A 273,664-nucleotide genomic window follows, 5' to 3' on the forward strand; every position below is an offset into this window, starting at 1 on the left:
ATATTAAAGTGACTGTCACTTCTCAGAATTTAATAAACATATAAGCTTTATGAAACTTAATGCTGACTGTGTTACAATTGCATTGAAATTCCAATGCAATCCAAAGATACCATAAGACAAAGTAGGAAATACATTTTCTTAGGGGCAAGCCTGAAGGTGACAAAAGGTGGTTCTCCACCGTCAACATTTCTACAATCCCAGCTGCTATCACGTGATAGCTGTGGGATTCAGGCATTGTCTAACTCACAGCAGAGACCCCGGGATCCTCCATAGACCTCAAAGTTGTAGTCAAGTGCTAGAGTAGCAATGACGCAGCTTCTGGCAGATGTACTGCCAAGAGCGTAGATCTACAGGAAGAAGATGGCGGCAGCTTCAGGTAAGTTAACTGACCTTCCACTATACCCAGTGATCAACGGAGGCGCATCAGTGCTATTGTAGCACTTGATGCACCTTCTATCCCACAGACTAGTCACTGGCTTTCCAGGACCATTGTGAGCCCTAAATGCCACCCTGAAGGGCTTTCTGGATTTTCTGCATTGTTGTTGTGCAGTCCCAGCCATCAGTTGCTAAGCACTTCCTATGAACATGCAATTCAAAATTAGCCTAGATTATGGCTCTGGATTTACCTCTACCTTCCACTAGAACAGCCACACAATTCTAATGTACATAGCCAAAACCTAATTGGCCCAATTCATGGAGTTCAGCTTATACTCTTAGCCAATGAACATGGCTACTGCAAGAAAAATCTAAAAGAAAGGGATGCATGCCTGCAGGCGTTGTCATGTGTTAATGCAATGTTTTCTCTATGGAAGGGCCTGACGCACCACAAAGCTGAAGCCTCACTACCCCCTCTTTGGACCAGCAGGGGAGATTGCTGATTCATTCTTCCCCTGAGATCATTGTGGCACCTCTCAGATCATCACGAAGAGCTCAACGTCACTCAGTATCCCTTAGCGTGGGCCCAACACGATGGAGATGGCGGAGGCCTTGTCGGAATCCCCGGAGGAAAGCACTAAGCAGGCTGCATCATGGCTGGCTGCCCTTGTAACAGGCAATGCTCAGAGTGATGAAATGCAGATAGAAAAGCATCTGCAAACGCAAGAACCCTGGCTGACATCTCTACCTCTAAGCCTGCACCGCATAAATATGTGGGACTGTGAGATACCCACAATGGGCATAGGCTGATCACAAACATGAACCTCTTGCTCCTTATAACAGCACAGTTTGCTACTGTTATCTCAGCAGGCTTAATCAGTTTACTGGGCTAATTCAGTCTAGGCCCTACACTTGAGGTTTCTCCTATTCTTGCTGTCTCGCATTAGCAAGCTATATAACTTTTTTAAATTGGACGACTTTACCTAATCCCTAGGGATCTCTGGAGTGGTATATACTGCTGACAGTTTATCCATCCGACATCTGGCTTAGCCTACATTTTTTAGCTTAGACATGGGAACCTAGCTTGCTGTATTATTTTTGTTTCATATCACCATGTCAGGACAATAAACTACAGTTTTAATAATTCAGTATAAGCTTAGACTTTATCTTTTTTCACTTCACCTTATTTTACTTTAAAATAGTGCAATGTATTTACATGCCATGCCTATGTACCAATATGTATGATACTGAGTGCAGGGCCGTTTATAATATGAATAGGACCCTGGGCAAAGCATTTTCTTGGGCCCCCTAGGCCCTGCCCTTCTCTCCCCCCCCCCCCACCCCAATTACGCCCAACCCCCAATCACACTGACAGACCTTCTGACACACATACACTGACACACAAATATATACTTGTATACATTCAGACATACTGACACACACACATATATACATACAAACACACACAGACACATACACTGACAGATATACTGAAACACACACAGACACATACACTGACAGATATACTGAAACACACACAGACACATACACTGACAGATATACTGAAACACACACAGACACATACACTGACAGATATACTGAAACACACACAGACACATACACTGACAGATATACTGAAACACACAGACACATACACTGACAGATGTATTGACACACACAGACATACTGACACACAGGCATACTAACATACACACCGACAGGCATGCTGACACACACACACTGACACACACACAGACATACTGACACACACACACAGACATACTGACACACACACACAGACATACTGACACACACAGACACATTTAGCCACCCTCCAGGTTCTTACCTTTTCCTGGAGGGTGGTTTCCCTGGGGTCCAGTGGCAGGCTGAGGCAGATGGGAGTTCTCCTCTGGAACTCCCCTCCTCCTGCCTTTCTCCTCCCGCGCAGCTATTATCTCCGGCGGGAGGAAGTGACGTGCGGCACTCACTTCCTCCCAGCCGGTACAGGAAGGGGCCCTGCTCACACATGCTTACCGGGTGGCCCTTAGTGCATGGGCCACCCGAGGGGGCCTTCTTAGTTGGCGGGCCGGTGCGGCTCTGTGCAGCCGCACCGCCGGGTACATGGGGGCTGCGCAAATCGCGGGGCCCACAGGGTAGCTGCTCTGGGGCCCCCCAGGAGCAACTGGGCCCGGGGCAGCTGCCCCGTTTGCCCCGCGCTAAAGACGGCCCTGACTGAGTGCCGTCGAGGCTGTCATGACATCAGAAGCTTGTCTGTAATTACCCGCACTGTAAAAATAAAGAATAGTAAAATAAAATTAAAAAAAACATGCAAAAAAGCTATAGAAACACTAGATGCATTTTGCATCTACACTTTCTCAGAAAGTTATTAATTTTATAATACTAAACTATAATATATCCTGACAATGAATAAGACCATATACAGAATGGCACAGAACTGTTGAGCAATAAAATTATTTGACATAGAAATGTAAAAAAGCAGGGCGGGGCCGGGCCGCCATGCCAGCAGGCTGCATATCACAAGGGCTCCCCGAGGAATCGAAGGAACTCAGGGTATATACCCACCTTACCCGGCTTATACTGATCCGGGGGTCCATGGCAAGAAGCCCAGGAGTGTCCCGGTGTAGCTGGGGCGCCCGAAGAAGGGTGGCCCTAGGTCCTGGTGAGAGACTCTGGGGCTCGCAAATTGAGGCCTACCCGGGAGGGGAGTGGGGCGGACGGCCGCTGCCTCGCTCTCCACCCCGACAGCAACTATCATTTGCCTGGCGCCCTCCTGGTCCCATAACCCCCCCCCCCGTGGGCCGGGGGGGTCATCCCGGCCCCCACCGGGCGGGCTACCGCTTCTGCATCTCACCTGGGCGGCCCGAAGCCGTAGGAGACAGGCTACCACGCGGCCTCATCAAAATGGCCGCCGACCGCACTGCAACTTCGCATAATCGGTGATCCCTATGAGACACACACAATCTGAGATGTAATTACAGGAGGTTCTTAAGGGCTCTTGAGCCCCCACAAATCGACACTGGCACATGCATGCTGACAGGCACCAACCACCACAACCAGCACTTCTTCCACGTACTTGATTCAAAGCGGCAATACCCGAAGTGCACCCCGAGCCACATCTGACCGAGCAAGCCCCATCCACGATCAGAGCTGGAAGAAGAAACGGAAAGCAACCACAACCACTGACCGCACGGTGCTACAGCCCCCGACTGCACACCAAGGCTTACAAGACACGGCACGCAAACATGCCCATCACCTGGGAAGCTCTGGCGGGACTATAGGATCTCGTAGGGTAATCTCCAAGAACTCTCCACACACCTAGGCATGGACTATGACCACGCTTTACGTTCAGATGGAGATGGTGGTGACCCCAGCCGTTCACGATATGAAGCATAATGTACAGTATCCGTTGACTAACATACACAACCTCTGAATATAACCTTGTATATAGTTATTTATTTTTTTTACTTAAGTTTAATGCGGAATGAGGGAGATAGCGGAGTGTGTGATACTCTGCCCGGTGGCACCCTGCTTTAATGCTAAGTTGGAAACCGAAATAGAACTGCATACTCTTTAGCCTGCACTGTGTAATCTATCATAACGTTAACTAATGTCTTACCTACCGCATGTTAGGCTGTTTCTGAAACGTATGTCCCTCACTTCAGTATAGTCATGCATAATCGTGTCAACGACACTAAAGCGGTGACACTTAACACAGAATCAACCTTAAGCTACTGTTACTTATCAACAAATAATTTACAATGGCAGACGTAGTTACCCAGCTTGTATTTTGCTTGTATTATTAAAAAAATAAAAATAATTGTGCGTTTTCTCTGATGCTGCTCAGCAGTTAGTGAATAAGTGCTTGTAACCATTGTTTTTGAATGCTGTTGTGGCATTACTGCTATACGAATGTTAAACCATGCACAGCAAAAATAAAGAATTAAAAAAAAAAGAAATGTAAAAAAGCATTAATAATGAAAGTTAAATATCTATAATAGTGGCGAAATGTGAAAGGTTATTTCTTTTTTTTTTTTGGTCAATCTTTATTTTATTGAGGCAGGTTATTGTTTTACAACATTGAAATAGGAGTCATAATAGAAAGACATATGAGCATAACAGGCAGGTTCATATTTGGACTGGTGGAGAGGATATTTAACTGTGTGAGGTCGGCCTCATTTTATATAAATTAAAAAGTAAAAGACTACTTTAAACTAATACATTATATGAAAAATGTAAACAATACAACCATATCTAGTCTGATTATGAATCACCTTGACTGACCACAGTGTGAAAACTCTCATTTTATTTAGCAAGAAAGGAGGAAGTTAAGTAAAACATACAGATGGGGAAATAAGCAGTGGCATAGTTAAATTTAACATATTGAGATGTAGAGGAAAATATCAATCTAACATGACCTAGTTTCCATATATCTCACATAACTGGTGCCCCATATATAAAACCTATAGAAATAAAAATACAACGGTGCATGCAGTCACACATAGAGACTCCAGTCACACATAGACACTCCACATGGAGATGTACCTGCATCCATACTTGTCATTGCCTATATGATGGAATTCGGAAGGACATGGTATAAATCAGGGGTGCCCAAAACGTAGATCCCAAGATGTTGTAGAACTACAACTCCCATGATGCTTTGCGTGCTTTTAGAATGCCTGTAGAAGGACAAAGCACCATGGAAGCTGTAGTTTTAAAATATCTGGGAATCTACGAATTGGGCACCCCTGGTATGGATCATGCAGTATGATATAGTATAATGTGGAATGTGACCATTGGCGTGCGCAGCCTATTGTATAAGGGTGTGCACCCTGAAGCACAAACACACACGCCGTGTGTATATATATATATATATATATATACACACACACACATACACACACACGTACACACACATATACTGCTGTGTGTGTGTGTGTGTGTGTGTGTGTAGGCGCTGTGTGTGTGTGTGAAGGCGCTGTGTGTGTAAGGGTGATGTGTGTGTGAGGGCGATGTGTGTGAGGGCAATGTGTGTAAGGGTGCTGTGTATGTAAGGACGCTGTGTGTGTAAGGGTGCTGTATGTGAGTCTAAGGGTGCTGTGTGTGTGTGAAGGTGTTGTGTGTGTGTGTGAGGGCGCTGTGTGTGTGTGTAAGGGTGCTGTATGTGTGTGTAAGGGTGCTGTGTGTGTGTGTAAGGGTGCTGTTAGTGTGTATATGTGAGGGTGAAGTGTGTGAGGGTGCTGTTAGTGTGTATGTGTATGGGTGCTGTGTGTGTGAGGGTGCTGTGTGTGTAGATGCTGTGTGTGGGGGGGGGTGCTGTTTGTGTGCTATATGTGGGTGCTGTGTGTGTGCTGTATGTTTGGGGGATGGGTGTATTGTGTGGGCGCCGTTTAGTAAATATCCCTCCTCCCTTCTTACTTTATGTAGGGAGGGGGGATCCTTTCTGCTGCTTCCTTCCCTGGTGGTCCAGTGGAGAGTGAACTCTAGCCTGCTGGCAAGAGCTCCCCGGGTTCTCTCCTGCCTCCCTCACTGCCTGTGGGCCGGTGAGGGGAGGCTTAGAGCAGAGCCGGCGCTCGGATAGCGCCGGCTCTGCATGGACCGACAGGGGATCCTGAGATCTCCCCTGCTGGTCTCACTCCAAAACGCGTGCCACGGGGATTAGGGTGTGCTCAGGCACACCCGGCACACCCTGTGTGCACGCCTATGAATGTGACATATTGTGATATAATGTGGATTGGCTTGTTCTGTTTGATCAAGGGAATAAATACAGCATATGAGATCATGGGCTGAACTGTACAAATATAGGATCATAAGATGAAATATGGTAAGTATGTGGAATCATAAGAGGAGTACACAGTCTGAGCGCAAGACTTATTTTTGTGTAGCAGTGTGTTATATGTATCACTTCACAGGTCAGTATACAGTATAGGCTTAGTGAACCTTGTACTCTGTTTTTCCAAAAATCTGATGCTGTCTAACAATATTTACAACTTTTTTATACAGATAATATTCTATTTTATAGTTCTTACTGTAAAAAAACTTTCCTCTTCCATTGGTAAAATCTCCTTTCTAAAATGGTGACCTCCTAAGAGCAGCACTATTAATGGACAAGTTACAAACAGTTTAAAATAAGAATACCTGTAGTAGCACCTACCGTGTTTCCCCGAAAATAAGACCGGGTCTTATATTAATTTTAGTCACAACAAACACACTAGGGCTTATTTTCAGGGTAGGGCTTATTTTCGGGGTAGGGTGTATTTTCGGGGAAACACGGTAGAAGGATTTCTGCCCTAGAAGGTCTACCCATGTGTTCTATATTCTAAATATTGCTAAAGGTCTTATTCACATACAACAAGCACACAAACAATAACCCTTCATCCAAATAGGATGCAAACACATACACACTACATGTAATTGCATTCAAACTGCTACTTACATTATGCAAATCTAATAAACACTCTATGTAGGGCCTTGTTCATACACTCAGTTATACATCACATACATTTAAATCACCCTTTAGATGTGAACTCCACAAATAGCCGCTCTATTTTCACAAAAGCAGTATCCAGCACCCAAAACTACCTCCAAATTTATACTCAATTTCTTTCAGGATTAAATTTTGTTTATAAGAACAAAGTTCCAGAAAGGCCAACCCACAGAGCAAATAGGGAGGGGGGAGCATGACTGCTGCCCTGGGGAGTTGGCATAGCAACCAAAAGGATACATTTGGTTTACAGTTGAAAGCAGGGAATTCTGGGAAAATTATCAGACTACTGGTGAACAATGCTGAGGGAGCCTGGCAGTGTCTTTCCCCACCCACCCTCCCCAACTTTGCTTGGGTCGCTTCAGGGTTAGGACATGTGACTTCAGTTTTTTGCCCAAAAAGCCAACCTGACCAAATTCAGTCAAATTGCAATTCTGTCAAAAACAAATCTTCAAGTCTAGTAGCTGCTGTTCAAAGCAGATAATCAAAATTGCAAAACACATAATTCTCCCCACTGCCATGTGTGTCCCATATAGTTTTACAGTAAAAACAAGCAAACAGTTTCAGCCATTTTTGGAAAATATTTTTTCGTACCGCGCTCTCCTTTGATAGACCATGGTCAAGTTATAATCATTACACTTTTTGGACACGGTGGTTGGTAATACTTTATATTTGTTATTTTCTCACTTCACTTAGTGGTTCTGTGTCAAAGTCAGTACGATTTTATTTTCATCTATTAGCATATCTTTTTTTCTTAACTGAAATACTTTTTTTTTTTTTAACCATTTTTGATGTATTTTAAAACTCTTTAAAATTCTGACCTGTGAAAACATGTGCATGATTTCTTGGAAATCTCCTGCACGTTGATGCAGCTGGTGATTTAAGTAGACCTTCTTGGTCACATGCAACCAGTTTTCAACTGAGTAATTTGTGTTTCTCGTTTCTCCTGCTAGTTTCAATTCAGCTCAGCTTCCGCCTGCTCTTTACTGTCCAGGTAGGGTTTTGCTTTTGATTCACTTATAATTGTAGACAACTTCTGTGAAATAGGAGAATTTAACTTTAATTAGTTTTTTTCATTATAAGCTTGTTGGAGCAGGGCCTTCTTCGAATATCCCCTTTCTATAACTGTAAAGCATTGCACCATATGTTGAAGCTATATAAATGCCGAATAATAAAAAAATAATGGAAAAATATAATTGAGATCTTCAATTGTTGTGCAATCAAAAGTATCATCCGGGTAGTCTAATTCCTGCTGCTGTACAGCTTTTGCCTAGCAGTAATTTATTAATTTCCAATGTGCCGCTATAGCTCATTAAAGCCATTAGTGCTAATTCCTGCATGACCGTACCATTTTCAAGCAATGCAATAAGACATAAAAACATCGTTTTCCATGCTTCTTTGCATGACTGCTGACCAACCAATTGCTCATCTACAATTGCCATCTCTTGTCCCACCATCCCGCTTCCCTGTCCCACTTCCCCGAAAAACCGAGACAGACTACTTTTCCATTTTGGATAGGGCAGATCCCACAGCTTTATTAATAAGATTGACTTGTCAGTAACCAGCATAACCAAAACAACCTGTCAGCTCTCAGTGAGAACCAACAGACAGAGCAGTCTGCATTTTGCCATCGTGCAGATCCCAACTCCCCAAGCAAAGGCAGGCAGATCTTTATTTTTACTGACTGCTAGCTGGCCACTGTTATGACGGCCCTAATTTTTGTTTTTATTGGAGCCATCAACGTGCCTCAACTACAGTCTGCGACTGATCAAGACCAGATTTTAATCCTAAATTAAAGATATTCAAAGTGATCAATTGTACAAACTTGCCCAATATCATTATTGCTAAGCATGAACTAACATAGTAATGGGACCTGAGACAGGGACCTGATACAGAAACCCAAAAAAGGCCTAAACGATCGTCCGGGGTTGCTGTATCTCTAGTGTAGAAAGAACTTGCCAGCATTTTGGTTCTGGACTGCCCTTATGGGTGGGATCAGTCTGAGTTCTCTTTGTAATGGCACAGGTGAACAAAAACATTTTTGAGCCCTGAGCGGGGATTAACCGAATATATATATATTTATATTGTGAGTATCGCTAAGCTTCTCATATTCTCTGTTTTTATTGCTTTTGTTGTATGGGCCTATGAACTTACAATTTTCATACTATATGAACAGCACATACATGTACTACAGTTAAATAACAATTGAGCTTCCTTTAACAAGAGGCATTTTTAGATATGTCTTAATCATCATTTGAGTAAAGGTTTTCAAACAGCTAAAGTTAATATCTGTTTTTTGGGGGGTTATGTCTGTTTGCAAACAGAAGAAAAGTAATCACAACACACACAATCTAACCAGTCTTGAGACAATGGTGTTCTATGGTCTAATGCCAACATTTCTGTCACTTCTGTCACTTTGCTGTCTGTACCCCATTACATAGGCACTCCAGATGTTGTGGACTAAATTCCCCATAATGCTCTTACACCTATAATGCTGGCAAAGCATCATAGGAGGACGAAGGTTGCCTGTGCCTGACATAGAGCATACTATAATATACTGTGCTTGGTTTCCAGAGGTTTTTGATAACAGAACCAGTTGCACCTAGGCACGAAGACAGTTTAGAGTTTTGTGGATATTTCAGCCTGTATAACTGTGTTTCAGAATAAAGGATTAAAGATTCCATACTAATGTGCTGAATGTAAGTATGTCTTGTTGTAATCTGATGTAATTCTCTTTCATCTTGTAAACTTTGCTCTAAAGAAAACATTCTTGTTTAGTTGTTATCCAGTTTTTTTTACCTGCAATTTTAAACTGTTTACACCAAATTCACATTCCCAAATATAGGATGTGGTACATCAGATTTTGCTAGCTGCAGGGCTAGAATTTCTACTATGCAGAGGAGGCACTTGTCTACAGATACCTGTCCACTAGGGGGCACCTGTTTTCATCACTTATAATGTGCATTATTGGAGCACTTTATACAGGCACCTGATATGTAAATGTTGCCCTGGCCAGCGGGTCAGCAACATAGGTCTCATCTCAATTAAGTAGGTCTGGGTGCTGTGGTCCCGTGTATCCCTGTAGTGTAAAATATTGCAGTTCTTTACAAATAGTGATGTCGCGAACATAACATTTGGGTTCGCGAACGGCGAACGCGAACTTCCGCAAATGTTCGCGAACGGGCGAACTGGACGAATCGCCATAGACTTCAATAGGCAGGCATATTTAAAACCCACAGGGACTCTTTCTGGCCACAAAAGTGATGGAAAAGTTGTTTCAAGGGGACTAACACCTGGACTGTGGCATGCCGGAGGGGGATCCATGGCAAAACTCCCATGGAAAATTACATAGTTGATGCAGAGTCTGGTTTTCATCCATAAAGGGCATAAATCATCTAACATTCCTAAATTGTTTGGAATAACGTGCTTTAAAGCACGTAATATAAGGGGGGGGACCTACTAAATAACAATAAGGGGGGGGACCTACTGTCCTCCCCCCCTGGCCCCCACCCCTGAGCGGAGGGGGGGACCTACTGTCCCCCCTGGCCCCCACCCCTGAGCGGTGGGTGGGGGCCCTAAATAAAGAGGGGGGACCTACTGTCCTCCCCCTGGCCCCCACCCCTGAGCAGTAGGTGGGGGCCCTAGATGATAATGGTTGGGGGACCTACCGTCCTCCCACCTGGCCCCCACCCCTGAGCAGTGGGTGGGGGCCCTAGATAATAATGGTGGGGAAGGACCTACCATCCTCCCCCCGGCCCCCACCCCTGAGCGGTGGGGGGGACCTACTGTCCCCCCTGGCCCCCACCCCTGAGCGGTGGGTGGGGGCCCTAAATAAAGAGGGGGGACCTACTGTCCTCCCCCTGGCCCCCACCCCTGAGCAGTAGGTGGGGGCCCTAGATGATAATGGTTGGGGGACCTACCGTCCTCCCACCTGGCCCCCACCCCTGAGTGGTGGGTGGGGGCCCTAAAAAACAATAAGGGGGGACCTACTGTCCCCCCCACCCCTGAGCGGCGGGTGGGGGTTCTAAATAAAGAGAGGGGGGCCCTACTGTCCTCCCCCTGCCCCCACCCCTGAGCAGTGGGTGGGGGCCCTAGATAATAATGGTGGGGGGACCTACCGGCCTCCCCCCCGGCCCCCACCCCTGAGCGGTGGGTGGGGGCCCTAAAAAAACAATAAGGGGGGGACCTACTGTCCCCGCCGGCCCCCACCCCTGAGCGGCAGGTGGGGGCCCTAAATAAAGAGGGGGGAACCTACTGTCCTCCCCCCGGCCCCCACCCCTGACCAGTGGGTGGGGGCCCTAGATAATAATGGTGGGGGGGACCTTCCGGCCTCCCCCCCGGCCCCCACCCCTGAGCGGTGGGTGGGGGCCCTAAAACAACAATAAGCGGGGGACCTACTGTCCCCCCCGGCCCCCACCCCTGAGCAGCGGGTGGGGGCCCTAAATAAAGAGAGGGGGGGATGTACACTTGTGTATTCCTTTTTAATGTCTCATTTTTATTTTATTTTTTTGTTTTTATGTTGATAACAACGGTCATATCATATGACCCTGAAGCATCAAACTGGGATACAGAAAGAAAAAACAGGGGAAAATGGGAAACATGCTTAACATTTAATACCGCCCATATACAATAGTAATATCAACTTCTTACTATATTTTTATACCATTGTCCTTTCTCCTTTCTCCATACTTCTAAATGCAATGCACTCCCCCCCCCCAAAAAAAAAATATATATAAAATACAACAAAAGATAAGGTAAGGTCTATTTGACATTATTTAGCAATGGTGCATATTGATCTCTTATTACCAGCCACTGATGCCATCTTCGCTTATATAAATCTTCTCTTCCCTTTATTCGGCTTGCCATTTTCTCATATATGCTAAAGGAATCAAATCTACACAAAACATCTGCTATTGTTGGTGCTTGTCTATTCTTCCATTTGTAAGCTATTGAAATCTTTGTTGCTGTTAAACAATGGATAATCATAAATTTTTCTTCCCGAAGCTGTGTGGGAAATATATGAAGTAAAAAACACTCTGGTCTGTATGGAATATTAACCTTCAATGCTACCCTAAGAAATTTATCGATCTCCTCCCATAATTTACTAATACTAGGGCACAGCCAAAAAATATGTAATAAAGACCCCTCGTGTTTTAAACATCTCCAACATAAATTGGAGAGTAAAAAATGGGTCGCAAGAGAATACTGAGAACGGGCAGCAGCTGAAATAGCCTGCCCTTCGGTCGGTCACCGCTCAGTTCTCAAGCTGTTTTTTGCTCATCTTGTGCCATTACAGAGAGAACTTCTCTGAAACATATCAGACTGGTCCCACCCATACGGGCAGTCCAGATCCGAAATGCCAGCCAGTTCCCTCTGCACGAGAGACACAGCAACCCCAGACGATCGTTTCAGCCTTGTAAGGCATCATCAGTGAGGCATAGCTGATATCTCCCTAGGCACCGTGAGCAAGGGGTCCACGTCTGGATTATCCCTTAAACTTGTGGAGAGTAAAAAATGGGTCGCAAGAGAATACTGAGAACGGGCAGCAGCTGAAATAGCCTGCCCTTCGGTCGGTCACCGCTCAGTTCTCAAGCTGTTTTTTGCTCATCTTGTGCCATTACAGAGAGAACTTCTCTGAAACATATCAGACTGGTCCCACCCATACGGGCAGTCCAGATCCAAAATGCCAGCCAGTTCCCTCTGCACGAGAGACACAGCAACCCCAGACGATCGTTTCAGCCTTGTAAGGCATCATCAGTGAGGCATAGCTGATATCTCCCTAGGCACCGTGAGCAAGGGGTCCACGTCTGGATTATCCCTTAAACTTGTGGAGAGTAAAAAATGGGTCGCAAGAGAATACTGAGAACGGGCAGCAGCTGAAATAGCCTGCCCTTCGGTCGGTCACCGCTCAGTTCTCAAGCTGTTTTTTGCTCATCTTGTGCCATTACAGAGAGAACTTCTCTGAAACATATCAGACTGGTCCCACCCATACGGGCAGTCCAGATCCGAAATGCCAGCCAGTTCCCTCTGCACGAGAGACACAGCAACCCCAGACGATCGTTTCAGCCTTGTAAGGCATCATCAGTGAGGCATAGCTGATATCTCCCTAGGCACCGTGAGCAAGGGGTCCACGTCTGGATTATCCCTTAAACTTGTGGAGAGTAAAAAATGGGTCGCAAGAGAATACTGAGAACGGGCAGCAGCTGAAATAGCCTGCCCTTCGGTCGGTCACCGCTCAGTTCTCAAGCTGTTTTTTGCTCATCTTGTGCCATTACAGAGAGAACTTCTCTGAAACATATCAGACTGGTCCCACCCATACGGGCAGTCCAGATCCGAAATGCCAGCCAGTTCCCTCTGCACGAGAGACACAGCAACCCCAGACGATCGTTTCAGCCTTGTAAGGCATCATCAGTGAGGCATAGCTGATATCTCCCTAGGCACCGTGAGCAAGGGGTCCACGTCTGGATTATCCCTTAAACTTGTGGAGAGTAAAAAAATGGGTCGCAAGAGAATACTGAGAACGGGCAGCAGCTGAAATAGCCTGCCCTTCGGTCGGTCACCGCTCAGTTCTCAAGCTGTTTTTTGCTCATCTTGTGCCATTACAGAGAGAACTTCTCTGAAACATATCAGACTGGTCCCACCCATACGGGCAGTCCAGATCCGAAATGCCAGCCAGTTCCCTCTGCACGAGAGACACAGCAACCCCAGACGATCGTTTCAGCCTTGTAAGGCATCATCAGTGAGGCATAGCTGATATCTCCCTAGGCACCGTGAGCAAGGGGTCCACGTCTGGATTATCCCTTAAACTTGTGGAGAGTAAAAAATGGGTCGCAAGAGAATACTGAGAACGGGCAGCAGCTGAAATAGCCTGCCCTTCGGTCGGTCACCGCTCAGTTCTCAAGCTGTTTTTTGCTCATCTTGTGCCATTACAGAGAGAACTTCTCTGAAACATATCAGACTGGTCCCACCCATACGGGCAGTCCAGATCCGAAATGCCAGCCAGTTCCCTCTGCACGAGAGACACAGCAACCCCAGACGATCGTTTCAGCCTTGTGAGGCACCATCAGTGAGGCATAGCTGATATCTCCCTAGGCACCGTGAGCAAGGGGTCCACGTTGGATTATCCCTTAAACTTGTGGAGAGTAAAAAATGGGTCGCAAGAGAATACTGAGAACGGGCAGCAGCTGAAATAGCCTGCCCTTCGGTCGGTCACCGCTCAGTTCTCAAGCTGTTTTTTGCTCATCTTGTGCCATTACAGAGAGAACTTCTCTGAAACATATCAGACTGGTCCCACCCATACAGGCAGTCCAGATCCGAAATGCCAGCCAGTTCCCTCTGCACGAGAGACACAGCAACCCCAGACGATCGTTTCAGCCTTGTAAGGCATCATCAGTGAGGCATAGCTGATATCTCCCTAGGCACCGTGAGCAAGGGGTCCACGTCTGGATTATCCCTTAAACTTGTGGAGAGTAAAAAATGGGTCGCAAGAGAATACTGAGAACGGGCATCAGCTGAAATAGCCTGCCCTTCGGTCGGTCACCGCTCAGTTCTCAAGCTGTTTTTTGCTCATCTTGTGCCATTACAGAGAGAACTTCTCTGAAACATATCAGACTGGTCCCACCCATACGGGCAGTCCAGATCCGAAATGCCAGCCAGTTCCCTCTGCACGAGAGACACAGCAACCCCAGACGATCGTTTCAGCCTTGTAAAGCATCATCAGTGAGGCATAGCTGATATCTCCCTAGGCACCGTGAGCAAGGGGTCCACGTCTGGATTATCCCTTAAACTTGTGGAGAGTAAAAAATGGGTCGCAAGAGAATACTGAGAACGGGCAGCAGCTGAAATAGCCTGCCCTTCGGTCGGTCACCGCTCAGTTCTCAAGCTGTTTTTTGCTCATCTTGTGCCATTACAGAGAGAACTTCTCTGAAACATATCAGACTGGTCCCACCCATACGGGCAGTCCAGATCCGAAATGCCAGCCAGTTCCCTCTGCACGAGAGACACAGCAACCCCAGACGATCGTTTCAGCCTTGTAAGGCATCATCAGTGAGGCAGTTAAAACCAGCTTGAGTTCTGAGCGGGGACCCACCGAAGGGCAGGCTATTTCAGCTGCTGTCCGTTCTCAGAATACTCTTGCGACCCGGTTTTTTTTTTCTCTCCATAAGTTTAAAGGGTAATCCAGACGTGGACCCCTTGCTCACAGTGCCTAGAGAGATATCAGCTATGCCTCACTGATGATGCCTAACAAGGCTGAAACGATTGTCTGGGGTTGCTGTATCTCTCGTGCAGAGAGAACTTGCTGGCATTTCGGATCTGGACTGCCCGTATGGGTGGGACCAGTCTGATATGCTTCAGATATGTTCTCTCTGTAATGGCACAAGATGAGTTAAAACCAGCTTGAGTTCTGAGCGGGGACCCACCGAAGGGCAGGCTATTTCAGCTGCTGTCCGTTGAAATGGAAATGATTTAATACCTGAATCGTTATATAGTAACCGTATATGACATACCCCTAACTTTGTCCAATCTTCTAGCTGCAAGTCTGAGGTAAAAACAGAGAGAGTCTGCAAGGGTGCTGCAAATAATAAATCTTGTCCTAAAGAAAGTTTAGAAATAGACTCTCTCCATATACGCAAAATAATTTTTGTGGATGGGAGCATGTCTACTGCCTTATTATGTACTTTAATCCCTGACCATAAAATGGAAGTTAGTGGGCCTTGTGTAAACTGAGAGCTTTCTAATGGTAGCCATAACGGAAAAGAGGCCCTTTCTAGAGATGAGGCCTTGGGCAAGTATGGTAGCCTTATAATACATTCTAACGTTTGGGACCCCTAAACCCCCTTTAGCAAATGGAAGCCAAAGTTGATCTTGTGCAATTCTTGGCGGTTTCCTTTTCCATATATGTGCATTGATCAATAACTGAAACTTCCGGAGTATAGTATTTGGGATAGTAATTGGCAGTGTGCGGAAAAGATAAAGAATATGTGGCAAAATCATCATTTTTATTGTTTGTATACGGCCCAGCCAAGATATTTCTTTATTCTCCCATGTTTTAAGTTGATAGTCCAGTTTATGTATAAGTGGAAGGTGGTTTTCTTTTATTTTTATTATCAACTTATGTGTTGTAGGGAGTTTAATGCCTAAGTAGGAAATAGATGTTTTCCGCCAATCAAACATATATGTCGCTTTCAATCGTTTTGTGACATCTATTGGAAGTCCTAAAACCAATGCCTGTGATTTTTTAGAGTTATTTTTGTAGTATATTTGTCCAAATCTTTCCAACGTGGTGAGTAGCTGTGGGATTGATGATTCTGGATCTGATAAGAATAAAAGGACATCATCCGCAAATAAAGCAATTTTTTGTTCCATTGTTGGCGTAATTACACCTTTGATAGCTTCCTGAGATTTGATGTATCTTATTAAGGGCTCCATACAAAGAATAAAAATCAATGGTGAAAGTGGGCAGCCTTGCCTGGAACCGTTTGTTATTTGGAATGATCTGGACAGAAAGCCAGAGTTATATATTTTGGCCGAAGGTTTAGAGTAAAGGGCCATTAAATTACTCAAAAAGGCTATTGGAAACCCCATACTCCTCAGTACCTCTTGCATATAAGTCCAATTTAGTCGATCAAATGCTTTCTCAGCATCAAGGGCTAATAATATGCCCCTTTGATTGTTAGTTTGTCCCCAGGTGATTAAGTTTAGAAAATGGCGAGTATTGTCTCCTGGTTGTCTTGATGGGACAAACCCCGATTGCTCTGGTGAAATCAAATCAAATAACATAGGTTTAATTCGCATGGCTTAAATCTTTGCATATATTTTAATGTCCATGTTTAGTAAGGACATAGGTCTTAAATTAGCACTCTCGTTAGGGACTTTACCTGGTTTGGGCAAAGTGATTATGTGCGCCAGAAGCATTTCTTCTGGTAAAGACCCAAAGATCTTGATTAAATAAGATCTTGATTAAATAAGTTTGTAAGATGTGGTGTAAGTTGAGATTCAAAGGTTAAATAAAAATTGTTTGGAAACCCATCTGGGCCCGGGGCTTTATTTTTAGGTAATGTGTATATCACCTTTCTTACTTCATCTTCAGATATTTGTTCACAAAGAGCCATACTTTGTTGGTCGGACAGTCTAGACATATTAACCTCATTAAGAAAGGTAGATATTTCCTCTTTTGAGGGCTGATGCAATTTTATGTCCAATTTTAAATTGTATAGTTTATAGTAAAATGAAGCCAACTCATCTACTACCTTTTGTGGATTATACAGTTTTGTACCATTTGAATCTAGCAGAAATCGTATTTTAGTCTGTAAATATTGTGACTTTAATTTGCTCGCTAATAGCTTGCCAGCCTTATTACCCTGTAAATAATGGATTTGTTTAAGTTTTCTCATTTGACTCTCCATTATATTTATAGACTGCTCTTGCAATGCTTGTTTAACACCTGTTATTTGCTCTGTTAGAGTTTTTGTGGGGTTTGATTTATTTGCTTTCTCTAGTTCACTGAGTTTATTTAGAAGGTTCCCTTTAGCTTCCACTGCCCTATTCTTCCTTATCGAACCTGCTTGTATACATAGTCCTCTAAGAACTGCCTTAAGTGTCACCCACTTTGTTATAATACTTGAGGGGTCGTGAATATGGTCATTGTAGAAGTACCTAATTGTTGCACAAATTTTAGAAACTAACTTTGTTTCATTTAAAAGTGATTCATTGAGTCGCCATACAGTTCTACCCCTGGCTGCAAATTGTGCTTTAAAAGTGATGACAAGTGGCGCATGATCTGACCAAGATCTGATTCCTATTTTTGACTCAGTGACGTTCAGTAATGATATTTTATCCACTAAGCACATATCTATTCTCGAGTAAGTGCTATGAACGTTTGAGTAAAAGGTATAGTCTTTCTCACCTGGGTATAGACAGCGCCATGTGTCAAACAAATTATGTGAATTAATAAGTTTAGAAAATTTAGAACTCAGGAGGGTGGTCTGATGTAGTGGGTTCTTGCCGTTACTTCTCTTTATATCCATATTTGGGTCTATTGTACAATTGAAGTCTCCACAAATTATAGTTTGACCTTTACACACGGCCTTAATTTTAGAAAATGCTCTACTCAAAAAGGAGATTTGTGAATTATTTGGGGCATATATCGAGGCTACTGTTATTTGTACTCCATTTAAATTTCCAACCACTATCAGTAGTCTACCTTGCCTATCTTTATATATTAACTCCTGATTAAATGACCAATCCTCGTGAAACATTATAGCAACCCCTTTTGTTTTATGGGGTGAAAACGCATGATATATTTGTGGGTACCTTTTAGGCTTAAACGTAGGGGGATTTCTTATACAAAAATGTGTTTCTTGGAAACATATTATTGATGCTTTAGAATTATTTATCTCCTGTATTGCTACCCGTCTCTTAAATGGGCTATTTAACCCGTTAACATTCATAGACATACATTTAAAGTAATAAACCATACTCCAAACCGAATTTCTTTTTTGCTTTACCTCTAGTAGTCAGAAATATCTCTATGGAAATAGTTTCTTCTGTAGTTATTTTGACAAGAAGGTTTTAACATACCTCTATCTCTTGTTTTTTTTTTTTTTACTTTTTTACTCACCCAGTTACATACTTTTAAACTCACTATAGACCTTACACAAAAACAGAAAAATAAAAAGGAAAAATTAAAGAACAAAAACTTAGAAAATTTAAATTGAAAAAAAAAAAAGAAGCAAATAAAGAATAGAAAACTAGAGAATATTTACATAAATTCCCAAAAATGAGAATAATTTGTGGGTCGCAAGGGAAACCATCCCTTTAACCCCTTAAGGACCAAACTTCTGGAATAAAAGGGAATCATGACATGTCAGGCACGTCATGTGTCCTTAAGGGGTTAAGCGTCCCTTAAGGGGGGTCGTGTGGAACGATCCCGTTCTTGAGCCTTAATCTATTCTGTCAATGCTGCTTATCGCAGTAACAATAACATCTATATCTACTGTATATAATGTTCTTATCACCTGTTTTATAAAAAAGTCACCTCAGTAACATTTTAACCAAAGCACAGCTAAGCACAATCAATGTTTTGCTTATATAAATTTGTCCAAAAAAAATTAAAAAAAAATACAGTTTTAATTTCGCTGTACATCCTAGTAGCCCTGTCTACCCCGACATTCAAATAACAGCGATTAACTAATTACATCTGTACTTGATTCTATACATTTACATTCTAAACAATTCAACTTAACTTGCCCGGAAACTTTTCAACTCCTTAATTGCAGGAGGAAAAAGATTGAAAGAAGAAAAAAAAAAAAAAAAAAAAAAAAAGACAACAATAAACACAAAAAAAATAATACCAGTCTGCTAAGCTCACATGCAGTTATCAATTAGCTCCAGCATTTCCATCTAGCAGAATTGCTCAGGATACTCAAGCTACAATCTTCAGACCCTTCACTTAGCAAAAAAAAACAAAAAAAAAAACACCAAAGAGTTCAAAATCTCATATTAAGTGTTTGTAATGCTTGGGTGACCAAAAATAACAGCGTATATAAGAAACAGCAGAAATAGCAGTGTCAATATCTAGGCTAAAGCCATCTACCCTTGAAGAGGTTGATGAGATGTCTGAGATGTCTGACGAGGGGTCTTCTCAACCACCAGCCAGTCCTGTCGAATTTTTTGCAAAGATGACTAGGGCACGGATTTATGTATAGCTACTGCCCCTCTAATTTCTTCAGCGTTCTGATTTAACACTATGCCCCACTCCTTTAAGGTAGCCAGGCCTTCCTCCACATCCTTAATAATGGTCATTTTGCAGTTATTCCAAACCAGCAGCTTAGGCGGAAAACCCCATCTGTACTCCATTTTATGGTCACAAAGTTGTTTGGTGATTATATGAGAACTCTCTCCGCCTGGCCAAAGTTGAAGCTGATAAATCTGCAAAAAGCAATATCCCATTGTATGGTGAGGGTAACGTTGAGACCTCTCTTGCTGCTTTCATAAGTGCCTCTTTTGATTTGTATTGATGAAATCGCACAATTATATCCCTTGGGATATCTGCTGTGAGGCGGTTCGGTCTCGGCAGCCTATGTGCCCTGTCCAGTTCCCACATGCTGTCATTTAATGCGGGTACAAGCGCCAAACACATGTTCAAAATATAGGACTGAATTTGATCTCCTTTAACAGACTCCACTACCCCACGGAACCTTATGTTATTTCGACGGGATCGGTCTTCCACTTCTGCTAATTTATGCCACAATTTGGCGTTCTCTTCCTCCAACTTATTCAGTTTATCTATCACCTTATTATGTTCAACACGTATCTCTTCTGTCCCCCTCTCTAGGCTGTCAGTACGATCACCTATTTCTGCCAATTCTCGATGTAGCGTTGATGTAATTGTGGAAAAATCTTCTCGAATAGTAACCCTCAACTCCTGTAACATTTGCTTCAAGTACTCTTTAGTCACTTGCCCGTCATCCAAACTATTTTGTGCCTGGCAAGGTTTGATTACCCCCTCCATCTGGCCCTCCTGCTGACCCTCTGGATCCGGAGATTGCGTTCTGGGCGTGGAGTCCTCCAAAGTATCATCTTGGGATTGTTTTTGGCGTTCCTTTTTGCTATACCTAGTTGTATCAGTTAGTTTAGTTTGTTTAGTTGGAGACATAATCAGTTTTGATAGAGTTTCTGCAAATTCTCCCAAAGTGTCCCAAACACTGCACCAATGTAACAATGTAACACTGTAACAATGTAGCAAAGTAGCACTATAGCACTGTAGCAATGCAGCAGTGTAGCAATATAGCACTGTAACTGTAACTGCAATGTAGCAATGTAGCAAGCAATGTAGCAAGCAAGCATACAAGCCTACAAGCGATGTAGCAGTATGGTGAGTGCTGTCTATATTACCTAACTCCTAGGACTCCAACCTTTGGACTCACAGTTCTCCGGTCTCCGGTCACAATTCTCCGGTCTCACAGGTCACTGGTCTCGCAACAGCTCTCATCCGCTTATCTCTTATCTCTGCTACACTCCTGTTAATCTCCTGGCAAGCTTGTGGCAGGTTTTGTCAGCATACGGTAAAGCTCCTTTAACGGAAAAAGACGGCGGTATAACCGGCAATATAGCCGGCAATATAACTGTGAGATTTTTGTGAGATTTTAGTAAGTAAAAGGTTACCCGGCCAGAGGACAGTTTGGACGACTTAGAGGGATTTAGGAAGCTTAGGAGGCTTAGGGGGCTTTCGAGGGCTTTAGCTCTAGCTGAAAATTTATTTCAGCAATGTTTCCTCGCTTCAATGGCTCTACAAACGGAGCACTCACTCCATGCGTCCGTCTACGCCGGAAGTCAGGCACGCCCCCGTACACATGTGTATTCCTAATGTTTTTAGTTTTTTCTTTTGAGCTTCCTTTAAGTTTTCTTTTCAGCCTCTTTCTTTTCTCCCACCTGGTATGTCTTTTAAAAGTTTGTTGTTTTGAATGATTAATGCACTCAGCAATGTGTACTGAAAGTGAAAGTGAAAGTAGCTTTTCTGTTTTTATTTTTTGGTATTCTGGTTAGTGAAATATAGGTTTCCCTGGACTGACTAAGGAAGGGAAAGACATGACTGCTGCCCAGGAAGGGGGGATGGATTAAGGGGGATACATATGTAGCAAGAAGGGACTGGTATATAAGGGAATCTGGGGGTGGGCCCTTGCCACTCAGCAGGAAGGAAGATATCTAACAGGAGCTTTCTTCAATCTCCTTCCATCTCCGTACACCTCCTGAGAGTGCTCCCCCCAAAAAAACACTTTTACTGACCTTAAAATTAATTACTCACCGTTTCATGTGACGCAGCTATGGTGGTGGTGTCCAGGGATGCACTGGTGGATATGCTGCAGGCATAACTGGCGGCGAATGGCTCCGGGTCGTTGGGTGAAGTGATTGCCGGCCTGCAGGGGAGTAGCGACGGTGCAGCGGTGGCGGGGCCTGAGCAGATGCAGGATGGCGGTAGGAGGCCTAGGCGATCCAGACCTCCTACGCGCCTTCCCCCCAGCCTAGTGTGGCGAAGCAGCGGCAGACGGAGAGTGACCGGGACGGACGGAGCAGGCGCAGCGGCTGGAGGTGTCTCCTTACCTACCCGGGCTGCAGGAGGGCGGCTGCGGCAGGAAATGGAGGCTGGTCGTTCTCGGGGTGGAAATTGATTCCACCAACATGATTTTTCAGTTGCCGGATGACAAGGTCGCTGTGCTGTTTTGTTGGGTTGACCTAGTCAAAGGGGCGAACAAAGTGCAGTTGCGGCAGATGCAGGTGCTGCTGGGTCACCTGGCATTCGCATGTCGGGTTTTGCCAATGGGTCGGGCGTTTTGTCGCCAGCTCTCTTTGGCGACGGTGAGGATTCGGGAGCCATATCATTTTATACAGGTTACGATAAAGCTTAAGGCAGACTTACAAGTGTGGAGTTCCTTCCTGGAGAGGTACAACGGCCGGTTGTGTTGGCTGCGAGCGGCGGTTGGTAACTCGGTGTTGGAACTCTTCATGGATGCATCCGGCTCCCTTGGCTTCGGGGCATACTTCCGGGGCCGGTGGTGTGCGGAGGCCTGGCCGGAGAGCTGGCAGGGTAAGGATCTCATGCGCAACCTGACCTTCCTGGAGCTCTTCCCGATTGTAGTTGCAATGGAGTTATGGGGTCACGATTTGCGGGACCGAACGGTTGATTTTCACACGGACAACATGAGTGTTGTCCATGTGATAAATCGTGCAACGTCGGCTTCGCCGCCGGTGATGGCGTTGCTGAGGCGATTGGTCCTGTTGAGTTTGCAGCATAATGTTTGGGTTAGGGCGTGTCATGTGCCGGGAGTGTTGAATATTGTGGCTGATGCGCTTTCTCGGTTCCAGTGGCAGCGTTTCCGAGAGGCGGCACCAGAGGCGGAACAGGTGGGGCAGCCTTGCCCGCAGTCTTTATGGGAGCTCGGTTCCGAAGATTGATGGGGTTGGTGACAGAGTCGTTGTCGGCATCCTCGTGGAAGTCCTACCGGGTGTTGTGGTCTAAGTGGCTCGGGTTGGTGCCGGGGGAAGGTAGCCTGGCGTTGGACTCGGGGCACTTTGAGGTAACCTTACTATTTTTGGAGCAATTGTTGGAGGAAGGGCGGTCATGTGCTGCAGCGGAGAAGGCCCTGTCGGCCCTGTCTTTCTTGTTTAGGTTTCTGGGTGGGAGGGATATTACCATGGAATTTAGCAGTCAGAGAGCCCTGCGTGGGTGGCGACGGAGGAGGGTCCCGAATCAGAGGAGGCCTATTTCGGTGCAGCTTCTGTGGGAGCTCCTGGCGGCGCTGCAGCGGGTGTGTAGCTCAGAGTATGAGGCGTTGTTGTTCGGGGTCGCTTTTTCTTTGTGCTTTTTTGGGGCGTTGCAGGTCGGAGAGGTGGTGGCTGCCAGTCGTCGGAGCTGGACATTCGGATCTGTAAGTCCAAGACGGATCAAAGAGGTGAAGGAGCGTGGGTACGTATTGATGCAGCGGGGAGGGGGGATTATTGCCTGGTGCACCAGTTTCGGAGATTCTTGAAGGTCTGCCCTGCAGGCGGGGGTTCTCTGCTGGTGCATCAGGACGGGTCTCCTATGACGCAATATCAATTTAGCAAGATCTTGCGTGAATCCCTGGTGGCGAGCGGGAGGAGCCCGCAAGGGTACTCGGCCCATTCCTTCTGGATTGGGGCAGCCACACAGGCTAGTGGGATGGGATTTTCACCGGCAGCGGTGCGAGAATTGGGGCGGTGGAGTTCGGGGAGGTTCTAGTTGTATGTACGGCCGCACCTATTACAGGGTTTATTCTCGGGGTGAGTAACAGTTTTATTCCCGTTCAGTTTTCTGTTTGTTCATTCTAGGTTCCCGCCCATGTTACGTATGGATACTAGGGCATTCTTACATCTATTGGGCAGCGAGGCGGGCGGAGGAGCGCCCTTATGGCCGCAACCTGGGGTTTTCATATGACCAAGTACGGGTCCGATGGAGGGGCATTCGGGGGTTGTCATGGAGCCAGGTGTACCCAGAGTGCCGTTTCCTGAGCAGGTTTGTTCCCAGTTCAGTTATATTGGTCATTCATGCAGGGGGGAATGACCTGGGACGGGTCCGGACAGTGGATCTCATGCACGACATGAAGGACGATATCGCCCGTTGCATGGCACTGTTTCGGGATGTAACTTTGGTGTGGTCTGAGGTGGTCCCTAGGCCCTGCTGGCAGCTGTTGCCTTATACAAAAGGGCTTGAGCGCAGCAGGCGCAAGCTGAATGTGGCGGTGTTGAGGTTTGTTCGTCAGCTTGGGGGCATTGTAGTCCGGCATGTGGAGTTAGAAGGGGACAACAGCACGCTGATGCGGTCTGATGGGGTACATTTAAGCTTGCTTGGTTTGGATATTTTCAACGTGGGAATGCAAGGTGGGATTGAGAAGGCGCTTTTTTGTTTGCGCACTCTAAAGTGTCATCCTTTTTTTTCTATGCTCACTTACATTAGTCCTCATCTTTTTTGCATGATCCTCTAAGTTGACAACCGTTCCCTCTATTCTCTCTTACATTGGCCATATTCTTTGTCCGCGTACTGTGATGTGCCACCTTTTCTCTTTTCTCACTTATAGTAGCCATCTTGTAACATTCTCCATTATAGTGCTAACCTTTCCCTGTTATTTCACTAAAAATCTCTCGACTATAAGGTTATTATTTGCCATTTCAGTAAATCCTGTTCATTACTTTTCACCATCAAGGTAGTAGAAGTATTTACACCACCAAGTTTTCTTTTACTGGACTTAGTCCGTCAACTATACTCAGGTAAGTCTTTTTTGCATTTGTTAAAAATATATATATATTTTTTTAAATGTAGAAAATGTGTATTAATAACATTTTGTATTTATATCCTCAGGGCTTTGGTGGATTTGCAGCGGAATTCATCACCTAAATAGAAATGCAGGATTGAGCAATTGACAAGATAAATGTAAAAAAAAAAAAAAGAGAAACTCCCCCCTACCTTTAGTAAATGACAGCAGTCTTTAGTCATATATATGCATCTTGGGTCAGACAGTGTTTGAGTTTGACAGTTATTTGATCTAATGATGTGCAGGGAAGACCATCGAGATTTATATAGAGGCTTTCAAACACTGTCTGACCCAAGGTACATATATATGACTGAAGGATCCTGTCATATACTAAAGGTATGAGTTTTTCTCTTTTTTTACATATGTTTAATGTAACAAAGAATCTATTACCCTTGACAACTTAAAGAAAGAATAAGTATATTAAAGTGTTGAGCTCACAGTTGTCCTTTAAGTATACCAATTTAAAAAAAAAATAATAATTGTGAGTTATACATTTTACTTTTCTGCTTGCTGCATGTGAGTTGTGTAGTGTGGTATACGATTGTTTGTTTATTGTATTGTAAATGTGTGTCTTCCTGTTATTTCTGTTTTTTGGATGTTTGTAATGATTGTGTTTTGTATGATGGCTACATCTAGTGGACTCTGGTGATATAAGAGGGTTTATATATGCATTGTATACATTATTATTGTTGTTTGATTGAGATTTTAATTATGATATTTATTCATTTTTTGTATATATTACAGGTCAAGATGCCAAAGTGTTTAGTGTTCAGTTTTCCAAGCTACAATGGGAAAAGGGAGGAAGTGGGAATCACCCTTCATTACTCTCCCGCTGAATCCACATCTTCACTTATGGATAAAGCAAAATGGGTTTTCAAGTTTTCAAGACATTGTGAAGATTGACTTAATTTGTGATAGGACGCATAGTGCCAAATATAGAATTTGCTCTAGGCATTTTGAGGACAGCTGTTTTGAAATTCAAAAAGTGTAAAGCGTATTTTAAAGAGGAATACTTTGCCTTGCAAAAGGAATATATCTATATATGGTAAGTTGTACTTAAGTTGTAAATTAAGGAAGGTTAAGAATACATTATTTTCAAAAATATCTGATTTCTTCAGAATACCTTGTTGTTTTCATTTGCTCAAATCTATGTCCATCATATTTTTTTTTCGATGGGGGACATTGAAAATTTAGATTCTAATAAATCCAATTTATTTTTCAGTAAATTTAAGGTGGTAAGCAGATCAGCAGTCACTTTGTTTGTGCTGTCTTCTTGTTTATTTTGATAGGGTGGATGTGACCAAAATATGACGTACAAATTTAATTGGGAACACGCTTTCTGTTCAATCGCAAACCACGCATTATTTTGAATATTTATTTTAATCATAACATTATGTTTGTGACTAAGCAGGCTTCATGTAGCAACATCTGGAAATGATATACCGCCTTTATTATATTTGTTTTGAAGGATCTTTTGAGATATTCTGGGGTGTTTATTTGCCCAGATAAAGTTTGAGAAAAACTTTTGAAATTGGAAAAACACATCATTATATAATTTCAAAGGTAATAACCTTGAAAGGTAGTAACCATCACTGGGAATGGAAGACGGACACTATATGTGGGTCCCCATATTCCTTTTGTATTTTGGTCACCCTGTGCCCATTATAGGTGCAGGGTATGTTGAATGTATTGCTTGTTTGTGCCTCTCCCCCTCCCCATTTTTTCTTTCCTATTGTTTCAGCAGCAGGGTGTTGTCCCAGGGACACTGCCAGACCAGTTTAAACTAGCTGCTTTGTCCCTCAATCTCCCATCAGCCCTTGCTATTGTCTGACCCCACCCTTCCTTATACTATAGTACTGTGTGCACCACTGTATGTAACTGAGGCTATTGGGGACTTAAAATTATGTGTGCTATGTCTAGTAAAGAGTTGCTGTTTTACCTTGACCAGGGTTCCTGATAGCTACAAGGAAGCAGACTTGGTGGAGGTACTTGGTCAGAGTACTGGAGCTCCGTTACAGTAATGATCGGAATAGATATAACAATTTAGGTATGGGGTATGCATTAATTATATTCAGGCGACCTAACCAGGAAATTTCATTTTTATTCCACAAATTCAGTTGTTTTTGGAATAGAATATATAGATTATCATTATTAGACTGAATTAAGTTCGACATTTATGATGATATTTTGATATTTAATATGATCACGATTCCAATCAAAGTCATGGTTAATTTTAAGGGAATGCAACTCATGCTCTGTTAAAGGGACACTGTAGGCACCCAGACCACTTTAGCTCATTGAAGTGGTCTGGGTGCAAACTCCCATCACCATTAACCCTGAGCATGTAATTATGGCAGTTTTCATAAACTACAATAATTACCTGCTAGGGTTAAATAACAAGAAAAAGGAAACTCAAAAGGCTGGAAAGTGGGGGGGGGGGGGGAGGAAAAGACACTCCCGTATCCCACTGCCGAGCCTCCAGAGTATAGAGGTCACCTGGACTGGTTAAAAGGGGGTAACCCTGGAAATTGTAGAAAAAAAAGAAGAAAAACCCCAAAAAGGGATGTCTTATATAAAGACCGCACAGAGGGTAAATACCCAGTCCAATCTCAACAGTAGTGTAGTTGCCAAAAAATAAAAAAGCCTTTATTGAAATCTATTAAAAACCTGGGTTATCAGTGATGGACTGGTGCGTACACACAACCCATGGGGCCCCGGTGCGAAAACTGATCTGGGCCCCCCGCCCCGCGCGAGCGCTTACTCTGCGCAGGCTGGGGCCGCAACACATGGCGCGGGCACCTGGTCGCAGGGCTGCGACCCGTGCGACCGCGGTATGTATGCCAGTGCATGCATAAACACATACACTTAAAGGACCACTACAGACACCCAGATCACATCAGCTCAATGAAGTGGTCTGGGTGCCAGGTCTCTCTAGTTTTAACCCTGCAGCTGAAAACATAGCAGTTTCAGAGAAACTGCTATGTTTCACTGAGGGTTAATCCAGCCTCTAGTGGCTGTCTCATTGACAGCCGCTAGAGGATTTTCTGCGATTCTCACTGTGAAAATCACAGTGAGAAGACGCTGAACGTCCATAGGAAAGCATTGAGTAATGCTTTCCTATGGGCGGTTTGAATGCGCGCGTGGCTCTTGCCACGCATGTGCATTCGGAGCTGAGAGGCGGATGGGGACGGAGAGATCCCCAGCGTTAAGGGAGTCCGGCACTGGAGAAAGGTAAGTGCTTAAGACACACACACACACACACACTCTCATGAACAGACGCACACATTTACTGACAGACACACACTCAGTGACAGATGCACACAAACATACTCTCTAACAGACACACACACTAACACACACTCTAACACTAACACACACTAACACACACTAACACACTCACTAACTAACACTAACACACTCACTAACACACACACACACACACTCACTAACACACACACTCACTAACACACACTCACTAACACTAACACACACACTCACTAACACACACTCACTAACACACACACTCACTAACACACTCACTAACACACTCACTAACACACACACACTCACTAACACTAACACACACACTCACTAACACACACACACACTAACACACTCACTAACACTAACACACTCACTAACACACACACACACACACACACACACTCACTAACACACACACACACTCACTAACACACACACACACTCACACACACACACACACTCACTCACTAACACTAACACACTCACTAACACACACACTCACTAACACACTCACTAACACACACACACTAACACTAACACACTCAAACGTTTTTGTTTTTATTTAATCCCCCCAGCCTCCTTACCTGTGGGAGAGCTGGGGGGATTCCCTGGGGTCCAGTGGTTTTGCTGGCCCAGCTGTCACCCGGCCGGCGCGCGAGGGAGCACTGTCCCCTGGGTGCTCCCTCGCGCGCCGCGTACTGATGCCGGAGCCGGAAGATGACGTCATCTTCCGGCTCCAGTTTCAGTGCGGTGCGCGAGGGAGCTGAAGAGGGAGCACCCAGGGGACAGTGCTCCCTCGCGCGCCGGCGAGCAGGCCGGGTGACAGCAGGGCCAGCCTCGGGGGGCCCGGAGGTGGCCGGCTCCTGGGCCCCCCAGCAGAAGAGGCTGGCCCTGTGGGTACATACCTGGGTCGCAGGGCGGCCGGGCCCCCTGGTGGGCCGGGCCCGGTCGCAGCCGCGACCCCTGCGACCCTGGTATGTACGCCACTGGTGATGGACAGAATAATACAGGGAAAAATATGTATGGTAGGAACAGGGCTAGTCAAGAGCCTAATAGCCAAAAGGAACCCTCACAAAAAACGGAGAGGGGATAGAAGGCAATATATACCCCCATACATAACTCAGGTAACAAAGCAGTAGGAGAGAACAGGGAAAGGGAGAAACACACACTCCCAACCAAACAGTAGTGCTATGCTAATACCCTATCTCCTATAAAACACCTTCGTGGGTGTTCTAATCTAAATGCTGTCATAACATCTGAAGCCCCAGGTTACACACACATGCTAGAAAAACATAAATGAAAAAGGGGACGTTAAGCTATGGATACTGCCCTTTAGACATAGTAAGTATCCATTTATATCTGTTCCGGGCGGGGCACTCAAAGGGTTAATTCCCTTCCACCTGATTATGTTCAGCTTTCTGTTCTGGCCACCTCTGACATAGAAATGTGGGCTGACACTATGGTGTGTTACACCACACCCCCACAGCCCCATTCGCAGGAGGACCAGAGCAGCTTAGACACAATCACAGGTGATTACAATAAAGCTTATGAGCTTAAGGTATAAATTTACCACCCGGACAGTTTCTGCTCACTGCTGATACCCCTGAGGACGGCGTGTGGTCACGCCGAAATGTACGTCGGGTTCTTCTGTGTTTTTAATACTCTTTGAGCACTTTGCTCTGAGCACCTTTTTCATTTATGTTTTTCTAGCATGTGTGTGTAACCTGGGGCTTCAGATGTTATGACAGCATTTAGATTAGAACACCCACGAAGGTGTTTTATAGGAGATGGGGTATTAGCATAGCACTACTGTTTGGTTGGGAGTGTGTGTTTCTCCCTTTCCCTGTTCTCTCCTACTGCTTTGTTACCTGAGTTATGTATGGGGGTACATATTGCCTTCTATCCCCTCTCCGTTTTTTGTGAGGGTTCCTTTTGGCTATTAGGCTCTTGACTAGCCCTGTTCCTACCATACATATTTCTCCCTGTATTATTCTGTCCATCACTGATAACCCAGGTTTTTAATAGATTTCAATAAAGGCTTTTTTATTTTTATTTTTTTATTTTTTTTGGCAACTACACTACTGTTGAGATTGGACTGGGTATTTACCCTCTGGGCGGTCTTTATATAAGACATCCCTTTTTGGTTTTTTTCTACATGCTAGGGTTAACTCCTCTTCTAGTGGCTGTCTCTCTAATCTTGGGCACTTGTGTTACCACGACCACTACAATAAGCTGGGCAGATTCTTGGAGACACCGGGGAGTTGCTAGCCTCTCCGGTTGCCGAGACCGCAACCTGCACTGTTTAGTCTGCGGCCTTGTGTGGGACAAGCCGGGAGGCAGGACCTTACATGCCGATTCGTAGTGGAGTCCCGCTCTCCCCCCCCCTTGGACCAGTTATCCTGATCCAGGCTCTAACTTCCTGAGTCACCTGCTGGTGCTGCCTCTTAAGTCCTACCTCTGAACGTGCTTGCATGCGCCAAGATGAGGAATCCACTTGCAGACACAGCACAAGGGAGCTCTACAAGACACAATGGAATGCACCCTGCAACAGATGGACAACACTTTTGCAAACTTCTTGTCAGAACTGGAGAGCAGACAGAGATGTTTCAGACTTACCTTGGCCCTGGCGGGCAGCTGCCCGGTCTCCCTCCATTCCGGTCCCCAGCGGGTGCGACGTTCTTAGGAACGCTGGCCTCTGTGGTTCAGGCTTTTATAAGAAATGTTCCTTCGCCCACATCAAAGATGGCGCCAGCGTGCGTGCGACGTCACATCATAGACACACACGTTTTGGGGTGAGAAGTCAGAGACAGCCAATTACATCTTAAGGAGGGTTATTTAAACCCAAATTACCTTTTTATAAGTGCCCTGTCGTGGTTTCCACTTTCTGGTTATCCTAGAGTGTGTTCCTGATCATGTTTTTTCTTGTATTTGACTTTGGCTTAGTTTTGACTTTCCTGATTTCTGGTATCCTTGACTTTTGTCTTTCTCCATCGTTGTGTCTCTTTCTGTGTCCCTGACCTCAGCAAGTATTTTGACTATTCTCAGGTACGTTAAGTCCGGTTAAACGTTATCCTTAGTCCTAGGTGTGATGCTATTCTGCATGCTGGATCAACAGTAATCCTGACAGACTGGAGGAGTGCAAGTCAGGGGTTGCGCAGATCTCCTTCTGCACAACCCTACCTGTCCATCCTGATTCTACTCATTTAAACCCACTTAGGCCAAAGGCCATCAAGGGCATGACCCCAAGGCACCACCCGCTCAGACGAATGGCCATCCACCGCTGGCGGCATAGAACCACTGAGGCTTACTGCGTCTCCCACCGTGGGAAGGGCTGGGACTGTCGGAATCACCTGGTCCGTGGTTTGAAGGTGGTGGCCTTCACAATGGCCTCTAGCTGGAAGTTTGCTACACCTCCCTCCCACTATGCTTCTTCCTTCGTTGGCCCCCAAGCTTGGGAATTGACTGAAAGCTGAACAGCTACTTTCTTCGCCTATACAGCTTGAAAGAATAGTCAATCTGTTCTCAAAGGACGCTTTCCTGCCCGACAGCCTATTTAACCTTGATGTGTTATTGGTTACTGAATTTCCTTCGTCTTTTGCCTTTTCTTTTATGTTCTTATATATTTATTACTCTCATCCAGGCCCGGACTGGCCATCGGGCACACCGGGCAAATGCCCTGTGGGCCGTGATGGCCGTGGGGCCGAGGCCGGCAGAGGAGATCACAGGATCTCCCCTGCCATCCCGTGCAGGGCCAGCGCTACCCGAGCGCCAGCCCCGCTGTGTGCTTCCATGGGCCGGTGGGGAGATCAAAGATCTCCCTCACCGGCCCAGAGACACTGTGTTAAAGGCGGCCGCCCGGGGCTGAGGAGTGAGGGAAGCAGGAGAGAGGACCGGCGGAGCTCTATCCAGCAGCTCCGCCGGGTCCTCTCGCGAGGTCTGAGCGTTACCGCAGCAACGCTCAGATCTCGTGAGAGTGAACTCTAGCCTGCAGGTTAGAGTTCACTCTCACCACTGGACCACCAGGAAAGGAAGCATGGCTGCTTCAATGGCACCACGGCCCCCCCTCCCCCCCGTCCCAGGCTAAAGGTAAGAAGGGAAGGGAGGGGTAGGGGGGGGGATTCAACTTTGTCACGAGGAAGTGTGAAGTAGAAAAATTGAAACGTGCATCTGTTTTCTGATAAATGGGGAAATTAACAAAATTGTCAGTTTCACTACACACTATTTTTCTCTGTATCTTAGATGTTATTGTATGCCATCTTTTTCTGAAAAATCTTTAATAAATAAAGATTGTCAAAAGTGGTTTTGGTGTATAAATATCATTTTCTCTGACCATATAAAACACTGCCACTTCTGAGAAATGGCAATGCTTACATTGCAAAAGTAACGCAAAAGTAACTGTCAGACAGCCTCCCCTTAACCTTGCTTTGGATCACAAATGGTCCAGTTGGATCCCATTGATTAAAACAGTGCATACTATTGATCTAAATGGACTCCCATTTATAGGCAGAAAGTGGTCCCCTGGCACAGAACCCTGGTTCTTTATAAAACCATTCCCAAACAGTCTGACACAAGCTGAGGTGCCAGAACTCACTCTGAATATTGCTATTATGAGTGTTCCATTTCCACTTTGGCGGTATTCATTTTGTCCTAGTTAAGGCTGCATTCATTGTTTGGGTGAGGGTCTCGTAGAGTGTCACTTTAATAATAATGATAATATAAATACTTTTTTTCTTTCAAAACCTTTATTGGAAAATTAAAACAAAATAAGACTATTATAGTTACCAAAACTGTCCATTTTTCTTTATATTTGATAAATGTAAAGATATGCATTATGGGACTCTAAACCATTTGCAAATTAAACAGTACCTTTTCCAATACAATTAGTGCTGTACAGGAGGATGCATTTTTTGTCTTAGTCTTTTTATTTTGTGTGTGTTTAAAGTAACAATTTTTTTTAATTATTAACAAAAAATATTTACATTTAAATAAAAAAATCACACTAACAGCCCCCTCACACACACATCACCCCCTCACACACACATCACCCCCTCACACACACATCACCCCCCAAAAACACACATCACCCCCAGACACACACATCACCCCCAGGCACACACAGCACCCTCAGAGACACACAGCACCCTCAGAGACACACATCACCCTCAGAGACGCACAGCCCCCAGACACACACAGTACCCTCAGACACACACAGCACCCTCGCTCACATATATATATGAGGGAAGGCTGCTCCCCGGACTTTAAAACATCAAACTTTTATTTAGAAATAGTTAAAAACGACCTGAGTGAGTAACTAATTGACTATTTGAGTATATATTCGTCACTGTCACACTGTACTGTATTGTTTTGCTGTTCTATTTGACCCTGAGGAAGGTCCCGAGTGGGGACCGAAACGTTGGTCGTTTTTAACTATTTCTAAATAAAAGTTTGATGTTTTAAAGTCCGGAGAGCAGCCTTCCCTCATATTTTTCTACATTATTTGGAGCTCTGGTGGTGCGCCCGGCATTGGACTGTCTTTAAGCGTGAGTGCAGGGGATATCTTTATTTTCTATATATATATATATATATATATATATATATATATAATATATATAAAATAACCCTCAGTGAGTTAACAGACAGAGAAAATTAGAAACCTAGAATGTGACGGCAGATAAAAACACCCTCACACACAGCCCCCCTCTTACATACACACACACTGCGCCCCTCACACATACAATACGTCCAAATATATATATACATATATATATATATATATACACACACACACTACAGCACCCCTCACACTACACACATTACGCTCCAGATACACGCTAGATCCCTTACCCTATATGCACTCTTAATCCTCTATACACACACACACACAATCTCCTATACACACTCTGGGTCCTTTACACACTCGATCTCCTACACACACACTGCACCACCTACACACACACTACATTCCTTGTCAGCAAACACATACAACATTCTCTAAACACACCCTCTCTACAACCCCTACACACACACTACAGCCCGTATGCACACACTCGCTACATCCCCTATAACACTATGCCCCCTATACACACACTCTCTACAGCCCCTAGCCACACATATTACACCACAAACACAAATGAAATTGACCTATTTACACAATACCACACCACACTCTACACACATGCAATCCCACAAGCAGGCTCCAAACACATGCACCATACACTTTCCTGGCCCTTTTGTCCTCTGGTATCCCACTTGTGGAGACCCCAGAGACAATTTAAAAGCAAACACAGCGCAAGCATGTTATTAACCCCTTAACACCGCAGCCAAATGTACAAGTTGTGAACGAAACAAAACGTAAACAAAACCTGGCATTTGCGCTATATGTCTGTCCAACCGTAATTCACCTCTTTCATATTAAATGCACCCCCCCTTATTATATATCATTTTATTCAGGGGAAACAGGGCTTTCATTTAATATCAAATATTTGGCTATGAAACATAATTTAATATGAAAAAAATGGGAGAAAATAAGATTTTTTTTGATTTTTTTCGTTCTTCATGACATTTTAACTGTCAATGTCATAATACTGTTTGCTTTTACTGCAATAAAATACACATATTTGTATTCAGCAAAGTCTCACGTGTAAAACAGTACCCCCTATGTACAGGTTTTATGGTGTTTTGGGAAGTTACAGGGTCAAATATAGCGTGTTACATTTGAAATTGAAATTCGCCAGATTGGTTACGTTGCCTTTGAGACTGTATAGTAGCCCAGGAAATAAATTTACACCCATAATGGCATACCATTTGCAATAGTAGACGACCCAAGGTATTGCAAATAAGCGATGTCCAGTCTTTTTTAGTAGCCATTTGGTCACAAACACTGGCCAAAGTTAGCGTTTGTATTTGTTTGTGTGTGAAAAATGCAAAAAACGCCAATTTTGGCCAGTGTTTGTGACTAAGTGGCTACTAAAAAAGACTGGACATACCCCATTTGCAATACCTTTGGTTGTCTACTATTGCAAATGGTATGCCATCATAGGGGTAATTTTCATTCTTGGGCTACCATAGGGTCATAAAGGCAACGTAAGCAATCTGGCGAATTTTAATGTGAAAAAAATTAAACACAAGCCTTATATTTGACGCTGTAATTTTTGAAAACACCATAAAACCTGTACATGAGGGGTACTGTTGTACTCAGGAGACTTCGCTGAACACAAATATTTGTGTTTCAAAACAGTAAAAAGTATTGCAGCAATAATATCGTCCCTGTAAGTGCTGTTTGTGCGTGAAAAATGCAAAAAACGTCACTTTTACTGGCGATATCATGGTTGTAATACATTTTACTGTTTTGAAACACTAATATTTGTGTTCAGCGAAGTCTCCCGAGTAAAACAGTACCCCCCATGTACAGGTTTTATGGTGTCTTGGAAAGTTATAGGGTTAAATATAGTGCTAGCAAATTAAATTCCCTATACTTTCGGCATGGGTGGTCAGGCAGGTCCCGCTAATTGTAATTAATTAGGATACCTAATTATGTAAAATTATTACATAAATATATGTGTAGAATTAATATATGTATATATATACATATGTGTATATATACGTATATATATATATATATATATATTTTTTAATATTTTTATTTATATATAGGTATATATATAGTGATATATACGTATATATTTATGTATATAGATATATATATTATTTCGTTATAAGTGTATTTTGATATAAATATATATATATTAATATCAGAATACAGTTAGAACGAAATAAAACACATCTATATATTTTTTAATATTTTATTTTTAATTATTTTTTTTATTTAATTTTTTTACGTATTTACATATTAATTTTTTTTATATTATTTATAAATATATATATAACAATAATTATATATATATTTAATCAGTATAAGTCTACGTGTAATTTGATATTAATATATATATATAATTATATATATATTAATATTAAAATACACCTAGACGGTGTATGTGTGTGTATGTATATGTGTATATATATACTTAGATCATATATATATAATATATATATATGATCTAAGTATATAATTTTTTTTTTTTTACACTGTTTTAAACATTTTTTATTTGATTTTCAGCCAGCAGGGGGACCAACTGTCATTACAGTTGGTCCCCCTGCTGGCAATGCAGCAGGCAGCTATACCGGCCATGTGATTGTGAGGTCCTCGCAAGGACCTCACTCTCACATGGCCGGGAGGGCTCCTGGAGGGCGGACGTGCCGCGGGGGGCTCCCTGGGAGTCCCCCGAACCGCGATCGCCGGCGAGGGACCGCCAGCGACCGGGTAAGTTACTAAAAAACGGAGGGCGTACTATTACGTCCGGCGGCGTTTAGAGCCGCTTTTAAAAGGACGTAATAGTACGCCCTCCGGACTTAAGGGGTTAAATTTGCTTGCGCTGCACAGAACAAATTCAGGGCCTTTTTCTAATGCTAGAGCTCTTCAGCGGGGCTCTGCGCATTTAACTAATATGCTCACTTTGAGAGGGGGCGTGCTTGTCATTAGTGATGACAAAACACACCCTCTCTGGCCCCGCCCCCTTATTAGGGAGCCGCTCTGATTGAAAAATGACCGGGCCTAATTTTTTTCCCAGTTCGGCCCTGCTCTCATCACGTGTGCTATGCAGTTATTAAAGTGACCCAAATACGTAAGATTGTGTGCCATGTTGTGTAGCACTATCAATCAACAGTCACAAGTCTATTTGCTTATTTTATTTTACAAAGCTTGTTATACAGCATTTACTATATGTAAGGTAAATTGACGCAGTATAACCTATTACCCACCCTGTCTAGTACAACTCTTTTGACAGATTGCATTAATTGTGCAGATTTGTCTAACATGTTTCTTACTCTACATATATACTTCTAAAATATGCAGTCTCCTCACAATGCTGACCAACGTTTTTTCTTGTACTTGCACATGCTGTTGGGGCATTGCAAGCTAATTTATGTTATTTTCATGTACGACAAAAATATATATTTTTTTTATTTCAATGAGTTACTTTTAATTAAGTTTAGAAGTTTAGTTTTAGAGTTTTTGGAGATTTTCTATGGATTGGCTGAATCAATTTTACAATTTAAATAAGGTGTTTTGCAGAACAAATAGTATTGTTAAAAGTAGATAATGGAATTAAAGGGACACAGGCACTCTAACTGCTTAAACTTATTGAAGTGACTATACTGTCTGGAGTCTCCTGAAGATGTCCTTTAATTCAGTGCTAAAACATTTTTTATGTTTTAATGCTAAGAAAGGGTCATTAGCAGGCCATCCCCTCTGTGTTTGGGCTAATGAGGAAGCATTAATCTGAGCAGCAATGGGCTACTGTAATTGGCTTAATATGTCAGCTGATTGCTTTCAACCTATCACAGCTTCCATTGACAAATACTCCAGATAAACCATCAGTAGTGAATCTGTGATCTTCCAATTCAATACAATATCAGCTAGATTTTTGCAGGTCCCACACAATCGTAAGGCCCACACTTGTGGTGTATTTTTGATATGTGCTGCCCTAGGCAGTACGAAACTCGGGCACTCCCTCCCCCTGTTGGTGCCTGGGCTGGGAGGGCTGGCTTCTCATGCTGGGCTTGGAGGGCTGGCTTCTCATGCTGGGCTGGGAGGGCTTGCTGCTGGTGGCTGGGCTGGGAAGGTTGGCAGCTCCTGCTGGGCTGGGAGGGCTTGCTGCTGGTGGTTGGGCTTGCTGGGCGGCAGGGCTTGCAGGCAGGGCCGTCTTTAATACTGATTGGACCCTGGGCAAACATTCGCTTGGGCCCCCTGGACCCTTTTGTCCCCTCCCTGGCATGCAATCAAGCCCCCCATCCCAACGCAGAGGCAGACGTAAAGTAGGGAGGGCTCTGGTGCATTAATTATTTTGGGCAATAGGGGGCATAAGTTAGATCCCCATCTGTGGTGCAACTCCAACAATGCTTTGACAGCTGGGGGCTCTACCATTTTCCCATGCATGCAGGGTTGTATTTAGCACTGAGCAGTATTTGTGTGTTTGAGTGTAAGCATGTTTTTGTATAGAGTATGTTTGTGTGAATGTTGGGGTGTGTTTGTATGTGGAGATGGCATTTGAATGCAAGCTGCATTTATGTGTAGTGTTGGTTTATGAATGCACTGGTGTGTTTATATATAATTTTGTTGTTTAAAAAAAAAGAGGTGTGTTTATATGTAGTGTTGAAGTTTGAATGCAGGTGTGTATTTGCGTGTAGTGTTGGCATTTGAATGCTGAGATGTATGCACGTTTACACATGCACTGCCACAAACACACACACACTGTGATACACATACACATACACACACAAACACACACACTTGCAGATATACACAATCATACAGATGCAGCTATACAGACACATTTACACACACTGACACACACATACAGACACATAGCCTGACACACATGCAGATACACTGACAATATACAGATACACCGACACACACAATGACAACATACAGACACACAGATACATAACCTGACAAATGCAGATACAAACACTGACACACATGCTGATACACACATTGGCTACATACAGACACATGCACAGGTATACACACTGGCACACACCTAGATACACACACTGACAACATACAGATACACACACACTGACACACACACACAGACATACATACTGACACACACACAGATATACTGACAAACAGACATACAAACTGACACACACACACACACACAGACAGTCTTCAGTTTCATACCTTTGCAAGAGGCTTCCTTCCCTAGGGTCCAGTGTGCTGGCTGGGGTGGTTGGAAGTTGGGGGTCTGGCTCTCCTTGCTCCTCCTCATCCTCACTGGATCCTGGCTCAGCCTCCCGCACGGCCCGATGTCTTTGAGGTGGGAGGAAGTGATTCGCTGACGTCACTTCCTCCCATGCAGCCATTAAGCAAGGGGCCCGGTCGTACTGTTAAATGGCCACAGCGCCGACCGGACCCCTGCTTGAACATGCTCACCGGGTGACCCTAAGTGTATGGGCCACCTGGTGTGCTCCCTTAGTGTGCGGGCCCCGGTGCAGCCACAATATCAGCACCGCGGGCCCATTAGGGAAATAATTTTTTTTCATGCGGGTGGCGGGGCTACGAGGCAGCTGCTTTGGGCCCCCAGAAGTAACTGGGTCCTGGGCAGCTGCCCCGTGTGCCCTGCGTTAAAGACGCGTGCAGGCAGGCAGGCACAGTTGTGGCAGCAAGGGAGCTGTATTCCTCCTGTTCAGCTCCCTTGCGTACCACTCAGTGATGCCGGAGTGACGTCTATGAAAGAGCCTAACAAGGCATATGCCAGAGCGCTTAGGGGGCGGCTTTTTTTGCAGCCCCCCTAAATGTGCCGACCAAGGCAAATGCCTTGTTATCCTCATGGAAAAATACGCCACTGGGCCACAGACAGCTGCACTGGCCTAGGGGGCTGCAAGATAAGAGTGACCGGCGTTCTGACAGGAAGCTGCTTGCTGAGAGCACAGATACAGATGATCCTCTACCACAGTCAGTGCGGCCACACTACATGTAGGTAAGCAGGGGGAATAGTCACACAAAAGAGACCGGGGGAGAGGCACACAAAAAGGCATGGGGAAATGGAAAATAGACACATAAGAGGGGCTGAGATGGAAAAAGAAGGCATATTAAGGGGCTCGGGGAGAAGGAACACACTGAATGGAACATTCTTGTCATGCAATTATATCTGAAATCCACTAGATGTCGCTTATCAGTAAAATAAACAGAAAGCAATTCTTGTACAGTATATTATAATTTACATTGAGCTAAAGCTTTATTGTGACTTTGGAACTAGACCAGGGGCGTCATACACATTTGTTCTGAAGGGTCAAATTGTCCACTGAAATAGGTATGGACGGCGAGAGAGAGAGAGAGAGAGAGAGAGAGACACGAACAAACAAAAAAACAGGCACAACTTTACATAATGTCATAAATTAAATTGTTTTCTTTCCTACAACAATAAAAAATAAAGGAGCATTTGTGTGTAGTTTTGGAGTTTGAATGCAGTTGTGTATTTGTATGTACTATTGTATTTGTATGTACTCTTTGAATGCAGTGATGCAGGCCTGGACTGGCCATCGGGCAAATGCCCGGTGGGCCGCGATGGCCATGGGCCGAGGCCGCAAAGGAGATCATTGGATCTCCCCTGCCGGCCCATGCAGGGCAGCACTAGCCCTAAGAGGGACCACTGCCACTGGTCGGAGGAAAGATTTGTGAATCAGTGCCGGGCAGCCTACCTGTCTCTACCTCCCAAGCTCAGATATTATCAGAGTGTTGCCATGGAAACCCGCGGCAAGGCTCGGTAATACCTGCGCTCGTGAGATGCATGTTCTGTACCCTGCTATGTTTGTAAATGGGTTCATCCAGCCTCTAGTGGCACCAGCATCCATAGAAAAGCATTGATAATGCTTTCCTATGGACTGGCTAAATGCGGGCGCGACTCCTGCCGCGCATGCGCATTCAGCTGATGACGTCGTTGAGGAGGAGGAGAGTTCCCCGCCCGGCGGTGGAGAAAGAGGTAAGTTTAAACCCTTCCTCTCCATCCAGCCTAGCGAGAGGGGGACCCTGAGGGTGGGGGCACCCTCAGGGCACTATAGTGCTAGGAAAACGAGTATGTTTTCCTGGCACTATAGTGGTCCTTTAAGGACAGAGCTTATAACAATGATTGACAGGGAGATAAGATAGATGTGCCTATTTGTATGGTATAGAGTTGTGGATCTTTGCATTAAGATAAGTTTAATTAAGATAATTACAGTGCCTGTTGGTTGCAAGGATCTAGCAACAGCTATATGCACTACCTGAATAGCAACGCTAGCTAATTTGCATATTTATGTAGATTTGCATATTGTAAATTCTGCAGGAAGGAGAGATATTTTGTGTTGGTTATTGTCTTCCCCCCTTTATAAATACGTTATTATAATTTCCTGTATGTTTTCAGACATGTTTTGGTTATTTACATTTTATTGAGCTTGTCACAGCAAGGTTGATGTAATGAACATATGGGATAGTCCCAAGTAAAAGGAAATATTGGATGTTAGTTACCTTTGCAACTTGTGTCCTAATGATAAAAATAGCTAAACCCACATTTGCTCTCCCAATGATTAGATTCTAGTGATGTCGCGAACATAAAATTTTCGAACGGCGAACGCGAACTTCCGCAAATGTTCGCGAACGGGCGAACCCGTTGAACCGCCATAGACTTCAATAGGCAGGCGAATTTTAAAAGCCACAAAAAAGCCCTAAAGGCCCCCACCCCTGAGCGGTGGGTGGGGGCCCTAAATAAAGAGACGTGGGGGTCCTACTGTCCTCCCCCCGGCCCCCACCCCTGAGCAGTGGGTGGGGGCCCTAGATAATAATGGGGGGGGGACCTACCGTCCTCCCCCCCGGCCCCCACCCCTGAGCTGTGGGTGGGGGCCCTAAAAAAACAATAAGGGGGGGACCTACTGTCCCCCGGCCCCCACCCCTGAGCGGTGGGTGGGGGCCCTAAATAAAGAGGGGGGGTCCTACTGTCCTCCCCCCGTCCCCCACCCCTGAGAAGTGGGTGGGGGCCCTAGATAATAATGGTGGGGGGAACCTACCCACCCCCCGGCCCCCACCCCTGAGCGGTGGGTGGGGGACCTAAAAAAACAATAAGGGGGGGACCTACTGTCCCCCCCGGCCCCCACCCCTGAGTGGTGGGTGGGGGCCCTAGATAATAATGGTGGGGGGACCTACCATCCTCCCTCCCCGGCCCCACCCCTGAGCGGTGGGTGGGGGCCCTAAATAAAGAGAGGGGGGACCTACTGTCCCCCCGGCCCCCACCCCTGAGTGGTGGGTGGGGGCCCTAGATAATAATGGTGGGGGGACCTACCATCCTCCCTCCCCGGCCCCACCCTGAGCGGTGGGTGGGGGCCCTAAATAAAGAGAGGGGGGACCTACTGTCCTCCCCCCGGCCCCCACCCCTGAGCAGTGGGTGGGGGCCCTAGATAATAATGGTGGGTGGGACCTACCATCCTCCCTCCCCGGCCCCACCCCTGAGCGGTGGGTGGGGGCCCTAAAAAAACAATAAGGGGCGGACCTACTGTCCCCCCACCCCTCACCCTAAAAATAGTGAGGGGGGAATAAAATAACTAACCTGTAAAAAAAATTAAACTTACCATTTGACGTCTTCTTTTTTCTAAAATCTTCATTTTTCAGCCCCCAAACTGGCCAAATTAAAAGCCATCAAACCCGATGAACTTAAACTTAAAATAAAAAACCAGAGCGCAAAAAACCTGACGAAAAAGAAAAAACCCGAGCGCAAAAAAATAATCCATCTTCACCCATGGAGGGCTCCGCGCAGACTGAGCTACGCAGGGTGGGGGAAGGCTTATAAAGCCTTTCCCCGCCCTGCAATTAGGCTAAGAACACTCTGATTGGTGGGTTTAAGTTCTTTGGAATTTTCCCACGCTCTGTAAAATGACACAGAGCACTGTGATTGGATGGCTTGAAAACCATCCAATCACAGTGCTCTGTGTCATTTTACACAGTGTGGGAAAGTTCTTTGGAATTTTCCCACGCTGTGTAAAATGACATAGATCACTCTGACTGGTGGGCTTGAAATCCATCCAATCACAGTGCTCTGTGTAATTTTACACAGCGTGGGAAAGTTCTGTGGAATTTTCCCACGCTGTGTAAAATGACAAAGAGCACTCTGATTGGCTTAAACCAGCCATTGTATACCAATTGTATAACAATGTTTGGTATTTAGTGAATATTCCCCTATATATTCCCATGTATAACAATGTTTGGCATTTAGTGAATATTCCCCTATATAACAATGTTTGGAATTTAGTGAATATTCCCCTGTATAACAATGTTTGGAATTTAGTGAATATTCCCCTGTATAACAATGTTTGGTATTTAGTGAATATTCCCCTATATAACAATGTTTGGCATTTAGTGAATATTCCCCTGTATAACAATGTTTGGTATTTAGTGAATATTCCCCTATATAACAATGTTTGGTATTTAGTGAATATTCCCCTGTATAACAATGTTTGGCATTTAGTGAATATTCCCCTATATAACAATGTTTGGCATTTAGTGAATATTCCCCTGTATAACAATGTTTGGTATTTAGTGAATATTCCCCTGTATAACAATGTTTGGCATTTAGTGAATATTTCCCTATATAACAATGTTTGGCATTTAGTGAATATTCCCCTGTATAACAATGTTTGGTACTTAGTGAATATTCCCCTGTACTTAATCCACCAGAGTGTTATGAGTCAAATTACACAGCGTGGGAACATTCCACAGAACTTCCCACGCTGTGTAAAATGACACAGAGCATTCTGATTGGTGGATTTCAAACCAACCAGAGTGCTGTGACAGGTAAATGTAGAGACTTACCTGTCAGTCTCTTCATTTACCTGTCAGAGCATTCTGATTGGATGGCTTAAACCCACCAATCAGAGTGCTCTGAGCCTAATTGCAGGGCGGGGCAAGGCTTTATAAGCCTTCCCCCGCCCTGCAGAGCTCAGTCTGCGCGGAGCCCTCGCCGGGTGAAGATGGATTATTATTTTTTGCGCTCGTTTTTATTTATTTTTTTTTTATTGCGTCGGTTATTATGGATATTTATTTGGCCTTTTTTGGGACTGAAAAAAGAAGATTTTAGAAGAAAGAAAACATCGAATGGAAAGTTATTTTTTTTTTTTACAGGTTCTTAGTTAAATGTCCCCCCCTCATTATTTTTAGGGTGAGGGGGGTAGGTAGGGGGATCATTTTTTTTTGGGGGGGGGGAGGGGGTGACTAGGGGTTTGGGTACCCCTAGTCACCTGGGGACACACATTTTTTTAGGGCACCCACCCGCCACTCAGGGGTGGGGGCCGGGGGGGAGGACAATAGTTCCCCCACTCCTATTGGTATTTAGGGCCCCCACCCGCCGCTCAGGGTTTGGGGCCGGGGGGGACAATAGTTTCCCCCCCCTCCTATTGGTATTTAGGGCCCCCACCCGCCGCTCAGGGGTGGGGGCCAGAGGGGGTCAATAGTTCCCCCCCCTCCTATTGGTATTTAGGGCCCCCACCCACCGCTCAGGGGTGGGGGCCGGGGGGGAAGGCAATAGGTCCCCCCTATTGGTATTTAGGGCCCCCACCCGCTGCTCAGGGGTGGGGGCCGGGGGAGGACAATAGGTACCCCCCCCAATTTGTATTTAGGGCCCCCACCCACCGCTCAGGGGTGGGGGCCAGGGGGGAGGACATTAGGTCCCCCCCAATTTGTGTTTAGGGCCCCCACCCACTGCTCAGGGGTGGGGGCCAGGGGGGAGGACAATAGGTCCTCCCCACTTTTTTTACTTTAGGGCCCCCACCCGCTCAGGGAGGGGGGACCCTTTTTTTTTTTTTTAAATAGTAATAGGGGGCAGACCGAACATCGCATATGTCCACCGTTCGTGGCGAACGCGAACACGCGATGTTCGCCAGGAACTATTCGCCAGCCAACCGTTCGGGACATCACTATTAGATTCCCCAGATCCCTAGTCACCTGTCCAATATATAAATACCCTTCTTACCCCCCTCAACCTAATCATAGTGAGGGGGTAGCAATAAAAGTAATAAAATACGCGGAACCTATTGTTCCCCCTAGGCCCCCATCCATTAGCGGCAGGTGGTGTTTTTTAGTGATAAGTGGGGGATCTATAGTCCCCCATCGATTTGCGACAGGCGGGGGCCCTAAGTTATGAGAGGGCACTAATTGTCCCCCCCAACCCCCATCCATTGATGATGGGTGGGGGCTAATAGTAAAAATAACTAGTCCCTCAAGTGACTAGGGGTCCACAAGCCACTAGTCACATAACCCCAGTGACTATAGGTCCCCAAGGCCCTATTCACCCCCAAGTGAATAGGGGTCTCCAAACCCATATTCAGCCTCCCCCAATAAATAAATACTCTAACTACGCCCCTTACCCTAATAATAGTGTGTGGGGTTGGGGGGAGGGGCGGCAACAATAAACTAAATACATGTAGAAAAAAAAATACATACCATTAGGTCTTCTTTTTCAAACCCCCTGCAGGCAGTGCTTTGGACTGCCAATGCAGTCATGTGATTGCAATGTAATCACAATTATATTGCCTAGAAGGGCCGGATTTGCGGAAGGGGGACTACCTGGGTTGTCAGGCAGTCTCCCCCAATCGGATCACCAGGGTAGGTAAGTAGGGCTGCAGGGGCTGTAAACCGTTAGGGCGTACTATACCTTCGTAATGGCTTTTAAGCCCATTTAGGGCAGGAAGGCATTAACCGTTATGGGGTTAATCTGTATTTTGTATATACACTGCTCAAAATAAAGGGAACACTTAAACAACACAATGTAACTCCAAGTCAATCACACTTCTGTGAAATCAAACTGTCCACTTAGGAAGCAACACTGAGTGACAATCAATTTCACATGCTGTTGTGCAAATGGGATAGACGACAGGTGGAAATTATAGGCAATTAGCAAGACACCCCCAATAAAGGAGTGGTTCTGCAGGTGGTGACCACAGACCACTTCTCAGTTCCTATGCTTCCTGGCTGATGTTTTGGTCACTTTTGAATGCTGGCGGTGCTTTCACTCTAGTGGTAGCATGAGACGGAATCTACAACGTACACAAGAGGCTCGGGTAGTGCAGCTCATCCAGGATGGCACATCAATGCGAGCTGTGGCAAGAAGGTTTGCTGTGTCTGTCAGCGTAGTGTCCAGAGCATGGAGGCGCTACCAGGAGACAGGCCAGTACATCAGGAGACGTGGAGGAGGCCGTAGGAGGGCAAAAACCCAGCAGCAGGACCGCTACCTCCGCCTTTGTGCAAGGAGGAACAAGAGGAACACTGCCAGAGCCCTGCAAAATGACTTCCAGCAGGCCACAAATGTGCATGTGTCTGCTCAAACGGTCAGAAACAGACTCCATGAGGGTGGTATGAGGGCCCGACGTCCACAGGTAGGGGTTGTGCTTACAGCCCAACACCGTGCAGGACGTTTGGAATTTGCCAGAGAATACCAAGATTGGCAAATTCACCACTGGCGCCCTGTGCTCTTCAAAGATGAAAGCAGGTTCACACTGAGCACATGTGACAGACGTGACAGAGTCTGGAGATGCCGTGGAGAACGTTCTGCTGCCTGCAACATCCTCCAGCATGACCGGTTTGGCAGTTGGTCAGTAATGGTGCGGGGTGGCATTTCTTTGGGAGGTCGCACAGCCCTCCATGTGCTTGCCAGAGGTAACCTGACTGCAATTAAGTACCGAGATGAGATCCTCAGACCCCTTGTGAGACCATATGCTGGTGCGGTTGGCCTTGGGTTCCTCCTAATGCAAGACAATGCTAGACCTCATGTGACTGGAGTGTGTCAGCAGTTCCTGCAAGACGAAGGCATTGATGCTATGGACTGTCCTGCCCTTTCCCCAGACCTGAATCCAATTGAGCACATCTGGGACATCATGTCTCGCTCCATCCACCAACGTCACGTTGCACCACAGACTGTCGAGGAGTTGGCAGGTGCTTTAGTCCAGGTCTGGGAGGAGATCCCTCAGGAGACCATCCGCCACCTCATCAGGAGCATGCACAGGCGTTGTAGGGAGGTCATACAGGCACGTGGATGCCACACACACTACTGAGCCTCATTTTGACTTGTTTTAAGGACATTACATCAAAGTTGGATCAGCCTGTAGTGTGTTTTTCCACTTTAATTTTGAGTGTGACTCCAAATCCAGACCTCAATGGGTTGAAAATTTTGATTTCCATTTTTAAATTTTTGTGTGATTTTGTTGTCAGCACATTCAACTATGTAAAGAACAGAGTATTTCAGAAGAATATTTCTTTCAGGTCTAGGATGTGTTATGTCTGTGTTCCCTTTATTTTTTTTTGAGCAGTGTATTTTGGTCTTTAAGGCAGCACCACTACTGTTCCAGGTGTGACCACCAATTCCCTTTTTTTTATTACTTTAACCCTTGTTTAAAAAGAACTGTTAGTAGATAAATGAATCCATTCTTTCATTTAGCAATCATTTAGGACTGGATATATATTGGAAACCAAGCAAAACAAACATAACCATATTTTTTAAGGATGTTTGCCATGGTAAAATTAAACATTGGGACATAGCAGTTTTCTTGAATTTACAAACAGAGGGAATTAAAAAAAAAAATTAAAAAAATTTTGATAAGAATATAATAACTTTTTAAAAAATGTTTGTTTTGGTTTTTAATCTGTGTTAACAGTTATATGTACAGGAAGTGGCCAAACATTTACTTCATGGGGAATTCTACAATCATGAAACATAAATGTAATTTAAATGAGTTTGTAAACCAGGTGAACTTGATAGGGGAACTAGATGCAGCTTTCATGGGACAGTACACTGATCAACGTATCTGTCCTTGGCTATAGATAGTCTAGCACCCAAGAAGATTCTGAGTGCTTGTTTTTGGCTAAATCACAATTCGTCAACATTTTGGGTGAAAAGCAAAAGCTGACTTGGCACAAAAGTGAATTGTGATGCAAATAAAACGGACAATGGATGTGCCATTTTGTTTGTTTTGTTCAGTGGGGCCTGGTACAGGTACCCACCTGTTCCACCATCTTTAGCCATCAGGGGCTTCAATTCAAAGAACAGGGATGGACCGATATCTGTTTGTTGTTCAAAACTCTGCGTCTTTTATATTCCTTAAATCATTACATCATTTATTACTGTACTGCATGTACCATGTAACGGATCCCCTATACTCCGACTGAGTATATCCGCTGTAGTTCTCCCAAATCCCAAGTGAAGCAGTGATTAAAGCTCTGAGCTACCCAAACATCAGCCTAGACTAGATGAAGGGTACATCAGGAATGTTTTATTCTGGCCAGATGACCTGCTTTTATACACATCGGGGACACAGTCAAACATGCCCAGAACACTCCCACAACACGCCCATGGATTTCTTAGTCAGCATGACTGTGCATAAAAACATAAAATATTAAAAATACATAAAAACACATATAGGACATAGAGGAACCCCCACAAATATTACATTGTTAGATAGCCATGATCTGAGCGCACAAGTTCTCCAAATAGTGCTCAGATCCATGTTGTGTAGGAGAAATGCCATGGTGTTAAAATTCTGACCAGCCGCACACATGGTCCTAAGCCAAAAACAGTTCCAGGGCATTTGGTGCTTTTGCCGGTCAACTTTCAGGAGCTCCTGTGACCACAATGCAGGGTGCTTCACCTGGCTCTTAAGTAGCATTTGTTCCCCTTAGTCTCAGACACCTTCCTTCCAAAGAGGGCTCTCCTGGCGAATTTAAAAGTGGTTAAAAACTGTGAACCAAGTTGTCCAGAAACCGCACGGTCACCTCATGCCGAAAACAGTTCCATAACATTTGCGAATAAGTCCCGCTGAGGTGACCGGGAACCCACAAAGTCCTCACGCCGAAATTAGTTCCATAGCGGTCGCAGATAAGTACCGTTGGGACTATTCCTGGGTTTGGTTCCACCAGAGAGCCAGCTTTGGGTTCCATTTGCATGAAGGGAAAGTGCTGAACCAGGGGCACCCAGGGCAAGCTACGGTTGGGTAGATTTAACTTCCAAACAGGATCCTTGTATATGGTCTTTGTATATGGCCCATAGTTTTTATGGTTCCTTTGGCTGCCTCACTAAGGCTTAACAAAGACTGTGTGGGGGAGATTTGCTGTAGAATATCGCAGATTCTATTCACACTTTAGAGATGGTGTCTGGATTGAGCATATGTGACAGATGGTATCCATAAGTCACATGACATTCTCTGTCTGAGAATTCTGGAATGTGGTTTTGAGGAGTCATACGAATATTATTATTTGATTGATTAAACCAACACAAAGACATGCTTCCTCAAATGCATCCTTTATTTAATTGGACAAAGACTCTATCTCTCTCCTCCTAAGTTGAGCAATTAACATCTGCTCTGCTACCAACACTATTGTCATGCTCCTGAGCAGGTCAGAGAGGAAACAATTGCAAGGGTTATTGGTTAAAACTTTGTCGTATTAGACATTACAAATTTACTGAAAATAAAGAATAAAGGGCAGTCTGCCACAAACAGGATACGTTGTGAGAAAAAACAGGGTTTAGGTGATATGCCACAAACAAGATATTTAGAAAGTAAATGAATAAAGTATTTTGTATACAAGCAAGCTTGAAGTTATACCAAGTAGTTAAGGATTTCCAGGATACTTTGCAATGCAGCTAGTTATAGGTAAATACCTTTTAGGATAAGACAATACAAGATCATGCAGAGTTGCAGAGGTTGAAACAGGTAGGTATATTCCAAAATAATAAAATGCAGGTTGTTTACGAGATCATGCAGTGATGCAGCAATTGAAGCAGTTAAGATTCTTCAATGAAGGAGGATTCCTTCCTACTTCCGTTGGCTCCCCTGAGCGAACGGAAGTGGCAGCCACGCTCTACTTGAGCGTGTCTGCCTTCCCCTCCTTTACAAACCTCAGGCCAGCTCCTCTGTTGCAGATGAGCACGCGTGCACACGAGTCGCCGTGTGTGCACTGTAGCGGAGTAGTAGTATAATCCACGATATCTCCGCTGGTCAAAGAAATCAGCATACAATATATAGGTAGCGTAAATGCAATCCCTTTTTCACAAGAACTGGACGACACACAGTTTGGGAGTCAACTGAGCTTTTATTGCAGCACAGACGGTTATATACAAATCCCCATGCAAGGGGTTTCCTTAATGGCATTCCAGGGGTTTTCCCCTGGTGGACTCTGTGGAAAACTTAACGTACAATAATATCTCCCATCATGCTTTTCTGTACTGGAGAGATAATTGCGTAAGAGTACACCTTTAATTACATTATCGCTCCGTACAGAAAAGTATACACTATAACATAAAAATACATAACTTGAGAACTATGCATCTGAACTTCCCTAAAGACCCTTCATCGAATGGCTGGGATCTGAGCGCACAATCTGGCGAAATACTGCTCAGATCCGTTTGTTAGAATAGAAAAGCCATTCGAAGTAAGTTATGGACTGGTCAGCCACGAGACACGAGACCCAAAATAGTTCCAGGCAGTTGGCTGATTTTACCGGTCTCCTTTCGGGAGTTCCTGTGAATGAACAATCGAACAGATACATGAATATACTTGCTAATGTGGTATGAGAAGTTTGTGGGGTTCATTTCACCGAATGCTGCTCTCTTTTGACGAATGGATCTATCCATAGAACGGCATGGAAGTCCAGTGGTGTTTGCGAGGTCGAGTAGCCGATTTTGGTTCCATGCACTCGACGACCAAACACCGCTGGCGTTCGTGAGCAAACGTGTTCGGTTTTACGAATGGCGGCCACCCATTAAATCATTAGAGTTCTGCGGTTTCCCCAATGTTGCCAGTTGTTAATTGGAGACACACAACTCTCTTGTGTGGTCTCCCATTCGGTATTTTATTTGTTTTACAAACAATGTATCCCAATCTTGTTCATGAAACTGGCATACGAATGTCCATAGTCTTTACATGAAAAATTAGACGAATGGACTTTTTGATGATTAAGTGGCTAGTTTTGCCACATGCACGCATGTGCACGAGAATGCACGCACGTGCACGTGATCACCAAGTCAGAGGCTTCTCAATGAAAAGCCTCTGGTTATTTTCCTGTGAAGACTGAAAGTCTCTTCCAGAAAAAAAGAGGAGTGCTTACAAAGGCGGCAGTTCATAAGAACTGCAGCCTTTGCCAACTCCTTTAAGAGATACCCCCAATGAATACATGCATGAAAATTCATGCATGTATGCATTGGGGGTATATCTACTAAACAGTGATTTATTTAATTTATTTTCTACAAGGTGGCAGTGGAGTGCTCCTTTAAGGTAGATATTAGCTCCTTCCACTGTGTTTTTGTGTGAATTACCATCTGCTGTTGAATATCTATCATCCTGTAACATCCTTTGTTATGCTATTATATACTAGTAATTGTATGCAGAATAAATCTAAAGAAAAGGTCAATCTTATAATTATATAATGTATATATTAGCATCACGGTGAGCCACCAAAATAAAAGAAACAAGAGAAATATCTATTGTGAAAAGTGTTTTTTTTTTTACATTTTTCAATGCATTCTGTTCTAAAAAGTTGTACAAAAATGTAAAAGGGGAAAAGTTTCTGTTGGGATGTATATGCTAGTTCCAATGGTTTCCACAGTGATTGCCCCATTTTCAGTACATAAGACTACTTTTGAGAACAGAACACTTTTATAAAACTCCCCCATGTATGAAAACTTTGCCAAGTCTTTTTCTTTCTTAAATATAAATAACTGTGACAAATGCAGCATTGTTACTTGTATTAATTTCATACTAGGGGTCAGTGGATTAGGGGAAGGTGCTCTCATAGTACACATGTATTCCACCAAGTCATCTGAGGCATGGCAAGTGCTCTTTAAGTTCTTGTCGTATACATTAATAATTGAAAAACTCCAGAATAGATTTGAGCAATGTTTTGCAAGCAAGGTGCGTGGGCGAAGTTTTGGGTGTCTTTTTACAACATGCAAGGACTTTTGAAACTCTCAAGGGGAAATAGTCTTTTATGTCAATTTGCGCATTTTCATCATGCTGGTTAGTGCAAAAGTTAATGTATTTATATACAAACCTGTGTGCCAGTTTGTAAGGTAGTATGATTACGTTAGGAAATAGTCCCTGAAGGAGCTTTATTTTTCTCAGGAAATTCTAAGTGACAATATACTACAACTTGCTTATTAAATGTTCTCTCCTGATTCAGTTTTTAAAATGTTTAACAGATTAAACATAAACATTAATATATATATATATATATATATATATATATATATATATATATATATATATATATATATATATTCACCTTTTAAGTTCCTGTGTTGGTGCATATCCCTGGGAGCATGTTAACCAGGGATGAAGTGGGCAGGAGACAAGGTGACAATCAGAGGAATGAATTTGGGCAGGTGTGCGTGTAAATATGTGTTGTGGATTTGAGTGAGCATATGTATCAACTATGAAGGTGTTCCTGACTGTATCTGTATATGTGTGTATCTGTATACGTGTATAAGTAAATATGTGACTGTGTTTGCGTATCTGTGAGTGTGAATATCTGCTTCACTGTGTGAATCTGTGGATGTGTACATGGATGTGTCAGTATCTGTGTATATCTGTATCTGTAGGAATGAGTATCTGTGTATCTGACAGTGTAACTGTAGGCTTGTATCTGTCTTTGTATCTGTGTATCTCTAAGTGTGTATCTAACTACTACTTTATATGTGTGTGCCTGTCAGTGTGTAAGAGTGTGTATTTGGCAGTGTGTATCTGTTTTGGGAGAGTGTGTGTGTTTGTGTTTATGTATGCAGTAGTTTGTGTGGCAGTTGGTATCTGTGAGTGTCTTACAGTTTGTATGTATGCATGTATATTTGTTGAGAGTGTACATCTCTGTCTGGACTCTGACTACTGGCTAGAGTCATAAGTTAGTAAAGTTGTGTCCAAATTATGCATGTCCAGATGCCCCCCCCCCCCCCCCCCCCCGTCCTCCCCAAAAACAAAAATAGAGCCTAGAGGGATCTAACATGTATTCCAAATTATTTCGAGAGAGGGACCCCCAGAAATCAACATCAGCCCAAGGAGTATCATTAATTAAAATTGACACTTACATTGCCCTACACCACAAATACATTTACTTAATCTGCCTAAACATTATTTCCCAAGTGTTTAACACTGCCCTTGTTATGGGAAGTTTTTTTCCAGATTTTAGGGCACAAATTATGAGGTAACCGTAAAAGTTCTTTAAATATGGAAGTCAGATTAAACTTAAAGGACTGTGCTGCATTCATTGAAAAATATTACCTTTGAGTAATATTTCATCCTAGTAGGTTGATATTAAGTAATATTGTAATATTGAGTAATATTTCATCCTAGTAGGTTGATATTAAGTAATATTGTAATATTGAGTAATATTTCACCCTAGTAGGTTTGCCTGAGCAGGTATACTTTATTATAGCTGAATTAAGTTTCCTAAAAAAGGAAAGTGGGATAGATAGTGGGATGGCCCCTAAAAGGTATAATATTTTTGGGAGAATGTCATCGTTAATGAATGTATCTCACCCAGCCAAGATATCTCCAGCCCCCTCCATCTGTCCTTTTCCTCCTGTAGTTCTGGCCAGACTTTTCAAAAGTTGCACGCATGCATGTTCGACAGGTTCATTGGGTTTATAATAGGAAACATCCCCAATTTGTTTTTATATGTGCATCAAGGAATAAAGATAAGCAACCGGGTTCCTTAAAGACAAAGGTACATTGTAACGGATCGAGATAGTGATTTAGCAAGGGAGTATGACAAGCATAGCAATCCCTTGTATCAGATTCCACCAATAAGAGACGTCACTCCAAATTGAGGGTGAAGTAGAACTGAAGCTTTTAATCAAACACTCTGCTTTTATGCCCATTCTACAACCATAGTACCGCCCACAGGGTTTTGAAGTACAACCAATGAATACGTACAATACACTCAGACACTCCCACACAAAATCCTCCCCTCTGCCTGTGATATAATTACTGAACACAATGGGTTAATGTAATTATCACAGGCAGAGAAATACAGTTTATACACATACACTGTAACTTTAAAAATATACATTAAATCTTCATAAACATATTATTATTCAGTACACTTTAATTATAAACATAGTCAAAATTCAGCCAATTCCATCCAGGGGTTAAAAAGTTAGCTGGAAGTCCTTTTATGACCGACCGCAAGCACATTTTCATGCCCAAAACAGTTCCAGAGAATCAGGCTGTGTGGCCGGTCTATTACCCATGTTAGAGTCAGTTCAAACAGACGAACGACAACCATTCGAACTGTCGAATGAACTGTCGAATGCATTCGTTCCAGGGAAGGTAAAACTTCAGCAGTGTTCGTGCCGTTCTGTAGCCGATTTTAGTTCCATGAGTTTGACGGAACACACCGCTGACTTCATTCGAATTAATCAAAATGGCCGCCGCCATGTGTTCGGTTTTCTAATGGGGGCCACTTCGACTACTTCGGCGGCATCCGAAGTGCCATGCCAAAACTGCAGGTCCTTTCCCAAAGTACTTAAAGGGCCAGAAACAGCACAATAAAAATCAATTATGCCCAAATATTGTTCTTAAAGGGCCATACACAGTACAATACAAGTCCATAAGCCCCAAATCAGTTCCTTAAAGGGCAATACATCCCAGGAGCCATAGTCACTTGGCAAGAGGCGGGCAAACAGGCTTCTCCAATGCCCAGTGGCGAGGTTTGTTTAGCCATATACATCATCTACAAAGAGCCCATTCTTATGAGTAATACCACCAATTTCAACACCCTCTATCATCGGGTTATTCCTAATTAGTTTGGCCAGGGGTTCGCCAGAATAAAATAATAAATATGTCAGGGGATAACCCTGCCTTGTGCCATTAGCAAGTGGAAAACTTTCTGAGATGAAACTCATGGCTGACACCCTAGCTGTGGGATGATGATACAGAGGAAATATTGCATTTACTAATGGAGTCCTAAAACCAAATTTGAATAAAACCTCTTTCAAGTATCACCAGTGTATTCTATTGAACGCCTTGTCTACGTCCAATGAAAGAACCAAAAAAGGCTCACAATCTGTTCTAATTTGGTGAATAATATTGGTAAACCTTCTAGGGCTTGTCTGTCTAACACAAATCCAACCTGACTTTTTTTTACACATTTAGGGATTATTTTGGCCAACCTAGTAGCCAAAACTTTGCCATACAATTCAGTATCAATGTTGTGCAAAGACATAGGCCAACAATTAGCACATTTATTTGGATCCTTACTCAGCTTGGGAAGAGTCACATTCTGGGTGCACAGTACTTCACAGGGCATCCCACCTTTATTCCAATTCAAATGATATAGCCGAGTTAATTATGGGGCCAAAATAGTTGAAATAGTCCTATAGTAGTGCATGGTAAAACCATCCGGTCCTGGTGCCTTACCAGTAGGAGTATTTTTGTATTTTTTTTTTTTATAATTCTTTATTTAACATTGACATAAAGAATTGACATGTATAGGTATTTGACATTATGGTTAATTACAGTGTTAATATGAATTGGTGATCAAGTTTTACAACACAGTAGGAGTATTTTTAATTGCCTCCAACACTTAATGATAGGTTATAGCTGTCAGGGTTTCTTTGCTGTTTTAAACAGCAACCCTTTTCTGTTTCAGTGATTGAGTTTCAGCTGCAATCACTATGAGCTCCTTCTGCTCGTTGCCACGGTTACTCACCTGTGAGTAGTAATCAACCCTGCTGCTAATCAGTTCTGCCTATTTAAGCAGCTAAGCCCAGAACCGCCTTGCCCTTGCGTGGTTTCCTGTTCCCCAGAAGTCTCCTTGTTCCTGTGTTTCCTGTTTGCTCCTGGTTCCTGACTCCGGCCTTGTTCCTGACTCCGCTGCTCTCCGTGCTCCTGATCCTGGCTTGTCTGACTACCCGCTCTGGTGACTGACCCCTGCTTGATTCCTGGACTTTGCTTTTGTTATTTATTTGTTATTTATTAATAAAGGTGTGTTTGCATCTACTTCTGTCTCTGTCTGGTTCCTGGTCCCTGACAATAGCTAAATCTAGGTCTCCAATTTATTTTGAAAAAATTTCAGTAGCTGCATTTTATTTAAAAAAAAATATCTAATTGTGTCCAAATTAGGTTGACTGATGTTTGGGTCCGAATTAAGACTGTAAAGGGATTTATAGTACTCTGCGAATAAATTGCTAATTTTGGTTGGATGTACTATTTTTTCCCCAGCTATCATTTACAAGGTGTTCAATCCTAGATTGAGCCACCTTGTGTCTCAATTTGGAGGCAAGCATTGATGAGGCTTTATTTCCTTTAGAGTAAAAAATGTCTTAAACGTTTCAACATCAAACTTGTACGAGCCAGTGTGTTTTTATGTGAGAGTTCCAAACTATTTCAAGAGCTAGGTCTGGATCCAAATTCTCTTGAAAATAACTAGTGTGGATAGTTTCAGCTAGTAATTTATTTAAGTTCCAAAACCAAGTTGTCAATTAATCTCCACGGTCTGTTTGGAGTCAGTGAGAGGGACCCAGAAACATGTAACATTACCAGGCATGGTCGGACCAACTGATGTATAATATTTAAGATCTTAATACAGTATGCAGAGTTGCCTCATCAACCAAAAACCTATCGATACTTGAGTAAATGTTATACTGTACTGAATGATAAGTATAGTCCCTTTCACCCTTATGATTCACTCGCCATGCATTATACATACCCATAGAAAAAAAGATATTGAGAAGATCTCTGTGCCAAACTGTGTCACGTCTTTCAGAAGAAGAAACAGTCTCTCTCATTATACCCAATTAGTGATGGGTTTGTATCACCGCACAAAATCAGTCTCCCGTTGCATTCACCCAAAACTTTCTTAACACTGTTCTTTAAAAATGTATATTAGACCACATTTGAAAAGTAAATGATAGTCACTGTGTAAGTTATGTTGTTAATCTTGCCTGTCCAAATAAGGAATCTGTCCTTAGAGTCATTAATTACTTTCACAGTCTGGCAAGAAAATTCCTACTAAACCAGATTGACACCTCTCTCGATTTGGTTTTATAGGTGGAATGAAAGCCACAGTGATTCTCTCATTGGAACTAGTAATTTAGAGACCCACAGGGTCTGTACAGTCTCCCACATGCCCCAATGGCATTTTGATCAGTGCTGGGCTTTGTCAGTTATCCAGGATCAATCTCATTGCATTGGGCATACTATATTCAGTGAAAAGATAGGAAACTGCCGTACTAAAAATAGCCAATAGACCAGTATATGTGCCAGTATTCCATAGTTAATCTAGTAATGTTAAATGCTGACTACCCAGTCTTAATTCTACTCAGAAGGGATAGATGCTGGGCCCAACTTGTCTACCTAACCAGGTATAACTGAACTAAAATCATAGAACGTTAACCTATGCTTGCAATTGTTGCTGAGGCAAACTTAATAATATGCTCTCTATGCTATAGCTAAAGTTGGAAAAGGCTGTCCCTAACTGGTGTGGCACTGAAAACCTGCTGTGTTTCTTCCTATACACGATTAGTTAACTGCTGTATGACGCTCCCTAGATGTATACACTTAGTCCAACCTTTACATGTATTCTTTAATCTAGCTACTGCTGTACTGTAAACCGTGTTTATACGATATGTCTATGATAGCATTGCAACAGCAGAATTGAAAACTAAACGTTAGTCAATCTCATTGTACTCTAGTTCATGCAGACTTGTATGTCCCAGCATTCATTATACTGCAATAGTGTACAGCTTAGCAACCTTAACTCTTTCACATGCTACACTACATGGCAGTAAATATTCATCAATGTTAAGCCTGTTATATTGTTTGTATTCAAAAAATGTGCAAGCACTCCTGCCACTGCTCAATCTATATGAATAAATATGTACGCTGTTGTGGCGTTTAAGATGTCATGTACCTACCTGCACAACAAAAATAAAGAATTTAAAAAAAAACATTTTTAAATCTTTCTTCTACAGGAAAGCATATCAATTAAACTATCCGCAGCTTTCCTTCCCCACATCCCGATTCCTCTCTTGCAGCTGTGATCAGAACAAAACTCTAAGCTCTCAGTGAATATTATCCTAGCAACCTACTTTTCTACCCTATCCTTACCTTTTGTGTCACTATACCCCACTCCCTCTAGCATGTAAGCGCATCGAGCAGGGTCCCCAATTTCTCTGTTCCTGTGTGTTCAACTCGTCTAGTAACAAATACGTGTCTGTTACTCCACCCATTGTACAGCGTTGCAGAATTTGTTATAAATTATACATAATAATAATAATAATATTAATTTATTTTGAATTACTTTCACACATTAATATTGCCAAAACTGTGAAAAATAGGGGGCGCTTTTTATTTATTTATTTTTTTGTAATTTTTGTTATATACAGTTGTAATTAAAATTATTCAACCCCTATCCGGTTTATTGTCAAAATGCACAGACTTTCAGATGTTTACAATGAACAAATCAAACAGAAGCATTTGAAATAGCTCAACACAACGAACGCTTCAAGTGGTTTCCCCAAGTTCAACTGAAAATGCAACTTATAATGACTATAATGACAATCTCAAAATTATTCAACATCTTCATGGCAATCATATTTATTATTATTTTACTAATATTCTAGGGTTTGCATGCTGCAACTTCCTTCTTCAAATCCCACTAGAGATTTTCTGGTGTAGAATGTTTCAGGATTCTTCTGCAACCGAGTCTTGGTGGAATTTGAGGTATTCTTGGGATCATTGCCTTGTTGGAAAGTCCAATGATGCCCAAGCTTCAGCTTCCCCACAGACTGCATGATGTTTTCTCCTAGGATTTCAATGAATATATCTTGCCGTCCACATGCTGCAGGTTTCCAGTGCCAGAGGATATGAAGAAACTCCAGAGCAGCACCATGCTTAACTGTAGGCAGAGTGTTTTTTTCAGTGTAAGATTCATTATTCTGTCTCCAGACATGCCACTGGTCCACTGGGCCGAAAAGTTCAGTTTTGTTTCATAGCTCCACAGAACAAATTCCATAACTTCTGTTGCCAAGTCTTGCAGCTAGTCTGCTGCCAAGACTTGCTGAAAGCCTTTTGCAGTCACTCAACTGCAAAATCTGGTTGCAGCCAATGATAGCTTCATTTTACTGGCCTGTACATGTAGTGTAACCACTGTAGTGTAACCATTTGAACTAGCAAAGTATGCTTCCAATGGTGTCTCTAGGAACATTAAGTGCCTTCACTATCTTTTTCTATTCTGTTCCTTGTTTGTGAACAACGATGATCTCATCTATTAACTTTTTGGATCATTCTTTAGACTTAGCCATATTTCTAGCATGCAGTCAAATGTGACACTCAACAAACCCCTATCAAGTTCAGGTATTTCAAACGCTCCAGCTCAAGCACACCTGGTGCAACTAATGAAGCCCTTGATTTGCATAATTTGTACTGTTAAAAGGGATTCTTTTAAGAAGGTTGAAGCATTTTGAGACTGGAGACGTCATAATAAGTTGCATTTTCAGTTGAATTTGGGGAAACCACTTGCAGCATTCATCGTGTTTAGCTATTTCAATTGCTTTTATTTGATTTGTCCATTGCAAACATCTGAATGTCTGTAAATGTTGAAAATAAACCTGATTCTCTCAGTCCTTGGATGTTTGCCTTTCTCCCATCAAATATATACAATTATTTAAGGGCTATGTGTAATGTAAATTTTATATGCATTGTTACGGCTCCCCCAGTAGGAGAGGGGTTACTGCCGTATAGGACGTTCCCTTACCGAATGCAGAGGTAGCTTCTGAGCGTTCCAAACTGCCGAACTGCATACAAAATAGCACTCCAAACTCTCGAACTGGAACCACACGAATAGCTGCTAGCAGACGAATAGGAAAAGCACCCGAGCGGCTTACACTCCTAGCAATCAGTCTCTGTCAGCATACAGTAAATCCCCCCAAGAACGAGAAAAGGCTCCGTGTTGAGGGTTAAGCAGTGGTCTGGTTTAACGTGGGCTACCTGTCCGGTATTTATGCAGGTCTTCCACCTGGTGAACAATCCCCTAGGGGACCAGATGGAAGACTGGGACACAAATGGTAAAATGACCAATCACAGGCATACAGGGTTAAAACACTCCCACAGTACATTACAATCCCTCCCCTCTATCCTGGAGATAATTGGGAAGTAATCCAAATATCTCCAAGGACAGAGGCAAAACTCCATTAAGCACGTTGGTAAAAAGACACAAAAATACACAATGTTGCAAATAATGATTAAAACATATACATTCTACCTATTCCCAGATAGCTTAGATCTGAGCACACATTATTACCGAATGGCGCTCAGATCACATACATACAGTTCAATTGCCATGGAGCCAAAGTCTTTCCCATAGTCTTTCATTATACGAATAGGCTCCATGGCATGGCTATCTGGGTTGATGCTGTCCATACGGTTAAACTACTGAATGAACAGGCATTCGGTTAAATGAATGAATGCAGAAGCAACGAGGCTGACGACTCAGCGGTGTTCGCGCAAATAAGTGTCCGTTTCCAGTTCCATAGTTTGGGCGCTGAACACCACTGCCCGTTCGGGACTTTAAAATGGCCGCCGCCACGTGTTCGGCAAACGAGCAAAGGCCACCCAGCATTCGTCAATTAAGCTGCGGTTAACTGCAGCTTCTGGGAGGTAAATTGCCAACACACTCCCAATACAGGTGGTCCAGGCATTCGGTTGTTTGTTCGGTAGATTGAATCTACCGAACGCCGGGCAGAAAGGCACGAACAAGCCTTTTCTGCAGGGGAAAAGAAGGCTGTTTAACACAGGGCCATAGTCCAAAGGCAACAGGTGAGCAACCAGGGGGGGAAAGGCAGCAGGAAAACATGAAGACACTGAGACACTTGGGGACGCAGACACTAGGGGACGCTGTGAGACATAGGGACATTGGGAGACACATTGGGACATGGAGACACTAGGGACACAGTGTCTCCATGTCTCCCAACCAATGTCCCTAGTGTCTCATTGTCAAAATGGCTCCCAGTGTCCCCTAGTCTCCCTGAGTCTGTGTCCCCATGTCTCTGTGTCCCTAGTGTCTCATTGTCCCCATGTCTCCCAGTGTGCCCAAATACCTGTCTCCCAGTGTCCACATGTCTCCCACATGTCTCCCAGCCAGTGTCCCTAGTGTCTCAGTTTCCCCATGTCTCTCGGTGTCCCTATATCTCCCAGCCAGTGTCCCTAGTGTCTCAGTGTCCCTATGTCTCCCAGTGTCACAACATTTTTCAGTGTCCCCATGCCTCCCAATGTCCCTAGTGTCTGTGTCCCCATGTCTCTGTGTCCCTAGTGTCTCAGTGTCCCCATGTCTCCCAGTGTCCCCAAATATCTGTCTACCAGTGTCCATATGTCTCCCAGCCAGTGTCCCTAGTGTCTCACTGTCCCCATGTCTCCCAGCCAGCTAAGCAGTACTATGAGAATTTTAGTTTTATAATGAATAATGCTGCTATTATGAAACACACCAGTTACTCCTGTCTTACTATTAGCTCTCAGTACACTGTGCGCAAGGTTAAAGCAGTAGGATACTTTTAGATTAATTGTTATAATTGCAGCTGACAATATGTTTATTCTTACAAGCTATATATAATAAATATACTTAGTTTTTGCTACATGACTGTATATCAGTGGCAGCTACCCCTTCAAGGCTTCTCCTGACCAGCTTTTATGTTATACTTTTGAATGTTGTTTGATATGTTTAATCTGCAGTGGTAACATGGAGCCAAGAAATAACATGGTTACCAGAAGTAACAATCATTACAGATTGAGACAGATTAAAATCAGAAACAGCTCAGTCCTTAGAGTCACAGCCCCAGTCCTGCAAGTGTGGAGCTTCACAACTTTTCAGGACTCAGGTCTCAGTTACAGCGTGACTGAGCACTTTACAGATGGTCGGTTTTGGGCAGCTGAGCCTACACTATGTAATATGCAGTAGGAGTTATTAAAACTATTAGTGACTTCTAATCAGACATCAGGCAGACACCAAGGCTATTAGGGGAGAAAAAAAGATAATGTCGTCAAATGTACACTTGGTAGAGGCCAGAAGCTGCTGCTGTGCAAACTCACCCACATTTTTTTTATTTTTAATGATTAATTTTTCCTTCAAGTTAAAGGAACTTATATGGGTACCAATTTCGCGCCAAGTTGTTGGGAATCTCTGAACATTTGGACCAACAACCCTTTTGGCATGGACTTGGTACTATGGCGTAGATACATAGACGATATTTTAATTATTTGGAAAGGTTCCAAAGAGGACCTTTAAGAATTTTTCTCCTTTATAAATAACAAGGACCAATTTTAAATTTTTACCCCTCAGATCAGTGATAGGAGTATTAATTTCTTAGACCTCACTATTTTTATCGAAGATTGTACTATTAAAACCAAGACCTATTTTAAGCCAACTGATTGCAATGCATTTATTGATTCAAAAAGTGGACATCACCCAAATTGGTTATGAAGTGTGCCAAAAAGCCAATTCACGAGAATTAAGAGATATTGCACAGACGAGAATTCATTTTTAGAACAAAGCAACTTTTTAAAAGAGAAATTCATAGAGAAATGATATTCCTTATCATTTCTAGATAATGAAATTGATACAATCAAGATGAAAAATAAAAAGAATTTCTGATAACAAAGAATGATTATACTAATCAAAAGAATGAATTTGGCTTCTCTTTTATAACCCAATACAATGCCCAAGCTTTTATAATACAAAAAAATATTACAAAGCATTGGTCACTTTTGTTAGAGGATGACTTTTTACAAGATAAAATACCCTCAGCTCCAAAAATGATTTTTAAGAAAAGTAGACATTTTTAAAATATATTAGCTCCGAGCACTTTTAGGCGTGATGTTAGGGAAAAAAATGTATTTTAAAAGGGTTTTATAAATGTGGCAAAAAAAAACTTCAAGTTTTAGAAGCAAACAAACGGGTAAATGCTTTGAAATAAATGATTATATTAATTGCAAAACAGATTTCGTTATATACCTATTGACATGTGGATGTGGTATACAATACGTGGGGAGGACAACTAGAAACAAGACCCCTTAAAACAAGATTTCTAGAACATTGTAACAATATCAGAAAGAAAATCACAACACACTCTGTACCTTTCCACTGTAATGCATATCCTGTTTTTAAATTAGAAAAAATGTAATGCACCGGCTTGGAACGGGTCACTTTAGGTGAAAGAGGAGGGGACCCTATTATGAGATTGAGACAGAGGAAAGGGTATTGGATATTCACGCTGAAAACTTGAAGCCGGGGGCGGGGCCAAGCAGCCAAGCTGAATGGCCGCACATTCTCTGAGCTCCTACCAAGGAATCCACAAATATACCACTCAAGACCCTAAAATCGAGCTATCCACAACTGGGGAACCCCCCACGAGACAGTGGACACACAATGGGTCGCAAATCTAAAAAGATGAAGCGCGATAAGCCTCGGATGGGCTTTGATATTGGAGACATGTTGCGGCAGGCAAGTGGAACGACAAGGCCAAAGATGGCCGACTACCCAGTAACGTACTCTGACCTCTCAGACGATATTTCCCTGATGAGGAAAACGAGAATTCCCCTACGAACCCAAGGGTAGTACAAAAGCACAACGAACAAGACAGTGCACCAGTAACGGCGGCAGTGCTGAAGGCACTCCTGGAGGACCTCCAGAAGAGCATCCAAACTGACCTCTCATTGCGCCGCACTGACTTGCAAGGCCTTACGGGCAGACTAGCGGTAGTAGAGGCCGCGTCCGATAGCCAAGCCCAACAAATTGCCACACTTCAAGAGGCGGTCAAGGGGCTCCAGCGACACAGCGAGCAGACTGAACGCCGCTTCTCCGCCTTGGAAGACTTGAGACGGAAAAAAAATATAAAAATTAGGGGCATCTTGGACGAAGGGCCGACAGCGGAATTACCACACTTCCTAAGGTGCCTATTGGGCACTATCCTCACCCCACGGCAAGGCAAACTAGTGGGGAAAGATGGATTCTTCCGGGTGCCAAAATCCCATGAGGACCGGAAAAGGTACCAAGGGACCTGGTCCTCCAGCTGATGAGCGGGAAAGACAAAGCAGCGGTGATGGCAGTGGTCAGAAAATACGCGCCATACAAATTTGAAGATATGTCTCTTACCTTCTTCCCGGACCTGTCAGGGAGCACGCTGGCTTGGAGAAGATCGCTCCGACCTTTTACATCACTCCTCCAGCAGAAACAGATTCCATACCAGTGGCGGCAATTCCGCACCTTAATGTTCCAGCATGGGGGAATCAAGTTCCAGTTAAGGGATCTCGAGGAGGCAAAGACCACACTGCCCACCCTTAACTTGCCCCCTGATGCCCTGACACCAGCCGGGGCAGGAGAGGCAGCCCGCACTCCACACCAGTGGAACCCGGAAACAGTGATCCCCTTCTCCCCCCGACGGCTAAACAAGGGAGGACACACAGCAGCCACCACTTGAGGACACTATGGAGATGGACAGTTATCTGATACCAAGTCCTCAGACACTGCCTAGGGCAGCAATTAACATTACTGACTTCTCAGTTCATCTTTTTACCCATTTTGGTTCCGCGTTTACAAATTCCAGCATAGCTAAAGCACACACACATGAGAGCTCACATACAAATAGCTCACCCAAGCTCGATAGCCTACCTTGAGCCGCACGCATCTCCCCCCACATGCCTCTGGTAACCGGTGTACACAAAATATTAACTTAACTTGAGTAGCAATGGAGGCACACATCAGTGAACCACTAACCCACTCCGGAACAAACACTAGCCGAGATGGATGCTATAATGCGAATGACAACACTTCTGCAACCTAGTTAGACCCAGGTCATAGCACAAGTCCGAAGACGGACAGCCAACTCTGAACCATCACTCATCACACATAGCCTGCTACACATAATACTCCACCACAGCGACAACACCTAAAAATTAATAATGTGCTATTCATATGCATTATATGCTACTGTTGTTCCTTGAATGTTCTTAAAACGTTTGGTATAGCTATTGTGGCATACCGAATGTATCTGTTAATATGTACACAACATAAATTAAAAAAAATATTATAAATAAATTATGATCGCATTGAAATACATATTTACATTACCCTAGTGAATAAATAAATTCATTTTGCATGAAAACTTGAAGCCCGTGGATTTTGATATGGTTTGCTTTTTATAATTCCTTTAAAAACATTTTTTTTGGTTACAATATTACATTTTATTATATAGTTTTTGGTAACATCACCTTGTCCCATACATCCATCTGTCTCTTTCCTAGGGGGTATCTACTCCTCTCCTTATAATATGTGTTCTATATTATATAGAGGTCTTTTTTATATGTTCACTTAATTTCATATGTACACGTAATTTTTTAATATTTGCTCGGATTTGTATAATTCTTTATTTTTTATGTAATGTATGTTTTGATTCAGTACCAAGGATTGGTCGTTTTTATTCTCTATTTATTATTTTATTAAGATTATTTCTTGTGGTCTATAAGAACAGTAACTTGTTTTCTATTATCTCCCCTCTCTTCTTATCTTTATTTCCACTCCCCTTTCCCCGTTTTTTCTTTGTATATATTGCTATATCCATTTGGGACTTTTGTTTACAATGAACACTGGCACTTCCGGAACACACCTTGGAACGCAAGGTGCGACCGTGGCGCAACCAGAAGTTGTCATGAACTGGAAAAAAAGCAGATCAAGGCTGAGACAAGATAACTTTAATCAACGAACCAGAAAGTAATTATTAATTTCATCTGGAGGAGAACCCGCGAAAAGGCAGGCTCGGGACCCATAAAAGGAACCCAGAGAGAGACCAACAGTACTCACTACCAGATGCCTCTGAGGAAATCTGTTTGAAGGATGAAACGCGTAGGGCTGGGAGAAGGACGTAGTGAATAGTATTATATTTTATTTTATTACATTGTAATTTTCTTATTGTTTTATTTCACTGTATGTATATGGATTGAAAAGTTGCTAGATGGTTGCCTACTACAGAGGATGTCATTGCATCGTATCCTGAGTCTGGGCATATACCTTACTACATGCAAATTTGAAGAATCCATTTTGTAAGTGTAATCTGAAAATAAAAGTTTTTGAATTTTTAAAGGAATACACTATGTTTGCTCTTCTCCCTCTATTTTCCATATGGTCTATGGATTGAGAAACACACAAGAGAAGGTTCATATCCTGTAAAGAAACCTTTACGTGCCTGCTACAAGTTACTACCTGTGAGTAACTCTATGTTACCTACAGCTCACCACATATGTTTTACGCCACTCCAGCTTTACTTTTTATTTTAGATTCTATTTGTATATTTCTGCTGTCCAAACGGCAACTCAGTGGGAGCCCTATGAAATTCCTTGTTAAAGGAGACTAGGCATGTTTAAAACCTGCTGAAACAGGGCAGATTTCAAACCTGTCCATTTTGTATTCTTTGACATGCTTAGTTGCTCTCAAGAAAGCATCTCCAGACAGCCACCAATGAGGGGGGAAGGGGCCCTGTAGAACTGAAACCTATTACAGAATGAAAGACACAGATTTGTATGTTTGTCTTTAATTTTAAATGTTAACACACACATGGCTGGAGTACATTAATCTAATTGTTTGCAGATTTTTGGCCCTCGTCCCACACCCAGAAAAAGTCTCTATGTGTTTCTAAATAATTGCAGATCATTAAACCCCACATAAGAACTGCCCTAAGTGCCATTATGGACGAGCCTCCACTCGCAGGGGGGTGGGGGGGCAGACAAGCTGGTGGGATCAGCATGTATTCTCACTGCACAGCTCCCTCGCCATACTCTACTGATGCTGGAGCCAGGTAGTACCATCACCCCAGCAACAACATCAGTACAGAGCTGCAGGGTGCTGTGAGATGAGAGCAGTTTTTTGACCCCAGCATCAAACCACTAGACACCAGGGATAAAAGCCTAAATAGAAATCAAATGTATGCATGAGTGTATCTGACTGTGAGCATATGTTTGTGTTAGTTTGTACATAAATATGTAAAATGTATTAAAGGACCACTATAGGCACCCAGACCACTTCAGCTTAATGAAGTGGTCTGGGTGCCTGGTCCAGTTAGGTTTAACCCTTTTTTCTATAAACATAGCAGTTTCAGAGAGAAACTGCTATGTTTATAAATGGGTTAATCCAGCCTCTAGTGGCTGTCTCATTGATAGCCGCTAGAGGCGCTTCCGCGCTTCTCACTGTGATTTTAACAGTAAGAAGACGCCAGCGTCCATAGGAAAGCATTGTGAATACTTTCCTATGAGACTGGCTGAATGCGCACGCGGCTCGTGCCGCGCATGTGCATTCAGACGAGGAGGAGGAGAGAAGGCAGAGAGGAGGATGAGAGTCCCCCGCCCGGCACCCTCAGGGCACTATAGTGCCAGTAAAACGAGTATGTTTTCCTGGCACTATAGTGGTCCTTTAATGTGAATGTATGTTTGTATGTCAATATGTGTGTGTGCTTATGAATGTGAGCATGTATGAATCTGTACGCATGTGTGTATGTGAATTTGAGTATGTCTAAATGAATATGAGTGTGTGCATATATATGTGTGCATATGAATGTGAGTGATTGAGTATATATGCATGTGCGTGTATAGGACTTTGAGTATGTGTATATAAATGAGAGCATGTGTGCGTTTTAATGTTTACGTGTGTATATGATTGTAAGTGTGTGTGTGTATTTGTGTGTACATACATGTAAGTGCATGTGTTTGTAATTTACCTAACAAAAAAGTGTTAGGGGTATTGCAGAGAGACGGCAACAAACAATTCTGCAGTTGGGCGAGTGTCAATTTCAATTTCTGCACAGTACCAGATAAGCTAGGTAGCCTCTGTAAATACTAAACACAAAATTTTGTCCAATGGCAATTTTCATATTTGCTTATCATCTTGACTAAATCTTTACCACTCAGCTAGATGCATCTGATGTCAATTATAAAATTGATGATTTTTGCATCTGAAACATACATAAAGTATAGGATTCAGACAACTACAAAGCACTAAATTTAAGGAAATGTGGGTGCCGAATGCAAGCAAAGGATAATTATCAGTAAAACAATTTAAAAATAAAAATGCATTTGACCCCCATAGTGCTAGAGGGAGATTTAACACCTCCAATATGACCCGACCCGCCATACCTGCCCACCTTATGAAAAGAGTTTCCTTTTAGAGCCCTCCAGGACACTCGTCTCAATCCCACCTGTACAAAATTCCGCAAATTGCACAGATGGTCCAGAATTCCGTGTTAGTATACACTCCTGGGACAAAAGTGTCAGTCTATGGATATACATCTTTATTGGCGACCAAAAAGGACAGTTTGATATTTTATTGTACTTGACACATTTCATTAAAACAATTTTAAACAGAAACACTGGAATACACATGGTGTAAAACACCCATCACTCTCAAACAAGCAATCTGAGGTCAGAGAAAAATCCTCACTTTCTTTCTACTAGGACATCCATAGAACATACATGCGTCCCCAAAGGCCCCAGATTTTACTTGTGGCCTGTGGCAAGACAACAACATTTTAAAAACCTTACTACATAAGGTTAAAAAGGATAAAGATAAAGTGGGTCTATACCAGCCTATAATGTTACAGTTCTATTTACAGCATTGAAACAGCCTGTTTTCCCATAGAGTAAGCCGAGGCTGATCTGTATCAACAAAGAATGCATTGTTTACGAGACAAGGGAAGAGGTAACAAGATATTGTCACAGAGAAGCATGTACAGTGTGCATCTCTCAGCAGACAGTTTTTAGTGTGGGATCTGTATCTCACGGCTAACGTACAAAGCACACTTTCATAACTGCAGCTAAAAGAAGAACATTTTATACTTTCTCACTACTCAACCAAGCTGAAGTTTCTACCATACCAAAACTACTCGTTAAAACCTTCTACATTTGAAAATGGAAGGCAGTAGGACCCTGATAGCTTTTTTTTTTTTTTTTAACTTGACCACAAGTAGCTGTCAGTAACAACTTCCGCTTAAGACTTTTACATTTTTTTTTTCTATCGTGAGATGCTAGGAAACCACACGGTACGCCTGTGCTTGGTGGTCTTGTTAACCATTATGTCTACATAATATGGCCATTTTCATTGCTGGCCTCTTAAGATGGATCAGAGAGAGGTACTACTCCGTTATATTCAAGGATTTCAGAAAAAAAAAGAGAAGCCAGATGATTTTGCTAGTGATTTCATGGTAAGACAATATTTATAATTCTAAATAATATGTTCTTGTTACAAAGTGCTGACAAATACTTCATATTTTATTGTGACACTTTATTATGACACATATTCCTATTATTTTTTTAATATTAAAACTTAATACAATAATGCTGCTAAACATATAATGATCAACTTATTAATTGTAACAATATAATTTTTTTTACAAAAAACAACAAAAACAGAAGTTAGCAGCTTCTCTTTTTTTAAAGCTGATTAAGGTGTTGCAGTCATTGGTTTCAAATTTAGAATTTAGTAATCTTGGGTAAACTGAAGACCATCCACAACAATAGTAGTTATGGAGAATAGACCGGAAAATTGTGAAATTTTAGGCCAGAATAGACAAATTTTACTTTTTTTTTTTTTTTTTACCTTGCTATATTTTAACAAATAATTCGCAATTCACTTGCTTGTTTTTCAATAGTTCCTGAATTTAGTGAATATGTTCCAAAAAATAGCCTTTCTGTAGAAGTGGTATTAGAACAGCGAAGACATTAAACAATATGCAGTGTAGATATAACCTTATCAGAAAATGAAAAGATTATATATTTTTGCTTGACTTTGTAAGATACTAAAAGTACACAGTTAAGTAAAAATTGCTTAAATGTTACAAAGTATTTCAAACCACCTATTTGCATTGATTTCCTTGTTTGCTTCATTGTAGCATATTTGCAAAACCAGTTGTAATTTTAAAAAGGTTCGTTTATCTAACATGCTTTAAGGCGCATTCAAAAGGCAGACATAATAGTGCATGAGAAACTGTGCATGCTCAAGACTATTTAACCCCTTAAGGACCAAACTTCTGGAATAAAAGGGAATCATGACATGTCACACATGTCATGTGTCCTTAAGGGGTTAAAGGAACACAATCACTTATCAGAAAATAACCTTAACATTTTCTAAAAAATCTTCCAGAAGCATTGTTACTTCCTATGTAATTGTAGCAAAAACTTATGTTCTGTCTCATTTTAGTGTTTAGTGCACTTTTGTGGCTCAGTGGTACTGTTATTTAGATTGCGCTGTAGGCTTGATTAAAACTGATGTGTGTCTTTTCTTTGGGAAGATGCTCTCCCCATCTTATGGGAGAGATTTGATACCACAGATGTTTGCGAATTACATTTCTCATGATGTGCTACCAATCTGCACACTGACTGAGTCTAAAGGATTCATTCACAATCATCTCAGTTGCCTTCTTTGCAGGCAAAGTAGCCCCTCTTCACAACAGAGCAGAACTCTGCTTTGGACAGAGTAATCAAGTGAGTAGACCAGGGGTAGGCTAACTTTGGCATTCCAGGTGTTGGACATCTCCCATAATGCTCTAACAGCTATAATGCTTGCAAACATGGAGTGTCAAACGTTGCCTACACCTGCAGTAAGATGTGGTGAAATAAAGAAAAAAAACAACTTTATTTCAAATTTGGACAGAAATAACAACAATGAAAAATAAGAATTCAGAAGCGTTGGCCTTTTTTCTTTTTAAATGAAATGTAAAAAGGAAGAAAGTATGACAATATAACTATTTAGTGAATGCGCCCCAAGTATCAAGTGATAATACAGATGATGCAGTATGTGTGCAAGGATGATCATTCCGTCCCTTAGCATCAGCATCCCTGGCCAAGAAAAATTTAAAATATATACATAATCAATAATGGCGTACTATTTTTATATACCTGCTGCATCGAGTACTTGCTGTGCACCAGTTTAATTCTATTCCCTTTGTTGTTTGGGTGAAGAATGATACAAGTGAATTGAAAAAGTAGAACTAAATTGTGGGAATGTGGTCAATTCTTATATCATTTTCTTTCACAACTTTGTGGCTGAGACACATTTTTATTAAGGCTGGATGATGCTTTAGAAATAAATGGAATAAATTGATCTGTGTATTATATAATTCATGTGTTCTACTTCATAGGCTATTTTTAAAAGTTATATATATATAGGTTTAACTTAAAAATGTGTCAATTCTAATACTTGGGTAATTCTAGCACGGGGAGGGGGAGGGGGTGACATTACAGAACATTTGTGTGAATTTATCAGTTGGGATTGGGGAGTTAGGATCTGATTATATCCTAGAAAGGCAGATTTATTGAGACTAGCGATCTAAAATTTTGTTTGGGAAAAGGAGAGCTTGGAGCAAATGCTTGTCCAAGGTACCGTTTGCATCATTGTTCAGTAAATAAAAATGTTTATTTAATCTTTATTTGTTTATAAGAAGCTCAAAAAAGTAAACATTCCTGTTTATCCTCAAAATGCGAGGAAAGTCTACAGCATCCTAAAAATGGCCTTTTCCTCCATGCAATTACATTTTAATTTCTTTAAAACCCCCGTATGTCTTCTTTTGAGAAAATGTATTCACCAACTGTAACAATGGTATATTGTTGCACAGTATTGCTTAATGTGTACTTGGCAATCAATTAAAGTCCATTATCAAGCACTTGTTCTCTACTTGAAAAAGAAACAAGTATATTGTGGTTGGGAGTATTTTAATTGCAACTAAACATTCAGTTTGATCTGCATAAAAATATTATCGCTTTAGCAAGTGACTATTTTAGTGATTTCATATACTCTTTTATACGGCTAATTTAGTTGTTTTGTTTTGACATGTCCTAGGATGTATGTATTACTGTTTCAAAAAGGACTAAAGTATTGTGTCTCGGTTTCTAAACTGTTCTCCAAATTCCAGGCATTTGAAGTTCCTGTATTATGTGGGAAGGTGTCTGGTACTTTCCTATACTGTCCATTAGAATTTTAGCAAGGGTGTCAGTTGACACAATAAAAGCTCAGCCTTTTATAACGCATAGCTTTAGATTTTTTTTGCACAAAACAAGGAATTGTAAGAAATTGTAATTGAAATGCTATTTTTTTTCCCAGAACCCCAATAATTTATTTGTTAACCATGCAAACAAATTATTAAACTATAGTGATCATAGAATAATTGACTAGTAAATGGCCAAAGCCAATTTACGACTCCTGTTCTTAGGATGCTGCAACATCATATTTGGTTTTATTCTAGAAGCAACAGGGTTAAACAGAAAGTACATTTTTTCCCATGACTTCCATAATGTTCTGTACAGACATTCACTCCCTAACGCCAATGTCAGATGACATTAATCAGGGTGAAATCCCAAACATGACGGAAACATTATACTCGGAAAATAACTTGGCAACTGTATTGCTTTTTTATTTTATTTTTATATATTATTTATTTATTTTCCCCCCTAAAATTTTAGCTTTTGGACTGTATGCACCCAATATTCCAATTTGTTTTTTTAAAACTAGGCTACTTACATCTAAAGAATCATGTAATAAAAATACCCTTAAGTACATGTCCTATATTAAAAAGCACTTGCATAAATTCACACTTATACTTATTATGTCTACAAGCTAAATTCCATGTTTTTCCATTGAATAATCCTTTATCATGAAGATCGATCTGTTGACCTTATATAAGTAATTTGCTTAGCTTTACAAGAATTAAAATGTCTCTTATTTGCACCCGTTATTTGTGGACGCCACATGGACCAAGTGTCAGTCAGTACCACAGAATGGTGTGCTTTTGATCTATGGGGAAAATCCCTTTAAAATACTGAATTTCAGTAAATATTGCTCATTTAGTTATAAAATATTTTACCAGGAAGGATACATTGAGATTTCTCTTGTTTTCAAGTATGTCCTGGGTCCACAAAACATTGCATTGTTACATTAGGGTACAATATTACAGAAATACAATATACAAACTATAAATATATATATATGTACACATCCACACAAATTTAATACATAACAGGTAATAAATATATTCAACCATGTCAGGTGCATTCTGTGCTCAGGTATATTTCCATAAAGTCTTAAAAGATTTTAGATTGAATGAAGATTTGACTGTGTCCCTGAGGTTATTCCATAATTGTGGTGCTCTGTTAGAAAAGGAGGATCGAGCCACTTTATTTTTGTATTGCGGTATGCTAAATATCGCGCTGGTACTGGATCGGAGGTTATTATATATAAAACACCAATCTACTTCATTTCTTTTTACTAGGAGACAATAGAACACACAAGTAAATGAGAAATACATTTAGGTAAATAGCAATAAAATATGGCAATGATTCTGGTCCAAGGCATCTAAAAGCTAATGCAGCCATGGTAAGGGTCGAAACTCTTTGTTATTAATGTACAGCTCGTAATATGATATTATATTGTTCCAGGAGTTTTTAACAGTTGAATAGGACTCTTCTGGCACTGTACATTTGGAAACAATAGTTTGGCATGGCCAGAATAATGTCCAGGAATTGTGAGCGTGTTAGCTGTTATGGTTACTGATCACAGTTAAATGTAAAGTTTGAATTATCCCTAAAGAATGGGTAGTGAGGTTAGGTTTTATGATTTTGGGGGAGTGTAGGGGGTGAATTGGTGGTTAGGGATTAGGATGACAATAAAGCTCAATTAGCAAAATCATTCTATCATTCTCCAAAGTGATTGTGCCCAATTAAGCCATTTTCTATAGATTTTTTCCAGGTAAGTTTTGGAGATAAATATAGTTCTAAATCTCTAAAAGTGCTGCATGATCTTTGATTGTAGTAGAGTGACTACTTTCTGAACAATATACACATACCCACATACGTAAATGTCCTTTAGATACTTGGAAACCCCCTGGTTCTTTACATCGAGTTAGACATCCCAAAACTGGTCAGGAGACTTGTGGTCTATGTGTCAGACTCACTTATCTCACCAATTGTACCAGTCAATCTATACATGCATTAATTTTTGAGATTATATGAGATTGTATTTGAACTAGACTGTTTGTCTTTTCGAGAAATCCCAATGTATACATCAAAAAGCATAAGAAAAATGAAAGGGATGTTCATAAATGATAGCTTCGGCCGTGTGTCTGCCATATTGCAAGGGTTCCGCTCATTACATCTACTGCATGGGTGTACATGGGTTAAGAAGAAAAAAAAACATAGGCCAGAATCTGAGGCTCTTGGTTGGTGAGAGCTTTTCCTATTTTGGAAGGACACTGCCCGTAGGGTATTAGCAGATTCAAAAGGAACTTTAAAAAATATATATATATATATATATATATATATATTTTGTATAATGCATTTCAAAAGAATGAGTAAGTTAATGCCCTGTAGCAGGGCTCGGCAACCTTTGGCACTCCAAATGTTTTGGACTACATCTCCCATCATGCTCTTACAGACATAATGCTGACAAAGCATCAGGGGAAATGTAATCTACAACATCTGGAGTGCCGAAGGTTGCCTATCCGCTATCCCTGCCCTAGAATGTCCTGAGGTCTGTGAATGCTGCAGTCGGTATAAAATATACATGCTGAAGCATAAATGGCTCAGATAGTTTTTTAGTTTTTTAGTACCTGCGCATACATCGAGACAGATCCACTAGTCGACTTCCATCCAGTACCCCAAAAAAAACATTTTTATAACATAGGAAGATATCTGTGCAGCTCGCATCAGTTATCATAATGATTTACAGTGGTTTCATAAATTATTTAGTTCTCCTTTCATCCTATCTGCTCTCATTCACCTCACACACAGATTATTTGTTACTGGGCATAAATGTTCACTTTGACAGGATAAATGTAACCTCCTTTGATATTCCAGGCAATTTTGTCCTTCAACCCTAACATTTCTTTGACTAAGAATATCCACCAGAAGTAGAAAATGTATCAGAAGATACATTCCTCATGTGAGCGTAATGTTGTTTTTGTTTAGATGATAAATACATTTTCAGCATTCCATGTAGAAGCGATTTCCTAAAAGCAAAAATATGTATTGTTTGAGTGACACAATCTGTTAGCAAATGGGTATCAAGTAACTACTTGCAACTTGTCAATCAGCAGTTACTAAGCTATTGTAATGGATGAACATATAATGTTGCCACTTTATAGATCACTGGTAAGACCACAACTTCAATATGCTGTGCAATTTTGAGCACCTGTCCTAAAAAAAGGATATTATAGAACTAGAAAAAGTGCAGAGGAGGACTATAAAATTTACAAAAGGAATGGAACATTTCAGTTAAAAGGTCAACAAATTTAAATCTGTTTTGCTTAAAAAGACTGCATCTCAGAGGGCATCCGATAGTATTATACAAATATATTTGGGGCCAGTATAAACCATTATCTGGACTATACATAGGGTACAAGGTCACGCATTTAGACTGGAAGAAAGGAGATTTAGTCTAAGGCAAAGGAACTGGTTTTTTTCATAGTAAAAACTACAAGGATGTGGAATTCTCTTCCTGAAGTGGTACTTTTATTTGATTCTGTACAGATGTTTAAACAGCAACTGGATGAATACTTGCAAAAACATAGTGTAACGGACCGTTTTGCTCACAAGAGATTAAAAACCGTTTAGGCGATATTCCCCTTTCCAGATGCACAGGCAGCTACTGTAAGCACCAATCTCCCGAACAGCAAACTCTACAAATCCTGGAAACAGCCGAACAGGAAAACCATAAGAAAGGCTTACACTCCTGGCAGTCAGCATACAATCCAATTCCCCCAATAACGAGACGACAGTTCGTTTTGAGGGTTAAGCAGAATCTGACTGTCCTGGCACATACAGTCTCTTTTATTCCCAATCCACAACCACAGTACAGCCCACAGGGTATTACAGAACAACCAATCAATCCGTACAATACACACAGACACTCCCACACAAAATCCTCCCCTCTGCCTGTGATATGATTACTGAACACAATGGGTAATCGCATTATCACAGGCAGAGGAATACAGTTTTTACACAATATTTATAACTTCTAAAATATACATGTCACAAACATAAAACATACATTTTCATAAGCAGCATACTCCAAATATAAACATATGTCAAAATCATCCAAATTGGTCCATTGGTTCAAAAGATAGATCAAAGTCCTTTGTGACCCAATGAAGCATGGCTTTTCTGCCCAAAACCAGTTCCACGGAGTCTTCTATCCTGGAGATAATTGAGAAGTAATCCAATTATCTCCAAGGACAGAGGCAAAACTCCATTAGCCACATGGCAGACAAAGGACAATAAAATACATAAAAATACATACTGTTACATTTATCACATAGAACATACACATTCTACCTATCCCCAGATAGCTTAGATCTGAGCGCACATTATTACCGGATGGCGCTCAGATCAAATACATACAGTTCAATCGCCATGGAGCCAAAGTCTTTCATACAGTCTTTCAGTATATGGCTGGGCTCCATGGCATTGCTATCTGGGGTAGCATGGCTTTAACAGTCCGCAGAAAGGCACAAACCAGCCTTTCTGCAGGGAAAAAGAACACGGCCATAGGCTAAAGGCAAGAGGCGAGCAAGCAGCACCCTCCAAGGACACGTGGCGAGGTCGGTTTCGCCACAAATAGTATGCAGGGATAAAAATGTTAATGTGTGGAGTAAAAAGCTTTTTTTTCTAGTTTGTTGCAAACTTGGAAAGAGCTACTAACTGGGTATTTCTTCTTAAGGGTGTGAGAAATGCTGAACTTGATCGACAAATCACTTTTTTTACCCTATGTAATTATGTAACTGAAAACATTATTTTCAAATCTATACGTTGTTGGCAATTCACAGAAACTTCATTAATTTATTTTTTATATGTGAACATAACTCTTGGATGGAAACTAGAGAATGGTTATGTGTTTTTATAAAATGCAATAATATCACTTATTTAATCATGTTAATTGGTATGGAAAAATCTAAAAGAAAATATACACTTGTCTATATTTAAATACATTTCTACTTATTATTGAAAACAACACACATGGACTTTTACGCATGCTAAAACTTATATAACATTTCTAGTTAAGATATGAAGGGATGAATCAGTGACTTGAATTCCCCACTGAATTTAAATGAATTATTAAATATCCTTATGTGTAACATTCACATATCATATACATGGCCAGTGCAAACTGCTATCTGGTAAACTGTTGATTAGCAGGAATATACAACAGACAGAGGTCACCAATTGAGACTGGAAGAAAGGAGTTTTTACTTGCAACTGGAGAACAGGTTCTTTACAGTAAGAACAATAAAAATGTAGAATTCTCTGCCCAAAAATGTGTTGTTGTTTTCTAAAATCAGATTATGTAGATGACAGATTGTGTGATTTATTTATTTATTTTTTTTAAAGGCCTTGGTGTTTTGCTTAGATTTCTGTAATGTTATGTCCTTCTTGTTGCACATTGGGCATTGCTACAAATTGTTTTTTTGTTTTTGTTTTTGTTTTTGCCTTGTTTTGGATTGAAAGCATGAAATGTTGCGTTTAAAGGTAGAACTCGATGAACTTGGCTCTTTTTGTCCAGCCTAAATTACTATATGTCTATGAGATAAATGAAAGTACTCCAGGCACATTGACCACTGAAACATGGACAGCAGGGCTTAGCTCAGGAAAACTACCCACAAACACAGCAAATTGAGCAACAGGTATCATCAGTCTTGCCTCCAATGTCATGCATTATGTGCTGCTGACTTATTCCACTAATTATGGTCATGCTACATAATGCCAAATATAACTTATGGAGATCTGTGGTGTAGGGATGCCAGGACTAGTGTCCCCCAGATCTCTCATGGGAATAAAGGGTTAGTTGGGTTTTTTAATAATCTGATTTATATATATATATATATATATATATATATATATATATATATTTTTTTTATTTTTATTTTTTTATTCCTCCTACTGTTCCCAATTCCGGTTTAAAAAGGGTTTGGAAGCCGTATCAGTAATGTATGTAATGAACACTATGTTCCCTATTTCACTAATTATCTCTTTGTTCATCTATTTTCCTGCACAATGCACCATATTTTGACCCACTGAACCTCCCCTACCTACAAACAAAATTACCGTAGCTTACATTTTTAAATAGATAAAGTTTATATATAATGATGAACTTTTATGACTACCCTAAAACGCATTTCATACCACTTTGCAGGACACCCTCCCCCCAAATTCGTACACTAACTTCCTGCAATTATCGTGAGACTAGTCAATGCTACCAGTGTGCTTATGATTAAATTAAAGGGACACTTTAAGCACCAGAACCATAACATCTTATTGTAGTGGTTCTGGTGCAAAGAGACTGTCCCTGCAGTCTAGCAATTGTTCACACTGCCTTTTCTAACAAAAGACAGCGTTTACATTGATTACTAAGGACAACTCTAATGACTGTCACTCTAGACAATGTATCAGGCACTTCTTGTTAAGATGTTTGACATCATCACTCTCTGCAATAAATACACTACAACCGTGGCACAATGGAATGATAATGTCATTGTAACCAGACTGAGGCCAATTACCCAACTGCCTAAGGCCTTGCACATGATGGCCTCGCACAGTGCTAGGGACTGGCTGAGCTTTTTGGCCCTTGGTCATGGACCATGAGCCTAGAGACTCTTTGTGACCTGCCAATGGTATTTACAATCCAACTGGAGAGTTTAAAGAACTTCCTGTCTGGTATTCAGTTAAGCTCTTAAAGTCCCCTCCCCCCCCCCCCCCCTCTGAAACTCTCCTCAACCCACTCTCAGGGTTTATTCCAGACGCTGTCTGCAAGGGGAAAGGACATGATGTGCAACATATCACTGACCCTGTGTCCCACACAGTGTGATTGTAAACCAGCAAACTAGTTTTGGCCATTCGTGTTTCCCACAGGTTAGCATACGAGCAAGAGCAAGTTGACTATGCATGTGTGAGATTTTTCTATTTGTCTACATAACTATGAGCCTGTTTGTTTTGTTGCCTGTATGGCTGTGTCTGCCTCTGTTCCTGAATGTCTATATGACTGTGTTCCTGTTTCTATCCGTGTGTGATGGCATGATTGCGCCTGTATGACTGTATGCCTGTATTATTTTCTGACTGTCTGACTCTGCATGCATGTCTGTATGGCTGTGAGTCTGTTTGAATGTGTGCTTGTGACTGTATGTCTTTGTGCCGGATGTCAATGGCTATATAGTTGTGTGAACAGTTCAAAAACCAGTTCGCCATTAGGTGCTGTTAATTCTGACTAATTGCTTTCAATGGCCGTCACAAAAAAATAAATTAATAAGTAGTCAACTTTTGGTGCATTGCCACTACACCCCTTCAGGTAGCATGATCGGTAAAATAACATTCCAAGCTTATCCAAGCTTTTCATTCCTTTTGAAGAGACTGGTAGCAGGTATTTCTAAAAAAAAAATCAACTTCTTTATTCAGTATTACAAAAATTAGACATGAAAAGATAGACAGGAAAAAGTAGGCAAAAAAGTGCACACAACTATACATGGGGGGAGAGAACACCACATACCAAAAGAAGCTGGATGTGTTTTGTGTTAATTCTTTTTTTTCTTTATGGCTGTGTGAATAGTGAACACTAAGGAGTGATCACATAAGGATCCACTTCTAGTTCATGTTCACTGGGACCCACTATGATCTCTTGGAAAGGTGTCATGCAGACACAATCAAAAGGGTGCAAATACTTTCTGGACAAAAAAAAAGATCATTTTTATTGACACACAAAAAAAGTGCAAAAGAGCAGCAATTGCATTGTATGCAGTAACACAAAGACTAGGCGCAGGGATAGGCAACCTTCGGCACTCCAGATTTTGTGGACTACATCCCCCATAATGCTTTTAAACCCATAATGCTGGCAAAGCGTCATGGGAGGTGTAGTCCAAAACATCTGCAGTGCCAAAGGTTGCCTATGCCTGGACTAGGGCAATAAAGCATGGACATAAATGCAAAAACTCTCCTTTGTCGCACTTAACCCTACCCCCCAAGCCAGACACTGAAGGGTATTTATCAAAGTGTTCTGAAAAGTGGTGGTTAGATTCTGTTGTTATTTTGATAGTATTTAGTAAATGTGATCTAAAAAGTGAAGGTTTTCTTCATGGTAAATTCCGCCATATTTTGTATAAATTTCCATTGCTGAAAACACACAATTCATTTTAACATAAATATCCAAAAATGATGGATTAGGTGCAAAAAAAGCAGCAGATGAAAAAAATCTTACAGGTGGACAGTAAAGAAAGGGTGGACAGTATTGGTGGACAGTAAAGAAAGGGATAAGAAATACTTGTCTACGTGTCTTTCATAAAATCATGACTTTTTGTCACAAAATAGCAAAATCATGTAATTATAGCACATAGGTTTATATGGCTGAGAGATTGTGACTGATGTGGGTTATGGGAAACGGCCAGCTGAGGTGGTGAAGGAATTATGAGTTCTTATATTGAAGGAAACAATCCATTGATTTTTTTTTTCCCCAATAATTTAATGGATATAAACCAAACAAAACATGCAGTCTTTTTTTTTTTTATGCATGTTTTCTTTGGGAGTATATGAAAAAAACAGCTTGTGAAAAAGATCACAGTCTTAATCTGTGCCGGGGGAAAATCCAATCAGAAATTTGCCATTGAGAAGCATGTTTGATAGAACCACGAGCACACAGTTTATAAACTGTAATGCATTCACATTTATTGAAACGAGGAGAAGGCAGGCGTGTAGTGACTTGTTTCTGCCAAAATTATAACAATGCCTATATTTACTGAAATCTGCACTTTTATAAAATGCCACAAATGTGACAGACTCCAGACATATCAAGCACTTTAGCAAGCTTAACTATTGTATGTGTCTGGAGTGTTCCTTTAAGCTTTGAACTAATGCCAAAAAAGTCTAGAGCCGTCTCTGATTGTAATGTTATCCATGTCATTTTTACAAGGCGTGGCTTAGGTGTGTAAAAACAGTATTTATTGAATACGGATGTATGAGGATTTGGTTGCCAAATGAGATTGTGGTAACATTTGTGGGTACGACTTTTCTACATATACTTCCTCATTGAAGCAACAACTTCTTTATAAGATTCTCAAACATTCCTTTAGCAGCTATAAGGTTAGGATTATTGCAATCACTGATATATTTAGGATTTTGACCAAATCTCGCACCCCCTCATATACTCTTTATCTTCCATGCAGTTACACACCTTACTTACAGATATATACCTAATCTTTATTTGTATGTAATGCCTCTGCGCTAAATTAAAGAGTCCCTTGTAAAGCTGTGGTTGAGCACCTCCCAACTACATCATCACCCAAGGCTAATGTGGTCAAGTTAATAAAATAAAATGGTAGTAATCACTAAGATTGAATAGGCAACCGCACCCCATTATGTGTTGGAATTAGTGGTTAATGCAATGAGCAGGGAACGGAATGCATGAATGCCATTATCCCATCCCCTGGCTTTATGGGATGGGGGTATTAGCCATAACTACAGAAGAATTATTTTACAACCACTTGAACCAATATTAAATAGTCCCCTTTAATAAATAGTATGTAATAGGCTGCTAAAATATGCAGATAACAAAGTATTTAACCACGAAAGGTACACACAGATTACTTTGGTTTGTGGTTCGTCCTGGGGATGTTAATTTTGCCCAACATTCAGCAGATGTTACTATTACCCAATTAAATGGTACTTATTTTATCTACCTCGGAAGGACAAAGGACTGAGCCAACCCTGCTAGGATTTGAACTTGCAACCCACAAGGGTTGAAAGGATTCTTCTGGGCATTAGCCCACTGAGCTATTTGCTCTTTTTAAGTCAACATTAGTAAGTGAGATTAGGTGGCATAAGCAATCTGAGGATTAATTGGGTCGATTATAGAGTGATAGAACCTGGGAGAGGTAAGGGGGTACAATTGACACCTGGAACACTAGCATGCATGGTTTATGTGCCACACTGCCTCAATATTCTACTGCAAAGGAATGTGTAAAATGAGTAGGGGCATAATTCCCAACATTGGGTGGGCCCCAGGAATGTTGCCATTTGTGCAATTTGCCCGTGACAGGGCATGTCAGAGTGGTGCTCTCTGCACGGTTCTAGTGCTCTAGTCGCTCATTTGTTGTCTATAGCGCTACGACAATGACAAGCTTAAACGAAAAAGGTCAACAAATGTATAGTAAGATAGCTTGAGCATAAGCTCACACATTTAACCACTGAAAAGTAAAAATACTGACAGTGGGTATATTCTAAAAAAAACATTTTTTTTCACTTCACTCGCGCCCTTCACTTTTTAAGTTGGTATTTTATTCACCCTTGGTAAATAGCAAAAAAATATATTGGCCAATTGGCCATATTTACAGCATCTGACTTGAACTGATTGTTAACTGACTTCCATTTAAATGTCAGATGACAAGCAAATATTTACTGGATCTAAGAGACAAATATTTCTGGTTGAAATGTTCAGTTGACGTCACTTTCAATAAACTGTGTTTATTTACTATGAAATAAATGCTGTGTTATGACAAATCACATGTGCGTGACACATTTTGGAATACCATTACTATTTTGTTCCTCAATGTATAACCCAGTGCTCTTTATTAATTTTTTTAAATGCAACCATTGTCTAAACTAAGCACTAAACATTGAATTCTGAACTTGTGTATTACATGCATTTTAGTTCATTCCCCAGGTAAGATACAGTAATCTGATTGGTTTTCTTTTTGTAAGGCTTGTGTTAGCTATACTGCTTGATATATTAAAGTTGTTTTCCTGACACTATAGCTCCATATACTACCCTCCCTCGTTAAAAACCCCTTCTGTCATTTGCCTGATTCCAGTGCCATTGTCCCTCGGCACTGGTCCTCCGCCAACGTCAGCCATGGGCAGGGCCGCCATCAGGGGGTGACAACCATAACAGTCCCATCCGACTGCCAGTCCCATCAGCCCCAGCCAGTCACCCTCCTGCAAAGACAAGGTAAGAAACAGGAGGGTGGCTGGAAAATGAGCTGTGTGTGTGTGTGTCTGTATGTATGTATGTATGTATGTATGTATGTCTGTCTGTGTGCATGTCATTATGTGTGTATGAATGTCAGTGTATGTATGTCTGTATGTCATTATGAATGTGTGTATGTATGGATGTCAGTGTCCGTATGAATGTATGTATGCCAGTATGTTTGTATGTCTGTATGGAAGTGTGTCTATCTGTATGCATGTCATTATGTGTGTATGAATGCCAGTGTATGTATGTCTGCATGTCATTATGAATGTGTGTATGTCTGTCTGTCTGTATGAATGTATGTATGCCAGTATGAATGTCTGTCTGTATGTCATTATGAATGTGTCTGTGTCTGTATGTCCTTATGCATGTATGTCTGTATGTATGTTAGTATGTGTCTGTCACTATGTATGCCTGTGTGTCTGTATATGTGTGTATGTCTCAGTATGTGTGTGTCAGTATGTATGCCTATATGCGTATCAGTATGTGTGTCTGTTAGTATGTATCAGTGTGTGTGTGTGTGTGTGTGTGTATATCTGTGTCCTTTTGTATCAGTGAATGTGTTTGTGTCTGTGTGTGTATTCCTGTGGGCGGGATTTGGAGGCGATCTCTGTGGGCGGTTTTGGAGGCGGGCCCCCAGGGGCCCAGACCCTGAGCTCAGTTAGGGACCCCAAAATTTCTGGTGGCGGCCCTGGCCATAGGGGATCCTAGAACGCATGCGCGACAATCGCTGGATGTTCTCATAAATAGAGTGAGGACATCCAGCAGCAGTTAGGTGACCAAACCATCAGGAAGTGCCTCTAGTGACTGACAGCCACAAGAGGTGGAGTTAACACTGGCAGGTAATTATTGTAGTTTATCAAAAACTGCAATAATTACCATTTCAGTGTTAAGGGACCTCGGAAACTGCATCCAGACCATTTCAATGAGCTGGAGTTGTCTAGGTGCCTATAGTGTCCCTTTAATTAAAACAATATGTATTACTAAAGAGGAAGGCTTTAAATCTGGGAATCATTGATAGCTGAGCATGGCACCTAATCAATGCCATCCAATTTGTCTGAAATTGTCATTACTAAAGTGAAATTTGAGATTCTGCATAAACAATCTGGCACGTGAGGGGTTAGGGTGCGGTTTTACCCAGAATCTGCTGTAGGTAGCCTCCTAGAGCCATAACCACTACAAAAGGCTTATATAGTAATGGCGCTTAGACTGCCCCTTTAAACATATTGTTTCAACATACTGAAACCTTTGATTTCATTTTACCATGGGGATCAATGTAACCGGTAATCATGTGACATAGTAGGTGGAAATTATGGTTAGCACTTCCTCTCTGTACACTTAAAAGACCACTAGTTGGTCAAAGCATTGCTGCACTTTAACTGTTTAAGTGCTGAATAAAAACATGCTAATTTAAACTGAAGAGGCCTAGATTCTATCCATAATGAAACTAGCAGATCTTGAAATGGAAATTAAAACTAAACTTGCTACAATTTTTTAAAACTACACTCTTGAATGCTTTATTTTATTATTATTATTTTTATTACTATTGCCATTTATAAAGCACCAACAAATTCCATAGTGCTGTACAATAGGTTGACTAACCAACATATATTTGCAACAGGATGAGCTGGACACTCAGAACAGAGGGTGTTAAGGGTGATTTAAACCGATATGTCTAAGAAGAATTAAATATAAAACACTTTTAAAGTGATTAATTTCTGCTCAATGTGAGTCAGCAATGTCTGCATAAGTAAATCCGTATTGGAGTGTGTATGACATATGAGTGAACAGCACAATACAGTTTGTGGTGCGAACATCAACAGAGAGAAGGAAGTGAGGAAAGTTCCCCGTAAAAAACTGAGCTCTTCTTCTCACGACCGCTACCCCCAATATACAATGTCAATGGAAAATAACAAAAAACTTTAATAAAACACAAAAATAATATCACACTAACACACTTAGTATATCACCCAAAAAAAAATGTGGGTTAAAACAATGAAACCATACGACTGCAACAATATATTTGCAGGACAGTGCAGCAGAAAGCCTTATGGGGTACATACAGCAACAGCCTTCACATAAATGCAGTTTGTTACTAGTACAATAAAACAAAGTTGCAATAGTGAGAAGACAAAGTAGCTGGCCAGAACCTCCCATAAAGCTGCAGCCTATTTTTAACTGTTTCATGCCACAAGGCAAGAAAAGAGAACAATGAATTCTCCAATTCCAAGCTTATCTTGGTTTCCCTACACCTTCCGATAATCCTGAGGTATATATGCTTATACGTTAATGATAAGAAAAATTCAGGGTCTATCTAAAGCAATCAGAGGATAATAAATCGAAAGGATAGTAAGATAAAAAATAGTAGAGGAAAATAAAGTATGAAAAGATGGCTAAGTCTAAACAGAGCTAAACAGAAGGCTACATCGCCATAAATGCTCCTAATACAGAGTCATAGTAGTCATTCTATTTTCTCACTAAGACTGCAAGGTTCTCCTGGAAGCTGTCAAGGCAGTCGGGAAAAGTTATATCCAGATACAGGATCGTTCCAAAGAGCAGTAGATCAAGCTGCTCAGTCAATCAAGCTGCCCAACGCGCGTTTCGGCGGTCTCACCGCCTTTCTCAAGGGCCAATCGTGTATACTGAGCCTCCCCTTGTTTCCCTTAAATACCCAAAGTTCCTACCTGTTCCGGAGGGGGCGGAGGTCCCTAAGTGGCCGCTAGCCGAGTGTACTTAATTGTGGCTTGCGGTGTGCGCATGTCCGTACTTGGGTATTGGCGCATGCGCGAGAACTTTAATATATTTCTTTGTGGATAATCGTCCAGGCATGCGCCCGGACTTTGTCTCTCGACTTTCGATTATTCCAATGTGCAGATGCACCCAACCATGTCCGAGTGTCAGCGCATGCGCAAAGATTTCATTATGCGCATGCGCACGGACATAGTCGTCGAGTAGCATGTCCGAGTGTCAGCGCATGTGCAAAAAACTTCATTATGCGCGTGCGCACGGACATAGTCGTCGAGTAGATCGATCCCTTGAAGGGGACAGATCTGCTTCAAGTAAAAAAGCGGGTCAACCCTGTACGAGGGGTTGCTTTTGAGAGTAATACAGGGGCTTTACTTCTAGTACCGTCTATTAGAAGTACACAGATAAGGGAGGGGGGGCTTTTTCAGTTACTGATCCCTAATGAATTACGTGTCAAGAGACATGAATTAAAATTAAAAAAGTTCAAACAAAAGTTATACATTAAATTGATATGTACAGTATCAGAGTGGTATATATGCTGAAGGTAAGGCATGGTTCAAAGGGGGACCTGCATAGTTGGACCCCATCCAAAAAGGTAATGAGACACAAAACTTATCAAATGAATGGGGCAAAGGAAAAGCCCTCATTAAGGCCACCAGGTTGGAGTGTTTTTAACCTATATATCCATTTGGATTCTCTCTGCCTCAGGATTCTGTCAAAATCCCCCCGTCTCTGATTCCTCTTAACCAGTTCAAGGCCACAAAATCTGAGGTTATTAGCGTCACCATGGTGGTGTTCCTTTAGATGTCTAGATACAGGCGTTTCTAGACGGTTCCTTGGGGACCTTACATGTTCCAAGATTCTTTCTTTGAAGGCTCTGAAGGTCTTGCCCACATACCTCTGTCCGCAGGAGCATGATAGAAGGTACACTAGTCCCTTAGTATTACAATTAAAGAAATCTTTAATCTTTATAGGGTCACCCCCTGTAGTGTCAATTATAGTTTTTGAGCCTTTGGAAATATATCTGCAGGCGACACACCTACCACAGCCGTAAGAGCCGCAGGGTGGGGTGCCCAGCCAGGTTGCTCTTGGTTGTACAGGGGTAGAAAAATGGCTTGGTACCAGCATATCGCGGATGTTGCGTCCCCGTCTGGCCGTGATGTCAATATGAGGGCCAAGGACGTGTTTAAGATGGGCATCATTTCGCAGTAGAGGCCAAAATCTATCCAGAGACTTCCTGACTTCGGACCAGCCTGCGTCGTATGTTGCGATCATACGTATTTTGCCGGTTTCCGTCGTTGTATCTTTGTCGGGTTGGTCACAAAGAAGTGTACTTCTCTGGGTCCCTAGTGCCCTTTTGTATGCCCTCTTCAGGCAGCGGTTCGGGTAGCCCTTTGCTTTAAAATGGGCTCTGAGTTGTTGTGCTTTAAGTTTGAAGTCCAAAGTATCGCTGCAATTCCTGCGGAGACGGAGGTATTGACCAGTGGGAATGCCTTCTTTAAGTGGTCTAGGGTGATGACTACTCCAATGGAGAAGCGAGTTTGTAGCCGTTGGTTTTTTATACAGTGTGGATTGAAATGTGCCTCCCTCGTCCAGGGTGATGGTCACATCTAGAAAATTAATGGAGCGACCCCCAAATTCGGATGTAAATCGCAGGTTCTCTTCATTCTGGTTAAGAAGAGCAACCAGATCTGAGAATTCCTGGGGGGTACCTTGCCAGACGATTAGAACATCGTCAATATAACGACCCCACCATAGAATCTTGGGTAAAAATTCTGCCAACTTCCCAGATGTATTTATCCAATGTTCCCACCACCCCAGGTGGAGGTTCGCGTATGATGGAGCACACGCTGTGCCCATGGCGCTACCCCTCACCTGGTGGTAGAACTTGGAATTGAACAAAAAATAGTTGTGTGACAGAATAAAACCCAGTAAACGTAGAACAAAGGTTGTATGGGAGTCATCTTCACGTGGTCTCTGATTGAGATAGAATCCAACATGTTCAATCCCCCTCTCATGAGGGATGGAGGAATAAAGGGATTCTACATCCAGGCTACAAAGATTCGCTATTGGTGGAAATCTGAGCCCTGACAGTCTATTTAGAGCTTGTTTAGTATCCCTAATGTATGAGGGGAGGGCCTCCACAAAGGGTCTTAGAATCTTGTCTACGTACAAGCTTCCATTCTGTGTGAGATTATCCACACCTGAGACGATTGGATGTCCAGGGGGTTGCTCTTTGTTTTTATGAACCTTAGGCAGGCAGTAGAAGGTTGCTATCTTGGGGTGACGATTGAGGATAAAGTCATATTCGTCCCCCGACAGCAACCCTCTACTGCGGCCGTCATCCAGAATTTCTTTATATTTCTGGAGATAATCATTCGTGGGGTCAGATTTGATGCTTTTATATGTCACAGAGTCATCCAACACACATTCAACCATTTCTACGTATTTGTTAACATCCATAATCACGACATTACCCCCCTTGTCCGCTGGTTTGACAATGATATTACTATCGTCTTGCAGTGACTTCAAGGCCCGCTGTTCATTTTTGTGGAGGTTGTCATTTGATCGAATGGAAAGGGATCTAAAATTGATTTTTTCAATTTCGTTCCTTGCTGCTTCAAGAAAAAGTTGTATATTTCTGAAGCCAGCAAAGCTCGGTGTGTATCTACTCTGGGGTTTTAGGTTGGTGTATTTATGGGTGATAGTTGGATCATTCTCGTCAAGGAGAGAGAGGAGGGTAGTCAGGCACTGATAGTCTTTGGTCGTGAATCCAAGATCTCTAGCCTTTTTCTCATTCTGAATTGAATGGAATTTATGTAATGCCAGTTTACGAATAAAAAGGTGGAGATCTTTGATCCAACTAAATCTGTCAAATGGTGGGGTCGGTACAAATGATAATCCCCTTCCTAGAACCCTAAGTTGGTCTTGGTTCAATATACGGGACGACAGATTTATGACCTGTGACTCAGTTACTGTTTTTTGAGTGGCATCTAATATCTTCTCCTTCTCCCCCCTCCCCTTGGGTACCTGGTTTGGTACCTTGTACGTTGACTTGGGAATTCTTCCTGGTTGCCCATGGCTAAAAAATTAACCCCTTTCTTGAGGATCCCCCTTGGGTTGGGAGTCATTGTGGAGGTGGATGGTTGTGGTTGGGACTCAACTGGAGTAATTTGACTACCTGAGTCAGTATCTGAAGAGTCGTAGTCTGATGTCAAAGCATTATCTGAGGTGCGTCTGATTCTTCGATTGAATGATTTGTAGATGTTCCCAGTTTCATAGTCATTTAAATCTCTCAGAAATTTGTCATGTTTCCTGAATTTTACTATATCCTGGTATTTATCCAGGTTTTGTTTTAGCCTGGATTCCATGAATGCAAAATTAGGATCACTTTGAAACTGTTTAATCGTGCTGATCTCCTCATCGAGACTAGCATTCACTGTCTTAAGCTTGTCTTGCTCAAATTTGCAAATAATATTCATAAAAGTTTTAGAGCAGGTTCCAGCTGCACACTCCCACTCCTTCATTAGCTCAGTATTTTCAGAGTGAGATGAGGGAATATTTCTCACTCTAAGGCCCCTCGGTATCATGTCTCTCTTTATGTAATTTTCGAGAGAGGAGACCTCCCAACAAGTCCGAATCTGACTTTTATATAGATTTTGGAGTTTGTTGAAAGATTTATTGATATCCGGGGTCATAGCATTAGGGTCTAGTTTTGTATTCGAAAAGACATTGTCTGCATCCTTACACCAGATGCTACTGTCCAATTTGTTGGATAAAAAACCTGCCATAATTACCTCTTCAAATAAATGTAACCACTCAAGTAACCCAGGTATTGAAACCAGAAAAATTATAAGCAAGAGAGTTATCAGTCAGGGAGTAAACTCTGACCAAATAACTAAGGAAGGGTTACAGGGGTAGTATAGGGCTTAACCCTCTATATGTAGAAAATCAACAGAGAAAAGGAAGTGAGGAAAGTTCCCCGTAAAAAACGGAGCTCTTCTTCTCACGACCGCTACCCCCAATATACAATGTCAATGGAAAATAACAAAAAACTTTAATAAAACACAAAAATAATATCACACTAACACACTTAGTATATCACCCAAAAAAAAATGTGGGTTAAAACAATGAAACCATACGACTGCAACAATATATTTGCAGGACAGTGCAGCAGAAAGCCTTATGGGGTACATACAGCAACAGCCTTCACATAAATGCAGTTTGTTACTAGTACAATAAAACAAAGTTGCAATAGTGAGAAGACAAAGTAGCTGGCCAGAACCTCCCATAAAGCTGCAGCCTATTTTTAACTGTTTCATGCCACAAGGCAAGAAAAGAGAACAATGAATTCTCCAATTCCAAGCTTATCTTGGTTTCCCTACACCTTCCGATAATCCTGAGGTATATATGCTTATACGTTAATGATAAGAAAAATTCAGGGTCTATCTAAAGCAATCAGAGGATAATAAATCGAAAGGATAGTAAGATAAAAAATAGTAGAGGAAAATAAAGTATGAAAAGATGGCTAAGTCTAAACAGAGCTAAACAGAAGGCTACATCGCCATAAATGCTCCTAATACAGAGTCATAGTAGTCATTCTATTTTCTCACTAAGACTGCAAGGTTCTCCTGGAAGCTGTCAAGGCAGTCGGGAAAAGTTATATCCAGATACAGGATCGTTCCAAAGAGCAGTAGATCAAGCTGCTCAGTCAATCAAGCTGCCCAACGCGCGTTTCGGCGGTCTCACCGCCTTTCTCAAGGGCCAATCGTGTATACTGAGCCTCCCCTTGTTTCCCTTAAATACCCAAAGTTCCTACCTGTTCCGGAGGGGGCGGAGGTCCCTAAGTGGCCGCTAGCCGAGTGTACTTAATTGTGGCTTGCGGTGTGCGCATGTCCGTACTTGGGTATTGGCGCATGCGCGAGAACTTTAATATATTTCTTTGTGGATAATCGTCCAGGCATGCGCCCGGACTTTGTCTCTCGACTTTCGATTATTCCAATGTGCAGATGCACCCAACCATGTCCGAGTGTCAGCGCATGCGCAAAGATTTCATTATGCGCATGCGCACGGACATAGTCGTCGAGTAGCATGTCCGAGTGTCAGCGCATGTGCAAAAAACTTCATTATGCGCGTGCGCACGGACATAGTCGTCGAGTAGATCGATCCCTTGAAGGGGACAGATCTGCTTCAAGTAAAAAAGCGGTGCGAACATGTATACACAAAGTATTTATTATAAGGCCCCCTTTGCATTGTATAAGCCTGGTGTGCCACCGGACCCCAATGGAATCTAGTCTTTTCCCTTTCTGGCCACAGGTAAGAAGCAGGATGGGGGGAATAAACATCCACTGCACAAGCACAGACACTGCATCCACTCCACACATTGCATCAATTACACAAATACAGACACTGCATCCACTACAAAAACCACACACTGCAGCCGCTACGCAAACACACACACTGCATCCACTACACACACTGCATCAACAACACAGACACTGCATCCACTAAATACACACACAATGCATTCACTTCACAAACTGCATACAATACACAAGCACATATATTAAATTCATTACACACACTGCATCTACTAGACACACTGCATCCTCAACAAACACACTCTGCATCCACTATACACATACACACCGTGGATTCCCTATGCACACACATACACACAGACACACACTGCATCTACTATGACCATGCACTGCATAGACTTTATTTATCCTTGTGAGCAGACTCAGAGGTGAGCCCTGTAGGCGGATTTGGGGGTGAGCTGTGGGGGCCCAGGACTTGAGCTGTGTAAGGGACAAAACAATTTCTGATGGCGGCCCTGAATTCAACCATAATTGCTAAAGTTTGGTAAGTCTTTGGTAGCAAAATGCTGCTAAGGAAAAACACCGTATTTACAGACAGGAAAGTGTTACTAAAACCAGAATTGAAGCTACCAAATAAGGAACAGAAATGTCATGAAGACAGATTACAAATCACGTAATTCTGCAAAATTACTAACACAAAGGAAGCTCAAATATGTATTTTCATTTTCTTAAAAGGTTACTCAAAACCTTTTTCTAAAATCCTGCTTTTTAGTTTATTAAGTCCTACTGAGCCTTATTGGCTGTGTCTCCCCCTTATAAACCTTAAACTAAAATCCAGGACTGGGCAAAGCTCCCAGCACTGCCTTTCATGCCCCATCTGGTGTTACCGTTTGATGATCTCAGAGCCAGGTAGGGGAGGGAAAAGGTAGACAGGGAAGGGAAAATAAAAAGAACAGTCAATGCAGGCATGCATGAGTTACTGCGCTATGGGTTACAAAGTAGAATCGACTTCACCTGTTGCCAGCGCACTGTGTTTTTGCTGCACATGCGCACTAACTTTCCAATGCTTTCCTATGGGAAAACATTGAATTAGCTGCGATCAACAAGATGCATGATCTTGATCAACTGCGGATAGACCAGCATGGCACGGGATATAAATAAGTAAAAAGCTATTTTAACCATTACTGGTGGGGTCCTAAATAGTTTGAAGTACCTTATTGCGTTAGGAATACATATATGTACCCCCAACACTGTAGTTTTCCTTTAAAATATTATGCAAAAAAGTCAAAGTAAAATAACATAACTTTCTAAAGTTCTTTAAACTGCTACAATTGCACAGAATGTGCTGTAGATAACAGGCTCTCCTTGAGCAGGAACAGTCTCTGCCAATCAAGGCCCTCGTATTCTGGACATTGAGTTTTCTTATTATGCCATAATCATCTGTCCAGCAAGAATTTATGGGAGATGTAGTTCAATCCGAGCAGAGTTTCCTCTTATCACTTATCCACTTAGGATTAGTGGAACTGCTTTATAACCCTGATGGTAGTTGAATATCTCTCATAAGCAGACAGAGGCTGCTATACATTTTATAGTTTTGTAAGCAGACTGTGTGCAGCACTTTAGTTATCACAGCTTTGGCTCTCTATAGGGGAAGAGAAAGATCCATTCTAATTCTGTGTGGTGTGCACAAACCACATGCACTGGGTGGACATATCTGTTACGAAGAACTTTCTCCTTCTGATGTATTTGCAGACATATATTTTGCAGTTACAGTTGTAATCAAAATTAGTAAACCCACATTGAAAATCAGGTTTATTCTCAAAATGTACAGACTCTCAACTGTTAGTAATGAACAAATCAAACAAAACCAATTGAAATAGCTCAAGATATCGAAAACGTATGACTTATGACTTCTCCAGTCTCAAAATTATTCTACCCCCTCACAGCACAAATATTCAAAACAGTCAGCTTCGGGCTGCAGAATTTTCACTTACAGGAGTCCTGCCGGGCAGGTGCGCCGCTGATTGGCTGAGAGATCCCAATCAGTGACTCCCCATTAACTGGCTTGCAAAAGGTACGTTTCCTTTCAAGACAGTTTAGTGAATGGGATTCTTTCCTGGCTGTGACTGACAAAGTTTCCAAAAAAAATAGTTTCAGATCTTACTTATTAACAGTTTTTTCCGGGGTTATTCACTAAAAACCGGACTTTGTAAAAATTATCGCATTCCAACTAAATCCCGACCGCATTGGCAATTCACAGGTCTACTAAATTGAGGTCAGGATTCAGTCTGACCGATTCTGTAAAATTTGCTTGGAAACATTCAGAAAATCAGTAATACCTGCATCCCAACCAATTTAAAGCACAGGGATCTGAGATTTATCAGCAATCATATGGCAGGGAAAGATAATCCAATGCATTGATAATCTAATGTATTATAGGATGCATGTTCGCAAATTATTATTCACTTGCTTTTTGCAAGTAAATGATAATTTTAATTACTATTTGCCTGCAGGCAAGCCAGCTAGCCAGTCGTCACATTAAAAAAGTAAAATCAAAATTATGTGGTAGCCAATAAGACCCCCATATTACTATAATAGAGATATTTTACCTCCCCTATATCCCACATGCCCTACACCAGGTGAGGGCATGTATACTAAACATAAAAAATAGTGACTGGGCAGTCATTGAAATAAGAGAGGAATAGTCACCCTGTGGGCATCGTGTATGGGCTACCTTAAATATTTATGGAGAGGACCTAGTTACACCTGGTCCCCTACGTTTGGGTGACAGTTGTGGGCCCTAGTATTAATAATAAAGAGATGGGACTAGTGTCCCCCTCTAGCCCCCAACCATGGGCAAAGGATAGGGACTCTAATATTAATAAAAAAGGGGAGGGACCTGTGATGGAGCTCCTGTACTCCGGCCAAGTACCTCCGCCCAATCTGCTTCCTAGACGCTCGCAGGGACTATGGAATGCTTCCGCCCCAGGCGCTGCAGCTCTACTTCCAGGCAGGCATCATCCTCTGCCTATTTTTGATTGAACAAAAAATTCTTTATTTCGAAATAAACAGTTTACAGTTTAAAACATATCTGCGTCGAAGCGCAGTGTCAGACATTCTTACATACTTTATATCTTGCTAGCAGTCAGTTTTGGGCACTTTGGGCTGAGACCTTTATTAGTGCCCAAGTACCAACTGCCAACCATACATACATTAAATGCACCCATACCTTCCCACCAAAACAACAATAATAAATAAAAGGGTGAGGGGAGGTGAGGGGGCTTTCCGACTCTTTATCCAATAGGGGTTTTGTTGGTTGGGGTCAAGTCTCTGGAAGAAGAAAGGAGCGGAGGGGGGGGGGGGGCTGGGGGGTCTAGGACTTCACCGAGGTTATCTATGGTGTCATAGTCTCTGAGCAGGCTGTGGACCAGCCTGCGGCAGTCTCGGATAGTGACTTGTTCCCTCCTCAACACCAAGCGATTCCTGGCGAACCATAAGGCATCCTTCACGCAGCACAGTAGGCGCCATGCGTCCTCAATTGCCCCCACTGTGTGCGTTCCGGGAAATAGTCCATACAGGATAGAGTGATATGACAGATGCTGTCTCTCAACTGAGTCTCTGAGTTCTCTGAGTTCATCCTCTGCCTATACCACACTTGTAACCAGTTCCAAGGTGAACTAACATACTATTCTTTCTAGTTGGGACTAGCCCATATGCTCATCGCATTTAGATTGATGTGACAACTCAATAAAAATACAAACTGTCAAATCATAGCAGAAAACATACAGCAACGTATTATAACCCAATTACATATTGATAAAGGGGTGGAGAAGACAATCATTTACAGAAAATATCTCTCTTGCCTGCAGAATTACCAATATGCAAACATACCCCAATATGCAAATTAGCAAGCCTTGCTATTCAGGTAGTGTATATCACTGTTGCTAGATCCTTGCAACAAACAGGTGGCGCTGTACAGGCTCCACAGCCAAATCCACCTTGTTGATCGCAAGCATTAGCAAGACAGGAGAGCACACTAACATTTAACCCTAAACAATCACTTTACACACACACCCTCCACCCACAATGGACACAGAGTGACTTAAACATGGGAGTCATTCAGATACCTAATTGAATTGTCTATCTTACATTTTTGGTGAACAGGACCTATTGCCCTTTCCCCTGGCGCCTGGCCATGGGTGAAAGTTGGGGACCTTAATGTTTTTGAAAATTGGGGTTAGACATGCCATTGTCCAAACCCCCAAATAATAGCATTACCACCACCCAGTGGCTAGAGGTCCCTAACACTTTAGCCCACCTAAAATAAATTAAAGTCCCTTCCTACTCCCTTCACTCTAATAAGTAAAGGGGGGCTGTAAAAAATTAATTATACTTACCATCAAAAGCCTTTTTTTCTTCTAATTCCTTTGCTGTTCAGTTCCAAAAATGCCAATAAAAATTCATATTAACCACTAATTAACCCCTTAAGGACCAAACTTCTGGAATAAAAGGGAATCATGACATGTCACACATGTCATGTGTCCTTAAGGGGATAAAAAATAATAATAATAATAATAATAAGTGCCAGAAAATAATCAAAATAGCACTGCAATAAAAAAAACAACAGTCCCTAAAAGGTAGAGAATTGAGTAATAAAATTGCAGGGGCATGATCTTTACACCAACGCTGTGTCATTAATCAAAAACTGTTTTGGTGCTTGCAGATAAAAAGAAAAGATCATAGATGGTTTTATAGACAATGGTATATATAATTAGACACACTGGTACAAAAGGAGTAGAAAAGCCAGCCTGCTGATGAAAAGTTGTTATGGTGCTTACACTGACTCTTTAAGCACATTTTAAAATACTCAGGACTATTCACTAAACTCTACTAAATTCCATTGATTTAGAAATATTCCGAAGCTCAACTATAGCTTGACTCCCCCTTCTACCTAATAAATGTAGATTATGAAAAAAATGGAACGGAGTGCAATGAAGTTTGAAAAATGACATCCTGAAGAACATTGCCTTCAAGCCAGCAGAAACATTTTGCAAATGTTTGTGTTGAACAATTGATTAATAATAAATCATTCATAGTAATGTCATACTGTGCCATCTCCGACTGAATGATTTACCAACTGAGAACCATTTTTATGCTTAATGTCTTGTTTTTCAGCTTTGAAGTTCATGTTATATTGTCCAAACGTATGTGTGGATTAATCTCTGCTGTACAGCTTGTTTTTTTAAGGTTTACACACTGCTTTTGTTAGAGTTACCAATGAATATTAACTTAAAGGATCACTATAGCGGCAGGAAAACAAACTCGTTTTCCTGACACTATATAACCCTTAGGTTCTCCCCACGAGCCGCACCCTTAGGTTCTCCCCACGAGCCGCACGCGCATTAAAAACTCCCATAGGAAAGCAATGCTTTCTTATGGACGTTGTGCACGCTGAATGCGATTTTCGCATTCAGCGTAGCAGAAGCGCCTCTAACGGCTGTCAGGAAGGCAGCCACTAGAGGCTGGATTAACCCTGCAATGTAAACATAGCAGTTTCTCTGAAACTGCTATGTTTACATCTGAAAGGTTAAAACCTGGGGGACTTGGCACCCAGACCACTTCATTGAGCTGAAGTGGTCTGGGTGACTATGGTGGTCCTTTAATTTTATCGATAATTTACGTTTTTATTCCTGTGAATGGTTGTGTAGGCAGGGACCCAGTGCACTGCTTGCCTAGGGGCCTATAATGCAGGTGTCTCTGACCACTTTTCCATGTTTTTTTGGGGGGGGTTATTTGTCATGCAAAAGACATGGACATTTACGCTACAGATTTTTCACGATAACAGCACAGATATTATAATCAAGAACACAAACATAGCGTGCATTTTTATATGTGAATAAATTACTTTAAAAATCTTAAACGTCAAGTTTTATCTGTGATACTACTGCACAGAATATAGAAGCACACAAAATGCAAGTTAGATTTTTTGGGAGTTGGTTTATTTTTAGATCAGTTCTACGTCAGGCTGTTAAAAAGGAAACAATTATATTCCCATGAGCTACCCATACTTTGTAGCCCTGTATGAAACCAAATTAATATAAAAATAACATTAGTGACCTAATTTTGGATTAGGGAGCTAAAAGGGGAAACCTGGCGCAACTCTTGCAAATGTCTTAGTCACTCTTTTCAGTATACATTCATGGAATCCCTTGGTTGTTACTACCTCCACAGCAATAATAAATGGGCTAAAATATAGCAGTTAATAAGAGTTCATTTATTCAAATAACTTGAATGAAAGCCTTAGCTATGACTAATCAGTATCTTTGTCAATACATTCTCCTTCTCATCCATCCAGCTCCATCTCCCTCTAACCCTTCCAGCCCAATTTCCCTATTGTCCCAGCTCTACCTCCATCTCCCTCTCCCCCTCCCAGCTCCATTCCCTCCACCCTTTCAGCTCTTTTTCCTTCTCACCCTCAGCTCCATCTCCCTTTTACTCCAGCCCCATCTTCCTCTGACCTCAGCTCCATCTCCCTCTCAAGTCCCAACTCTATCCCGCTCTCCCTGTACCAGCTTTGTTTGCCGATCACCCGACCTCTCTCTCTCTATCATTTTCCCAGGTCCATCTCACCACCGGCTCAACTGCCTTTATCTTGTCATCTGTACTGTCAGAGAGTGGGTAACAAAAAAAATATATAAAAATATTTATATTTTCCTCCCCCTACTTCGGCTCGTTTTTTGATTTTTCTAAACCGTTTTCCTGAATATTTTAGCATCGAAGATATTAGGACGAGCCGAACCATCACAGTGATGACTGTCGGACTACCCAAACTAAATTGTATTTCCGGACAAGTTGATTAGGCCAAACCAAATTGTTTCCATTGTTCACCAGTCTAATAATCATATTCATAAAATTAGATGGTAAAAAATATTTTTGCTGCTCGTTTTGTTGTCCTTAAAGCAACTTTATTTAATACCCATAAATGCTTTCATTCTATTGTCACTAAATAATGACTTGACCACAAACACAGTCAAACCAATTCTCTTCTTAAACGCCCTTCTTTTTTTTTTTTGTAAATTTTTTATTATGACGAACAGGTGAGTACAGAAACAAACAGTCATACACCACAACAGTGTATATATGGCAGGTCAGTTCGAAAATTAACATCAGAAGTAAGCATTTTTATCTTCTGATCATCTGATATGCAACAAGCGTCATATGGTTGTTCATTAGCCAATAAAGCGTAGGCAACTCTAGCAAAGTGACAAGCGAACAAATATAGTTAGATGCATCGTTAAAAGCTAATGCCATTCCAGTAACATCAAAAACCTCTCAATGAAAGCTAAATAATGGGATAACTTAGGGCCCCTATTCCGTGGCACCTTCAGGTGGCCCGGTTTTAAGTCTAATAGCCGGGAGAGAAGGTGGTGTTCATATTTGTAGTCATAACGAGTTGCGACATACATGGTTGAGGGCCCCTGCGTAATCCTGAGTGGGAGCAGTGTCGAGGACATGTGAGTATTTATTGATGAGCTAAGTGCATTGTGTAGCAATTGAGGGTGTGATTGTCTAGCACATACAGTGCACCACTAGGGGTGTAACCCTCAAGTCCTCGTCCTAGTCTAGGGTCCCCTGGGGGAGAACCTCCAGTGGCTACTCATGTTACAGGAGTGGTTTAGGTGAGTCTGTCCACTTCGTAAGTCCGTCAGTCAGACGCCTGATGGGGTGCCTTGGAGTGTCGCAGGGCGTATGTTATGTTCCCTTCCCCTCGTCGGTCTATTGAGTCATACTGTGGAGTCGTTGTTCAGTTCGTTCAGCGTCCTAGTCGTCCCTGTAGTCAGTTTTTTGTTTTTTATTTAATGTTTTGGGGGGTGATGGCACTGGAGCGCCTCTCTGGTATCTACTACAAAGTTCTCCTATAGTTCACGCATCCTCACAGTCAGGTACCCCCGGTCCGGCCCCCCTGGGGCAGTCCGAGCCGCCACCACTGAGTCCCAGAAATGGGTCGCGTGGGGATGAGTAAGAGACCTCGTATATTGTTGGAAGGAGAAGAAGAGGGGGGGGGAGGGGGGGAGGGGTTGGGTTTAGATATGGCACCAGACATCAGCGCACGCTCGGTCTCTCCAAGACCGTATGAAACGGTGTGTTTCATGGTCTCCCTGCTCCTGGTCGTGAGAGGTATACATACCACGGGGTCCAGGCCTCTACATGTTTGGTACTCCTTCCTAGCAATTCTGCATATCGCGCCTCAGCCGTGTGGATGTCTTCTACTCTCTGAAGCCAGTCCGTCACAGTCGGTGGTTGTGTTTGCTTCCATTTAGCGGGAATGGATGCTTTAGCCGCATTTAGTAGGTGTCGAACTATCGACCTCTTGTATTGGGCAATTGAGCCCTCGGTGTGATGGAGTAGGGCCATTTCTATGGTGAGGTCAGGTAAGTCTCCCAGTATGGTCTGCATCTCTCGTTGTATATCCTCCCAAAACGGCTTAATCCGTGCGCAGTCCCACCAAATGTGTCTTATTGTGCCTGTGTGGGATTCGCATCTCCAACATGCGTCTGAGGATCCCGGGAATATTCTATGTAGCAAGGAGGGGGTCTTGTACCAGTGGGAAGGCAGCTTGAAGTTGACCTCCTGGTAATTGGTGCTGATGGAGCTCTTGTGCTGCAGAATCAATATCTGTTCCCATTGTGTGTCAGTGAACGTCCTATCCGTCAGCTCTTCCCATCTTCTTTTGAACGCCGTGTTCCTGGAGCGTTCTCCCGTTATTAGCCGTTGATATATGACTGAGACTCTGCCATCGGCATCCGAGTCAGTCGTGCAGAAATGTTCAAACCACGTTAGTTCCCTATGTATTGCTACCCTGTTGGGAAGGTTATAGTAAAAATGTCGTAGTTGCGCATAATGAAATCTATGCATGAGTGTTGGATGTGGTATTCCACTCCAGTCTCGAAGGTTCTGTATACCCGCGTTACTGAGGACTTCGGATATCGGGACAAAGTCTTCATTTCCTACAACTGGCCAGGAAGAACGGGGAAGTCCTCCTCCTATATCAGAATTGAAGGTGATCGGTATCAGGGGGCTCGGCTGCGGGGAGATGTGTTGGTTACGTCTCAGGTGGGACCATGTCTTCAATGTTTGAGCGACGGGTGATTCAGCACCTAGCATTGACGTTGCGTCCACCGAAGTATGCCACGTGAGTCTGTGGAGGGCTTTGTTCCTACCCTCTCTATTCAGCGCCACCCACAGTTTGGTGTCAGGTGCCACATGCCAATCCCTAATCCGCTGTAGTACCGTGGCATGATAGTATTTGCGGATATCTGGCAAAGCCAGGCCTCCCCAATTTTTGGGTAGGCATAACTTGTCAAAGCTGAGCCGAGCCCTTTCTCCCTTCCAGACGTATTGTATCACCGCTGACTTAAGAGATGCAAAAAATCCCGTCGGGATGTGCCAGGGGATGGTGTGAAAGTAGTAAAGGAGCCGCGGGAGGACGTTCATCTTTATTACCGATATACGTCCCTGCCAGGAGATGTGGTCGTAGTTCCAGCTTTTGAGATCGTTTAGGATTGTGCGCAAAAGGGGGATGTAATTCGTGGCATAAATTTCTTTCGGGTTCCTGGGTATCCAGATTCCCAGGTATCGCATCTGGTCCCGACACCAATGAAAGGGGTATTCACGTTGAATTTGCTCTCCTACGTCCATCGGGGTCGAGACATCTAATATTTCGCATTTAGTTAGATTGAGTTTCAGTCCCGATAACCGGCCATACGTATCGAATTCTCGCATCAATGCCGGCAGGGAATTAGTCGGGTCGCTCACGAAGAAGAGCATGTCGTCTGCGTATGCAGCTACCTTATGTTCCTGAGTCCCATGCCGAAACCCCCTGATCTCCGGGGTATGTCTCACCCTATCCAAGAACGGTTCCAGCGAGATGGCAAACAAGAGTGGTGATAATGGGCAACCCTGACGCGTGCCGTTGTGGATGGTGAAGGCGTCCGTCAGAGCGCCATTCACCCGTACTTTAGCGCAGGGGTCCGTATATAGCGCCTCTATCCAAGCCATCATCCCTCTTCCTAGTCCCACTTTTCGTAGCGTCGCCATCATGAAGCTCCAGTTTACCCGGTCAAAAGCCTTTTCGGCATCTGTGGAGAGCATTAGTAGGCCTGATTTTTCTCTAAGGGCTAATGCCTGAACAGAGAACGCCCGGAGCGTGCAATCTCTGGCTTCCCGTCCCGGAACGAAACCCGTTTGGTCCGGGTGTATCAAGCGTGGTACATACCGTTGTAATCTGGTAGCAATGATCTTAGTGAAGAGTTTCACATCCGTGTTAAGAAGCGAGATCGGCCGGTAGCTGCTGCAGTTTTCGGGGTTTTTGCCAGGTTTAGGAATTACCGTGATGGTGGCTGCCAACGTCTCCTGGCGTAGTGTGTCCCCCTGTTGGAGTCGATTGAGGGCTGTCATTAGATGCGGCGCGAGAATGTCCCTAAATGATTTGTAATATCCCGCCGAGAGTCTGTCCGGTCCCGGAGCTTTCCCTCTTTTTGCTGTCTTAATCGCTGCCTGTACCTCTTCCGTGGTGATCGGGGCCTCCAGCAGTTCTGCTTCTTCTGGTGTTAGAGCGTCGGGTTGGAAACCTTGTAGGTAACGCCATGTTGCGTCTTGTAGGTTCGCTCCGTGGGCGTCGGGGAGTGTCGGTGTGGAATTGTATAGTTGTCTGTAGTAGTCACAGAATTCAGTGGCAATTGCTTCAGGGAATTGAGTAAGTGAGCCATCAGTCTTCCGGAGTTCGTGAACCTGTGCCCTCGCTTGTTGGGGCCGGATCATGCGAGCCAGGAGTCTCCCTCCCTTATTCGCATGGATGTAGAAGAAGGCCTTGGATCGTTGTGTCACCCTATGGTGTTTGCTGGCAACCAGGTCTGCCAGTTGTCGGCGGGCATCCAAAAGTGGGCGATAGTGTTCTTCAAGTTGTGATCGTTTGTGTTGTGTTTCCAAGCGGGAGATTTGGTCGGTGAGCTCCAACATACGTCGCTGCGATTCCCTCTTCTTACGGGAAGCAATTCTAATGAGGTGACCTCGAAGTACACTCTTATGTGCCTCCCATAGCGTCACTTTTGATACCTCTTCCGTGTCGTTTTCCCTGAAGTAATTAGTGAGGTGTTCGGTCAGGTCAGCCAGCACACCCGGATCCGAGAGGAGCGACTCATTTAGTCTCCACTCCGTCCTGGCAGGCCTGAACAGCGGGGAGTCGAGCTTCACGGCCACTGCACTGTGGTCCGACCACGGTGTAGGTGCGATTGTTGCCGACTGTAGGTGTTGGAGGCCTTCTTGTTGGATCAGAACATAATCAATGCGAGAGTATCTCCTATGTATGGCGGAGTAGTGCGTGAAATCACGGGTTGTTGGATGAATGGTCCGCCACGCGTCCACCAATCTCGAGTCTCGCATGGTCTTCTTGATGGCCCTAATCGCGGATTGTGGGATACAACTGTGTCCTGTCGAGGAGTCCAGCAACGGATCCAGTGGTGCGTTAAAGTCCCCCCCTATGATGAGGGTGCCTTCCGTGAATGCTGCCAGTTGGCGGAATGTTTTGCATAAGAACATCGCCTGTTTTGCGTTTGGCGCATAGATAGAGGCAAAGGTGTATGTCTTCCCCGTAATCATGCCTTTGATGAAGAGAAACCTACCGTTGGGGTCTGTCTGTCGGTCCAGCAGAGTGAAGGCCAGATTAGCGGCCAACAGTATCGCAACTCCTACCTTGCGGGCTTCGGGATGAGTGCTGTGATAGTTAATTGGGTAAACTCTGTCTTTCAGTCTATGGGTGTCCGAGGATTTGAGATGTGTTTCTTGTAGCATTGCTACCGAGATCCGTTTGCGATGGAGTTCTCGTAGGAGGTGTGCGCGCTTCTCAGGTGAGTTAAGGCCTCGGCAGTTTTGCGTAAGGACATGTAGAGGCGCTGCTATGTACGCCATTGGGATAGTGCGGGCGAGGTCGCTGGTGACTCCGCGGTCGTGTTTAGGTGTTCTGGGTCCAGTGGCCTTCGCGCGCGCTGCCTGTCGGTGTGAGGGGGGGGGGGGGGAGATGGGAGGGTGGAAGAGAAAAAAGAAAAAGGATATACGTGCAGTTAAAGAAGAGGAAAGGTAGAACCTTTGTAAGTTACAAGTCCCACGAGTTGGGGGCGGCTCGGCCCACACCCAGAGTAGCCCGTCCCAGGAGGCCCCTGTTGTAAGTGCTCAGTGATACGATATCAATAAGAATTAAAGTTATCCCCTCCACTCGAGGGTGTCCTGTGTAGCTGGGTGGATAACAAGACCGTACCGTTCCCTATCAGGCTAGGGCAGCCACGGTCCTGGGGCCCCCAGTAATGTGGTCTACACAGGTGTATGTCGGGGTGGCGGTGTGGCCGAAGAAGTCCAGTGTCACTGTCCAGTCAGTAACGGATGTACAGTGTCCAGTGATGTAGTAGTGTGTGTACTCTCAAAGGAGTGTCCGTGTCCCACATGTTCCTAAGTTGAATTTAATGGCCAATACTTGTGAAAAAATCGAGTATTACGGTCACGAAGTATGGGGGTGTGGGTCTACAACTGTAGGGATAGGCGGTACGTGTGGCTGCTGGTCCTACCCTGTGTCGGGGCGGGTAGCCCATTGCTGTCGTAAGGTAGTTCGAATTTTGGGCCGTGTCTGGCCGGGCCGGCCGCATAGGGAGTTCGGTCTTAGTCCCCCTGTCTCCCATATCGGGCTCCGTCCCCGTTCCTATGTTCCGGGGACAGGAAGCGGGGCTGGCCATCCATGGGGGGGGGGGGCAAGAGTCAGGCGGTATTGAAGTGCGTGTGTTTGTCTGCCAAGAGTGAACATCGCAAGTGAGTCTTATCATACATTGCAGGGTATAAACAATGCTACCTAATAAACATATGACATCACATCTTAACATTATTCAGAAATCAGCCGCCCCCCCTCCCAGCCCGACCCCCCCACGCCCCCCTGACCCCAGAAATCTGGTACTATGTGTACATTCGTAGGTGTGGTCCCAGGTAAGCTCACTTCGTGGCCCCCATCCCTTTCGTAGCCCTATGTCCCCATGGCGTCTCCGCCCTTTTCCCACCCATAAAGCTATCACACCCAATATGGCCCGGCAAAAACAATATCAACGAAATAAGAGCAATATTCACATAAAAATCCCCCATTCGTTCCCCACCTCCCTCAATCTATCCCCCTTCTGGTGCCATAGCCGGTGGTAAGTTACAGCTACGACCGGACCAGCTCACATCACAGCTTCAGTAAAACCATAATACATCAAATGCTTGAGTGTCTCGTGAATAACCAACAGTCTCATGAAGCAATCTAGTTCGTGTTCCGCGTGCACAAGTGGGGCATGTCTTGCAAGAGTCCCATCCCGCGGGCAAGCTAGAAGGTGCGTCCTATCCCCCTTAGGCCCCCCTCCCAAGCAACTTAGAGCAGCCTCCCGTCTCCCGGGGCATGTTGAGAATGTGTGGCAACACCCTGCCTTAAGGAAGTCTCCATATTTGTGCACGTGTGTATAGCAGTTCAATAGTCCCGTATAGCGACATAGGTTGTGTCTTACGTGCACATGCGGGATATGCCCTGCAAATACCCCATCCCATGGGTAGGCCAAACGGTGAGTCCCCCCCCCAACAGGCCCCCCTCCCTAAACAACTTGGGGTAGCTTTCCTCACCCAAGGGCGTGTTAGAAGAGTGTTGTAGCACCCGGTCATGGATAAGTCCCCTTACATGTGTATGCGTAAACAGTACTTATCTGGCATCTGATGTACACGGGATAGCGATGTCATCTGTGGTTGTCAGCGGGCCGTGGTACGTTAGTGTGTCTTGGTCGGTCTTCCTTGCTTGGTGGATACAAGTGGGGGGTAGAACTTTATTCCTCCGGGTCCGTGGGCATCAGTTGCCTGCGGGCCTGTGGGCGCCTAGGTGTGACGTCTCTTCGTCTCCGTTGCAAGTTCGGGGTGTGAAGTCCCTGCCTCTGGTCCAGTGGCCCCAGGATCCAGTCGGTGACCTCTGTAGGTGGGAGGTTGAGGCGCTGAAGGAACCTGGGCACCTCCTCCGGCCAGCGTAGCGGTAACCAGTCGTCATGATGTCTGGCTAATAACATAAAGGGGAAACCCCATTTGTATGGGATCCCTCTATCCCTGAGTAGTGCTGTGATGGGTCTCAGTGCCCTACGGGCCTCAAGCGTGAGGGGAGATAGGTCTTGAAAGAGGGCAACTTCTGCGCCATTGAAACGCCAGGTGGGCCTTGCGCGGGCTTTGTTCATAATTTTCTCCTTCAGCTTATAGGAGTGGAGGCAACATATAATGTCTCTCGGTGTGTTATCAGACGTGCGTGCTCTGTTAGCCCTATGCGCCCTGTCAAACGTTATGGAGTCTGGCGCTTCTGGGCCCAGTATGTCGCGGAACAGCGACTGTAATGTTGCTTCTACGGCTTCCGCCCCTTCAGGTTCCGGTAGGCCACGGACCCTAATGTTCGATCTGCGGCCCCTGTTATCAAGATCTTCGGTTTGGCGTCTCAGGTGTAGGAGGATATTGCCCTGTCTATGTATGGCCAGATTTGAGGCTTCAACCCTCTCCCCAACAGCTTGCACTGAGGCCTCAGCTGCCTGTATCCTGGAGGCCTGTGTGGAGATTTCGGCCTTAATAGAGTTTACCTCAGTGCGGATCGCTGAGTGTAGATTCTCGGATAGGGTCTGCATGTCTGATTTAGTTACCATTGCTGCTGCCAGGGCTTTAATTGCCTTTATGTCCGCACTGATGTCCGCCAGCGTGGGTGCAGCCGTCTCCGGTACTGGTGAGGAGGCCGGGGAGTCGGCCATGCTTGCGCCAGCTGCCTCGTGGTATTCGGCGGGTGCCGGAGCCAGGTAGCCATCCATGGGGCCCGTGTGTGCGGCAGTTGCTGGGTGCCTGGGTGTTTGGGATCCGTCTGGGCGTTTAGTGCGCCCCATTTTCGTGCCGTGCTGATGAGTAAGTCCGCTTTATTAGCTGAGTGGGTCGGAGCTCGTCCTTTACGCGGCCATCTTCGTTCACGGCCAAACCACGCCCCCCACCATTTTTGTTTTAATGCAGGCTCTGTCAGTCACAGCCAGGGGAGTTATGGATAGACCCCCGGGCTGCCCGCACACCATGGGACTCAGCGAGGACATCGAGCGCTTCGAGAGCTCCGGCAAAGGCAGGGGCCTGCGGGCACGGCGCTCCTTCCAGCTGGGGGAGCTGCTCTTCTCCTGCCCGGCCTACACCTACGTGCTGACCGTGAACGAGCGCGGCAACCACTGCGACTACTGCTTCACCAGGTAACCTGCCCGGCCGCGCACTGCGCCCGCCCTCTAAACGCCCTTCTTTAACTTTTTCCATTTCCTGCACAGTAGAAAAGTGTGAGGTGTAGATGAGATTGTTTGTGCTATACAAAGCTTTGTTCAAGGTTAAAACAGTTGTTAAATGATGCACTAAGGACATTTTCTCCTGACTTCCCTTTAATTTCTCACACACTGTACTGCATTGTTCTAATAGCAGAATAAAACTAATACTGCATAGTTTGCTGCAGTAATAAATGCAATAGTATATCCTCTATCTCATCAATAAAATCCTAACTTCAGTAACTATCATAAACCAAGTATCTCCTACTGTTTAGGTTATATTAGAGGAACTTCCTTAAGGTAGTCTGGTCTATCGTTGCTACTGAAATGGATTTTAGGCAAGTGATGGTAGAATAGTAATTGGAAAGGGACAGGAACACAGGCGAGCCAGGAGGGATTTCACAATACAATTCCGAGGTAACAGTTACATTTGGATTTTGTGGAGTGAAATTTAATCACGGTTAATATGGCCCTCATTACAATTGATCTTCCCCAGATGTGGGACATTGGGTGGACAAAATAGGGTAAGACTACAATCGGTGTTGAATACCTTTACAATAGCATCATCCAGGTTATATAAGGCTGGTATGATTTGGATGAATAATAATTTGTTAAATGTTCTAGCAAAATAGAAATGCTCCCAAAATGCCCAAAAAATAATTTATTTTGTTTTCTCACTAAACTGTGAATTAGCAGAGAATTTATAATATTAGGTTAAAATCACTTCACTGGAAACATAAGTCAGTAAGATATTTTTCCAATTCCGTGATTTTTATGCCCATTTAAAAAATGATATGATCAGTTTCCAACAATCCCTGGTTCAGTGAATTACCCTGTGTTTGACACTTCATAGAATGTTATACATCATCAATGTAGTTGATTTGGAGAAGTTTTCAAACTCCGCTATATCTCCCCAAGTTAAAAGGGTAATCCAGACACGGACCCCTTGCTCAAGGTGCCAAGAGGGACATTAGTTTTACCTCACTGACGAGGCCTAACAAGGCCAAAACGATCATCTGTGGTTACTTAATCTCTCGTGCAGAGAGACCAAACCTGCATTTTGGGTAATATAATGGTAGCATGTTTATTCTTCTTTTTTTTTTTTTTAACTAATATGCAAATCAGTAGAAAAAAAATGCCATCATATTAAAATTACAACAACAAACAGAAAAAGAAAGATAAAAAAACAAAGAGTTTATGCATTTTTATGTAATAATGTGCACTAAATATGTTTATGTGTATACAGCGATGTATTCACCGCGAGGCTAACAAGGCATTTGCCTTGGGTGGCATTTTCCTGGGGGTGGCAAGAAAGCCGCTGCCAAATGCCCCGGTGGACGTCTTGTTAGCCTTGTGTCCTGGCCCCCCCCCTGTGGGTGGCAGCTTATTTTGCAGTGGTTAGGCGAGGCAGTGCTGTAGTCTAAGCTCTTACAGCTCAGCTCCCTCACGCGCCGCTTATTGATGCCGGGAGCCGGAATATGACATCACTCCGGCTCCTGGCATAACTAAACGGTGCATGAGGGAGCTGAGCAGGAAGATCAGAGCTCCCTCGCCACCTACTCTGCCAGTTCGCCCCCTGCCTACACCCACACCTGGCCAGCAGCCCCACTGGACCCCAGGTAAGGAATCCACTCCAGCTCTCCCACGGAGGCTGGGTGGAGTTAAATTAACATTTTTAAATAAATATATAATAATTTGTTAGTGTTGAGGAAAATGTGTATAAGTGTGTGTCTGTCAGTTAATGTGTGTGTGTGTGTGTATATGTCTGACAGTGTGTGTGTCAGTTAATGCGTGTCTGTGAGTGAGTGAGTGAGTGAGTGAGTAAGTGTGTCTGTCAGTCAGTGTGTATCTGTTTCTGTGTTGCGCGTTAGTGTGTCAGTCAGTTAATGAGTGTTTGTATTTCAGTGAGTGTGTGTGTCTGTGACTGTGTGTGTGTCTGTCAATGAGTGTGTGTGACTGTCAGTGTGTGTTTGTCAGTGAGTGTGTGTGTATGTCTGTCTGTGTGTGACTGTGTAATAGTGTGTATCTGTCAGAGTGTGTCAAATCAGTGAGTGTATGTCATTGTATGTCAGTGTATGTGAGTGTGTGTCTGTCAGTGAAAGTGTGTGTTGGCTCAACAGTGTGTATGTTAGTGCATGCATCAGTGATGGAGTGTCTGTCAGTCAAAGTGCGTGCGGCCTTGACAGGAAGGGGTAGGGAAAATGTAAATGGGGGGAGGGGGGAGGGGGGGGTTGTTGCCCGAGTTTGTTCATGCCTAGGGCAGCACAAATTCAAAATGCTATGGCATTGTTACAGGGGGGAAATTGCCTCCTGTGTAGCCCCTGCATAGAGTTCCCGTGCTTACGACAAACCGTCCTTGGCAGAATAGGTAACTGCCTATCCACAAGTGCCTACTCTGCCTAAATATAACCGTTTCCAGTGTCTGGGGGGTGAACAGGTTCCCTTGCCACCTGTTCACCCCCCAGACACTGGAAACGGTTATATTTGGGCAGAGTGGCAAGGGAGGCAGGGATCTATTTACTTACTGTGCTCTCCCTGCACAGCTCCCTTGCACACCCTGCAGTGTGCTGACAGAGCCACGATATGGCATGATCCTGCTGGCAACCACTGGCCACCAGGAATAGTATCTATTCCAGTGCTTCTAGAGAAAGGTAGGGAGGATGGGCAGACATTTAGATACATTTTAAAAATCATGTGTATGTATGAAAGTGTTGTGATTGTGTGTATGTCTATGATTATGTATTTGTGTCTGTGATGTTGTGCTTTTTGTGATTGTGTGTGTCTGTGATTGTGTGTATGTAGGTCTGTGATTGTATGTGTGTATGTCTGTGATTGTGTATATGCCTGTGGTTATGTGGCTGTGCATGTCTATGGATGTGTATATCTGTTATTGTGTGTGTCTGTGATTATGTGTGTGTGCCTGTCTCTTGTTATGTGTGTATGTACATCTGTGATTATATGTGTGTGTGTGTGTGTGAGAGAAAATGTGTATGTATTTAGAAGATAGCTCCTTAATTTGGCACCTATAAATATGGCAATCCCACAAGCATAGCAAATAAGTTATGTTTACCCTTCAAATGTTTCGTAGATAACTCTCTGAATTTGTATTCTTGGATTTCTACATTTAAGGATGCGAAATTAGGGAGCTGTTTATCAGACAGCTCCCTTATTTGGTGTTCTTAAATAAGGCAAACCCACACAAAGATAGCAAATAGTGCTGCAATCTACTAAACAGTTAAAATATCAAAATTAAGAGTTGTCATTGGCCAGCCCAGAACAGGAATTCTGGGTGGCTAATGTAAATTCTGTGTATATTGGAGCCTGGCGCTAGCACACACAGCATGCTCTGGCCAGGCAGCCAAGAGCAGCACATTACCTCCCCCCAGTGGAAATGATTAGTGTCCCCCACTGACAGTTTTGACTGTGGTGTCTTACGTGCCCTCTTATTTATTGCTCCTAGAGTCAGCTCTGTTTCTTTTCACTCATATATGGACATTTCATAGTTACATAGTTACTTAGCTGAAAAGAGAATTGGTCCATCAAGTTCAGCCTTCCTCGCATATGTTTTTGCTGTTGATCCAAAAGAAGGCAAAAAACCCAGTCTGTAGTGCTTCCAACTTTGCAACAAACTAGGAAAAAAAATCCTTCTTTACCCCAAAATTGCAGTCAGATATTTCCTTGGATCAAGCAGCTATTACCCCACTAATTAGAAATGATATCCCATGTTCATGTGTTTCTTTAATAAGCTGAAAACACCAGACTCATATATTTGCACATACATGGTTTGCTATATATCACATATGCTTCTACTAAAATTATCTGTCATATTCTGGTTTCTGGAGGTATGCTGCAAACAAAGCATTTATGATTGAATGCATTTTATATGTTTATGTTTTTATAAACTGTATTTAATATATATAAAACACGAAAAGGGTGACAAATCAGTTCCAGGGTGTTAACTTTCAATAGAAGATAATGATAATGGTCTGTTTTTGTGTTTTCCTATGAGAGCAAAAAACTAAACTACCACGCTGCCATCGTGTATTTTTATTCTTCTGAGAATTCTCTGGTTGAATGATAATCAAATCTGGTGGCTTTATTAGTGGAAAGTGAAATGAGTAGTGTGCTAATTTTAGCAGGTACACAACAATTTAAGCATTTCTGTTCATAGAGATCCTCTCCCTCACTCAAGTACGTAAACCACCATAGAGGGTAACTTGGCTCAGCATAACAGCATATAAGTCTCCGTCCTTAGAGTAGAGGTTGATACAAGCAGTTGAACATATTAAGAAGAACCATTCAATCTGCCCCAACAGAATGGACAGATTAAACTACTTGTTGTTAATAAATGAGATGTGGTGTGCACTTAGTCTGGTAACAGGACATCTTAGTGTGACAACCTTAGATAAAACATGGTACCCCTTGATCAGCCAAGATATAAACAAGTAGTATTTATTTTAGAGTTTACTACATTCCCAATATTACATCTTCGTATTCTCTGAGGTGAGAAAGTCTTGGTGGTTTTAGCTATCATTTTAGTATGTTTTCTCCAATCTATAATGTAATTCTCGTATTGTGATGAAAGCAGTTTTGAGGGTACCGTACATGACTATGTATATTATGGCTATTTAAAGCAAAAAAGAGGAAGATGCAGCTTCCGTTTAACCACTTTCAGAACTACTACCCAAAGTAGGATTAGTGAGCTGGTTGCCTCCTACTTTGCATCTAAACAATATGCCCGTAGTTCAGAAAGTTAAAAACAGTTTCATATCAAGCAGGCTTGCTGCTTGTTTGCAGTTATAGGGTTATTTTTTTAAACATGTCTATTATCCATACTTTGACATCATGTTGTACATGATTTGTTCCACAAACAGGTCTGAAAAAAACAAAACAGTAATAGTAATTTATTTTTCAGAAAATGTTCACGTGTTTTCCATGCCTGTTTATGGTACATGGTCGCATTCATATGTCAGGGAAGCTCATGTGATATAGATTTCAGATATTTTGCCCTACTCAAAAATTCCTCAAAGGATTACTCCAACCAACAGAGTGTTTTAAAACAAAAAAAATAAATAAAAGCAAAATTTTACCTGCAATCACATGCAAGTTCTGCTTGGAGCCTGATCCTCCTCCTGGAGGCTGCATGGACAGGTGGCTCTGTCGTCGTGGGTCATCTAACACCAGCAAGCTATGCATGCATCTGAAAAGGTGCATGCTATGTACAGATATTACATTAGTCAGCCTAGAACATGGCCTGGTCTTCTAATGATGCTGACAGAGGTTAAAATGTGCTTTATTTAAGGATGTGAAGCATTTCTTAGTGAAACACTGCACGTATAGACGACAGGCACCATGGCCACTTCAAATCACTGATGTGTTCAAGGTGCTTCCCTGTATCCCATTGTGGCATCCATAAATGTTTGGCTGATAGCCTTTTGCCAAGAGAATATTAGCCATTTTCAGTATGGACTTTACCTGACCTCTGTGACCCTGACCCAAACACTGTGGCTACCCCACAGGACATGTTTAAATTGTTGGAACATTCTGCTCTGTGTGGCTAGACTTGAGTTAAAATAAATTCATCGTTTATTGCAAGCATTTATCCTCCTGATCTTGTTTCACTGTGTGTGTATTACCCTCAACCTAATTTATTTTTGGAGAGGACATTTAGACCACCCAAACTGATTTCAAGCCTCTCCTTTAGGTCTCACAAAAAGTTATTTCCTTTGTCATTGTCTGCCTCATTATGTAAGTATTTTGAGACAAGTTATTCAGTATGTGTTATAACTACTCTAAGCTTTGTGAGCATTTTCTTGGTCCTGCTTGGAAATCAGTGGTTTTGCGCTGGTACTGAAGAGGGCTGAACAGCATAATTGGACAAAAATTGGATTTCAAACAAGGTACTATCCGTCTTGGACCTGATTCACCTGGAGTGGTTACACCAAACTTGACGGAATTCAACCTTTTTTCCCCAGATAATCGCAGAATGTAACAACCCACCAAAGAGCTTCTCCTGGGAATCCCCTATTTAGTGACCGAAAGATAAGCCAGTATCTCTTGGCTGAAGGAGGAATGGATCGGCACCCTATGTTCTATCTGCTCTGTTGGCCAACTCTTAAGCATACTGGAGGGCAATATTTTTGCCATTTTGATTGTGTTTGGAACTGCTATTTTGGTGATCCCGAGATACCTGGAGAGGGATGCTATTTTTCTGGTCCGGTTACCCTCGTGCATTTCCATGCATGCAAATCAATAGGTTTCCTGTCACAGTTTTTTTTTTTTTTTTTAAAGTGGCTCTGTCACTTTGCAGATTTTTGTTTTAATGTTTTTTCTTCTACTGCTCCTTGTTCTTATTGTATTTTTTATTTCAAGAGGGATTATTTTTTCTTATGGTGAGCCTGATCAATGGGTGGATTTTAATCCAATTGCTAAACTAATTTATCCCAAATCCATCAGTCAAAAGAACCCCACAGAAGGGTAAACTGGACAGAGTTGAGAAATATGCAGTTCCCACTGTATTGAGATTCAGTGCAAATAAGAAAGCAAATTCAGTAGAAATAAAATCAGGTGTCAACAATGGGGAATATACTTATTAAGATACAAAAAGCATAAGAACAGGAAAACTGAAAGCAAAAGCTTGTGTCAGTTTCCCCGGTTTGAGGCCTAAGACAGCCAACTTCTCAGGAAGCAGTTCTGAAACTTAGGTGGAGTACATGACATATTTTGAAACAATTTTTAGGGAACAATGTTTCATTGTTACTTCCTCAGGGTAACTGCAGTTCAGATGTCACCTTATAGCATCATTAGGGTTGTTTCTGGTGTGCTTCTTGCACCCCTGCATTGTACTGTACAATGGATATTCACCTGCTTCAGGTGTCCAGTCTGGAAGAAAAATCGTAAAGGGTACATATAGTTTTTTGGAAATGGTTTATGAATTTGTGTATTTTCTTTTATTCTTGCACTTAAGTTTTTAGCTGATCATTATCCATAACGAACTCTAACACAGATAGCCAGGAAAACAGAAACGTTACTTTTACCATAATTTGCTTTTTATGGCTACATTAACACACATACCGTAGTAGTACTGAGTTTCAATAACTTAACTATTGTGGCTAGAACTTTGTCTGTACCAAGGAAGAGCAATTATTTCTGTCTGTTATAGAGAGAAACTACATATATGTTAATTTTATTGTGGATCTTAATCAGGAAAGAAAATACAGTTAGTGTGGGAAACATTTCTGGTTCTGTATTTTTTTTTTACTATTATTATTATTTTTACTTTCTTTCTTGAATTTTTTCTCATGGTTCTATCAAAATATTTAAAAATTAAATATGAAATAAATGTTTAAAAATTCCCCAAATTACATTTTCTGGCACATGAATAGAAATTGTTTTATGAGACATGACTAACCCACAAAAAGTCTTTCACATGTGACATGTCTTGGTCAGCACCTGCTAAAAAAAAATATGAGAAAATTACTTTTCTCATCTAGGTTTGGAACCATACATTTTGACAGCAGAAAAAAAAGCCACTTGGCCCCACATGGTTTACTAAAACACATATAAAAAAACATTGTCTTTATTCTTGATTTTGTTTCCTACTCGTCATCGCATATGTCTGTCTCATGCTAACGTAAACGGACACTCCGAACACCATAACCACTACATTTACTAACAGTTGTTTTTTTGTTTTTTTTATCTGGGGTGCGCTAGCCACCGCTCCACTCCTCACCTCACCTTTTATAGTATGGAGAGCCAAAAGCTGCTGCTAGCAGCTCCTGTTAGCTCTCCTGAGCTGAGGCCTGTCGTGCACTGCCATCTTTTTTGCTGACAGAATTAATTAGTTGTTCTCAGCCAAAGAGCTAAGACCTGCACTGACGAGCTTCCCGCCAGCACCACAACACTCCACAGGTAAGAAGTCAAACTGCTAGCAAATAGCAGGCTGTAGTGGTTATGGTGCTTGGAGTGTTAAACTGCGGTTACATGTTAGTCTCCACCAGCTCTGGCAAAAGGCTATCCTATAAACAATGCTTATTTCCTTAAAAACATACATATTTCTATCAATAATATATTTAGGTCTCATGACATAAATACAGGCTGCCAGATGTTTTCTCACACCATGTGTTTGATGTGTAATTGACTGCTGAGTAAAATTACAAATTAGGTCTTCGTATATACAAAAAGGAAACCCCTCCCCATCAGCACCATTAGTCATATCTTGAGGAGCTCCTACTGACAATAGTAAATGTTGTAAGATGTGTGGGATGAAATGCAACAAAGAGGATTCCACAGCTGTAGGACATATCTTTGCAATGATTACTGATGTCATGCTAGAATGTGTCATAATTGTAATGACCTCTCTCATCGAACCATGGTTGTTTTGCATTATTTCTGATTAGATGCGAAAATTCTATGTGTGCTGTGAAATTTGTCCCATTGATATTGTGGCAGGAAATTATATGATAAACTCAGAGTCTTTCATATGTTAATAAGAGTTTGCAAAATCTGAGCAAGAAATAGATCACCGAGCTGCCATTTTGGGTCACATCCCACTGTTTTTTACTGCAGCAGTAGGCAAGTTAGGCTGAACAGCTGTCGGTCAGATCATTATTATTATTAATATTATTATTATTATTATTATTACTGACATTTATAAAGCGCCAATAAATTCCGCAGCGCTGTACAATTGGGAAAAAGACAAGCACAATAAGAACAGAGCGATACAACAGGTAGAGGACCATGCCGTGAGCTTACAATCTAAAGGTTAAAATGGGGAGATGAGGCAAGAGGTAGCAGAGGGATTTGTATGTGATGGCAGAGAGGGTTAATAGTATAACTGCAGCAGCTGATAGCATGTGAGAGTATTAAGGAGGTGATTGGCTGTGGCAGGGGTGTATTTGCCGCGAGGCAAACAAGGCATTTGCCTTGGGCGGCATTTTCCAGGGGGCGGCAAAAAAAGCCGCCCCCAAACGCCCAGGGCAAATGCCTTGTTAGCCTTGCGGCTAACAGACACCCTGGGCTGGTGGCTGGTTGGCGGGCGGCTGGCGAGGGAGCACTTCCTCTGAGCTGTCTGCTCAGCTCCCTCGCGCGCCGCAGAGTGAGGCTGGGAGCCGGAATATGACGTCATATTCCGGCTCCGCCTCCCAGCCTCACTCTGCGGCGCGCGAGGGAGCTGAGCAGACAGCTCAGAGGAAGTGCTCCCTCGCCAGCAACCAGCCCAGCAGCCCGACCGGCAGCCCCACTAGACCCCAGGGAGAGGGAGAACCCCCCCCAGCATTCCCAAAGGTAAGGAGGCTGGGGGGGGTAAATTTAAAAAAAAAAAAATGAGTTAATGTGAGTGAGTGTGTCTGTTAGTGTGTGTGTGTGTGTGTGTCTGACTGTGTGTGTCTGTTAGTGTGTGAGTGTGTCTGTTAGTGTGTGTGTGTGTGTGTCTGACTGTGTGTGTCTGTTAGTGTGTGAGTGTGTCTGTTAGTGTGTGTGTGTGTGTCTGACTGTGTGTGTCTGTTAGTGTGTGAGTGTGTCTGTTAGTGTGTGTGTGTGTGTGTGTGTGTCTGTTAGTGTGTGTGAGTGTGTCTGTTAGTGAGTGTGAGTGTGTCTGTTTGTCTGTTAGAGTGTGTGTGTGTGTGTGAGAGTGTGTCTGTTAGAGTGTGTGTGTGTCTGACTGTGTGTGTCTGTTAGTGTGTGTATGTCAGTGTGTGTGAGTGTGTCTGTTAGTGAGTGTGTCTGTTAGCAGCTAACAGACACACTCACACACTCACTAACAGACACACTCACTAACAGACACACTCACACTCACTAACAGACACACTCATACACTCACACACACACACTGACAGATACGCATCCATTAGCTAACAGTTAGCTAATGGATGCGTATCTGTCAGTGTGTGTGTATTTAGAAGGCGGGGGAAGGGTTGGGTGGGGGTGGCGGGGGGGGGGGGGGGGGGGTGAGGGGGGCGCCTGAGTTTTGTCCTGCCTAGGGCAGCACAAAACCAGGATACACCCCTGGGCTGTGGTTACAAACAGCTGGAGGTGCATGCTCCTATATTTAGAAGGAACCAGGGTGGGCAGGAGGGTAGAGCCGAGTAAAATCAAATGGCCTTCCTGTTGCTGGGACGGATGAGGGTTTGAGCCTAAGAAAGATAACAGTAGAGTCTGACACAACATGGCTGCTAAGCATAGGCGTGCGCACGGGGTGTGCCGGGTGTGCCTGGGCACACCCTAATCCCCGTGGCACGCCTATGTATTGAGTCCTGCAGGAACAGCGTTCCTGCACTTTTATTTGAGCAGGAACGCTGTTCCTGCAGGCACTCAGCTCCCCCTTCCTCACCCTATGTTCCCCCTGTCATTGGGGTCGGTCAAGCGCCGGTCTCCACTCAGCCGCGGCGAGGGAGCTGTGTGCTCTCTGCTTCCTCTCGCCGCGCGCTGTTTGCTGATGCTGGGAGCCGGAATATGACGTCATATTCCGGCTCCCAGCTACAACAGACAGCCCGTGCGGCGAGAGGGAGCAGAGAGCACACAGCTCTCTCACCGCGGCTGAGTGGAGACCGGCGCTTGACCATTTCCGGCGCTGCATCATTTCCACTTCCGGGTCATCCAGACGCCATTTTACCTGATTACTCCATGAGGTTTTTTTAAGCAGAGCTGTGTCAGGAATCCAGCCACAGGCTTTTCCGGCCTACCACCTTCTTTCTTCAATCCATCGCCGTGGATGGTGTCCAAGTGACTCACAAACTGTAAGTCAACCTACCCGTTATGCCAGGCATCAGTCCCACGGCACCATGCACGGGTCAGGTCCTCACTTTACGGCTGCATTTTGTCCAAGTCTGTTCTAAAACCATTGCATGTTCATGCATATCATTCGTTTAAACCCCCTACCGGTCTTTGGGTGTACTGCAGGCTTCTTAGACATTCTCGCATTTCATGTACAAACCAACGAACCACTGCATTTTCGCCTACACACTGACCCCTACCGGTCATTCGGTGTACTACAGGCTTCTCAGACATTATTGCATTTCATGTACAAACCATCGAACCACTGCATTTTCGCCTACACACTGACCCCTACCGGTCATTCAGTGTACTACAGGCTTCTCAGACATTATTGCATTTCATGTACAAACCAACGAACCACTGCATTTTCGCCTACACACTGACCCCTACCGGTCATTCAGTGTACTACAGGCTTCTCAGACATTATTGCATTTCATGTAAAAACTAACCTTGCTTCATTTAAACGATTGTCATTTCGGTTTGTGTTTTCTGGTCGGCACTTATTCAAAGTATATTCTATGCACGATTGCTGTTCGCATTAAAATGCATACGGTTAAGCTATTCATGCTAACTTCTATTTCCCTTCATACCAAGATTCGGTTATTCTGCTATGTATTCACATAGATCTTTTTCGTGAGTTACATTTCATCATTTCATGTATTTACATTTGGTTAAAAAGTTGCTTGGTTAAATAGACAGACCATTTTCATGCTATTTTTAAGGTATCGCTTATTACATCAAGGGTATGAAACCAGCTAACATTTCTGTATAGACATTGGACTCCCACGCTTACTGGAGTTTTTTTTTATAATTATCCATTTCATTACAATTAAATCAGCCTACGTTACAGGCCTCATTTCTTTGTTGTTAACCATGACACAAGGATTTAATTCCTTTTCATGCATACTCGGGTTGAATCACATGTACTGATCCAACCAATCATACGTTTCCTGCACAGTAATCGGTTAAACTTTCAAATACTTATTTTACACGATCTTAGGTTGTCTATTTTGTTTCAGTTTGCTTATTATATATATATGGTTTTAATAATAATAGTTATTTTATTTTACAATGCAGATATTACATGTATATTACTGTTATGGTTAGCCTACATTACGGCTCCTTTTTCTGTCATGCTCGTACGACATACCACGAGTTCAAGGACACGGTCCTATTTTCAAAGAGTATAATGGAGATATGATGTTATTACAACCATGTACATTACGATTACATGGCACTAACTATTCAGGCCATTTCTTATCATGCTCATACGATATACCACGAGCAGGGGAGGGCTGGCAGCCTTAGGCCTGGGGGGCAAAACCAGTCAAGTGGCCCATTGCGCCACCAAATCAGTTCACCATCCATGCCCACCTTTTTCTGGTTTTATAACGGATATTGATGTAATGCTAATCAGTAGCTCTTTGCCATACCCGCTCCTTCACGGCTCTGACTTTCAATGTTGTCAGAGCACAGGCTGAGAATCTCTGAGCCTGTGCTCTGACTCAGTAACTGAGCGCCGGAACCACGAGGGAGAGGATATGATCTGACTGCACCTACTGCTGGTGCGCACCAGTGGACCACCAGCGAATCGTTTAAATTAAATATGCTGGTGTACCCAACTTGTGAGCTGTGTTGGCCGCCGGGCGCCTCTGTGGTCATGGCACCCTGCGTGACCGCACAGCTTGCCCACCCCAACGGCTGGCCCTGCTGACACACACTGATGTTACTACTTAAACATCCCTCAATATTAATACAGAGATGAGAGTAAACACAAATAAACTGTGGAAACTAGAGCTGATCCCCCCCCAAATTTATAAAGGTTTGCTTAGAGGATTTATTCAAGATTAAATCATGCCTCCTCCTCTCTCCCCCATGCGCTGCTCTGTAGGCTGGGAGGAAATGAAGAGTAATCACAGTCTCCCAGCACAATGCCACCTGTGGCTGCATGGGGAACAGCTGTTTAATGTAATGCTTGCAGGACGGCCAGCTGCCGCAGAACCTCTTTGTTTCCGTCTCTGCAAAGGGCTCCAGGCACTGCTTGTTGTGAGTGTGAGCCACTGTAAATTAGGGGCAGAGGGCACTTGCACTGCGGTCAAGACGGGTCTGGGCAGGAGGAGACTGCAGTGCAATCAGTGCACTCCCCTCCTGTGGGTCACCAGTAGACTGGTGCACCTGCCCAGGATCAGAGCCGGTGCAAGGATTTTTGCCGCCCTAGACAAAATATAAATTTGCCGCCCCCCCCCATGTGACATCACAATGCCCCACCCGTATGATCTGCCATATGAACTAACGCCAGTGCTGCACACAGTGTGTGTTTACATTAAAAAGCCTGCAGGGACCAGCTATAGACACCAGAACCACTTCATTAAGCTATAGTGTCCCTTTAATGTGAGGTAAATTATAGATTAGTGTCACTAATAATATACTAGATTGCCTACTTACAATTAGATGAGGATGATGATGGGCTGCAGTTTGGCTCCACTGGTCTGGTGTAGAACAGGACCTCTGGAGGCTGTTTGCAACTGTGGTCACAAAATTCAACGTTCTGGGAGAATTGGAAGCAGCTCCATTTTTTGGGGGCCTCTTACACATCTCAAGGTCTGGGCTCCAGTGCCTGACGGTGAGTATGCCCATAAGGCCCACTCATAAGTCCACTTGTATGTTCCACCCACCCATGAGCTCGCTCACAGGGAGTGGAGTGTGTAGGGGATGTGTTATGTGTTATCTAATATGTGTGCTTATGGTATGTAGTGTATAGGGATACCAGTTTGTGCAGGTGATGCAGTGTGTTTGTGTGTAGTGGAAGCAGTGTGTATTTGTGTATAAGGGATGTATTATGTGTTTCTGGTTGTGTGTGAGGGATGCATTGTGTGAATCTGTGTTTGTATGCATAAGGGATGCAAGGTGTGTGTCTGTATGTGTGTGCATTGAGTGTAAGAGATGCATTGTGTTTCTGTGTGTATGTAAGAAAAACAGTGTGTGTGTTTGCATGTGTGTGTAAGGGTTTGCATTGTATGTTTCTGTGTATGTGTGCAAATGATGCATTGTCTTTGTGTGTAAGGGTTGCATTGTGTGTGTGTGTAATGGATGCATTGTGTGTTTCTCTGTGTGTAAGGGAAGCATGTTCTGTTTCTGTGTATGTATAGGGATGCATTGTGTGTTTCTGTGTATGTATAGGGATGCATTGTGTTTCTGTGTATGTATAGGGATGCATTGTTTGTGTGTGTGTGTGTGCGCGTAGTGTTAAAGAGCTCCCTGTCTTGCCCCCTGTCCTATAGAGCTGTCCCTTCTGTCCCTTAGAGCTCTCCTCTGCCCCTTAGTGGTCTCTCCTCTCCCCCACCCTCCCCTAGCGGTCTCTTCTCACACTCACCCACCCTCCCTGTGCTCTTCTCATCCCCCCTCCACCCTCCCTGTGTTCTTCTCACTCCTCCCTCTGTGTGTTCTCACCCCCCGTGTTCTTCTAACCCCCCTCCTCCCTGTGTTCTTCTTACTCCCCCCCTTGTTCTTCTTACCCCTTCTTCTTACCCTCCTCCCTCTTCTTACCCCTTCCTTCTTCTTCTTACCCCTTCCTTCTTCTTCTTACCCCTTCCTTCTTCTTCTTACCCCCCTTCTTCTTCTTACCCCCCTTCTTCTTCTTACCCCCCTTCTTCTTCTTACCCCCTTCTTCTTTTTACTCCCCCCTCTTCTTCTTACTCCCCCCTCTTCTTCTTACCCCCTTCTTCTTCTTACTCCCCCCTCTTCTTCTTACCCCCTTCTTCTTTTTACTCCCCCCTCTTCTTCTTACTCCCCCTTCTTCTTCTTACCCCCTCTTCTTCTTACCCCCTTCTTCTAATTACTCCCCCCTCTTTTTCTTATCTCCCCTTCTTCTTACTCCCCCCTGTTATTATCCCCCTCCCCTCTTCTTACTCCCTCTCTTCCCTCTTCTTACTCCCCCCGCCCCTCTTACTCCCCCTCCCCTCTTCTTACTCCCCCCTCTTCTTACTCTCCCCCCTCCCCTTTTCTTACTCTCCCCCTCCCCTTTTCTTACTCTCCCCCTCCCCTCTTTTTACTCTCCCCTCCTCCCCTCTTTTTACTCTCCCCCCTCCCCTCTTTTTACTCTCCCCCTCCCCTCTTTATACTCTCCCCCCCTCCCCTCTTTATACTCTCCCCCCTCCCCTCTTTTTACTCTCCCCCCTTCCCTCTTTTTACTCTCCCCCCTCCCCTCTTTTTACTCTCCCCCCTCCCCTCTTTTTACTCTCCCCCCCTCCCCTCTTTTTACTCTTCCCCCCTCCCCTCTTTTTACTCTTCCCCCCTCCCCTCTTCTTACTCTTCCCCCCTCCCCTCTTCTTACTCTTCCCCCCTCCCCTCTTCTTACTCTTCCCCCCTCCCCTCTTCTTACTCTCCCCCCCCTCCCCTCTTCTTACTCTCCCCCCCCCTCCCCTCTTCTTACTCTCCCCCCCCCTCCCCTCTTCTTACTCTCCCCCCCTCCCCTCTTCTTACTCTCCCCCCCTCCCCTCTTCTTACTCTCCCCCCCTTCTTCTTACCCCCTCCCCTGTAGGTGGCCGAGCTGCACTCCGGTCCGCGGTCCCGGCCGGAGTGACAGGAAGGTGCTCAGTGTGCACCTTCCTGTCAGTCCGGCCGGGTACAGGAAACAGAAACTCCTGTTCCGCGCGGAACAGGGGTTTCTGTTTCCTGTACCCGGCCGGACTGACAGGAAGTGCACACTCAGTGCACTTTCCTATCACTCCGGCCGGGACCGCGGACCGGAGACCAGCTCGGCCACCTACAGGGGAGGGGAGAATCTGTTCTGCAGCCGCCTGAGCGCTCTTTACAGAGCGCTCGGCGGCTGCAGCATTTAAAGGGCCGGCCCGCCGCGGCCGGTCCTAAAAGAATTTCGGGCGGCCTGGGGGGCAATTGCCTCCCTGCCCCCCGGCCCAGCCCGCCCCTGACCACGAGTATATAAGAACATGGTCCTACCTTCCACAGAGGGTTTCGGGTTGAATCACACGCATTGGTTCAACCACTCATACGTCACGTTACAACATTTTCTGCATAGATTGTCATTTCACATGGCATTTACAAACTCAGGCCTTTTCTTGACACACTCAGACGACGTAACACGAGTATTCAAGAACACGGCATATACGTCTCACAAGACTTTCGGTTTTTGAATCACACGTTCTGGTTCATACATTCATACGTCACTTTACAGCAACATTTATGATTCTGCATATTGTCACTTCACATTAAAAAGTCCCTTGCATTCCCAGATCAGTTTAGTGGCATGCATATCATCTGATCACCTTCCATATATACACATTACACGGCCAATCCCCCTGCTGCCAGGTATCGGACTCAGCGTAACGCTTGTCACCTAGCATGGGCAGTAATGTCACTATCATACTCATAGATTTTACACCTCCCACACATACTGCTAGAAGCCCTAATCCCAGCCTATACAGATTACACAGGTCTCACAGGATCCATTCTCACTCTATCCCTTTTTAGGTTTATCCAGGTTTTCATATCTGTCGAATCTCAAAACTTCATACATACTACCAGGTACGTAAGCCTGCTCACGTTGTAGTTCACATACGTTTCATTCTTCTAGGCCATAGAGTACTGGCAAGTTAGGGGTATAGGCCCAAATAGGTACCTCCCTTCTTGGCATTTCTGCCTATCGTTTAGTGGTCCGCGAGGCCAACACCCCGCCTCAACGTTTCGGAGGCAAACGCCATCGGGCCACACGTGAGTTAGCCGCCTCGCAATATTATAGAGAGGGCCTCACCTGTCACTCCCTCCCCCTGTTTTCTTTTACTATCACCGAGAGGCCTACGATTCCTGCCACTACGACGGGTGGCCTCAATAACCCCTCGCGCCAACTCATAGACAGAGCCTCTCATAGCCACTTGGCAACTAGCAGGGCCTCACCTGTCACAAAACAAGATTAATTTTTCGCCTTTCAGGCCTAGTTAGCCTGCCAGTATCACCCCTGGGGAATCGGTCACTACACCCCTTACCATGGCTGGGTCGGCCGCTGCGACCCCTCCAGCACTGGTTGAGTTGCAATCACTTTCTCCAGCCATCTGTTTCAGGGCACATGCTAAATCTGTGTCCAAATAAAATGTATCCCAAAACTATACTTAACACCAATAAACATTTCTGTACTTACGACATTACTGCCACATCATCCATCTAGACATTTGGTGGAATTCATTATCCCGGGTCTATCAGAAGGATCCACACATGCCTTCCGGAATCCTGGAATGTCCTAATTTACAATCCGCACAACAAACCCTACAGCGGTGGAGACACTCATAGCCAGGAAGTGGCAGAGGACTTCCTATGGGGGCCCTTCCAGTCCCCTCCGTTCACCACATAGCGGACAAACCCCATCGGTATTGTCACGGGGAAATCTTCTCACAAACAGAGACTTATCATTGATCTATCAACACCTCACACCTCTGCCACTCATAGTCTGAACTCCCTCATACCCTCTGAGGAATTTTCACTGCAATATTCCACCATAGATCACGCCATTACGGCTATCATGCAGGCAGGGGCCGGAGCATGGCTCAGTAAGACTGATATCACAATGCTTTCAAGTTACTGCCTATCCACCCTACACTGTGTCACCTGCATGGTATCAAGTGGGCAGGGAACTACTGTTTTGCTCACGTTTAACATTTAAGTTCCAAAGTAGTCCGGCCATTTTCGACGTATTCGCCGAAACCCTATGCTGGTTTTATTAAATATAGCCAGACGCCCTACAGTTATACATTATCTGGATGATTTCTTACTGGTCGAGGAGAATATTTCCCCTCCCAGTAGCCTAAAAGAAACCATCAGTCTATTTGAACAGGTGGGTGTCCCAGTCTCCTCCACCAAGACTCAAGGACCAGATACCTTCATCACATTCCTGGGTATCATACTAGACTCAGCCACCATGCAAGCTAGCCTGCCACGCCCAAGGTAGAAAACATTCTGATCAACATAATCTCTACATACAACTCGGTACTTGCAACCGCAAGAATTACAGTCTCTGCTTGGGTCACTGAATTTTGCCATTCGCATCATACCTCAAGGCCGGGCTTTCATCTCACAACTCCTTTCCATGTTTCCCACTTTTAGACATGATGGACACAGGTCACCCCTGGATACCCAAGCCACGGCAGGCGTAATTATGTGGAGAACATTTTTAACCACCTTGAATGGTAAAAGCATGTTCCTTCCAAAATTGTCTGACTCCTCACCTACCATTTGGTCAGACGCGGCGTCTACCACAGGTTTTGCAGCAATTTTTCAGGAACGAATGGCTTTGGGGCAGCTGGCCTTCAGAAGTTTCAGGACCTGGAGGGTTTTTCCACTACCTCAGCTCTGTTTGAGATATATCCCATCGTGACGGTTGCCGTGGCATGGGTGCATTTATGGGCAGGTTCGTCTGTACGTTGCTACTCAGACAACCAAGTAACTTGTCACATTATAAACAAGGCCGATCCAAATCACTGACTATTATGAGATTCTTGAGGAAACTCACTTGGCTGGCTGCATGTCATAATTTTCTCTTGTTTTGTATTCATGTTCCAGGTGTATGTAAAACTGCTGCTGACAATTTGTCTCGCTTTCATTTCCAGGCTTTTCGTCAAATACTCCCGTCAGCCGCACTCACAGCTACGAACACCCCACTATTCCACCATCTAGTAATGGACTACATGCTATTATGCAACATAGCAGAACATTGTCCCAATTAGCACTGTCTACGAATACCCGGGAAACTTACGATAGAGCTTTCATTTGATTTAAAGATTCCTTTCTGAACACAACATCTTACAACCTTTCATCGTGACATCATGGTTGGGCTTTGCTTCTTTTTGCCACCTCAAACTCAAACTATCATACAACACAATCAAACCATATCTGACAGGCATCCAACATCACATGCTAACTTTACAACCAGACAAATCAAGTGTCCTCCTACCAATTAAGAACATCCTTAGGGGTATTCAGAGATCCGAAACCCCACGTACGGCCCAGAGGCTACCCATAGATTTCCATATTTTTAAAGACTTATACAATTCACTAGATTTAAACCCTTTGCCAACAACACAAACCTCATCGTTAAAACCGCCATATACGTAGCCTTGTTTATGGTTTCTTGAGACCAAGAGAATTTACCGCCATCAGCACAACACAGTCCACTCACATCCTACTTCATTCACACTTAACAAAACACATGGACTATTATATCTTGACTCTGCCTCACTCCAAAACCAGTCAACATGCACTTTCAGTAGAGGTTAAGTACTATCCTACTCACAACAGGTGGAGCCCCGTCAAACTACTGGACTCATATACCCAGCATAACAACGAACCACCATCTCAACCACTTTCAGTCTACAAGGTTCGGTACTCACTACCACCACCTTTATGACACACGTCAGGTCTTTACTTACACAGCTGGGCCTCAAATCAGCTAACTATTCGGGCCACTCCTTTCGCATAGGAGCGGCCTCCACAGCATCCAGTGCAAACATTCCAGTTCATGTTATCAAGTCACTAGGGCGCTGGAAATCATCGGCTTACTCTAGATACATACCTAACCCGGTACAAGAAGTAAGAAATGCCTTTCAAGACATGTCTGGTTAAAGTATGTATATTGCTGGTATGTAATAAATTAGATTTTCTACTTTTGCCCTCTTTATTTACAGGCCTACCTCATCGTTGGTTCCGGCACACCACAACCGACTTGCTCTTTTAATACCATCCTACACTTATCAGTGTTTGTATCTTCTGTACTATCATGAGCCCTTAACACAAGTATTAAGGCCTTTTGGCCTGTAATTGTGGGAGGGGCGTATGACACACTTCTTCCCTACTTAAGGGACACCCCTTACCTGGCTCCATATCGTTCGAGGTCAGCGCTGCATCACCCTCCCACCCACTCCTCATTATTAACTCCTTTTCTCTTTACATTTATTCTTTGTGGGCCCTCTTTATTTACAGGCCTACCTCATCGTTGGTTCCGGCACACCACAACCGACTTGCTCTTTTAATACCATCCTACACTTATCAGTGTTTGTATCTTCTGTACTATCATGAGCCCTTAACACAAATATATATATAAATATATATTACATATATACACATGCGCCGTGTGTTTGTGCTTTAGGGTGCACACCCTAATGCAATAGGCTGCGCACGCCTATGCTGCTAAGCCAGGTAAAAAGTGAAATTTTCTTTAAAAAAAATAAAACAAAACGTAGTTATAATTTTAAAATGAATAAAATTAAATAGATTAAAAATTAAAAAAAATGAGAAGTGAAAATGTGATCAAAATCAAGTCTTGCCCTCTAAATTCCACCCCCTTTTGCCACATCCCCAAAAAGCATCACCGACATCCATCATAACACCTAAACACAAAGCATTACTCTGTCCTTGTTCATTTTACAGTAGCTGTGCTGGAAAAATATATTTCATACTTCCCCTCATAGTTTCCTTTTTGTTCACAATCATCTGTCTTTTATAATTTTTTCCCCTGACTCTGCTGGCTGAAATCATAGCTATTGCATTAAAGCTTGCAAAGCATTATAGAATGTGTAATTTTACAACATATGGCTTTCTGTTATTTAGCCAACCTTGCCCTAATGGGTGTGTCACCCTTATGTTTTTCCTCCCCATATCCATACCTCCAATTTTTTTCTTCCTAATACTTTTTCCTATGTTATCTACTCACTGTCTTGGGTCTTTTCTTAATTCCCATGTTTGTCATCAAAATTAACATGGCTCCTTCCCATGAGAGATTGAATGAAAACATATTTTGTGTTTATATTTGTGCCTAAAGCCACCTCTAGTGGCTGTCACTCAGACAGCCACTAGAGGCCCTTCTTGGTGTGGTCGTGCAATATTTGCAGAACCAATGTTGGGTGTCATTGAACACTGCCTATAGAGATGCATTTAGCTAATGCATCTCTATAAAGAGATATTGATTGGCACAGTGCGGTACATTCCACAAATATATATATACAAAGTGTACCAGGCACTTCATTATTGACTTAGTTCTACACCACTTGATCTAAAATGGCACACGGAGCACCACAACTAAGTGTTCGGTACTGATTTGAACGCCGGTTTCGGCGCGAACGGGTCCGTCACTCCCTCCTCATGTTGCCGGCTCGTTAGGTATAAAAGAGCCGGCAATAGGACAGAACGACGCTTTACCTCTGACGAAGGCACATTTAGAAGCGCTGAAACGCACGTTAGGTAGTTTAGTCAGGAATGATTCCAGATCTTGAGACTTTAGTTTAGCTAGATTGTATGCACTTATTCTGGGACCTTGGAGGTTAATTAGGAGGGGCTACTGGAGTTAGGAGTTCTAGTCTGGCGATTCAGTTAGCCGAGTTTAGACTCACTTTCTCTGCCCTATGTGGTTGGTCTCCTGTATTCACACTGTATGGGAGTTCCTACGGATATATGGTTTTGTTACAAGTTTTATCTCACAGTGCTACTTGATAACTGTGCAACTTTGTTAGCCTGCGAGCACCAGTTTTTCTATATCCTCTAACCTTCCCATATAAGAGCTTTAGAAGGCACATGAAGTATCACTCTGGCTTTCTCCCTCTACCTTCTCCAATTAGTGACTAGTTTGGACTTTAGATCTCTACTGATAGGTGGTTTTCAAGGACGACGGTTTGATTTCTCTATGATTGTTATTGTCCATTACCACGGTTATTAAGGGATCACTCCTTATTTTGATATTTTATTATTATTTTTGTTTTCTCTGTTACTATTATTATTATTTTTTCTATTAGTGTTCACATTGTTTTATCGTATCTCCATTAAAGGTTAAGTTTTAGCATTACAGCTAGGAAGGGGTTTCCTACCGTGGTCGATCTGGAGTAGTGATTAGGAGTTCCCTATCTCTCTCTAGATCTTCCTCCTTGGTTCTTAATTCCCATGTTTGTCATCAAAATTAACATGGCTCCTTCCCATGAGAGATTATCCCTGTAGTATCTTGAATGAAAACATATTGTGTTTATATTTGTGCCTAAAGCCACCTCTAGTGGCTGTCACTCAGACAGCCACTAGAGGCCCTTCTTGGTGTGGTCGTGCAATATTTGCAGAACCAATGTTGGGTGTCATTGAACACTGCCTATAGTGATGCATTTAGCGAATGCATCTCTATAAAGTGCGGCACATTCCACAAATATATATATACAAAGTGTACCAGGTACTTCATTATTGACTTAGTTCTACACCACTTGATCTAAAATGGCACACGGAGCACCACAACTAAGTGTTCTCACCAAATCAATCAAAAAACATAAAACTATATTGAGGTGTGCAAAGTGCCTATCTGTTTTACACCACAGCAATCCACAGTGTTATATTTCCTCGTATGATTCCTCCAAGGATGTCAGTACATTATCCCATTTATGGGTGCACTTCTAAAAAGGAGGTGGATATCTACATAACCCAAACAGAGAGCAGAGGACAAATTATAGTGCAAAGCATGTATATTTAAAAATATATAAAAGGAAGAGATACACTATACAAATGGCCACAGTGTGCAATAAAAAAAGGGAAAAAAAGCAAACATCAAATAAAATGTACTTAACACTGCTTAAATTTCTCCCAATAATAGGAATACATGTATTAACTGCTTAACATTAGAATATACTGTTTACCTTTTTCACTAGTGTGTTGAACCCCAAAATGCAGGCAAGCAAAACCAGTTTTTATGTAATACGTGCAAGTTAAAGTATTACTCTGCTCTTCTGTGGGTAGCATTTTTAATTTTGTGTATTTATGTGCTAGATATTTTTCTGCACTTTAGTTAACAAGTGCAAGTTAACATTTGGGGATATTATTTTCTCACAACATAGCATGTGTTTGTGGTCACACCGCCTGCCAATGTACTCAAGTACAGACGTTAAATCCGGTGAGACAAAAATAACCCTATGTTCTGTTGTGTGCTGAGAACAAGTCTGCTTTACTGATACTTATTTGTGTGTAGCCAGGAATTACCAGATTTCAAGTTCACAATAAAATGCCGTGCCAGTAACTGTTCACCAGTATTCACTAGACCTCACCAAGTGGAGTGAAAGTGAGAGACAGAGAATACATAATCATGTATTCCCTGACCCTGTAGATACTTATGGGAAACTAATGTTACTGAAGGGTTATGGAGAGGAAACATTTTAAGAAAGCACAGATGAAGCCCAAGTGGTTCATAAATGTCTCCAGAATGTCCTTATTTTCTCTAAATACAATCTTTGTGTATATCACTTATATTACATTAGATTATTAGGTTAAAATTAAGGCAGTCTTGGGGTTAATGGTTAACGTTAGGGTAGTATGGGGAGTTAAGGGTACAGAGGAGAAGTGTAGGAGTTAACACCTAGCATAGGATAATGTACGGGTTAATGGCTAAAGTTTACACGTCTCACAATTGTTTAGATTTCAGCGGCACAGTCGTGATTTCCGTGTCCTCTCCTGACTTTTAGGAACATCAGGGACCTGTCCCCAACAAGAGCATCATTAGACATGTTCAGGCTATGTTCAGGGCATTAGGACTCTGCAGGGAGCACACAAGGTCTGCCGCTCTCAGTGGGCTGGCCTGAATGATGGACATGCCGCCTGCATGCATTCACACCAAGTTGACCTGTCAGTAATCAGGTGGATTATTACCCCATTATGGGTGGGTCCGGCCCCTATGGGAAGAAGACAGTGACACGATCGCTATCAGACAACATGATATCTCCGTATTAATGTGTAATGGTTTGTGTGTGTATATACGCACATACAAAGTTATGCCTCATAGCACATTTTCTAATTTGTCACCCTTACAAAAAGGCACTTGTTCTTTGATTCTTCTCTACTACAACTGTTATTAGGTCGTAGACCAGGACATTTATACCCATCTTGTATTATCTATATCTGCAGTTAACTCCTACAATGTAGAGAACCTAAAATGTTCTGGAATAATAAGCAATGGTGCTAACGTGAAAACTACTAGTAACAGCCTATTTATACGGAAATTTCGCTAAATCTAATTGTACAATGCACAATTGTTTTTTGTACTAATGGTATAATGCAGACTATAAAGCACACACATACAATCCCACCTCTGGATCTAAAATTAGACAATTTGGATTGTTTTCAATATTATTATACAGGAACATTTGAATGAAAATAAGGAAGTGTTGATTCAAAGTGGAACATTTTATTGTAGTATAGTATTCGATTATTCAGTTTTATTTGACACTGTATGTCAAATATTTGATTTGTGTATAATTTACATAATTCATTTCCTTTCCGATCATATGATAATATCCCATTAACCCCTTCAGGACGGAGTCAATAGTGCACGTTCTGATCAAAACAAAACGTAAGCAATAACTGGAATTTGCGCTATATGTCTGTTCAACCGTAATTCACCGCTGTAACATTAAGTGCACCCACACTTATTGTATATCATTTTGTTCAGGAGAAACAGGGCTTTCATTTTTCATTAACTATTCATATATGGAACATAATTTATTATGAATAAAATTTAAAAAAAGAGAGAATATGATTTTTTTTTTAAAAAAATGTGTATTTCCGTCTGACATTTTAGCTGTGAATGTCATAATACTGTTTTACTGCAAAAAAATGCACATATTTGTAATCAGCGATGTCTCACGAGTACAACAGTACCTCCCATTAACAGGTGTTATGGTGTTTTGGAAAGTTACAGGGTCAAATATAGAACGTTCCATTTTCAAATTGAAATTTGCCAGATTAGTAATGTTACCTTTGAGACGGTGTGGTAGCCCAGGAATGAGAATTACCCACATAATGGGATACCATTTAAAAAAGTAGACAACCCAAGGTATTGAAAGTGGGGTATGTTTAGTCTTTTTTAGTAGCCACTTAGTCACAAACACTGGCCAAAGATACCGTTCATATTTGGCCAGTTTGTGACTAAGTGGCTACTAAGAAAGACTGGACATACCCCACTTGCAATACCTCGGGTTGTCTACTTTTGCAAATGGTATGCCATCATGGGGGTAATTCTCATTCCTGGGCTACCATACGCTCTGAAAGGCAACATAACCAATCTGGCAAATTTCAATGTGAAAAAAATGAAATATAAGCCTTATATGTGACTCTCTAACTTTCCAAAACACCATAAAACCTGTACATGGGGGGTACTGTTATTCTCGGGAGACTTCACTAAACACAAATATTAGTGTTTTAAAACAGTAAAACATATTACAACAAAAATATAGACCATAAATGTGCCGTTTGTTTGTAAAAAAATGCAAAAAACTTCACTTTTACTTAAAATATCATCGTTGTAATACAATTTACCAGTTTGAAACACTAATATTTGAGTTCAGCGAAGTCTCACGAGTAAAACAGTACCCCCTATGTACAGGTTTTATGGTGTCTTGGAGAGTTACAGTGTCAAATATAGTGCTTGTGAATTACATTCTCTGCACTTTCTCCCTGTGTTGTCAGGCATGTCAATCAAATTTTAATTAACCAAATCACATAATTATGTTAAAAGATTATTTAAATATACACGTAGAATTTTAATATATATGCATTTATAGGTATTTAAATTCTACGTGTATACTAATGTAATATTTTATGTAATTATATGTATTTATATATATATATATATATATATATTTGCGGTTATTTGTATTTTATATATAGATAGATATATATAGAATGTCATTCTAAGTGTATTTTGTTACCTATATATATATTAATAACAAAATACAGTTAGAATGAAATTACATATGCATATATAATTTATATTAAAGTTTGTTTCAATATTTTATTTATTTTATTTATTATTTTAATTATACGTATTTATATATAATATATATATGTACATCTATTATATATATAATATATATATACATATTATATATATGTAACGTCATTCTAAGTGTATTTTAATACTAATATATATACTTATATTAATATTATATATTTAATTAATTTTACACATGTCTAATTATTATTTTTTTTACTTTCCCACCAGCAGGGGGAATGTCTAATATTTCAGACAGTCCCCCTGCTGGCAGATCCATAGCCAGCTATAGGGGGCCATGTGATCGCTCTTTGAGAGCAATCACATGGCCCCCGGGGGCCTCATTTGCCGGAGGGGGGCTGCCTGGGCTGTCAGGCAGCCCCCCAGAAGAGGATCGCGGCGGAGGTGAGTACACCTCTCCTCCTGGGGGCTTAAGCCGTTACGGCGTTCCATGACGCCGCAACGGCTTTAAAGCCCTTTTAATGCGGGACGGCATGGAACGCCGTAACGGCGTTAAGGGGTTACCGTATTTATTCGAGTATAACGCGCATTTTTTTTAACCGATTTTTAATTTAAAATTAGGGGTGCGCGTTATACTCGAATAAATATACCTCCCAGGACCGCCGGGCTCATTACAAGCCCGGCGGTCCTGGGGGGGCGGGCAGCAAGCGTTTACTCGCCTCCGTGCAGCTCCTCCAGCTTCCCAGTGTAAATCTCGCGAGACCCGCGGCCAGCTCTGACGCTCTGACGTCGTCAGAGCTGGCCGCGGGTCTCGCGAGATTTACACTGGGAAGCTGGAGGAGCTGCACGGAGGTGAGTAAACGCTTGCTGCCCGCCCCCCCAGGACCGCCGGGCTTGTAATGAGCCCGGCGGTCGGTATTATCGAGCACCCACTCGAATATTTATTCGAGTATAACAAGCACCCTAATTTTAGATTAAAAATCGGTATAAAATTTTATACCGATTTTTAATCGAAAATTAGGGGTGCGCGTTATACACGTGTGCGCGTTATACTCGAATAAATACGGTAAGTATAACAAGTTTAGAAGATTATAATTTTTTATTATTAATTACTTATATAGATACAGCGGATTAATCACCACTGTACATTATAACAGATGTACAGACATATTGAGGTTAGACATGTGTTAGATTACATTTTACCATAACATACATATCGCTAAACACTGGCGCATAGGGATAGAAAACCATGCACTTACAAGCTTGCAGTCTAGTAGTAGGTGGGTTTGAGATCATTCCTATAGACTGTAAGCTCGTTTGAGCAGGGTCCTCTTCAACCTATCGTTCCTGTAAGTTTTCTTGTAATTGTCCTAGTTATAGTTAAATCCCCCCTCTTATAATATTGTAAAGCACTATGGAATGTGTTGGCGCTATATAAATGGCAATAATAATTATATCAAGATTAACCATAAGGCAACCTAAGGTAGCTATGAGCCAGGAGTTATATAGAGGCCCTGAAAACATGAAGATATTTGACCAAGCTTTGGTCCCATTCCCCATTTCAATGCAAAGAGTGAAGGGGCCTTAAACATGTAAACTGCCTAGAGCTCTGGGAAATCTAAATCTTTTCCTGAGAGACAGAAGGGAAATGGTTGCATGGAAGAGGGAGGCTGATTGTTGAGGGCAATATACCAGAGCCAAATAACCCATAGGGCTGCATAGGTGGCTGCCTACGGCCTGTGCTCAGACAAGGGCCTGTCTGCGCCTGGAGCTCTGACTCTGGCTGTGAGGAGTCCCTGGCATAGCCGGCAGAGAAACAAAAATATCTCTTTGCTTGGTTCTATGCCTCCTCAATACCTCAAGAGAGTGGTATGGTTGGCATTGCTGTCAGTTGCAGATCCCTTAAATGCAGGGCTGGACTGGGAATGAAAAGCAGCCCTTGAAAAATTTTTTATACCAGCCCCATAATGCATTGCGCCAGCATAGTGTTCAGATATGAAAGCGTGAAAAAATAAAACATTAAAACTGAAAATAAACAAAAGAGCAGATTTGTTGTAAGCAGGCGTGCATTTGCATATAATCAATGTTACAGTACAACTACCATGACATATTAAGGAAAGTTTCGTAATTGGATTGAAATTGTGAATGTATGCTATTGCACAGCAGTAAAAAAAATGACGTTATCTTGCTCATTTTGAAGCTCACTAGGACTAGGAAGCAGCACTAGTGGCCGTCTGAGTGACTGTCACTAGATATGTTCCAGGGCAACAATGTAAACACTGCCTTTACTAGCATTTACAGTGCTCAGCCTACAGGGACAGGCTACAGACACCAGAACCACTACATTAAACTGTAGTAGTATTGGTGACTATAGTGTCCCTTTAATACAAAGTCTTTCTCTCACTGGTCAACTTTAAATTACAGGACGAGCAGGAGACACAAGTGAAGATGTACTTTGTTTGTGTCTTTCTCCCCCAAGCCCCTTGTATGTGTCTCTTAGCCCCAGCCTCTTTGTCTCTTTCTTCACCCCTTCCTCCCCCCCCCCTCCCAACAGCCTTTCTGTTAGTCTCTTTCCCAGGCCACAGCAACTCTGTGTGTCTCTTTTCCCACAGCTTATCTGTGTGTTTCATTCTCCCCTTCCCCAGCCCTTCTGTGAGTCTCTTTCCCAGACCCCAGCACCTCTGTGTGTCTCTTTCCCCACAGCTCCATTGTGTGTCCCATTCCCCCGTTTCCAGTCCTTCTGTTTGTCCTTTTTTCGTCTTTCCCAGCCCCCTCCTTTTTTCTCCACAGGCTCTCCATGTGTCTTTTTACTCCCCTGCCCCTCCATGTGTCTCATTACCCCTCAGCCCCTCCATGTGTCCTTTTAGCCCCCCAGGTATCTCATCAGCCCCCCAGCCCCTCAATGCATCTCATTAGCTCTCCATTTGTCCCATTAGCTCCCTCCCAGCCTTGTATGTGTCGCATTAGCCCTCCCATGAGTCTCATTAGCCCCCCATGTGTCCCATTAGCCCCCCAACCCTCCATGTGTCCTATTTGCCTTTCTTCCCAGCCCTCCATGTGTCCCTATTCCCCCTCCCATGCATCCCATTAGCCTTCTCCCAGCCCTGTATGTCTTATAGCCCTCCCATGTGTCTCAGCAGCATCCCCACATGTGTCCCATGAGCCCCCCATGTATCTCATTAGCACTGAGTCCTCCATGTGTCCTATTAGCCCTCTCTCCCAGCCCATTATGTGTCCTACTAGCTCCCCCTCCCAGCCCTTCATGTGTCCCTAGACCCTCCTCCCAGCCCCCATGTGTCCCTATAGCCCCCGCAGCCCTCACATGTCCCATTATAGCCCCCTCCCCAGCCCCCATGTGTCCCTGTAACACCCCAGCCCTCACGTGTCCCATTATAGCCCCCTCCCCAGCCCATGTGTCCCTATAGCACCCCCAGCCCCCACGTGTCCCATTATAGCCCCATGTGTCCCTATTTCCCCCCATACTCCATGTGTCCCCCTCCCCAGCCCCCATGTGTCCCTATAGCCCCCATGCCCCATGTGTCCCATTATAGCCCCCTCCCCAGCCCCCATGTGTCCCATTAAAGCCCCTCCCCAGACCCCATGTGTCCCATTATAGCCCCCTCCCCTCCTGCCGGTTACGGTGTTATTGCACCGTGCGACCCGCGGGCCGGTGCGCACTAGGTGGCCGCGCACCGGCCCGATAGTATGCCGGACTACCAGAAAATTTCCCGGTGGGCCAGTCCAGCCCTGCTTAAATGCTCTCTAGTGGGCCCTGGGCATCTCTCAATGACTCGGAGCAGTGCAGCCAATGCTATGAGTCACTCACTGAGTGCTGAAACATAAGGGGCTCTTAAAGGGATCTGTACCCAATAGAGGTGCAGACCTCAATGCTCTCTACTGGACCTTTAGGAATTACATCACCTCCTGTCAAAAGGAGCAGGAGGGACAGCAAATCTAAAACTTCCCAAACACATTTAGACACTACACACACACACACACACACAACACCCAACCATACTAAGACTCCCTTCTAAACAAACACACAAAACATTCAGCCATTATAGACTGTAACGGACCGTTTCAGCATAAAAGGGAAAAATCCGTTTAGGCGATAATCCCCTTTTCCATAGACAGGCACAGCTACTGCAGAACACCAAACTCCCGATCTGGATACGAAATAACACTCCGAACTGTAACAGCTGAACAAGAAAAGCATACAATCGGCTTACACTCTTGGCAGTCAGCTTACAATCCAATTCCCCCCAAGAACGAGACGACACTTCATTTTGAGGGTTAAACAGGAACTCAAGACTGGGACACCCAGTCTGGCTTTTATTACCAACAAGTACATACAGGACACTCCCAGGGGGAGGATGAAATTAACCAATCACATGGATGTACCTCCCACACATTTCCTCCCCTTAGATTAACACTTAACACAATTATACTGTACACCTTTTTCCCCAATTCCTGGATGTACCCCAAATACATATGCTACACCTCCAAAACAGGTATCCCCTGATAGCCCTTATTCAGGGGGACAACATATGCAAGAATCAGCCCATTCGGATAAATGGTTCAGGAGTTATGGGACTTTAAAGTATTGACCGACCGCATGGGTAAAGTATCCGAAAACAGTTCCATGCATTTTGGCCCTGCGGTCGGTCACAAACAAGGGAATGAAAACAGACGAATTGCCTGTGTTATAGAGCCTGGAGAGGGTTTGAATGAATTCCCTTGTTTGTGGGGTTCTTTCTACCGAACGGCGGGTCATTCGGTAGTTTCCATACGAATTTCTGGAAGTATGGAGGTCTCAGCGGTGTTTGCCTAGTCAAGTGTCCGATTTTAGTTCCAGACACTCGACGGCAAAACACCGCTGTTCGGTAGTTTAAGATGGCCGCCGCCACGTGGTTGTTTCCTGAATGGCGGCCACCCAGAGGACACAGAACACATTACATGATTGCCAATTACCCATTTGCAACATTGTTGCAAACGGTAATTGGAGGCACACTTATTCCTGGGTGGTCTGGTTGTTCGGTAGTTTCCTCAATACAATGAATGGAGTGATTCTACCGAACAATCAGATGAAGGCTGCATATATATATATATATATAACCCAGGTTAACTGCATACATAATTACATATACAATATACAGGCAGTACAATAGGATATGCTTCACAGTCTTAAAGGGACAGTAGTCCCAAAATGTCCATTGCTGATTTTAAAGGGCCAGTAGCAGCAATATAAATTAGTACATGCCCAAATATAGTCTTTAGAGTGCAATATGTCCAGGGGCCATAGTCAGCGGGCAGGAGGCTAGCAGCCAGGCTTCTCCAGCCCACAGTGGCGAAGTTGGTTTCGCCACATAGACTACATTCAACCAACATAGAGGCGCCTGGGCAGTCTTAAGGTATAATGAATGGAGACCCCATGCTGGGGGGATTTGGGTATAAATCTGTGTGCTTGTCCTCAATAAAACTAGTCATTAAGGAAGTACCACTCTGGTTAGAGGCACTCCGTTACATATCACAATATGGAAATGTTTTAAATATTACGTTGCTTTAAAAGTTTATCCAAAAATATTAAATTGAGACCAGTATGAGCAACCTCAAATAATCTTCCATAGACAGCCATTTTGTATTCCCATTTATTCTATGACATAAATAGTAACTTAAATTTTGACAGTAGAGGCTGTTTGTTAATAATAATTTTTGAGACCGGATAGTAGAGCAGATCTTCTCTCCTCTGCGTTCCATGAGTTCAGCACACCTGTTATCTCTTGCAAGTTTGCCTAATGTAGGGAAACATAACAGTGACTTACATTTACTAGAAAATATAGTCTGCTTTAATTGTAATGATGTGTGTAATTTTGTTGTAAATGATTCTGAATAAAAAGCACACTAAGTAGCTGTTTTGAGTTTGATTGTTTTTGTTTGTTGTTTGTTTGTTTTTTTGGGCTTTTGTTTTGTCATGTTTTGTGGAAAATCAGTAATACATTGTATTTTAAAAAGATTTATATATTTTGGGAGATTTATTTGGCGAGTTCCCCTTTCAGAGGATCCTATTACTAATTTTCCTTTATATAAAATTATAGTGAAACATAAAAAAAAGCTGAATTAGAGAATGTTTCATACTTGACTTTTTTTAGAGTACTATCTGAAATTAGATTTTCAGTCCATCGCAATTTAATGTTTAATAAGATAATAACAAAGTCACTGAGGTTTAACTTGACACATTGTTGACACTGACATGAATTAAACATTGATCCATTGATGACATTTTATTTTTCTTCTTCATTGCAGAATCTAAAGAGACAGTCTGCAAAGCATAAGACAGATCACAATTATTCTACCAAGACTGCAGAACAACCTGAGAACTTCAAGAAAAACCGATATAAAGACATACTTCCATGCAAGTTCTAAATTTCCTTCCTTTTACATTAAGCACAGTACACTATTTCCAGTTATACATTTTATAGCTATTATACACAGTTTAATATTTATACAATAAAAAACTATTTGAAATCATACAACATAAAAAAACTCCATACAATACAATTTAGATGGATAGAGATAGCTAGCTAGATAGATAGCTAGCTAGATAGCTAGCTAGATAGCTAGCTAGATAGATAGCTAGATAGATAGCTAGATAGATAGCTAGATAGATAGCTAGATAGATAGCTAGATAGATAGCTAGATAGTGTAGGATATAAAAAAGGAATTAGATTAATCACATGTAAAGAAATCCTTGGCAGTTCCTGTATGATACATGATGGAATTAACTTACGTTTGCCCTACACCAGTGCTCCACTAAGCCCTACGTTCACTGCAATTTTTGTGTCAAATTATATTTCTGCTGTAATGCAATGGAAAGCAAGATTTAGCCACAATGCTCCACTTACCCTTCCTCTTTGGTCCTGTTATGTTCTTCACCCTGCAGAGAATTAAGATAACATCAGGGTTCTAATCTATCCATTCTCTGCGGAAGAACTTTAAATAGCAGTCCTACCTTCCCTCACATTCTATGATACACTTTATAGGTCACACATTACAGTTGCTTTCTAACAGGTAGGGGGTTAAATGGAGAAAACATTTTTTTATTTTTTCATTTTATTTTATTCTTTATTTTTGTTGTGCATGTGAAAAAACAAAGATTGCACAATATACAAATATATCAAAGAATTGGTTGTCAGATATAAACAGTTGTACATATATTTTTTTTATATAATGAGACGCATAGTGCATATTTAAGTAGACTTTGCTATAAAGTTTGAGTAACAGGTGAGGTCTGCAGATAGGTAAGTGATAAGCGATAGACCATCAGGTTGTGGCAAATTTGCTTTGGCTTAGTAAGTGACACTAGAGTGACAAAGTTAGATGCTACATTGACTCATAAAGCAAAGTGAAAACTATAACTAAAACATCTATTTTTAAGCGTGGCGAGCTATAACTGTGAGGATTGACTTAAAATGGGTCAATGATGCTGCTTCATCCGATACCACAGGTATGCCTCACTTGTGAACTGATCTTGCTTCCAGGCACAAGTCGCTGGATGATTTTCAGGTTGCTTTCCGGTTCCACATGGGGATCTCCCAGCTTATGGGGATGAATGTTGCGGTACGTCAGTTTTTCCCCTCTCAATGCCCTGGTCGGTGAATCAGCTGGTGCATTGGTAGGACTGCTGTTCTTCAAGGCTCCCACTCCACAGGCCACCCCACAGGGCTGTGGACAGCTGATGGACAGTGCCTCCATCTTGGCTCTCGGCCCAGAGGAAGGACAGAGCACTGGAACGCCACTGGAGACCTCCCCTGTTGCGGCCGAGGTGGGTTATAGTTTCTGCTGGCGAGACTCGATACGGGACCAAAAGGATGCACATATGGCATCAAAAGCCGCATTAAACTTTTCTTCCCAACGGGACACTGGGTGTTCGGTCGGTGTGGCGCCCATTTTGGGTATGCTCAGGTTGATGGTTCTTCGAACGGAACACATGTTAGTGCCATCTGATTCATAAAGATTACTGGACATCAGACATTTTTTTGTGTAACAGGGGGCATGAGCATGTTTATTCAACACATGATTCATTCTCATAGCAGAAGTTACTAGATGATTAACTTGATGAGTATACTAGAAGAAGTGCGGATTCCTGTGAGGTGCTTCCTTGAAGATTTTGGCTGATGCAGAGGAGATACAAAGACTAAGTTGCAAAAAACTCAAGAGTGCAGGGGTGGATGCAGAGGTGCAAGATTGTATGCGTCATAATGGCAAATTCATCTAGGTGTATTCACTGTTTTTGTTCTCAATAAGTCATGTTTTTTTTTTTTACTTTAATAGGTTAAAAACTAATCAGCAGATCAAAGATCTTATGGAATCATTTTTGAGATAGACATGAAACATCTCTTAATAATAGAGTTAGTCAGTGTGGCGAAACCAACTTCGCCACTGTGGGCTGGAGAAGCCTGGCTGCTAGCCTCCTGCCCTGCGACTATGGCCCCTGGACATATTGCACTTTAACCCCTTAAGGACCAAACTTCTGGAATAAAAGGGAATCATGACGTGTCAGGCACGTCATGTGTCCTTAAGGGGTTAAAGACTATATTTGGGCATGTATAATTTATATTGCTGCTACTGGCCCTTTAAAATCAGCGGTGGACATTTGGGGGCTACTGTCCCTTTAAGACTGTGAAGCATATTCTATTGTACTGCCTGTATATTGTATATGTATTTATGTATGCAGTTAACCTGGGTTATATATATATATATATATGCAGCCTTCATCTGATTGTTCGGTAGAATCACTCCATTCATTGTATTGAGGAAACTACCGAACAACCAGACCACCCAGGAATAAGTGTGCCTCCAATTACCGTTTGCAACAATGTTGCAAACGGGTAATTGGCAATCATGTAATGTGTTCTGTGTCCTCTGGGTGGCCGCCATTCAGGAAACAACCACGTGGCGGCGGCCATCTTTAACTACCGAACAGCGGTGTTTTGCCGTCGAGTGTCTGGAACTAAAATCGGACACTTGACTAGGCAAACACCGCTGAGACCTCCATACTTCCAGAAATTCGTATGGAAACTACCGAATGACCCGCCGTTCGGTAGAAAGAACCCCATAAACAAGGGAATTCATTCAAACCCTCTCGAGGCTCTATAACACAGGCAATTCGCCTGTTTTCATTCCCTTGTTTGTGACCGACCGCAGGGCCAAAATGCATGGAACTGTTTTCGGATACTTTACCCATGCGGTCGGTCAAATCTTTGGAGTCCCATAACTCCTGAACCATTTATCCGAATGGGCTGATTCTTGCATATGTTGTCCCCCTGAATAAGGGCTATCAGGGGATACCTGTTTTGGAGGTGTAGCATAGGTATTTGGGGTACATCCAGGAATTGGGGAAAAAGGTGTACGGTATAATTGTGTTAAGTGTTAATCTAAGGGGAGGAAATGTGTGGGAGGTACATCCATGTGATTGGTTAATTTCATCCTCCCCCTGGGAGTGTCCTGTATGTACTGGTTGGTAATAAAAGCCAGACTGGGTGTCCCAGTCTTGAGTTCCTGCTTAACCCTCAAAATGAAGTGTCGTCTCGTTATTGGGGGGAATTGGATTGTAAGCTGACTGCCAAGAGTGTAAGCGGATTGTATGCTTTTCTTGTTCAGCTGTTCCAGTTCGGAGTGTTATTTCGTATCCAGATCGGGAGTTTGGTGTTCTGCAGTAGCTGTACCTGTCTCTAGAAAAGGGGATTATCGCCTAAACGGATTTTTCCCCTTCTATGCTGAAACGGTCCGTTACAGTCAGATTCATCAAAAACTTTCACCAACACCTCCCGACTATCAACTGAATCAAGGGTCTAAACGTCACAGAATAGGTTGGCTGCTCAAATAAATCGCGGGCAGAGGACCCATGGGGCCGCTGCTCTGAGGCCCCCCTGGAGTAACTGAGCCCGGGACAGTTGCCCCATTTGCCCCGCGTTAAAGATGGCCCTGAGCAAAGGAGAAGTAGAGTTGTGTGTCATCAGCGTAAGAATGATACCTTAGGCCATGCCGCCTAATGATGCCCCCCCAGTGGTGGCAAATAAATTGCAAATAGCATGGGAGACAAGCAAATATGCACTCAGATTTTATAATACGACATAACCTTATGACATAATGTATTATACATACTCATGATAACATGTTTGGTGCCAATTTTGTTTTAAATACTTCGGAATATTGATACTCAGCTATTTAGAGAATTATTGCCCCTAGCATCTAATCCTTTGTTGTTCTTTTCCATGGTCAATAGGCATGGTTGATCCTTTCCAGGTCTATCTTAATAGTTTATTCTGTTCTTCTCCAAGTCGTTTCACAAATTTAAGTACTCTTTATGATGCTCACACCGCCATGAATGAAGTCTCATTTCTGATCCAAGTCTTTCTTCCTGATTCTAATTTTATGATGCAGCCCATCCCACAGCTAGGGCTGATGTGATTGTTTTCAATGATTTTTATGCCTGGCTTTCCTTATTGTATGTCTATTCTGTAAACGTTGTTCTAAATGTACTGATTGTTCTGATCTGAGAATTTACCTCTGATACTAGCTGTGTTCTGCCTAAAGTACTTATAAGAAATCTATATGTTTTATCTGTTACACCTGTGTTCATATTTGGTCTTTGGCAATGGTGGTACTTGACATTTCTTTATAATTTGGGTCAGAAATAACTATACCAATGTATTTATGTTTTCATGCAAAAAAAAATGGAAAATTGTTTCATACTTACCGTAATTTTCTTTTCCTGATAATTATTCACGGCAGCATTTACTCATGGGTTAGCTCCTCCCCTTACAGCAGAAAGGACAGGAAATAGAACTTTGAAACTGGTATAAATAGATCCTCCCCCTTCCCATCAGGCAGTCTTTGTAACTAGCTTCACAACTCCTATAGGATATGGGTGGAAACGTAATGCTGCCATGAATAATTATCAGGAAATGAAAATTACGGTAAGTATGAAGGAATTTTCTGTTTTCCTGACCATTATTCATGGCAGCATTTACTCATGGGTAATACCCAAGCAATATATATAGAGGGAGGGACAGAGTTTAAAAACAGTTAATAGCCATAAAACCATTATTGAGCTGTATAAATCTTAGAAGACTTTACGAAGCCAAACAAGAATCAACAGGAAATTGTCATAAAATCAGCTCAAACGAGGGGCGGGGCCGGTCCGCCGACGGGATCAGACATGCTTGGTCTGAGCTCCCGCCTTGGGACCGGGAAAACGGCGCTAACTGGAGGTAAAACCTTCAGAAACATCCGCAACGACACTCACCCTGACCCCCAGACTCTGAGGTACAAGGGGATACCCTCCATGAGGTGCTCCGTGACCCGATGACGGCCCGAGGCGTGAGGAGCTTGAGCCGGGACGAGACGGCCGCTCTCCCGGGTCTCCGGCCGGTGTCCGGCGCCCCCCCCCTCTCTGGACCGGGGGGGTCATCCCGGTCCATAAGGGAACCAAGCGGCTCGCCAAACCAGGCTCCAGTACTCACCCGAACGCGAGGTGACCACCGCATGGCGCTTCTCAAGATGGCCGCTATGACAGCCTGCACCAGGGCTAGGCTGGCGGACTGCGCCGAGCAAATAAAGACGGGACCCAGCGGTGGCACATACAGCCAGACGGCGCAAGTAAAAACCGGACGTTACAGGGCTGACAACACCTGCCAATTGCCGTGCGAGCAGAGAAGGCCGTACATGTCCAAGGGTGCGAGGTGGCATTATTGAATGTGGCTGTGAATCATTACCTCTCACACATCGTCCTATCCCAGGTTAATGCAATCCTGACCAAAGGATACCCACTGCCATTGCTGGATCACGTGTAGCTCACCGACGTTGTCCTGTCAGAAGGAAAACGGTAGGCAGCTCAGCTAGACAACATGAGCAGGACGGGTCCGAATCACAGCAGAGGCCGGACAGGCAGCTGCTTCAAGACACAGGAAAGCGGTACTCACCTGCAGCACCTGGCAACCTAGCCTCCAGAAGGGGCATCGGCTGACCCAGAGACTCTAAGCCAAGCGACCTACCCTGGGACTTACAACCCACGCAGAGAGTCACTGGAGCAAACCTCCCTACGCCGACAGCATCACTATACCCTGAGAGACTATCACGGGTCAAAAGGCAGGAATTATAATGTTAGCAACATTATTAACCGATAAATACCCAGCGACACAAATGATTTAGCTAATCTGTTTTATCTGCCAGATAAGCCTGTTGCCACATACGTGTCACTGCTTGATATGCTTAGTAGGGCTAGCACTACTAAGTTTCCACGCATGCTACCATCCCTTAGCAATGATACTTACCTGCTATTAGACCCTCCAGGCTTAAAAGGTTTTCATTAGTTTTCAGCTTGTATTACTGCTCTACTTCCCGGTTTAGAGTTACCCAGGCTAGCCATGCTGTCAGAACACACACCACATTAAGTTACAACATAGTTACTCACATTCGACCCACCATGTTATGCATGCTAATGTTGCTGTTTGACACCCTGGTGACTTACAACTAGATGTACATACCAATCTTGTTTATTCACATATAAAAACAAAATGTGCCAATACTAAATGCCATTTATGTGAAATACCATGTTTTCATAGGCTTGTATTATGCTGTTGTGGCATCGTCAGCTTGTATGTTATCTCGTGCACAATAAAAATAAAGAATTAAAAATAAAAAAATTAAAAAAAATAAAAAATAAAATCAGCTCAAACAAGATAATTTTTCTTAGAGGCTGCAAGGTCAGCAACCTCCTGGCATTCAATATCTGAAATATCCTGAATAAATTAAATCTAGAGTGTCAGATAGGAATTAAAGCCATGATAGCATAAGCTAGAGAAGGATAATGTCATTCTGATATAAAATTTCAAACCAAATTGATATCAATAAATCCGAACCTTGACAAAGGCATAAACTTCCAGAGATCATACTGGAACAAACAGATAATGTTGGATGAGAACGGACACACCATGCTATTAAACACGGGGAAAATTACACTGAGAATCCTACTACTTACTACTACTAATGTATTTATTAAATACAATTCACACTGCTTCCTCTTGCCTTGTGAACTACTTACCTGAAGATACAGGAACAAAATCAATTTCTGACTGTCAGAAAGAGGCAGAGCCTAGTATCGAAATAAGAGCCTGCTATTAAAACACTGCAACAATGACCCGATGTTGCAAAATTCAGATTCACAACAATACCTCACACAGTGGATGAATTGATAAAGCAATGATCAGTCACAGGAGAGGAATAAACTAATAACAGTACTAGGCAAAGGCAAGAAGAATCATATACAGATTAGTTGAGGGAAAAAAAATATATTGGTATGAACCATAGAATTTGTGGCAACTACTAAATTATAAGGAGGTCAACCACGTCAGTACCTACATTCAAATATAAACATGTTGTAAATAGTACAGATTATGCCAAACAGTATAATCAAATTTATTACAGACTGTTGTGCAACATAAGTAAGCAATATATATAATAGGCAAGATACTGATGGGAAGGTGGTAACCAGGGGCACATTATACATTGTGGCAACAGACATAATAAGCAGGATAGTAGAAGATATTCAGTTATCCTTATGAGAACAACAACCGCATACTTACTCTTACCTTATCTTCAGATAGTGATGTAGTATTTATGGCAGAGCCTATGGTGGTAAGCAGCTTGTTATATCTGCAAGATATCAACACCAATCCAAGCATATAATCCACAAGTATTAAATCAATGCAATGTTAGGAGTGACCACAACTTATACAGATCTAGGTACGGAGAACAGTCAAATGTTTGCCATCAACAAGCTGCATTACCTTACATTATGCAGGATGAATCAACCATGTAAAGCCACACATTGGTTGCAAATTCCAGATAAAAGGACACCTAGAAGAATCCCCATGAATATCAGAAGAGAGGTCCGTAATGGAACTACCTGTTTAGGGATTTCCTCTATTGTTCAGGCAGCAGGTGAATTTTACTTGAAATAGTAAACCTGGTAGAATGGTCTGGGAACTGGAAAGACCTTAAAATACTTGCAATACACAGCATCAAAGTTACCTGGAGTATATGAGCCTAAAAGAATACCTTTATTGCAGAAAGGAAATTATAATGTTCCCCTTCACAAAAGGGGAATCGGTCAGAAGTTTATGATCATTAACTCCTTAAGAACCAGAAGCATGCCACTCCTGACATATACTAAAGAGATTGCCAAACTTTCAGGTCCCCAAGGGATATAAAACATTTATGCTTTAAGGAAATTAATTCAGATTTAAAGAATAAAAGGTTACGACCAGGTGAAAGAAAAACCAATATTAACAGCTTTTAAATCAGGTAATGGCTTCAGTGTTACCTACTTATGAGATCAATTAATAGCCAAAATTGTGCTCCTGCAACCAGTATGATCTACTAAGCTGTGCATCAGTAATCAGGATATATCTGAAGGTAAAACACTGCCACCAATTGAAAAAACATTCCCTATCTTGAACAGAGAGGAGAGGATGCCTGGCAATAGACAAACCTTTGTAGAATGTATAAATACATAGGAGTGCACAAACACACAAAACAAAAAACCAAACATTGATTCTGTTAAACATTACCATGCTTCATTTTGGAAACACAGGTTTCATTCTCTCCTGGGAGAGGCATTCAGACAGGTTCAATAACACCTGCAATCTATCTGAAGTGGTAAAATGTGTTAATTGCTTATCCTGAAACACCCGTGGGAGAAGGAATCTAATACAAAGCCAAAAGCAGTATGTTTCCTTATCTACTTCATTTAAATAACTGAAATAGAAAATCCACAGTAGGCAATTATTAATTACTTACCCAGTACAACAGTGTATTTGTATTAGCTTGAATTGGGCAGTGCTACATTTCAGCGCAAAACAGACCTTAGATCATTTGTATATATTAAATGTACCAATGCCGTGTATAAATTGGGGTTATCTAATACTACCAACCTGTATACAGATTATATGAATCACATACATTGCAGATGTTTCTAACAGCACCTTATGCACAGATATATCAGTTACATATACTGAGTCTGTTTAAACAGTAATCATACATAGCCTACATCTGCTATATACAGTGACACTATGTCTGTACACATATTAAGATTATATGAGTGAGATAAATTGAGGCTGTGTTTTAACAGAACTTCATGCACATAATATACCATGCACATAATATACCACTTACATATATTGAGGTTGTGACTCACAACCCACACATGGAACCAGTATTAGATTGGACTCATATAGCGGATGAACTTATATCATTCACATATATTGTGTTTCCACTAATACATCAATCATATAGTGAACAGATACACTGAAGCAATGACTCCACACCATCTTACCTATAGAGCATGTAGAGGACATATACTGAGGTTGTGTTTTCACAGTGACTCAGAGCATATAAAGAACACACACTGAGGCAGAGTCTCCAGATCAACTCATACACAGACAATATAATGGATATATATACTAAGGCAGTGTCCTCAAAGTAACTCATACACAGAGCATCTTGTGGATACATATACTGAGGCAGAGTCCTCATTGTAACTCATACATAGAGCCTATAGTGGATACATATACTGAGGCTGTGTCCTCATAGTGACTCATACACAGAGCATCTAGTGGATAGATATACTGAGGCAGAGTCTTTATTGTAACTCATACATAGAGCCTATAGTGGATACATATACGGCAGAGTCCTCATTGTAACTCATACATACAGCATAGAGCATACATACAGCATATAGTGGGTACCAATATTGAGGCCGTGTCCTCACAGTAACTCATACATAGAGCATATAGTGGATATATATATATATATATATATATATATATATATATATATATATACTGAGGCTGTGTCCTCATAGTAACTCCTATAGAGAGCATATAGAGGAAACTTACACAGAGGCAATGTCCTCACAGAAACTATTACATAGTGCATATGGTGGATAATACATACATATATATATATATATATATACATATACATACATATACATACATACATACACACATACATACATACATATACATACTGAGGCAGTGTCCTCATAATAACTTATACCAAGAGCATATAGTGGGTACATATACTGAGGCCGTGTCCTCATAGTAACCCATACATAGAGCATTCAGTGTATATATATATACTGAGGCCGTGTCCTCATAGTAACTCATACATAGAGCATATAATGGACACACACTGGGACTTAATACCAATTCATACATTAGAGCATATAGTGGAAACATACCGATGCTGTACCACCACCAGTTTATGTACAGATACTGAGGCCCGGTGGTCTCCTGTGCAGTATACCACTATCTGCAAAAGCCTGCTTATTTGCGATAATGCACAGATAACAGCAATCAATGCCACATACCCTGATAGAAACAAGTGTGTGTGTGGACTTAGGTTTTTAAAAACTGTTATATACATGTGTGTACTTCAATCAGACATCCAGTAAAGTTCTCTTACCTTGGATATTTCTCTGTCTTCAGGCTGTGGAATTCCAGCAGACTTCATACAGCCAGGATATCCATCATTAGCACTCTTTTTCACAATGTCTCATTGTATTTATATCAGCACTCTTTTGCACAATGCCTCCTTGCATTATCAGCACTCTTTTTTGCATATCAGCACTACTTTGCCCAATGCATACTTGTATTAACAGCACTCTTTTGCACCAAACATCCTTGTGTAAACTTACCTAAATGCTCACCACACAATCTCCTAAATGTGACCTATTTGTTAGAAGGAAGCCTAATGTAAGCAGCTGGGAGGGATTGAAATAACAGAGACCCAGGTGCCTATAATAGTTTTAATCTACATTGCTAATGCACTTACCTGAACCGTTGCAGGCCTGTGTTTCAGCGGCAAAATGGGGATTTGAACAACTGACAGCCTAAACTGTTTAAACTATAGGCTTCCATCTGTACCCCATATGCCATCCATCATCACTATACAAGGTGGAATACATAGAATAGGTATACCCCGGTAGTCACAACTCTGTTGGGCGTCATGTATGCAGTGTACCGCTGTCATCCCCTCAGGGAGAGAGATAGGTTAGACTCCTGATTGCTGAAGGAGGATCACAGGCTGGCAACTCTTACCGGTATGCTTTTTGCAGGGTCTTCAGGGGTAAGAGGCTGAACCCTGGCCTGGCTTCATGTAGGCAGTATATCATATCCATCCCCAGAGGGGGTACCCAAGCTGGCATGTTGCTGGGTCTTCAGGGAAAAGAGGCTGAACCCTGGCATGCAGTGGACCATTTTCATCCCTTTCAGGGAGAGGTTGGGTCCGACCCCCAGTCACTAAAGGGGGTACCCAGGCTAGCCACTTCATCTTAGTGCGTTTTGCTGGGTCTTCAGGGCTTAGAGGCTGAACCCTGGCATGGCTCCAAAATATTGCCTGGTGAGCATAAAAGAAAAAATCTAGGTCTGCATAAGCAGACTCCTTCCAAACTGCTGTGAAGGACAGGAAAAAAGACTGCCTGATGGGAAGGGGGAGGATCTATTTATACCAGTTTCAAAGTTCTATTTCCTGTCCTTTCTGCTGTAAGGGGAGGAGCTAACCCATGAGTAAATGCTGCCATGAATAATGGTCAGGAAAAAGGATTTTCTTCTGTGATAATTCATGTGATATATTTGCATATTTTCTGCACATTTGTAAATTGACTAATTTATTCGTGCAATAATAATTTTTATTTAACTGATGTCTTAAGCACCTATATTCTCCACGATATATCACTTCTTGTCACATTTGAAACCAATAAAATTTAACAAACACGAAACACATTCACAACCCGTCAACATTTAATTCCGATATGTAATGATAATTGTGGGACAAATACTACAATTTATATTTTGTGAAAAGTATGAAAAACATTATTTTTTATTACTATGAAAATATTCATATTTATTAATATAATTATTAATATTGCACATTAATTATCATAAGGCAAAGCCCACAATTTTGACAGACCTACTATTTTATCGCTGATCCTAAATTCTTGTAGTTCAACTTAATTTTATAATTCAATATAATATAACATTCAATAACTATATTACTTGAAAATATAATGTATTGTGTCTGACAATATAAATAATAATAATAATTTAATAAAATTGTCTTTACATTGTATTGTAAATTTGCATGCTAAGTTTGCCACCTATCCCCTTTTACTAATAAGAATATTAAGAAAGAAATACCATCAGAAGCCTTGTTCTAAATGTGTTTCAAATCAAGATCCCTCTCAAACATACAAAATAAGGAGAAGACATTACATTTTGTATAGACAGTTGTTTAGGGATACAGGAAATCACAATACCGACATAGTGATTTCCTGTATGACTCATGAAGCACCTACCATGGTATAACGGACAAAACCTCTGATAATCCAGCTGGCGCACAGAATCATTGATTTTTTTTTGTTTGTTTACTCCTAATACTAATAGTTAGCATAGTCATTAGTACTGATTATTATAAATGATGATGTATCTTTGAATGAAATCAGAATGTTTGTCTAATTTACGGAATGAAACCATGTTTCTTTGCTTTCGTCAGTTGACCACAGCCGAGTGGAACTATCACTGATAACGTCAGATGAAGATTCGGATTACATCAATGCCAATTTTATCAAGGTAAATGTTTATTTCTACATAAGAGGAAAAAAAAGTAGTTTCACTAAATCAAGATACAGGCACACTAAGTTGACGTATTGTGAGTCACTACATTGACAGATGCATACATTCTGTCTTACTGTTTCTCATTAAGCCTAGCACATGTTCTGAACTGAGAAGAACCTTTGATGTTTAGTAGACACTGTGGAATAACACACTCTGGGTTATTCAATTAAAAATGGAATACCCCAGTCCAGATTATAAAAAAAAGTCTAGAATTAAATGATGAATATGAAAATCGAATGCTCATATTCACAGTTCATAATTGGCCACAGTTGAACAATATTTTCAAGCAGATACCGAAAAATTTACAGTTGCAAGAAAAAGTATGTGAACCCTTTGGAATGATATGGATTTCTGCACAAATTGGTCATAAAATGTTATCTGATCATCATCTAAGTCACAACAATAGAAAATCACAGTCTGTTAAAACTAATAACACACAAAGAATGAAATGTTGACATGTTTTTATTGAACGCACCATGTAAACATTCACAGTGCAGGTGGAAAAAGTATGTGAACCCCTAGACTAATGACATCTCCAAGAGCTAATTGGAGTGAGATGTCAGCCAACGGGAGTCCAATCAATGAGATGAGATTGGAGGTGTTGGTTACAGCTGCCCTGCCCTATAAAAAACACACACCAGTTCTGGATTTGCTTTTCACAAGAAGCATTGCCTGATGTGAATGATGCCTCGCACAAAAGAGCTCTCAGAAGACCTACGATTAAGAATTGTTGACTTGCATAAAGCTGGAAAGGGTTATACAAAAAGTATCTCCAAAAGCCTTGCTGTTCATCAGTCCACGGTAAGACAAATTGTCTATAAATGGAGAAATTTCAGCACTGTTGCTACTCTCCCTAGGAGTGGCCGTCCTGTAAAGATGACTGCAAGAGCACAGCGCAGACTGCTCAATGAGGTGAAGAAGAATCCTAGAGTGTCAACTTACAAAAGTCACTGGCAAATGCTAATATCCCTGTTAGCGAATCTACAATACGTAAAACACTAAACAAGAATGGATTTCATGGGAGGATACCACAGAGGAAGCCACTGCTGTCCAAACAAAACATTGCTCCACGTTTACAGTTTGCACAAGAGCACCTGGATGTTCCACAGCAGTACTGGCAAAATATTCTGGGGACAGATGAAACCAAAGTTGAGTTGTTTGGAAGAAACACAGAACACTATGTGTTGCAAAAAAGAGGCACAGCACACCAACATCAAAACCTCATCCCAACTGTGAAGTATGGTGGTTGGGGCATCATGGTATGGGGCTGCTTTGATGTGTCAGGGCCTGGACGGATTGCTTTCATCGAAGGAAAAATGAATTCCCAATTTTATCAAGACATTTTGTAGGAGAACTTAAGGCCATCTGTCTACCAGCTGAAGCTCAACAGAAGATGGATGTTGCAACAGGACAATGACCCAAAGCATAGAAGTAAATCAACAACAGAATGGCTTAAACAGAAGAAAATACGCCTTCTGAAGTGGCCCAGTCAGAGTCCTGACCTCAACCCGATTGAGATGCTGTGGCATGACCTCAAGAAAGCGATTCACACCAGACATCCCAAAAATATTGCTGAACTGAAACAGTTCTGTAAAGAAGAATGGTCAAGAATTACTCCTGACCGTTGTGCACGTCTGATCTGCAACTACAGGAAACGTTTGGTTGAAGTTATTGCTGCCAAAGGAGGGTCAACCAGTTATTAAATCCAAGGGTTCACATACTTTTTCCACCTGCACTGTGAATGTTTACATGGTGTGTTCAATAAAAACATGGAAACATTTCATTCTTTGTGTATTATTAGTTTAAGCAGACTGTGATTGTCTATTGTTGTGACTTAGATGATGATCAGATCACATTTTATGACCAATTTGTGCAGAAATCCATATCATTCCAAAGGGTTCACATACTTTTTCTTGCAACTGTAAATACAAGATATTATTAGAAAAATCTACAGTTAGTATCATTATGATAGATGGCTAGCTCCATTTGAAAAAGGGTTGGCTCCGTAGAAGAGTTCAATATACCCTCACTATAAAAACATTTATTAAGTTATTAAAATATATATCATTATATTCCTGTAGGTTCACATGCAAAAAGTAGTGAATTTGTTTTGCAATTTTTTTTTTTATTATTAATTTTATATAGTATTGGCGCATAAGAATTGCTGATGTTAACCCTGTAGCATTAGAGATTAAATATATGCATTCCAACTATATTTGCCTTTCGTAAATATAAATAACTCAAATTTAACTAAATTTAGTTATTTTGTGAGGGTATAAACAGAATGAGTCCCATTGTCAGTCATATGGCTAATGAAAGATATTACAAAACTAGATTTGGTGGTAAACGAAGTGTTATATATGTAACAAGCGGAATTTATCTTGGAGTTGTAAGAAGGTAAGTAGTTTTTTTGTTTTGATATATATTGTCTGCCAGACAGCCACTCGGGATGCTTCCGGAATCCAAACAGACTTTTGGTCCGTTATCTGACACTGGGCGTCCTCCAGAGTCAGATTTTCCCTATAGGAAAGCATTAAATAATGCTTTCCTATGGGGAGGTTTAATGTGCGCGTGACGATTGCCGCGCATGCACATTAGAATTCCCCCGTCGAGGAGCATGGGCGGAGCCCGACTCAGTGCTGAGGGACATCGGTGCTGGATTCAGGTAAGTGGCTGAAGGGATTTTAACCCATTCAGCCCCACAGGACAGGGGCACGAGGTAGGGGGGGAACCATTAACCATATAGTGCCAGGAAAACGGCTTTGTTTTCCTGGCACTATAGGATCACTTTAACTGTAACACTCCTACCCTTACATGCTTACCAGATGATGGTAATCATATTGATCACTATCAATTAGACTGACCAAGCTGACAATCTTTAGAGTTGTTAAGTTTACAGGTTCGCATTCTATATAACTGACTCACCATAAAATGCTTTATTGCAGGGAGTGTATTACCCTAAAGCATACATTGCCACTCAAGGTCCCTTGCCGGGTACTGTAATTGACTTCTGGAGGATGATCTGGGAATATAAGGTTGAGGTAAGACCGTTATTGTTTCTAAACATAGAGTTGCATGAAACAGAATAATATAATGGTAACTGTACCAGGTGCATTAATGGTAAAAGGGTGAAAGTGGTTTGGAAATTGCAAATTTTAGATAAAAAAATTCAGGGAGGTTGGGGCGGGAGACTTCACAAATAGTTAATTTTCCAGCTTCTCAATTGGCCCAAAATTTGCAAACCCTTTGTGAGTACACCCCTCACATTTTTGTAAATATTATATTATATCCTTTTTTATGTGACAACACTGAAGAAATGATACTCTGCTACAACGTAAAGCAGTAAGTGTACAGCCTGTAAAACAGTGTAAATCTGGTGTCCTCTCATTAATGTCTAAACCCTTGGCAACAAAAGTGAGTACACCCCTAAGTGGAAATGTACAAATTGGGCCCAAAGTGTCAATATTTTGTGTGGCCACCATTATTTTTCAGCACTGCCTTAACCCTCATGGGCATGGAGTTCAGGTTGCCTCTGAAGTCCTCTTCCACTCATCCATGACGACATCATGGAGCTGGTGGATGTTAGAAAGCTTGCGCTACCCCACCTTCCATTTGAGGATGCCCCACAGGTGCTCAATAGGGTTTAGGTCTGGAGACATGCTTGGCCAGTCCATCAACTTTACCTTCAGCTTCTTTAGCAAGGCAGTGGTCATCCTGGAGGTGTGTTTCGGGTCGTTATCATGTTGGAAAACTGTCCTGAGGCCAAGTCTCCGATCATGCTCTGCTTCAGTATGTCACAGTACATGTTGGCATTAATGGTTTCCTCAATGAACTGTAGCTCCACAGTGCCGGCAGCACTCATGCAGGGCCAGACCATGACACCACCACCATGCTTGACTGTAGGCAAGGCACACTTGTCTTTGTAATCCTCAGCTGGTTGCTACCACACACTTGACACCATCTGAACCAAATAAGTTTATCTTGATCTCATCAGACCACAGGACATGGTTCCAGTAATCCATGTCCTTAGTCTGCTTGTCTTCAGCAAACTGTGTGCAGGCTTTCTTGTGCATCATCTTTAGAAGAAGCTTCCTTCTGAGACGACAGCCATGCAGACCAATTTTATGCAGTGTGCAGTGTATGGTCTGAGCACTGACAGGCTGACCCCCACCCCTTCAACCTCTACAGCAATGCTGGCAGCACTCATATGTCTATTTCCCAAAGACAACCTCTGGATATGACGCTGAGCACGTGCACTCAACTTCTTTGGTCGACCTTGGCGAGGCCTGTTCTGAATGGAACTTGTCCTGTGAAACCACTGTATGGTCTTGCCCACCATTCTGCAGCTCAGTTTCAGTGTCTTTGCAATCTTCTTATACCCAGACCATTGTTATATAGAGCAACAATTCTTTTTTTCAGATCCTCAGAGAGTTCTTTGCCATCAGGTGCCATGTTGAACTTCCAGTGACCAGTATATGAGTGAGTGTGAGAGCGATAACACCAAACTTAACACACCTGCTCCCCATTCACACCTTAACACCTTGTAACACTTAAAAGTCACATGACACCGGGGAAGGAAAATGGCTAATTTGGCCCAATTTGGACTTTTCCACTTAGGGGTGTACTCACATTTGTTGCCAACGGTTTAACATTAATGGCTGTATGTTGAGTTATTTTGAGAGGACAGCAAATTTAGACTGTTTTACAGGCTGTAAACTTACTACATTGTAGCAGAGTGTCATTTCTTCAGTGTTGTTAAATGAAAAGATATAAAATATTTACAGAAATGTGAGGGGTGTACTCACTTTTGTGAGATACTGTATATAACAAATCCTCAGGTCAACAACTCTAGTGCTCTGCACTAATGATACAAAATGGGCTTTAATTTGATGTCACATATACATGGATAGATACTCATTAATTTAAAAAAAAGGGCAAAAAATTGAAAAAAACAAAACAATATATATTTTCTTCCACAGTTTTGGCAATATTAGCGTGTGCATAATATGTCCTGCTTACGAAAAATAAATTAATTTGTATGTCGTTATTTATAGACTACATAATATGTGTAGGACCATTTTTTGCTATTTTGTACCAAGTGTAGTGGTAATAAGCATTTTGTCTGCATTGTTGACCGACACAGTGAGCTACTACAGTACATTTTGCAAACTATATGTGTGCTATGGCAGTATAACACTTCACAGGTTGCTCAGCTATGCTGTCAGAATATAGGAATACTCCTGTATGTATGTTTGCCAGGTATATTATAGATGTTGAAGGGTCATACTTGTGACGCAGCCATTCATTTTTTTTCTAACTTTTTATGCTGTGTCCATGTTCCATTTTTAAGTAGTTTAGCTGGTTTGTTTTTCAAACTACCCCACAAAAGCATACCATTGTTTTTAAAGAATATCCTGGGGTATTTCAAAATGCATATTTTGAACCTTGGAGTGGGATAAATTTTTTTAGCTAGTTTGTTCCAGGTTTAGTGGTAATGAGCATTTTTTAATGTATTTTTTTATTCTTTTAAACTTTTTTTTACTTATTACATTTTTGAAACTATTTTAAAATATTTCAATTAATTAATAAAATACATTTAGCCCCTGAGGTTAAAAAAAAATAAACCTTAACCCTCAGGGGTAAAAAAAATAATCAGATCACAGTAAAATGCAGTCCCTGCCAATTGATCACTGGATCAATTGGCAGAGAAGGGGTTCATTTTAATTTTAAATTGGTAAAGGGGTGAGATTTTACTTTATATTTTACAGGGAGAATATCGCTATTGATCCGTCTCCCTGCACTTCACACTGAACGCGGAAGCGCAAGGAAGCAGACCAGGAGTCCCCACAGCACATGTGCTCGCTCTGACAGCCTGTCAGAGCAATTGCAGCTGCAGGGACAGCGCGATCGGGTGCTCCCGATCTGCCCCTTTAGTAAATGATAAAAAATTTAGATCATGCATCCTTAACGGTAGGACAAGCATGACGGAAAATTTCCGTCTAGCATAGCGAAGGGGTTAAGCTAAAACGCTGTAACTTTGCATGGTCATCTGTTTCATGGCAGAGTAGCTAGTGTCCCTAAACACATCCACTTTCCAATAATACCACTTATATTTCACCGTGGAATATCTAGCAGGGATAAAATTTCACAAATTGACTTGATGTGAAGGTGGCATCCTACCACAGTACCACATTTGAATTCAATGAGGTTTTCAGAATGTTCAATTTTTTTCACAAATGTTTAGAAATGTAGTCTGCATGGCTAGGTGTTTGATTTTATACCCCTGTGGTAATGGGTCTGATTAAAAAAACCTGAATTCAATCATTAATCATTTGTTTATTTTATTGACAGGTAATAGTCATGGCTTGTATGGAATTTGAAATGGGGAAGGTAAGTGTCAATCACCTGAATTTCACTTTTGTACAAAATGGAGATGATGAACGATTCAGAGAGGCTGCAAGGTCCTCTGTTAATTTTATTTCCCTTGAATGAAATGTCATAAAGTAGACGATATTTATCCATATCACGATGGGAAATAACAATATGTGGCAGAAATGGCTTTAATAGGACTCTCCAGTGCCAGGAAAACAAACCCGTTTTCCTGGCACTGCAGGATCCTTCAGTGCCCCCCTCTCTCCCACCCCCCATCCCTTGTTGCTGAAGGAGTTCAAACCTCTTAAGTGACTTACCTGAATCTAGCGCCTATGCTCCTCCGCTGACGTCTGCAATGGCTGCGCGCACATATTAGACCTCCCCATGGGAAAGCATTATTCAATATGCATGCATAGCTTGAGGACGTCCAGCGTCATTTAAAACACTTTTCATGTTCTAAGAATCTGATAGGCAGCCACTTGAGGAGGACTTAACCCTGCAAGGTAATTATTGCAGTTTATAAAAACTGCAATAATTACTCTTGCAGGTTTAAGGTGATGGGCGTTGGCACCCAGACCACTCCACTGGTCAAAAGTGGTCTGGGTGCCTGGAGTGTCCCTTTAAGCTTCCTCTTTTGTAACTTTTCAACAAAAAATTGCTCATACATAAAACAAATTAGCCCTAGTGATACCTTTTCATTGCAGTGGAATTTCAGTGAATTTCAAACAGTTCAAATTTGTTTTTTCATAAATTAAAACTTCATCAGACTTCATAAAACTGGCAACTAGTGGATGCTTTGTATTTCATAATTCTGTTAATACTATAAAACTGTATCGTAAGATTATGCAATATCCCGTTATTCCAAATGTTGCCTCTGTTTCCAACTTATATTATCCATAATTTGCAACATACAACATATAAAATAGGCGTGTGTGTGTGTCCCCGTTTGGCATAGAAAAACATAAAACCCTGTTTTACTCCTCATAGAGGAGCATTGGGGCCCTCATGCACATGTGCAACAACTGCCATGCATGTATTCAAACCATCCCTTGGGGAAGTTTTACTCAGTCAGCACAGTGTAAGCAGCTCTAGTGAAGGAATTAACCCTGCAATGCATTCATTACATTTTCTCAAAAACTACATTGTTTTAACCCCTTAAGGACCAAACTTCTGGAATAAAAGGGAATCATGACATGTCACACATGTCATGTGTCCTTAAGGGGTTAAATTGCAGAGTAAAGGTGACAGGGACACCACATCAGTTGAATATAGTGTTCCTTTAATACTTACAAAAGTTATAAAGCTTTCTATTTTGTTTTTGAACACACTATACTGTGCAAGTGAACAGCAGCTGTTTAGTAACACACAGTTACACGTGAAAACGGTTAAGACAGTTCTTTCTGGGTTTAGCCCCTCTGCCTTTGTCCTTTTTATCAGCTTTATTACTGTAAGTATGCACAAGAAAGTTTTTTTTTGAGGAAATGACTTCTCAATCTCTTTGAATACCAACTAATAAACCTCACTGGAGATCTTTTGCTTTTCTTTTCTCAATTATCTTGTGATCTGAGCAATAGCTATCTGGTATACATTTCGGAACTGGCATCCCATTGCATTCTCCTCACACTCACCTATGGAAACACATGATCTATATTTTCTGCTAATGTTCTCCACACAGGAAGTGACTCTAGTTACGTAGGCAACCTTCGGCAGTCCAGATCTTTTGGACTACACCTCCCATGATGCTTTTCCAGCATTATGGCTGCAAGAGCATTACATGGGGTGTGGTCCACAAAGGTTGCCTACCCCTGCTCTAGAACATGAAGAACATGAAGTGTGCGAGTTTTGTGCCTTTTTTTGCCTTTTTATGGAGTTTATCAAACCTGTCATTTTTCACTCTATTATTTTTGAATCTATACCATTTTTGGGCAACACAACAAACTTATCAATGTTTTTGTCACTTTTACCTCCAGAAAAGTGTTCTGTTTCACTTCTATTTTTTCAGCCTGCCTAAATTTGGAGACTTTTTTTCTGAAATGGCTATTTCTGAAAAATAAATGGTAGAATTAAGGCAAAGAAAAAACGAAAGTTTTTACACCATATTAGAGCGATTTCATAAACCTGAACAGATTAGTGAAAAAACATTTCATAAAATTCTTTCCATTTGGGAGAGTTTCGTGTCCTTTGTGGTTCTTTGAGCAGTTAGCACTTTACATAGTACTGAATTTTGATTATTATGGGATGGATTATGGGATGGATATAAATGAGTATAAAGTGCTTAAGTACTCATCCACAATCCAGGATGGCAACATTTGGTATAAATCAGCAAACTGGTATGATTGAGAATTCTACACTTTTGCAGACTGCAGTTAGTAGAGACATAATATACAGAATACTCATACTATGAAATAAAGAAACATATTTTAGGTTCACGAGTCACTGTAAGGCAGTTCCTCCAAGGAGAAAATTGGTTGAAAAAATTAGGGACTTGTGTATCCTAGGACAGGATAATTAATTGATTTGCTCAACTAACGCCTGTACCCGTTCATACCCCAGGGTCCCAGGTTCAATTCTCATCTAAGGCAACTCAGCCTTCTATCCTTTCTAAGGTTGATAACTTGAGCACCATGAGTTGGGTAAAAATATCTAAAATCCAGGGCATATTTCAGAACAAGAGCAAATCAAACTACCCTTCCTTGCAAACACTTTTATTAGCATTACATTTGAAGAACTCGTAGACTGAAAAGGAATCTTTTGTTGGATGATGCAAACGCAGATTATGAAATATTAACACCATTCTTTTGATATATTTTGACCAGAAAAAGTGTGAACGGTACTGGGTAGAGGTGGGATCTGAAATGTTAAAGTTTGGACCATTCTCCATTCAATGTGTAAGTATGTTTACAATTCTTCTGCTTCTTCTTCTACACATGGGTGACATCTCTTTACCTCCGCATAAATATTATAATATTATTATTATTTCTCTGTAGAGTGACGACAAGAAAAAGACAGACTACGTCATCAGGACTCTATTAGTCACATTCCAAAAAGTAGGTTTGTCTGGAATTTTTACTGCTGTACGTACTATGAAATGCAATTTCTGAAATGTAATGAAATGAAGAACAAGTTTTCGGAAAGCACCAATTACTTCCTAATTGGTAGAATCGAGTTACTGATGATCCAGATTCACATACCTTTACAGTCAGTCTTACTGTGTATTGTGCAATTTCCATTGGGATTTTTTTTTGAATACACCATTAAAGGACAGTTTAAGAAGAAAGCATTGCTACATTACTTTTTAAAGGTGTAGCACTGTTTTAAGGCGCACTCTTAGCAACTTGTTGCTTCAGTGTCCTGAAACGGTTCTTTTGTTTGAGGTCAAACCATTTAGGAAGGGTTTGATATAGTAACATAGTTACATAGCTGAAAAGAGACATGCGTCCATCAGGTTCAGCCTTTCTCACATTTGTTTTTGCTGTTAAACCAAAAACGAGGGCACTGCCCACTACTCATAGTTTATCTCTATTGTGGCCGCATTGTTAATGGTTCTGCATTATCAAATTCAATTAACAGTAGTGCTCAGCTAATAGTGCTGGGGATTTGTCATCCTAGCACTCTTACTCAATCAATGGCAGCCAGGTTAGCCCAGAATGAGAGTCCGGGGCTGGTTAATGATATATATATATGTTGTACAGTGCAACATTCCTCGGACCATGCTCAAATGTACTAGGGGAGGGTTGGTTATTGAGATGAAATGTGCCAATGTCACACTTCACGCTACTCTTCTCATTTGGTAAATTTTTGGAAGAGCCACACACTCTCTGTGCTCTTCGTTGTCTGTAACATAAACGTTTTCTTTGTTTTTCACTTATATCCAGGAAATAAGAATAGTTTACCAGTTTCATTATAAGAATTGGCCCGATCATGATGTACCCTCTTCTGTTGAACACATTCTGGATTTGATGACTGAAATACGACTCATTCAGCAAGATGACAGTCCCCCAATATGTATCCACTGCAGGTAACAAACCATCATTAGAATGATACAGTCATGCTAGGTGATACTTACATTGTGTATTTTCACTTCATCAGGAAATATATATATATATATATATATATATATATATATACATATATATATATATATATATATATATATATATATATATATAGGGAGAGAGAGAATCAGGAGACAATAATATAATTATAGAGGCAGTTCTCCACCTTAAAGTCTTACATGGGGTAAGTGTACAAAGGTACTCCAAAAAGAAATAAGGAAACTAACTGAAGCGTAGTGTCATTTATGTCTCAGTATATATAATGACACACATGGGCTTAATTTAGAAGACAGTTTTCTTTCCCATACTTGTCATGGACAGGCCAGTGATAGAGTGAGTGTAAAAGTGTAAATGTGTGCTGGATCTGTGTTGCTTGTAACTTTCCCAATGGAATATCTAATGAATTGCCTTAAACCCAAATCTCCAACCCTCTTTATTAAATTATATATTACAATTGTTTATAACTTAATAAAGTAATTTATAGCGATTATGAAATAAGAATTTAAATTAGAGCACAATGCCAGAACTTTCTCAAGATACTAAAGAAATATATCAAAACCAAATAGAAGGGGCGGGGCCTGACGTGCTCCATGAGAGCTCTCAAGCCAGCGAGCGCAAAAACGATTCCCCTGGTTAATCTAACCAACCCAGCAGCACAAGGTGCCCAAAAGCTGAAACAGGACCACATAAGGAACAGAATGATATCTGTCCCGCATCGACAAATGGACGGAGCACCTAAACCGGCCATGCGGCCTACACTAGAGCGGAGTCTGAGGCCTGGGGGAAGCGGACGATCTCCCGGCACGGGATCTGCTCACAAGTTTCACACGGATGCTACCCTGCTACCCCCCACCTCTGGACCGGCGGGGGATATCCCGGTCCTCGCTGGGGACGACTACCCCCACACAGCGGCTCAAACAAATGACCAAGCCCACAAACATACAAGCCTCTAGGGGCCCACGCAAGGTGGCGACACAAAACACCCCCGCCAAACCGCCCAGGCACACCCAAGCATTCTTTGACCAGCTTCGTACCAGCCTCTGGACATCGCTCCACACCAGGGGTCGACACTTCAAGCTGGTGATGCGTTTGTAAACCGAGCTACCATTGTAATCATGTAATTATGGGGCATAACACACATTCGTCAATTTGTTTGGATACAAACTATTCAATTTTCTGTACTTGATAATCCAGTCCTGGCATCACTGTGCCATAACGCATAATACATAAATACAAAATAGGCATCGTGACGCAAAATGGAATCTCTAGACATATGCTAGATTAATAATAGGTAACAATGCGTGTCTAACTTCCTTAATTCCAACTCTCTCCTTGACCCTCTTCAGTCTGGCTTCCGCCCTCTCCACTCTACTGAGACCGCTCTTATCAAAGTGACTAATGACCTAATCTCCGCTAAATCCAAAGGTCACTACTCCGTATTAATTCTCCTTGACCTCTCTGCTGCCTTTGACACAGTTGATCATGCTCTCCTCCTTCAAACTCTTCAATCACTCGGTCTCTGTGACTCTGTCCTCTCTTGGTTTTCCTCCTATCTCTCCCAACGCTCATTTAGTGTCTCCTTTTCCAAGGATACCTCCTCCCCTCGCCCTGTCTTGGTTGGAGTTCCCCAAGGCTCTGTCCTTGGTCCCCTTCTATTTTCTCTTTATACTGCCTCTCTTGGAAAACTTATTGCCTCTTTTGGATTCAACTACCACCTGTACGCTGATGACACTCAGATATACCTCTCCTCACCGGACCTCTCCCCGGCCGTCCTGCAACGTGTCACTGCTTGCCTCTCTTCCATCTCTGATTGGATGTCGTCACGCTTTCTCAAACTTAACCTCTCTAAAACTGAACTCCTTGTCTTTCCTCCTCCTAATACTGATCCTCCTCTCTCACTCTCCCTTCAAGTCAGTGATATCCTCATAAGTCCATCCCTACAAGCGCGCTGTCTTGGCGTCATACTTGACTCTGGTCTCACCTTTGAGTCTCACATCCAGTTTGTTGCCAAGTCCTGTAGGTTCCAACTCAAAAACATAGCCCGCATCCGCCCCTTTCTTACGCAAGATGCTACCAAGGAGCTTGTCCATGCTCTAGTAATTTCCCGCATGGATTACTGTAACCCTCTCCTGATTGGTCTCCCCAAAAGCCGTACTGCCCCGCTACAGTCTGTAATGAATGCTGCAGCTAGACTGATTTTCCTATCCAGTCGGTCCTCTCACACCTCGCCCCTCTGCCAGTCCTTACATTGGCTCCCTGTATCCTATAGGAGTCAATTCAAAGTGCTAACCCATACATTTAAAGCACTGAACAATTCCAGCCCCTCTTGTATCTCTTCACTGATCCAGAGGTATGCCCCTCCTCGTACCCTCCGCTCTGCCCGCGACCACCTCCTGACTGCTGCTCGCACCCGTACGGCCAACTCACGCTTGCAGGACCACGGGCGGCTCCTCTCCTATGGAATAACTTGCCTACTGCCATCAGACTCTCCCCTAGTCTTCAATCATTTAAGAAGGGCCTTAAAACCCATCTCTTCAGGAAAGCGTATGGCCTCCCAGAGTAATCTCTCCCTTACATACCTGTCTCTTGCTCTCCTATGGGATAGTGCTTTGCTCTCTCCTCCAGCTCTGCTTCACTCCTACTTGATATTTCCTATCCTAATGTTTCTAATACCCCACCTCCTATAGACTGTAAGCTCATTTGAGCAGGGTCCTCTTCAACCTATTATTCCTGTAAGTTTTCTTGTAATTGTCTTATTTATTGTTACATCCCCCCTCTCAAAATATTGTAAAGCGCTACAAAATCTGTTGGCGCTATATAAATGGCAATAATAATAATAATAATAATAATAATAATAATAATAATAATAATGCATTAAATATAAATAAAGTGCTAGCACAAGGGGTTTAGATGAAAGGGATCTGTCAAAATGAATTCACATGGTATAGTAAATGGGATCTGTCAAAACAATTGACCCTCAAGATCATCATACACTGGGAGAGAAAATCTAAGACACTCACTTTACTCTGAGTTCCATTTCTGAGATCTGCTATTATGGTTAGCAAGAAGGGGTTTAGGGATGTAATATAGATGTTGGTTATATGCCTTGTCTGTAGAATATATATTCAATCAATAGATGCATTCATGTATATAACTGGATAGTTATAGCATAGTAACCATAGCTAGGATAAGCTCTACAGGCACATGATTATTAACCTTTCCAAACCATGACTCTTTATTTCAGTGCTGGGTGTGGAAGGACCGGAGTTCTTTGTGCAATAGATTATATCTGGAGACTTCTAAAAGATAAGGTACGACTTCCAGTTTGTGATCTGTAGTAGTGATCGGTTTGCACTACTAAGTCTGTTAGAGGTAGAACAAAATCAGAAGTCATATTAAGAGATCATCTGTTCAACAAGTGCTCTAACCTGACTGTGTTTTTCTTGATTATGGGCAGAAAACTCCTGCACAACGATACAAAGCAACTATTTATATATATTCCTGTGCTTTCAAATGTAGAATTCCTTAAAAAGGATATCAAACTACTGTATAGTGTCTGGGGCAGGGATGTATTTACCACAAGGCAAACAAGGCATTTGCCTAGGGCGGCACTTTCGGGGGGGGGGGGGGAGCGCCAAAAAAGGCCACCCCAAGCTCCCAGACAAATGCATTGTTTGCCTCTGTTCTGGGGCTGTCCACCTTACTGTGAGTGAGTGTAGCTGTCAGTGTGTGTCTGTGACTGAGTGAAAGTATGTGTCTTTCATTGAGAATGGATGTGACTGTGAGTGTGTGTCAGTGTGTGTATGTAATTTTATGTGTACCTGAGAGTGAGTGTCAGTCAGTCAACTTGTGTGTTGGTTAAACTGTGTGTGCCAATGACTATGTATCTGTCAGTGAGTGTATATCAGTGCATGTATCAATGAGGGCATGTGTCTGTCAGTCAAAAAAGTGGCCTTGACACGAATTGGGGAGGGGAGCAAATTTGATTTTGGGGTGCCCGAATTTAGTCGTGCCTAGGGCAGCGCAAATCCAAAATACACCACTGGTCTGGGGACATAGTATTCTACTATAATAACAAAAATAATCCAAGAAAAAAAACTATATTGCTATTCTTTTGCATAGATTATGAACGTAGAATGTTTTCTTTTTTTAAGGGCATATATCTATATTTCTTGTTTCTCATTCATGGCACAACTTAATTTTCCCTCTCTTTACTGGAAAGTTACGTCCACCTCTGGCTATCATTTAGTTCTTACTGTGCCCCATTTTAATCTATTGTTTGTTTGTTTTTTAGCATAGATACAAACATGTAATTCCTCAATTGATCCCCTCCAGTGTGCCATGTGATAATTATTGATGTAAAGGATGGTTGACCTTTCTGTATAGGAAAGGTCATATTTATCAATCTTGGCCAGTTAAATACATTAGGAATGCATGCTGTGATTGCTCTTACATCCACTTACTAGGTTGAATTCAATATGCATTTATATGATATATTACAATGATAAGGATCTTTGGTTATTTCATCTATAGATAAATAAAATAAAAGAGTTGTGGAAAGGTATTCCATTGATCTACATTAGTATGATGTTCTGGCTTTGATAAATCTGCTCAGTAATTCTGTATCCTAATATTGTGCTAATGTTTCTTTTGTAATTAGATTATACCAATGAACTTTAGTATATATGGCATCATACATGAAATGAGAACTCAGAGATCTTCATTGGTCCAGACTAAGGTATGTTTGGCATTAGTGTAGATTTTGGCATTTCTGACATTTTCTTTTTTTCTTTTTAGAATTCTTTATTTTTGTTGTGTATGAGATTACATTCCAACTTTTATTACCACAGAGCAAGAAGTAAAACTCATATAAGGCATATAATGAAACGATTGTATGGCATTCTTATATACTGCACCATTTGTTAATAGTAGTAACAGGCTAGGTTTACACATCTGTGTTGGTCTGTGTTGGTTTCCGTAGTATTGGATGAGCAATCAGAAATAGACATGTAAAGACAATTAGATCTAGAAAATGGTGGTACACCCAGAAAGCCTCAGCAGTAGGCATTAGGGAAAGAGTAATCATGACAGGTAATGCAACAGGTTATAGGAGGTGTATCAAAAGAAATATTAGAAACTGTTAACTGAAAGCCTATTCCTGCCAACTTCTGATATCAGCACAGTTGCTTGCATTCTGAGAGGTTGTCATGCCATTACCACCGATATACTGCTGCCCATTTTCAATGATGCACTCATCAACATTCCAACATGTCCACTGAGTGTGGTTATGTCCTCCTGATACCCATGCAATGCATCAAACATGGAAGCTCATTGAGTCCTCCTGACTAGGATTGTTACACTGAACCCAGTAATTATTTTTGGAACACTTTTTTAGAACATTTTCTCTCAGTCTCCTTATTCTATACAGATGTTTTCTAATACTGCAAACAAATGAGTGACTGTTGTCATTGTGCATTAACCTGACAGTATTGGCATTTTTTTTTACATAAAACAAAAAGTAGTAACAGGGTACTAAAGAAAAAATTGTAGGAACTCAAAGGGAATTTCAAATTTAAGACCAAAACACTCTCAGTCATCTATCCTTCCAGCTTAGCTACCATTCTCTTTGAATTCTCAAAATTCTCACTTTAGTGAATTACCCTGAATATTTTGTAAATTTATATAGGATAGAAAAATAATATAATAATATATAATAATAACAAAATTTAATAGCATCAAATCATATGGGAATCTACTCCACAGTTATTCCATTTAACTTGGTAACAGTTGCACAGTAGACACATGCAGGAGAATAGCTATTTATTATTATTATTATTATTATTATTATTATTTTATTGATACTATAATTATTATTACACCACTGAAGTTTTTTAGTCACTTTGATAAATTCTTCATGGTCAATGTGTTACTACAAAGAAAAAAAAGTGTTTTCATTTAAAGAGGAAATATCATATTTTAGTTGTGACAGTTCCGTTTTTTGATTCCTGTAAGCACTGTTGCAGTGTTTGCTGTGGTGAAATATTCACAGATGATAAAGTAAAAACCTGTTTCCCTAAATAGTAGTGGTGCCACCAAGACAACTGGGCCTTATGGGCTCTTGACACCACAACAGAAGAAAATGCTAAGCAAAAAGTAGTAACCTTTAAGATATTTAGTTAACATGCACAATAGACAGCTCCTTTATAAGTATAAAGCCTCTACATGTGAATTAAATACTTTGGGTTTTCGACAATATATTGCTTTTCATTTTGCATAGGAACAATATGAGCTTGTCTACAATGCAGTGATCCAACTATTCAAGAAAGAACTTGAGAGGCTAGATGATGCACACATCTATGCACAGCAAGAAGTGAGTATCAATGTTACCAAGTGGCCTATGAACAATGCTTGTTGTAGTGGCTTAACAAATGACAAAGTTTAGTTTGTAATAGCTAATGTGGTAAAGACATGTACAATTCAACTGAAGGGGACACTTTTTCCAACTCAGCTACTGTTTTGTAAATATTGTTGGTTCGGCATTAACCCCTTAAGGACACATGACATGTGTGACATGTCATGATTCCCTTTTATTACAGAAGTTTGGTCCTTAAGGGGTTAAAAGGACACTGAAGGCACTGTATCTGCTTCATTTCATTAAACTGATTATAGTGTCCGGAGTTTCCAAGTTCCATAATTTCATTCAGCATTTAACAGTTTTTCATATTTTTATGTTTTAATGCTAAATTAGAGTCCTCAGCAGCCCCTCCCCTCTGTGCTGCTATGGCGAATGAGGAAGTATTAGCATGAGCAGCAATGGGCAACTATAATTGGCTGCTGTCTGGTTTAAGCCTATCAGAGCTCCAACTGACGGTATGAAGGGTATGACTACAAGGAAAGCATGTAAATACATTTTACCATCTAAATTCACCAAATCAAATTGCTCCAAGATAAAGGTCCATACCAATGCCCTTATCAACTGCAGCACTACTAATGTCATCTACTTGATAACATGCTATTGTGGGTTGCAGCACATCGGAAAGACCTTTCAGCAATTCAGGCGTAGAATTTTGCAACACATTGGTTCAATTAAAAATACCATCACTCCTACTCCGATTGCTAGACACATTCAGAACTTCCACAGTGGCATGGTAGATTGCTTGAAATTTCAAGCAATTAAAAAAAATTCTTCCTAACCCAAGAAAGGGAAATACAAATAGACTCTTATTACAAAACGAGTCACAATGGATCTATAAATTTAAGACACTGACACCTTGTGGTCTGAATGAAGAATATAATTACACCCCCTTCATTCATAAATAATGTCAGAATATTATCTGATGGCACTAATCTTTATCGTGATTTTGTTTAATCATTTATAGATTTCTAGACCGTGTATGATTTTATTACAATTACTTGAGATTCTACATTATCTCTTAACCTAAAAAAAATTTTCAGACCCCTTATTTCTTTATGGACCTGTATATCTGGGTGTATCTGTTTTTTTGTGATATCATTTGAACAGTGCACTAGTTCCACTCGTGTGGTACTTTGGGATGTGCAGCACCCTCCATACACAAAAAATAACTATTTATGCTATAAGTTTTACAATTACCTACTTATAGCTATGGGCACGCTATACCAGCAGCCACTCACATGAGCTATCAAGCGTGCAAGATCTATCTCTTTGTATTTATCTGTAGGTTTACGTAGGTTATAATATACTCATGTTTACATTATACACTATTCAGTATTCATGTATCAACTATAAATAATTTTGAATTATTACTTGATATTTCGAATCGAGATCTTGTTAATGATTGTCTGCTTTTTCATTTCTCATTATTCTTTATTCATTTTACACCATTTTGATCAACTTTGTATAGCATTTAATCTTGTAATTATTCATCTATGATATCTGTGTCCAACTATGGGTCTGAAGAAGTTAACCGGCACATACATTGTGTAGCTCCTCCCATTAACCAATCAGGTCGTTTGGCGCCTTATTTAAACTGAACATACGAGGGCATCATTCACCCCTTGAAAAGCCGCTCATGGGCGAAACGCGCGTCGGGGCTTTTTCTTTCTGTAGCTTGTTATACTAGTAGCGCTAGATTACTTTACTTAACTGATTGTAGTGAGCATTTTATGTGTTTTCAGGATTTGGTTATATTCCTCTAGTCTCAGGCGTCTCGAGGTTGGACACTCTGCTATTGTAGCGACAGATTAGTTCACTCTGATAGTTAGACGTCGGATACTAGAAGCTCAGTATTGCTTAGACTTATCCGTTTCGGATGCTCTAGTTTAGCTACTTGTTATTTACTTAGTTTGGGGTAATTATCTCTAGCCTACTTACGGTTAGGAATTATAGTAAGATATTCTTTTCACTAAAACCGTACTCTTTCTAGTATTAGCTACATTATTACTAGCTAGTTCAGGTCAGATCAGCAATATATTTAGACAGGACTATCTCTTCCTTTTTTGCTGGTCCGATATCTATAATAACCTGGGCTATATTTTTTACTTTTATTTGGTCCACATTAGGTTTTTTCCAGACAAATGATTGAGGTGTGTTTATCAACTATACAGCTATTCCCACGGCAGCTTGTCTGCACAGAGTATAGTCAGACCCAGCATTTGCCTTGGAACTAGTATTGCCTCTACATTATATTCGATTTAAACTACACTGTAGTACGGATACTGTTTCTCCTTTCCTTCTGACACACTGTTTGGATGATCTTATGTTATAATTACATTGCAATTCTGTATCATCTTGCAGTCTAACAGTATAGTGCTTTTCTGCACCTAGGATTTAAGAGATACTCATTCTGATTTAAAGGACCACTCTAGGCACCCAGACCACTTCAGCTTAATGAAGTGGTCTGGGTGCCAGGTCCAGCTAGGGTTAACCCAATTTTTTATAAACATAGCAGTTTCAGAGAAACTGCTATGTTTATAAATTGGTTAAAGGACCACTCTAGGCACCCAGACGACTTCAGCTTAATGAAGTGGTCTGGGTGCCAGGTACCTCTAGGATTAACCCTTTTTTTTTATAAACATAGCAGTTTCAGAGAAACTGCTATGTTTATAATAAGGGTTAATCCAGCCTCCAAATCCTCTAGTGGCTGTCTCATTGAAAGCCGCTAGAGGCGCTTGCGTGATTCTCACTGTGAAAATCACAGTGAGAGCACGCAAGCGTCCATAGGAAAGCATTGTAAATGCTTTCCTATGCGACCGGCTGAATGCGAGCGCGGCTCCAGCCGCGCATGCGCATTCAGCCGATGACGTCGCGATCAAGATGAAAGCTCCCCGCCCGGCGCTGGAAAAAGAGGTAAGTTTAACCCCTTCCTCTCTCCAGAGCCCGGCGGGAGGGGGACCCTGAGGGTGGGGGCACCCTCAGGGTACTCTAGTGCCAGGAAAACGAGTATGTTTTCCTGGCACTAGAGTGGTCCTTTAAGCCTTCCCCCTAATCCTCTAGTGGCTGTCTCATTGACAGCCGCTAGAGGCGCTTGCGTGATTCTCACTGTGAAAATCACAGTGAGAGCACGCAAGCGTCCATAGGAAAGCATTGTAAATGCTTTCCTATGTGACTGGCTGAATGCGCGCGCAGCTCTTGCCGCGCGTGCGCATTCAGCCGACGGGGCGGAGAGGAGGCAGAGAGGAGGAGGAGAGCTCCCCGACCAGCGCTGGAAAAAGGTACGTTTTACCCCTTTTCCCCTTTCCAGAGCCGGGCGGGAGGGGGACCCTGAGGGTGGGGGCACCCTCAGGGCACTCTAGTGCCAGGAAAACGAGTATGTTTTCCTGGCACTAGAGTGGTCCTTTAACAGTATAGTAGGGACAATATTTAGTGTTATTTATTTTATTAATTCTTTTTGTACCCTCTTTGTTCCCACCTTTTCCTCACTGATTTATTTTATATGGTGTTTGTTTAGAGCTAGGTATTTTTCCAGCTCTTCTTATATTTAGTACTCATTAAAAGTAAATTTTTAATCATACACCTTGGTCACTGGACAGTCCAGTTTTTTTTGTTCTCCACTGTTGAGAAAGCGCTGCATTAGGCATCAACGCATTCAGTGTATATAACCCTTCTGCGGTTATTTCCTTATACGTTTTATTTTCATTATGTTATAATAAGAATAAAAACAAACATGTATTTAATACATATCAGGCTGTGTGTGTTTCTGTCTTGAAGAGGAGGAAAATAAGCCACTTAGGGGCTATTGATGCTGTAGGGAATCTGGAATTCAAGTCATGGAGTTGAACCATGTGACCAGATCCCGATAGCTTAATTCATGACATTTCTCAGTGATACTGATCCACCACTTGTCCACAATCTCCTTGAGGAGATTTTTTGGGGGATGGGAGGTGTCAGAGAATTGGAGATTATGCTATCATCTTAATTTTAGTAATGACAGGAGGCGAGTATTTTGCATGAACTTTCTTTACTTAAAACTCCAGCAGCAAAGACAGATCAATGAAAAAACTATAGCCGATCAAGAACAGTCAGACATCCCATATATAAGTAAGAACAGCCCCCCAATTCTCCCTCTTTCTTTGATGTGAGCATAGACAATCCATTTAACATGAACAGGAAACGTAGAACTTGAATTTCCTGATAACTTCAAATAACCATGTATCGATAAGGTAGGAACATCCCAACTGTGTTTGGTGGTGGTATTCAAGCTGAAATAAACAAGAAACAAGTAAAAGGTACTTGTAATGACCGTAATTCCATGTCTTAACACTTTAATTTATTGAATTGAATAAATACCCGTCATGTTCTACCTAGGCAAACAGATATGGAAACTAGAAAAAAAACGAATGGAAAACAAAATATGAGAAATAGAGGGAAACAAAAGAGAGATACAAAAAGTGAGGGAGGGAAAAGTAAAGGTGGGAAAATACTCGCCTCCTGTCTGGTGCAGTACCGGTCCTTAGAATGGCCGGGCTAAGCACACTAAGAATAGTCAGGAGAGAAGCCGAGTAATGGGAGCCAGAAAACAGGAGAACGAGAAACAAGCCGAGGTCAAAGGAATGGAGAAAGCAGGAGAATTGGAATAACAAGCCAAATATACGGTAACCAGAGAGACACACGAGCAAAAAGCAATACAGGTATTAAAGACTACAACAGGGCACTGAGGGACAGGAAAGGTAAGTATTTAAATCCTGTGCTTAATTCTGATTGGATAACTTCCAATCAGAATTAACAGTCACATGTGGGGGATATCTATACCTCCCACTGTGATTACTGTGCTGTAGCTTTAACGCCGGGTCACGTGATTGACCCCAGCGTTCAGATAATTGTGCCGGCTCCCAGCGTGCAGCGTTATACATGCTGCCGCTGGGAGGGGGGGAGGACGACGCGAGCGGCGTGTCAAGAAGAGAGGACGCCGCTCGCTGACAGGTGAGGGGAGAGGGGACCGCAGGCGGCGATGGACTGAGGGTGAGTGCTGCGAGAGGATTGCAGCCTCCCCTCACAGCCGCCCGCGGGACCCTGACACTGTCATTACTAAAATTAAGATTATAAGTACACTACGTTAATCTACAATATTACCACATGACAGGAGGCTTCAAATTTTGCATTTTTAATTCAATTAAAGAAAAGGAAGTATGAGAGGAAGGTCTAAAATAAAATACCCGAAAAGTGTCCTCCTGTGACCAATCTGCCGATCACATGATATCCGATAGTGATGCACCCGTAGAAAAAGCATGCGTTGCAGCTGCGCCCCGTACGGATTGAGCGTCGAAACAGGAGTCGATACCCACCAAAGTAAGAATCCACCCTACTCATTGAGCGAGGGTAGTAGTGGCAACTGGTTTGTGAGGTCTTGCATAGGACACCAATAATTGACCCTTCTGGGCCCCTCGTAAAGCAGTCGTGGTCTCAACATAACTTAGTAACGTCTTAACCACACAAAGTTTAGGTTCTGTAGGAAAATAACGGTAAAAAAACATTGTAGAATTGGCTTTAGTCCTTCTCAATATCGTGATGGATCACTCTCGTCAGCATGGAGAAAGAGAGGAAAGCATAAGCTCCGTGGTTCGGCCAGTCCTGGAGGAACACGTTTATTGCTTCACATTCCGGATCCGGTAGCCAGCTGAAGAACCTGGGAAGTTGACGGTTGGTCCGTGATGCGAAGAGCGGTACTTAGACCGCTATGGAGCTAATTTTGGTATGAGGACTTCGTGGATTCCCGGTCACCTCAGCGGGACTTACTATGGAACTGTTTTCGGTATGAGGTGACCGTGCGGTTCCCGGGACAACTTGGTTTGTGGTTTTGAAATCCGCCAGGAAAATGCTTTTTGGAGGGAAGGTGCCTGAGACTAAGGGGAACAAACTCTACCTAAGAGCCAGACGGAGCACCCCATATTGCGGCTGCTGGAGCTCCCGAAAGTTGACAGGCAAAAGCACCAAAAGTCTGGAACTATTATGGGCATTGGACCACGTGTGAACTCTAACACGGTGGCGTATCCCCTACACTGCATGGATCTCAGCACTATTTGCAGAACTTGAACGCTCAGATCAGGGTTATTTAAAGATGTATTATTTGTGGGTTCATTTGGTGTTTTTATGATGTTTTGGGGTATTTTTATGTTTTATGTTTTTGTGTTTGCCTCTCTGTTCCTGGGAGATAATTAGCTTATTGTTATTTAATGCAATTATCTCCCAGAATTCCTGGGAGGGACTTGTGCTGAATACAATGAAGACCCCATGCTGGGCTCTGTGCATAAAAGACCAAGTTTGGCTCATTAAAATAAGTTGTACTCCCAGAACTATGTGTCGTCTAGTTACTGGGAGGGGAAGGGTTATAATCACTGCTCAGCACCTTGTTCCAGCTCATGGAGGATTCAGCAGGAAAAGTCCTTGTAAGGACTACAGCTCCCAGGACTGTGTGTCGTCCAGTCCCTAGGAGGGAATAGAGCTCATCCCCTGTCAAGCCACAGAGACTGAGGCTGAAGTGCTGAGGTTTTCCCTTGTTCCAGCTAGGAAGCGGTCCATGGCAGAGGTACCCAGCCGGGGTTCAGGGAGCTCCGCTACATAAGTCTACTATTAAAATCGGACATTTTACTCTTGAATATGTTCTCAAAGACACTCTCAGAGCTGAAGTGACAACTTGCTATACAGATCTTTCTGTCTGCAAAAAGAACCCAACACATTGTTAAAGCACAGACACAACATGAACCCCCTATGGCACAAATCCAAAACAGCTTACACAGTAACAGAAAGTATAAAGAAAGTCTTAAATGATTATGGGGAATAGTAAAAATTATTACTAGAGGTGAACAGACTGGGATTGAACTTAGACACTTGCATCCATTGACAGGAAAACTTTCTTTTTTCTTGCTATATAGATTTTTTATCTTTTTCAACACACCAAAGTTGATCTTTCTTTCTCATCAACTGTGACTCCATTGTTGTCTCTTATTTGTAACATTCAGCTAACAACTGTCACAATAAATTGTGTAAGGTTATGATGTCATATCCTGATGTCAAACAACTCGAGAAAAATCATATTGTGTGCTTGCTCTCTTCCATCTAACTCTGTAATATCTATCTATCTAGATTACGATAACATAGGGCTTGACAGATGGTTTTGTGGTTTTAAAAGCAATGCTCTCTGTTCAGGAAATCACACAGTTGCTCAAATAACAATATAAATACATTTGTTTACCAAAAAAATAAATATAAAATAACCATTTTGTTTCTTTTTTAGGTACAGAGAGCTCATCTTCCAAATTCATCGCAGACTGTTCCCTCAAATAATAGAACGAACCCTTCGTACATGTAAGTGCCAATATCGCTATCGTACTTAAAGGTGTACGCCTTGGGCATATAGTAACCACCATTTTAAGTCGAGCGACCAAGGCACGGTACTAGATTGCCTTTTTACATGTTTTCATAATTTACTCTACTGTCTTATTTTAGGTAAAATAACAGCTATTATTTATATCTTGTAATACATTTTTTATTGTACTAACAGAATTTTGTAACAACAAGCTTGCTCTTGTCTTATTTTATGTTAGATATATTACATATGACTATTTTTGAATGTAAGAAACACCAGTTTAAAAAAATCTCAGAAGTTACGAGATACATTTGGGGATTTATATTACATTTCTCAGGCCACTGATGTACTACTCTGGAAACTGAGTAACAGTGGTAACCAAGGTAACAGTGTAATCATAAGATATAATCAATACTATATTTGTGCCATTCCTTGCTCTGAAAAATGTGTTATGTTGTGCCAAGTCATTATTGGTTAAACACTATTGCCTTGGTGCAATATAACAATAGGAGCAATAGATGGACTCCTAAAAGTATTTCCCCAAAATGTCAGTGTGGGAGCAAGTTCTCCAATTGTGGTTTTCTCTGACTTCTATGGTAGAATGATCACTCTACGAATATGTGTACGGGAGTGGGAGGTACCATTGTGATTAACAGACTCAATGGGTGAGCAATAATCTTGTAAAAACACTAAACAGGGATCCTTGGAAAACAGAAAAACTGAAGGATTATCATTATAAAAATGAAGGATTATCATATATCATTGTTCTCCCTGCTTCAGGTTTCCCTGTTTCCCAAAGATTCCGGTTTAGTGTTTTTACCTGATTGTTTATTAGGGTTATTCGGATTCCCTTACCTTAGGGAGAACAACTACAGGTGACCTTGGTGCTTTTTCCTGTAAGTCTCTAATTACCTCCCAGGAACAACAACTCAATGTTTTCCTTTTGAGTGGGTACTTCTGAAAGTGTACTATATAACTCTGTTTGTGAGTGATGGGGGTTTAGTGTAAACCCTTTCATACAGATGCATTCCCTTAACTCCAGATTGTGGCAAATGACAAAATTTAGGGGGGGGGGACAGAGTTTGATCCTTTTTCTAGATCACTTAAATTGACCTAAATCTTGCCGTTTGGATATGAATTCAATAAAACTCAGAGTAGTTTGATTCTGAACAGTTTTTTGTGTGCCATTTAACCAATCAGAGAACAATTAAAAGACCACTATAGACACTGAGTTCTTTACTTGTCTAAAGTATGTCCGTTTATAATGTTTGACCTTGTATAAAAGTGCCAATTTCAATAGAAACTGGGGCTTGAAAATGCTGTAGGCAGATCCCAGCATACTGCTTTATTTTGTGTTCATGTATAACATTAACATTTCTTGTAGTTTTGCAGAAAAGGAGAGAGTTTCACAGCCTTTTTGTAACGATGCAGTACAAGAAGACATTTTCCAATTTACTTCAGAATTCTCCAACCCAATAATACAATCTAACAATGGATTAGAAACTGTATCACCATCAAGTAATGAGACTTGCAGAACCATCAACCAGCCATCTAATTCAGTGAGGTTATTGGATGATGGACCTCATCCTTTGCCAAGGATTGGATCATGCAAGCAACAAATAACACATTCTAGACCAATCACCTCTAACGAACTCCAGCCAAAGTCAAAAGCTGAAGATAGAAAAAGATACAGCAGTCATATACCATTACTAAGAACAAAATCTACACCATTTGAGCTAATGCAACACAGACATTCTCTAACACCACAACAAGCCACTGAAATGTCATATGTGGACAGTGATTTATCTAAAAATGCAATGAGTCATTTCAGTGAGAACAGTCATCTTTGGCAAAACAGTGGTCCAGCCATCACTGGCTCTCTTGGTAATATCTCTACTGTCCCCTATAGTCAAGCTTATGTCCGTTTAACTGAAGATCCATATTTCTCCCCATCCCCTTCTTCTGATCTTGGTTCACCAAAATTTGCAGGTTTCTGTGCAGAAGCCACATACCACGATGCAACAAAACAGCCGCTTGATAATAAACTAAGCAAAGAATTGCCACCATTATGTTCCCCCACGATAATCATAAATTCCGGCCAAGAGATGGGATCTGGATTGGAATTATCTGCCACAACTTGCAAAGAAAGTAAGTTGGTGTTTTTTATTTTTCATTTGACCATTTTGTTTTAAATCCAGAAATGCTAAAGGGATTGAACCTCCAATTCAATGAAAAGTTAAATAACAATAAGCACACACACACATATATATATATATATATATCTATATATATATATATATATATATATATTTGTGCTCGGAATTTAAATACGTAATGGATAGTAACTGTGAGCAAAGTTGGTTGTGGTGTGCCGAAACCAACGTACGAGTGGGCCTGTAAATAAAAGAGGGCAAAAAGATAAATTCAAGAAATACACACTTTATTGCATTTTTTACAAAACCAAGTTGCTGAAAGCTTGGCGAAGCTCTTTCTCCGGCTGTGGAATATATGCAGTATATATGGAGGATTTCCACCGCCCCAGTCTCTTGATGATATGGACCGGTGTGTTAGTGCTAGAGGCTGCTCCTATACGGAAGGAGTGCCTAGAGAATGCAATCGGGTTGTGTCCGAGCTTAGATAACAGAATTCTGATATGAACCATCAATTTTGCTGTGGTTAACGGGTGCCCTTGTAGTGTTAAGAGCGGAGAGTCCAGTAGGTGACCGTGCAGAGTTGACCGTAGGTGGTCTAGTACTTTTACCGGACAACAGGCATTATCAGTAGGGAAGAGAGGAATTATAGTAGGGTGTAGTGACCGGTTGGTTTTAGTTGTAGGGATCGAAAGTTGGTAGTGATCTTAGTGAGGTGCGATATTTTAAGTCTTAGCTTCGTATCTCCTTGACAAATTACGGTGAACTCTCTAGGTCTGAGAAAACCGTAGAAAGCGAGATATAAAGCAGATTTGATCACCGTATTTGTGCCGATGTCGAATGGGGCTGTGTCAAGGAGATTGCTAAGTGACCTGAAGATAGGCCCATCTATAGGTAATCTAATGGTAGAGAGTGGAGGTGAAACCTTTGATATTCCTTTCAAAACCTTTTTGACGGGGTATGAAGACAGGAAAGGTGTGTTGTTAGGAAAAAAAGGTGAGGCTGTGGTGCTGGACCCCCGTGAGATATAGTTTAATGGTGTTGTGAGATAGTTTAAGGTGTAGGTGGAAAAAAGAGGCAAAAGCCACCATGGTTTGAATAGAGAAGTCACCTTGTAAACCGAACTCTGCTGTGAATTTATTAAATATATTAAGAGCCCTATTGTAAGTGATAGCCGTGTTTGGTGATAATGCTTGGTGAGTGAGTGCTCTAGCGTGGTTCAAGAGTGTGCTTAATCCAGGATTAGATCGTGGAACCGTGGTGTCCTGGATGGTTGTAGGTGAGCCGTTGGGAGTGCCTGAGAAAATGCCTGAAATTGAGAACGAGAAAGAGCGTCAGCGGCCGTGTTGTGAATACCCGGGATGTGAAAACAAACTAAGTGAAACTGGCCGGATGCTGCCAACCAGGTCAGCTTGCGAATCAGCCGCATGATGGTCAGGGAAGATGATCGCCCTTTGTTCACGATTTCGCAAGCTGCCGAGTTATCAGAGTAGCATTTGACTGCCTTGCCAGACCAGAGATGACCCCAGGTGTGTGCGGCCGCCACAATGGGATAAATTTCAAATAGTGCTGAGGTCTCTCTGAATCCTGGCAAGGCATCCGAATCAGTGGGCCAATGGCCCCTGAACCAGTGGTTCCCAAAAATGGCTGCAAAACCGGTATTGGCTGCTGCGTCTGTGTGGATGATGGGTGAAGAGGTGGAGAGAGGGGGAATAAACATGGAGATTCCATTCCAGTCCTTCAAAAACTTCCCCCACATAGCTAAGTCAGCCTTGGCGTGGGGGTCCAAAGAAACTGTGCCAGAGTCCGGAACTCCGTGCAGCAGGCAAAGGAGTCTGGATATGAAAGACCTTCCCTGCGGAATGATGCGCATTGCAAAGTTCAGGGATCCGAGAAGGGACTGAAGTTATTTTCTAGTGCAAACATCATTCCGCAGGAACAAGTCATCTCCCCTCTCAAACGTGACAGTTTGTCGTGGGGGAGGCTAGCTCTGAGGTTAACCGAGTCCAGTTCTATCCCCAGAAAGGTCAATTTAGTTGTGGGGCCTATAGTTTTGGCTGTGGACAAAGGGACTCCAAGTGTGGAAAATAGTGCAGTAGTGCTTCTGATTGCTGTGGGTGAAGGTGACCCTGGCTCTATTAGTAAAAAGTCATCGAGGTAGTGGATAACGGAGTGACACCTGGTGAGGTTCAGAAGCAGCCAGCATAGTGACTCTGCGAAAATGTCGAACAGTTTGGGGCTGCTTCGAGAACCGAAAGTGAGTCGTGTAGAGAAGTAATATTTCCCTCGCCATTTAACACCGTGTAAGTGCCAGAGTGAGGGGTGCATGGGTAGTAATTTAAACGTTTGTGATGTCCGTTTTGCTAAGCCAGGGTCGATTACCAGATGATATGATGGACTGTATGGCGTCGTCGATGGTTACGTACTGAAGTGAGAATTCGTCTGCTGGAATGAGTGCGTTTATGCTTGGAACAAAAGAGGAGTGCGGTGCCGATAAATCAATAATTAGACGTTTTTTTTTTTTGTTTTGTTTTTTTTTTGAATATTTGTGAATAGCAATACCAATGGGGTTAGTGCGCCAGGAGGAGAATGGTGAAGAGGTGAAGGGGCCGATCATGAAACCATTGGTGATTTCAGAGGCAATGAGAGTGTCTATGGAGACTGGGTCTAAACGTGCTGACTGGAGATTAGGGCATTCTAGTGTACCTGGGGGAATGGCTACAATACCCGTGAGAAACCCTTTAGTGAACCCTGTGGTGAGATAATCCACCAGATGATTAAGCCTGGGATCCCTTGTCTTGAGCACCACAGAGATATCACCGTAATTGAATGCCTTGTTCTCAAGTACATCCTGTGAGGCTATGAGCAAGGACACCAGACGCACATCCTTCCCGTCTAGGATATCTTTCCTGATAGAGTCAGGGACGGAGTGTGCTGGTGACTCAAATGGTGTAATGGCTGTGCCCGGTGCTGGAGGGGGGAGTATAGGAGGGCATGTTGGTATAGTAGGTACAGCCTTGAAAGCGACTGGGACTACCGTGGTAGTACCTGGGGAGGAGATGGCGCTTTCCACCTTAGATAGCCTGCTATTGAGGGTCTTTAGATTGGCCAAGATCTCTGCCAGGGTATCCTGGGTGGCCGTGCTGTTGCTTGGTGGTTGTCCTTGAGAGCTAGTCCCTGGCCTGGGCTCGGGGGCTTGGTGAGTAAGTAGCCTATAAAGTTCAGCCTTCCTAGCTGTGGCCGGAAAGGGGATTCCCCTGAGCCTAAGCTCGGCCGTAATTTTGGGAATAGTCCATGCTCTCAAGGACGTGGGGGTTGAAAGAGTGAGTGATTCGCCTGGAGACCCGGGTCTGGTAGGCGTGAATGGAGTTTCTTCTGTCAATTCTTTGGTTGGAATAGGTTCTTGGGACATTCTAAAAGGAATGATTATGTGAAAGATATATTAGAAGGGGCGTAAGGTAAGTAGGCGGGGTATGTGGGGTGGTGTAAATGGAAGAACTGGACTGTAATGCTAGATGCCAAAGCGAAAAACTTAACTGTTGAATGTTTGGATAGGTGAGGCCCTGCTAATGCCAAGTGGCGGTGAGAGGCTCTACCTATGATTTGGCTTATGACGTAGTTGCCACAGACGTGGTGGCGGGATGTTGGCCTCTCGGTGACAGTAGAGAGAAATCAAAACGTGTGGCCGTGACAGGTGAGGCCCTGACTAGCGCCCTGTAGTAGGGCATGCGAGGCTTGTAACTATGATTTGGGCGTGGGGCCGTACCTCCGTGTTGAGGTGGGGGGGGATGGAAGGCCTCGTTGGGACGGGATTTCTGATAGGGTGCGCTAAGGCATTAGCCTAGACCCTGTAGCCAGTTCGATTGTATATTTAAGGATAAGGTGAGAGGACTGGAATGTTGTGTAGATACTAACCTTGACTTCTTGCGAATGGTATCTGGAACCTTCTGGTGGTAATAAGTGTGGTAAGTCTCGTCTTATGCTGTCCTTGAGGAAGAGTCCTGAGGCTTTAAGACAGATGTTGACGTATTTATGCGTATCGTGGTGGCGTATGATTTGAATTGGGAGTAGGTTGTTTGTTAGGGGCGCAACGTGAGATCCTGCATTGAGGGATCTGGAAGGTTTACGTGTGTGACTGGGCTGAAATAGATATTTGTGAGAAGGCTGGATGAGGCCTTGGGGTGACGATTGGACGTATTTGGGTATAGACGTAAGTACCTGAAGGTATGGCTGAGTACCGGGTCAGGTTTTGGTGTTTACCGGAGCCTGATGGCTGTATGATCGTATGTCTGAGTAGAAATAATAGTAAAGAATTAACGTACCGTGGGCGTAAGCCTGTGGAAAAGTAGTAATGAACTTGAGACCGTGATAGGTTTTATATGAGGTGTAGTAACAAACGAGTTGTGAACTATACCTTGGTTTGACATAAAGAAATTACGTTATGCGAAACGGTTTAACTGTGTAGAACCGGGGGAAGCCTAGAATAATACTGGAGCTAAGGGTTAACCGAAGAAAAATTCCATAGTTAACGACAGGTGTGGAGGTAAGTAATAAAACCCAATATGTAAACATTTTAGGCCTATGGCTTTATAATGCAAAGTGATAAAATACAATACCTGTTCCTGTAATAAAAGACCTTGAAATAAACAACTTTAGCGCAGAAAAAGCGAGAACCGATGCAGTCTGTAAAGCCAAAAATATGTGACAGCGTGATTATATGGAAAATGAATAGTACAGACGTTTATGTGCCGGATATTGTGTTTATAAACAGTATTTATTAGTATATGTGACAAAATGAAGTGTTTAATAGGTAAATATGTGTTGTGGCAAGGTCAGAGAGGCTTTCTATGTTTAGTAATAGATTGGAGTGCTCTCTATTCCCAGCATGATGGGGTTAATTGGTGGGAGTCACCCCTTGAATGTTATATACCAGGTGAATGTAATTAACCAGCACTAGGGTTTTAAAAGGTTAGCCTCTGAAGACAGAGAGTCTAACAGCTGGGAGAGAGGAGGCAGTTAAGCCTGAGACAAAGGTACTGTGTGAAACCTGCTTAAAGTGCTGTATTTCATTTTGTTTAAAACTGGGAACTAGATTAGCTGGCCAGTTGGATAGTTAGTAATACTGTTTAGTAAGTCTCCAAGTTGGAGTAGGATTTATTTTCTTTTTGTTTTATTTTGTGGGAGAGCACAACCTTGTATATATTGTGGAAAGTGACAATAAACTGCAGTACTATTTTATCCTGACTGTTGCATTTGAAGTTTGTGAAGAGCCTGGCCATCCTGCCACAGTGTATAGAAACTGTACGTTTATGATAGACGTGGATATTTTAAAAAGTAGTAAAACAAATTAACTGGTTAACATAGAAAGAAAATCACAAGGCAGATTTTTAAACAAGCTAATTATATCCCCAAACTGACAAAAAAAGGTATCAGTAGCAATATGACCGAACAGGGAATATACGTAAAGAAAAGTAGAATTCGTGAAATAGAACTTAGTGCATACTGTAGCCTATTTGAATAAGAACTAGCCGAATATGGATTTAGAGCAAGGTGTTTGTGTTTTAATCGTACGAAATAGATTGGTCCTGGGTGACCAAACGGAAATAAGAGAATGCCCGTAATAATATTACTGTGTATATAAATAATAATAGATTAGGTATTAGGTTTCCGTACGAATATGTAAAAGCAGTGATAAAGTGCCGAGCGTTCGTCTGTTTTGGCGTGAACACTGAAATCGGTTAAAAAAGCGTGTATTTGTACGAATATGATAGAGGGAGCCTACCCCTAAGTTTTTAGGCCCGAACGGCGGGAAATAGCGGGGCGCTATTTCCTACGCCTAACTTACGTGAACGTGCCGGTCTCGTGACCGGAAACCGGGTACCTTGACCGGGAACCGAGTGGAAGGCCTCAAACGGACAGAGGACTGGTCAGGACGTCTGACTGCTGGAAACAGGAAAAAATTCTGGAGGGAAGCTGGACAGGAAGTGCTTGTTGCTATGGGGACAAAACAATCAGCTGAAAGGCAGAGGTGAGTAGGGGCTGAGAGTTTAAGTAGGGGACTTACTCCTCCCACAAATTCAGGCCTCCACAAGTTCAGGCCTTTTAACATATATATATATATATATATATATATATATATATATATATGTACAAAGTCAGGAGGGCTGCACTCGCCTAAACATGCATATATTACAGGGTGCTACTGGGACCAAAATACAAAAAATATACAAACCAGTGCACTCGCTTATTAACTAAACAGAGATTTCAAATCCTAAATAGTACTATTTAAAAACACCTCACCTAGGTAGAAAATAATGGGGGTTTGGTTACATTATATGATCATACATTGCATAAGCCTGTCAACTGCGTAGGGGGGAGGAGTTTGTCTTCCAATAATTACACAAAACGTCACAAACTATTAAATATAAGGTATTTCAACTTCACCTGTAGCTATCTTTTTTATTATTATATTGTTTAGTAATCTTACAGATCCCGTTCAGAAGAAGACATACCCCAAAAGGTATATACGTAACTAATGAACCTAATCAGCAGTGAAATCAGGACTACAGTGCAAATAGAATAGGATGGGTTAATAAAAAAATGCCAAAAAATATATATAGAAATAGAATGCTTGTAGCAGTAGGAAATCAAACTGGATACAAATGAGATAATTGTATTCAATAACAAAAGGTGTATCAGCTTAATATCAAATTATTTACCTACCATGATATAGGTAGGAAAACTCTGATAAAGCTGCAGATTATTAAATAGTATCGGTTTAATACTTATTTATCTAGGAAAACCGATACAAAGATTATTAATGGTATAATATGACTAAAAATTGTGTTAATATACTCAAAGAGTTTAAATTCCTGCAGTCCAATAGGTCATATAGTGCAACAGACAGGATGCTTTCTATTTAAATTTTATTACAGATAGACACTGTCCAATAAACATATAAAAATATATAAAAAAAAACTTGCACTTTTAAAACTGTCCCATTGAGAAGCATAAAGTACCAGGTTAACACACTGTAGACCTGAAGATCTTCTTATCTCCCTCTCGCCGGCTGGATAAGAGGGAGCCTGGATCTCTCCGTGATGTTAGAACACTGGATACCTGCCGTGTGCGTTCCACTGCGGCTCTGGATCCGTTCCACTTAGCTGTCTCCTGGGAGCACGTGTAGGATGCCTACCTTATACGTTTCATGATCAGGCGATATAGTTATAAACGGTCAGCACAACTATGGTGCAAAATGGTGTTTGAATACTCAGTTCATAGGATTATTTGGTATCCAAGAACCTCCCCCATATGTCTTGCATATATAGGTGGTTGAAACACTCTAGGCTCCTAAATATTAATATTTTTTGTCACAGCCTATTTACCATTTTGTACCCCAATGGGGATCTCTCCTCATGAGATTTTCTCAATTTTCTGTTCTAACATTATTAGGGTTCATGCCCAGAGTGGGTGGGTATCACTCACACTGACCACCCCTGAATAGGATATTTCCCATCCAGGGGTTATTAGATATTTCTCCGTCTAGCTATTGATGTGGCCTAATTGTCTACAACCACAGATCCTTTCAGTAAAATTTATTTTTCATAGTATTTTTTTTTTTCGTCATTCTTTCTTTTATTGAGGCACATGTTAAATGGGATACAGAATAGAATGAAGGGAATGCACATTCTTCATACAGTTAGGGATCATGCTAACATAATGCAACCTCTCCTATGAGTGTCTGCCTCCTTTTATACTATTGTAACGTTCTAGAATATTACCAACAAGTTTAGCGTACTAACAGGAAAGTAGTTAAAAGTAAAGTAGTTAAACACAAGCGATTCATCAAGTGGGTTATAGCATTTAAGTAACATGAGAAGCAATGCACGTTTTTTATATAAGTGTGGCCGGACCGTCGCTTATCAGCCCATCTTTTTGATGTACTGTATGGGGCTATCAGTCAAGTAGGCGTTATTTGTATGGCCTAGCTTGTTGGGCGAACTTTGCATATGGTAGAGCTAGTCGCTCTTAAGGTTACAGGAGTGTGGTTTGTATGTAGTGTGCCATACTTAAGAGTAGTAGCGTAGAGTATGATACGGTAGAGTAGGGTACAGCACTGCCTATGGGCTTGGTACAGTATATAAAACACAAATATACCGTCATTGTATTACCGTGGTGGCTGGAAATCAGGTGTATGGCTCGTTGGGGGCCTATGTGTCTGTGTGCGAGTAGTTAGGCTCGTGTTGTTCCCCTAACCATGGGGGAACCACCCATTCCGTGGTTCCTGTTGGCGTCTCGGGGTGAAGGGGACTACAGTCGCCGGGTCCCAAGTGTGGGTGCTTGCTAGGTCGTCAGGTGGTGCGGATAGTCCCAGTTTCCTGAATAGAGCTGGAGCTTCTTCTGTTGAGGATAAGGTGTGGAGCACTCTGAGTAGTCTTGGTGACGTCCATTGGTACGCTATTCCGGCGTTTCTGAGTCGGCTTGTCACTGGAGTCATTGTGCGCCTCCACTGTAGGGTGTGCCGATAAATCTTGAAAAAATGACAGGTCTGAGCCCTCTAACCGGTAGGGTGTGCGGTCTCGTAGTGCCGCTAAGAGTGTCCGCTTGTCTTGAGCGGATGTGCAGTGGATAAGGATGTCGCTGACAGCCTGAAATGGGGCCCTGGATGATTTGGGTAGGCGGAATATATTGTCGATTGTTACTTTTTTGGCTTGTGTCGATGATACTAGTGAAGTCACCAGGCACCTCAGATAGTGGGGCAATTCCTCCTTTGAGATGGTCTCGGGCACCCCCTGATCTTCAGGTTGTTTTGTCTGGAGCGATCATCCAGCATAGTAAGCTGTAAGGAAAGTGTTTGTTGGGCTTTCTGCACTTCTTGGAGCGTTTCACCCATAGTGGACACTGTTTGTTTTACATCTATGATGTCGTCTTCTGTGGCGCGGTCCCTGTCTGTCACCATCTGCAGATCTGTTTGTATCACAGCTATATCTGCTGCCCAGGTCTGTCTGAAGTCCGCTAGTAATGCCTTAATGTCTTGCTTGGTGGCTAAATTGGAGAAGTCAGGGTAAGGTGGGGCTGCTTGTTCACAGCTCTGTCGTTCAAATTGGGGCTGTGTTTCCTCCTGTGTGGGTGATTGTGGTGTATTGGTGGCTGTACCTGCTTCTGGCGTCGCCATCTTGCTTTGGGCCTGCTTCTGAAGCATGGAGCCGATGTCTCTGGAGTCTCCTGGCATCCCCTGTGTGGGTCTTTGCGATCTCCTCCCCATTTCAGGTAGGTGCCCCGGCGTGGTGGTTGTGGCTGTCTTTGTCCGTGCGTCCAGGATCTGGAACGGATGCTGCCACTCCTCGAGGCCGAGGCCTGGGGGTAGGTGGTAGGCCGCAAGCCTCTTTTTCACCTGTTTCAGCCCGGATTTCTGGAAAAATGGCATATACCGGCTCCTTGTGTTGTGCTGGTGTCGGTCTGTGGGTCGGATGGTCGGGTCGGCCCCTGATTTAAGGTGGATTGTGCCGTTTGTCTTGGGAGCCGCGAGTAATGGCGCCCGCTCTGACCTGCGGTTAAGCCCCGCCCCCTTTCATAGTATTTTTAAGCAAATTTGAGATAGCTATACTTGGCAAAAAGCAACTTCAATGTGTAATATTACTTTTGTATATAATTTAAATTAAATATATATCACAAATATGGATTGATGTGAGGACTGTTTAATGTGATATTAATGGTCTGCTCGAGAACATTACATGCAAGATAAATTAAATAATATTACATTGCAAAAACAGAATATTCAAGGATATAATCTTTCAATGTAGGGTAATAACGGCTTGATCCAAGGATAAATCTGACTGCTATTCTGGGATCAAGAAGGAATTTTTTTCAGAGTTTGTTGCAAAATTGGAAGTGCTACAGACTAGGTTTTTGCCTTCTTTTGGATCAACAGCAAAATACAAATGTGAGGAAGGCTGAACTTGATGGAAGCAAGTCTCATTTCAGCTATGTAACATGCAAGAGCTTCTAAATTATCCAGCAACATTCTAAGATGCTCATGATTGATCTTTTCGGACACTGTGTTCATCGATATATTTTATTTGCAGGGTCTTCAAACACTGATGAAGAGGGCCCTCCTCCTTTGCCTAAACGCACACCAGAATCCTTTATTGTAACTAATGAACCCGGTAAGTACAACTCCAGGTCCCATAACAATATCAACTTAAATGTTTCTTAGTTTAACCCCAACGTTGTTGTAACGGACCGTTTCAGCATAAAAGGGGATAAAATCCGTTTAGGCGATAATCCCCTTTCCTAGAGACAGGCACAGCTACTGCAGAACACCAAACTCCCGATCTGGATACGAAATAACACTCCGAACTGGAACAGCTGAACAAGAAAAGCATACAATCCGCTTACACTCTTGGCAGTCAGCTTACAATCCAATTCCCCCCAAGAACGAGATGACACTTCATTTTGAGGGTTAAGCAGGAACAACAGACTGGCTCATCCAGCCTGGCTTTTATTACAAACAAGTACATACAGGACACTCCCAGGGGGAGGATGAAATTAACCAATCACAGGGATGTACCTCCCACACATTTCCTCCCCTTAGATTAGCACTTAATATAATTATACCGTACACCCTTTTCCCCAATTCTTGGATGTACCCCAAATACATATGCTACACCTCCAAAACAGGTATCCCCTGATAGCCCTTATTCAGGGGGACAACATATGCAAGAATCAGGTCATTCGGATGAATGGTTCGGGAGATATGAGGTTCCAAAGATTTGACCGACCGCATGGGTAAAGTATCCGAAAACAGTTCCATGCATTTTGGCCCTGCGGTCGGTCACAAACAAGTGAATGAAACAGACGAATTGCTGGTGTTATAGAGCCTGGAGAGGGTTTGAATGAATTCCCTTGTTTGTGGGGTTCTTTCTACCGAACGGCGGGTCATTCGGTAGTTTCCATACGAATTTCTGGAAGTCTGGAGGTCTCAGCGGTGTTTGCCTAGTCAAGTGTCCGATTTCAGTTCCAGACACTCGACGGCAAAACACCGCTGTTCGGTAGTTTAAGATGGCCGCCGCCACGTGTTTGTTTCCCGAATGGCGGCCACCCAGAGGACAAAGAATACATTACATGGATTGCCAATTACCTGTTTGCAACATTGTTGCAAACGGTAATTGGAGGCACACTTATTCCTGGGTGGTCTGGTTGTTCGGTAGTTTCACTCAATATAATGAATGGAGTGATTCTACCGAACGATCAGATGAATGCTGCATATATATCACCCAGGTTAACTGCATACAAAAATACATACATGACATTAAAGTATTAAAGGCAGGATTACTGTAATACGCTCCACAGTCTTAAAGGGACAGTAGTCCCAAAAGTCCCAATCTGTTCATAGATGCTTTTAAAAGGGCCGGTAGCAGCAATATACATTATTACATGCCCAAATATAGTTTTTCCAGTACAATATGTCCAGGGGCCATAGTCGCAGGGCAGGAGGCTAGCAACCAGGCTTCTCCAGTTCACAGTGGCGAAGTTGGTTTCGCCACAATTCTCCCCTTTACCAATTAGACTAACAGGGTATCTGACCTCCTGCCGGTCAGTGCCCTGGTTAGTCCAGCAACCCACCCACAAAATAGAAATAGTAGAGCAGCCCACCCACAATAAACAGTTACTACACCTGTGTGAGGGAGGATCTTGTCCGGGTTCAGGTGCCTCACCACGGCTGTGTGGGGGGCTGGTAGGCTGCCTTGGTGGGTTGCTGAGGGGGCAGGGACCAGCGGTACTCTGTCCTGTTGCCAGCACTACCACGGGAGTAGTCTGGTTGGAGCCTGGTTGCTGGAGACCGACTGTCTCCCCTTTGGATATATTGCTCTGTGGCTGGGGCACAGGACCGACCGTCCCTACCCCTGGTGCTGTAAGTGCAGAGACTACGGTCCCATCTGCACCGATGTGGGGCTTAACATCTCCCCTTGGTGGGTTAGGCTGCCGCTGGAGAGAGGGTGTAACCAGCTCCTCTCTCTGGATGGTAAACTGCCGCTGGGGAGAGGGGTTAGCAGGCTCCTCTCCCTGGCACTCTCTCTGCTGGTGGAAAGGGGGACCAGCTGTCTCCCCTTTCATTCTCTTGTCCGGCTGCTGGGGTGCAAGACTGACTGTCTCTGCTCCCTGCAGGACACACTGCCGCTGGGGAGGATGTACGACACCATCAGCTCCCTGGGGTACACACTGCCGCTGGGGAGGGAGGATGCTGCTCTCCTCTCCCTTCACTTCACACTGCCTTCTGGGCATATCACTTTGCTGTTGGGGGGCAGGAACAACTACCTATGCCCCCTGTAACTCAGCCTGCCGCTGGGGAGGAAGGACTGCACCTTCGGCTCCCTGGGACACACACGGCCGCTGGGGAGGATGGACGACACCATCAGCTCCCTGGGGTACACACTGCCGCTGGGGAGGGAGGACGCTGCTCTCCTCTCCCTTCACTTCACACTGCCTTCTTGGCATATCACTTTGCTTTTGGGGGGCAGGAACAACTACCTCTGCCCCCTGTAACTCAGCCTGCCGCTGGGGAGGAAGGACTGCACCTTCGGCTCCCTGGGACACACACGGCCGCTGGGGAGGATGGACGACACCATCAGCTCCCTGGGGTACACACTGCCGCTGGGGAGGGAGGACGCTGCTCTCCTCTCCCTTCACTTCACACTGCCTTCTTGGCATATCACTTTGCTTTTGGGGGCCAGGAACAACTACCTCTGCCCCCTGTAACTCAGCCTGCCGCTGGGGAGGAAGGACTGCACCTTCGGCTCCCTGGGACACACACGGCCGCTGGGGAGGATGGACGACACCATCAGCTCCCTGGGGTACACACTGCCGCTGGGGAGGGAGGACGCTGCTCTCCTCTCCCTTCACTTCACACTGCCTTCTTGGCATATCACTTTGCTGCTGGGGGGCAGGAACAACTACCTCTGCCCCCTGTAACTCAGCCTGCCGCTGGGGAGGATGGACGACACCATCAGCTCCCTGGGGTACACACTGCCGCTGGGGAGGATGGACGACACCATCAGCTCCCTGGGGTACACACTGCCGTTGGGGATCTGGGCCGACTGCCCAGCATCCCTGTAGGGCCGGTAGAGAGACCTCGGTCCCATCTCCACCTGCCTGCTGGGGGCCTTTCCAGTACCACTCCATGCAGTCCTCTACTTTGGGTTTCTCTGGTTTGTGTTGGAGGACGATATCGGCTACCTCATCTTCTTGACCATGACTCACCATTAACAGGATGAAATCGTGCTCGAGATCACGTGACCTCTGGTTCTCTTCAAGCAGTTGCTGTATAGCTGCATCAACAATCACCTTCAGGGGATTCGGGCCATATTTGGCTATTCTCCTCATTACCTCAGTAGCAAACTCTACGCCTTCATATCGATAGAACATGACTGCTGGTGGGGACGCTGTACGAGTACTGGCGTTGCCCTTACTTTGTAATCCAGGAATGGTGTTGTCTGTAGCTGTCCCTCTGGTTGTAGGAACGATCCCGCCGCTTGCCACCAATTGTAACAGACCGTTTCAGCATAAAAGGGGATAAAATCCGTTTAGGCGATAATCCCCTTTCCTAGAGACAGGCACAGCTACTGCAGAACACCAAACTCCCGATCTGGATACGAAATAACACTCCGAACTGGAACAGCTGAACAAGAAAAGCATACAATCCGCTTACACTCTTGGCAGTCAGCTTACAATCCAATTCCCCCCAAGAACGAGACGACACTTCATTTTGAGGGTTAAGCAGGAACAACAGACTGGCTCATCCAGCCTGGCTTTTATTACAAACAAGTACATACAGGACACTCCCAGGGGGAGGATGAAATTAACCAATCACAGGGATGTACCTCCCACACATTTCCTCCCCTTAGATTAGCACTTAATATAATTATACCGTACACCCTTTTCCCCAATTCTTGGATGTACCCCAAATACATATGCTACACCTCCAAAACAGGTATCCCCTGATAGCCCTTATTCAGGGGGACAACATATTCAAGAATCAGGTCATTCGGATGAATGGTTCGGGAGATATGAGGTTCCAAAGATTTGACCGACCGCATGGGTAAAGTATCCGAAAACAGTTCCATGCATTTTGGCCCTGCGGTCGGTCACAAACAAGTGAATGAAACAGACGAATTGCTGGTGTTATAGAGACTAAGGGGGATTCGCATGAATCCCCTAGTTTGTACGTTTCTTTCTACCGAACGGCGGGCCGTTCGGTAGTTTCCCCACGAAATCCTGGAAGTCTGGAGGTCTCAGCGGTGTTTGCCTAGTCGAGTGTCCGATTTCAGTTCCAGACACTCGACGGCAAAACACCGCTGTTCGGTAGTTTAAGATGGCCGCCGCCACGTGTTTGTTTCCCGAATGGCAGCCACCCAGAGGACAAAGAATACATTACATGGATTGCCAATTACCTGTTTGCAACATTGTTGCAAACGGTAATTGGAGGCACACTTATTCCTGGGTGGTCTGGTTGTTCGGTAGTTTCACTCAATATAATGAATGGAGTGATTCTACCGAACGATCAGATGAATGCTGCATATATATCACCCAGGTTAACTGCATACAAAAATACATACATGCCATTAAAGTATTAAAGGCAGGATTACTGTAATACGCTCCACAGTCTTAAAGGGACAGTAGTCCCAAAAGTCCCAATCTGTTCATAGATGCTTTTAAAAGGGCCGGTAGCAGCAATATACATTATTACATGCCCAAATATAGTTTTTCCAGTACAATATGTCCAGGGGCCATAGTCGCAGGGCAGGAGGCTAGCAACCAGGCTTCTCCAGTTCACAGTGGCGAAGTTGGTTTCGCCACAGTTGTCCTTTTTGATGCCCTACTCTACTTGCCTCCTCCTCCGACCCCAATACTACTAAGTAAGAAGTTCCCTTGGGCACCAGTGATAGACTGAGAGTGTCAGCTGATGCCTTGAACCTATCACCTGCCACCCTATAAGAGGAATGCTTTTGATAATGGTATAACCCCATAAGGTAAGTATGACAATGCCCAGGATCTCCAGACCCCATAATGACTTCATTGAAATTAAGCTGTCATGGGGGTTGGAGTGGTCCTTTAGTGCCACTTGTGGATTACTTACTACATGGTGAGTTGTATTTCATTGAAATCACAATAAAAAAGTAGTCACAAAATTTTTTGAAAAAAGTAGGTATTTTGCCAAAGACAGACTATACTTTGTCAGTCTTTTTTTCTAGTGCACTGGTTTTAGTTCAATTCTATACATCTAATGAAAAATGTGTTCTACTATTCATTAAAGGAAGATGTGTTAGGACATTAGTTAAAACAAAATGAAACAAATAAAATAAATTGGCACAAAAAATCTTCTTTTTACATGGACTTTGCTAAGGCATAGCAAACAAACCATTTTCTGTATATATTGCTGTTTAGAGCTAACTAAAACATTAAATTAGGTACATTTACAGAATTTTAACTGTTGATTCATTTGCTCAACCTTTACAGAAATACTGGAAGCGTAACTATTGTTTATAATTGTTATACTTTCTATGTCTTTGCAATATATCAGATAGTGTCTGAACCACTAGCATACAAATATTTGTTCTATTTAGCTGACTAAAATTTGTCAAACATCCTGCTTATGGATATTAGCAGGGAATCATATGGTGTCATACAAATACTAACACAATGTGAAAAGAAACTTGCTTATGGGAGGAGGGAAAACGGGCTAGCCATTTCTAGGTCAGGTACTGATTGGGACAGAATTTTATTTATAAAATATTTTATTAGGATGCATACATTGAGATTTCTCTTGTTTTCAAGTATGTCCTGGGTCCACAAAACATTGCATTGTTACAATAGGATACAATATTACAAACATACAATATACAAACTATATATACATATACACACACACATATATAAATCTAATACATAACAGGTAATAAATATATTCAACCATGACAGGTGCATTCTGTGCTGAGGCATATAGATCTCTTCAAAGATTTTAGACTGAATGAAGATTTGACTTTGTCCCTGAGGTTATTCCATAATTGTGGTGCTCTGTAGGAAAAGGAGGATCTTTATTTTTGTATTGCGGTATGCTAAATATTGTGCTAGTATTGGATCGGAGGTTATAGGAGGTGGGAACAGCTGGGGAGAGCATTCTCCTCAGGTAGGGTGGGAGATTCCCAGAAATGCTTTTATGCACAAGGCTGGAAAGATGAAGATTGCGTTGGAATTCCAGCAACAGCCAGTTTAGGTCTTTTAACATGTCACAGTGGTGGGTAAAGTAATTACATTCTAGTACTAAGTGGCAGAATGAATTATATAACGTATTACGTTTATTAAGGTGGGTTTGCTGTGTGGGTGCATACACTACATCCCCATAATCAATGACCGGCATTAGCATCTGTTGCACTATCTGTTTCCTTACTGTAGGGCTTAGACAGGATTTGTTTCTGTTCAGGGCACCTAGTTTTGGGTAAAGTTTTGAAGAGATTTTTTCAATGCGAAGGCCAAAGGATAGATTGGGGTCTAGCAACATTCCTAGATATTTAAAAGAGCAGACTGCTGTCAGTGTGCTATTTGAATTTGTTCTGATACACACAGTTGTTGATTTTGTAGTTTATCCAATTTAGGTACAGTTCCAAAGATCATTGTAATGGTTTTGTCAGTGTTTAAGAAGAGCTTGTTATCCACTATCCACTTTTCTACCTCTGTGAATTGATTTAGGAGCACAGCCTCAAATTGCTGTAGCTTGGGTTTACTTGCGTAGATTACGAAGATTACGAAGATTTATAGATTTGGTTACAAAGACCAGCTGGTCTATTTATTTTATTCATATATTGTTCAGTAAATGTTTCTTTTATAATTTCTGAAGCTACTTAGTCAGGCCCTAATTTGCATATGAATTGGAAAATTGAGTTATCAGCTGTTTTTTCGTCTTTTTTTTTCTCTTTTCTCTTTTCTTTCTTTTTTTCTGATTTCAACTCAACAATAAGGAGGAGCATCGTCCCAATTGTCCAATTACCGACCAGGATAGCGCATCTTTATAAAAGGGCTGATTTCTATTAAATTCTGGAATGCTACATTGCATCAAAGAAGGGACAGACACTTTAACACAATTTCTAGGTCATTTTCAATGTTTTACTCAATGTAAATTTCATAAAAGTGTGGGTTCCCTTTTAAATGTACTCAGACTTAACATTATCCACAATGAACACTATCCACATATTATTAAAAACACTAACAAAAATATGTTGCCACTATATAAACAAAAATGGTGCTAGATTTATGTCTTTACAAAATGCGTTGTAAAATATATTTAACTTTCTCAAACAGATCTAACTAAACTAAGTTTCGAGACTCTATCTTTGTCTACCAGGCACAGATAGGAAGTGGTGGGTAGATAAAATAGATACTATAAAAATAGCTCCGCTTAAAAACAAAATGCGTTTTTATGACATTTTACTCCTTTAAAGTGTCTTCACGTGCGAATGAACGTGCAAGTTAATATTAGATGTACCAGGGCAGGTTCAAAGCTTCCTCTAAATGTGTTATTTATGAACAGCAGAAGCAACAATCTCTGCTTCCTTATGAATCAGAAAGATTGAGAGTGATGGAGGAACCATGGGATTACCCATATACTACATCTTCCCAGATATAACATACAGAGTTATGCACTCAGGAATTCTAGGTGTATTTCAAATATGATATAATAGTATATATCTCTGTGAGTGTTAATTCCTGGAACACGGAACCAGTCCTAGCTCCTTCCCCCATACTATTTATAGACCCACATATTTAAATGCTTCCTAAATAGGCAACAATGTAAACAAAAACTCTGTACTTAAAGCCACTTAGAACAATAGCCACTTAGAACACTTCATCTCATTAAAATGGTCTAGGTGCAGTGTTCCTGTCCATTTAACCCTGCAATGTAAACACTGCACTGAGTGAGTAAAGCTTTCCTATGGGAATGTTTGAATGCCCGCGCGACAGTCTCTGCACATGCGCATTACGTCCTCTATGAGGAGTTTAAAAAAAATGGTTTTAGCCCACTAGAGGCACTTCCTGTTCCCCTAATGGAGTTTTACTTCATGAAACGACGTTGGACATCCTCAAACTGATTTCCTATGGGTAAGCTTTAATGCGCGCTCGTCCAATTGCTGTGATGTTGCTGGAGGAGGAGAAAGAGTCAGTGCTAGAATTAAAGTAGAGAAAAAAATGGGTCGCAAGAGTATTCTGAGAACGGACAGCAGCTGAAATAGCCTGCCCTTCGGTGGGTCCCCGCTCAGAACTCAAGCTGGTTTTAGCTCATCTTGTGCCATTACAGAGAGAACATATCTGAAGCATATCAGACTGGTCCCACCCATACGGGCAGTCCAGATCCGAAATGCCAGCAAGTTCTCTCTGCACAAGAGACACAGCAACCCCAGACGATCGTTTCAACCTTATTAGGCATCATCAGTGAGGCATAGCTGCTATCTCTCTAGGCACCGTGAGCAAGGGGTCCACGTCTGGATTACCCTTTAAACTTATGGAGAGAAAAAAACAGGTCGCAAGAGTATTCTGAGAACGGACAGCAGCTGAAATAGCCTGCCCTTCGGTGGGTCCCCACTCAGAACTCAAGCTGGTTTTAGCTCATCTTGTGCCATTACAGAGAGAACATATCTGAAGCATATCAGACTGGTCCCACCCATACGGGCAGTCTAGATCCGAAATGCCAGCAAGTTTTCTCTGCACGAGAGACACAGCAACCCCAGACGATCGTTTCAACCTTATTAGGCATCATCAGTGAGGCATAGCTGATATCTCTCTAGGCACCGTGAGCGAGGGGTCCACGTCTGGATTACCCTTTAAACTTATGGAGAGAAAAAAACGGGTCGCAAGAGTATTCTGAGAACGGACAGCAGCTGAAATAACCTGCCCTTCGGTGGGTCCCCGCTCAGAACTCAAGCTGGTTTTAGCTCATCGTGTGCCATTACAGAGAGAACATATCTGAAGCATATCAGACTGGTCCCACCCATACGGGCAGTCCAGATCCGAAATGCCAGCAAGTGAGAGAACTTGCTGGCATTTCGGATCTGGACTGCCCGTATGGGTGGGACCAGTCTGATATGCTTCAGATATGTTCTCTCTGTAATGGCACAAGATGAGCTAAAACCAGCAAGAGTTCTGAGTGGGGACCCACCGAAGGGCAGGTTATTTCAGCTGCTGTCCGTTCTCAGACTACTCTTGCGACCCGTTTTTTTCTCTAGAATTAAAGTAACTAAACAAAAAAAGTTTTAACCCTTTACACATCGGACATTAGGGGGGACCTAATAATTTAGGGAAAGGGACACTGTAGCGTTAGGAATGCAGATTTATGGTATGAAACATATGGTCTGTAGTTGAGTCATGCTGAAACCATCTGCAATTATTAGACCACATATTTGTATTTTATTAAGAGGAGATTAATTATTGGGCCCTAGGAACCCCAATATGAGTCTTGTTTGTGGGAGAGTTTAGTTTTCCTCTTTGACATGGATCATCCATTTATCAGTTTAGCGCACAGCACAATACCGGTCGGTAGAAATACACAATGGCACATAGAATTTTACTGTAAATTTGCAGTCATAGCACAAACAGGTTTATTCACTAAAATGAGAATTCAAAGTGAATTCAAACTAAATTTCAAATATAAGGAGCTGGAAGCACCGCTGAATTAGAAAACTGCTTTAGCTCAGACTTACATTTTAAATTCACTTGGAATTCACCTTGTTCACCTTATTGATTGGCCCTGAAAATTAGTTTTTGTGGCCACACAAAACTTGCTTTCAGGAAGCAGACATTTATTGTAATGACTGGTTTGATATAGGATCTCCTATGAAACTCCTTTCATTAAAGGACCACTCTAGTGCCAGGAAAGCATTCTCGTTTTCCTGGCACTAGAGTGCCCTGAGGGTGCCCCCACCCTCAGGGACCCACTCCCGCCCGGCTCTGGAAAGGGGAAAGGGGTAAAAACTTACCTTTTTCCAGCGCTGGGCGGGGAGCTCTCCTCCTCCTCTCCGCCTCCGTTCCTCCCCGTCGGCTGAATGCGCACGCGCGGCAAGAGCTGCGCGCGCATTCAGCCGGTCACATAGGAAAGCATTCATAATGCTTTCCTATGGACGCTTGCGTGCTCTCACTGTGATTTTCACAGTGAGAATCACGCAAGCGCCTCTAGCGGCTGTCAGTGAGACAGCCACTAGAGGATTAGGGGGAAGGCTTAACTAATTGATAAACATAGCAGTTTCTCTGAAACTGCTATGTTTATAAAACAATTAGTTAACCCTAGCTGGACCTGACACCCAGACCACTTCATTAAGCTGAAGTGGTCTGGGTGCCTAGAGTGGTCCTTTAATAGATTGTAGGCCATTTGTATGGGTTTGACAAAATACTTAAAAAATAGCATCAGCAGGATATTGTCAATAATAGATCGCTATATTGAATAATGTTGAATACTGTAGACATGGTTATAATACTGCCCCAAGTGCAAGTTCAATTGTTAAAACACTAGACATTGCAGTTCTCTGAGCTAAAATGTGCAAGAGAACTGTTGAAAATGCAATTAAACAGATTGTAGAAAACTTCTAACAAGCAAAAGCTTCATAGTTTGCCCCAACTACTCATTGTAGCGGAGAGCTGATTTCTCACAGCTTAACTCCACCAATATATCCAGAGGATGCAGGAACAAGTAGTAAATCCCAGAGCATATCCAGCACAGTCAGCAATACAATCCAGCAATATCCCATCACATTTCCCAATAACTGGACGACACACAGTATCAGGAGTAGAACTTAACTTTTAATCACACAACCCCTGCTTTTATGCAATGCTCCCATGCAGGTGAGCCACCCACAATAATTAGTACATTAACCAATAAAGTACAAGGTACAACCCACACATCTCCTCCCATCAGCTTATCTGTTAACAGAATTAAAATGTACATATTTTTCTGCAACTTCTAGATGTAGCCCAAATACATAGGGTACACTCCTAAATGTGGTATCCCCTGATAGCCCTGATCTGGGTGAATAACATATTCAAAAATCACCCAGATCGGACCAGGGGTTTGGGAGTTATGGGGTTTAAAAGTTAGGTGGATTTCCCTTTAGTTCCACTGAAGCACGGCTCTCCAGCCCAAACTTTCCAGCCCAAAACCAGTTCCAACTAGTCTGGCAGTGTGCCTGGGACAACGCCCTGCTGGAGAACAATGGGACAGGAAACGGGGGAGGGATACACCTTCCTATACACAATCTATACACAGTCTAATAGAAGTCCATACACTGTGCGTAAAGGGCCAGTAGCCACATAATAAAAATCCATCATGCCCAAATACTGTCTTTAAAGGGCAATACCCACAGGCAGTGGCGGCTCTAGACTTGGCGAGGCCTTAGGCGAAACTCATACATGAGGCCCCCACTAACACCATTATTGGAAATAAATTGCAGTTGACTTGTGTGTGTATAAGAAGCTGTAGATATATTGAAGGGGAACTTGCAGTACTGGATATACAGAACTAGTCTTTGTATACATCGTTGCATTGTCTACCTGTGTGTGCCTTAGAGTGTGTGTCTGGCACTGGCAGTGAGTATCTTTGTATATGTATGTATGTTTCTCTGAGCATGTGTATGTTTGTGTACTGCCTGTGGCCTTTGGCATTAAGTTCATGGCGACGCTATGTTTTATGACCGTGTGTAGAATGATTGCCTTTAGGGGGTGACAGGGTGAGTAAAGGAGTAACTGTGGCAGGGTGAGTGTAAAAGAGCAGGAGGGTGCCAGAGTGTGGAGAGTGGTGCCTGTTTGTTTAGAGGAAGAGATAGTGTGTTTGGAGGTAGGTGACAGTGTGTGCGGAGAGAGGTGACAGAGTGTGTGGGGAAAATGACATAGTGTAGGGAGGTGGCATAGTGTGAGGGGGTGGCATAGTGTGAGGGGGTGACAGAGTAAGAAGGGGTTGACATTAGTGTGAAAGGGTTACATTAGTGTAAGGGGTGTGACAGAGTAAGAGGGAAGAGACAGAGGGGGGGACAGCATGAGAGGGAGGGTGACAGAGAGGGGGGGTTGACAGAGTAAGAGGGGGCGACAGAGTGTGAGGGGGAAACCTAGTGTGAAGGGTGGAGACCTAGTGTGAGGTGGGGAGACCTAGTGTGAGAGGGAGGGTGACATAGTGTAGGGGGGGTGACATAGTGTAGGGGGGTGACATAGTGTTAGGGGGGTGACAGGGTGAGAGGGGGGTGACAGGGTGAGGTGGGGTGACAGGGTGAGGTGGGGTGACAGTGTGTGGGGAGTGACAGGGTAAGGTTACAGCACACCCCCCTTACATAGTGTGGGGGTCACAGGGTGGCAGGGTGAGGGGGGGTGACAGGGTGAGGAGGGGGTGACAGGGTGAAGGGGGTGACAGGGTGAGATAGCGTGAGGAGGGGGTGACAGGGTGAAGTGGCTGGGTTAGGGGGTGGTGACAGGGTGAAGTGACAGGGTGAAGTGGCAGGGTGAGGGGGGTGACAGGGTGAGATAGGGTGAGGAGGGGTGACAGGGTGAGATAGGGTAAGGAGGGGGTGACAGGGTGAAGTGGCAGGGTGAGGGGGTGACAGGGTGAAGTAGCAGGGTGAGGGGGTGACAGGGTGAAGTGGCAGGGTGAGGGGGTGACAGGGTGAAGTAGCAGGGTGAGGGGGTGACAGGGTGAAGTGGCAGGGTGAGGGGGTGACAGGGTGAAGTAGCAGGGTGAGGGGGGTGACAGGATGAAGTGGCAGGGTGAGGGGGTGACAGGATGAAGTAGCAGGGTGAGGGGGGTGACAGGATGAAGTGGCAGAGTGAGGGGGGGTGACAGGGTCAAGTGGCAGGGTAAGGGGGGGTGATAGGGTGAGATAGGGTGAGGAGGGGGTGACAGGGTGAAGTGGCAGGGTGAGGGGGGTGACAGGGTGAAGTGGCAGGGTGAGGGGGTTGACAGGGTGAGATAGGGTGAGGAGGGGGTGACAGGGTGAAGTGGCAGGGGGAGGAGGGGGTGACAGGGTGAAGTGGCAGGGTGAGGGGGGTGACAGGGTGAGGTGGCAGGGTGAGGGGGTGACAGGGTGAAGTGGCAGGGTGAGGGGGGGTGACAGGGTGAGATAGGGTGAGGAGGGGGTGACAGGGTGAGGAGGGGGTGACAGGGTGAGATAGGGTGAGGAGGGGGTGACAGGGTGAAGTGGCAGGGTGAGGGAGGTGACAGAGTGAAGTGGCAGGGTGAAGGGGGGTGACAGGGTGAGATAGGGTGAGGAGGGGGTGACAGGGTGAGATAGGGTGAGGAGGGGGTGACAGGGTGAAGTGGCAGGGTGAGAGGGGTGACAGGGTGAAGTGGCAGGGTGAGGGGGGTGACAGGGTGAGATAGGGTGAGGGGGGAGACAGGGTGAGATAGGGTGAGGAGGGGTTGACAGGGTGAAGTGGCAGGGTGAGGGGGGGGTGACAGGGTGAGGGGGGTCAAAATGTACCTTTTTCCCTGGTGGTCCGGTGGGGTCAATCTGTCCCTGGTGGTCCAGTGGACTTTCCGGTCTGCAGCTCCGCCAGATGCAGAGCTGCAGACCACATGGGGAATATCTTGCGATCTCTATTCAGAGCGTTGCCGTGGTAACCCGCGACAACGCTCTGATTGGCTGGAGATCGCAAGACCTCAGTCTGCAGCTCACACCAGGCGGAGCTGCAGACTGAGGCTGGCTCTCTCCCCGGGCGGACTGAAAGGAGGGGCCTCGCACCCGGCGGCACAAAGGGCAAGCCGCCAGGCCCCCTCCTGTGTCGGGTCCTCAGTCATAGACCAAGAACCCGACATGTCAGTCTCCCCTCAGGCGATTTAGGCGGCCGCGAGGCCCCTGACTACGCGAGGCCTTAGGCGGCCGCCTAAATCGCCTAATTAGAGAGCCGCTGGGCAGGAGGTGAGCCATCAGCCCCCTCCAGGAAACTGGGGCGTACTCTGGTATAGGACCCAGTCCGCAACACTCATAAGGATGATAGTATTATTATTTTATTATTTATATAGCGCCATCAGATTCCATAGTGCTGTACAATATGCCACTTAAGCAACAGTTTGACGTTTTATACAATAGTGATGCTTAATATTTAGACTCACTACTGACCTCCTCTGGTACATAATAATAGCTGTTCATTTTGTAACTGGAATCACAAAAACTATTAGATCATTATAATTGCAGTATATATCACTGTAACATAGTTATGAATTTTGTCTTGCTCTCTTTAGAATATTTTATATTTAATTTCTTCATTCCCCTTTAAATTTCTCTGCATACACTTTGTCTAGTTTAGAATAAACCCAGACAAACTGGTATCCTATTCTTAAAATGCCTTCAACATTGCAAGTTGTCGAACTCGCTTATGCACTAAACAATGATTTTAAATCTCACAGATTGTAGTAGTTTTATTTAAAAACACCTCACCTAGGCAAAAACTAATGGGGGTTTAGTTACATTATATGATCATACATTGCATAAGCCTGCCACACCGTCAATGTACCCCATTCTTGGCAGGTCCTACTCTAGCCGCCGAATGCCTGCTCTTATGAGATTAATCCACTTACTTGGGAAATACTTCCTCCTGGGACTCTCTGCAGGTCAAGGCTAAATAGGAATGAGACACCTGTGACAGGGAAGGGTGCAAAACCAAGGGCCACGTTGGCCTGGACTCCCAAATATATAAATGAAAAAAAGAGGGCTGCACTCACCTGAACATGCATACATTATAGGGTGCTGGTGGGGCCAATAAATACAACATACAAAATACACAATCCAGCGCACTCGCTGATTCACTAAACAATGATTTCAAATCTCACAGATTGTAATAGTTTTATTTAGAAACACTATATATATATATATATATATATATATATATATATATATATATATATATATATAATCTCGGATACAGGAGAGAGTGCACTCTGTTTAGTGACTTGGTGCTGCCACAAAAGAAAAATGAAATACCAAAAACATGTAAAATAAGTGGGCGCTCATAGGACTTATTGAAGTTGGAAAAAATAAAAACCTTTTATTCATGTATCGTCAACGTTTCGGACCTGCCTATGGTCCTTTCTCAAGACAACATACAGTTGCAATAATATCACATATATAGCATAAACAATCTTGAGAAGATGCAAGGCCACTCTCCTCTATGGCATTGGAAAATTTGTTCCAAGATGGGTAAAACAATTCCCCATTTTGATGAAGCTGGGTCTATATTACCTACTGAGAACCCTTAAGGAGCCACCAATAATATTAGAAAATACTCAAATTACAACAGGAGTCTCTACCTCTAAATTTATGGCATAGAGATCTCAATAAAGAGTTTTAGATCAAATTCTATTTTTTTTTTTTACATCACTGTAAAGATCACTGTAAGCTCGTTTGAGCAGGGTCCTCTTCAACCTACCAATACTGTAAGTTTTCTTGTAGTTGTCCTATTTATAATTAAATCCCCCCCCCCCTCATAATATTGTAAAGCGCAACGGAATCTGTTGGAGCTATATAAATGGCAATAATAATAATTATAATAATCAGAATATTTTGTCTTTATAGAGCACAGTCATGTTCATGAAAAGGACAATTTATTTATTTTTGTATACTAAAAAGAAAATATAACTCTATAATCTTTTCATATTTTAGCTTTAGAATTGCCACTGGTGATACCTCCCAAACCTGAACTTCTCTCAAGTGGGAAAATCGGAACTTCGTTGGAATGGGGAGGTGTGTCCCAGAATAAAGTTGATGACTTTAAACAAATGATGCGCAGCAAGGTGAGTGCACCTTTTCACAACATATAACAATGATATTTCTATTATATTGCTGGTTCGGCTTTTCTACTAGACATGTGTAATTCGTTTCAGTCCAAATTTTTCTTAGGCATTTCGGCAATTCAGCCATTTGGATGCTTCTGAATTTCGGAAGTGCCGAATTGCCGAAGTGCAGAATGGAACCGAAGTGCCAAAGTGCTTTGGATTTCTGAAAAGTGGCAAAACAGGAGAGGGAGGGAAAATTAAGGGAATGATGACAGGAATCTAACCCTAGCACTAGCCAGTTTGTGGGCAGCCCAGATAATGTATATTGAGCAGAAGAGGTCCATCTAATATGTGGCAATAAGTAGGAAAAAAGACAAAAGAGAGGAAACAATACAAATAAGGGGGATTGTGTTTAGGGACAGAAGCTATCTGAAAAGCTGCTAATGCCTTTGCAGAGTTAAACCTGAATTTCTAACATTATATTAGAAACTGCCTAGTTGAAGCACATTAAGGCCTAAAGGTACACTCCGGTCACCATTACAACTTCATTTAAATTAAGTTGTTATGATGCCAGGAGGCCCCCAGGTACACTCAGACCTTAAGAAACTAAACCGTTCTCAAATGTGCGTACCTTTTTTATAAATGGGGAGATACTGATTGGCTTAGAGTGTCAGCTGACTGCTCAAGACAATCAGCCACGCCCTTGCCTGGCGGCACTCGCGTTTCCTGTAACTAAGATTCAGAAGGGAGATGCCTCCTGGGGAGATCGGCACTAGATGCAACCTGTAGGGTTAATCCATTCCAGAATGGTTTAACCTCTTATGGTAAGAGTTCCACTGGGGGCCTTCTGGCACCATACCCTTCATTTAGATGAAGTTGCTATGGTGACTGGAGTATCTCTTTAACTGTGTGGCCTAGTTATACTGAGTGCTTATAATTACCATGTTGGGCCCCTACATTTTTCAGGTGAACTAAGATGTATCATGCTTAGCATTTTTAAATTTTGTCTTGTATCATGGTTTGTTTTCATATTTTCTTGAACTATACATATATGTGCATATAATAAGCTTTTAAATAGTTTTATTTTACTTAAAAATTTATATTTTTTTCTCTTTTTTTTTCTTCCTTGTTTGCTTTGTCAGTGTTACAGTATATAGTGTAAATTTTGAGATTCTGTACATTCGTTCTGTCCCTGGACGGTGGCCCTGGCACATGAGTGCAACGGCCATTCAATTCAGATAGCCTATGTGTGACATGTTTGTCCTAATGCTTTACTAGATCCTGAAATGTACAGTTTAGATATTTGTAGAGTCATTCTTTATTACCCAGGATGGTGTAACATACACAGCTCTTACAATACTGTGGATTATATCTACTGTGAAAGTTGATTCCAATTAATGACTTTGTTGCTCAAAATAAATTCCTGATTATTCAGTAATAACCAAAATAATTTCCCAAACACAGATGTTTACAGGATAAGTTTTTAACCACTTTGTAAATATGATCACCACATTTCCATTATAGCCCTGGAAAAAACCCTGGGAAATTTTATTGTGTGTGCATCCATGGATATATTTGTAAAAAAAAAAAAACCTCACAAAATATCTGTGGATGAAAACCATGTGAATACAAATCAAATCTCATCTGGTGAGAGTAAACAGACCACATTCACATTATATGTGCCAATAACAAAATGTTAAAGGAACAATTCAAGCACTATATAACCACTATAAATTGTTGTAGTGGTTATGGTGACATAGGTTCCCTGGTGGTCTCTGCCCATGTAAGTAATCATACGATTTGCTAACAGTTTGCAACTTATTTGGGGTTCACTGGATGCCAGTCACTTTCCCATGCGGGGCCAACTCATTGGCTGAGAGTGTCAGGTAAGATCAGAGCAGAGAGATTTCAGGTCTGAATAGAGTAGGTGACTTGCACCAAGCAGACCCCAGGTAAGTTGTCAAACTGTTAGCAAACAAGTTGACTGCTTAAATATAAAAAGAGTACCAGGGCACTTCGAGCACTGTAACTACCACTGTGGGCTGTAGTGGTTTTTCTTGGAGTTTTTGTTTAAACATTCGACAGTGGACATTTTTTTTTACATTCTTTATTTTTGGTGCATGTTGCATAATACAGATCATTTGTGGTTGCCACTTTCATGTGGTCCAAAATTCACAGTTATACAATTAACATGGCATTCAATAAGTTGCACATTTTGGTTTGGGCTGTGTGGTTATACCGGGGTGACCTATGTGTTTGTAGTGTATCTCCATAGTGAGTGTGTCTCTGTTGGGAGTGTCGAGTGAGGTTTGTCTGTAGGTGTGCCCGCTACTTTTGTTTGTGGTGTGCCATGGAGAGGTTGCTCCTTCCTGACGCTCTACGAGTCTGCTGCAGTAGTCTCCTATGCAGGGAGCAAGTGATGAGCCGCAAGACTGAGGCTATGATTGTGTGGGGTTAGTGGTCTCCATTGGAGGTGTGACCCTTGCTCTGAAGGTCGGCGTGTAAGTGGTGACCCTTGTGTGCCCCAGTGATTGCTATCCCTGTAACCTAGGGTAAGGGGGTGGGGGAGGGTGCATTAAAATGCCTCCCGGCAGGTTTACCAAACCCGTGTGTCGGGGTTCCGGGTCAGTAGAGGCTCTGGCGCCTTACTGCGGTTGTGTAAGTGGAGCGTTTCGGCAGGTATGTACATAAAAGAACTAAGGAAAATAAACGGTCAAATGAACATTGGTAGTTTAAAATGATTTTAACTTATAAGTCCCAGCAGCCTTGGCTTGCATCAATAACAGTGTGTGATGTTCTTGGGGCTCTGCGGTTGTCAGCGTCACTTCAGGTAGTAGGTCCCTGCTTCCTTCTCGGCGCTAGCGTAGATGACTCGGCATCCATTCTGGGGTGGGGGTGAGGTGTTCCTGGTACTGGAGTTCCAGCAGCGGGGATGCCCAGCGCTGTCAGCAGGGCTGGTGCGTCCGTCGGGGCCGTAGCTTTGAAGGATTGTCCGTCCTTAGTGACCCACAGGGTGTTTGGTGTTGCCCACCTATAGGTCAGGTTTTCCCCTTGTAATGCCCTTGTGAGGGGTTGCATGCTCCTACGCCATATTAAGGTAGCCCTGCTCAAGTCCTGAAAGAAGGAGATATGGCTGTTTTCAAAGTCATATGGGGATTTCCCTTTAAGCGCTGCAGTTAGGCCTAGTTTGTCGGCAACAGTTTGGCACCTGAGGATGATGTCTCTTGGTGCTGTGGCTGGGGCTTTAGGGGATTTAGCTATCCTATACACCCCATCAAACGTAAAGTACTTAGCTTGTTTTGCCGGTAGGAGGGATGCCACCAGCCGTCTCACGAAGTGCGGCCGTTCTTCCAGGGGTATGTTTTCTGGGACTCCTCTAATCTTTATATTTTTTCTCCTGCCTCTGTCGTCTAGAGTGTTCACTTGTCTAGTTGTTTTTGTCTGGGCTGTTTGTATTTGGAGTACCTTGTCTTTTAGTGCCTGGAAGTCCTGTTGCAGGGCCAGTACTTCTGCTGCTGTGGTTTGGGAGCGTGCTGCTACTGTTTGCACTCTGTGGTTAGTGTTGCCAGGTCTGCTTTGAGGTTGGATTGGAGGCCTGTGAGCATCTCCTGTATGTCCTGCTTTGTAGCAGGAGCCAGTGGCCCTGACGTGCTGGCAGTCTCTTGGGTGGCCTGGAGTGGGCTCCGGGGTGAGTTCCCGCTCTCCGGTTGCTGGGATGTCGAGTCTCTCTCTCTAGAGGATTCTTTGGAGTCACTTGCTGGAGTCTGTGACGGCCACATCTGGCCTAATTCGCGCTGCGTTTTCGCGGCATTCGCGGGTGTCCTTAGGGACTTTCTCCCCATTTCACTGCCCGGGAGGTAGGGTGGTAGCAAGTTTGTGATTTTCTGCCCAGAGCCAGAAAGAAAGGCATCGATCGAGTCCGGACGGTGCCCTGAGCATGATGCCAACTTCAGGTATGTTGTGGCTGGCGAGAGGTCGCTGACGTTTGCCTTTTTTGAGTTGGGCACCTAGGAGCTTCAAAATATGGCGACCGCTCCTGTGCGCTGTTAGGCTCCGCCCCCCGACAGTGGACATTTGACAGCATCCAGACATGAGTTAATTTGATCACAAAGAAAAGAAAAGGCTTATTGGCATCTGCTATAGCAAATCCATAGTACAGATGGAGGCGGCTCCGTACACAGTGGTTTCAAACATAATTTTTATTCACCCCCCCCCCCCCAAAACAAAAAAATCAGCAAGCATCAGTGTGGCACATGCCTTCTCAACAGAACAAAAAATATCCCTGGCATTTAATATTAGGCACCATTGTAATGCTTCACAAGGGGAAGATTGCTATTGGTGCAGCATAGTGAAGTACAGCCCTCAATGGAGAAGCATTGCATTGGCCAAAATCATCTCATCAGATGATTTCATATGAAACATGGGTGATTTTAGTTTTAGTTTTTAATTCTACAGGGGGTCCCAAAATAATGTTTTTTTTTTTTTAGCTGTGTTTACTATATTTTTTTAACATAATTGTATGTTCCTTACAGAGTGTGAAAGTCAGGAGTATCAGAATGGGTGAGTTTTGTTTATGGCAAATATTCTAAATATTATTATTGTTGCTGTTACATAAGAGGTGTTTAAAATAGAACTGTCAGATTTAATATCACTGTCACAAACGGAGAGAAAGCCACAAAAAACTGCAAACATTTTGTTTTGTTCAAGTTAAAATGCATAATATTTCTCATATATACAAATGCATTGCAGTATATCACCAAAACCAACAAGAAAAAATAACAATCACAACAAATGCAAATAAATGAATAATACAATTAACCAAAATTTCTTTGCTGGTAAATGTACTGAGAGCTGAGTACTACGTACATTAAAACCATATACTGAGGTTTTGCCAAATCCAGCTGCTTAGTATTTGCATAGGGCACACCGGTCTGGAGGGGGTGCAATCTCCAATATCATTGCATGTAGCATGGCCAAGCAGACTGCAGTATAGTATCAGATGCATTTTCTACCTGGTCTGACAGAAGATCCTCTGCTGCTGTCCGCTAAACCAGACTACCTGAAAGTAAACAGGTGGGGGGGGGAAGAGACCACATGGGATGGGAGGCGGGGATGGGCAAAGAGACACACAGAAGGGCTGGGGGGACAAAGAGAAACACAGAGCGACTTGGGTGGCAAAGATACCTCACATAGGGGCTGGTGGAGGGGGACAAACAGACACACAGAAGGACTGGGTGGGACAAAGAGAAACAAAGAGGGCTTAGCAAACAAAGAGACACACTGTAGTATACAACCCAATATGCAGAGTGAAATCCCACTGGGGAATACATGGAGAAAGTTAGAACTTGCCTAAACCGGTACTTAGAATGGCCGGATAAAGAATATTAATAATAATTTAAGGATAGTCCAAAAGAGCCAAGGTCAAAGGAAGCCAGAAATACACTAAATCGAGAGACAAAAGCCGGGTCAGGGGAACCAGAGACACACAAGAACGATAAACAAAGCCTAGTCAAGGGAGCCAGAAAACAGAGTAGTCGAGCGCAAGCCAGGTCAATACCAATGAATACCAAAAGGGACAAAAGAATGCACTATAGGGACACTAGTAACACTAGGAACCACAACAGGGTGTCAGGATTACAGAATGATCCAGCACGTAGAATTGTGTAACACAGAGGACTGATAGGTAACGTATACCGGACCTTAGAATGGCCGGACTAACGTACCAAAGAATAGTCAGGAATATCCGAGGTCAAGAGAAACAGAAAGAGACACACCGATAAGGAAAAGCTAGGAGTCAGGGATACCAGAAAACAGGGAAGTCAAAAACAATGCCAAAGTCAAATAACCAGAATTACCAGAATCAATAACGCGCTCTCGGACAACCACAAGGGAAACCACGACAGGGCACTGAGCAGGATGAGAACTGGGTCTAAATACCCCTCCTCTAGATCTGATAGGCTGCAACCGGCCTTTGACCCCAAAGCAGTTACCAGGTTCCCATTTGCATAATTGCTGCTCAGCATTAACCCTTCTGTGGATTTGGTTGCTGCTCGACACAACTTTTCCTGTTTGGACAGTAAATGTCATTAACCACATTTTTATAAGCGGATGAATACGTGACACAGGGCACTGTGCCTTGGGCAAACTGAGGTTTTATATGTTTGACATGTTAAATGTGCAAGTGTACTGAGCTCTATTGATTAGAGCTCCTGTAACGTCATGACGCCGGCACACATGCACAGCGTCATATAAAGGGGCGGGCGCACACATCCGGTGTCCGAGAGTCTGACTGGAGCCTCTGACAGCGTGGGAGTGGCCATGGATCAGCGGACAGCCAGGGTGAGTACAGGGGATCTTACACACACAGAGGGGCTGGGGTGGGACAAAGAGGCTCTCACAGTGACTTGGGAAGGGGGGGGGGAGGGGAGACAAGCAAAGGTGCTGGGGGAAAGACAAGTAAAGGGGATGAGGGGAGAGAAATAAAATGGGGATGGGAAAGAGACACACAAAAGGTCTGGGTAGAGACACAAAAGGGTCTAGAAGGAAAGGGACACAAATAGAGGCTGGAGGAGAAAGAAACAAAGTTGCTGGGGGGGGGGAAGACAGACAAAGGAGCTGGGGAAAAGACACACAGAGGGGCTGGGGGCAAAAGAGACCCACAATGCTGCTTTGGGAGAAGAGACACAGAGAGCGGCTGGGGAAGGGGAAGAAGAGACACTCAAAGGAGTTTTAAAGAGAAGGAGGCCCACAAAGGGACTGAGGGAGAGATACAGAAAGTGGCTGGAGAGAGACACAAAAAAGGGCTGTGGAGAAAGAGACACACAAATGGGCTGGGAGAGAGACACACAGAGCAGCTGGGGAAGAGAAAAAAAAGAGTGTTAGGAGAACAAGAGACACACAAATGGGCTGGGGGAGAGGAGAGACATACAAAGTTAGAAATTTGGGAGGGAGGGGGGTTAGAATAGTGCAAGTAACTGGTCTTGAGAAAGGGGCAAAATAGTTTAGCATGGGCACTGTATCCACAGGCTTTTGCAGTTAGCTCCTATCTGAACTACGAGAGGTAGCAACATTACATAGCCACATAACAATTGAGAGCAACATGTTCTTTTTCCACATTGGGCTCTAAAAAGCCAGCTGGTGTGAACTAAGAGAGCTAGCTGAACATACAGGGAGTGCAGAATTATTAGGCAAGTTGTATTTTTGAGGATTAATTTTATTATTGAACAACAACCATGTTCTCAATGAACCCAAAAAACTCATTAATATCAAAGCTGAATATTTTTGGAAGTAGTTTTTAGTTTGTTTTTAGTTATAGCTATTTTAGGGGGATATCTGTGTGTGCAGGTGACTATTACTGTGCATTATTATTAGGCAACTTAACAAAAAACAAATATATACCCATTTCAATTATTTATTTTTACCAGTGAAACCAATATAACATCTCAACATTCACAAATATACATTGCTGACATTCAAAAACATAACAAAAACAAATCAGTGACCAATATAGCCACCTTTCTTTGCAAGGACACTCAAAAGCCTGCCATCCATGGATTCTGTCAGTGTTTTGATCTGTTCACCATCAACATTGCGTGCAGCAGCAACCACAGCCTCCCAGACACTGTTCAGAGAGGTGTACTGTTTTCCCTCCTTGTAAATCTCACATTTGATGATGGACCACAGGTTCTCAATGGGGTTCAGATCAGGTAAACAAGGAGGCCATGTCATTAGATTTTCTTCTTTTATACCCTTTCTTGCCAGCCACGCTGTGGAGTACTTGGACGCGTGTGATGGAGCATTGTCCTGCATGAAAATCATGTTTTTCTTGAAGGATGCAGACTTCTTCCTGTACCACTGCTTGAAGAAGGTGTCTTCCAGAAACTGGCAGTAGGACTGGGAGTTGAGCTTGACTCCATCCTCAACCCGAAAAGGCCCCACAAGCTCATCTTTGATGATACCAGCCCAAACCAGTACTCCACCTCCACCTAGCTGGCGTCTGAGTCGGACTGGAGCTCTCTGCCCTTTACCAATCCATCCATCTGGCCCATCAAGACTCACTCTCATTTCATCAGTCCATAAAACCTTAGAAAAATCAGTCTTGAGATATTTCTTGGCCCAGTCTTGACGTTTCAGCTTGTGTGTCTTGTTCAGTGGTGGTCGTCTTTCAGCCTTTCTTACCTTGGCCATGTCTCTGAGTATTGCACACCTTGTGCTTTTGGGCACTCCAGTGATGTTGCAGCTCTGAAATATGGCCAAACTGGTGGCAAGTGGCATCCTGGCAGCTGCACGCTTGACTTTTCTCAGTTCATGCAGTTATTTTGCGCCTTGGTTTCTCCACACGCTTCTTGCGACCCTGTTGACTATTTTGAATGAAACGCTTGATTGTTCGATGATCACGCTTCAGAAGCTTTGCAATTTTAAGAGTGCTGCATCCCTCTGCAAGATATCTCACTATTTTTGACTTTTCTGAGCCTGTCAAGTCCTTCTTTTGACACATTTTGCCAAAGGAAAGGAAGTTGCCTAATAATTATGCACACCTGATATAGGGTGTTGATGTCATTAGACCACACCCCTTCTCATTACAGAGATGCACATCACCTAATATGCTTAATTGGTAGTAGGCTTTCAAGCCTATACAGCTTGGAGTAAGACAACATGCATAAAGAGGATGATGTGGTCAAAATACTCATTTGCCTAATAATTCTGCACTCCCTGTATCATTTAATGGGAAATTATCACTTCACACATCAATTATTTTTATTTTTGAACAATACTTTTTTATCCCCTGTATTTTACAAATATGTGTTTGTGAGGTCTGAAAAATATTATTACATACAGAAGTTCAACCCATTGTAATTATTTCCAGCCTGGAACCAAGCTCCTCCATGATGACTTCCTGATAGTCCTTGTTATGCTGTCTGCCTTTTGCACCTGACAGTCAGCATTCATAGAACAGAAAAGAGAGGAAAAGAGACTAGCAATGAGGGATATTTATCAAACATTTTTGAAAGTGTCTTTTTCTGAAGGGGTGGGGGGGGGGGGTAAAAAATGATTTCCAATTTCTTAACCTTCTGTTTAATTTCTTGTCACATTACAGAAAAAACATGTGATAAATCCCCTTCTCCACCTCCAATTCCTGAAAGAACTGAAGAATCTTTCATCATTGCTAGTGAAGCTTCTGGTAAGTGCATTACATTATATAGGAGATTTGAAGACTATTTGGAAAACGAGGGATCAAAGATATATATTTGTATACATTTTGCTTTTCTTAAGGAACACTATAGTCACTCAGACCACCACTGTTCATGTCACCTTTAGCCCTGCAATGTAAAACATTGCTGTTTTAGAGAAAATGCAATAATTAACTTGCAGGACTAAGACTCCCTCTAGTGACTGTCTGTCAGACAGCCACTAGAGGTACTTCCTGAATTCTAAGGGACTCTGAGTCCCTTAAACAATGCTGGACGACCTCACGCTCTGCATGATAACATCCTATGGGGAGGCACTAAAGAGCTCAACACACATGCGCATTAGGTCCCCCAGTCTGATGATGTTGCAGGAGAGGAGACGGATGTTTACCCAGCACGGAAGGTCATCGGAGCAGGAATTGGGTGAGTAAATATGGGGTGGCACGAGGGAGGGGAGGGATATTTATCAAACATTTTTGAAAGTGTCTTTTTCTGAAGGGGTGGGGGGGGGGGGTAAAAAATGATTTCCAATTTCTTAACCTTCTGTTTAATTTCTTGTCACATTACAGAAAAAACATGTGATAAATCCCCTTCTCCACCTCCAATTCCTGAAAGAACTGAAGAATCTTTCATCATTGCTAGTGAAGCTTCTGGTAAGTGCATTACATTATATAGGAGATTTGAAGACTATTTGGAAAACGAGGGATCAAAGATATATATTTGTATACATTTTGCTTTTCTTAAGGAACACTATAGTCACTCAGACCACCACTGTTCATGTCACCTTTAGCCCTGCAATGTAAAACATTGCTGTTTTAGAGAAAATGCAATAATTAACTTGCAGGACTAAGACTCCCTCTAGTGACTGTCTGTCAGACAGCCACTAGAGGTACTTCCTGAATTCTAAGGGACTCTGAGTCCCTTAAACAATGCTGGACGACCTCACGCTCTGCATGATAACATCCTATGGGGAGGCACTAAAGAGCTCAACACACATGCGCATTAGGTCCCCCAGTCTGATGATGTTGCAGGAGAGGAGACGGATGTTTACCCAGCACGGAAGGTCATCGGAGCAGGAATTGGGTGAGTAAATATGGGGTGGCACGAGGGAGGGGGGGGGGGGGGGGGAGAGGACAGAGAGCACTGTAGATTCCTAACACTATATGATCCCTTTAATTTTAAGTCTCTTTAAATCCCTGTAGACATTCTTGTGTACTGTTTTGCTTTATTTTCGAAGGTTTCAAAGACAGAGGAAGAAACAATATACAGTTGTCTGATACATTAACAAGAACATTATTAAGACTGTAATTTAGGTAAACTACAGTTCTGTGAATTTAATCAATCAATTAATCAAAGCCATTTCATTAAATAATTTTCTTAAAGAAGGAACAAATTAGATGACCAGTCTGTCCATTCACCTGCTGTACTACTGACTGTCATCTATAGTGTAGTAAACCAGTCAATGCTTATTACAGTGTCCTTTTGGGATCCTTTTAATAAGCCTCAAGTGTAAGGTGTGTTAAATGTAGCTTCAGCTTGCAAATAATTGCTATTCAAGCCTTTCTGAGCTAGAGTTCTCCATTGTTGGTTAAAAGTGCTACATTAGTTATTTTTAAGTGGAGATTAACTTTAAGAATAAATCCTGAATGTTGTCATATTTCTAGAACTGCAGAGTTGTATCTCAGCAACACCCAGTCCTTCCCCTGCCATGGATACAGAATCCAGTGAATTGCTGGCACCACCAGAACCTGAAAAACAGTTCACTAGAAAAAAGGTATGAGATGCTAGTTGTTTTTATTATTTATTTATAAATTTACCAGGACATTACTCCCAAATGTCCTTCTGCTTCCCAGATAATGTATTCAACCGTGACCTTTTTAGGCCAAGATACCTTTTTATCACAGTTCTTATGTTCCCTGAATGTGAATTTCTACAGTCAATTCCAGTCTTGTATTACTCCTTGTGTTCTGGTTACTTTTTCTTAATATGACTTTACTGATCGAACACGCTGGATGGAGTCAGTGACAGCAATATAAATGCACACAAAGTATAACAGCTGTAAAAAATTTTTAAAAAAATAACAAAAATTGCAATATTGACTTTTGTGCCAAGAAACTATAATTGAGACATTGCTGGCATACATAAAATGAACCCATTACCCTAGAAAGACCCACTCTATCATGAGCCTGGAAACTACTGTAAAAAAATTACTAGCATTACAATATGGGCTGTAGGGGTACAGTTTTAATAATGTCCCTAAGTACCCAGGGTTCCAGAAGCTCTGATCCAGTATAAGTGCGTAGTGTAAGTGTACTCTTTTATCCACTCTCTTTTGTGTATATTATATAAATAAACTAGACGATGAAATATTTTAATAACATCCCTATTTGTAAACTTGGAGTGCGTTGAAAGGGAGTAGATAAGAAAGATCTGTGCTGCAGTAAATATCCTTTCCATGGAGAGTCCTCAATTCTCATCTCTCCACATCTCTCTCATCTAAAGTTAGCAACCAGCTGTGGGGAGATGAATAAGCAAGAAAAAGGCCCCCCTAAAAAACCTACTACTCAAAATATACAAATGAAATAAGACGGCAATAGAAGAAGCTTGAGTGGGTAAAATATATAGAAATAGAATTCATTCATGATGAAGGTGGACCATGTAAAAGACATAAATGGTTATTCAAAGTCAAAGTGGATTTACATTTTTAGGTTAAAATAGCCAAACTGGAATCATTTAAGCTATACTTTCAGTTTGGCAACACTGGCCTTAAAGGGACACTCCAGGCACCCAGACCACTTCAGCCCATTGGAGTGGTCTGGGTGCCAACTCCCACTACCCTTAACCCTGCAAGTGTAATTATTGCAGTTTTCATAAACTGCAATAATTACCTTGCAGGGTTAACTCCTCCTCTAGTGGCTGTCTACTAGACAGCCACTAGAGGGCACTTCCTGGTTTCTAGCACAGGTTTTCAGTGCTAGAGCGTCGCTGGATGTCCTCAAGCTATGTGAGGACCTCCAGCGTCGCTCAATTCCCCATAGGAAATCATTGACGTCGGCGGGGGAGGAGCGTGGGCGGACCTGAAACCACCCCTTCAGCAACATGGGATGGGTGGTGGGAGGGAGAGGGAACCTGCAGTGCCAGGAAAACTATGTGTCCCTTTAAATTTATAATCGATAAATAAATATTTTTGAATTCTCACTTGTCACGGTTTTGTAGATAGAGCCCAGGATGCAGTAACATACTGAGAATGTCTGAAGCAAGGTACAGGTAATAATAAGGCAGAAGCAAGGTCAGGCAGGCAGGCAATAGGTGAAGCCAGGCAGCATAGATTCGTAAATTGGAGTCAAGCCAAAGGTCAGGTACCAGGTTTTCAGAACAGGAGCAAGGAAGTAACTGGTAACAGCGAGGAGCACGGTTTAAATAGGAGTGAAGGATCAAACCCCCATGAGATGTCATACATTCCTCCTTGGTTAGTCCCCTTTAAGTAAGGCATCCTTCACCATCAAGACAAGCCAGGTTTGGCTTGTGCGCACCTAGGGCGTCCATTACTGAATCTGTTCAGTGGATTTCGGCCAGGTCGAATTACTAGACGCTGGCACGGCATCACACGAACGCCTCCCCTTCTTGGTTGCAGCCTCAGCATCGGAAGAGGAGAACAGAGCACCACCTGTTGGTGCAGAGAGGTCCGGCGTTCAACGGAGAGGAGTGGTGGAGGTAAGTGCCGAACAGGGCGATAGGCTGACACACTTTAGTGAATAACCTTGTTCGTGTCATTCATAGATATGTAAATAGCACTGTTTGGCTTTTACTTTTGAATAACCAAACTGTGTCCTTTTATTGACAGAGCCTAAGACTTTTACGAAATGCTAAAACAAGTAAGTAAACACTATTTTATCATAACTTTGAAGACTTGAGAAAATTGCGAGATATGGTTTGACCTGTAAAGATACTGTTAAAGGACTCACTTAGATCTATACAGAAAGAACTGCTCAAAACTTAATTTAATGTATTGAATGTATTGTGGAGTGACACAGATGAGTTACACAGTAAAATAAAGTACCAAAAATGAGTTTACTGTGCCTGCTATACTATGTTGAGAAAATTCTTATTAACCTGACCCCTAGAACCTATTTGTCTGCTAGGATGGGTACTTAAAATCTTTCCAATTATCCCGAGTTAGCATGATTATGGGCAGTATTTTGATTTCTTTCAGTACATGTAAAATCATACGTTGGCGAGCCATTTTGTTTGCCCTATGTATTTATGTATTTGGTGGATTAGCTCACAGTTTCTTCTCTTGCCAATGAGTAATATCTCAGGCTACCCTTCTCATCTGTACATGATCAATGAATTTAGCATTTTCAGTCTTAAAAATAAAATTAAACTGGTACACTCTGAACAAAATTATAAATGCAACACATTTGTTTTTGCCCCCATTTTTCATGAGCTGAACTCAAAGATCTAATACTTTTTCTATGTACACAAAAGGCCTATTTCTCTCAAATATTGTTCACAAATCTGTCTAAATCTGTGTTAGTGAGCACTTCTCCTTTGCCGAGGTAATCCATCCACCTTACAGGTATGGCATATCAAGATACTGATTAGACTGCATGATTATTGCACAGGTGTGCATTAGGCTGGCCACAATAAAAGGCCACTCTAAAATGTTTGCATAACCAAAAAACATATAGCTTAACCCTTTGTATAACTTTAATTTATTAAATATCACCCAAATTTCAGTCAACCCTGCATTTCTGCTTTTAATACAATTTTCCATCAAATCCACCCTCTGTTGTTAACCCTGAGGATGACTTTGTCCCTATTGCTGATACACCCTGCAACAACTAAGGAATCAAACAAGGCAAGACAGTGGGAGTCCATCCGTGCCACTCTTTAGGCTCAGGAACAGTCTAACAGGTTTAGTTCTATATTACCCCAGCTTCCTGCCATTTTGGTAGCTAGCGAGAATCCTGCACTTCAGCTAGTTCCAATCCCCAGTCGCAAAATCTGCCCAGCTAACTAGCAATCTCTGCACTAACTGGCACCTACACTTCCTCTAATCCCTAAGAAATCATTTGACGGCATCATTAACCCCCTCAGTGCCATTATACATGCCTGCTGCATTGAAATCACTATTTTGAAGAGAGTATATCTCCCGATCAATGTTCGACTGTTTTGGTTTCTTTTCTAGATACGTGCACATCTGCAAAATCATCAGAAGCTCCTCAAGCCAGCAAAATGCTTTCTTTTCTCCATTTTGGTAAGGCTTGCTGTAACATCACTCCAGAGCAACTTTTCATATTTATTTTAAAGCAGCAACACATTCTGCAACACTGTACAATTTATGAAATACAGAAAAAATAAAATAAAACAATAGACATAGTAATGCAAAAGGAATGGAAGTCCCTGGATGTGTGTTTAACCCCTTAATGACACAACTTCTGGAATAAAAGGGAATCATCATGGAATATTTCCGTCATGTGTCCTTAAGGGGTTAAAATAATGGCCTGAAAGTGTATTGAAATTGGAACCTACATTGAGGCCGAGAGTTGAATAATGAAGAGTAGAATGTGATGTTGTGTTACAAGAAACCAGCAGAAATATTTAATAAAACCAAACTAATCCTTGCTCCCAATGCTCCCCGGGTTCCTGGCCTCCACACTGACAATCCCCATACTAGTGAAAGACTAGAAATATATATTTCCATGATCTTTGATAAAATAACTTTTTACTCAAAGAAATGTGTGGACAATACTGCTCACACACCGCTTTCACATAAATGCGCCTGACTTGTTTTTCTGCATGACACCCAAAAACACACACAACATCAATGAAGAAGACTCACTCCAGCAAGACTTACGGTATTTTACAATGTTTCAGTGTCAATGATACCAAAATGTTTTTGATGACTGTCACAAAGGAAGAATTACACAATATAAAACAGGATTATAATTTTATCAAAATTAATAATAGCATAAGGATCTGTTCATCCAATTATTGTCCAAAGAAAAAGCTTTGAATCTAGTTAGTTCTGACTATGATTATCTTAGTATGATTAGTGTAGACTAAAGTGGTTGTGAACATCCAATCATGTCTAGCTATAAAAGCTAACTCTATACTATTCTCTTTCTATTCACTTCCAGGTTTTGGGAAAAGATTTGCAAAACCGAAAGGTCCCAGAAACCCTCCGGCAACATGGAATTTATAATAAGTTTGGTATCGCAAATCAAAAGAGTACTGTACAACTTTCTTAACAAACCCATAGGTTCTGCTGTATTCGGAATAATAAGAGCCTCATCTAACTGTTCCAACGTTATCAGAGATATTGAAGACGCTTGTGATAACTTGATGTAGTTGTCTAGCTACAGAGAGCCAACTATTTTGAAAGATGTCCAATTTTAGCAAAGAAGAAGGAAGAAACAAATGCACTGGGAAGCGTGCACGGACTTATTTATCCTGTATTTTGATTTATTGTTCTTTGGGTACACATTTATTTTCTCTATGATTTGTGAAGTCAATTTTATACCGACTATGCCTGCTACTAGCGTGTAGCTGAGTGGGAACTTTAAGGTGTATTATGATATAATTCTATCTGGGAGCACTACAGCTTATCCTGGATGCTTCGGGAATGACAATGAATTTCCCCCTTTTCGGGTATTGCTCTGTTCTAATAATGGTGGAGTGTAACGTCTAGCTTACCAAGTCTGGCAGCAGCTATATTTATCTTCACTCTTGCAAGTTTTAATCAGGTACATTCTCCACTATTACGTTTGTTGACCTGCATAGGTTCCTAGTTAATGTATTAAAGGTTGGCGACATTAAATTGTGACTGAGCTTAACTATAAAACGATTATTCATCTTCCTTTGTTCTTATTGCTCATATCTAGAGGTGGTTTATTTTAAACCGTCCATACATTTTTTTTAGAAATTGTCCTTCATTCTAAATTATTTTTTTTTTCCACTTGATCTCAAAAATTTCCTCTAAATTAATATGATTCCAAATAACCTTCTTTATCAGTATCTGTAAAAAAAGATTTATGTATAGGGAGAAAAAATATAATTTATTTTCAGATCTTACATTTAAAGGAACACTATAGCGTTAGGAATGCAAATATGTATTCCTCACGCTTTAGAGCCCTAGTCAAGCCCTGTTCCACAGTGAATAAAGGGTTAATTAACCATTTATTTGCTTACCTTAATCCAGCGCCGGGCTCCCTTGGCACTGGTGACCTCTCCTCCTCCATCGACGTCAGCTTCCGAGTGGAGCCAAAATGTGCATGCGCAGCCAGAGGCGCACGCACATTCAATCCCGCCCATAGGAAAGCATTACTCAATGCTTTCCTATGGGGATCTTTTTTGACACTGGACTCCAGTGAGGACATTAATAATTTACTCCGTGTAAATCGCGGAAGCGGCCCGTTAGTGGCTGTTAGGGAGACAGCCAGTAGAGGCTGGATTAACCCTGCAGTGTAAACATAGCAGTTTCTCTGAAAGTGCTATGTTTTCAGCTGCAGGGTTAAAACTAGGGGGGACCTGGCACCCAGACCACTTCATTGAGCAGACAATCATTTCTATCCCAATAATCCAAGAGGATTGTGTTTGCCAGACTATATTGGATATTTTTTCTCCATTACCAATAAAGAGCAGGGCTGCACATATTCCAATTGCTGAATTCAGATTTTAAGGAATATTTCCTATATTCTGCACTGGATATCAAGCAATTAGGTTTAAGATCTTAATTAATGTGTTAGAATATTTCTGTTTTACATACTGGAGAATGTTTCAGTCTTTACACTGTAATAAATATTTATGTTGTTGATGTAATATTGTGTGGTTTCTACTTTGCATGCCAGTGTTTAATTATAATTATTTTTTTTTTATTGAGGCTCTGAACAATATAACAGCAAACCTGATCAAATCGATGTATTTTTTTTTGTTGAATTTTTTATTTTTGTTGTGCATGGTTTGACAAGATGATATACGTTGCCACAACAGCAAACATAATCACAGCGATATCACAGGTTTATACATATGTGGCATTGAAGTGTAAGCACATTTTTCAACATTTTTTAAACGTAGTAAGACAGTCTAGTGGTATATGACATGCAAGTATCATCATTAGTAGATATATCCTTTAAGCATTGTCGTCAATAGTGTAGTGAAGTTATAAACAGGCTTGAACCGTTATATCCTTAAGTTTACATAACTGTGCTTAGACACTTTATGCTGTAGGTGTTTAGGTTAGTAGGCATGGAAAGCATAGGCTAGTAACATACTATAGGTACATAAACATTCTGAGTGCTGGTCTATCAACAAGCTTTAATTCTAACGTGCAATTAGATCCGTTTTTACCCTGCCTAGCTGGCTGAAAGTGTGAACACGGTTCCTTGTAGGCATGGCATTCAGTCAGCGACAAATTGTCATTAACTGGACATGTCATATATGCAAACTTAAAATATAAAATAACATAAAGTAGCATTAGTTCAGATGCATCTGAGGGGTGCATACTAGGTAAGACCTGGTCAGCGGTGTCAGCAGGAGAAAGTCCCGGCATGCGGGAGAGCCACCTCTCCCCTTCTCAGTCTCCCGTGGACCGCCAAGTGCCTTTTTCAAGTTGTGGTCATCAAAGATGCCCATGTCTGGTATCAAACGATTCGCAAGGGCGCTCCCTACCTGGGTAGCGTGCCCCGGCATGGTTTCAGGCTTTGGTTAGGGTCTTGGTATTATTTTTTCACGATGTGTGGCAGGAGCTCTCTCAAGATGCGCCCGTTCAGTTTGCCGTTCAGGCTCCGCCCCCAAATCGATGTATTTTTGATACCATAGCTGGCCTGGGAAAAACATTTTGCCAAGTCATTATTTAATCCAGCAGTGGGGATGTTGCGTCAACACCAATGACAACACACCCTCAATGCTCTTCCAGGAAATCCCATGCACAGAACCCTGCTGAGGTGCACTCACATGAGAAAAAGGCCCTGTGTTTGTTCTAGCAGATTTAATGACACACTTGACCTGTCTTTGCTTATCTCTGGTGTCTTTATAAGTGGTATACCAGTGGACAAAAGTGTATTGTTCATGTGTTTGGAAGAGGCTTGTGGCATTGTGTGTGTAGAAAATTAGCTGATTGTGGTGTGGTGTTTTGTGTAAATAGGTCCTTTTCAATTGTGTTGTGTTTGTGATGTAATGTGAATGGATAGGTGCTGTAGAGAGTGAGAGTGTGTGTGTGTGTTTAGGTACTGTAGTGTGTGTGCATAGGGGGCATAGTGTTTACATAGGGGGATGTAGCAAGTGTGTATAGGAGCTGTTCTGTATATGTGTGTATAACTGATATAGTGTGTGCAGGGGTTTCATGTGAGTGTGTGTGTTTAAGGAATGTACTGTGTGTACACAGGAATGTGGTGTGTTTATCAGGAATGTAGTGTGTGTCTATAGGTAATATAGTGTGTGAATGCCTTGGGATTGGGTCTATATTGTGTAGGAAGTGAGATGGGACCAAAAATGTATACATATTTTTTTAAATCCCTCCTTCCTTAAACAAAAAACACATTAAAAACCCTGTTGCCAACTGAGTTCAATCCTCTCATGAGGTCCCGCATTGTTCTAAGTAGGAGCATTGTCGTAACTCCAAATCCTCCAACCCCTACCAGAGGAACAGAAACCACGCTTTTACTGCCCTGACTGGCTATTTCAACCTGGATTTGAATTGGAAATAGGGCGATTAAGAGACCAGATTTTGTGGCATACTTTTATTCATCATCCAAATGAATGCAGTCTATTGTTTTTTTAGTAGTTTAAAGAACCACTCCACACTTAAAAAAAAAAAAAAATTATCTATCATGCATGCATTAGTTTGGGCTATATCTTGAAATAGCTTGCAAAAGCTGCAGTTCTTATGCAAGTCCTCTCTTCATTGAATAGTAACATGTCAGAGGATTATCACTGAGAAGATACAAGCTAAAAAAAAAAAGTCCCCCACTCCCTTTTAGGGCATAACCCTCAAATTAGAGATAACTAAAACATAGAGTGAAACCCCCATAAAGGGGGAAGCAAAAAAAAAAATGAAGTATAAATTAATAAAGTATATGTGTCAAATCACAAAATACATATACACTCCTGAAAAGTGTAACTATAAGTCAGTTATAATAATTACATTTCTCTAAAAAATATCTCTATTAATAATGAACTTTAAGGTAAATAAAAAATATGTTTAAGTATAGAGGTAAATAGATGTATTACTACAAATCCCCCCACTAGATGGTGCTATTATGTCAATGATTAAAATAGAGGGCTTCTGATGAATCTTTAGTTAAAAGAAATGCTACAATGTATCCCTGCGGCCCAGAGTTGGCGCTCTAATTAGGCGATTTAGACACGCTGGCTGGGGCCTTGCGGCCGCCTAAATCACCATAAGGTAGACTGACATGTCGGGTCCTCGGTCCATTGCCGAGGGCCCGACATCGGGAGGGGGCCCGGCGTCTTGCCCATTATGCCGCCGGGTGCAAGACCCCTCCAAGCAGTCTGCCCTGGGAGAAGAGCCGGTGTGAGCAGACTGTAAAGTGTCTTGCAACCTCCAGCCAATCAGAGCGTTGCTGCGGGTTATCACGGCAATGCTCTGACGTCTGGAGATCGCAAGACTCCTATCACGTGGTCTGCAGCTCCGCTGGGTGGGCGGTAGGAAGCCCACCGGATCACCAGGGAGCCAGGACACTGAACCACCAGGGAAAAAAAAGTATTTGTACACCCTTCCTCCCACTGCCACCAATCACCCCGTTACTCAGCCCCCTGTCACCCCCTTACTCAGCCCCCTGTAACCCCCTTACTCAGCCCCCTGTCACCCCCTCACTCAGTCCCCTGTCACCCCCTCACTCAGTCCCCTGTTATCCCCTCACTCAGTCCCCTGTTATCCCCTCACTCAGCCCCCTGTTATCCCCTCACTCAGTCCCCTGTCACCCCTCACTTAGCCCCCTGTCACCTCCTTACTCAGCCCCCTGTTACCCCTCACTCAGTCCCCTGTCACCCCCTCACTTAGCCCCCTGTCACCCACTTACTCAGTCCCCTGTTACCCCTCATTTAGCCCCGTCACTGCCTCCTTTACTCACTGTGCCCCCTCTCACCCCCTCATTTAGCCCCGTGTCACCCCCTCACTCTGCCCCCTGTCACCCCCTCACTCTGCCCACTGTCACCCCCTCCTTCCATCACTCTGCCTCCTGTTACCCCTTCACTCTGCCCCCTGTGCCCCCTCCTTCCCTCATGCTGCCCACTGTCACCCCTCCCTCACTCTGCCACCCCTCCTTCCCTCACTCGGCCACCTGTAATTCCCTAACTTTGTCACCTGTCACCCCATCCCTCCCTCACTCTGCAACCCCCTTCTTCCCCCACTCTGCCACATGTCACCTCCTAACTCTGTCAATTGTCACCCCATCCCTCAATCTGCCACCTGGCACCCCTTACTCTTCCACCTGTCACCCCCTACTCTGCCACCTGTCAACCCCTCACTATGCCACCGGTCACCCCCTTTCCCCTCACTCTGTCACCCCCTTCCTCACTTCCACCTGTCGCCCTCCACACTCTGCCACCTGTCACCTCCTTTCACAATCTGTCACCCCCTCCCTCCCACACTCTATTACCTGTTACCCCCTCCCTCCCACACTTGCCAACTGTCACCCGCTTTCACACTCTGTCACCCAACCTCCACACTATGTGATACAATTTCACAATGTCATCCCCTCCACGCACACACACAGTCACCCGCTTCGACACACTGTCACCCCCCCTACACACACCTTGTCACCACTCCCCACACATTCTGTCACCACATTCCCACACAGTCACCCTTCACCGTCTTATCCCTGCCACACTCACTTTAATCCCTCCTGATCCTGTCACACTCACCCCCTCAAAGCTTCACTCACCTCCCCTCGCTCTGCCAAACTCAAATAAACCCCTCTACTGTTACGCTCCATCCTTAAACCGTGCCAAACTCACCCTCAACACTGCTGCACTCACCCTTAACCCTGCCACACTCACCCTGTAACACCTCCTACCCTGTCACACTCCCATCACTCTGCCACACTCACCCCCTTAATCCTGTCACATTCACCTCCCCTTGTCCTATCAAACTCACTCCAATAATGCCATATACACGTCAACCTTGTGATACCACCCCAACCATGCCACATTCACCCTGTCACAATAACAATTTAATCCTGTCACGCTTACCTTCCCTCCCCCTGTAACACCCCCTCCTCCAACCATGTCACACTTGTCCTCCCTCATTCTCACACTTACCCCCCAACCCTGTAGCGGAGCTCTAGTCCTAGCAGGGACTCTCCTCCGCTGGTTTCCCCAACATACAATCAGGAACAAGTAGAATACTGCAAGGGACAGCCAAGCATGGTAAAATAAACCAGGAAGCTCCCACCTCCTCCCCTGCAACTGGACGACACTAAGCTCTAGGGGTATAACTGGTTTTAATGGAGCCACACAGGACCTTTTATGTGAATTTCTTGATACCAAGCCAAGGTCAGGTAGACCAAGAAAGATTTCAGCCACAACTGCCAGACGAATTGTTCTGGATACAAAGAAAAACCCACAGGTAACCTCAGGATAAATACAGGCTTTTCTGGAAAAATACAGTGTGGTTGTTTCAAGGAGCAATACTTGAACAAAATGAGCTCTATGGGGGGCGGGGCCTGCCCGCCCAGCTGGATGGTCGCAGGCACGCAGAGCTCCTGCAAGACCGCACTAAAAACGAAAAAAAAACGATAAAAATAATGCTTAAATCCGAACTGCAGACCCACAGCAACAAAGCCCAACACAGAGGGTCGGCTGGATCCAGGGAGAGGCTGGCTCTACGAGCTACAGTCCCCTGGAGGAGACACTCTCGCCAAACTGCCTGAGGCCTTCTCCGGCGGTGAGTGGGGCAGACGGCCGCTGCACCACTATCCCGCAACACAGCACCCCTCATGGGACACGAATCCGGCGGGACCTGGCCCCGTTCCCCCCCCCTATGGACCGGGGGGGTGATCCCGGTCCCCACCCTAGGGGCCTGACCACCGCTGGCTGTGTCGGCACGGCAGCAAGGCCGCCGGACACCACATCCAAGATGGCGGAGGCCGCATGCGACGGCGCCAAGACCGGAGCACTGATGGGCAACTACTATGCATCAGCAGAACCTATAGGGGACAGCCAACAACCCACAGATACCACCCTCAGCCACCCATCTGCGGGCACTACCGCAACGCATCAGCCGCCTGCAACCGCTCATGCACCATGGGACTTACTGACGGGAGGAGAAGCAGAAGGGCATCCGCCTGGACCCCTACTACGGAAGGGACTTTCACAGGCGGTAGATACACAGCAAACACCCTGCCTAGCGACTGACAACAAGCGGAACTCCCACGTACCAGCTACCTGTAGTGGCGGCAGAGGGGACTATCTTCAATTAACTTTTACCATCTGTCTATGCTGACACACAAGGCTGACGCCCAGGACAGACCACCCCACCATTACCAATGATGCATGGCTGAGTTGCATACTTTTTAGTCTTATCAGCTGTTGCTTAACTGCTTCTGCTAGCTCAATTGTGTGCTTCTGCTGTCTAGCGAGATTGAGTGGGGGGAGGGGAGCAATGTAACACTGCAGTACCTTACAACCACGCAGTGATCTTATGGGTTCGTTCTAGCGGTCACTATTTAGTCTGCCTATATTTTCAAAAGCCCTTAAAAACATTCCTAGCTTGGTTTATCCTTGTCAAAACTATTAACTAACTGTTTCACGCTTTAGACACCCCTATACTGCTTGTTTTCTCTTGAAACTATGCTGACTCTACGAAATATGGTGCTGTTAGCTGATGCCTTTCAAATGCCTGATATGTGTTACTAGCCTGTATTTCCTGGGGTGGCTACACAAGCCTGTTTATAACCCGCAGACACAATCTTGTACTATATCTAAACTTAAAACTACTCAGCATCACTCTAACGTTTAAACAAAAATATGCCGGTAATCTTGTTGTTCATGCAAAAAAAAAAAAAAAAATGTGCTGTACCAACATGCCACTCATTGAAATGCTATGATTATGCCTGCAGTTGCTGTCGTGGCCCTGCACGCTTGTCTGTAACCTATATACACATGCAAAAATAAAGAATTAAAAAAAAAATGAGCTCTATGGTCGAGATGCGCCAATGCCACAAAAAAGCCTGACAACACCTTGACATGCCTCACAACTTCTGGCACACTAATTTGAAGTGACGAGACCAAAAATAGTAATTTATGGTCACAACCATAAGCGCTCTGTTTGGAGAGGGTTAAACAAGGCCTATAGTGAAATGAATACCATCCCCACTGTGAAGCATGGTGGTCGCTCACTGATGTTTTTTTTTGGGGGGGGGGGTTGTGATCTCTAAAGTCATGGGGAATCTTGTGAAACTTGATGACAAGATGAATGCAGCATGTTATCAGAAAATACTGGCAGACAACTTGCATTCTTCTAAAACCAATAAAGTTATCTAAAAGTTACTTAGTGGAGCACTAAATCAGGATACAATTATTCCTAGGAAATTGGGGGAAATGTAAAATGACAAAAGAGATATATTCTAAAAAATATAAAGTAAAATACAAAATAGTGCAATATGTAGAGTCCACCAGAGTGATGTGTATAAAAGATATGGACCACACTCACATGGTGTAGGCTCAAATCTCATGTGCAGAGGTATATTAGATAATACCAAAATATAGCAAAATATAGCAAAATATAGCCAAAGTGCAAGTGCAAGTAACTGCTCACCTTCTGATGAGCCAGTTATACTAGGCTCCCTGTATTATGGTGTGTGTGTGTGTGTGTGTGTGTGTGTGTGTGTGTGTGTGTGTGTGTGTGTGTGTCTTTAAGGGGAACACAACCCTTCCTTTGCAGCAGGAATAGGAAGCGGTAAGGATCCACTGGACTTGATAAAGTTATAAAATACACTTTATTATTACAAAATAAAAAAGATATATAAAATGTACATATGAATATTACCAATAACAGTGTATAGGGTCTTGGGTGGTCTACCTTTCTCCGAGATGCGTTTCACCAAGCGACTTTCTCAATCAGGATGTCCGTTTCCTACTGAATCTATAAGTTTATATTCGTGAGGCATTCTTCTGATTGGTCACTGCTTTCCTGTGTGCTTACCAGGTGTAGCATCTGATGATCCGGAACTGGAAATGACGTTGGGGACCAGGTGCAACGTCAAGTGGGACTGCCCACCTAAAGTCCGTGTCCCGAATATGCCCGTAATGTGTCATTTCCTATAGAGACTATGCAGACATCTTAAATGTGGGCAATTACTTCTGGTGATAGATTGAAAGTCATATACCAACTATGAGCAAATTAACATAATTTAGTGGGGGTATATTGTCGTTCTTATGAAAACTCATGAGTATGTAGTCCGTTATTAGTGTACAAGGGAAAGAAAAAGAAAAAGGGGAGAATAATGAATTACAAAAAGGTAATATTATACAGTAACTCATCTATTGATACTTAAGTAAAATAAAACAACAATTAAATACAATAGATATACAGTAAAACCGATCTCTTTCTATATATATATATATATATACAAAAAAGTATTACATTTTTCCATATTGCAATGTACAAAGACAGCAAATGCCTATTTGATGACCACACAATAGTAACATATATATTAATAATACAAATAAAAATATATTTGTTTTTACAGAGTGAGGAAAAAATACTTTGATATATGGTAATTTTGGAAGGTAATTTGTAAAACTAGTGTAGTTCCCCAATAAAGTATGATAAAAAAAAATGATCCTAAGAAAAAATGGTATTGAAATAAAAATTAAGAATAAATAAAACCAATGGTAAAAAATACTAAAATGGTCTATAAAAAGTGGCAGAGTTCAAAATCATTATTAAGACCATTAGGTTGTAGTGTGTTGAAGTTTAAAATCCAATGAATTTCTATTTGTCCCATTTTCTTAGTAATGTCATCTCCCCTCCAGATTATATTCACCTTCTGGATGCCTAAAAAATTAATGTGGCTTGGGTCACTATTATGTTTGATCTTAAAATGTCCGGACAGATTATGTTTAATAAAAGCACTTTTTATGTTACGTATGTGCTCTTGTATTCGGTCCTGAAAAGGATGAGTAGTGCGTCCTATATAGGTAAGGTGACAAGTGATCATATATATCACATATTTAGAGTAACAGGTGATGGTGTCTTTAATTTAGAATTTAATATTTTCATTTTGTGAATGTGAACATTTCTTTATACTTTTTTTGAGCTTTTAGTATTTTTTATAGGCTTCACACATACCACATCCATAAAATCCTTTTGGTTAATTGAACGGATTGTTAATGGCCTTTTTAGTAGAAAATTGATTTTGAGTAAGATTATATTTTAAATTAGAGACACCCCTGTTTATAACCTTTAGTTTTTCTAGGAGGATTGAATTAAGTGCTTAGTCACTAGACCACTTTTTTTAAAATAAGCCAGTATTTATTAATAATTATTTTTAATTGTGCACTCTGACAGTTAAAATCGCAAATAAAAGAGATAGTATTTCCCTCTGTGCTTTGTTGTTTTTCTTTATAACTTATAAAGGTTTCTCTATCTAGGGTGTCTATTTCTTGAAGAGGTTTAGTTAACAGTTTGTTGTCATAGCCTTTTTTGCTAAAATCATTCATGATCTTTTGTGCTTGTTCCTAAAATTTAGTATTGTCGGTACAGTTTCTTTTTATTCTTAATAGTTGGGCTTTAGGGGCATTTAAATCCATGGGGAATAATGGCAACTATTACCTTGAATATTATTGTTTGCATCGACTTTTTTTTTTTTTAAAGTGCTGGTTTTATAAATATTGAGATCTAAAAAAAATGACAGAACTGTTACTGAAAGTGCTTGTAATCTAATGCCCAAATCGTTATCTTCAAGATGATTCCAAAAAGTCATTGGGGATGATTCCCACAGAGACATAAACAGGTTAGCGTAACTAGGTGCGAATCAGGTGCCCAGTGCTGTACCGCATATAGAAAGTGTTGTTATGCCAAAAATAATTGTTAGTTAATATCCAGTGTATCCCAAACAGAAATTAATTGGATTTTTTACTTAAACACACTACAACCTAATGGTCTTAAAAATGGTTTTGAGCTCTGCCACTTTTTATTTGTTTGGATGTCTTTTCATTTTTTTTCTTTGTTACATGTTTTGTTTTATGATTGTGCCATTCTGTTATAACCTACAGTTGAATATGAATCCGATAAGAAATAAAATAAATATGCTCATTCATGTTTTCTTTAAAAATGTAACATATATTACCAATTCTGTAAGGATATGCAAACTTTGAGCACAACTGTACTGTGACCTTTATGGGCAAAGCAACACAGTCCTCTCGGGTAACGGGTATGGAACAACAGTCTCTTATGCAAAAAAAGGTGTGGTTTATTTACATTGTGCACAAAAATCCATGCAGCAATCAGTTTGTTCAAAACTGCAGCAAAACATCCTAGCTCAAATTCGAGCACTTACTAAACATAAAGTAATGTCCCTTACTAAACCAGGGTAATAACCTAAACAAATCAACAAAATAAACATTGGTTTCACCAACCTCTAGCACTTTTTCTGGTGCTGCTCTGCACAGACTTGCTCCCTGCTCCCTGCTCTGAGACCTGCTAATTAAAGCCTCAGCAGTTGCTAATTGGGCAGGTGAAGGAGTACAGGCTTTGGAGGATTCTGGGTCCTAAATACCTTCCGTCTATTACCCTCCTATAGACTCTGTCACAGTACACACAGACTAGGGACAACTATTTGTTTGCAAGTAAAATTGCCTTACACAAATATCATAACTAGTGTTGTCGCGAACCCGGAATTTTCGGTTCGCGAACGGCGAACGCGAACTTCCGCAAATGTTCGCGAACCGGCGAACCGCGTGAACCGCCATTGACTTCAATGGGCAGGCGAATTTTAAAAACAACAGGGACTCTTTCTGGCCACAATAGTGATGGAAAAGTTGTTTCAAGGGGACTAACACCTGGACTGTGGCATGCCAGAGGGGGATCCATGGCAAAACTCCCATGGAAAATTGCACAGTTGATGCAGAGTCTGCTTTTAATCCATAAAGGGCAGAAATCACCTAACATTGACACCTGTCCTCAAAGCCCAGCCCTGATACACACTGACACAGAGCAGAATAGAGACTGTTCCCCCTACATAGGGTCACTTGGCAGATATGGATTGACACCTCTCCTCAAAACCCCTGATACACACTGACACAGAGCAGAATAGAGACTGTTCCCCCTACATAGGGTCACTTGGCAGATATGGATTGACACCTGTCCTCAAAACCCCTGATACACACTGACACAGAGCAGAATAGAGACTGTTCCTTGTCCACAGAGACCATGATACACACTGACACAGAGCAGAATAGGGACTGTTCCCCCTACATAGGGTCACTTGGCAGATATGGATTGACACCTATCCTAATGATCCCTGATACACACTGACACAGAGCAGAATAGAGACTGTTCCCCCTACATAGGGTCACTTGGCAGATATGGATTGACACCTATCCTAATGATCCCTGATACACACTGACACAGAGCAGAATAGGGACTGTTCCTCCTACATAGGGTCACTTGGCAGATATGGATTGACACCTATCCTAATGATCCCTGATACACACTGACACAGAGTAGAATAGGGACTGTTCCTCCTACATAGGGTCACTTGGCAGATATGGATTGACACCTGTCCTAATGATCCCTGATACACACTGACACAGAGCAGAATAGGGACTGATCCTCCTACATAGGGTCACTTGGCAGATATGGATTGACACCTATCCTAATGATCCCTGATACACACTGACACAGAGCAGAATAGAGACTGTTCCTCCTACATAGGGTCACTTGGCAGATATGGATTGACACCTGTCCTAATGATCCCTGATACACACTGACACAGAGCAGAATAGAGACTGTTCCCCCTACATAGGGTCACTTGGCAGATATGGATTGACACATATCCTAATGATCCCTGATACACACTGACACAGAGCAGAATAGGGACTGTTCCTCCTACATATGGTCACTTGGCAGATATGGATTGACACCTATCCTAATGATCCCTGATACACACTGACACAGAGCAGAATAGAGACTGTTCCCCCTACATAGGGTCACTTGGCAGATATGGATTGACACCTATCCTAATGATCCCTGATACACACTGACACAGAGCAGAATAGGGACTGTTCCTCCTACATAGGGTCACTTGGCAGATATGGATTGACACCTGTCCTAATGATCCCTGATACACACTGACACAGAGCAGAATAGGGACTGTTCCTCCTACATAGGGTCACTTGGCAGATATGGATTGACACCTATCCTAATGATCCCTGATACACACTGACACAGAGCAGAATAGAGACTGTTCCTCCTACATAGGGTCACTTGGCAGATATGGATTGACACCTGTCCTAATGATCCCTGATACACACTGACACAGAGCAGAATAGAGACTGTTCCCCCTACATAGGGTCACTTGGCAGATATGGATTGACACATATCCTAATGATCCCTGATACACACTGACACAGAGCAGAATAGGGACTGTTCCTCCTACATATGGTCACTTGGCAGATATGGATTGACACCTATCCTAATGATCCCTGATACACACTGACACAGAGCAGAATAGAGACTGTTCCCCCTACATAGGGTCACTTGGCAGATATGGATTGACACCTATCCTAATGATCCCTGATACACACTGACACAGAGCAGAATAGGGACTGTTCCTCCTACATAGGATCACTTGGCAGATATGGATTGACACCTGTCCTAATGATCCCTGATACACACTGACACAGAGCAGAATAGGGACTGTTCCTCCTACATAGGGTCACTTGGCAGATATGGATTGACACCTGTCCTAATGATCCCTGATACACACTGACACAGAGCAGAATAGAGACTGTTCCCCCTACATAGGGTCACTTGGCAGATATGGATTGACACCTGTCCTAATGATCCCTGATACACACTGACACAGAGCAGAATAGGGACTGATCCTCCTACATAGGGTCACTTGGCAGATATGGATTGACACCTGTCCTAATGATCCCTGATACACACTGACACAGAGCAGAATAGGGACTGATCCTCCTACATAGGGTCACTTGGCAGATATGGATTGACACCTGTCCTAATGATCCCTGATACACACTGACACAGAGCAGAATAGAGACTGTTCCTCCTACATAGGGTCACTTGGCAGATATGGATTGACACCTGTCCTAATGATCCCTGATACACACTGACACAGAGCAGAATAGAGACTGTTCCCCCTACATAGGGTCACTTGGCAGATATGGATTGACACATATCCTAATGATCCCTGATACACACTGACACAGAGCAGAATAGGGACTGTTCCTCCTACATATGGTCACTTGGCAGATATGGATTGACACCTATCCTAATGATCCCTGATACACACTGACACAGAGCAGAATAGAGACTGTTCCCCCTACATAGGGTCACTTGGCAGATATGGATTGACACCTATCCTAATGATCCCTGATACACACTGACACAGAGCAGAATAGAGACTGTTCCTCCTACATAGGGTCACTTGGCAGATATGGATTGACACCTATCCTAATGATCCCTGATACACACTGACACAGAGCAGAATAGGGACTGTTCCTCCTACATAGGGTCACTTGGCAGATATGGATTGACACCTGTCCTAATGATCCCTGATACACACTGACACAGAGCAGAATAGGGACTGTTCCTCCTACATAGGGTCACTTGGCAGATATGGATTGACACCTGTCCTAATGATCCCTGATACACACTGACACAGAGCAGAATAGAGACTGTTCCTCCTACATAGGGTCACTTGGCAGATATGGATTGACACCTGTCCTAATGATCCCTGATACACACTGACACAGAGCAGAATAGAGACTGTTCCCCCTACATAGGGTCACTTGGCAGATATGGATTGACACCTGTCCTCAAAACCCCTGATACACACTGACACAGAGCAGAATAGAGACTGTTCCTTGTCCACAGAGACCATGATACACACTGACACAGAGCAGAATAGGGACTGTTCCCCCTACATAGGGTCACTTGGCAGATATGGATTGACAAATCCCTGACAAACAGCTACCACATGCAAGGAAGGCAGCAGGGGCGCAAATTACCCACTCCCGACGCGGGAAGGTAGTGACGACAAATAACAATACAGTACTCTTTAGAGGCCCTGTGATTGTAATCAGTTCACTTGAAATCCTTTAACTTTGATCAATTGGAGGGAAGTCTGGTGCAGAGCCACTGACCCATGCACAGGGCCAGCCTTAGGCCTTTGGGCGCCCTGTGCAAGAAATCTTCCCGACGCGGGAAGGTAGTGACGACAAATAACAATACAGGACTCTTTAGATTTTCCAGACCCTGGGGTTGACATTAGTCCAGATTTACATCTTGTGACCCATGAGGATGTTCCAGGCACTACTTGTGAAATAAAGACAGATAATAAAGTGAATGATCCTTCTCCTTGGGACTTGCAAAGCAGTTGTACCTAGGTGGGTGTTGGACCTCCCACGACTCAGTTTCCTTTGGCACAGGTTGCAAATGGCATCGCTGTTGTCAGAGGCAGACACACAAAAAAAATGCCACACTGCTGAGCTCTGCAATGACAGCATTCTGGTGGTGGACACAGCATGCGTTGATTGGCGTGCTGTCGGGCTGACCCCGGGTGCCGATGCATGCTGTCTGACTGTGCCACTAGCTCCTTGCGATGACCCCCCCCTGCTTCCAACTGGTCTCCTCCTCCTCCTCTCTGTCTCCCCATCTGAACTTTCGCCCTGTTCTTCTTCTCTTCTAGCGGGCACCCACGTGACATCCATGGACGCATCGTCATCATCAACCGCTTCGCTTGTATCTGACAATTCAGAAAAGGAAGCAGCAGCGGGTACAACATCATCATCATCACACCGTACCTCCATGTGTTTAATGCTGCCTGCCTGAGACATATCCCTGTTATCTACATCCTCTAGCAATAATGGTTGCGCATCACTCATTTCTTCAAACGGGTGTGTGAATAACTCCTCTGACATACCAAGTAAAGCGGCTGTGGTGCTAGTTTTGGTGGTGGCGGCAGGCGGGTGAGTGCTATCTTGAGAGGTGCCTGAAGCTAAGCTGGAGGAGGATGGTGCGTCAAGGTTCCGAGCGGAGGCTGTACAAGATTGGGTGTCCTGTGTTAGCCAGTCAACTATGTCCTCAGAACTTTTCAAGTTCAGGGTACGTGGCTTCTGAAAACTGGGCATTATTCTAGGGCAAAAGGGAATCACAGCACCACGACCACGACGGCCCCTGCGGGGTGGCCTGCCTCTGCCTGTCATTTTTTGGGGGATTAGTGGTACTATGCGTGCAAGCTACTGTGAGACCAGATATGATTGGCAATGTGAACTGTAACAGTTCTGCAGAGCACACACTGTAGGCCTGAGACACCCGCTTGAAGACAAGTAACTGCTATTCAATCTATAACAGTGAAAAACAAATTTTGGTTGTAAAAGCACGCTATAGAGACACAAGATATGAGTGGCAACTGTCAAAGCACACTGGCACAGGTCTGCAGAGCACACGCTGAAGTAGGCCTGAGACACCCGCTTGAAGACAAGTAACTGCTATTCAATCTATAACAGTGAAAAACACATTTTGTTTTTAAAAGCACGCTATAGAGACACCAGATATGATTGGCAATGTGCACTGGAACAGTGCTGCAGAGCACACGCTGAAGTAGGCCTGAGACACCCGCTTGAAGACAAGTAACTGCTATTCAATCTATAACAGTGAAAAACAAATTTTGGTTGTAAAAGCACGCTATAGAGACACAAGATATGAGTGGCAACTGTCAAAGCACACTGGCACAGGTCTGCAGAGCACACGCTGAAGTAGGCCTGAGACACCCGCTTGAAGACAAGTAACTGCTATTCAATCTATAACAGTGAAAAACAAATTTTGTTTTTAAAAGCACGCTATAGAGACACCAGATATGATTGGCAATGTGCACTGGAACAGTGCTGCAGAGCACACGCTGAAGTAGGCCTGAGACACCCGCTTGAAGACAAGTAACTGCTATTCAATCTATAACAGTGAAAAACAAATTTTGTTTTTAAAAGCACGCTATAGAGACACCAGATATGATTGGCAAAGTGCACTGGAACAGTGCTGCAGAGCACACGCTGAAGTAGGCCTGAGACACCCGCTTGAAGACAAGTAACTGCTATTCAATCTATAACAGTGAAAAACAAATTTTGGTTGTAAAAGCACGCTATAGAGACACAAGATATGAGTGGCAACTGTCAAAGCACACTGGCACAGGTCTGCAGAGCACACGCTGAAGTAGGCCTGACACCCAGACGCTTGCAGACAACTAACTGCTCTTCTATTACAGTGAAAAAAAATATTTATTTTAAATCTAAAGCTTAAGCTATTGTAAAAACAGATATGAGTGGTGGCACTGGGCAAGAGGGCACAGTATCCACTGTGAAACTCACACAGAAGCTGGCAGGCAGGCAACTGCTCTTCTATTACAGTGGAAACAAAGTTTTGGTTTTAAAAGCACGCTATAGAGACACCAGATATGAGTGGCAACTGTCAAAGTACGCTGGCAGGGTTGTGCAGGGCACACGCTGAAGGAAGGCCTGACAGAGCCGCTTGAAGGACACTGACTGGCTGCTATTAGCTTACACTGGAAACCTTTTTTCTTTGTAAAAGCACGCTAAAGAGACACCAGATATGATTGGCAACTGTCAAAGCACGCTGGCAGGGTTGTGCAGGGCACACGCTGATGGAAGGCCTGACAGAGCCGCTTGAAGGACACTGACTGGCTGCTATTAGCTTACACTGGAAACCTTTTTTCTTTGTAAAAGCACGCTAAAGAGACAGCAGATATGATTGGCAACTGTCAAAGCACGCTGGCAGGGTTGTGCAGGGCACACGCTGAAGGAAGGCCTGACAGAGCCGCTTGAAGGACACTGACTGGCTGCTATTAGCTTACACTGGAAACCTTTTTTCTTTGTAAAAGCACGCTAAAGAGACACCAGATATGATTGGCAACTGTCAAAGCACGCTGGCAGGGTTGTGCAGGGCACACGCTGAAGGAAGGCCTGACAGAGCCGCTTGAAGGACACTGACTGGCTGCTATTAGCTTACACTGGAAACCTTTTTTCTTTGTAAAAGCACGCTAAAGAGACACCAGATATGATTGGCAACTGTCAAAGCACGCTGGCAGGGTTGTGCAGGGCACACGCTGAAGGAAGGCCTGACAGAGCCGCTTGAAGGACACCGACTGGCTGCTATTAGCTTACACTGGAAACCTTTTTTCTTTGTAAAAGCACGCTATAGAGACACCAGATATGATTGGCAACTGTCAAAGTACGCTGGCAGGGTTGTGCAGGGCACACGCTGAAGGAAGGCCTGACAGAGCCGCTTGAAGGACACTGACTGGCTGCTATTAGCTTACACTGGAAACCTTTTTTCTTTGTAAAAGCACGCTAAAGAGACAGCAGATATGATTGGCAACTGTCAAAGCACGCTGGCAGGGTTGTGCAGGGCACACGCTGAAGTAGGCCTGACACCCAGATGCTTGCAGACAACTAACTGCTCTTCTATTACAGTGAAAAAAAATTATTTATTTTAAATCTAAAGCTTAACCGATTGTTAAAACAGATATGAGTGGTGGCACTGACTGTGCAAATGGGCAAGGCATCCAACCTCACACAGAAGCTGGCAGGCAGGCAACTGCTCTTCTATTACAGTGAAAAAAATATATTTATTTTAAATGTAAAGCTTAACCTATTGTTAAAACAGATATGAGTGGTGGCACTGGGCAAATAGGCACAGTATCCAATGTGAACCTCACACAGAAGCTGGCAGGCAGGCACCTGCAATTACATTACACAGGAAAAAAAAAAAAAAGCAGCCTGATGTTATAGCCCTAAAAAGGGCTTTTTGGGGTGCTGTCCTTACAGCAGAGATCAGATGAGTCCTTCAGGATTGTAGTGGACACTGAATACCCTAGCCTAGCTATCAATTTCCCTATGTAATCAGCAGCAGCTAAACTTTCCCTCCTCTCACTAAGCATGCATCTTCCGAATGAATCGAAAATGGATGCTGGGAGGGAGGTTGGAGGGTGTGAAAGGGAGGGAGTGCTGCTGATTGGCTGTAATGTGTCTGCTGACCGAGAGGCACAGGGTCAAAGTTTGCCCAATGATGACGAATAGGGGGCGGATCGAACTGCGCATGTGTCCGCCCGCCGCGGCGAACGTGAACAAGCTAATTTCGCCGGGAACTGTCCGCCGGCGGACAGTTCGGTACATCACTAATCATAACGTAAAGAAAAATCACTGGGCTTCCTGACAAAAGATTATTTCTGTCTCCAAATCCTGATTGAACTGTTAGAATGTAATGATGAGGACCGTGTTGGCCTTACTAAGTTAAAAAAATAAAGAGTATATTAACCCTGAACTTAAAAGAATACAACAAAGCTGTTCAAATTGTAGAACTAGTTTTGAAAGCATTCAAATAAATAGATCTGTTACAACCAGCGCTGTATTTAGCACAAGGCAGTTGCTTATTATGGAGGCAGGCAGCGAGGGAGCACTGTCCATCGAGCTGTTCCTGTTCTGCTCCCACGCGTGCACCGCAATGATGCTGGGAGACGGAATATGACGTCACTCCGGCTCCCGGCATCTCTAAGCAGCGTGCGAGGGAGCAGAGAAGGAAGATCACCGCTCCCTCGTCGCCTGCATTGACCATTCTCCTGCCCAGCACCACAGTGGCCAGCCCAGCCAGCAGTAGCCCCATTGGACTCCAGGGACATCAGCCCCATTGGACCCCAGGGACATCAGCCCCATTGGACCCCAGGGACATCAGCCCCATTGGACCCCAGGGACATCAGCCCCATTGGACCCCAGGGACATCAGCCCCATTGGACCCCAGGGACATCAGCCCCATTGGACCCCAGGGACATCAGCCCCATTGGACCCCAGGGACATCAGCCCCATTGGACCCCAGGGACATCAGCCCCATTGGACCCCAGGGACATCAGCCCCATTGGACCCCAGGGACATCAGCCCCATTGGACCTCAGGAACATCAGCCCCATTGGACCTGAGGAACATCAGCCCCATTGGACCTCAGGGACATCAGCCCCATTGGACCTCAGGGACATCAGCCCCATTGGACCTCAGGGACATCAGCCCCATTGGACCTCAGGGACATCAGCCACACTGGACCAGAGGGACATTAGCCACACTGGACCCCAGGGACATCTGCCCCATTGGGCCCTAGGGACATCAGCCACACTGGACCCCAGGGACATCAGCCACACTGGACCCCATTAGACCCCAGGGAAGAATCCACTCCAGCTCTCCCAAAGGTAAGGAGGCTGGGTGGATTTATATTAAAATTAAATAACATATAAATCGTGAGTGTTTTAGACAATGTGTGTGAGTGTGTCAGTATCAAGGTGTGTATCAGTGAGTGTGTGTCTGTCTGTCTGTCTGTCAGTGTGTGTCTGAGTGAATGTGTGCATCTGTTAGTGAAGGTGTGTCTGTTAGTGTAAGTGTGTCAGTGAATTTGTGTGTCTGAACAAATGTGTGTGTGTCAGTGAATGTGTGTGTGTCTGTCAGTATGTCGGTCAGTGAATGTGTGTCTGTTAGTGTTTGTGAGTAAGAGTGTATCAGTTAGTGAGTGTGTGTGTCTGTCAGTGTAAGTCTGTCAGTGAATCTGTCTGTCAGTATGCGTGTGTCTGCCAGAGTGTGTCAGTGAATATTTGTATGTCTGTCAGTGAATGTGTGTGTCTGCCAGTGTATCACTGTCAGTGTGTGTCTGGGAGTGTGTGTGTCAGTGCTTGTCTGTGAGTGTGCATCTGTTATTGAGTGTATGTATGTGAGTAAGTGTGTGTGTCTGTCAGTGCATGTGAGTCTTTTAGTAAATGTGTGTGTGTGTGTGAGTGTTTGTGTCTGTCAGTGTAAGTCTGTCAGTGAATGTGTGTTTGTCTAAGTTTGTGTCTGTCATTGAATGTGTGTGTCAGTGTGTGTCTGTCTGTCAGTGAATGTGTGTATGTCAGTGTGTGTTTGTCAGTGAATGTATGTCACTGTATATGTATCTGAGAGTGTGTGCATGTCAGTGAGTGGCTGTGTCAGTGTATGTCTGTCAGTCAAAGTGTGTGTTGATCTTAAAGCAAGAGGCGGCCTTAACAGGAAGGGGTGGGGCAAATGTAGATTAGGGAGGGGGCAGCCCTAGTTTTGTTATGCCTAGGGCAACACAAATCCAAAATACACCACTGGTTATAGCAAGCAAATGCAAATACGTCCAGAAATAATAGACTTGAAGGAGCTTATGAAAAATTACAATATCATTCTTTAGCCATTAGACAAAGGGTGCAACATAGTGATCTTATACAGAGATTACTATGTGAGAAAAGCGGAGACTATGCTCAATGATACCTGGACATATAAGATCTTAGCTACTGATCCTACTATCAAGTATTCTACTGAAGTGTGTTTTGGTGCTTCCACTGCACCCTCGTCAGGAGTTAAACCGGAGGCTGGTTATCAGCTGCCTTAAATATCAGGATACTCTTCCATAACACTTCCCCCTTGTCTTTTATTGGTCCATGATACACCAATAGTCGCCGATGCTTGTGAACTCACTTGTGTATCAAAAATATATGTGGCCTTTGAGGGGTAATTTGCAATTATGAGCTGTTAAAATCTTCTAAGAGGGGGCAAGTTGTCACAGACTTATCTGTGCCTGGCGTCCGTCCCCTTCTCAGGCCGAGCGGGCAGAACGCACTGCTTCTGCCCAAAAACACTCTCCGTGGTCGCACAGCCTGAATAGCTAATATTGACCATTGGTCCTGTGAATGGCTCCCACTGCTGGTTCACAGGCTGAATAACAGGTCCATAAATGAAATTTAAAAAAAAATTATGTCACGCCCTGAAGGGGACCGCATCATCTAGGCCAGTGTTCTCCAACCCAGTCCTCATGGACCACCAACAGTCCAGGATTTATGAATTTCCTTGTTTTATTCCAATGGAGATACTGACAAAACCTGGACTGTTGGTGATCCATGAAGACTGGGTTGGAGAACACTGATCTAGGCGACCCCATGCTGTTTGGAGTTGCAGAGATGATGTTGACCAATGAGAACACATGTAAACCTATTTAGATTCTATTCAGGCACTTACTTATTGCAATATCATGGTTTTTGTTTAGTAAAACATTAGTGCGCCTGCGAATCTCTTTTTATTTCCCGTTATTGCCCTTGGCTTTGTTTGACCCTGTTATCCTCTTGTATCCTGACCTGGCTTGTATACTGACCTATGTATTTCTAGTATCCTAACCTGGTTCGTATATTGACCTGTATATTTCTGATATCCTGTCCTGGCTTGTTTTTCATGTATCCATATCTGTGTATTCCTGACCTCAGCTATTCCTGACTTTGATTCTCTCTTGAAATATGTTAAATCCGGCCACTCCAAGGCCTGGTAATAAGGCTGTCGGACCTTCACTTTGTGGGTATTTTCCTGTGTACAAGAGTAACGGTAACTGTGACACAAGCATCAACTTTAGAGGAATCTAAATTGAGTGTGTCTTAAACATGCACCTTTAACATCTGCATATACCCTGGGGTGTCTACTTTAAGAAATCGTAGCCCTTTGTGAGGTAGTTTGAACTAGCAAACTGCAAAAATCCTCCAAAATTAGAAATTGATCCTGCATCAAAATTCAGAGTTTGAAAAAAAAAACTTGTAATGTTTGTGTTTTAGAATAGAAAACCAAAAACCAAGAAAAACTAAACAAGAATTGTAACAAGAGTACAGAGCAGGACGTGACAGTGTGCCAGTGTGTCTATCTGTGGGTCAGTGTGTTTCTGAGTGTCAGTGTATATATCTTTCAGTGTATCTGTGTTGGTTCGCGTGTATTTGTGTGTTAAGGTGTGTGTGTATCTGAGTGTGTGTATGTGCCTGTGTGTGTGTATCTGTGTGTAAGTGTGTGTGTGCCAGTGTGTGCATCTGAGTTTTTTTGTATAGATGATGTCCCTGCAGTCTCCTAAATGGCAGTGAATTGAGCAGTGAAACCTGAGAGGCATGATCTATACACTAAAACTGCTTCATTAAGTTAAAGTCGTTTAGGTGACTATAGTGTTCCTTTAAATAAAATATTGACTGAAAGATTTTGTAGTAGTAAACGTTGACCACTAGATGGAAGCATTGCATCACTCTGCTTTCTCATGTTGCTTCAAATCTTCCTGCTAGCACTTCAGTAGTTACTTAAAGGACCACTACCAGATCAATGAAGTGGTCTGGGTGCCAGGTCCATCTAGGGTTAACCCTGCCTGCTGTAAACATAGCAGTTTCAGAGAAACTGCTATGTTTACATTAGGGTTAATCCAGCCTCTACTGAGTCCTCAGTGTCGAGGGAGCCTGGCGCTGGAGAAAGGTAAGCCTTTAACCCCTTCCCCCCCCCTAGAGCCCGGCGGGAGGGGGGTGATCAGGGTGGGGGGGGGGACCTATTAACACTATAGTGCCAGGAAAACTAGTTTGTTTTCCTGGCACTATAGTGGTCCTTTAAAGGATCACTATAGTGTCAGGAAAACAAACCCGTTTTTCTGACACTATACAACCCCTTAGGGTCCACGCACCCTCAGGGCCCCCCTCCCGTGGCTCTGAAGGGGTTAAAACCCCATCAGTTACTTACCTTAATCCAGTGCTGGTCTCCCTCGGCGCTGGTGACCTCTCCTCCCCCGCCGACGTCACCTCCCGAGTGGAGCGGAATGTGCATGCTCGGCAAGAGCCGCGCGCGCATTCTAACAGTCCATAGGAAAGCATTTCTCAATGCTTTCCTATAGATGTTCTGCACGCTGGATGCGAATTTTGCATCCCAGCATCGCACAAGCAGGAAGACAGCCACTAGAGGCTGGATTAACCCTGCAACGTAAACATAGCACTTTCTCTGAAACTGCTATGTTTACATTTGAAGGGTTAAAATATGGGGTCCTGGCACCGCACCAAGACCACTTCATTGAGCTGATGTGGTCTGGGTGACTATAGTGTCCCTTTAAAATTTTGGAACGTTTAAAGAGCTACACCAAGCCTCCTAACATATATTTACAAATATATGCATCAGGCATAGCACAAAATTACAGTTTAACCCCTTAAGACCGGAGGGCGTACAATTACGTCCTTTTTTAAGCGGCTCTAAACGCCACCGGGCGCAATTGTACGCCCTCCGTTTTTTTTTTACTTCCCCGGTCGCTGGCGATCCCACGCCGGCGATCGCGGTTGGGGGGACTCCCAGGGAGCCTCCCGCGGCACCTCCGCCCTCTTCAGCCTCCCCGGGCCATGTGAGAGTGAGGTCCTTGCGAGGACCTCACAATCACATGGCCGGTATAGCTGGCTCAGGCATTGCCAGCAGGGGGACTAACTGTAATAACAGTTAGTCCCCCTGCTTGCTGAAATCAAATAAAACATAAAGTTAAATAAGTGTAAAAAAAAAATATATATATATATACTTAGATTATATATATATATATACCGTATATACTCGAGTATAAGCCGAGTTTTTCAGCACATTTTTTGTGCTGAAAAACCCCAACTCGGCTTATACTCGAGTCATAGTCTGTATTATGGCAATTTGCATTGCCATAATACAGACAGGGGGGAGAGGGGGGCTGGCAGAGCTGTACTTACCTTTCCTGCAGCTCCTGTCAGCTCTCTCCTCCTCCGCGCCGTCCGTTCAGCACCTCGGTCAGCTCCCAGTGTAAGTCTCGCGAGAGCCGCGGCTCTCGCGAGACTTACACTGGGAGCTGACAGAGGGAGCTGCACAGACCGCGCGGAGGAGGAGGGAGCTGACAGGAGCTGCAGGAAAGGTAAGTACAGCTCTGCCAACCCCCCTCTCCCCCCCACTGAACTACCAATGACACTGGACCACCAGGGAAGGAGCCCCCCTCCCTGCCATGTATCAAGCAGGGAGGGGGGACGAAATTTTTATTTTAAAATATAATAAAAAATAATAATAATAATTAAATAATAAATAATACAAAAAAAAATAATAATATAAAAAAATTAAAAAAATAATAATTAAATAAATAATAATATAAAAAAAATTATAATATAAAAAAAATTTAAAAAAATAATGATTAATAATATATGAAATGTCCACCCCCACCAACACATACACAAACACACACTGCATCACACACACTCACACTTCATTCATATACACACACTGCATCACACACACTGCATCACACACACTCACACTTCATTCATATACACACACTGCACTCACACACACTGCATCACACACACTGCATCACACACACTCACACTTCATTCATATACACACACTGCACTCACACACACTGCACTCACACACACTGCATTCATACACACACTGCACTCACACACACACTGCACTCACACACACTGCATTCATTATATACACACTGGAAATAAATATTCAATTAATATATACGCACACACACTGCACTCATACACACACACTGCACTCATACACGCACTGCACTCATACGCACACACTGCATTCATTATATACACACACTGTAAATAAATATTCAATTAATATAATTTTTTTAGGATCTAATTTTATTTAGAAATTTACCAGTAGCTGCTGCATTTCCCACCCTAGTCTTATACTCGAGTCAATACGTTTTCCCAGTTTTTTGGGGTAAAATTAGGGGCCTCGGCTTATATTCGGGTCGGCTTATACTCAAGTATATACGGTATATTATATATATATGATCTAAGTATATATATACACATATACATACACACAAACATATACACTGTCTAGGTGTATTTTACTATTAATATATATATATATATATATATATATATATATATATATATATATATATATATATATATAATTATTGTTATATATATATTAATTTCAAATTACACGTAGACTGATACTGATTAAATATATATATAATTATTGTTATATATATATATTTATATATAATATTAAAAAAATATGTAAATATGTAAAAAAATTAAATTAAAAAAATAATTAAAATAAATAATTAAAAAATATATAGATGTGTGTTATTTCGTTCTAACTGTATTGTGATAATATATATATATATATATATATTTATTTATATCAAAATACACGTAGAACGAAATAATATATATATCTATACACATAAATATATACGTATATCACTATATTTATGCCTATATATAAATAAAAATATATTTTTTAAATTATATATATATACGTATATATACACATATGTATATATATATATATATATATATATATATATATATATATATATATATATATATATTAATTCTACACATATATTTATGTAATATTTTTACATAATTAGGTATCCTAATTAATTACAATTAGCGGGACCTGCCTGACAACCCATGCCGAAACTATAGGGAATTTAATTTGCTAGCACTATATTTAACCCTATAACTTTCCAAGACACCATAAAGCCTGTACATGGGGGGTACTGTTTTACTCGGGAGACTTCGCTGAACACAAATATTAGTGTTTCAAAACAGTAAAATGTATTACAACGATGATATCGCCAGTAAAAGTGACGTTTTTTGCATTTTTCACGCACAAACAGCACTTACACGGACGATATTATTGCTGCAATACTTTTTACTGTTTTGAAACACAAATATTTGTGTTCAGTGAAGTCTCCCGAGTACAACAGTACCACTCATGTACAGGTTTTATGGTGTTTTCAAAAGTTACAGCGTCAAATATAAGGCTTGTGTTTCATTTTTTTCACATTAAAATTTGCCAGATTGCTTATGTTGCCTTTGTGACCCTATGGTAGCCCAAGAATGAAAATTACCCCTATGATGGCATACCATTTGCAATAGTAGACAACCCAAGGTATTGCAAATGGGGTATGTCCAGTCTTTTTTAGTAGCCACTTAGTCACAAACACTGGCCAAAATTGGCGGTTTTTGCATTTTTCACACACAAACAAATGTTTCATAGCTAAATATTTGATATTAGATGAAAGCCCTGTTTCCCCTGAATAAAATGATATACAATAAGGGGGGTGCATTTAATATGAAAGAGGTGAATTACGGTTGGACAGACATATAGCGCAAATGCCAGGTTTTGTTTACGTTTTGTTTTGTTCACAACTTGTACATTTGGCTCAGTCCTTAAGGGGTTAAAGCCTTGTTTATACTGTTGCTTTCTAATGCTAAGGTCAATCACAGGATGAAATGCACAAGCTTAGGATGGACCTTTAACTGCAAGGTGTGTTTCCTATACACAGGGCCAGCGTGACCGCTAGTTGGATTAGGCAGCCGCCTAGGGTGCACGGACCGGTGAGGGCAATGGCCAGGTGACCAGCAGGAGGGGAGCGCACAGGAGCTTGTTTTCCTCTCCCTAGTCTGACAGGAAGGGAGCACATAGAGGGGCTGGGGAGAACAAAGAGACAAAGAGGGGCCGTGGACAAAGGGGCTGGGGAAAGAAAGGGGACAAAGAGATACACAGAGGTGCTGGCAAGATAAAGAGACACACAAAGGGGCTGGGGAAAGAAAGAGCGCCACTAAGGTGTGGGGAGGGGAGACACACAGTGGGGCCAAGAAAATGGACACATGCACTCGGAGGGACTGGGGAAGGGGAAACAGAGACATGCAAAGGGACTGGGGGAAGAGACAAGCAAAGCTGGCAATTTTTCTTTTTTTAAGCTATCGTGCACAATATTGTCTTGCTCCGGACATGCCTATACAGCTTACACAGCATGTCTTTCTGTGCTTTACCACCAGCAAGTGGCCAATCTGCAACAGGTCTGTATTTTTGTAAACGTTATTGGGTGTAGGACTGGGATTAGAGGGTTGGATTAAGATTATAGGTATTATAGTTAGGAGTATGTTAGGATTGGGGGTTGGATAATGGGTAGGATTGGAGTTTGGATTAGGGGTAGAAAAAGGGGTTAGATTATAGGTTGAATTATGGGTAAGACTAAGGGTTGGATTAGAAGGTACATTAGGGGCTGAATTATGAGCATTAAGGGTTAGATTAAGAGTTGGGTTAGTGGTTTGATTAAGGGTTGGATTACGGAAATATTAGGGGTAGGATTAAAGGGAAAGGTATACATGTGGAGTATGCTTGTACTTGAGAACAGTGTTTGCAGAAGTGGGTCATGTGTGGTCTGTAAATGTCAATAAATTAAACCATGTGGAAATAAAACACAAAAAATTACTTATTTGACCTAGATATGCTATAAAATGGTTAAATGAAAAGTGTCAAAATGGTCTTGGTTACATAGTGTGGGAGATGTACTTTCTACTGATAGTGTAGCTGTTTTTGTGTCTTTGACTGCTATTAAAGTTGTAATCTGAGCATGTCAAAATTATGTTTAAAATCTTGTTTTGCGTTTTACAGTATTTGCTTTATAACTTCTAATAATCCTAGACATCTTGGACATCTTCCCCCAATGTATTTTCTTTGAATTCAATTGTTTCATTGTCAATTTACATAAAATGCATAAACAGGTCAAACAGTAACGTAGAAATGAAAAACAAAAAGGTCCACATCACACCGACTTGCAACTAAATAATGGAAGAACTGGTAAATGGCAGGAATCATGAAGGTCCACCAACTATTTTCCGAGTCAGACCTCCTAGCTTTACCACAACTGAGACATGCCTACAATCTCCCCTCCGAGGAACTCCTCCCATTCCTTTGAATCAAACATCTCTTAAATATCATAAAACAACCTCCAAAACCACACGATTTAAATGATCTTGAATATATAATTCTGAACCACAACTGAAACTCCAAGCCGCTCTCTCAATTCGTTGCAACAAAATCAGAAGGTAAACTAGACTAAATGCTTATGTGGGAAAAAGATATAGACCAAACGTCCCTGTCTGCAACCTGGCAAGCACCTGAACTATTTTGAAATGAACAGAAAATTAATCTTAAAGTGGTACATGTCTGATGCATGTTGGAGATGTCAATAGTCCAGGTGGGACCTTCTACACATTTTCCGAGGCATGTTCACAGCTTCAACCAATCTGGAGGGAGGTGCCCCACTTAATTTGAACAACATATTGGACATTTTAACAATCAGGACTAATCTAGTGAATCTAGTTAGTTTTCTTTATTTGCACTTTGTGTGAAGAAATGATTAAATGGAAAACTGAGAAAAAAAATTTTTAAATTGTATTTTCCATTTTTTGATTTTATTTCTATTTAATACTGTGTTATGCACACAAATAGGGTATATAAAAAAAAACTATTTGCATGCCTTCATTATAATTGATATATATAGCTGCACTTAAACAGAAGGGGCAATTTGTGGATAGAATAAAGGCATGGGAAAAATGTCAAAAAGGCTTTGCATCTAGAAAAGGCCTTGGTCCTTAAGGGGTTAAATGCCCAGCATTCCCCCCAGAGAAACAATATAAACAAAATAAAAAGAGGGCCCTTACAGCTTTGTGAAAACCTGTAAAAATAGTTTTTTGGCCAATTAGAGGACAAAAATTTAACATGTAAACTAATGTTTGAGTTTATACTTAGATATTTTTACATACACACACAGGCCTCCCAATCAACCCAATTTCGGTGGGACAGTCACGATTTTAGGGTCCTGTCCACCATCACATTTTTGTTCACTAAGGTCCTGCTTTTAGAAATTAAACTAAAGGCACTAAGACCCTGCAGAAAGCACTAGGCAGTCTCTGCAGAGGCGTAGCCTTTGGCCTAGCCTGTGTGATTGGCAGGCAGCTTGGCACTCCAGTAATTTGGGTGGACACGCCCCCATTCTGGGTTGGGTTATCCCTTTGGGTGGTGATAGTGACCACTTTAACCCGCACACTGATGTCTGTAATCACGGGATATGTAAAACATTGGAGATTTAGACATACATAAATGGCCAAGATGTATGCAGCTCACCACTGAGGCAAAGTACTCCACTTATGGTGGGTTCCCATCTGCCTAGATATGCATGACTAAATAAACAATAATACAAACACACACAGTACTTACCTGCAAGAAAGGGGCAGATGACTTGGAACAACTGCCTGCAGGAACCAACTGAAACAAAAAGGATTAATGGGAAAGGAACAGGTGTGACAAAAAACAAGCATTTAAAGGAATCCAAGAAACTGGGAATTCCAGGAACGGAATGAAGGAATGAGCCCAGAAAACCCAGCATAAAGAAAACCAGAAAAAACAAGAAAAACTAAACAAGAATTGTAAAAAGAGTACTGGATACCAGAAGCCAAGGCCAGACATTTCCGCAGAACAGGACAGGATGTGACACTAGCCTAAATTGATTGTTTGTCTTTCATAGAGATCCAAGAGTACAAGTGGAAATAATGGAGCTCTTCTCAAGTGAGGGTGGACTCTGTGTAGTTCTGGTTCATACTACCAATGTATTGTGGTTAATGTATGGAACCCTCAATAAGTGTCATTGTGCTCACCCCTTTCTTTCGTTCTCATAAAATTTGATATTTTGTCATTGTTATGTTTTCTTCTGAAAATCAAAATTAAAGAAAGAATTTTAAAAAACTATTAGAATATATAGGGATCAAGCTAATCAGCTCACACTCTACTATATCATCAGGCATTACCTTCTGCCATAAGGTAAGCAGTACGGGGCAAATCAAAAATGTTTACAGCATACACAGATGCTACACACACAACACTCAGGCTCCCCACATACAAAATTCAGCAACTTCACATACACACAAAACTCAACTAGCACACACAAGCACACTCAGCACTCCCCCGCACATGGTCTCAGCCTCCTCCACTCTCACACAAACACTCATTCTCCCCCACATACATATATCACTCAGAATAACAGTAGACAAAAACATGCTCTCGGGTAACCAAACAGAATGGAAACCACGACAGGGCAAAGAAAAAACACAGGAGTTTAAATAGCCTAAACCTAACTGCTATTGGTATGCAGGGATTATGTTATTATTATGTTATTTATATAGCACCAAAAATTCTGCAGCGCTTTACAGTGGGTGGATGAACAGACATGTAGTTGTAACCAGACAAGTTGGACACACAGGAACAGAAGGGTTGAGGGCCCTGCTCAATGAGCTTACATGTTAGAGGGAGTGGGGTAAAGTGACACAAAAGGTAAGGATAGTATTAGACTAATGACAGTTGCAAGGGAGGAATCAGTCGGGAGCTATTAACAGTTTAATTGATATGCTTTTATGAAGAAGTGGGTTTTTAATAATTTTTTTCAAGGAGTGGAGACTGGGTAAGCATCTAACGGAGGAGGGAAGTGAGTTTCATAGGAACAGTGCAGCCCTCGAGTTATGTGGTTCCATAACGTGCATGCGCGCTGATGACATGGCAATGCATGCACGTCCGCGTGACCCCTGACACTGCCGAAGGCAGGGCTACAAAGACAGCTGTATCGCAGCGGCCGGCATCCATAGGAAAGGAGCGCTCGCTAGGGAAGGACGCCCCCGGGCTGTGATCTGCCGCCTCTTACATGAGTATTTGGGGCCAGCTGAGTGACCGCACCGATTGGGTGCGCTCACATGCGTTCCCGCATCGGGAGCCATTACAGAGTCCATGCTTCGACACATCTGCACTGACGGGGACCTACCCTATATGAGGCACGTGGTTTTAAAGTTGTGGCTGATCAGTGTATGTAACGATAAGTAACTATAAAGAATACTAACCTTGTAAACAGGTTAAGAAAAAAAAGGGTTATACACAAAAAGTACATAAGATATGGAAGATAGTAAGGTTTAGAGAGAGACAAAGAAAGAAAGAGTAACTGTGAGAATGGAATGTTTATATAAACTATTTTTGTATCATTAATCCTTCTGATATACCCAAGAATTCATCATAATGTAAATTCCTGGAAGTATATGTGAAGAACTTAAAATTGTCAAAACGAGCAGATGCAATACATCTTGCGTTTCTTCATAAACTTAGTAAAGTTCATGGGAAGAGAAACTAAATAATGTACATTTCCCTGAAACCAGAAATTAAAGAGACACTGGACTTATTAAAGTGATTTTGGTGCTAGGACACTTTCCATGCAGTTTTTCATTTAGTAAACTAAAAAAATCAAGGATTTAGGTCAGAGAAATGGAAATTACACAAATTTCAGCATTAACTTGGGGGACATTGCAGGAAATGATGCCGAGGAATTAACCCTTGGAAGTCCAAAGAGTGACCTGTCACTGTGATGATTAGTGTTCGGTGCACATAATCAGTCATCACAGGGACACATCGCTCTTTGGACTTACGTGGGATCTCTTCCCGGGGAACAACCTTGGAAGTCCCCTCTCACATCAGTAAGTTATGCAAGTGAGGGCCTGAAAACGTAACCACCAATTGATTGACTCACAGAGTTTATAGATTTCCTTGTCAGTTTGTTACATTATTATTATTATTATTATTATTTTATTATTTATATAGCGCCAACAAATTCCGTAGTGCTGTACAATGGTTAATCTCAGTTTGCTACATTATTTTTTTCATCACTCTTGATGTGCAGGATTACTTACATAGATTGATAATGACATTAGAGGTTTTATAATGAGGAAGAATATGCTTGAGATCTGAGCTCTAAAATGTCATGAAGCAAGCACTTTTTTTTTTTTTTATAGTAAAAACAAGATAACATCTAGTAGTTTAACTGAAGAGTGAGCCCTGGGAGGCTCCCGGGTGAGTGGTGTGGGAGGAGAGAAAAATATGTAAGGCAAGTAACAGTAGGTAAAAAGAGGAGTAAAATATAATAGCATATATCAACTTGCACAAGGTCACTGGCGGATCCGCGGGGGGCAACGGGGCAATTGTCCCCCCCCCCCCCGAGCTTCTCCCCTGTCGGCTAATGCAGGGCTGGCATTGTCCAAGTGACAGCGGACCGGGGAGGGAAATCAGAGATCTCCCTCCCCGGTCCGCAGGCACTGTGCTGGCAGCCGGCAGGGGTGGGAGAGGGAGGGAGAGAGGACCCGGGAGCTCAGCCTGCAGCTCTCCTCCGGGTCCTCCTCTCGTGAGCATGGAGCGTTGCCGCGGTTACCACGGCAACGCTCCAAATCTCGCGAGAGTGAACTCTAGCCCAGGAGCGCGGGCTAGAGTTCACTGTAACCACCACTGGGACCACCAGGGAATCCCCACCGGACCACCAGGGAACGAGAAATGTCCCCCCTCTTCCTCAATAAAGGTAAGAAGGGAGGGGGACATACATTTATTTAATTTTATACTTTATTTATTTATTTTTATCAAAAAGCTCCCTTACCCTCCTAACCACACATTCACACATTGCCCCCTATAAACAGCCCACACACAGTGCCCCCCATACACATACACTGCCCCCATACACACACTGCCCCCCCATACACACACTGCCCCCCCACACACACATACACTGCCCCCCCATACACATACACTGCCCCCACCCATACACACACTGCCCCCACACACACATACACTGTAAGTTGTCAAACTGTTCTTAAACGGTTTGACTACTTACTCTGGGTGGGGGTCCCGGCACAGAGCTGTAGTGGTTATTGTGCATGGATTATTTCTTTAAATAATATAAAAGTGCCCCTCCCGAGATCAGTCTCTGGATCCGCCACTGCACAAGGTTAGTGTTCAGTCGATGATCAGGACCCCATCAGAGTTTCACCAGACACCCTTTATAGGCCGAACAGAGTGCTGCAATATAAAAGCATTCTTAGGGCCCTCAAGCCCATAAGGAAACAGGTGGGTCCAGTAGCCTGGTAGGGTCTGGGTTCCCCGCCACTCCTCCGACACTCTGTTAGATCCCAGAAAGGTCTGCAAGGGTTCCCTCTCCCGTGTCGACCAATGCTGAAACATTGGATGGAGCTTGCGCCTCTGCCATTTTGGGGCCTTCTCTGCCACGTGGGCTGAGGACTCCCAATGTGGATGAAGGAATAGCTTGCAGAGTTAGTTGGGACTCACTTGTGGTGGGTCATCTAAATGCATCCTTTGTACCAGCTTTCGGCAGAAATCTTCAAAAATGCGATCCACCCTGACTGAAATATCAGGGTGTTCTGAGCCAAAGCGGTGGGTATTGGCAGCATCCGCCATGATGATGGAGTCATCGCTTGCTTCGTCTGTTCCTCCAGCTCTCCCCTATGTGGAGGGGGGGGGGGATAATATGCTCTGGAGGGCTGTTGGGCACTTCTGGACGTAGAGATCGGCCACCTCTCCCGCTCGGTTCAATGTGGAGTAGGTTGGCTCTGGTTGCGTGTCAGACTATCGCAAGGTAAGTTCCCTTAAGTGAGGGTCTGATAATGCAGGAGTTTTTGTCTTAACACGAGCAGTAAGATCCTAGATAATGCCTATTTTGTCAGAATAGTGGAGGAGCTTGCTTAGGACATGTCTTTCCACCATGACGGTCAGGCCCCGGCCCCAGTTTGCTACATTTATTATTGAAACAAAAGATATTCTGGCATAATCACCTAAATAAGCTAAAGTGGTTATTCTGCCTACAGGATCCCTATACAATAACACTATCATCAGAATTTTAAAATATTTAAACATTTACAAAATACCATATCACTATATTTTTATTCATGTATATTGCAATCATTTCAGACTCAGTTATCACAGACAATTCTCACTATTTTGCGACTGTCTGTTGTTCTTCAGAGTAGCCTGACAGAAACATGCTGCAGGAGGTAAGAACACATAATTCTCAAAAGCAAAATATGGTTGCTAAATACTACAAAAGGTGCAAAAAGATGGTGTCCAGAAAGAAGCAGGTGTGAAAGTTAGGCAAGAGATTTCAACATACAGTGTGGGAAAAAAGTATTTGATTCCCTGCTGATTTTGAACATTTGCCCACTGACAGAGAAATGATCAGTCTATAATTTTAATGGTATGTGTATTTTAGCAGTGAGAGACAAAATAACAAAACAAAAAAAATCCAGTATAACGCATGTCAAAAAGTTATAAATTGATTTGAATGTCAATGAGTGAAATAAGTATTTGATCCCCTATCAATCAGCAAGATTTCTGACTCCCAGATGTCTTTTATACAGGTAGCGAGCTGAGATTAGGATCACTCTCTTAAAGGGAGTTCTTCTAATCTCAGATCGTTACCTGTATAAAAGACACCTGTCCACAGAAGCAATCAAATCAGGTTTCAAACTCTCCACCATGGCCAATACCAAAGAGCTGTGCAAGGATGTCAGGGACAAGATTGTAGACCTACACAAGGCTGGAATGGGCTACAAGACCATCGCCAAGCAGCTTGGTGAGAAGGTGACAACAGTTGGTGCGATTATTCGCAAATGGCAGAAACACAAAATAACTGTCAGTTTCCCTCGGTCTGGTGCTCCATGCAAGATCTCACCTCGTGGAGTTTCAATGATCATGAAAATAGTGAGGAATCAGCCCAGAACTACAAGGAAGGATCTTGTTAATGATCTCAAGGCAGCTGGGACCACAGTCACCAAGAAAACAATTGGTAACACACTACGCCGTGATGGACTGAAATCCTGCAGCGCACGTAAGGTCACCCTGCTCAAGAAAGCACATGTACAGGCCCGTCTCAGGTTTCCCAATGAACATTTGAATAATTCAGAGGAAAACTGGGTGAAAGTGTTGTGGTCAGATGAGAACAAAATCAAGCTCTTTGGCATCAACTCAACTCACTGTGTTTGGAGGAGGAGGAATGCTGCCTATGACCACAAGAACACCATCCCCACCGTCAAACATGGAGGTGGAAACATTATGCTTTGAGGGTGTTTTTCTGATAAGGGGACAGGGCAACTGCACTGCATCAAAGGGACAATGGACGGGGCCATGTACCGTCAAATCTTGGGTGAAAAACTCCTTCCCCCATCCAAGGCATTGAAAATGGGTTAGGGATGGGTATTCCAGCATGACAATGACCCAAAACACACAGCCAAAGCAACAAAGGAGTGGCTCAAGAAGCACATTAAGGTCCTGGAGTGGTCTAGCCAGTCTTCAGACCCTAATCCTATAGAAAATCTGTGGGGGGAGCTGAAGGTTCAAGTTGCCAGACGTCAGCTTCGAAACGTTAATGACTTGGAGAGGATCTGCAAAGTGGAGTGGGACAAAATCCCTCCTGAGATGTGTGCAAACCTAGTGGCCAAATACAAGAAACGTCTGACCTCTGTGATTGCCAACAAGGGTTTTGCCACCAAGTACTAAGTCGAAGGGGTCAAATATTTATTTCACTCATTGACATGCAAATGAATATATTACTTTTTTGACATGCGTTTTTCAGGATTTTTCTGTTTTGTTATTCTGTCTCTCACTGTTAAAATACACATACCATTAAAATTATAGACTGATTATTTCTTTGTCAGTGGGCAAACGTTCAAAATCAGCAGAGGATCAAATACTTTTTTCCCTCACTGTATGGGCCAATATACATGAATTTAAAAAATAAATGAGATAATGTATTATATAATGACGATTATATTAAGATAGAAAAAAAATATTACAGTGTTCCTTTAGGTTTCAATCATCTTAATTTGCATAGTTTTATCATGGTAAACAAATACATGTTGATTGTATAAGAAAACAGATTCAAACATAAATTTGGGATATTTCAGAAATAAGCTAGACAAATATTATAGGGGCATTGTAAGAAATATAAGCATTACATTTTGGTGGCCAGTGGTCTCTAGGCTTTGTCTACTATTTTAAGAGACGTTTGACAAACAAATGGGGCTTTCTTGGCACCCAGAGATCACCCCTGATAATAGTGAAATTGACACCCCCAACACTCCCAGCGAATAATGGCCTCAAGGATGGTTGGACCTAAAATAGCTAACGTGCAAGTATACATTTCTGTATTATTAACGCAGCGGGGAGGAGCAGCATCTGGCTGCCAAGCAGAGCCCATTCTTCTGTCAAAATGCTCCCAATTTGACAAAGAACGTGGGGATGACACCCAAAGACTACTGGCAACATATTCATTACACTGAGCCTCATAAATGCTGAGGAGAACATTGGTTTACATTTTGTAAAGTTTATCATTACAACGTGTTAACATGCATGCTTAACTGCCAACATAGCTCCACTCTGAAGCAGACAGCACAGTGAAATTAAATACTTTATTTCTGCAGATTTGTAAGAAATTTGGTTTTAAATCCACCACAATTGGGTTTTAGTGAATACTTCTTAGTTAGCAATTAGAGTTTAGGATTGAGGGTAGAGTCATTAGTTCAAGGGACACTATAGGCACCCAGACCACTTCAGCTCATTGAAGTGGTCTGTGTGCAGTGTCCTATGTCCCTAAAAAAAACTGCAATATTTACCTTTCAGGGTTAAATCCACCTCTAGTGGCTGTCAGGCATCTTTTGATCACCTCTAGTGGCTGCCATGCATCTTTTGATCACCTCTAGTGGCTATTAGGCATCTTTTGGTTGCCTAACTGATGCTGGACGTTCTCCCACTCTATATGAGGACTTCCAGCGTCACCCGAATCCCCTTGTATAATACTTTCCTAATCCTAATGAAAGTGTGGCCATTGCCACGCATGCATATTAGCTCTGCCCCGCTGGCTGACGTTGGGGAGAAGCGAAGGCTGACCCAAGCTAGTGCCGAGTGACATTGGCTCTGGATCCAAGTAAGTGACAGAAATTTGTTTTCCTGGCGCTATAATTTCTCTTTACATTTGAATAATAGTGGTAAAAGTTAGGGTTAGATATTACATACAATTATTATTAAAGCAGCACTCTAAGAACCATAACCACTCCAGCCCTTTATATGTTTGCAAATGATTTGACACTTATCTGGGTATCACTGGGTGCCTTCTCTCAAGTTTGTTGGCTCAGAGAGTCAGCTGATGCTCTCAGTCAATGAATGCATTGGAAACTTGCACAATTGATAAAGCTAAAGTTAAAGACAACCTTTTTCTTTCTTATCCCATAAAACCTCTATTGCATTTACAGCATTCCACTTCACTAAATCTAAATAGTTTGATCTCAATCTCCTAAAAAGAGTAACCACTGGATGGCAGCAAAGTGAATACTCTAAATATTCTCCTCATCCTTTGCCTTCATCTTTCCCATTCCTAATAAAATCCACCGGTACTCATCTGCTTTGGCCTTCATAATGTGCCCTAATAAAAAAAGTTTATATTTTTTATCTATGCTACATGACTCACTGAAGTGCTTTACGTGTTTATTTGAAACGTTACTTTAAGCAACTCAGTATACTCTCAGCAAGACCTACAGCAAGGTGAAACAACATGTCGGAACCACCGTAAATTCACACCCATTATTTGTCTCCTCCAGTTCTTCAGCTGTGCTTTCTAGAACAGATAGAAAAAAATCAACTGTACTGCACACACAAGAATGCTAATTAGAAATCATAAAAGGAAAGAGCTTGCTCACCAGTCCAAGGCAAGCTTTCCTGGTATGGTAAATTGCTTTTACGTTTGCAACTTGTATAGCTGATCAGTAAAAGGAGTAGTCCACATAAAATAGCGTATAAAACAAATTTTCAAATCTTTGTTAGAAAATACATTCTTAAAAAAATAAAATTAAAATACAAAATATGTCTTGCGAAATGATAAATAGCAAACCTCATAGACCTATGAAGCTTTATTGGGACCTCCGTCTACAGGTCTCTTATGTTGACGGTCTTACACATCCCAAGGAAGGATAGTAAGGATGTTAAACTTTTCACTAAAATGTCAAGAATGGAATGTAGGCACCTCTGCTTCATCTTATACCTCTGACGTTGCTATTAAGTACAACTTTGCTTAGCCTATCATGAAAATCTAACTCTCCAATTCTTATTAAATTGTCTCTGCCTCTTATATCTGGAACTGACTTATGAGCTTTCCCACCCATCATCTTCAAATGATTTCTCAATACCCATCGCTCATAAATGATTCCACTAACCTCCACCATCGTAATCTAATAATATCACAATATAGCAGACACCCTGCACCTTTTTTTTTATAGACACCTTACAACTCACCTGAGACTTTCCCATTACAGTATAAACGTATGGGCTGGGCTATCATAATATATTGTTGCTGTCAAATTAACTTTTGTTGCACCCTGTACACAATGTAGCTACACCTGTAGAATTTGCTGGAGCTATATAAAGAGATCATCAAATTAATAATAATAATTATTACTACAGTAAATATTTTTACTAAGGTTTAGGAGCTATTTCTGGCCTTCCAGGAATAAAAGATAATGAACGTATAAAATTACACCGTTGATTTGCAATCTACTCTTCTGTTGCTTCTTTTTTGTGTGTGTTTTTATAAAAGTGGTTTTTATTTTAGAACTATAGCGATATGCTTTATATTAATGTGAGTCTTTAGAAGTCTTCCAAAAAACACAACTTTTTGAATTCAGCTCTCTTTAGAATACTGGGAGTTTAAATAAACACCGATCCAGTCAAATCAGAGAAATAATATCATGTCCACTGTCGATCACACGTATCTTTTGCGGCTAGAGGATGGAAGCCAAGCACTGAGGAAGGAAGATGATGCATTGAGAAGGCAGCCTGACAATATATAGATTGCAAAATCGTGACGTTAACCGGGGCCTAAGGCCATCGCAACAACAAAAAAAATGCAAAAAGTAAGGAATAAGTGGGAGGTCAAAAGCTGTATGCACTAAGGTAACTTCAGGCATAAATACCAAACATACTGAATGATCTAAACACAGAAATCTGAGCTGAGAAGGTCTAAGTAAGATGATATAAAAAATATTCTGTGTACCATAAAAGGTTCATTAAATCGATGGTTTCTTCAGAATCCGTGAACTGGAACATAGCGTGACAGTTCTGTATCTTCTGTATTGATCATTAAAATTATTATTATTATTATTATGTTATTTATATAGCGCCATCAAATTCTGCAGCGCTTTACAATGGGTGGACGAACAGACATCTAGTTGTAACCAGACAAGTTGGACACACAGGAACAGGGGGGTTGAGGGCCCTGCTCAATGAGCTTACATGCTAGAGGGAGTGGGGTAAAATGACACAAAAAGGTAAGGATAGAATTAGACTAGTGACAGTTGCAGAAGAGGAATCAGTCGGGAGCTATTAACAGTTTAATTGATACGCTTTTATGAAGAACTTGGTTTTTAACGATTTTTTGAAGGAGTGGAGACTGGGTGAGCATCTAATGGAGGAGGGAAGCGAGTTCCACAGGAACGGTGCAACCCTCGAGAAATCTTGAAGGCTAGCATCAGAGGTGGGAGTGCGGACAGAAGATAGACGTAAGTCTTCAGCAGATAGTAAGGGCCTATACTTGTGTATAAGGGAGGATAGATAGGTGGGAGCAGCATTATGACTGCGACAAATCATTTCACACTAAAACAAACGTTATAACTACCATTTTGAATGTCTGGAAACTGCCTTAGAATAAAGTCTTTATCATACAGCATCCAAAATATTAATGTTTGAATGCAGATATATCCTAGATTCCTGCTCCTCTCTTTTTTTTTGTTTTATAGACTTCCATTAGTAACAAAACAAGTCATTGTGTCCACTGTATAATGGTAACAGATCCTGACTCAATGGCTGCAGACTAAGATTATGGTTTGGTTATCAAGGCCATCAGACATCCCACCTTTACCTGACCTGTAACTGACTTTGATTCTAGTTACTTGCCCCCAATTGTTCTAATAGCTGATCACAGCATTGGTAAGTATTGTATGCATACTGAATTAAAGCATTTTTCTCTTCAACTTTGGTGCCTCCTCGGAGATAATTGTGCGCAGTTGTCTGCCCGTCACATTTTCATTGCGCAGTTATTGTCTTCATGTGATTACTTTGTTTGTGTATCAGATGAAAAAGTTTTATAGTTATATCGATCGACATTGTGAAGGGAATGTTTGCCAAAGTTACATTTACAGAAAGTCTGTCTGCTGTCTTCACTGTGATGGCCATATAGATTATAGAGGAAGGCGATAGGTAAGTATAATTTATATTGTAACGGTATGTTTGCTGGCAATTTTGCAAGCTAAGGATATTGAAAACATGTTATTTAGTTCTGTTGTCGCAAGGAAACTAAAAAGTGGTTGATGATGAAATTACTGTGAATTTGACCAAAATTGATACCCACCAGCATGTACACATTTAAAGAAGCAGCCTAGGCATACACGACAAAGTAGTGGTTTTGGTGCCAATGTGTGTTGGGAACTGTACTTCAGTGTTTGTCAGTCCATTCTCGAAGGGTTTAACTAAAACTGGGTGTCTAGATACCTGCTGCCCAGTAGACACTCAATGGAATTGTCTCACAGCTGACTTGATCAGCAAATGAAAGGTGTTAAAATATGGATATTGCGAATCCGGAAGATGAACTCTGGTATTAGCAAACGACAAGCAGACTACATTTAGTAGCTTTGGTGCCAAGACTATTTCTTTAGCATGCACCTATCATGACATATATGGCTTATTAGTGTATGGCTATACACAGTATAGGAATTATTAGCAACTTTATAGAGGCAAACTATAAAGTCATCATTAAATTATTCGGTATCCTGCCAGTCCACACAAGTTTTGATCCCCTGCATCCATTCTAAGTTTCTATAGTCCGTTCCCTCTACACATCATTGAAAAAGAGCATATGAGAATTAGTGAAGCAAAAATAAATATACATTGTTTTTATTTATTTATTAATTTTGATCAATTGGCCTATCCAATGGGCATGGGCCTGAAGCTACAGTTCAGTTAGACCCTATGTTAATCTTTCCCTCTCTGGAAAAGAAGATCATCACCAGAATCGATTGAGATAGCATATTACGTCAAACAGAGAGGCTTTCTCAATGTTTCCCGTGTGCTGTCCATCGGTATAAAAATGTCGGGAGTGGGTGTCAACCGCTGGTTACAAATATATATACATGCATACCTATCAGTTGCTTAGTATGGTTACTCTTAGGCACCCTATTTATGTCTTTGTTGTGATTTAATCTTGCCGTGTCATTACCACTTATGCCACTCATTTATGTTACGTTTTTATGTTATTGATGATGAGTACGAGCTATAGCCTGTCCTTGTCGCTCGTTATGTGTAAATTGAAAATTGAAAATAAAGATTGTCAAAAAAAAAAAAAAAAAAAAATGTCGGGAGTGAACAGGAAATCTAAAATTACAGCACTCAATTATGATTTGAGATAATTGCAGAGTAGTAAGGACACCAGGATGATTAGATAGCTGATTGCATGTTTCCTTATTTCTTCGTAAGTTTATGGACCTGTTAAACAAGCTGGGGTACTAGCATCGACAACAGGCTGGGGGAGGAGCCAACATGAACAATGTGGAGTTTCTAAAAACATGCAATGATGTTGAGATAAAATGGGATATCCATGTTAATTCAATGCATCAGTAAAAAAAAAAATATACAATCACTGTTCCCTTAAAGCTATGTTTACTAAAGTCATGAATTATGGTTATAATCCCGTGTGATTGTGCAGAATTAGAGAATACTTATTTTCAGGGCCAAAATATATCTCCCAGATGTTATAGAACTACAACTCTCAAGATGATTTTAGGCTGACAAAGCATTATAGGATTTGTAGTTTTGCAACATGTGGAGATTTATCTTGGGGCCACTCTCCCTGGGCTGCTGATTATGCGGCACAAACAAATATATATATATATATATAATTAAATCATAATTCTTTTCTAAGAGTAATATTTTATGAAACAAAACGAACCCATAAATTCTAAATACGCAGGTCAAATACACAAAAACTATATAGGTTTCTCAATGGGTACGTTTATTCCATTGTACAACGCTGCGAAATATGTTGGCGCTTTATAAATAATAATAATAATAATAATAATAATAATAATAATTGTATTGAGTTCTATTTGAAAGGAAAAAAAAACAAAAAACTTTTAGGTGACTGTGAAATAGATGTATCTTTTAAACGTTCTGCTGGTAGTTTCTTGAATACATTTTCCTAACTAACCCTATGGAAACAGACCCACAAAAAGCATACCGGTTACAATGACACACGCATTCTCTCCAAGGGATAATCAGTGAGAGATTGTAAAGCAGGAGATGGGGGGAGGGAAGCAAGCAAACTCCTGCAGCCCTTTTATTTGGTGTCTGCACACCCTGCTGCAGCTCTCCCAGTCGCCAATCCCAGCCTGAGAAAACAAAAACAAGCCATCCTTTGCCAAAAAGAAAGCAACAGGGTGAAGGCGAGAAAGCAGGGAAACGACAGGCACAGCTTGAATTGTTCATTCACGTTCGAAACAGGAAGAGAGAGAGAGACAATCCCACTGAGTCAGCTCTGCATAGTCACCTCTATCTACCATGGAAATAGGAGAGAGAGCAGACTCCGTGCCTGGGCTGTGGATCAGGAAGAGGATAGAATAAAGGAACCTGCTGGAGCTGGGGGGATTTAATCCAAGCACCGTCTGCACTACCATTTGGATCTCCTCTGCGTTTTTACATTGAGACAGGTGGCATATGGAAAACACAGGGAAGTTTAAACAAAAATTATAAAAAAAAAAATAACAAATACAAAAAGGGATGTGAGTTTTTTTTGTGACTTGCATGGACAGGATCCCAGAAGATTTACCTTCCCTCCTGATGAAGGCAATACAGGAATGGATACTGTGCTGGGAGCAATAGCAGGCCCTAGGGCTTCAAAGGGGGTGTCCAGGATCTAATGTGCAGACACCGGGCATGGGCCATTTTAGGGCTGAGTCTAATTTTATTTAAATGGATTTTTGTATCCTCAAGTTGTAGAGTTAATGTTACACGTCAGACCTGTGGCAGACACAAAAGTGAGTTTATAATACAAAAAAAAAAACCTTCATTTTCTTGATGTGATTCAGAGGACTAAATATTTTTACATAGTGTTATTAAAATATATATGATACAGTATACTTTTTTAAAAAAAAAATTTTTATTAGAGATTTTATTAGTCCCACTGTTCTTTGGGATGTAGTGGGTGTCTACTTTTGTCAGAAGATCTCACGTGACGGATTCTAGAACGTTGAACATTCAGTGGAAAGAACCATGGACAACTTGGAGTCCAGACTAGGGCAGGACAGGTTCCTACATGATGATATGAGGTTGCATCAAGGGATGGTGGATCAAGGGCAGACCGTCATGGTGGACAGGAAGGTGGTTGAAGGTTACAGATATGTGGATGTATTGCTCACTGGTGGGGCTCCTTGGGGATTTACACTGAAAGGTGGGATGGAACACGGCGAACTTCTAATCATTACAAAGGTAAGGTTTGTCTCCTTCAATCTCCAAGTTGTTGAAATCGTGCTAAATGTTGTGTAATAACTACTGCCTGCTTTTTTCCCCCCATTTGCTTTATTATACAATGCTAAAGGTGTGTAAAGTCTAGCAAAGAAGCTCAGTATATTAATTGCGCTCATTCAGATTATGTTCTTGTACTTTTAGAACTTCTCTATTGTTTACAGTAGTGTACAACGCTACATACCATGTTGGCGTCTTTGTCAATCTGCATATAAATGTGGGTATTTGTTAAACTGTATATAATAATTGCAGGATCCCATAGATTGTCAGGGCTCGTCCTCGTTGGTTTTTGTTTTAGTTTAGTGTTTTTTTTTTTTTTGTTTTTTTTTAAATAACTCAAATGTTGTTTGCCATTTAGAATTTTACTGGCCCAAAGTTCCATAGTACCTGTAAGTGTGATTGCATTCCTGGTAACAGCAGGGAAGTTTCGAGTTACCTACCCACCCCTGGCTGAAACTTTTTCCACTCTTAAAGGAAACAGTGGAGGGGTTATTAACTAAACTGGGATTTGGGTAGAATTGGAACTGGAATTGCACAATTTAGGCCAAAGTAGCCAATTACATGTTTTGTAAATAACTAACTAATAAGTAAATTGATAGCCACATTGTATACTACAAGCTTAACCCCTTAAGGACAAATGACATGTGTGATGTGTCATGATTCCCTTTTATTCCAGAAGTTTGGTCCTTAATGGGTTAAATAAAAGAGATGCGACTATAGCAGAGTTAAAAGTATTTATTTATTATTTTTAGCTCCTTGAATTTTGGCCAAATGTTTTCTATTCAATAGCTAATTCACCACAATGTTTAGTGTATAACCCCTAATGTTTATACAACTTTACTATATAAAGAGGATATGCTGTCATTGTTAATAACGTATTTAATTGTGTTTTTCCATTAACCATAAGTGTCAACGAAAAAAAAAAAAAAAAAAAGGTTACTTGTAATACCAGAATGTCATTGCCTTTTTTTTTTTCTTATTACATTTCATCCACGGTGTCTGCTGTGAGAGTGTCAATAAAATGTTTAATTTGCAATACTGGGTTATAAAAATAGCCCTAATATAATCTTAAATGGTTAAAAAAAATACTGGATCATTGTAAAACTTTCAATTTGGTAACAGGTATACCACTCACATTAAAGGACCACTATAGTGCCCTGAGGGTGCCCCCACCCTCAAGGTCCCACTCCCGCCAGGCTGAAGGGGGAGGAAGGGGGTTAAACACTTGGCTTTCTCCAGCGCTGGGCTCCCTTGGCGCTGGGGACTCTGCTCCTCCTTCGGTCGTCATCGACTGCATGCGCGGCAAGAGCAGCGTGCGCATTGAGCCAGTCCATAGGAAAACATTCTCAATGCTTTTCTATGGACGCTGGCGTATTCTCACTGTGAAAATCACAGTGAGAAGCGCAGAAGTGCCTCTAGTGGCTATCAATGAGACAGCCACTAGAGGTTGGATTAACCCATAGGTAACATTGCAGTTTCTCTGAAACTGCTATGTTTACAGCAGGCAGGGTTAATCCTAGATGGACCTGGCACCCAGACCATTTCATTGAGCTGAAGTCGTCTGGGTGCCTAAAGTGGTCCTTTAACTGGAGCCTCTTGCTGCTCTGCTTTAACCCCTTAAGGACCAAACTTCTGGAATAAAAGGGAATCATGACATGTCACACATGTCATGTGTCTTTAAGGGGTTAAAGGACCACTAAAGACACCCAGGCTACTGCATCAGAGGTGCAGTGGTCCTGTCCTTTTACCCCCGCTTACAAGTAGCAGTTTTGTAGTAACTGCAAAATTTAAATTGAAGGGTTAAATACACTTCTAGTGACTGTCTTCCTGATGGCAACTAGATGTGCTTCCTGCTCCAGAACATAGTCAAACTCTGTTCTTCATGCAAATGCTGCTCCTTGTAATATTTGATTGGAAAGCTCTAAGTTTTTTTGCGCATGTCTATCTAGTCTCCAATGCACAAGAGTCATGCTGACAGAGGCGGACTGGATGATTGCAGCGGAGGTGTCTCGATGTTGGAAATTCGGTAAGTGATCTTTATTCGCCTGAACTTTTAAAACACCAAAGGTGGGTGGACGGAGATCACAGTAACAGAAGGGAATTTATAGTCCCGTTAAAAAAAAAAAAAAAAATTAGGACTATAAGTTCCCTTTATTTTGTACATGGTGCCTAATTTCTTATCATGGCTCTTTGATGATTAAAATAATATCTCAAGTGTCTTGGCAGGAGAAGGCTGACAGCTTTTGTCATTTGGAAAGTGCAAATGAATGACCCTATTTGTGCAGAAAACTCAGATCTCTGTGTGGATGTTCCTACTAAGGTGGTGCATGGAATCTATGAATTTTGCACATGGAGTTTGCTTGAGGTGGGAAGGGTTTGACATCATATATACCTTCACCCTCCATCACATGTGTATGTATGTATATAATCTTCCTAGTTTGTGCGGCAGGTCAGGCCTAGATACTGTAGCCAACTGCAAATATCCCAGTGGTCTAGTCCAAGTCTACAGAGCATTTCGAGAACAGGTGACAAGTCTATGCATATAGCCACATTGTGCTAGACTAGCAAAGCCCCTTCAAGTATAAGTAGCTGATTTGAATGTGCATGCATGTTATTTAATATATAGATTTGTGGATGATTTTTGCTAACACATTGTGCAGTTTAAAGTTGACCTGCCATTTACAGGAATGTTGATGACACATTCACCTTCAGGTAGTTATACATTGATTCTACTCTGCTCTGGTAGTCTCCCTGTAAATCTGTATATTTAAATATATATTTCTGTGCCCTAATTAGCTGAGCTGGACACAGAGCCAGGATAAAGAGGTTTTCCACTTTGGCTGTTGTGGTTTAATGTTTGCAGACCCATGATTTGTTGAATAACCCTCCCGTCCTATTGATTGAGATGCACACACTTTTTAAAGGAACACTGAGGACACCTAGGCTGCAAAAAATGTATCTTATAGAACATGGTGCAGAAAAAGTGCAAGTTGATGTACAGTTCCCAGAAATCTATGCAGTGCGTTGTTGACTGTTCTAGGCTTTCTATGGGACAGTCTCCAGCAAACATGTTTACAGCAACATTCAGTTGATTTTAATACTCGTAATGTTTCTGAATTTTCCAGTTCCGTGATGGCCTTGTTCATTATCAGCAGCAATAAAGGTTCTTAAAGGATCACTATATAGTGTCAGGAAAACAAAGCGGTTTTCCTGACACTATAGTGCCCTGAGGGTGCCCCCACCCTTGGGGTCCCCCTCCCGTGGCGCTGAAGGGGTTATAAAACCCCTTCAGCCACTTACCTTAATCCAGCGCTGGTGACCTCTCCTCCCCGTCTGACGTCAGCTCCGACGTCACTGGAGCCGAATGCGCATGCACGGCAAGTGCCGCGCGCGCATTCAAGGTGTGCATAGGAAAGCATTTTTCAATGCTTTCCTATGGTCGCTCTGCGCGATGGAGGCGAAATTCGCCTCCAGCTTCGCAGATGCGCCTCTAGTGGCTGTCCGGAAGACAGCCACTAGAGGCTGGATTAACCCCAAATGTAAACATAACAGTTTATCTGAAACTGTTATCTTTACGTGTGAAGGGTTTACACCTGAGGGACCTGGCACCCAGACCAATTCATTGAGCTGAAGTGGTCTGGGTGACTATAGTGTCCCTTTAAGAAACTCTCCACTCACCATAACCACTATGGCCTGATGTAGTGGTTATGTTGCCAGGAGAGCCCTGGCTTCCTCTCCAGTTAGATCCAGCTAAAAGCTCCTGCATTGAGCTAATCCCAGCGGTGCCAAAAGTACATGGCTGATGCCATCCATACAGATGCTCCTAGCTGTAGAGGAGGTGGTGTTTGCCCAGTGAACCCCAGGTAAGTTGGCAAACCATTCTTAAATGGTTTGATTACTCTGGGAGGGTGCCAGGGCACTCCTTCACTGTAACCACTAAGTGGTTGGTATGTTCCATTAACTCATCTGTACAGAGGCTAAAGATGCATCAACAAAACCCTGTGTCAAATAATAAACACCAGATCAAACAAAGGGAAAACAAAATAATGTATCTCGATCACCTTGTGGAAGTCCGTTTCCGTTACAACTCCAAATGAAACAGAAAAGTCACAGAAATGTTGAGACTGTCTCGTAAAAAAAAATGCTCCTAATACATACTTATACAGCACTGTATGTATTTGCTCAAAATAAAAAATAAACTAACACACATTTGCTACTAGCCAGGCTTTAAAAGTGTCTTGCCACTGCAAGCCTGAAGGGCCTATAGCACACTTGCCAGGGGTGGTTTTTCACACAGAAATGGCTGGTGGGTGGAAGCGCCGAGCCCGATATATGTAATTCTTTGGGCAATTCTAATCGCATTTAAAGGGACACTATAGTCACCCAGACCACTTCAGCTCAATGAAGCGGTCTGGGTGCCAGGTCCCCCAGGTTTTAAACCTTCAGATGTAAACATAGCAATTTCAGAGAAACTGCTATGTTTACATTGCAAGGTTAAGCCAGCCTCTAGTGGCTGTCTTCCTGACAGCTGCTAGAGGCGCTTCTGAGAAATGCTTTCCTATGGACTGTTTGAATGCGTGCGCGGCTCATGCGTATTCCGCTCCACTCGAGAGCTGACGTTGGCGGGGGAGGAGAGGTAACCAGCGCTGGATTAAAGTAAGCTGATGAAGGGGTTTTAACCCCTTCAGCGCCAAGGGAGGGGTACCCTGAGGGTGGGGGGTGGGGTTCCTAAGGGTTGTATAGTGTCAGGAAAACGTGTTTGTTTTCCTGACACTATAGTGATCCTTTAAAGAAAGGGTGGTCATATCCATCTATGAATTATCTTTCAAAATAAATATAAATACAGCTGAATGAATCTCATGTTTACATATACAGCAGCTGCGTTTGCGATGCATGGTATCTGGTGCATACAGCAAATGTACTGAGCTTGTTTAATTTTTAATTTTTATTTTTTATTTTCTGGGTGAATTAATTGCATTTGTCAATGTTTGTTCTCAGAGCCTTTAAGCAACATCGTCTTTCCAGATTTAATAATCTCTTTATTGTATTTTGTCACTTTGATTATGGGTTTATATCATCAAAAGGGAAACTATCCACTCCGTTTTAATTCTTCAAAAGGATGGTGTTGCTTTACAAGAAATATATTTAAATGGAAGACATTATCCATCCTTAATGCTGTTTATTTTTGGCGTTCTTGTCAGATTAGCGACTGTGAGGTTTAGTCAAGTTAAAGGGACACCAACAGCAGCAGCACATCATTTGTGTATTTGAAAGCACACATACATTCATGTGCTGAAGCTGGGCCAACACTGCCAAGTCATTTTGTTGTGATGGTCCAGTTGAAAAATAGAAAGAGAAAAAAAATTGGAAATGGCCATTATTAGAGATTTATGTACCACCTGTTTGTTTTGTCTTTTAGTTATTGCAACTATTAACTCATTCCACGGTTAAAGGTACAGTCTCATCGTTGCATCCTGTATGTACACTGATGGCAGACTTGGCACATGAGTGATTTTAAGTTGGATAACATCTGATTCCATCTAAAAATCATTCAAAATGGCTGCGGGGTGGGGTTCACTGGCTGGGGGTGGGGGTGGGGATGTAGCAGAAGGAATATCTGCTAAAATGTACCAAGGTAAGCTACATAAAAGTAATTTTAAAGTTATGGTTTTCCTTTAAGCTGGCAGCTGACTTTCTTATTCTCAGTGTGTTTTACCAAACTATACGAAGTTAGACGAGTATTTATTGAACATGTTTGACAGTTTGTGGCCATTTCAAATCATATTCAAGCAAATCTGATTTAGTATTGCTCAACTACATATATCCCTGCTTCCGATTTCTCAAATGAGCGAAGTCCTGCTTTGCTGGACTGGTACAATGGCGTGAGAGTGTCAGTTCAATGGTCTCCGCCAATTAATGTGGGCTTAGTTCAGCAGAGGACGTCTCACAGACTCCCTGGTAAGTTAACAAACTGTTCTTAAAAGGTTTCTGATTAGTCACTGTGGAAGGGCACCAGGGTACTACTGGCACCATAACCACTAGGGTGGGCAGTAGTTGTTTTGTTGTTTGAAGTGCTTTTAAAAAAAACAAAAAAAATAACTATATCAACAGATTTATATATGTCAAATGGCTTCATAAGAATCACAGCATCTACACACTTATTGGCTCTCGAATTAGGTGACCGTCTAAGGCGTTACACTCACTGGGCCGGCAACCTAACCCACCTGACAGGCCCAGAGTAGCCATCAGGCAAATCAGGTATAGGCCCAGTGGACTGTAATGCTACAAGCTAAGGCTATCCGAGAGCACTGCACTCACAGCACTTAATTCAGGTGAAGTAGTCTGGGTGCCTTTAGTGGTCCTTTAACATTTAGCACTTTGCACTAGACACGTTACAAGGGTTTCATCTGAATGACATTTCTGGCTATTGTCAAACATTGTTTTACCTCTGTAGTTTACTGGTGACATCGAATCAGAATTGATTAGTTCAAAATTTGATTAACAGACTTTTTTTTTTTTTTTTATTTCCGGACACATCTCTTCAATCAGATATTTGCACAAGTCTACTTTGTAGCCAGAATAGCAACAATTACTCTTGTCTTGATAAATCTAGATAATAATGTCACACACTGGCACAAACCATTAAAGGCTCTTTAACAATCCAGCATAATATTTTTGTAACGGTTTATGCCATAATTATTGAACCCTGTGCCTTATTCTGTGCCGGAGAACAAGGTATCAGTAAAGCGTGATGTGTTGGTGTGTACACTGTTCTCTTCTTACTTTCAGTAGTGATCGTATTGTTGCATGGCACCCCCATAGAATGTCTGACTAAATTATTGATCACTTTGTATATCTGTACTTTCCACTATGCAACCTTCAATACACCTGCAGCAATTTGCATTCATGATAGTCATGTTGTGAAGGCAGCTGGAACTCTAAACACTAACCTATAATCAAACAAAAAATGTATAATACACGGTATAATATACAGGTAAAAATCAATTTTAACAATTGTGTACTATTCATGCAACCATGGAATAAATCCACATGTTCCATATTAGGGATCATCATTGATTTAATTGGTATTTTGGCTGATCTTAGTCAGTCTAGAAGATCATATTGCTAATGAATGAATTCCATTAGAATTTGCATTTTATCTTGACACAGTATTCAGCAAGTGATTCATTTTAACTCTGTCAGAACGGTTGAGCTTATGCGGTTTCCCTGCACTGAGACAGGTTTATTTTAAAATGATTAAAATTTAAGCTATAAACTAAAATGAGTTTTTATATAGAGAGTTAACACTCTTTTTATACAGCTAGAGAATGTCCTGTTTTAATTTCCATTGGTTTGACTTGGATTTTTAATTTGGTTCTTTTGTTGTACAGTGTTGGCTTGTTAGAAAGTCAATGGAAAAGTACCAGCGGTTTCGATGTCTTTATCTTATGTTGCTGGGAAACTCTGGGATAAAATACTTGAGAACTCCCTGATGTGAATGTTGATTGTTAAAATAAATACAAATATTTAATTAAAAGGGCATTTTATTTTCAATATTTTTTTTAAAAATATAAATACAAATTAATTTAAATGTGCTATTAAGTGTTTAGTGTGTGTGTGTGTGTGTGTGTGTGTGTGTGTGTGTGTGTGTGTGTGTGTGTGTGTGTGTGTATATACACACACACACACACACACTCGCAATTATTGGGACACCTGACCATTATTCCAACAGGGACATTTATGACATATACATTAATATGTAGTTAACCACCCTTCAAACCTTTCCAGCCTGGGTAGGCTTTGTACAATATTTTGGAGTGTTTCTGTGGGAATTTGTGCCCATTCATACAGTAGACCATTTGGGAGTTTAGGCAATGATGTTGCACAAGAAGGCCTGGCTCACAGTCTCTGTTGTAGTTCATCCCAAATGTGTACAATGGGATCGAGATTGGGGCTCTGTGCGAGCCAGTCAAGTTCTTCCACACTTCACTCCTCCAACCATGTCTTTATGGACCTTGCTATATGCACTGGGGCACAGTCAAAATGTTTGTAAATGCAGATTGCATGGCTAGGTGTTTGATTTCATACATTCACACGTCTATAATGTGACATTAAGTAGCTTGCTACACATATCCATTCCTTAAGATTCTACCAGTATCATGGCGTGAAACTGAATTTGTGTTTTCAATGCAAGCACCTGCAGTGGTCAAAGCTACTATAGCAGCATTTGATGTTTTAAACTGGACACCGTAAGCGAGAATTTGCAGACTTCTGCCTCCGTTGGCTACTACTGCTATATGTTTTCAAGCATGTATATGCCCAATGTATAATGTTGGTGCCATGGGCACTATTTTTTGTACATGACGGTTGAACTTTGGGTGCAGAGTACCATCATTTCTATTTCTTAAATTTTGAGTCTGGTTCCTAGCACGAGCTTAAATTTGTCAAACTGTATATAAGGAATATTAAAAATGGATTAATTCAATTGAAAATAATCTTCAAATTTGCTAATTTAGTTTGGTGGCATAGTGGAGTCTCCACCCATAAGTAGATTTGTTGATTAGGCCTGTCACTCATTGGTACATGGGCACTGTTGATGTGACTGAACAGACTAATTAGAGTGTTTGACATGTTTATATTTAGCATTATTGCAAAAATGGAAAATGAACCACATTCGATTCACTTAAGACAGGGTGCTCAGCTGAACCAAGGGCCAGAAAAATCCCAAAAGATAAATATCAGTATTAGAAAAATGGTCCAGGCACTCCAATGTCTACAATCATGCACCTTTATTAAAACATGTGGAACACTGCAACGTTTCGACTCCCAGTGGAGTCTTTGCCAAGCTGCTTGACAAAGACTCCACTGGGAGTCGAAACGTTGCAGTGTTTCACATGTTTCAATAAAGGTGCCTGTAGACATTGGAGTGCCTGGACCCTTTTTCTAATACTACATTTCACATAATGGCAGTTATAGATATAACTGTTTAATGTCTGTGGTGTATTGAGAGCATTGCCACTGAGGCAGCAGAGACAAAAAAAAAAAAATAGCAACTCCCCGTATTGGTTAGCTATTTTATTGTTTTGTCTTTGGGAATGAGACAAATTAAGCAAATTTGGTCTTGTTGGTTAAATTATGAACAGAAACTTGAATATGTTTTACATAATTGTTGTTTTCCAAAAGTGGACAAAGTTACCAACTTATTTATAGAACATATTTTTCTGTGTTTCAAAGTATTCATAACGATGTTATGGCTTGTGTTCCAATCAAGGTGATATTTTAAAGTGAAAAGATAGGCACGCATTGAATTGGTTATAGTGCCAAGTGATCTCTGGCTCTGTCCCTCTGTTCAATTTTTAAACCGTTTAACACTGTGCGAGAGTCCCTGGCTGGCCACAGGTTGGCACCATTCGAAGTTTGACTGAGGCACAAATTACACCCTCTTCTTTCTAGCCATACCAATTCATACCAGCAATGGCAGCTGTGATAGGCTGACTCTGAGCCATTCTCAGTCATCCAATCATGCTAGGGCTTATGCTTCCTCATTAGACTGAGCAGCACAGAGGGGATGACCTGCTGGAGACCATTGTTTGTTTAACGTTAAAGGGACACTATATTCACCTGTCCCAGACTACTTAATCAACCTCAAGTCGGCCGGTTGCAGAGTCCCTGTGAAGTCCCTGCCCGCTTAACCTTGTATTGTAAAACCGATAAACTGCAATGTTTAAGACCGCTTGTGGTGGTTTCCCAGACAGACGCCAGAGGCTCTTACTGGCGTTTTGCAGAGTTTGACTCCTTGCTCGATGATGTCCACTGTGTCGAAATTCCCCATAGGAAAGCATTGAATCAATGCTTTACTATGGGGAAGTGAGCGGTGCTCACTGTACATGCCCATTAGATTAACTGGATTGCTGACATTGGAGGATAAGGAACCCAACCCACCTTTTTTGTTTTCTTTTTTTTTAACTGGGCAGATAATCGTTTTAGTACATAGGGGCACTAAGTGTTCGGAATACACTTTTACATTCCTAATGCTATAATAGTCATTTAAACCAGGTAGTCCCTGTCCCAAGAGTGAGCAAGTAATTTCATAGTAGTCATAAGGCTTTTGGTAAATAAAAACTGAATATTAAGTCTTTGTAATCAATATATGTGAACAGTAAAGATTGTAATAAAGTATCCACTTATTTAAGAAACTAAAACTTTAAATACGTTTTCAAGTAGCTAAAAACCTTTTACTGCTTTTAAGGTTACAATAATATCAGACGGTCTATTTAAACAGCATGGTGTTTTTCAAAAACATGTTCCTAGGATCAGCTTTTGTAAAATTGTCTCAAATGTAACAATTGTGGCATAATTGCTTCCAATTCAGTACATACATCTTTTAAAAAAAGAAACGTGAGCAAATTTGGGCCTCGTGGGCATCCTGTGACAATGTATTTTTAATTTTTATTCATTTTTTTTTTTTTTTCTGCACAGTTGTGTAATTTCAGTTTGCTCGAGGGCTAGAAAAGTAGTTACCCCTATATATCAGAAATCTAGCATTAGGTTATTTCTAAAGGTTTTAAGCAAGATACTACTTTTACAATACACAGTTGCCCCATTTAAAAATAAATTTCCATGCATTTTCTACTGCCACGTACGAAAATGAAAAGTGAGAATTGCCAATCCAAACAGAAAACATTAATCTAGAGACAGTTTACAATTCTAATTTAAGTAATATGTGAATTTTTTATTTTATAAAGTAGTTCGCTCTAAAAAATTCAAAGCTGTATTCCTAACTAGAGTGTCTCCCCTCCCACCCCTCCTCAGCTATCAAAGATAGCCCTTAAAAAACATACCTGATTACAGCATCAAGGTCTCTGTTTCCTTTTAACATCATCGTGAGGAGAAACCTAACACGCATGTGCGGTGAGTGCCATGCGCGCATTAAGTCTTCCCCTTAGGAAAGCATATTAAAGATATAGAAGATGCTGGATTTCCTAATGCAAAGCGTGAGGACATCCATTGTCGTTTTACTGCAACACTTCTCTGAAACTGCAATGATTTCATCTGCACGGTTCAAATGACAGGGACACTGCACCCAGAGCACTTCAGCAATGTGAAGTGGTCTGGGTGCCTAAAGTGTCTCTTTAAAATGAGGTCAAAGAGAAATCCTGTATATACTCGAGAATAAGCTTTTCTGCACGCTTTTTTGTGCTGAAAAAGCCCCCATCGGCTTATACTCGAGTCAAGATCTGTATTATGGCAACTTACATTGCCATAATACAGACCAGGACCAACGGGCTCTTTACAAGGCCGGCGGTCCTGTTGGGGGCCGGCAGCAAGCTGTTACTTACCTGTGCAGCAGCCCCGTTCATCTCCCTGTGTAAATCTTGCGGTCTGCGTGCCGCGCGGAGCGTTGCCACGGTAACCCATGGCAACGCTCTGATGGCCGCGGGTCTCACGAGATTTAAACAGGGAGCTTAATGGAACGGAGGTGAACGGAGCTGAACAGAGCTGCTGCACAGGTAACTAACAACTTGCTCCCGGCCCCCCTCCTGCACAGCCCATGCCACTAGACCACCAGGCATTGAGATAGCCCAGCTCCCTGGCCAGGCAACAAGCAGGGAGAGGGGACAAAAAGAAAGAAACAAATATTAAAATAATAAAATATATTAACAATATTAAAATAAAAATGCCACCCACCCAGTTTACACATACTACACTGCATGCACACTCTGCATCATATACACACTCTGCATCATATACACACTCTGC

The 273,664-nt window shown here is 42.4% G+C and overlaps 2 protein-coding genes across 2 annotated transcripts in view; both read left to right on the plus strand.

Moving 5' to 3' along the window:
- Positions 1–68,341: 68,341 nt before the first annotated feature.
- Positions 68,342–217,880, plus strand: LOC134590658 (tyrosine-protein phosphatase non-receptor type 22-like). The gene is made up of 22 exons (XM_063444421.1): positions 68,342–68,768; positions 137,821–137,929; positions 150,136–150,212; positions 153,203–153,298; positions 156,609–156,647; positions 159,446–159,517; positions 159,617–159,676; positions 160,505–160,647; positions 163,929–163,995; positions 165,345–165,422; positions 166,962–167,054; positions 174,397–174,467; positions 175,853–176,616; positions 186,704–186,784; positions 202,298–202,428; positions 206,943–206,970; positions 211,508–211,591; positions 212,162–212,251; positions 213,263–213,372; positions 215,443–215,473; positions 216,790–216,858; positions 217,742–217,880. Exons 1-22 carry the CDS (start codon positions 68,682–68,684, stop codon positions 217,804–217,806), a joined length of 2,445 nt encoding a protein of 814 aa, XP_063300491.1. The 5' UTR covers positions 68,342–68,681; the 3' UTR covers positions 217,807–217,880.
- A 43,662-nt stretch (positions 217,881–261,542) lies between these two features.
- Positions 261,543–273,664, plus strand: part of SHROOM2 (shroom family member 2) — a 207,180-nt gene continuing 195,058 nt past the window's right edge. Inside the window, exon 1 of the mRNA XM_063450082.1 lies at positions 261,543–261,868. Coding sequence (XP_063306152.1) covers positions 261,653–261,868 — 216 coding nt within the window. The 5' untranslated portion in view covers positions 261,543–261,652. The remainder of the gene's footprint in view (positions 261,869–273,664) is intronic.

Source organism: Pelobates fuscus, chromosome 1 (assembly GCF_036172605.1).
Source record: "Pelobates fuscus isolate aPelFus1 chromosome 1, aPelFus1.pri, whole genome shotgun sequence".
NCBI lineage: Eukaryota > Metazoa > Chordata > Amphibia > Anura > Pelobatidae > Pelobates > Pelobates fuscus.

Coding starts and splice junctions, on each gene's coding strand:
- LOC134590658 (XM_063444421.1), top strand. CDS start 68,682: ATGGATCAGAGAGAGGTACTACTCCGTTATATTCAAGGATTTCAGAAA. Junction 156,648..159,445: donor TGGAATTTGAAATGGGGAAG/GTAAGTGTCAAT, acceptor TATTTTGACCAG/AAAAAGTGTGAACGGTACTG. Junction 206,971..211,507: donor AGTCAGGAGTATCAGAATGG/GTGAGTTTTGTT, acceptor GTCACATTACAG/AAAAAACATGTGATAAATCC.